The following is a 277,958-nucleotide window of genomic DNA, read 5'->3' on the forward strand; positions in this document are numbered from 1 at the left end:
AAAGATCTTACCAGAGGAAATATTGTCACTTTTTTAAAGTCAAATAAGAATCCCGAAGATGTCAAGAGCTGTAGGCCAATTTCCCTTCTTAATGAAGACTTCAAGATGTATGCAGCAGTGATAGTTCAGCTCATGAAAAATGGGGGCAAAAACAAAAGTGTTGCATTTATAATTTTGTTCAGTGTATTTTCTACAAATCACTGGTACAGCTATGGGGACTAGATCCACACCCAGTTACGGTATACTAATATTTTCATGTCCCATTGGGAGAATATATTAATCAGAATGATTTTAACCTGTCTTTTACATATAAATATAGCCCTAGCCAGACATACCGGATTTTTCACTCCATAAGACGCACTTTTTTTCCACTCAAAAATGAGGGGAAATGTTTGTGCGTCTTATGGAGCGAATGTGAAGCTTTACTTACATGTCTTGTGGCGTGGGCCGGCTTAACAGCGCACACCGCGGTACTGGAACTTCAATTTCAGGTTCCGGTTTCTGGCGGGACTAAAAGGAAGTGCGCACTCAGTGTGCACACTTCTTTTCAGTCCCGCCGGAAACCGGAACCTGAAATTGAAGTTCCAGTACCGCGGTGCGTGCTGTGAAGCTGGCCCACGCTACAAGACAAGTAAGTAATTGGGGGACACTATGGGACAAATGGAGGTGAGGGGACACTATGGGACAAGGGGAGGGGACACTATGGGACAAGGGGAGGGGGGCGCTATGGGACAAGGGGAGGAAAGTGCACTATGGGACAAGGGGAGGGGGAGAACATGGGAACATGGGAAGGGAAAACACTATGGGAAGGAAGGGAGAACACTATGTGATGAGGGGAAGGGGGAACACTATTGGATGAGAACACTATTGGACAAGGGGAAGAGGGGGTTAAAGAACACTATGGGACAGGGGAGGAGGGGTTGAAATCACTATGGGACCGAGGAAGGGGGGGGGGATTAAAAATCACTATGGGACAGGGGAGGGGGGGTTTAAATATCACTATGGGACAGGTGAGGGGGGGTTAAATATCACTATGGGACAGGTGAGGGGGGGGTTAAAGATCATTATGGAACAGGAGAGGGGAGTGGGTGGTAAGGAACACTATGGAACAGGGGAGAAAAAAAAATATTCTGAACAAACTTTCCCATAGTAAGAAACACTATGGGACCGTTTGTTCAGAATATTTATTTTTCTGGGTTTTCTCCTCTAAAAACTAGGTGCGTCATATGGTGTGGTGCGTCTTATGGAGCAAAAAATACGGTATATTTTTTTGGATCTGGTTATATATGAAGATGGTAATATTTTAAAATCAAAAAGCTTTTTAAAACTAGATGTGAACAGTTTCATTCACAACACAAGCTATCATCACCCTCTGTGGTTAAATAATGTTCCATACGAACAGTTTTTACGAATTAGAAAAAAACAGTACAGATATGAATATATGTGAGGAACAAATTGAAAAGGTCAAGAGGCAATTTGAGGATAAACTGTATTATTCAAAACTCCGTGAAGAATCCATACAAAAAGTGAGAGGCATAGGAAGAGAATAAGTGCTTTGACCCCCTAAGGACACGACGTCTAGAACAGATTTAGGTACTAAAGATATTAACAGTCCAATAATTTTTAATTACAGTGCTCAATTAAAGCTTTTAAACAAAAGCCTTTTTTTTAACACTGGCACTTGTTATTACAAGACCCAGTGTTAGGTCCTATTTTACCTCCCAAACCTAGAATAATTTTTAGGGGGGCCCTACACTTAAGAATAAATTGGTGTCTAGCTATATATTAGTACTTCCGAATGTCCGAATAGCCAAAGTGCCGAATTGCCGAAGTGCCAAATTACCGAGGTCCCGAAGTTCCAAAATTACCGAATTTCCGAAGTGTCGAAGTGACGAAGATCCGAAGTGCTGAATTGCTGAAGTTCCGAAGTGCCGAATTGCCGAAGTTCCGAAGCACAGTATTGCCTAAGTACTCATATACTTACCCAGTGGAAGAATGAAGAATGTTAAACTGTATACAATTTTAAATAAAAAGTATACAAACATAGCCAGGATTCAGCTGTAAGCATTTGCAACACTTACAAAAATCAAGTAACATACATTCGTATAAAATGTAAGTTACTTAGCCAGTCAATGTAATGACAGGAATGAAAAAGTAGATAACTCCCTAATTCCCACGGTATTAGGGAGCTTTCTACTAAAAGGTTGAAAGACCTAAATTGGTCTTTCAGTCAAATTTACTAATACTAAGTAAAGATTACTTAGTATTAGTAAATTATGAAGAATGAAGAATGTTACACTGTATACAATTTTAAATAAAAAAGTATACAAACATAGCCGGGATTCAGCTGTAAGCATTTGCAACACTTTCAACAATCAAGTAACATACATTCATATAAAATGTAAGTTACTTAGCCAGTCAGTGTAATGACAGGAATGAAGAAGTAGATAACTCCCTAATTCCCACGTGGCTGCTCACTGTAAAAAAAAAAAACATCCCCCTCCTAACCTGAAGGGGGGAGCTATTGCCCTCCCCCGGCCCCCACCCCTGAACGGTGGGTGGGGGCCCTAAAGTAAAGTAATGGGGGGGATCTAATGTCCTCCCCCTGGGCCCCCACCCCTGAGCGGTGGAGGGGGTCCTAAATACTAATTAGGGGGGGGACCTAATGTCCTCCCCCTGGCCCCCACCCCTGAGCAGTGGGTGGGGGCCCTAAATACTAATTGGGGGGGACCTAATGTCCTCCCCCCTGAATCCCACCCCTGAGCGGTGGGTGGGGGCCTTAAATACTAATTAGGGGGGGACCTAATGTCCTCACCCTTGACCCCCACCCCTGAGCGGTGTGTGGGGGCCCTAAATACTAGTTGTGGGGGGGGACCTAATAAGGAAGGAAAGCCTCTAAAGGTAATTGTGAAGGAAGTTGGATGTTCCCAAAGTGCTGTATCAAAGCACATTAATAAAAAGTTATGTGTAAGGGAAAATTGTGGAAGAAAAAGGTGCACAAGCAGCAGGGATGACCGCAGTCTGGAGAGGATTGTCAGAAACGTCTTACCTGGGCTAAAGAAAAACAGACCTGGTCTGTTGCTTAGTGGTCCAAAATCCTCTTTTCTGATGAGAGCAACTTTTGCATCTCATTTGGAAACCAAGGACCCAGAGTCTGGAGGAAGAATGGAGAGGCACACACTGCAAGATGCTTGAAGTCCAGTGTGAAGTTTCCACAGTCTGTGTTGATTTGGGGAGCCTTGTCATCTGCTGGTGTTGGTCCACTGTGCTTCATTAAATCCAGGGTCAACGCAGCCATCTACCAGGAGGTTGTGGAGCACTTCATGCTTTCTTCCGCAGACGAGCTTTGTGGGGTTGCTAAATTTATTTTCCAGCAGGACTTGGCACCTGCCCACACCGCCAAAAGCACCAAAGCCTGGTTCAATGACAGTGGGATTACTGTGCTTGATTGGCCAGCAAACTCACCTGACCTGAATCCCATAGAGAATCTATGGGGCATTGCCAAGAGAAAGATGAGAGACATGAGATTGAACAATGCAGAAGAGCTGAAGGCCGCTATTGAAGCATCCTGGTCTTCCATAACACCTCAGCAGTGCCACAGGCTGATAGCTTCCATGCCACGCCGCATTGAGGCAGTAATTGCTGCAAAAGGGACCCAAAGCAAGTACTGAGTCCAAATGCATGCTTATCCTTTTCAGAGGTCCGATATTGTTCTATGTACACTTCTTGTTTTATTGATTGCATGTAACATACAAATTTACTGAGATTGTGGATTTGGGGTTTTCATGAGCTGTAAGCCATAATCATCGCACTTATGACAAATCACGGCTTGAACTATCTTGCTTTGCATGTAATGCATCTATATTAGTTTCCCCTTTTACATTGCATTACTGAAATAAACGAACTTTTGTCATGTCCAAAAAAAAAAAAAAAAATAACAAGGCAATGATCCAAGTCCTATGGGCTATTTTTACATTGTAGCTCTTTAGTTTGGTAGCCACATTTCTGCAGGCAGTGCCATCATTGACGTCATGACGTCGGCACACACGCTGCGTCATAAAAAGAGGTGGAGGTACAGCTGCCGACGTCGGAACTGCTAAGGAGAGAGGGAGGACCTTGAAGCTGGTCCCCCTCTAGCTGAACGAGGTCCCCATGATCAGTCAAGCTTGGGAAAATATCACAGGTACCCTAACACTATGGAGTCTAGAGGAATATTTTTGCTTTTTTTGTGGCATAAATGACAATTGCTATAACTGGGGTTTTCTTCTGGATTTACAGTTTAAAGCAGTGGGTTTTAAATGTTAAACTTGACAGACATAAGTCTTTTTCAACCTTGATTACTATGTTACTATGTAAGAATTTGATTAAAAAAAATAACAAAGTAATTCCTAGCCTTCCAGCTGCACTCTCAAGTAACAGACGGACAGGAACACTATATTGTTTTAGCGTGAAGTATTAACAGTCAAGATTATACTGTGGTTTACTTGTATGCTTCAAACATTAAACAGATGCACTTTCTCAAAATGCTTGTTACCAAAATTCACTGTAGATTGTAAGGAAGGACTTCATATGGATACCTAAGGACATGATATAGGTGGCTAACGACTCAAGGAAGAATGGTGGGGAGTTGCAATGAGTGGCAGAATGGTGTCAATTATGGGTTGGGGTAGAAGGCATGTAATATATACAAGGTGACATGAACTGCATAGCTTATGCATCCACAGCAGTCCATAGCATATTTTAGTTACGTTACCTTTAACATGAAGTTACTTTTAACCATATTTTGCCCAACTATAAACATTCTCCCAAATCCTAAGTCCCTCACACCTCCCTAAGGAGACCATATGTTCTTGAAATTTCCACCAGAGAGAGGAGAATCTAGACATTGGACATTTGTATAGCATAAAGGTGGCAGTACAGTCCACAGGTTGTCTTTTATTGGGTGATTCAGTTCTTGTACAGAATATACTTTCAATTAGTATTCTCTGTTTTCTAGAGTGCCAAATTTTGTTCTTTGTTGATTTTCTCTGCACTGATTTTGCTTACCATTTTAGAGTTGTTCTTTCTGCTCATTATGTAAGTCACTCACGGTCCCTTATCTACTGTTAGCGCTCTTCCTCAAGGAGACCCTGCAAATTCCTCAATGAACAGAATAATATAAAAAAAATGGGCAATGCAAGCCCAAGTTCAAGTGTAGTATGAAGTGAATTTATTGGTACACAGACAACACTCTAGAATAAGGGTAGGCAACCTTCCACACTCCAGATGTTATGGGATACATCCCTCATAATGCCCTTAGGGCCATAATTCTGGCAAAACATCAGAGGAGTACTCTACAGCATCAGGAGTGCAGAAAGTTCCTTACACCACTCTAGAATATACTTGTTTTGACTTAATCGTATATCACGTATTTTTGAATTTTTCTGAATTGACAATTGTCATGTTTATCATTATCAAACCAAGGTTCCTGTCCTTACCTTTGGCCTGTCTACCATTACTGACCTGAGCTGTGTGCTTTGTTCATTTATATGGGTTAAGTACTCACTGTCCAGCCCCGAGCACTGTCACTTCAAACACTATGTACATTGCGATGGGCAAGAGAGTAAGTCACATGACTTACATTCAGAAGAGTATATAGACAAAAAATAGTGATTTGCGAAAAAGCAAAAAGAACCCTGGTGGCTATCAAAGTAGGGAGAATTATATAAAAATATATAAATACCCCAATTAGGAAGTGCGAAGACTCCTCAATATCTTCAATATCATAAGTACAAAACACAAAAATGCACAACCTAAAAATACAAAGGGAGACCAATGGTGCAGAAGAAAAAAAAATAAAAACATATAAAAAAAGGAAGCTAAAATGCACTCACAAACATAGGCATAAAAGGGCCGAGTATAATCAGTATTGTTGCCACAAGCCCCTGATGAAGTCTTTTTGACGAAACGCGTAGGGTGGCAAGCTTTATTCTTATATTTAAATTCTTTTACTGTGGATCTCCTCATCTTCTCTGTCTCCATATCCATATCCTGATGATTATATTTACTTATGGTGGGAAGACACTGAGTTGGATTTGAAGAGCCTTTTTACTTCTGTTATTTTGTAAGTGTATCTAATAAAGCTACTTATTCATACCATACAGTTATACACTAACTTTTGTTTTTGTTTTTTTGCTTCATTTTAAGCATCTATCTCTACATTAAGAAGAGAAAAAACGCTTGAAGAAGACTGATTATACTCTGCCCTTTTATGCCTATGTTTGTGAGTGCATTTTAGCTTCCTTTTTTATATGTTTTTATTTTTTTTTCTTCTGCACTATTGGTCTCCCTTTGTATTTTTAGGTTGTGCATTTTTGTGTTTTTTGTATTCAGAAGAGTATAAAGTGTGGTCTCACATAAGCCAATGTGCAGCACTTCTTATTCACAGTGATCCATACTGGGTCAACAAGGACAACATGTCTTGAAGGTTAGAATTAAGGATGTGCATGGACAAAAAATTTGGTTCAGTTCAGCATTTGAGAAATTCGGAACTTCGGCAATTCGGAACTTCAGCAATTCGGAACTTCGGTTCGGCACTTCTGAAATTTGGGACTTTGGCAATTCGGCACTTCGGTACGGCACTTCCGAAATTCGGGACTATGGCACTTTGGGACTTTGGAACTTAGGGGTAGGGTTGGGGTTGGGGTTGGGGTTAGGGATAGGGTTAGGGTTGGGGTTAGGGGTAATGTTAGGGGTAGAGGTAGGGGAAGGGTTAGATTCCTGTCATCTTTCCCTTCATTTTCCCTCCCTCTCCTGTTTTGCCACTTTTCATAAATCTGAAGCACTTCGGCACTTCTGCAATTCGGCACTTCTTCAATTCGGCACTTCGGTTAGGTTTGGCAATTCCGAAATTCAGCACTTCCGAAATTTGGCAATTCGGACATTCGGAAGCATCCGAATGTCCGAAATCCGAAATTCGGACGAATTTTAATTCGGACCGAAATGAATTGCACATGTCCAGTTAGAATGCTTGTTGGTACCCTAAGAATATCAGTCTCCACATACCTTATTGTTTATTTTTCTCAGTCCTGTCATGTAATGAGTTTGTTAGAAAATCAGCCACTTCCTGCAAGTGTTTAACATGTGGGGACAAGTGGGTCATGACAAATAATCATGTGCTTTGTCACAGATGTCAAGCTATACCTCATTCCTTTTCTCATTGTATGGTAGACAGGCAATGGTGAACCTTTACGAAGGCAAGAGCCCAGGAAGCCAAAATGAAATAACCAAAGATGTTATAGCAATATATGCAAGGAAGAAACAATCTCCTCTCTGATTCTGTTTACAAGGCTAGGTCCATATCAGTTAGAACAAAAACGCACTTTTTTGGGGACAATCGATGACATTTATAAATATAGGATTGCTTACTAGGCTGGGATTACCTAAGCAAGAAAATTAGTAAATGGGACATGCCATCACTATGCCCGCCAAATTTGGGTTCAGATTGTTTTATATTTGTGTAGAATATAATCTTTGAAAAGAACCACAAATAATTGAAGGACAATTTCCAGTCAAATGTTATAGCATAATATGTGGAGTAAGATAGTGAAATTTCTGGTAAATATATAGAAAATATTGCATGTATCGTGATATTTCCAAAATGCACACAAATCAGCTTTGCATTCTTAGAATGCAGTGTTTCTTAAATGCATATGGATGTATATACATTTAGTATGCAAAACTGCATCTTTAAATAAAATTTGAAGTAACACTAACAAATCACTAAGTGTGTCTCTAGTTGTGCTTTTACTGTAACCTGCAGAGTTGTGGTAATAAGGTGCCAATATGGCATTAAGATAACATATGGGTTAATACAGCAACATTTGGGACAACTTGTGGATCAATCTGACATATGATGGTGATATGATGATTTATAGGATAAAACATATGGCGCAGATGAGCAAACATATGGGGCATTATAAAAATTTGGGGAAACATGATAACAAATAACTATATATGGGACACCTATTTGGACAATGTGACAATATGAGTATTGTGCCAATATCTGACGCAAAAAGGTACTGGAGAGAAACAATTTCTCCAAAATAGCTATGTATGACTTAATGTGGTCATTCATTTCTAAACTAAAATTTCCGTTAGTTGAAATATGAATGGCCAAATTAGTGCAAAGAATGATTTGGAGAGCTTATCACACTGACGGCCAGTGATAGCTTGGATATTTTAGCCTTAAATTTGCAATATTGATTTTAGTTCACTGTAAGGTTTAGTGAGTAACTTTGTGAGTGTGCACACATATATATTATATATAAAAAAAAGTTGATCATCCTTGGTTCCACACCTCAAGGTGCCAGACCTTTGTTTTTGCTAGGAGAGGATCCCACAAATTGGGCGTGTCCTGACAAACATTTCTGTCAACTGTGGCATATGTAGGAGAAAAGTGACACATGAACTTCACTGTAGAATACATGTGCAGCACAGAAAATAAATGGCAAAATATTCTAAAACAGACATTTATTTAAACAAAAATAAAATTATTTTGTGTCTGTCCCCAAACAAGGACCAACAAAGTTTATTTTACATTCCAAACTGTTTCATCTCTGCACATTGACATGGAAACTGACACTTTATTTCCAGCACACTATAGAGGTGACACTTTGTTTTTGTTGTGCCAATCTGACATTGTTTGCACTGCATGTGCGCGGTTACCACAGAAAAATAAGGGTGCATAAGATAATTATTCTAAATTAAGATATAAAGATAACTGACACATAAAAACGGGTTTGAGCCGAAGAGAAAGCCCTAAAGACTGAGCACAATTATGAAACGAAAATGAATACATAGGATTGAACGACTCATTGAGAACAAAAGACTGAACATACCAGGGGTTAAATGTCAAGGTGCCACTCCTGGGCAAAGTTCTAAAAGTGGAGCAATTACCATGGAAACCAATGGAATGTTCACGTTAGTTGCTCTACTTTTAGAGCTTTGTAACAGTTCTTCATCCAGCCCTCACACTGCATGCAGAGTGCTTGGTGTTGGAGGAAGGGGCCGAGAAAGTACTGGTGGGACAGAGAAAGTTATTTAGGTACTGACGGAGAGAGGAATGAGGGGGGTCAGTGGGAAAAGAAGGGTTTAGTAGGAGGGAGACATCCAGGCTGAGAGGAGGAGTGAGTGGAAAGGGAAGAGGAGGAGAAGGGAAGGAGGAAGGAAGCCGGAGTGCTGTTTCTGGCTGTAAAGGAGAGGAATACGGGCTAGAAGTAGTTAAGTGGTGATGTGATGAGTCTCGCTCCTACCCGGGTCATGGCTGCGGCTGCCTCCCCGGGGCTGTGCGGGATCTGCCTTCTCCTGCTGGTCACGCTGCTTCCGAACGCTGCTGGTGAGTGCAGAGGGTTTGTGAATAAGGGAATTGCGTAGCGCCTATTGTATAGCACAGCTAGCGTCTCGTGCAGAAGTTACGGTGTGAGCGGAGTACAGGCTGGGTATCATAGAGTGACACTACACAACCAGGCTCAGAGTCAGGACAGTCACTGAGTGAGCGTGTACAGAGATAGTGCACACTGCTCCATACACAGAAACCGTTATACACACACTCACTTATTATAAAACACCAAAACCAGGAACATGAAACACAGAAATCATTTAAAGCACGCCAATGGGATTAAATGAAATGTATTAACTTCTAATGACATTAGCTGTAACTCAAACTATATATATATTATTAAATATTATTAGAATTGTAATTGTTATTTTTCTATGTGTGTTTGAAATTAGAGTTGCCCGGTCTCAGCTCACAGTATCAGTTATTCTGCTCATTCTGCTCACAATCCTATGATAAACTTTTGAACATAATAACTAACGTTAGATTGTAACATGGCCAGCCCTAGTATACTAAGTATACATGATGAGGTCCACATAATATGTTGACTTGGAGCGAAGGGCTTCGATCTTAAGGCTGTGCCGAGGGAGTCTTGCAACACTCCTCCCCCGTGTCCTTATCCCTGTGATAACATGAAGGAGATGTGCCAGATGCTATTCTGGGACAGAAGGGTTGAATAATGCATAGAATGGCCCCCAGAATATCTACAGTAAATATGCTAGAGGTAATTACTTCATCACATGGGGACTGTTTGCCAGGTGGGTAGGTTGTTTTCAAACTTAACTGAATACGTGGATAAATAATTATGTGCATTAAAAATAATGCGCTCAATATTTAAATGTATAGAAAAAAATAACATCATTAAAAATAAAAAAATTCAAACCCTGTAACTGAAGCAATGTATTGGTGCTAGAAATACAGATCTGGGATAATAAACATACGGGATATTAAAGCTGGCCAATGCCATCATGTGAATTGTATATGCCATTGATTAACTACATTTTAGAACGTTTCTACTTTATTCTGTGGACTGTGTTGTTGAGTTTAAAATTTAGCATGAGAGTTTTTACAATTAGCGTTTGCTTTGAGATTCATTTTGTCTTTGTAAACACTGTTACAAGTTACTTCAAGTGTGATCAGTGATGAATAAAATAGCTATAAAAAATAGATTTTATCGTTCATGTTTTAGTTCTCACCAAGTAATGTTTAGTACAATTTTGCAGGGTTATTGTGGCTGTTTTTTTTTTTTTTTTTTTTTCTTTGCTTCTATATATCAACGAGGAATATGCTGGAACCTTATACATTTATTCTACTACAGTAACATTAATTTGGTAAAACACAAGATATTTTAATTTGGATAATCCATTACAGCAGGGAACTTTATGTTGAGTAAACAACGTAAGAGTTTGAAATTACATGCCATTTTCACAATATGGCCTCTAGTGTATAATCCGGATTATTTTTTCATTCACAAACCTGTACTCCCTGCCGCAGCTAAATAATTGGAGCATTGCATTTTGATGTATGGATCTATTAAGACATTATTCCATAATTGATCTTCATGTATGCTAAATGGGGAAAAAAATATCAACTCAATCAATTTGCTCACTGTGTTGTAAAAACATTCCTAGATTTTAATCACAGTTTTGATTATTTTGTTTATTTCACTTTTTTATTTCACACATATTTACTTTCCTTTTCTCTTCTGAAATTTGCAATGTCCCCTTCCATCTAGATTCAAATGATCTAGTTGCACTGAGTAGATAAAATAACTTTCAAAATATAGTAAAAATAGCCAAGTACTCTCTGCCTTTTATTTCTAACTCCATTAAGGGACATGATAAGCAATGTAACTGTTCTATGTCACTGAAGTGGTTATAGTGTCCGGATTCCCTGGCGCCATCCTTCCATTCAGAGTTAAACAGTATAATATGTTTTAATGCTAAATACAAGTCCTCAGCAGGTATCCTTTTTGTCCTGCTTTAGCTTGACTTAATAGGAAGCATTAACCTTAGCAGCAGTGGGAGGCTGTGATTGGCTAAGAGTGTCAGCTGTCCACTTTCAGCCTATCACTGCACCCATTGGTTGTATAAATTGGTATGGCTAGAAGGAAGTGTGTAGTTTCTGTTTTAGCCATACCTCAATTATGGGCTGGTCTGTTAGTAGCCAGGGACCCTTATTCAGTGTTAAACTGCTTGAAAATTGTTTAAAACTGAATGACAAAATTAGATGAAATGGTTATATTGCTTGCAATGTCCCTTTATTCAGGCTAAATTGTGCTCTTGCTGATAGTCTCTTGTGCATTGCTAAATAGTCTCTTGTTGATTCATCACAGCATGCTGTCTGATTAGGTCAAATGCCTGTGAATGTTTATGTTAAGCTTTGCACACAGATTGCACACATCTTTTAGGGGTTTCCACTTTTTCCTCTACTTAAAAGCTTTAAGTCACTCTTGGCTAAATAAACACTATATTTTGATATTTGCAAGAAACTCCACTGATTGCATATCAAGTAGAACAATCAAAACTCTGTCAGCAGAATCATTCCTTGAATATTTTTTTATGAAAAAACCTAGAAGGACATAATGAAAGAAGTAATATTACATGCATATTGCATTGTTGCATTTTCAATTGAAAAATACTTTTCAAAGATGCAATTGAATCTAGTACAATGGTGAGCCAGTCTCATTTTTAGTATCTCCATCTATACGATTAATGCCCCTTTGTCTTACCTCTTGAAGTTGTATATATTTTGATGTTAGTGTTGAAGGGGTGAGGGGCTAGATTCATTTCCTGTGTCCATTTCCTTTTTGTCTAGGAAGCAGCAAAGGACACAGTTAAATCCGTCATAAACTCACTGCAATCATTATTTATACAATAAATATTATATATATATATATAGATTGATTAATGGAAACTTGTGCTGTAATATTAGCTAGTAGCTACTTACACAGATGTTCTACCTTGATGATGTTTTTAATGATGTTTCCTGTGTCAATAGACAACTAATAGTAATATGGCTACTTAAAATGATGATGTATCTGTGTCTAGTCAGACTTTTTTTTCTGCCCTATTTTAAGCATTATATACACGATCTTTAGTATGCAATTCTGTATAATGTATATAAAATTCAACTTGTCATTACAATGTGGTAGTCTTTAAATATGTAGATATTGTGCTGTTGTGGTGAGTTAAAATAGTTCAGCTGAGGGGAGTTTTCTTTCCAACTTCACTATTTTGGCCTATATTTTACAAATGGTTTGTTAATTCAACATATTTTTAGTGAGCAGACACCAATGGCTTATCTATATTCTGTAAGAACGAAAGAGTAGCCATTAATACAGAATATTGTAAATACGAACACAACGCATCTCCTGCAGAAATTAAAAGTGCTGCTTTCAAATGAGAATTCATTACAATCTAGTTGGCATACCTATGTAATATTTGTTGATTACTGCTTTAAGAATATATTTGATACTTATAGGATTCTTCACTAAACACAGAGTTTTGCTGCAGCCCAACTGAATGAAATAAAGGGTTAAGAATCCCTTTTCACTTACTTTGACCTCAGCACTGATTGGGCTCCTACTCTGCTCGTGTTGAGCAAGGGGGGTTTCCAGAAACCTAATATGCATGTGCTCTCATTAGGTATTCCCCATAGGAAAGCATTTTTCATGGATGTCCTCAGGCAAACTATAAAGATGTCCAGCATCATTTCAGGGAGTTAAACTCCTTGAAACTGCAGGAAGCGCCTTTAGTAGCTTTCTGGTAGACAGCCTCGAGAGGCAGTCTTAATACTAATATGTGTTTTATATTGCAGGGTTAAGGGGACAGGGACACTGCACCCAGACAGAGATGAATTCTTCTTGAGGCCTATAGTGTCCCTTTAGACAACACGCACTCTCCTTACTTCGCAAAGAGTTAATGCACCACTTTTTTCTTTACGATTCATATACAAATATATATATATATATATATATATATGAAATCCATAATTTACAACTGGTAACTAATGCCAACTGGTAACTAATGCCAAATAGAAGTAACATTCAGTTATTTTAATGTTTATTTGATGGAAAAATCCCAAGTACCGGTATACTGCTTTCATCACTAAAGAATGTTTTCTTGCTAGTTATGTTGGAATGTGCCTTTAAAACAGCAGTCCACAGAAAAATAAACATCGAAACATAGAAGCTGATGCTTCAGCCAATGCTGCTGTCCTTTGCTTTCCCAATTTAAAAACCTAATACATATTTTTGTTAGCTGCTACATGTACACTTTGTCTAGCAATTTACCACCTTTGTAAAATGATGGCTCTAGAAAAAAAGATTAAAAGATTTGGACACGTGAACTGTAATTATGCAGACATATATATTTTTTTAAATATAACAATAATATATACAAACCATTTGTGTTTCTTCTACTTGTTGAAAATATGTATTATAACTTCTTTTTTCACTTCTCATAGTTTTTTTTAACTTCCATTTTACGGGGGAAGGGTGTTTTGAGTTTATCTTCTTAAAGAAAATTGGTTTTTGTCCTAAAGAATGAGAAATGCTTCCCGTTTGGGGATAGATAAGAGACGTATAATTTTATTTGACACATACTAACTCTGGAGAAATAGCAATCATTTTGCAAATGTTATGCAAAAAATGTTGAATTCAATTTTGTTTCCAAGTCAGCTACTGTATATTTGCAGCTTAGGTTTGCTGAATGCCAGTGTGGTTAATAATCTGATAGGAGCTATTTACTAAACTGGGAATACCAGTTTATCTCTCACACCTAAATTGGGACTACCCTGTCGGATGCAGGAGTAGGTATCATGGCAACACCCACTTTAATAAATCACTTTATTCAACACCTAATTTGCTGTATATTTGGTAAATTTATACCATATTGAATGTAAGAGAAAACTAAACAAATACAGCCCCACATCTGCAATATTTATTTTAAACTAGACATGCGGTCATCAGAGGAAATAGTTGGGGTTAAAGAAGTGGTACTTCGTCTTATCAATCATACTGACTTCAAAATTCATGACAACAGTTATAGCAGACAGTAAAAAGTCAGAACCAAAGGCAAACAGAAGGCTTTATAAGTTTTATCTCGCCACACAAAAACCTGGAAATAATAGAAAATGTAGCTTTATTTTTCAATTTAAAAAAAAATCATTATGCGGGTTCCTCCCTTTTCAGTTTGTGGTCTCATAGTTTTCTTCCAGTCATCTGTGGTTGCCGTGTGGTTGTCTGGCCATTTTGCAGTGTCTTTTAATCATCTTTGTTTGAGTTATATCATTATAGGGCATGCACATCTCAAATATTTATATGAATGGCTTCATAGGTGATCAAAACACAGCTGCAATTTCACCAAGTTGCTATTGTAAGGATAGCATTTATTTTGGAATGGTAGGTGAGTTTCCAGTGCCACTTTTTTTATGTTCTTTTCTCTTGTATACCCTGCCTTTGTATTTACAAAAAAGTTTCCCCTCCCTGTCAATTCTCTTGGTGATTTGTTTTTTTTGTCGCATTATGCATGCATCTTAATGTCTTTGTGTTGTTTCATAATTTACTTAATTCTCATTAGAGCAAAACTGATGGAAAATATAAAATTTAAACAACAATTAATACAGTTAATTTTCATTACAAATTGATCTGTACAGTGTTTTTTTTTTTTTTTTTCCATAACCTTAGATAATTTGTTACATGGGAAATGAAAAGATCTGTGCTTTAAGAAAAAATCATAGCAACAGACTATGGGCTTTCAAGATTGTGTAACTGTTTCCATGAATAGTGAATATAATAAAATAATATATTTGTCTAGAAGTAAATGTGTATATTAGTCCATAATAGATAAAGTGAGAACATTACTAACCTGGAGAATTTATTCACTTGACCTATTTTGGCCTTACATTTTAAATTCATATTGGATATCTGACACTTCACACTTTAGTGAATTACCCTGACAGCATAGGCGTGCGCAGCCTATTGCATAAGGGTGTGCACCCTAAAGCACAAACACACACACCGCGTGTCTCTCTCTCTCCACACAAACACACACATACATACATACACTGCTGTGTGTGTGTGTGAGAGGGTGCTGTTAGTGTGCTGTGTGTGTGAGGGGGCTGTGGGTGCGGGTGCTGTGTGTGCGGGTGCTGCGTGTGCAGGTGCTGCGGGCAAGGATGTATTTACCACAAGGCAAACAAGGCATTTGCCTAGGGCGGCACTCTCAAGGGAGGGCGCCAAAAAACGCCACCCCAACCTCCCAGACAAATGCCTTGTTTGCCTTGTGTTCTGGGGCTGTCCACCTTACTGTGAGTGAGTGAGTGTAGCTGTCAGTGTGTGTCTGTGAGTGAAAGTGTGTGTGTGTTTCAGTGAGAATGGGTGTGTCTGTGAGTGTGTCAGTGTGTGTATGTCATTTTATGTGTATCTGAGAGTGTGTGCCTGTCAGTGAGTAGGTGTGTCAGTGTGTGTCTGTCAGTGAAAGTGTGTGTTGGTTAAACAGTGTGTGCCAATGACTGTGTATCTGTCAGTAAGTGTATATCAGTGCATGTATCAATGAGGGCATGTGCCTGTCAGTCAAAAAAGTGGCCTTGACAAGAATTGGGGGGGGGGGGGGCAAATTTAGATTTTGGGGGTGCCCGAATTTAGTCGTGCCTAGGGTAACACAAATCCAAAATACACCATTGGCCGCGGGCGTGAGGGTGCCGCGGGCGTGAGGGTGCTGTGTGCGAGGGTGCTGTGTGCGAGGGTGCTGTGTGCGAGGGTGCTGGTTTAATTAGAGGGGCAAAGGTTTAAATATAATATTAGGAAGTATTACTTTACTGAGAGGGTAGTGGATGCATGGAATAGCCTTCCAGCTGAAGTGTTAGAGGTTAACACAGTAAAGGAGTTTAAGCATGCGTGGGATAGGCAAAAGGATATCCTAACTATAAGATAAGGCTAGGGACTAATCAAAGTATTTAAACTAGATGGGCTGAATGGTTCTTATCTGCCATCACATTCTATGTTTCTATGTTTCTATATGTTTCTATGCTGTGTTTGAGGGTGCTGTTAGTGTGCTGTGTGTGTGAGGGTGCTCACAGTGTGCTGTGTAAAGGTTCTGTGTGTGAGGGTGCTGTGTGGTGTGTGTGTGTGAGGGCGCTGTGTGAGGGGGCTGGTAGTTTGCTGTGTGTGTGTGCTGTGTGTGTGTGAGGGTGCTGTGTGTAAGGGTGCTGTGTGAGGGTGCTGTGTGTGTGAAGGTGCTGGTAGTGTGCTGTGTGAGGGTGCTGGTAGTGTGTTGTGTGTGTGTGTAAGGGTGTGTGTGTGTAAGGGTGCTGTGTGGGTGAGGGTGCTGTGTGTGTGTGTGAATTTGTTTGGAGGGATTGTGTGTGGACGTAGGGGGCAGATTAGGAAATAGCCCCCCTCCATTCTTACCTTTTGCCTGGGAGGGGAGATCCTTCCTGCCATCCCTGATCCCTGGTGGTCATAGTGTGAGTGAACTCTAGTCTGCAGGGCAAGAGTTCACTCCTGCGAGATCTAAGCGTTGCTGTGGCAATGCTCCGACCTCGCGAGAAGAACCCTGCTGAGCTGCTGGCAAGAGCTCCCCGGGTCCTCTCCTGCCTCCCTCCCCGTCTGTGGGGAGGCACACAGCGCGGGCATTAGGGTGTGCCCAGGCACACTCTGCACACCCCATGTGCACGCCTATGCCTGACACTATACGTGTTATGAAGCTCTGTAGATTTACACTACGTTAAATAAACTTATGTGTAACTGCTGTTAATGTTGCTGTAAGAATACGGTTCAAATATTTAATGTGGTCAGGCAAATTTTACTGCGATTTAAATGTTGGTTGTCTGAGCTCTATCATATCAGATCTGTAATAAAATGTCAAACATTGAACAGTAAAACAGACTAAAACACAACTATTTTCTTGTTGTGTGTGAGAGAATTAAAGATCTTGAGAGATCTTTGAGAGATTTAGCTTTGAGAGTTTCTTAATGTATGCCATGACATGACAGTCACAGAGCATTTATTATTCCTTAGAATTAGTGTTATAATTATAATATGTTCAACCAGGGCCTGCCTTAGGCATTTAGACACCCTGTGCGAAAAATCTTCACAGCACCCCCCCCCCGTCATCCATGTATGCTGTAATGCTGTAATGTGTTGTCTGTGTATGTGATAGTAGGTGTGATGACTGTGTGTGATATGTATGCTATGTGTGATATTTGTAATGGGTGTATTAACAGTGTGTGATATGCGTGTATTGGTTGAATGTGACACACACACACACACACACACACAGAGTCAGACGGCCATACACACACACACACAGGAAGACATCCACACACACACACACACACACACAGACACACAAAGGCAGACAGTCACACACACACACAGACACACACAGGCAGACAGTCATACACACAGACACACAGTCATACACAGACACAGACAGTAATACACACAGACACACAGTCATACACAGACACAGACAGTAATACACACAGACACACACACAGAGGCAGACAGTAATACACACACACAGTCATACACACAGACACACACAGAGTCAGACAGTCATACACACACACAGTCATACACACAGACACACAGAGGCAGACAGTAATACACACAGAGGCAGACAGTTATACACACAGACACACAGTGGCAGACAGTCATATATACACACACACACAGGCAGACAGTCATACACACACACACAGACACACACAGGCAGACAGTCATACACACAGACACACAGTCATACACAGACACAGACAGTAATACACACAGACACACACACACAGAGGCAGACAGTAATACACACAGACACACACAGTCATACACACAGTCATACACACAGACACACACAGGCAGACAGTCATACACACAGACGCAGACAGTCATACACACAGAGGCAGACAGTCATACACACAGAGGCAGACAGTCATACACACATATAAGACAAAATAGAATATATCTAGACCTATAGAAAAATAGAAGAAAGCGCTCATAGGGGATTAACGTTAAAACATAGATATCCCCTTGTGTTTAAATCGCACTTACAGAATTTCTGTAGGTTTCAAGCTCATCAAATTGATGGATATCCCCAGATTCCTCGAAATTAGGATGGTAGATTAAGCATGTAAAAGATAAAAAATATCATAGTGCAACACTGTTGAAAAGTTAAGTCACAGCTTTAATGGTTACACTTACAATATGATAGTTGTAAAAAGGCTCATCAAAACAATTCAGTTTCTTCCATCAGTGTGGGGCCAAAACGTCCTTATAAAGAGGTCAGGCAGGCAAAACAGATATACAATTATAAAATAATAAAATGCCAATAAAATAAAAGTCTCAAGTCTCTACGCGTTTCGTCTGGGTCACCAGACTTCCTCAGGAGTAGTGCTTCAATCTTTCTGGGGGCTTCAACTTCCTTTTATAGGTCTCCCCGCCGGTGTTTCAATCCAATTTTCAAATTCCGATCAGCTGGGTGTTAGTTCGTTCATTCACTCCATATATGGAGTTCCGGATCCTGTTCGTGGAACGCACGTGCGTTCCATAGACCCGGAAACGTCCACTTCCTCCCCATCTGAGCGGACGTGCGTCACTGGAACGCACGTGCGCTCCACTTCGTCCGATTTTCATATCAACATCGGAAAAGATCCCCATGGTGGAAACAAAAAATGAAATTGCATCGTGTTAATTTTAATACACGGTCGTTGTTCATTTAACTTACTTCTTTTCTTTATGCATGAAGTATTGTCATAACCCAAATGTATAATTAAGTCCAAGACATAATGGGATCAGGATATTGTATTCCCACAATTTATATTGGTCTTTATAATGCTGCCCATTTGCATATTATGATCTCCCACTCTGGACAAAAATGTTATACAACATTACTCAACAATTCATACCACAGATAAGGTTGTGTGTTGTAATTACACTTGTCTTATTTACATATATTACACTTGTCTTATTTACATATTAAAAATATATTGTGTTGTTAGTATCTGGATGTGTGAGAAAAATGAAACATATTGAAAGAGCAAAAAAAAAAAGGGGGAAAGTATATGCGAGAGGTGATAGTGGCAAAGGGAAAGATTCTGGAACCACTTGGCCAAAAATATACATATGAAAAATAAATAAAAATAAAAATAAAAATAAAATTAAAATATAAAAATATAAAAAATATAAAAAATATATGTGTCACACACACAGAGGCAGACAGTAATACACACAGAGGCAGACAGTAATACACACAGACACACAGTGGCAGACAGTCATATACACACACAGGCAGACAGTCATACACACAGACACACACACAGAGGCAGACAGTAATACACACAGACACACAGTGGCAGACAGTCATATACACACACACACACAGACACACACAGGCAGACAGTCATACACACAGACACACAGAGGCAGACAGTCATACACACACACACACACACACACACACACAGACAGTAATACACACAGGCAGAGTCACACTCACCTGGCAATCACACAGTTACCTGTGGAGTTAATTGTGGAGGCAGTGCAGCTCCTGGTGACTGGTGGGGAAGCAGGGACTCTTTCCTGCTTCCCCTGCAGCAGTTTTCCGGCGCTTTTGGCTCCGCCCCCGCCGCACATAAGTTCCGCCCCGCCGCATGGTAAGCTCCGCCCCCGCCACAAATGTTTTTTTTTTTTTTAATCCCGGCTGGCTGTGCGGCCGCACGGCGCCCCCTGCTCCATGGCGCACACCCCTAAGGCTGGCCCTGTGTTCAACTATAATTTCTTTACAGTTATCCTTATTCCATCACTCGTAAGTCAACATTTCATCCACAAATATGGTCCTTATGAAGCGTGATGGCAAAGTCAAACAAGTATTTAAAGGGACCCTATATTCACCAGAACAACTACAGCTTAATGCAGTTCTTCTACTGAGTATAATCATTGCCTTCAGGCATTTTCATGCAAACACAGTCTTTTCAGAGGAAAGGCAGTGTTTACATTGCCACCTAGGGACACCTCCAGTGGCCACTCCTCAGATGGCCACTGGAGATGCTACCTGGGACAGGGCTGCACAGTATGCAGCACTGCGGTTTAGCGTCTCCATGCATCTGTATGAGGAAGTGCTGATTGGCCAAAACGGCATCCAATACCACCTGGCGAAACGCATCCTGGGGACAGTAAGGACTTGTGGACATTGTCATTATGGTGTTTGACATATTTGTTTCTGTATAGATTTTATTTACAATACTTTTTTCGTTGGGACATTAAATAAATAAATAAATCCAGTTCCTGCTATACCTCAAGAAGGAGAGTGATCCTTAACTACGCACAGCATTATATTTGAGCCTAATATGGTGGCTCAATGTTTGTGAGTACTCATTTTATCCTTTTATATCTACACAAACTTATATAACAATATTGAAACAGATACGTCTTGGTAACAAGAAGGGGCAGGTTGCTTAACAAACCTATCTGCTGTTTCCATTTGAGCTAGGTCTATAGCTCATGAATATGTGCGTGGTTCCTTGTCTATTTTTTACCCTTTATTTGGTGTTAGGATTTTGCACTATTAGATGTCCCTATTTTTTTAACAGATTTATTGTTATCTATATCTAAGATATTTATCAGTTGTAACTTTAAGGTACTTACCTTTATTTACTCCCTATATTATTATTTTTTGTATATTAGCGCTATACCATACTTGGTATTTGACATTGAAGTTGAACATTTGGTGTTTTAGCAGCTTGATTATTATATTTTCCACATTAAGCTCTTGCACTTTTGTAATATTGGATAAGTTGGAATTAGCGCTGGTATACTACGTCTTTTTAAATTCTGATTATTCTGAATTGAGTGGCTTACCCAGGCAAAAGGTAAGAATGGAGGGGGGCTATTTCCTAATCTGTCCCCCTACGTCCACACACAATCCCTCCAAACAAATTCACACACACACAGCACCCTCACCCACACAGCACCCTTACACACACACACAAACACACACACAGCACCCTCACACACAACACACTACCAGCACCCTCACACAGCACACTACCAGCACCCTCACACAGCACACTATATTTGTTTTCTAATGCTGGGTTCCACCCCCATAGCACTTTGAGAGTTATTTTATTTTATTTTTATTCAATAAATTACATTTTTTTAACCTATTCCAAGTCCTTTTTATCTTCATATGCTGCTGAAACTGGGACCGCTAGCCTGAATTGGCACCCCTGAGCCTGCTATACAGAGCCTGGTACGGCTCTGGGAAATGTGACTGGTAGTCCTAAGCTACAGCATTGTTTCTGTTTTCAAACGGTTCACACTAAGTTGTGTTTTATTTTATTGGTATTATCCTAATATATCGCTACTCATGGTAGTATTATTTTTCGTATTATTTCACATATTTGGAGTTTGCATGTAGACTGGTATATTTTATTTATCTTTCTTTCTTGATTTCTTACATTATATTTTTAAATAAGAAGTTGGGGGATCTGCCTGACAACCCAAGCAGTCCTCTTTAGTGAATCTGCCAGTCAAACTGTCATGTGATTGTGGTGTCATACGATTTATCATAGTGAGGATCCATGGGTGTAACAGAGCTGTAACACCCACTCTCCAGGCCGCCCTGTGTGTGTTGTTATTGGCCCTGCCCGGCCCTGCCCTTAGCAAGCTCTTTAACATACACAGGCTCACTGACACTGACGCAAAACAGTGCAAATTAGGGATCGACCGATATTGATTTTTTTAGAGCCGATAACGATAATCTGTGAACTTTCAGGCCGATAGCCGATAACTTGCCGTCTTTCTGTACATTTACCATTTTGAAAAAATAAACTATTTCTACACAAATCTACTGTTAACTGAACATGTTTATTATTTATTTTTTTTGCAAATCTTTGTTTTTATTAAGGTACATGGACAAAATATACATGCCAGTCAGAATTTTTTATGTTTTCAAGAATATATGTGTGTGTAGTGGGTGCAGTGAGAGTATTTGATTAGTGAATGCAGTGTGTGTGTGTGTGTGTGTAGTGGATGCAGTATATGTTTGTGTAGTGGATGCAGTGTGTGTGTTTGCGTAGTGTGTGTGTGTAGTGAATGCAGTGAGTGTTTGTGTAGTGTGTGTGTGTTTGTGTAGTGTGTGTATAGTGAATGCAGTGTGTGTGTAGTGAATGCAGTGAGTGTTTGTGTAGTGTGTGTTTTTGTGTTGTGTGTGTGTATAGTGAATGCAGTGTGTGTGTAGTGTGCGTAAAGTGAATGCAGTGTGTATAGTGAATGCAGTGTGTTTGTGTAGTGTGTTTATATAATGCGGAGTGTGTGTTTGTGTAGGTATGTAATGTGTGTAAAAGGGCATTTTTATTTTTATTTAAATTTTTCTTTAAATATTCAATTTTTTAAATTTTTTTTTAGTCCCCCCCTCCCTGCTTCCTACTTGGCCAGGGATGGGGGATATGGCATTCCCTGGTGGTCCGGTGGCATGGACTGTGCATTGGGGGCCCGCAGCAAGCTCTTACTTACCTTCCCAGCAGCTCTCTTCAGCACCCCTGTCTAAATCTTGCGGCCTGAGTCCCGGCACGCAGCTCCCTCCTTGTAATATGTAAAGACAGAAGCGGCAGGGAGCAGTACTCCCCACCACTTCATAAGCCCCCCATGTCCCCCTCTCACTCTATGGGGGTCAATATGACCCCCATAATAGCATAAGGGAGATTAAAATCTCCCGAATGCCCCTACTCGCTATACCGCGAGTAGGGGCATGTCTACTAAACAGTGAGCAGCCTGTGGCTGCTCACTGTTTAAAAAATACCTACTAAATAACAATAAGGAGGGGGGGACCTACTGCCCTCCCCGCGGCCCCCACCCCTGAAAAGTGGGTGGGGGCCCTATATAAGAATGGTGGGGGGAAACTACTGTCCCCCCCCCGGCCCCCACCCCTAATCAGTGGGTGGGGGTCCTAAAAAACAATAAGGGGGAGGGGACCTACTGTCTAGTGGGGGGACCTACTGTCCTGCCCACGGCATCCACTCCTGAGAGGTGACTGGGGGCCCTAAAAAACAATAAGAGGGGGGACCTACTGTCCTCCCCCCCTGGTCCCACCCCTGAGAGGTGGATGGGGGCCCTAAAAAACAATAAAGGGGGGGGACCTACTGTCCTCCCCCCCAGGTCCCCACCCCTGTGCGGTGGGTGAGGGCCCTAAAAAACAATAAGGGGGGGACCTACTATCCTCCCACCCGGCCCACACCCCTGAGCGGTGGGTGGGGGCCCTATATAAGAATGGTGGGGGGGACCTACTGTCCTACCCCGCGGCCCCCACCCCTGAGCAGTGGGTGGGGGCCCTAAAAAACAATAAGGGGGGACCTACTGTCCTCCCCCGGCCACCACCCCTGAGCGGTTGGTGGGGGCCCTATATAAGAATGGTAGGGGGGACCTACTGTTCTCCCCCCCTGCCCACCACCCCTGAGCGGTGGGTGGGGGCCCTAAAAAACAAGGGGGGGGACCTGCTGTCCTCCCCCCCTGACCCCCACCAGTTCGGACTGGTCTTAGCACCATGACTTTTTGTCCGATCTGAAAGCTCCGGTACCTAGCCCGTCGGTCGTACCACACTCTCTGGTGCTGCTGGGCCACCTAGAGATTCTCCTGCACAGTCTGTGCCAATTCCTCCATGCGGTCCCGCAGCTCCAGCACGTATGGCACAATCGGGATCCCCTCTATCTCGGTCTGCCCTTCCCAGTGGTCCTTGATAAGATCTAGGGGCCCTCTCACCCGCCTCCCATATAGCAGCTCGAAGGGTGAGAACCAGGTTGATTCCTGGGGCACCTCCCGGTATGCAAAGAGGAGGTGTGGCAGGAATCATTCCTAATCTTTATAGGCTCCCGTGAACGACTTCAGCATTTGCTTCAGTGTCCCGTTGAAGTGTTCACACAGGCCATTGGTCTGGGGGTGGTATTGGGAACTGGTCAGGTATTTAGCTCCGCAGACTTTCCATATCTGTTGGGTCACCTCAGCCGTGAACTGCGTACCCTGGTCGGATAAGATCTCTTTGGGAAATCCCACTCTGGAGAATATCTTGACCAGGGCACCAGCCACCGTCTCAGCCTGGATATTCGAAAGGGCTACAGCTTTGGGGTAACGAGTGGCGTAATCCACCACAGTAAGGGTATATCGCTTACCGGAGCGGCTAGGCTGGGCCAGGGGTCCTACGAGGTTCTACGGCTACTCTCGTGAAAGATTCTTCTATTATTGGCATAGAAACCAGTTGGGCTTTCGGGTGGTCTCCCTTCTTACCTATCCTTTGACATACCTCGCACGTCTGGCAATACGCCCGGACGTCGTCGGATACCCCAGGCCAGAAGGGGTTCTGGGTTACCCGATATAATGTCCTGCATATTCCCATGTGTCCTGCTAAAGGGACATCGTGCCCAATTCTCAATAACTCCTGTTGGTATCTCCGTGGGACTACCAGCTGGCGTTTTTGCCGGGGCCCGGGTGCGTTGACCCGTGTCTCGGTGAGCCTGTATAAACGGCCATTCTCCCAGATGAACTGCTCCTTCTCTAACCCTCTGTGTACCCCGTTAGCATTTTCCCTGTACTTTCTGAGTGAGGGGTCTCCGGCTACTTCCCTCCCAAAGTCCTCCGGAGTATCCTAGGGAAAGGGGGGTACAGTCAGGGGAAGGTCAGGTTGGCTTACCTGGGTCTCCATAGGAGGTGGATGGCTCTCGTCAGCACGACTTTGTGCTCTGGTGGTTACCGCTTGAGCCTCGTGAGGGGGTGTTGATGCAAAAGCAGAAGTTAGGGGTCCGATATCATTGCCCAATTACCTTCGGAGGGTAATTCTTTCATCACACCCACTTGGACATTGCCAGCTCCCGCACCCCAGTCAAGATGCACTTGCACTGTAGGAATCCGATACACTCCCTGCCACTCTCACAGCAATAGATTTCCCCGGTCTTTCAGAATTATCGATAAGATGTCGTTGCACTAGGGTGATGGTCGCGCCACTGTCTCTTAGGCCCCGTGCGGTCTTTCCGTTGACCATTACCAGCTGACAATGGTGTTTTCGATTGTCAGTTATGGTGGATTGGGCTAGGATCGCTTCATATAGGGTACCCAAGGGTTCTTCACGACTCAGCTCCTTGGCGTCCCAGGCAGAGGGTACCGGATAATCCACACAACTTTTGTAATATTGGATAAGTTGGAATTAGCGCTGGTATACTACGTCTTTTTAAATTCTGATTATTCTGAATTGAGTGGTCCGATTGGACTCGCCCTGGTTTGCCGGGGGTTGATGGAAACCAGGGCGAGTCCAATCAGACCTGGGGGCTTCCAGTGGGCAATTGTTCCGAAGATGATCCACTTGTTTACATCGGAAGCAACGGGGTTCGTTGCCAGTCTGTCGTGGGTAGCGAGGGTTAGAAGCTACCGGTCGGCTGGGGGGTTGGTACCTGGTCACCGGTGGGTTTGACGGTACCGCTGGCCGCTGGTCGAAGATGTTGGACCCGTGGTGTGACCCGTGTGGTCTTGCGAGTATCCGTATACTCATCCGCTAACTTGGCAGCCTCCGGTAAGGAGAGGGGTCTGCGGTCTCTCACCCAGTCTTTAATATCTGCCTGGATGTGGTCGTAGAACTGTTCCAGGAGTATTAATTGTAGGATGTCATCTGCGGTGGTAGCTTGGCTACTGTTGACCCAATTAGATGCAGACAGTTGTAACTGGCAGGCCCATTCTGCATAGGAATCCTTGTCTGTTTTGCGGGAGTCTCTGAACTTTTGGTGGTATGTCTCCAGGGTCACCAGGAGTGCTTCATTAACTCTTGCGTAGCTGTGGATCTCCTGTTCTGGTATGGCCCAGAAAGCATCGGCGACTTTGCCTGACAACTTCAAAGCCAATATTGAAACCCATTCGTCTGTAGCCACTTTGTGCAGGTTACACTGTCGCTCAAAATCCGCTAGATAACTATCAATCTCGCAGTCCTTCTCATTAAAGGCTTTAAAGGCACTGAAAGGAATCTTCCTTGTCTCTGCTGTGCTGTGCTCTCTGCTTGGGGAGCTTGCTGCTGCCCGCTGGGTTTCAGCCAGCTTCATTTGCAGCTCTATTTCCCTCTTTTGTTTCGCCTCTTCCGTTACAATGTTCATTACCTGTAGAACAATGTCAGCCGTTGGGTTCGGACCGAACCATGCTAATCTCTCCCGAATCTCCCTGTTGGCTGGTGATTCATTCTCCCGAATCTCCGGTGTCTCCATCTCCTGAATGGTTGGTGTTGCTGCAACCAAGTTCTCCTGGTCTAGCTCCATTAACTCAGCAATAATGACCCGCTTGGTTTTGTTGCTAGCAATCCTTCCATGAACCTCCATCGTTTAAGCAGGGTGTACCAGCCTTCCATTCACTGTCCCCAGTGTCTGCTTGGATTTTTGGTGCAGGAAAAAAAAAAAAAAAGGAAAATCCTGCCGCTGCCAACCAGTTGTGACGGCAGTAAACTGTATCACTGTCTAGTATTCCCTTTTTCCCAATAGCAGAAGAATAACAATAATCCACAGGAATAAATATCGCTGGTATCGCCAAATAATCCACACATGAGCCAAGCTTAATGCTGGAACAAGACTGATTTACTGGAAGCAACAGGCATTCAATTTATACAATAGCAGACTCCTCCTCTGGGCCAGGCTAGATAATTGAGTTTCAGCAACATACTAAACTCAATTATCTGCTGGCCAGAAATATTAAATTTTTTTAAATTTTTAGAAAAGTGCTTTCTGCATAACATAAAAATATAACAATCACATCCCTGGTTAGCTGAGGATACTGGGAGTCACATATCCAAATTTCACGAAAATCCATTCGGTAGTTTCCATGTCGCATCGTGTGAAAGTTTGACCGGCTCGCCATGTGGTGGTATCCGATTTAGAGTTCCATGTAATCAGCAGCAAGAGCCGGTCTCCGTTCGCGCCTAATTATACGAAAACTACCATAGGTATGATGAAGCTTGTTACATGAGAATGCTACCCTTGTTCGGTAGATTAAAACTCCCGAATGCCGGTTTGATACGTTGAATGGAAAGTAGTCAGCCGGGACTTCCATAATGACCTGACGTTCGCGTGATTGCCATGCCGAAAACAATTCCAGGCAATTCACGCGTAAGTCCCGCTGACCGCATTCAGGAGATTTAAGATGGCCGCCATCCTTTGTTCTCGCCACGTGTTCGTATGCCGAATGGCGGCCACCTAGAAGCACTCAATTAAGTTGCGGTTTTTCATGTGATTATTCGATGTTCCAAATTCTGAATGCAGGGTGGTCTCCGTCCAAAAGTGTGCATATGGAGTATAAATACCATACAGAAAATTTTAATTACTTTTGAACACACCACACCCAAAATGTAATCTAGCATCAAAATAAATCTATGTGGCACTCATAAAATATTAAGATAAACTCTGCAAATGTCAGCACTCCAATAATGCTTTCAGAAAGGCAAAGGTGGTCTCCGTTCGGTAGAACGAATACATTTCCCGAACACATAGTTAAAACGAAATGTCCAAAAGTAGTTAAACAGCAGGGAGAGGATATAACCGAATGAACACAGGTGAATATAGGAAAATCCTTAACAGGGATGTCCAGATGCCTTTTCCATATATGTGAAAAATGAGGAATGAGAAGTTACAAATGAATTGTTTGGGTACTAGGATGAAAATTGTTCCAAACAAATAAAATATAGTCAGGCTCACTTTACTTCAGTTCAGTTCACTTCTGGTCATGTTGAACAATTTAGCGCAATTCAGTTTAATCTAAACTGTTAGATTGTTAGATTTGAACAATTGTATAGTCAAATAAGGAATCAGGTCAGATTTCCAATCAAAGGCGAAGCTCTCCCACAGTGTGTTATGTGTTGTGTGAGGAATATCCACAATCATAGCCTGTGTCTTTCCCACAGTGTTTGTGTTTTGGTAATAGGCTAATAAGCTTATAGTGTAACCCAAGACTTTGCCCTTTTGCACTTAATGACTTATAATTGTAGTGATTTGTAAAATGTGCTACAATTCTAAGACTGCACTTTTTTATAGCCTCCTTGCATCCAAACATTATACAAAGTGTCCATGCAGAATGTGCATGCTGTTTCTATTCCCTCACAAGCCAAGGTTGTCCACATGCAGAGTCACTGCTTGGGAGAGCTCTGTCCATAGCCCTATTTTATTACAGGGGTTGTGAATCGGCTAATAGCTTTATATAATGCACTTGCCTGTGCTTCCAGAGGACAGTTCCCTGGTGCCCATAGATGCAGGACCCCAAAAAATTTAAAGCAAGATTGACAGACAGGCCAAGATCGTTACTGTCCCTCAAAAGAGTTGGACGGTTGAGAGACATGTGTTCAGATCTGAGAGGGATGTCTATCCAAGTTCTGAGTGGAACAAATTGGATGGATTTAGACAGCAAAGGAGAAAGTACAATCCAGTATTTGATTCATCCAATTATCAGTTGCTCATAGGGTACAGGGTAGCCTAAGCAACACAACCTTTGCAAAAATGAAAAGTTATTATGTTGCTAAGAGAGACCTCCTCAACATCCCTTAACCTGTAAAATGCTGATATAGAGATAATTGAGAATGTAACTATAACCACCTCAGATGTAGCAGTTCCCTTTAAATGAAAATGAAAATCTACTAGGACCACGGGAGTCAGGCATCCCATTAATTATCTTACCACAGTTGACCTCTTATGTTCTGGTGAAAAAACTCCCTTTAGTGGAGATAGTTATGGGACATCATTTCACATCAGCATAAATGTTGCTTTCAACTTCAAAGCTATCATATTCCTTTATCTTTTCTGTACACAATTCACTCCATCACACATACCATCTGTACTACATGTGACCTCCACATCTAGCCTCATGGCAGCTGTTTGGCCTGTTCAATGTGATTGTGTTTTGCCTTTGAAATCCTTTGCCTTTCTGAAAGCATTATTGGAGTGCTGACATTTGCAGAGTTTATCTTAATATTTTATGAGTGCCACATAGATTTATTTTGATGCTAGATTACATTTTGGGTGTGGTGTGTTCAAAAGTAATTAAAATTTTCTGTATAGTATTTATACTCCATATGCACACACTAGAATTACTGTGGTTTTGCCAATTGTTAAAAAAAATGTTTTAACCAGTGCATGCTTTCTTGAGGTTATTTTATATATAATCTTTTGGTAGCATTGTGCCAAAGTAAAACTTTGAAGTCCCTTAAGGTGTCGGCTCTAATTTTCTTAAAGTATACGCATTGCAACAAAAACAGAGAATATCAGAATACTGAGAACGGGCAAAAGCTTTGAGAAACTAAGTAGCTTGCTCTTCGGTTAGTCCCTGCTCAAGTGGTATTGTGTGTAGAGGTTGCTCGTAGATTTTTATGTGTGAATATGGACTGTTTGTGGTATTGTGCAAATGTGTGTTATTGGTATTGTGTTTGGGCTGCCTTGTGTTATGTATTGTGTATTTTTAATATTATACTGTACCCTATTGTAACAATGCAATGTTTGTAGACCCAGGACATACTTGAAAACAAGAGAAATCTCAATGTATCCTTCATGGTAAAATATTTTATAAATAAATGTATATGTGTGTGCTGTTTATGGTATTTTGATATAAAGTTATGATAATCTTAAAACTTCTTAGGTGCAGACATCTTCTACCTCTGTCTCCAGTCTGGCACTACAGCAATGCTCTAATTCACCGGAAGCACTAGATTGTGAGGGAGAGTGCCCTGTGGTGTTTGCACCCACTAGAGGTGCACAGCACAGGCTCCATTTTGCTCCTGCCACTGGACAACTCTAATATAACAATGCAGTGTTTGTGCACCCAGGACATATTTGAAAATTAGAGAAATCTTATTTTTATCCTTCCTGGTAAAATTAGTGGTGTTGGCACTCACTAGAAGTTCACAGCACAGACTCCCTTCTGCTCCTGACACTGCAGCACTCTGGGCCAATTGGTTAGATCCTTTGATCTCCCCAACTAGCACATTTTGGTCTGGCAGCTTTTTGTATCATGCAAAGGGATCTCTTGTGCCCAGAGGTGTAATAGAAACCATGGGGCCCTAGTGCAAAAATTGCCCTGGAACCCCCCCCCCCCCCCCATAAGACTACCCTCCACCCCATACGTCTCCAACCCCCCACACGACACATACATACAGACACACACACATACAGACACACTAGAAGTTCACAGCACAGACTCCCTTCTGCTCCTGACACTGCAGCACTCTGGGCCAATTGGTTAGATCCTTTGATCTCCCCATCTAGCACATTTTGGTCTGGCAGCTTTTTGTGTCATGCAAAGGGATCTCTTGTGCCCAGAGGTGGGGGGTGGTGGGGTGTACCACCTGTGTTGTATGGACTGAAGAAAACCTTATTTGCTCTACATCTGTAAGTAGCTTTCCATTTATTTGCACTCACCTATACCACAGTGTGCACTATATTTATTCCTCTGTTCTATTGCACATATACTAGGCGGAGCAGGATTGTGCCTAACGGTAGTCCTAGAGGATTGTACGACTCCACGGTATAACTTAGGAACCATTATAGAGGCTCCATTTCATGTGAGTGAAATTTTATTCTATTATACCTCACTTATATTTTCCAGACATACTACACTATATCGTCTTCTTTTTATATATACCCTGGACATTATTGGAACCAATGGACACAATAAGCATTAAGCATTACCATTCACATACCTAAAAGCGGAGGTCATGATAGCGCCAACTACCTTTTTGTTCCATATACTACCTGAGAACACTGAGAGGCGCTATTTCCACCCTTCTACACAAGTATCTCCTCTTTGGCTGGAACATAGAGACACTGGAGTGGGTTGGTGTGCTGCCTACCCTACCATACCAACACATTCCAAGTGCCAAACCATCCTAAAGTTAAAGTTGTTTTGATGCCTATAGTATACCATTAACAACAGACCATTGGACTTTAAGGGGGCTGTGAAAAGAGGACCTATTGGTGAAAAGATAGTGTTATTTCTGCAATGGTGCACAACGTACTAAATCCAACTCTTACCAGGTTCCAACTTTTAAAGAAACACTTGAAGCAATCTAACCTAACCACTACAGTATGTTTTAGTGGGTATGGTGACAAGAGATCCCTGGTGCCCTCCCAGGATAAGTTCTCAGCTGATGCTTCTAGTCAATGAGCTGGCCCTCCACTGTAGGGCTTATCTTCAGTATTGCATTCCCTATTCTTATAATTTAGACGAAAACACCTAGGCATTGTATCTATTTCTTTCCCACCCCTGTTCAGCTAACACTCTCACGCCAGTTGAGAACCATTTCAGCAGTGACAAGCATCCTTGTAAAACATTTGGGCATCTGTGACAGCTATCAAGTATTCCACATCTGGAAATCTTCTCTACAAGTGATCAAAGCTATAGTATTTATAGCAGGGAAGACACTGGACAGTTGTGGAATCTAGTACTATTTTAGCATTAACTAAACAAAAAGACAACTGTGTTACAAATGCATATTTAAAACATAAAGTCAATTTTTTCCTGTGTCCTATTTTTAATTTCATGAAAGTGCAAATTTTAATAAAGTACATTGTTACATCTACCCAGCTGTCAATCAGACAACCAGTTCTGTTACTTCCTAGTAGTTTAGCTCCATTAGCTAAACACTCTAGACTCTAGAGTCAGGGTATTGTGCAGCTCAGCTGCCTTGCAAAGCCTTCTCAGTGAGCTGTAAAACAGCTTATTGAGAAATCTGTGAGTGGAGAGTCTCAGTAAGTCTGTGCTGTGGAAGAAGAGAAAGGGCTAAGATACAGATCTGTAAGTTAATATTTCATATAACTCCCCCAAACAGGGGTGTTCATTTAAAAAAAACCAAAAAAAAAAACGGTTTGGCTAGAGTAGCCTATCCTGAAGTGGATCACGACCTTGCCCCCCACCCCCCCCAAATGTAAAAAAATAAATAAAACTCTGTTCCATCGCCAAGTCTCCCAGCAGCCTGATCCTCCTTGTTGACATCCCTCTCCCTTGCTTGAGGAAGGGCAGGGAGGACGGGGGTGACACAGAATCGAGGGGCATGTCACCGTTTGCTTTCTGGCACCAGAATGCTGTACATGCTGGCATCAGACAACAAGTTTGCACTAAATTGACATTAGCCAGCCCAGACCTTTGTTCTGGGTTAGTTAATGATGCTGCTGGATATGGTGTTACACCTTCACGTGCTAAGGAATTCATCTCATCAGGTCATGGCACTTGGAGTAACTCTTTAAATCTAACAATTTGATCTTCAAATCATTACAATTTGTTAAATAAATAAACCCCAGATGAATTGAATTGATTTGTGTTAAGAGGAGGTAGAAAATTGCTGCAAATAGTAAAATTCTTTAAATATAAAGTTGAACGCTTCTTAAATTAAAGGGCCACTATAGTGTCAGGAAAACAAACTTGTTTTCCTGGCACTATGTAGTCCTTAGGTCCCCCCTCCCCCTCATGGTCCCCCTCTCACTGAGTTGAAGGGGTTAAAACCCCTTCAGCCACTTATCTTTATCCAGCGCTGAGCTCCCTCGGCGCTGGTGACCTCTCCTCCCCCTTCAACGTTGGCTCCCGAGTTGAGCCGAATGCGCATGCGTGACCAGAGCCGCGCACGCATTAATAATGCCCATAGAAAAACATTACTCAATGCTTTCCTATGGATGTCAGTGTCTTCTCACTGTGATTTTCACAGTGAGAATCGCAAAAGCGGCCTCTAGTGGCCGTCAGTGAGACAGCCACTTGAGGCTGGATTACTCCTCAGTGAAAACATAGCAGTTTCTCTGAAACTGCTTTGTTTACAGCTGCAGGGTTAAAACTAGAGGGACCTGGCACACAGACCACTTCATTGAGCTGAAGGTCTGGGTGCCTATAGTGGTCCTTGAAGTAGTGTTTTGGTTAGAAGTGCCAGTATGGAAAAAGCACACAATGGAGCTATTAGCAAAGTTGTCATTTGCGATAAAAATAAAATAAACATAGAAATTTGTGATAAGTCTAATTTTTGGATCAAATATGCTACAAAATGAATAATGACTTCAGTATTATGGATGCCAGTTCACGTTTATCTTTCACTGAGTTGTTATAGTAAGTGTGACTGTTATTATGCTGTTTCAATGTTGCACCTCAGAAGGACTCTTAGCTTCTGAAACAGACATGTAACATGTTTACTCTTCAAATGGTTATTTTATTTGCAGAAATAATTTTAATTATATGTCAAATTAAATGTCATTTTCCCATAGTACTTTACTTTTGCTACAAAACAAGTGCAAAGCTGTTTTCCTGTGTTTCATATTGGATTGTTGGACGAACAAAAAAATACAGGACTTACAGATCACTAATTGATATGAATTGTTGACATTCTTGCCACAATTTACAATACAGTTGTACTTATAAATAATGAAATTAGAAAATGGAAAAAATAGAACTGGCTTTAATACCGTGGATACATTCAACACATTGTTGAACTTTTGTACACTTAAACTTATATAGTTTGCTAATATTCAGAGTTTAGAATTCAAAAATTATAAAGTTTAGATAACTTACTGAATAAATTCCAGTTCATAGATGCCAACAGCCCTAATTAGGCAGGGACAGTCCCACATTTTGGGATTCTGTACCAGCGATAAAGGGGCCCCAGCCTGTCAGATTTCAGGGTGCAGGAGGACACCAGGCAATAGAACCATGCACAGAGAACTTCAGCTGCAACATGCGCAAGACTGTCAGTCAGCTGATAACCTACTTTAGCAATGGCTTTGCGCACATTATAATCACAATCTGTACCTTTATATGGGCATCCTTCTCCCTTACCTCCCACCTCTATGCTGGATGGAGGCAGGTACCTATGCCATTATGTCAGCAAATTTGTAGGTAATATATAGATTACAGTTGTATTTATTCATCTTTTAATTTGGACATCGCAGGGGATGCAAGCACTTTTTTCAAGGACATTATTGCATGATTTTTAGAAATGCAGGTGATTTTTGAATCAATGTCTTCCAGTTGGTCTATTGATAATGTTTAGCAAGTTTCATTTATGTCCGTATTATTTTTTGAAAGAAGTGTTCTGAATTTCAAAAAGAACATGTAATGCAAAATTAACCTGGTATCATTGTAATAAAATTTCATCTACAGATTGTTCTAGGCATACATGTAATTAAATATATAGATTTCATTTTATTTATATTTGCATCAGTCTTTTTCTGCATGTAGTTGAATTAGAGGTAAAATATAAATGTATTATACAAATACATGCTGCTCTACGTACAACAGCTCATACTAAAAAACTTAGTCTCCCAGGGCTACAGAGCAATGAAATGCTCCCCACCATAAAAAGCTGCAAATAATTGCACCCTCTCTGCTCTGCTCCCACTGGACAGCTGATAATATCTCTCTGTTCCAGGTCTGCAAACCATTTAAGCCCTTCTCTCTCTAGTTCTGAAGATAATTACATTTTCTTCAAGGCTTGATATACTGCCAGAATCTGCAGCTCTGCAGACAATTTCAACCTCAGCTCTTTTCACCCTCGAGAATAGTACCAGAGCTATGTAGATCATTTTTGAAGATCTGTTGACTGTGGTTTCAGATCATTTTACCCAACAAAGTCTCTTTGTGTGTCTCTGTATGTCTCTTTACCCCCAGCCCATTTTGTGTGTGTCTTAGCCCCAGCTCATCTGTCTCTTTCTCCCCTTGCGAATCTCCTCTGTGTGTCTTTCTAACTCCTGTCCCTCTGTGTGTCTCTTTCTCTCCTCCCAGCAACTCTGTGTGTCTCTTCCTTTCCAGCCCAGCTTTGCCCCCCATAAACCTTGTGTGTCATCTTGTTCCCCCAACAAACCTTCTGTGTGGCTCTTCATCATCCCCAGTCTCTCTGTGTGCATTTTTCTTCCCCCAGCCCCTCTGTGTGTCTCTTACTACCCCTCACTGCTCATCTGGGTCTCTTTCTCCCCCTCTCCTCCCCGTGTCTCTCTCTCCAACTTGCCTCCCCATGTTTCTCTCTCCCCCTAGCCTCCCTGTGTTTCTCTCTTTCTCCACTGTCTCCTCTCCCCCTCTGTATCTTTCTCCTCCCCCATGTCTCTCTCTCTCTTCCCCCTCTGTCTCTTTCCCCCCTTCCCCTATGTCTCCACGCCTCCCCCTGTGTCTCTCTCTTGCCCATCCATCTCTTTCTACCCCCTCCCCCGTGTCACTCTCCCCCTCTGTCTCTTTCTTCCCCATCTATCTCTTTCTCCCACCTCCCCCTGTGTCAATTTCTCCCATTCACCACCCACTGAGGCTGACCTTGTCTGACAGTTTGTCAGAAAGCATAGGAGGGCTGAGAGAGGTGGCAGACCTGACTATCATGCTCCCATCGTGGTTCCCACAATTCCCAGTGTGGACACATCGTAGAGTAATCACTATTCTATGATGTGGCTGTGCTGGGAATTGTGGCAGCTGCGAGGGAGCATGATTGTCAGGTCTGTTCCCCCTCCTCAGTCCTCATGTGCTGTCTGACAGCTGCACTGTTGTCAGTATTAGTGAGTGTGCTGCCGGACAAGCTAGGCGGCCACCTGGCCTGGTGGCACCACCACCAAACACTACATGAGATGTGGCCACTGGCCGCAAGGTAACTATTGAATGCGGACGGCCCCCTCAGAGTGTGGCACTGAACCGGCAACCCACCGGCACCTACATGTAGCTGGTGGCCGCAATGTTACTGAAACTGGCCGCAGGTCTCCCTCTCAATGGGAGGGAGGAATTAGAGCTCTGATAGCCTCTAGGTGCCGCGGCCCACAAGGAAATTTCCCGGTATTCTGGTGGGCCATTCCGGCACTGGTGAGAAGTACTTTTTTTATCATAGTACTGATATCAATATTTCTCTCTCATATTATTATTGTTATTGCTATTTATATTGCGCCAACAGATTCCGTAGCACTTAACAATATTATAAGAGGGGGATTTAACTATAAATAGGACAATTACAAGAAAACTTACTGTAACGATAGGTTGAAGAGGACCCTGCTCAAACAAGCTTACAGTCTATAGGAGGTGCAGCGGACAGGTGAAGGTCACGGGCAGAGTGGAGAGACCAAAAAGGGGCATACCTATGGATCTGTGAAGACATATAAGAGGGGCTAGTGTTGTTCAGTGCTTTATAGATATGGGTTAGCACTTTGAATTGACTCCTATAGGATACAGGAAGCCAATGTAAGGACTGATAGAGGACTGACTAGAGAGGAAAATCAGTCTGGCGGCAGCATTCATTACAGACTGTAGTGGGGCAATATGGCTTTTGGGGTGACCAATTAGGAGAGGGTTACAATAATCCATGCAGGAAATTACTACAACATGGACAAGCTCCTTAGTAGCATCTTGCGTAAGAAAGGGGCAGATACAGGCTATGTTTTTAAGATGGAATCTACAGGTTTTGGAACCTACTGGATGTGAGGCTCAAAGGTGAAGCCAGAATCAAGTATGATGCAAAGACAGCGCACTTGCAAGGATAGACTTATGTGGATACCACTAACTTGAAGGGAGAGCGAAAGAGGAGGATCAGTATTAGGAGGAGGGAAGATAAAGAGCTCAGTTTTAGAGAGATTGAGTTTCAGAAAGTCACTGTGCTCCCACAGCATTTGGTTTGCCTGCAGTCACCCTTTCCAGTTAATGGCCTTCCAAAATAGTCATTCTTATCTTTTGTTCCCCACTGGAGATCCAAAAATGTTTTTTTTTAAGTTCTGGGCCTGAAAGTTCTGGAGGGAGGCCAACCCTTATTCCAACATGGGGTACCTATCATCCCCTTGCCGAGAGAGTGGTGTGAGGAACATATGAGGAACCTTTTATTATTCAACCTCTCCTCAAGGGGAACTTTGCATCTGGGTAACCGTCTCAGTCTGTTTATGAGAACCCCTCCCCCATTGCAAATTTGTATTTCAGAATTTATCCTGTACTTTGTGAAAATACGCTATGTTTGGCTTTTGAGATTCAAACCTGTGATCAAATTGAAAAAGGGGAATAAAAAAAAAGTTAGTTAAGTAGCTCATTGCTTACAACTTAGCCTAATTTTCCATCCTATAGCCAGTTATTGTTCACAGCACTTCTGGAGGTGGTCTTGTTAGCGGAATATAAAGGAACATTTGTTGTATAGCACCTTTATTTCTTACCTCTTTTCACAAATAAAGAATAAAAACAGAAACAAACTTTACTTTATTCAAGCACTTTCAAAGTCTCCTCACTGCAACTCTCCTCCTGTGGGATAATTGTTACTAATGACCTATCAAAAATTGAATACTTTGTGCATGCGCAGCAATTTTCCCAATCCTCCAACAATACTTCTAATATAGAGACATTGATTGCATACAAGTTTTCTCTGTGAGAAGCACTCACATCCACTTTGAACTGTAGCTCAAAATGAGTGAAGTAGGAAACCCTCCTTCCTATGTGTATATTTAACAGTCAGGTGGTGTTATGACATTGTTTTATGGAAATCTGCATTTTTATAAAATAAGCCAGATGAGCATGTTGTTAAAGGACCACTATAGGCACCCAGACCACTTCAGCTTATGAAGTGGTCTGGGTGCCAGGTCCCTCTAGGGTTAACCCTTTCTGCTGTTAACATAGCAGTTTCAGAGAAACTGCTATGTTTACAAATGGGTTAATCCAACCTCTAGTGGCTGTCTCATTGACAGCAGCTAGAGGCGCTTCCGTGCTTCTTACTGTGATTTTCAGTGAGAAGACGCCAGCGTCCATAGGAAAGCATTGAGAATGCTTTCCTATGAGACTGGCTGAATGCGCGTGCGGCTCGTGCCGCGCATGCGCATTCAGCCGATGACAGGGAAAGGAGGAGGAGAGTCCCCAGCGCCGAGGGAGCCCGGCGCTGGAGAAAAGGTAAGGGATTAACCCCTTCCTCACCCTAGAGCCCAGCAGGAGGGGGGCCCTGAGGGTGAGGAGAACCCAAGGACCCAATAGAGCCAGGAAAACGAGTATGTTTTCCTGGCACTATTGTGGTCCTTTAACTGCTACAACACTTCAGCAGGCTGAAGTACTTTAAGTGACTGGATTGGCCATTTAGAAACAGATAAACAATTAAGCAAACAAATATTTAGCACAGACTCTTAACCCCTTAAGGACGAGTGACGGACGAGGTCCGTCACTCAGGGGAAACCCTTAATGACGAGTGACGGACCTCGTCCGTCACGAGTTAAAATTAACCCCAGAACGCGGCGATCGTGGGGTTAATGGTGCTCCGGTCTGCCTCTGTATTAGAGGCAGACCGGGAGCACCCGATAGTGCTGCCCCAGCACATGTGCCCGCTCTGACAGCATGTCAGAGCGAGCACATGTGCTCTGTATACTTACCTTCCGCCTCCCTGCACTTCCGGGTTCAGTGTGAAGTGCAGGGATACGGATCAGTGCTGATCCTGCCCCCTAGTGAAAAAAAAATAAAGTAAAATTAAAATCCCACCCCCTTTACCCATTTGAATAAAAACAAAAAATAACCCCTTCCCTGCCAATTGATCAATTGGCAGGGATTACATTTTACTATGATCTTTTTTTATCCCCTGAGGGTTAATTCTTTTTTTTTTTTTTAAACCCTCAGGGGTTAAATTTATTTTATTAATTCATTTAAGTATTTTAAAATTATATATTTAGCTAGCTGGGGAGGGTGGAAGTTAGTGGGGAATTGGGGGTTTTGGTGTTAGGCTAACTAGGGGTTAACGTTAAAAAAAGTTTTAAAATAAGCTTTAAAAAGTTAAAAATTAAGTTAAAAAAAAGTTTTAATAATGTTTAACCTCCCTGGCGGTATGATTATGTCAGGAATTTTGTACCAAAAGCGGTACCATTTTTTTGCATTTGAATTACCCGCCCAGTTCCGCCCCCATGTCAGGCATGTCAATCAAATTTTAATTAATCAAACCACATAATTACGTTAAAAGATTATTTAAATATACATGTAGAATTTTAATATATATGCATTTATAGGTATTTAAATTCTACGTGTATACTAATGTAATCTTTTATGTAATTATATGTATTTATCTATATATATATATTTGCGGTTATTTGTATTTTATATATATATATATAGATATATATAGAATGTCATTCTAAGTGTATTTTGTTACCGATATATATATATTAATAACAAAATACAGTTAGAATGAAATTACATATGCATATTTAATTTATATTAAATTTTGTTTCAATATTTTATTTATTTATTATTTTAATTATACGTATTTATATATAATATATATATATGTACATCTATTATATATATAATATATATACATATTATATATATGTAACGTCATTCTAAGTGTATTTTAATATTAATATATATACTTATATTAATATTAAAATACACTTTGTATGACGTTATATATATATAATATGTATATATATTATTATATAATATATATACATATTATATATATATATAAATATATTTATTTTATTTTTACACTTGTCTTTTATTTATTTTTTTATACTTCCCACCAGCAGGGGGACTGTCTGATATTTCAAACAGTCCCCCTGCTGGCAGATCCACAGCCAGCTATAGGGGGCCATGTGATCGCTCTTTGAGAGCGATCACATGGCCCCCGGGGGCCTGATTTGCCGTGGGAGGGCTGCCTGGGCTGTGAGGCAGTCCTCCCGAAGCGGATCGCGGCGGAGGTAAGTACATCTTATCTACCCCGAGCGTGACTCGGGGTTACTGCTTCTGGCAGCGAAAATTAACCCCGAGTCACGCTCGGGAATACCGCCAGGGAGGTTAAGTAAAAAAAAAAAAACACCCCCCTTTACCCAGTCCAAATAAAAATTAACCCCTTCCCTGACAGTCGATCACTGCCTACAGTGATCAAAACACAGATCACAGTATTATACTGTGATCTAATTTTTTTAACCCCTGACGATTAACTTTTATTTATTTTTTTAATCCTCAGGGGTTCAATTTATTTAATTAACTAATTTAAATATTGTATAATTAAATATTTTTTTTCTAGGTGGGGTGGGTGGGAGTTATGGGAAAATGGGGAATTTACGGTTAGTGCTGCTTACTGCTAGTTAGGGGTTAACGGTAAAAAAAAAAGCTTAGAAAATGTTAAATCTGTAAAAAAAAAGTTTTAAGAAAGTTTAGGAAAGTTTAAAAAAATTAATAAGAAAAACAAAAGTTTAAAAAATAGTTTTAAAAAGTAAAAAATGTTAAAAAAGTTAAAAAATACATTTAAAAACGCTCATTACCACTACACCTAGAACAAACTAGAGGAAAAAATGATCCCACGCTAAGGTTCAAAATATGCCTTTTGAATTACCCCAGGGTGTATTCTTTAATAAATAGTATGTGTTTGTGGGGAAGTTTCAATAACCAACCATCTAAACTACTCCAAATTGGAACATGGACACAGCGTAAAACTTCAAAGTTAGAAAAAAACTGAATGGCTGCGTCTCAAATGTGCCCCTTCAACATCCACATATACCTGGCAAAGGTACATACGGGGGTATTGCTGTACTCAGACCAAATAGCTGAGCAACATATAAGGTATTATACAGTCGTAGCACACATAAGGTTTGCAAAATATACTGTGCAAACTCACTTTGTGTGTCAAAAAGGCAGAAAAAACGCTTATTACCACTACACCTGGTACAAGCTAGCGGAAAAATGATCCCACGCTAAGGTTCAAAATATGCCTTTTGAAATACCGTGGGGTGTCTACTTTAAGAAATGGTAGGCCTTTGTGGGGTAGTTTGAATTTAAAACCTGCAAAGATGCTTGGAAATTGCACATAGGCCCAGCGTCAAAATTCAAAGTTCTGTAAAAACACTGTAGCTTCACAAAATAGTGCCAAAGACATTCATTGGGGATGTCTTTTTACTCAGAAGACTTAGCTGAGCATACTTTGGGGGTTTTGAACTTAGTGGCACATATGAAATATACAAAATGCCCAGCAAAAATGTAATCCGTATGTAAAAAAAATGCCCCATTTTTTTTTTTTTTTTTTTATAAATTCTTTATTTTGAAAGATTTTGTATTATGGGGTGGGGGTACAGAAAAGAAAACTGGGGGTTAGTTCGTGGTATAGTATTTACAGCTTATACATGTGCCGTTACAGTATTCAGACATCACATGTACACTTGCTAGTCATTCGATCTAGGATTCGACATTTATCGGTTGCTATTATACCCATAATATCTACTTAACAATATTGTTCGGACTTCTCCCTGATGTTATAAGCTCTTCAATATGAATTGAATTGTGGAATTTTGTGAAGCATTTAGTCGAATAGCTTGTGATTTTGCTGTCTGCTTGATCATTTGTTTACTTATTTGTTCCCGGTGTGTTTGTGGGGGAGCGAGTCCGCTCTGTTGTTCTAGTTGTGGGTAGATCCGTGGTGTATGTCGTCTAGTAGTGACTTGTCTGTTTGTTTGTATGATAGATGAATCGTAAGTTGAACTCTAGGGTGCCCCTAGCGTTCTTGTTTTCGGGGTTTTGTCTCGGCCTTGGTTCGTATCCCAAATTATTTTTTACCATATACTTTGGCATATATTGGTGAAAAAATGGGGGCATGCTAAGGCACAATATGCACCTTATGATATACCCTGGAGTGTCTACTTTTACAAATGGTAGGCCTTTGTGGGGTTTTTTTGAACAGTCAAACTGTTATAATACCCCAAATGGAAGCATAGGCTCATTAAATCCGTCTCTCAAAATTCTACTGTGAATACTGAAAAGGACAGGTCTCCTATATGGCACTGTAGCTTCACAAAATAGTGCCAAAGACATACAATGGGGGTGTCATTTTACTCAGCAGATGTAACTGAACACAAAATAAAACTTTGTACAGGAATAGCACTCATCAACTTTACAAAATACACATGAGAAGTTCTTTGTTATAAGTTTGTGTGCCAAAACCCCCAAAAAACACAATTTTACTCCAATATTTAGCAGAGATTGGCGGTGAAATGGCTACGTAGAAAGTGTCAAAAAAACCTTAGGTAAATAGCCTGTGGTGTCTACTTTATATAAATATATACTTTTGTGTGGTAATTTTGTTTTCTTTTATGGCTATTAAGCTTACAAGACAAACATACCAAATTCTAAAATTGCTCCACATTAAAAGTTTATTTTACTCCTTGTGCTTTGTGACCTGTAACTACCAAAAAAAACTTAAAATCCCAGACACATTATATATTCTGTAAATCAGAACAACTTAATGAATTTATTTTTAATTACTTTCCTTAACCTGCACTAATTGTGCACACATTATTATTGCAAAAACTGTAAAAAAAAAAACATAATTTTTCTTATTTTTTGCATTTTTCTGTCCTTTAAAAAACGGTATATAATATGCGTCGGTGCAATAAATTAGTCAAATGCAAATTGCAGTTGAACACAAACAGCAAAAAATGCCGTTGTTATTAAGTAAAAGACAAGCTTCCGAAGCTCTGTCCTTAAGGGGTTAAGGTATAATTAATAGTATATTTTTGGCATTAAAAAGTATTTTCAATATCACATAAATACAAAAATACAAAAGAAAGCAATGCGTTTACAAGGACATCACCATCAGCAGCATTTGTGTAATGCTGCTGAAATTATTCAAAAAATGCACTTCTCAATGTAGATTAGTCTTTTATGTTTTACCAAAAATCTGATATATCCCAAACATGCAATAAAGAGCCAGAGGGTCATATTATTCAAAAGGGAGAGAATCTCAGATCTAAGTACGGAACAGGGAGGAGGTAATGTGGAAATGCATAGCTGGAAAACTATTTGACCATGAAGTCAGAAAAAGTCATGGCTCACATTAGCTTGGCAACAAAAGAAAAGAAGTGAAGCAATGTAGCAATTAAAGAAAAGCAAATGAAAAATGCTCTAACATGTTAGTGCCTAAGTGCCAAAATGACAGATCAAGGCTGTCAAAAAGGACTTAAACCTAGATTTATTTGAAAACAAAAAAATGGACAAAAAAGAAGGAAAATCAGAAAATGTCTCAAAATAGTACACCCCTGTATGGTATTATAATTAACCTTTTATGATGTTGGGGTGTTTGAGAATGTAAAGTGCAGTAAAATACAAAATAATTTTATTATGTTAACGGTGTAACCACTATCCTGACTACTAATAAATAAACAAAATTTTCTTCTAAAGTGTTACTCTGTAGCAAAATATGGATCACTAGAAGACTTCCATATGAAAAAAAAAGTGATTCCACCTGTTCCTTAGAATGGTGTCTTTATGGGATCTTGTGTTTACATTGGGAGTGAGGATAAGGACAATATCATTCAACATAAGTGTGTTTTGGGAAATATCTACGCCAGTACCAAGTGAAGATAAGAAAATAAAAACGGGATATTGGATTCAATTTCAATACGTATATTCCAGCTACAATGATTAGAGTTATTCAAGTCTGCAGTCATCAAATATGTTCACCCTTATCACAAGAGTGTAGTAAGGTGTGTAAGTTAATCACTTTTTTATTTTCCTTAGGTGTCAATATGTGGGAAAATAAGAAAAGCAAAATTAAATAAATAAATACCTCGGCTGTAGAGGGACGCATACAGCCTACTTCCCTGCACTCTGTCGCTTACAATACAAATAGAAAAATAAATGTTAGGCAATCAGCCTATGTAACAACTAAGCACACATTTATTCACAGCATACAATAAAAGGCTAGTTTGCAACAAATAGAGGTATTTGTATCTTTGTCTATAGTCTCAACCAGTGTACTTAGCAGTTAGTGAATTATATTACTGGTAAGGGGGAGCAGTAAACATAGAAACATAGAATGTGACAGCATATAATAATCATTCGGCCCATCTAGTCTACCTAATCTTTTAAATACTTTAATTAGTCCCTGGCCTTATCTTATAGTTAGGATAGCCTTATGCATATCCCACGCATGCTTAAACTCCTTTACTGTGTTAACCTCCTCTACCACTTCAGCTGGAAGGCTATTCCATGCATCCACTACCCTCTCAGTAAAGTAATACTTCCTGATATTATTTTTAAACCATTGCCCCTCTAATTTAAGACTATGTCCTCTTGTTGTGGTAGTTTTTCTTCTTTTAAATATAGTCTCCTCCTTTACTGTGTTGATTCCCTTTATGTTTTTAAATGTTTCTATCATATCCCCCCAGTCTCGTCTTTCCTCCAAGCTATACATGTTAGGATCCTTTAACCTTTCCTGGTAAGTTTTATCCTGCAATCCATGAACCAGTTTAGTAGCCCTTCTCTGAACTCTCTCTAAGGTATCAATATCCTTCTGGAGATACGGTCTCCAGTACTGCGTACAATACTCCAAGTGAGGTCTCACCAGTGTTCTGTACAATGGCATGAGCACTTCCCTCTTTCTACTGCTAAAACCTCTCCCTATACAACCAAGCATTCTGCTAGCATTTCCTGCCGCTCTATTACATTGTCTGCCTACCTTTAAGTCATCAGAAATAATCAATTATTTTAAAAATTCAGGACTCAAACATTTCAAGGCTAATGCTACTAGATATGCCTAAAAGTTACTTTCTACTGCAAGTCTGGAGGCTCCATGGCACACTCACAATGTCACAATGTGTGTTTTTTTCTACTCACTAGGCTTGAATTCCACTCATCAATGGCGATGGGCGAGTAGAAATTTTGACTGCCCTTGTAGCCATATAGGTGTTATAACACACAATATATGTGTATGCATTCTGATAGGACTTCGCTGTCCATTCTATTTTATTATCTGATTGGGAGTGAAATTCATTCATACATATCTGTTAGGAGGTAGAATTTAGTTTAAAGCAATTCAGAATGAAGTGAGCATACCATACAAAGTCGATTAAATTGTAGAGGGTTATGATTTGGGCAATGTATTATGGTATGGCGTTCCAAATACAGTGTCAGCCAAGAAGAAATACTTTTGTATATATAAAGCTGATAACGCTATAGAGGTAACTAGACCAATGAGACTTGTGCTATGGACCAAACAGAAAGGGTGTATGATGGGCTGCCATTAATAGTAAGAAGATGCGGATGACTTTGAAGATAAGAAGCAATTTAAATAGTATCCCTGTAGTGACAGGATAATGATTTAATAGTATGGTGTATTAAAGGGCAAGCATTGGGAATTAAGTAATTGCAATAGACTTAAAGAGAAAAAAATGTTGAGTTTGAACAAAAGGGAGAATCCAAATTCATTAACAAGGTAGATTTTATATCTACAGGTAAAATAATGAAGCTATTCAATGCTTCATTAAATCAAGTCCACTAGGAAGTTATAACATTAAAGCCTTCTGAACAGGACAGATTTAGGTGGCTATATGCATCAAATTCTAAAGTTATTATTAGCATTTCTATTGCACCAACATATTACAATTATGGAAAGGAGATATTTAGGTGCCATACTCAAATGAGCTTGAACATTCTAGAGTTTTATAAGGTGTACACAATCTAATATGATTATATTATCGGGGTAGATTTATCAAAATGCTGCCAACAGATTTTCATCTGATTTTCTATTCATTTTTTGCGAATGAATATTTTATCATCTGTTGCTTTTTTTGCAATCTAATCATCATTTTTGAATATGCACTATTTGTTTCCCAATACAACAGATTTAGGAATATTTCAGGCTTTTTTTTTTTTTTTGTTTTAACAGAAAAGTGGCAGATTTTTTTTTTACCCCTATGGATTCAGAGGTCTTCTGAAATAGTAATTTTTGCTGTACTAGAATTCACATTGAAGAAAACTAACACTTTTTAGGTCACTTTAATAAATGCGATTGAAATATTAACAGAATTTAACTTCCAATTTTCAGAACACTTTGATAAATATCCCCCTTTGAGTATTAATCAAGTCAAAAGAACACATCACATCAAGATTGAGAAAATCAGATTCTAACCTATATCAAGCTTTATAGTCTGAGTCAGCTTTTATTGACTCAGCAGAATGAGTGTGCCATTCTCATTTATTTCCATTGCGTCTTCTATCCTGACATACTACACCATATATTTGTATGCTTATGTTTTACAGGTTTTTGCTTTATGGTAAACATATTACTTTATTGGTAATTGTATATTTATATGTATATTACACTTACACTATTTAATTTTTTATTCACTGTTTGTTTTTGGTGTTTTTTTAAATGACACCATAGTGTGTGTAATTTGTTGCACTGCATTAGCACTTTTTCCCTACTGAACTTTATTTGTATTTTAGTATAGTGAATATATGCATGCCAGTAAGCATGTGTGTGTGCGTGTATGTGTGTCAGTTAGCTTGTATTGTAATAAGTTTGTGTCTGTATGTGTGCATCAGTGAGCTTGTTTATACTGAGCTAGTGTGTGTCAATTTGAACTTGTCTAAAGTGAGCTTGTATGTGTGTTTCAGTGAGCTTCTCTATGTCAGCATGAGCTTGTCTGTGTATGCGTTTGTGAGCTTGTCTTTGCTGAGCTTTTATTTTGTGTTGACAATTATACAAAATAATGTTGAAAACCTTTGGAAAAGTTTTCAAGCTTTTAAAGACCACCTGTTTTCTCAAAACCTTTGTTCTCTTTTGAGTTAAACATATGAGATGAGTTAACCAGAGAATATTTTTAGCAATCATTTTCTATTTTTTATGTTTGTGTATCAGATCGTAAGCCACATGGTTTAGTGAATAAAAGCCATACATTCAGTATGATTATAACTTTTATTATTAATTATATTTTATATGTTTTAAAAGGCAAATTAAAGATACCACTTATGCACATCTTTGACTTTAAATTATAATTTAATGGATAGTTTGTGCACAACAATAGATGAAATGTGTCCATATAAGGAACACTCCAAGCACTATAGCCAATACAGATTGCTTCTTATCTGTGATCCACCAGGTGCCATTTCCCACCTCCACTATTAGTGCAAAAGAGCCTGAAGTTCTTGAGCCCTCTTGGGGGGGGGGTGCAGTGGTCAGCGCTGTATTTGCCATGAGGCAAACAAGGAATTTGCCTTGGGCGGAATTTTCCAGGGGGCGGCAAAAAAAGCACCCAAATGCCCAGGCACATGCTTTGTTAGCTAGCTGTACTCCAGCTGGGCGGCAAGGGAGCGCTGATTTCTGAGCTCTCCTTACCGGGAGCCGCAATATGACGTCATATTCTGGCTCCCGACATCCCTCTGCGGCCCACCTGGACCTCAATTGGCCAGCAGCCCCACTGGACCCGGTAACCAGGTAAAAAATCCACCCAGCTCTCCCAAAGGTAGGGAGGCTGGGTGGATTTTAAATTAAGATTAAAAAATTTAAAAATTGCCTGTGAGTATTGTGGGGGAAATGTGTGTGTGTGTCTGGCTGTCAATGTGTGTGTGTGTGTGTATGTCAGCATGTGTGTCTGTCAGTGAGTCTGTGTGTGTATATATGCCAGTGTGTGTCTGTGAGTGTGTGTGTCTGCTAGTGAATGTGTCTGTGAGTGTGTTTATCTGTCTGTGAGTCTGTGTGTTTATATCTGTCTGTGTGTGTCTGTGATTGTGTGTGTCTGATTGTGTGTGTCTGTGAGTGAGTGTTTGGGTCTGTGAGTAAGTGTGTGTGTATGTCTTTTTGTGTGTGTGTCTGTGAGGGAGCCTGTGTGTCTGAGTGACTGTGTGTCTGTCAGTTAATGTGTGTGTGTGTGTGTCTGAGTGATGGTGTGTCTGTCAGTGTTTGTGAGTGAGTGTGTCTATGAGTGTGTGTGTGTGTGTGTATGTCTGTCAGTGTGTGTCTGTGAGGGAGCCTGTGTGTCTGAGTGATTGTGTGTGTGTGTGTGTGTGTGTGTGTGTGTGTGCATCTGTGAGTGTGTGTGTGTGTATGTCTGTCAGTGTGTGTCTGTGAGTGTGTGTGTCTGTCAGTAAATGTGTGTGTGTATGTGTGTGAGTCTGAGTGATTGTGTATGCCTGTCAGTGTGTGTGTGTTGCTGGGTGTGTGTGTGTCTGTGAGTGAGTCATGATGGTGTGTCTGTCAGATTGTCTCAAATCAGTGATTGTGTGTGTATGTCAGTGTATCTGAGAGTATGTGTCTGTTAGTCAAAGTGTGTTAGTCTTTGACAGGAAGGTGTGGGGCAAATTTAAACTAGGGGGTGCCCGAGTTCTGTCATGCCTAGGGCAGCACAGATCCAAAATATACCACTGGCTGTGGTGGTTCATCTGTTACTTAAGGGGGGCATGGCTGACGGCCGAGGAGAGCGGTCGCATGGTGTGAGAGCTCCCGGCCGTACAGGACCTCAAAGCCTGCAATTTCGAAGCAAACCGCTCTGAATTCAACCTACAGTGGGCAATTTACCCACCAACTTGCTTCAATGGCCCCTGCCAAGCAAACGAAGCTCACGGACCCGACCCACCAGCAAAAAAAGGACAGGACGCGGGCCGCCCAAGATGGCGGCGAAGGACCCGCGCTCTCACAAGCCTCGGACTCCTCACACGAGCCTGAAATTGAGGCAAACCCCTATACTGATGCCCCGGTCACAGAAAGGAAACTCTTTACTATGCTGCAGGACTTCAGGGTTACCCTGCAGAAGGACCTCCGACAGGCTACTAATGATATTAAAAGGGAAATATCAGAGCTGGGAGAGAGAACAAACAGCTTGGAAGTTAGACAGGACGAAATATGCTCAGTGCATGATATGCTGGCAGCAACTGTACAGCGCCTAAGCGAAGAGCACATGTCCCTGAAAACAAAAATGGCTGAAACTCTTTACTATGCTGCAGGACTTCAGGGTTACCCTGCAGAAGGACGTCCGACAGGCTACTAATGATATTAAAAGGGAAATATCAGAGCTGGGAGAGAGAACAAACAGCTTGGAAGTTAGACAGGACGAAATATGCTCAGTGCATGATATGCTGGCAGCAACTGTACAGCGCCTAAGCGAAGAGCACATGTCCCTGAAAACAAAAATGGCTGATATGGAGGACCGCTCGAGGCGGAACAATGTCAGGTTCCAAGGGATCCCGGAATCCGTGACGAATGACAGCCTCGTGGAATACATAATGTCACTTTGCAAGACCCTGGTGCCGACACTACCAGCACAAGAGTGGCTTATGGACCGGGCACATCGACTGCCAAGGCCCCAGAGACTCGCGCAACATACACCATGTGACACAGTAGTGCGATTCCATTATTTTAAGACTAAGGATGCTGTACCAGCAGCGGCTAGGAAAGCGTCAACACTGCCTGCACCCTATGAAAACGTCCAATTGTATGCAGATCTTTCGGCTTTGACCATGAGCAGGAGGCGAGAGTTTGTGACAGTCATGAAGACGCTAAGAAAAAACAACATCCAATATCGCTGGGGATACCCGACCAAGATCATCCTCTGGAGAAATGGGAGAGCACACACAGTACACGAACCGGAGGTGGGCATGCGGCTACTAAAGGAATGGGGCCTATTTCCAGTGAGGTCACTGGACAAAGCACCGGTAGAGTCGCCAAAACGTCCGCAGAGAGAATGGCAGATGGCTGGCTCACCCACCCTGACTTAATGCTCCTCAATAGACCCTCTCAACAAGGCATTGTAATATGCCATACAGTGACTGTCCCGATAGCCATCTGTAAAATGAACTGACAATGTTGTGAGTATGTATGCATATGCACATTTGCACAGAAATTTCACATCACAACCTAAGCATCACACACTCAAGGCAGGGACTAGTTGAGAGGTTAAAAATCAAGAAAGTAAGGGATGGGTAACAACAGGTGCCGGGACTATAAGGATAAGAGGAGGCTCTGATCCCCAGTTCGTAAGGCTAGACGAGTTACAAAGCAGCACCGACCAAAGGCAAGATATATAGATCATGCAAGAATTTCCACCTACCTACAGGGCTCTGTAGTAGGGTTGCCAACCCCTCTGGGGTAGGGTGCTCAGGGATAGAGGGCGGCAGAATAAATCAGTATGAGGTCATACGTACACGGCTCTCATCGTCAGACAGACCCCTAGGTTTGTGCGCGAGGAAGGGGAAGATCTCCCGACTCACGCCTAACTCAGAAAGAGCGCTGAAGACACATATGGCGCTATGTATATACTTAATTTTATTGCAGTTTTTAGTTTTTTTTCTCCGAGTTTTTCCCGTAACCTCTCCCCCTTGGGCAACACCGACTTTACTTGCTTCACATAACCACCCAAAAATGCACGCTCCACATAAGCAATTCCGCAAAGGAAAGCATGGCTGACACACTAAAAATCCTAACCCTAAACGTGAAAGGTCTCAACAGCCCCCATAAGCGTAGAATGGCGGTGCAAGAAATGGTCAGAGCTAGAGCCGCAATAGTATGCCTGCAGGAAACTCACTTCTGTATCCGAAACCCTCCTACATTTAACGTAAAACAATATGCCCAGAGTTATCATGCCTTTTCTCCGACTAAATCCAGGGGGGTAGCCTTATACTTCCATAGGGATTGGGCGTTCTCCCTCTCCAAACAATACACCAGGTGGGATGGGAGGCTATTGATTTTGGTGGGATCGTTAAATGGACTGCAATTGACGGTAGTGTCACTGTATGCTCCAAATGACTCGCATAAATCCTTCTTAAATATGGCCTTCCGTACAATCGCACGACATAAACAGGGCTACACCATCATATGTGGGGACTTTAATTGTACTCCCAACCCCTCCCTAGACATTCGCAGGGTAAACAACGAACCGCCAAAGTCAACCTCCTTGGCCTTAGGCCAACACCTGAGTACCCTCATGCACGAACATGATTACTTCGACACATGGAGGAACCTATATCCCCAAGAAAGAGACTTCACCTACTATTCGCCCGTACACATGACCTACACAAGAATAGACTTATGCCTTCTTGACACCAGAACGCTACCATTTGCATTAAGCATCCGTATCGGACCGATCACGTGGTCCGACCATGCCCCACAATAAACGATAAACGATAAAAATCCCGTATCCAGCTAGGGGACGAGGCACATGGCGCCTCAATGAGGGCCTTCTAGCTACCCCGGGACATCTACGGCAAATACCAGGTAAAGGCTTATTTTGAGAATCATGCGAACTGCCAGACGTCAATAACTACCCAATGGTTAGCTCACAAGGCAGTTGTAAGGGGAGATATAATCCAGATAGGAGCGAGGGCAAACAACCGAAAAAACACAACTAGAACAAGACATAATCAGACACGAAGAGGCACATAAAAGCAAACCCACGAACAGCACGCACAAACAATTAGTAGAGCTCAGATCAAAACTTTTAATGGAAATTACAATTAATGGAAACAGAAAAAAAGATGCGGTTCCTCAAACAATCCTATTACAACATGGGAAACAAGGCGGGTAAGCTCCTAGCTAAGAAAGTCCATCAAACAAAACTACAATCGAAAATACCCTATATTACCTCGGACCGAGGGGTGAAATTGTACAATCCCCAGGATATAGTCAATGAGCTAGCACGGTACTATGCGTCCCTATACCAATTAGACAGGGATATTGAAACTCACCAACCGACTAAACAGGAGATAGCACAATTTATTGAGCAAGTAGACATGCCATGCATGTCCCGAACACAATGCTCCTTTCTGGAGGAACCGTTCTCAGAGGAGGAAATAGAAGGGGCCATAAAGTCCCTACCCAAACATAAAGCCCCTGGCCCGGATGGTCTGTCAAATTATTATTACATTAAACTAGCGCCACACTTGATCGCCCCTCTAACTAAACTTTTAACAATATAAAAGCATCAGGGGAAATGCCCAAGGAAATGCTGGAATCATTCATTGTGACACTCCCAAGCCAAACAAACCCCCCACCCACTGTGCCAACCTGTGTCCCTACTAGACGCAGACACTAAGCTATACGCCAAGCGGATAGCAACGAGACTCAAAAAAATACTTCCAGATCTCATCTCCGAAGAACAGGCAGGGTTCGTACCAGGGAGACAGGTGGGAGACAATACCAGACACTTTCTAAATCTAATAGACTGGGCGACATTATCGTCCCAAACCGGCCTGATTTTGGCGTTGGACGCTGAAAAGGCTTTTGATCATTGGGATTATATGTCACAAACACTAGCCAAAATGGGATTCTCCCCAGCAATACTGTCAAGCATTCTAGCCCTATTCCAGAAACCAACTGCCAGGGTGTTCAGTACAGGGTTCATATCCGACCAGATAAGAGATTAGGAACGGCACATGGCAGGGATGCCCCCTTTCGCCCCTCATATTCATCCTGAGCCTGGAACCCCTGATTCGCCTCATTAGACACAACCCAGCCATACAGGGACTCCATACACCAGGTTGAACTAAAAAACTGGCGTTATTTGCGGATGATGTTCTGTTATTTATAACGCATCCGGAATCCTCACTACCACAACTACTGCACAGACTGGATACATATAGGCAGGTATCTTATTACAGGAATAACACTCTGAAAACACAGGCACTACCTATCAACCTACCGAGTACTACCGTCACGACACTACAAGCACAATATACCTTTGACTGGTGCAAAACCTCCTTACAATATCTGGGGATCAAGCTCACAAAATCCATCCAGTCTATAGCACAGGAAAACCATTATCCGGTCATACACAAACTCAGAGCCACACTCGAGAAATGGGAAGGACTTGAGGTGTCCTGGTTAGGTTGCATCAACCTAGTGAAAATTATGGCACTGCCGCACATACTGTACCTGTTTAGAACTCCTCTGCCTATTTCCCTCCCTAATAAACTAATCAAACTTTTCCAAAATTCAATAAATGCACATGTGTGGAAACGGAAACCCCTGAGAGTGGCAAGGGGAACTCTGGGGCTCCCGTGCACTAGTGGGGGACTGGGTATGCCTGATATTAATGCATATTACAAGGCATCTGCCCTGGCGCAGGGAATTAGGCTACTATGCCCCACAAACACACAACAAAGACCCATCTGGTTAGCAATGGAAAGTGCATGCCTAAATACTCACGATCTGACAAGGCACCTGTGGGCAGGGGGATACTCCCAAGCTGCAGCAGGAAAGATGCTGCAGTGCTCAAAATTTTTACTAAGGGCCTGGAAAAGCTGGAGTCCACACATAGTAGATACCAAATCACTATTTCAAGCAGCTCCTCTGGAAACACTATAAATAAACTCTCCTGACCTGCAAGTGAACCGTTGGAGGGAGAGAGGAGCAGGCCAGATCCAGGACATATTAGAGGGGGAAAAAATAAAGCAGTTCCCTGTTGTGCAAAATGATCTACGGCTACCAGCGAGAGATATATTCCTATATCTCCGAATAAAAAACATAGTGGACTCGCATGTCCAACATAGAACTAACCACCCTACAAAACCCCACCTAACGCTAAAACAGGCACTCTCCCATGGTCACATAAAACCAATGTCAGCATGCTATAACGCGCTTGTCACCAAAACAGCTTATGACAAGCCGGCATACATGATACAATGGGAGGAGGACCTGTGACTCCAGATTCCCACAACAGACTGGCAAACGGCCCTGGCAACCACGAAAAGGGCATCGCAAAGCCTCGCACTTTGGGAGGCTTACTGCAAAGTACTAATGAGGTGGTACTTGGTACCTCATAGACTGGCACGCATGTACCCGGGAACATCCGTGAAATGCTGGAGGAGCAATACAAATGAAGGGACTAAATATCACATCTTCTGGGCATGCCCCTTGCTAGTAGAATATTGGAAAAAGGTCTACTCCCTCCTACTGCGCATGACAGGTATAACTCTCCCCATGAAACCAGAACACTACATTCTCCACATTGTACCCGGTATTGCCACCCATCCCCATAAGAAGGTGATCCTTAACGTACTCACAGTAGCGAGAATCGTGCTGGCAGGCAGTTGGAAGAGCAACATAATTCCAACCGTAGACATCATTACTAACAAAATGGACACGATTAGTGCATATGAAAGGATGGCAAGCAGGGTGAACGGTTGTAGTGAGAGATATGAAAAAGAATGGGGTAGTTGGCCAGCTGTGTGTTAGAAGTGTGCACAGAGGCCATGACGCCGAAAGTGTTACAAAGCAAAGGGTTTAGGGAGGAGCGGAGGCAAACATGCCAGTGGCATACAGAGAGTCAAATTTACAAATGTAAAACGTGTTGTTTAGGGTAACCCCCTCCCCCCCCACCCCTCCCTTGTTTTCTTTCTTTCTGTACCCTCCCCGTTCCACAAGTTAAATGTTCAAAATTTAAAGGCAATGCAAAATGATTACCAGACGTGAACCATGAAAAGAGAGGTTACCACTCACATTGTGATCGCATGTAACACAGGTAGAACATGAACTATACCACACAATATGTCTACTTAAAATATGTGAAGTCCAAGAGTACAACCTGTGGAAAGCAGTCACCGTGACTCTAAAACTTACATATAAAAGGTGCTAGCCAAACCTTCTGAAGGAATGACATCCACAGCTGTGACTGTGATGGTATTGTATGAAAATGATGTACTGCGTTGCACAATGTCTGAACCTTTATTGTGAATCAATAAAAAGACAAATGAGAAAATGAACTGTTACTTTAAAGGCATAGGGCATTATTCACCAAAACCCTGCTGAACATATACCAGGAATATATTAATCAAGCTATTCTTAAATCTTCATTTAGGACTAACTTTAGCTTTGAGTAATACATTTGTATAGTCTGCTAGAAAGATGTGAACAAAAAGCTATGGCATATACATTTTTTTGAAAGTAGAATAAAGGTGCATTTCCCCCACATGTTTAAAGAAGCAGTAAGAACCGTTTTGTTTTTGTTTTTTTACTTACTTGAACAGCTGTATTCAGCCAGAACAGAAGAAGAAAGATAGCTATACATGCTAAGAAATTAAATACTTGACAGATAGTTTATTGACATTAGCATCTACATAACTTCAAAGACATTACCAAGGAGAGAACAGCTTTCTCATTGTTAATTATTAGAATACTCAAGCTTCCTGAAAGCACAGGGCACAATTAATGACCCTTATTAGTGTATCACAAATACTTGCCTGTCTAGGATGCTTTCAATTACATGATTTGGTGGAGACTTTGTTTTCCGTTTGTAATTGTTACTTGTTGGGTATTCTTTTTTCCTGGCAACAGAAAAGCAACATTAAAGATTACTCTATAACCCCTTTTTCCCCTTCTCTTTTTAAATTTATAAGGCACTATTGTGTATGCCCACCAACCTTTTTTTTTTTTCTTAAAAAACCCCCAAAACATATTAAATAAGCACTAAACTTACATGGATCCTAGCGCCAGGCGGAGCTCCACCAAGTCACGTATGCCAGGGATGCAACTCAACCCCACCACAACAGTGCAAATTAAATATCTCAGTATGTGCAGCATTTCAAGCACTTCTACCATGACCACTTCTAAGAGCAGGAGTGGTCATGGTGTTTGGAGATACCCTTTAGCCTGGCTATTTCTGTCGTATCATTCATATTACTCAAAAGGAAAATTTTGCTAAAACATTAAACATTAAAACATTAAAAAGGGGAGGTTGATGTGAGTGCACTGTTTATATATTTATGTGTGTTAAGAACACCTCCAACTTTTATAATATCTTATCTGTGAGTATTGCACAGTTAAGCATCCTAGGCCATAGCAGGAACCCTAGGAATCCCCTGGCGTGATATATGTGTAGTAAGCAGCTTGTGGTGTGTGTTGCCAGAACCACTACTATACTCCTTGCATATTGTGATCAAATGCATGAAGTTTGGAAGAGTTTAATGTCAGAAATTCATAGTGGGGAGCTAAGAAATAGTTAAGGAAACTAGAGATTAAAGGAACAGATTGAGAGAAAGAAGCTAAAATTTAGGTGGAAGGATTATAGGGGTGGGGGTGAGGGGGGAAGAGTTATGAAGTAATGGACTGTTTAACTTAGGAATATGAGACAAAACATGGATTTAATAACATGCGTGACCTGCATTTTACTCAAGCCAGCATGTCAGTGTTATGGAGGAAGTTTTCCTTACTTGGAGATGTGTCCCCTAGCATATCAATGAAAAGCGAAATGAGGAACGAAGGCAGATCGGTGTTGGGTATTAACAAAGTGTAACAATCACCTTAGTAAGGACAATATGGAGCATGAGTGGAGGGTGAGGTATGATATGAGATCATGGGTGAATTATAAAATGATAAGTAATTGAGATCTGGAGAAATATAGCATACAGTTGTAATCAAAATTATTCAACCCCCATTGAAGCATCCATTGTGTTGAGCTATTTGAATTGCTTTTGTTTGATTTGTTCATTGCAAACAGCAGAAAGTCCGTACATTTTGACAATAAACCTGGTTTTCAATGGGGGTTGAATAATTGTGATTACAACTGTTTGGATCAGGTGGATGAAGTATTAATTGATGATTGCATATAGGAACATAGAGTGAAATATGCAATGATAAGGCATATGAGATTATTGGGTGAAAATACATGAACCCATAATACCTTTTCAGACTTTAACCAATACGATATGGCAGTATTTGTGTGTGTGTACTGTTGGTATCTTTACGTACTGGTTACTTACACTGCTGTCATAGAGGCCATCAAATGCATACAAATTTAAATCTATTATTTTGTGTTACATCTTTGGACAAAGTCAGCAGGTTCATGACAAAGCCTGAACATGTTAAACTTACTAATGTATAATTTAAATTTTACCCACGTGTGTTGTAACTTAGAATAGTAGCACAAGAAAAGGTATGAAACAGATGTGCTCAGTCCTTACAGAGATATGATAGGGTTAGGGTAGATGGGGTATAGCATGCAATTATCTTACAGACAGTTTTCAGTTTTCATTGGATGGTCTCAGATAAAGAAGCATTTCCCCCAGGATCTACTTTAATTGAATAAAGGGCTGCAGAAGATCAGTGTGTGTGTGTGTGTGTGTGTGTGTGTGTGGACCCTGGTGTGGTGAGAGAGTCAAGGCAGTGTATGGGTAGCCAAAATAAAGTAACTATTATTGGTGAGTATTTGGAGAATTCTTGAAGAAAAAATATGAACCAGAGAGAGAATGAAAACTGTGCTTGGTGGTCTTTCTCTGGGCTGACCCAACAGAGTTTAAATGGTCTGGCTCCCAACTGTATTAATTGGTAGAGGAGCATTACTCTGTTGTAGAATAATATATTTAATCTGAAAGTCTGACCAAAACAAATTAACCTAAACATATATTCTCTCTTCTTCTTCCTTCTCTATATTTAGATTTTGTATGTCTTATACATCCTAGGGAGCCACTTTTTTTATCTGTAAAGCATACACAAATACAATTGCATCTATCATTTTATTATGAGATATCTATCTCACAAAATTATTACTCTTAAACAATAAGAACTTAGTAGTGTCGGGTTATTGCATTACAGGTCCACATTAATGTAAAGCCTGCTTGTTGCAGTGACATTTTCCTTTCTAACTTATTTTTTACATTTTAGTAATTATATTGTAGAAAAGATTTTTGGACATTTTAAAGGAAAATAATAAGAAATTAGGACAGTTGGAAAATGTGTTGTTTATTCCTGTTTTATAAGAGAGGACATGCAACAATTTTTAGTAATGAGCAGACAAAACAATGATAGTCATTTTACTTACAGACCATGAATACGAGTATATTTTGGGGGGGAAAAACAAAGCAATTACATTGAAAATTCCATTTTACTGACGTCAGATGAGCTGGGTAGATTTAACAAATATAATGGGCTGAATTATGTAATTGGTCTAGATGGGATTTACATCAGTGTCCGGGCTCACTGTTACAAAAAAGAAAAATAAGGAAATGTTTTGTTCAATTTAGGTCATTTTAACTAACAGCTGAAAAAACTTATATATTATTACTTCTACTAATTATTATTTTTTAGAAATGTCTTCAGTGTTTTTTAAAGTAGACCTGACGTAGTTGTGTTTTTTTGTTGTACATTTATATTTTTGCAGAAGAGTTTGTACATCACAAAAAACAAAAGACAATAGAAGACTTGCACAATGCATAAAACATACATCTTTGTCTTGAGGATACACCTATATTTTTAACAGATGCATAAGTAGTTGCATGAAGTATATCATACATCTGAGACATAATCACAGATAAACCAGCAAAGCAATGAAACACTTGTCTGAACGGCAGGGATGAATGGTGATAAACTATGGATGCATGTAGTGAACCTATAACCTATAAAAATCTAATAGGGTTAGTAACAATAGCAACTTGCATGCTCTGTGGGGATGTGGAAGATCACAAAAAGCCTTATAAATCATTAGACCACAATATATATTACCGAAGCCTGGAAGGTGATGCTGCATGTTAATAAGCTACTTATGTATACATGGGTACTTGAATACAGAGGTGTGTTTGTATATAATTTTCTTGCTCATTCCATGCTGCCTGTGCTGCCATCGCCCCCTCCTCCTCTTCCCTCCTGCGCTCTCTGTATGAACATGGGAGAAAAGTGACTGGTTGCCACTTCCTCCCAGGTTGCCGATTTTACAAGGGTCTGCTCGCGCTCTTAAATGGTGATGGCGCCAGACCGGGCCCCTGTTCAGCAATGCCCATTAGGTGGTCTGGTCAGCAAAATCCATTGGATGGCTGCACTGGTGGTAGGTCTGCCACTGGTTGATACCCTGAAGTCTAGCAAAGACCACAAATGCTTTGGAGAACCAGGTTTTTCAAAGTCTACTAGCCAAAATATCCTAAAAAAATCAAAGATGGACCAGGAAGCAGAATGCTAATTCACTATGCAAATGAAAGAACGTGAAATATAAAGCAAGCTGACATCCAGGACAAAGGGAAACTATGGAACAGGGCATTTGACTCAACCAGGTAATGCTCTGTGATGGAGGCTTGACAGAGGAGGCTTAAAGCCAACTGGGCTGTGACAGAGGCACTTTGATAGTGTTGCAAGTAAGGGAGAAATGTTTTGTTAAAATTCCCCACAATAAAGATTTTAAAGAAGTATGGATCTCTGTTGATGTTTTTCAAGGGAATGTTTGGACCATATGCTTTACAATATTCCCCAGAAGACAACACCTGCAGGTCAGATGCATTAAGATAGAGCAGTAACTATCACTCTAATCCAGAATCAGGATAAGCCTAAATTAAAAAACACAAAAATGTTAGAATGTACCAATAGAATATATGGATTGAAATTCCAACTGGATCTGTTATAGTGATGTATTCAATCTTCTCAATCTTTAATATGCTTAGAAAAAATAAATAAAAATACATAGTGTACTGTAAAACCATTATTATATTATTTAGTGATTTAAAATACAGCACACTTTTTTAAATTACAGTGCAAAGATGGCACAGAATTTTCCTGTGGGGCCACTCTGGTGATTACTGTGTATGGAGTACTACCCCAAAGTTGGTGAAAATCAAGAACCCAAGTGCTAAGGAGAAAGTACCCTCCGCTGTGCAATCTAACATTTAAAACCAGAATGAGGGTAAAAGTGCTCTGATCTGACGGTTTTTGTATCTTCAGACTTTATCAAGGATAGCTTACTCCACAGTTCATGGCACGTACTCTAGGTTAGACCATCTATTCTTACCTCAGGCATCCCTATTCTTACTCCAAGACGTAGACATTGGAGTTACAAAATAGTCAAATCACTTACCGGCATCCATACACAAAGTCTAACCCCTGTTCTGATCAATTGAAATTAGTCTGTGCTTTTAGACCAAGAAATTTATCAGATTAACTCCCAACTCTCACAATACTTTGAAGACAACAATCAAGAAAACTTTCCAGTGACACCTTGGGAAGTCCATATATGTATAGTCCATGGTTGTCTCATCTCGATATGTTCACACACTCAAATTGAGACGATATGTGAAAATGTTTTAAAAAAAACAACAAAAACAACCAATAATTCCGTTTAAAGGTTCTGCTTCTATCTACTTCTCTATAAGCTGTCTGGGGCTTATTGTCTGAATCCTTTATTCTATAACCCTTATTACTACTGCTTTATCTCTTTTGTCTTTTTTCTTTAAAGCTTGCTTCACTCGTTTCAAGTTTAAAACATGTCTTACCATTCCAATAAAGAACCTAAACTTAACCCCGGTGTAAGTCTCTTAACTAACCTGATCAGGACCACTAAGGAGGGTAGCCGGGATTGGTACCCAAGCAGATATACTCCTAAGAGAAATTGTCAATAAAGTGAACCTTAACAGTCACATTTTAACCAATGGGGTCCCATTGGAAACGGGGAAGCTTTAATTTAGTATATACCTCCCTACAGCAAAAAATTATGGTATGGAACCAAAGGGAGAATTACTAAATATATAACTTGATATGTACTTGATTGACATCCAGGATGATAGGAAATATGGTATAGGTATATTAACAACAGGAAAACACAAAGTATCCTATACAAGGGCCCCTTCTATAGATTATAGGCCTATCAGGCGCCTTTCCTCCAGGACAGGCCATGCGCTTCCTCCCCCCATGGCACTATTGGGCAGTGCTTCTGGCTTTCAGTTCTTTTTCTTTTTTTAGTTCTAGTTTTGTTACTGTTTAACCTTGTTCAATGTAAAATTACTCTGGGCTCTTAAATACCTAACAAATTTGTTGGGGATCTTTGGATGGATTCGCCAACGCCATGGCATTCTAGGGTTACTTCACTCTGCTCGATGGAGCTTGAAGGAGTGGAGGCACCCACAGGCTATAGACATTACACACTTTTACAGCACTCACACGTATATGACCCACCATGAAAGTTCTCACACATAACATCAAGGGCCTTAACATGCCAATGAAAAGACATCTGCTGAGCTGGGAATTCAAAACACATGGCGCGGACGTGATGTGTTTACAGGAAACATATTTTAGAAAAAATGACTACTCCTCTTTAGTGACTATCCAATACAGTTCCACATGACCTCCCCAGCCAAATCAAAGGGCACATCCATACTTACCAGAAAAAAAGGTATTGTTCCAATTCACTCCCTAGAAATAGATGTGAACGGTAGATACGTTATACTGGTTGGGACTATCAATGAAATTATAAATACCATAACGACTATCTATACGCCAAACACTAATCAACAAAACTTTCGCCATATGATAGAAAAAAATAAAAATAAATATACAGGATACAGCAAGGCATCACTATTTTATGTGGTGATCTTAACTACATTTTAGATCCAACCTTGGATACTACGCTACCACTACACAGAGTGAGATTCGGGTCCCTTAAGCACCAATTTAGAGCGATATAGAAGCTATTGACCACCCACCACTAATATGATATATGGAGGGTTGCACACGGGACTGAGAAATCTTATACTTCTTTCTCTCCGGTGCACAACTCTTATTCCCATCTAGACACCTTTTTTGTGTTAGGATCCAACGTTAACCAGATTGTCAACTGCGACATTGACTCTATCATGTGGTCGGACCATGCACTGGTAATTTTGGAAGTCAAAGATCTGTCTGATTTTAAGCACAGGAGTCCATGGATAATAAATGATTCTCTACTACAAATTCCTACGTTTACGGACCAATATAGCCCTATAGAACTACTTCTTAGATGATTCTACCCCAGAAGTGTCCTTGACCACGGTATGGCAAGAACATAAATCAGTGGTAAGAGGGCTCTTTATACAAAGAGAAGCAGCGATGCGCAAACAGTCTCGGCAGCAATTGAGGCAATGGCAACAAGACCTTTATACATTGAATGTGCAAAATCAAATGACCCCTTCCCTATCTCTTAGGGACCAAATTATGTCCTTGACTAGACAAATTCATCAACATGCCCTTCAAAAGACAGGATACCACCTCAAGTGCCTCAAAGCCACTTCTCATGCGCAAAGTAATAAAGCTATCAAGCTATTAGCCTCTAGATTAAAACCACGCCAGGCCTCCCAAAAGATCTCACGACACGCACTGGCACTAAGGTGTATACACCAAAAGACATAGGAGATGAATTTGCGTATTATTACACTGACCTGTATAACTTGAAACAAGACACCCAACTGCATCAACCTCATGGGGAGGATATAAACTATTCTCTGACTGACCTCAACTTGCCACAACCGACCCCCGCGCAACAGGCTGACCTCATTATCCCATTAACAGATCATGAAGTCATTGATATTATCAGAGCACTCCTGTCGGACAAAGCACCTAGACCTGATGGTCTGGACAACACTTACTACCAAAAATGTTCCACCACACTAGCGCCACATGTCAGAATGTTTACCGATGCTCTCAATGCTAAATCTTTGCACGCAGACATATTACTGGCACATATTGTTACACTGCACATATTGTTACACATAAAAATTGTGAGCATCAGGCATAGTTATAAGACGACAAGGCGGGGGGATTACTTCCAGAAGAAATCTGTTGGTAGTAATTACTGGGAGACTAAATGGATACAAATATCCATAACGTGGTATGATTATAAAAATTAAGCTACATTTAGAGGCACCACCAAGGGAACAAGCCATTACAAATACCTACATGATTTAGGCGTAGCTCTAATATGGACCCTGTGAACCAGAGGTTGACTGTTCAAATAGCCCTTTATATCTATGATGCAATGTGTGACTCATAAGCCTTATCTAAGGTGACCGGTGTTGCTAAACCTCAATTTCTACCCAAGGACATACCAAGAGAATTGCCTAAAATGTATTATTATCACATGAAGGAGCGTCTACTGTGATACAATAGATAAAGGAAGATCCTATAGGAAAAGAAAGAAAAATAAAGGGCCAATGTCTTCTCACAAAAGTGAGAAGGAGGCTCCCTGGATATAAACCAGTATCCTATATTATAGACTGGTAAAAAATAATGACAATAAAGGTAGTAATAAAACTAAATCGGAACTATTTACAAACTAACAAGATTCATAAAACATCTTTGCCTTATAAGGCTTTCCTATACCTTGCAATGCAAGTCTACCAATAGGTGCACATACCTGACTTATTGTATATTGCCAAAACGGGCATAATATGAGGTAGATGCGGGTAAATTATACAGACTCCTGTCTGAACTGAGCTAAAACTCATGATGAAAGATAAACCTAATGATTAAGACAGTCTAAATTCCTAATAATATAAGCCGTCTCCTAATCAATGCTATGTAATAGGAGATAATGTGGCAAAAAAAGAAAGAATAAACATCAAATAATAATAAGTAAATCAAATCATTATAGGTATCTAATGCATCAAAAGACAGGAGAAACTGGTTTTAATCCATAAAGGGCATAAATCACCTAACATTCCTAAATTGTTTGGAATAACGTGCTTTAAAACATCAGGTATGATGTTGTATCGATCAGGTAGTGTAAGGGTTACGCCCGCTTCACAGTGACAGACCAAACTCCCCGTTTAACGCACCACAAACAACCGCAAACAGTCTATTTGCACAACCGCAAACTCCCCATTTGCACAAGGTTGGATACCAAGCTAGCCATGTCCCGTTACTTGTCCTCACTGATGTCATTGAAGGTCTCTTCCTCCACCCAGCCACGTACAACACCAAGGGTCCCCGAAAGGTGACAACAAGCCCCCTAGGATGCCTGCTGTGTTTGGTCTTCCACCTCCTCAAAGCCACCTTCCTCCTCTGACTCCTCTTCTTCAGACTCCTCTCTCTATGTTGCCTCTCTCTGCGTTATTATAAGGTGTGTTAAGTAGTACTATTCCTATCAGTATAATCCCTGTTACGTCCCCTATCAGGGGACGTGTATATGGCATCCATTTTAGGAACCGGGAGATGTAAAAAGATGCTTGGTCGGTCCTCCTCCTTCAAATTTGGGGCACTGTGCGTGCAATCTAATGTGCCACCAGATAGGAGTGGTGTGTTAAGTAGTACTATTCTTATCAGTTTAATCCCTGTTACGTCCCCCTCATCAGGCCTTTTTTAGTCGAATGTATCACCCACTATCAGTCCCTTTGGGATCCATCCCTCATTCATCTTAATAAAGGTGAGGTAATCTAGACTTTTTTGACCTAGGCGACTTTTCTTCTCAGTGACAATACCTCCTGCTGCACTGAAGGTCCTTTCTGACAGGACACTTGAAGCGGGGCAGGCCAGAAGTTCTATCGCAAATTGGGATAGCTCAGGCCACAGGTCAAGCGTGCACATTCAGTAGTCAAGGGTTTCATCGCTCCTCAGAGTGTCGATATCTGCAGTTAAGGCGAGGTAGTCTGCTGTCGGTTGAGTCGTTCTCTGAGGGTGGACCCCGAAGGGCTGTGGCGATGCGTAGGACTTAAAAAGCTCCGCATGTCCTCCATCAACAACACGTCTGTAAAGCGTCCTGTCCTTGCCGGCGTGGTCGTGGGAGGAGGAGGATTACTTTCACCTCTTTCCCTGTTAGATTCCCGTTGTGCTGTGACATCACCCTTATACGATGTGTAAAGCATACTTTTTAATTTATTTTGGAACTGCTGCATCCTTTCCGACTTGCGGTAATTCGGTAACATTTCAGGCACTTTCTGCTTATACCGGGGGTCTAGTAGCGTGGACACCCAGTACAGGTCGTTCTCCTTGAGCCTTTTTATACGAGGGTCCCTCAACAGGCACGACAGCATGAAAGACCCCATTTGCACAAGGTTGGATGCCGAGCTACTCATGTCCCGTTCCTCATCCTCAGTGATCTCACTGAAGGTATGTTTTTCCCCCCAGCCATGTACAACACCACGGGTAGCAGATAGGTGACAATGAGCACCCTGGGATGCCTGTTGTGGTTGGTCTTCCTCCTCCTCCTCAAAGCCACATTCCTCCTCTGACTCCTCTTCCTCACAATCCTCTTCCAGCGTTGCCGCAGGTCCAGCAAGCGATGCTGATAAGGCTGTTTCTGGTGGTGATGGTGACCACAACTCTTCCTCTTCACGCTCATCTATGGCCTGATCCAGCACTCTTCGCAGGGCACGCTCCAGGAAGAAAACAAATGGTATGATGTCGCTGCTGGTGCCTTCAGTGCGACTGACTAGGTTTGTCACCTCCTCAAAAGGACGCATGAGCCTACAGGCACCTCCTCAAAAGGACGCATGAGCCAGTAACGTGGCAAAAAAATTCCCAGCTCCGCAGAGGCTGTCCTAGCACCCCGGTTATACAAATAGTCATTAACGGCTTTTTCTTGTTGGAGCAGGCGGTCGAACATTAGGAGTGTTGAATTCCAACGTGTCGGGCTGTCGCAAATAAAGCGCCTCACTGGCATGTTGTTTCGCCGCTGGATATCTGAAAAGTGCGCCATGGCCGTGTAGGAATGCCTGAAATGGCCACACACCTTCCTGGCCTGCTTCAGGACGTCCTGTAAGCCTGGGTACTTATGCACAAAACGTTGTACGATCAGATTACACACATGTGCCATGCACGGCACATGTGTCAACTTGCCCAAATTCAATGCCGCCAACAAATTTCTTCCGTTGTCACAAGCCACTTTGCCGATCTCCAGTTGGTGCGGAGTGAGCCACTGATCCACCTGTTCAGGGCGGACAGGATTGCTGGTCCGGTGTGACTCTCTGCTTTCAGGCAAGTCAACCCCAAGACGGCGTGACACTGCCACATGCCATTACTTCCTTTTGCACAATCGAGTACAGGTTGGGGATTGCCTTTTGTGCAAAGAAATTTCATCCGGGTACCTTCCACTGCGGTGTCCCAATAGCTACAATTTTTTGGAACGCCTCAGACTCCACCAGCTTGTATGGTAAAAGCTGGCGGGCTAAGAGTTCAGACAAGCCAGCTGTCAGATGCCGGGCAAGGGGGTGACTTTGTGACATTGGCTTCTTACGCTCAAACATGTCCTTGACAGACACCTGACTGTGGGCAGATGAGCAGGAACTGCTCAAGGCGAGAGACGGAGTGGCGGATGGTTGAGAGGGGGCAAGGAGGACAGCAGTGGTTGACGTGGCTGAAGATGCTGGACCAGGAGGAGGATGGCGGCTTTGAGTTTGTGTGCTGCTTGTACTCATGTGTTGATCCCATAGGCGTTTGTCATGTGCCATCATGTGCCTTCGCAAAGCAGTTGTACCTAGGTGGGTGTTGGACTTCCCACGACTCAGTTTCTTTTGGCACAGGTTGCAAATGGCATCGCTGTTGTCAGAGGCAGACACACACAAAAATGCCACACTGCTGAGCTCTGCAATGACAGCATTCTGGTGGTGGCAACAGCATGCGTTGATTGGCGTGCTGTCTGGCTGACCCCGGGTGACGATGCATGCTGTCTGACTGTGCCACTAGCTCCTTGCGACGACCTCCCCCTGCTTCCAACTCGTCTCCTCCTCCTTCTCTTCTCTGTCTCCCCATCTGAACTTTCCCCCTGTTCTTCTTCTCTTCTAACGGGCACCCACGTGACATCCACGGACGCATCGTCATCATCAACCGCTTCACTTGTATCTGACAACTCAGCAAAGGAAGCAGCAGCGGGTACAACATCATCATCATCACACCGTACGTGTGTAATGCTGCCTGACTGAGACATATCCCTGTTATCTACATCCTCTGGCAATAATGGTTGCGCATCACTCATTTCTTCCAACTGATGTGTAAATAACTCCTATGACATACCAAGTGAAGCGGCTGTGGTGCTAGTATTGGTGGTGGCGGCAGGCGGGCGAGTCGTAACTTGAGAGGTGCCCGAAGCTAAGCTGGAAGAGGATGGTGCGTCAAGGTTCCGAGCGGAAGCTGTAGAAGATTGGGTGTCCTGTGTTAGCCAGTCAACTATGTCCTCAGAACTTTTCGAGTTCAGGATACGTGGCCTCTGAACACTGGGCATTATTCTAGGGCCAAAGGGAATCACAGCACCATGACCATGACGGCCCCTGCGGGGTGGCCTGCCTCTGCCTGTCATTTTTTTTTTCGATTAGTGGTACTATGCATGCAAGCTACTGTGACAACAGATATGAGTGGCACTGTGCACTGGCGGAAGTTGGCAGAGTAGACGCTGTAGGCCTGACACACACGCTTGCAGACAACTAACTGCTATTCAATCTATTACAGTCAAATTTTTTTTATTTTTTTTAAATGTTCACTACTGTTAAACCAGATATGAGTTTCACTGGTGTGACACTGTGCCCTGGCAGGCCCTGAAACACACACGTGTGAAGGAAACTGACTGCTATTATTTCACAGTCAAATTTCTATTTTTTTTTTAATGTACACTACTGTTACACCAGATATGAGTTGCACTGGTGTGAAACTGTGCCCTGGCAGGCCCTGAAACGCACACATGTGAAGGAAACTGACTGCTATTATTTCACAGTCAAATTTCTAGTTTTTTTTTTAATGTACACTACTGTTACACCAGATATGAGTTTCACAGGTTTGACACTGTGCCCTGGCAGGCCCTGATACGCACACGTGTGATGGAAACTGACTGCTATTATTTCACAGTCAAAAAAGTGTTGTTTTTTTTAAATGTACACTACTGTTACACCAGATATGAGTTGCACTGGTGTGACACTGTGCCCTGGCAGGCCCTGAAATGCACACGTGTGAAGGAAACTGACTGCTATTATATTACAGTCAAATTTCTAGTTTTTTTTTATGTACACTACTGTTACACCAGATATGAGTTTCACTGGTGTGAAACTGTGCCCTCGCAGGCCCTGAAACGCACACGTGTGAAGGAAACGGACTGCTATTATTTTACAGTCAAATTTCTAGTTTTTTTTTTTAATGTACACTACTGTTACACCAGATATGAGTTGCACTGGTTTGACACTGTGCCCTGGCAGGCCCTGATACGCACACGTGTGATGGAAACTGACTGCTATTATTTCACAGTCAAATTTCTATTTTTTTTTTTTAGATGTACACTACTGTTACACCAGATATGAGTTGCACTGGTGTGACACTGTGCCCTGGCAGGCCCTGAAACGCACACGTGTGAAGGAAACTGACTGCTATTATATTACAGTCAAAAAAGTTTTTTTTTTTTTAAATGCAAGCTATTGTGACACCAGATATGAGTGGTGGCACTGGGCAAGTGGGCACAGTATACGCTGTGAGCCTGTCACACACGCTGGCAGGCAGGCAACTGCAATTAGATTACACAGGGAAAAAAAAAAGCAGACTGATGCTCTAGCCCTAAAAAGGGCTTTTTGGGGTGCTGTCCTTACAGCAGAGATCAGATGAGTCCTTCAGGACTGTAGAGGACACTGAATACACTAGCCTAGCTATTGATTTCCCTATTAAATCAGCAGCAGCTACACTGTCCCTCCTCTCACTAAGAATGCAGCTTCCGAATGAATCTAAAATGGATGCTGTCCAGGAGGTGGGAGGGTCTGGGAGGGAGGGTCTGCTGCTGATTGGCTGGAATGTGTCTGCTGACTGTGAGGTACAGGGTCAAAGTTTACTCAATGATGACGAATAGGGGGCGGACCGAACATCGCATATCTTCGCCTGCCGTGGCGAATGCGAACAAGCTATGTTCGCCAGGAACTATTCGCCAGCGAACTATTCGGGACACCTCTACCGACAAACAAAATGGATCCATCTTGGAAAGATATAACCAGCCTCTTTGACCCCTTTTATAGTGTAGTAGTGATAATAACTGACGTGTCAATAACTTATGTTCCAAATCAACATAGGTATATTCATGTGTGTTTCCTTAAGCATTTTCAGATTGGACATGTGTTTTTGTGTTACATATTTTGTTGTCTTATATTATTGCTACAGTGCTTATTTGGTCTTAACATTGTTAACATTTTCATTACAACAATAGACTGGATTTTATATAATTGTGTATTTACTACGTATTAATCTTAGAGTTAAATGGCTTAGGATCTCTTGCAACAGGTGAGTGCAAGTGATAAAACACATAATCATGCTAAGCATACATTCAGTCGGAATGTTAAATCCGAAAGTATGTGAAAATGAATGTATGGAACAGGATAAATGTTAACGTAGAGAAAGGCCAGCAGGCTGCAGATACAAAGTATGTTACAGTACAGATAAGTAAAGAAATCTGCCAATCAAATGCAAGTGTGACCACATCTATAAAAGCCAAAGTTGTATCGGTTTGCTGATGTGGAGCATTCAGGTGTGTGTTAACACAATACCGAGGAGGATAGACATCAGCAATGATCTTAGAGCAGCTATTGTTGCTGCCCATCAAACTGGGAAAGGTTATCAGGCCATTTCCAAACAATTTGTAGTCCATCATTCTACAGTGAGAAAAATTATTCAAAAGTAAAAAAACATTCAATACAGTTGCTAATCGTTCCAGGAGTGGATGACTCAGCAAATTCACCCCAAGGTCAGACCATGCAATGCTCAGAGAAATTGCAAAAAAACACTTGAGTTACATCTCTGCAGGCCTCAGTTAGCATGGTAAATGTTAAAGATCATGACAGTACAATTAGAAAAAGACTAAACAGGTATGGTTTGTTTGAAAATGTTGCCAGGAAAAAAGTATTTTCAACTTTAAAAGAACATGGTAGCACAACATGGGTTTGAAAAGTTGCATCTTAACAAACCGCAAGACTTCTGGAACAATGTCCTTTGGACATACGAGACTAAAGTGGAGATGTTTGGCCATAATGCACACTGTCATATTTTGTGAAAACCAAACACTGCATTTCAGCACAAACACTTCATACAAACTGTCAAGCACAGTGTTTGAGGGGTGATGATATGGACTTGTTCTGCAGCCACATGACCTGGGTACCTTACAGCCATTGAATCGATCATGAACTCCTCTGTATACCAAAGTATTCTAGAGTCAAATGTAAGGCCATCTGTCCAACAGCAAAAGCTTGGCTGAAATTGAGTCATGCAACAGGACAATGATCCCAAGAACACCAGCAAATCGTCAATAGAATGGCTGAAAGAGTAAGGAATCAAGGTGTTGCAATAGCCAAGTCAAAGCCCAGACCTCAACCCGATTGAAATGCTGTGGCAGGACCTTAAGAGAGCTGTGCATAAGCAAATATCAGCAAATCTCAATGAACTGAAGCAACGTTGTAAAGAGGATTGGGCCAAAATCCCTTCACAACAATGTTAGAGACTGATAACGTCACACAGAAAAGGATTACTTAAAGTTATTGTTGCTAAAGGTGGTTCTACAAGATTATTAGTTTTTCACACATGACTTCTCCATATTGGCTTTATTTTTTGTAAAATAAATCATGACACGGTGTAATATGTCATGTCTTGTTGTTCATGTGAGATTGTATTTACCTAATTTTAAGACCTGATATGGAACATATGAATGTTATTATATCCTAATATGTAAAACATTAAATTCAAAGTGGGTGTACTTTCTTATTCCCATGACTGTATATAGATTTATGTGGAAAAGATTATTGATACATTTGAAGATGTTAATGCAGTGGCAATGTTACAATGTCCCAGAACAGTGAGCCAGCATGTGGATAGAGAAGAGACTTTTTGGATTTCTTTGAAAGAGAAAATGCAGTGTTTACATTACAGCCTAATGATAACTTCACTAGCCACTCCTTCCTGGGTCATGGCTGCCTAAAATGCATCCAAACATTCACTGTCTCCTCCCTCTGCATACAGACACTGAACTTTTCTCATAGAGATTCATTGATTCAATTCATCTCTATGAGGAGATGCTGATTCACCAGGGCTGTGTTTGAATCATGCTGGCTCTGCCCCAGATCTTCCTCTTTGTCAGTCTCAGCCAATCCTATGGGGAAGCATCGTGATTGGATCAGATCACCACTTCTGATCATGTCAGCAGACTGCTTGTATTTCTGAGTCAAACACCATTCAGAGTTACAGCTTCAGGCTTGAATACAGTACGATTTTGCTATATTTATGGAGGCATGAGGGGCTCAAGGATCAGATCACCACTTCTGATCATGTATTTATGGAGGCATGAGGGGCTCAAGGATCAGATCACCACTTCTGATCATGTCAGCAGACTGCTTGTATTTCTGAGTCAAACACCATTCAGAGTTACAGCTTCAGGCTTGAATACAGTACGATTTTGCTATATTTATGGAGACATGAGGGGCTCAAGGAGCTAGATGGTGGTTTTAACACTATAGGGTCAGGAATACATGTTTGTGTTCCTGACCCTATAGTGATCCTTTAAGTTAAAGACTCCCTCTGGGTTTATTTGCTTTTCCTACTAGTAGAATGTTTGTAAACTTATGTCGGATGACATTGGCTAAGATGGAATTTATTAATTTGCTAATGAACATGGTTTGGCATAGCTACATTAAAGAAATTAAGAATTGTTTTATGTTAAATGAGCTAGAGACCAGTCATGCAGTGTGGATGGTATTGTTACAAATGTATGCTCAGTTTATGCATAAATTAGTGTAAATAACAGCAATTGGTTTGAGGTTAGGCAGTGAATGGCAGACAGAAAGTGTGTAAGAAGCTAGACAACTTTTCTGTGAAGCCAAGGGAGATGCTGCACAGCTGGAGCCCTGATTTAAACATTCTAAGAATTGGATGCTTTAGGATTGATAACTGGCTTCTGTGAAAAGACAAAACATAACTGAAAAACTGAACAAATGTAATACTGTTCCTAGCTTCAACTTTGTTTCTACTTATATCCTTGAGCCTTGTTTTGAATTGTCTCAGATCCAGTGGGACAGTGCTGATTTTGGACCTCTGTCCAAACAATGAGGCAACTGGGGCACTAGTTAAAAGTCCCCTGAAAAAGTACAGGATGTGCTAATTGTTTACAAGCTGTGTAAGACTATTGAAGACAAGTTCTACTTATATGGGAGTGTTTTATTTAATCCTCTTCCTGGTTGGTTGCATTCAAGGCTGTCGGTCAACTTGGTGTTCTTAGGTTTTGGGATGACCATGCCCTTTTAGCTCCCTGCATCTATAGTGTCTCATATTGCATTACGGAAGTGTTACCACACTGTCTGTATACCTTCCTAGTTTTGTATCTTTCAATGTTGAAATACTCAAAGCATCGTAACCACTACAGCACTGGGCTTAGCTCATATGGAGAGTTTCTGGCTCTCAATAAGAAATAATGGAGTTCACTGGTGCCTGTTCTAAAACGGTTGACTTCTTACAATGGGGGGCACAAGGCCACTCTTAGCACCATAACCACTACATCATGGTTTAATGGCATGCTTACTTTGGGGGTTATTTATAAAGGACAAGTGTGGTGCAAACTTTCATGCAATAATCTTCATAAACATTCCACTGGTTCCCATGCTGAATGTTCTATATTTTTTTTTTTTTAGAAATGTGCCATCATCCGTTCTTTAGAATTACTATATATTAATACTTATATGATTTTTCTTTTTTATTACACAGGTACTTCATGCTGTTTTCAGGCTAAGGATAACTCTGTGTGTCGTGAGGTGTGTGAACAGGTGAGGACTGATCATAATGCAGAATTACAATAACACATTCATATATTTTATTAAATGATCTGCTTGTAAGATGTATCTTGATTTGAGTTCATTGTGAAGTGGCCAGTTTATTAGGTTCAACTATGGTAAGTGACTCTTGCAAGGGTTAAGGACCAAATTACTGTCTTGTAAGATACACATTTTTACTGTAGTGATAATTGTGGAATATAATAGTGATGCTGTTTTACTTAAGTGTGACCTGCAGTATGTGTAATAGAATAATCATATTTTCTAGCATAATATGTCTTGACAGTACAACTGAAACAAAAGGAAAAGCAGAGAAGGCTATTGCAAAAGTATTTAAAGGAACATTATAACGTTAGGAATACAAATCTTTATTCCTAACATTAAAGTGTCTCAGTCCCTAGCACTATTACACATAGAAAAGGTTAAACAATTTTAGATACTCTTTTCGAGTGCAGATGCTCCCTTTCTTTCCTATGTTCCGTTATTAGGCAGTTCAGTCTGTGCTGCGTAAGCATCTTTAGTGACTGTTAGTATGACTGTCACTAGTGAAGAAGTTAATCCTGTCATGTAAACATTGCAGTTTCTCAAAAAACGTCAATGTTTTACATTGCAGGGTTAAAGTGATAGGGACAATGCATCTAGGACACTAATTGAGAAGAGGCAACTACCGCTCAGGACAATTATCCACGAGGAAGAAGAGACCACCAGAATCTAGATACAATGTAACATGCAACATTCTACTTCTTCCTCCTCCACTGGGTTGCCTGTCACAGTGCCTTCCCTGCAGACAGTGATGTCAGCTCCTCGAGGGATCCATCACGCTGTGACCGGAGGATTACTCGAGTCCAGTTTCAGAGGTCTGAAATCCTGACCAAATTCAGACCCATTTGGGGTTTGAATTACAAAATCCATATGTTGATAAATTCCAGCAACATTCGTTTTCTTTCAGAACGACCCTGTGGTATATCAAGACTCCTTTGGGCTGAGAGTAAGACACCTGGGTACCTGTGAAGGATCTGTCACTATTCCAAAGCCTTCTCTTAGATGAGCAGTTTTCCTGTATTGATTAGACTACTAATTAGTTAAAGTGCAAAATTCTGGTATTCACAAAATGAATATTACAGAAGGATTAGAGGTAATAAGACAAAGTGGATAAATTAGCTTTAAGAACTGGAAAAATGAATTCACCAAATCCTATAAAACATAAATAGAATACACCATAGAATATAGTGTGGGTATCCAGGAGCTAAATTGATATATAGAGGGTAAAATTCAGATAATAAATAAATGGTAGATAAAATCATCCAAAGTAATGTATAACCCTTAATGGAATGTCTATAACATAAGCTGGAAAGCCCAGAATAAAATATAAGTCCAGAATAAAATACAAGTCTAAAATTACATACAAATCATATATAAAGTACCTATAGCATAAGTAACCCTAACCCTGCTTGCGAAAACAACACAGGGCTGATGGTACTTATGTCTTATAATATACTTTTATGCATATAAAAGATAGTTAAGATATATGACAGAGCATATTAGCATAAGGAACTAATTGCTCAAAACAAACTTGCAGTAGTGCCACAGTGCAGAACAAAAGAGTAACTTTAAATGTAAAAATAGATACATTTATTGAATAAAAAAATATATTCCAAATATAAAAATAGCAATGAAAATCAGAGGGCAGCAAATAATCCAGTTTGCAAGGTATAACATCAGTAAGTAAACCTGCAGTCCAGACCCTGATGGATGAGGATTATAGGAGTGAGTCTATCCTCTGTACCCTGGCAGCGGGGGAGGACGGCGTGCGTGTCACCGTGCGTTCCACCTCCGACCTCACATTGAGGGGTGAGCTCCGGTCTCCCTGGGTGATGATAGTATCGGGTTTGGAGTCTTGAGCTGTCAGGAGTGCTTGCTGTCAAAATCCCCACTAACAAATGCTTCCACTCAGTTTGATCGCGTAGCTTGTCTTACGCGTTTCGTAGGGATACAGCCCTACTTCATCAGATATTGATAAATTCCATCAACATTCCAACTTATGAATTTTGCAGTCTTAATGACCTGGTATGCAGCTGGATTGTTTTGACCAATTTTACGTGGCAACTTTTGTACTAGAACAAAACAAAAATAAAAAAATAAATAAAAGGCCAGAGAATTTCTTTCAGAACGATCCTGTGGTATATCAAGACTCCTTGGGGCTGAGAGTCAGACACCTAGGTACCTGTGAAGGATCTGTCACTATTCCAAAGCCTACTCTTTGATGAGCAGTTTTCCTGTATTGATTAGACTACTAATTAGTTAGTTAATTTACTCCACTGACATGTTTGGAAGTTTATATGACTTGTCTGCTTCAGAAGGAGGAATGAACTCGAATGGTTACTGCATGTCAAGTGGTCAGTTACACCTTCATAGTTGCAAACAATACTATGACAGTGTGCAACATTTAATTGATGTTTTTATTTTATCATTTAGATTTTGACTTCAAAAAGTGAATCCCGTCTGAAACACCTGCTGCAAAGGGCACCAGATTACTGTCCACAATCAATGGTAATTTTATTATATTAGTCATATTAGTCATATAAGTCAAATAGTCTTTCAGTAATTATAATAAGGAATAAAAAGAACATTTTACACACAAACCCACCCACACCCATTGCAGCTGTAACAGCTTCAACTCTTCTTGGAAGGCTTTACACAATATTTTTAGTTTATGTGGGAATTATTGCCCATTCACCCATTAGAGCATATGTGAGGTCAGGAACTGATGTTGGACGAGAAGGCCTGGCTCGCAATCTCTGTTCCCGTTAATCCCAGAGGGGGTTGAGGTAAGGGCTTTGTGCAGGCCATTCAAGGTCTTCTACACCAAACTAATTTAACCATGTCTTTATTGACCTTGCTTTGTGCACTGGGGAACAAACTTTTCCCACAAAGTTGGAAGCAAAGCATTGTCCAAAAAGTCTTGTTATGCTGAAGCATTACGATAGTCCAACACTTGAAAAACAGCTCTATACCATTATCCCTCCTCTGCCCAACTTTACCGTTGGCACAATGCAGTCAGGCAGGAACATTTCTCCTGGCATTCACCGAATCCACACATTTCCACTGCTTCAGATTCCAGTGGCACCGTACATTACACTACTTGATCCAATGCTTGGCATTGAACTTGGTGATTTGAGGCTTGCATGCAGCTGCTCGGACATGGAAACCCATTCCATGAAACTCACACTGCACAGTTTTTGTGCTGATATTAAAGCCAGTGGAAGTTTGGAACTCTTCAGCTATAGAATCAGCAGAGCGTTGGCGACTTTTACATACCATGAGCCTCAGCACTCGGTGACCCCGCTCTGTGACTTTACATGTTCTTCCACTTCATGGCTCAGTTGCTGCTGTTCTTAAACACTTTCACTGTACAATAACACCACTTACAGTTAACTGCGCATGGATAACATTTCACAAACAGACTTATTGCAAGGGCCCTATCACAGCGCCACTCTTGAATTCACTGAGCTTTTCAGAACGACCCATTTTATCACAATTGTTTGTAAATGCAGATTGCATGGTTAGGTGCTTGATTTTATGTTCTTGTGGCAATGGGTCTGATTGAAAAACCTGAATTCAATCATTAATAGGTGTGTCCCAATACTTGCATCCATATTTATAGTGTATATAACAGCACACTAACTCTAACTAAATAAACAGCAAATTCCAAGCTCAAATAATGTAATACTTTTTTTTTTTTTGTTTAGGCAAAAATAATTGTGGTTTTCGTATGTGATTATAAAACATGTAAAGTTGTAGTGTGATATAATTTACAGTTTTATTTTCTAGACCATAAATAGGCAGTTTTCAGCTGTTCTGGACTTTATTTCTCATGATGCTTTGCCAGAATTATGACTGTAAGTACATTATGGGAGATATAGTCCACAACATCTTGAGTACAGAAGGTTGCCTACTCCTGTGAATGTAGGCCAAGTAGAATATAGTAGAATTTTAGAGAGGCTAATATAATTACATAAAAATGCCAAAATATGTATACAAAGTATTAAATCAATATGTCAAGTATTATATTAAAACATTTACCTGAACGTTTTTTTTTTAACTTTGCCTTCTATCAAGTGACACACTAGAGGGAAATAGGTTGTACCCCTGCTTAAATGAATTTTTACTACAAGCATTTTTGCTACTACAATTGATCTTCTAAAAGCTATAGCACAATGCTTTTTGAACAGGCAAAATTCAATGCTGAAAATTTTATAAAAGAATGAAATGCAAAGCTGCAGAAAATGCATCATAAACAATAGAAACTATAACTAGTTTTGTTGTTTTTGTGCCCTAGGAACGGATTCTTCTGCCGTTGCTTGGCACACAGTACGCTATCTAGCTTACCCATTTAATAATACATTTTATATTCACTGTTAAACATTTTAAAAACTGGGGGAAATGTATCTCTTGTTTCATGACTATCTCAATAGAACTTAAGTTTGTTTTTTTATTATCAAAACTGAGACACATTGTTACTAGCATTTCCAAAAAAATGCAGTATCCATATTATTCCTCTGAAAAGCATACTTCTCACTGTGCAATTAACAAAAGTCTTGATTAGAGCTTTTAAGAGCTGAAACGTTTATGTAAACTGTTCCAAAAATAAAGACTGCCTTTTTGAGATAACTGCTTGGATGTGTCTGGACTTAATGATATACCTAAAGAACAATTAGGTGGAAACGATTCTTTCAAAATGGTGACAATGAAGTACTGGGATGTCCAAGTTGTGTTTTTGGTGACTGTTGATAATTTGGATAATTTAAATTACATGATATTTTTTTTACTTTAGTCCCAATGTAGTCACATTCATTAAATACTTTAGACCAGGCATAGGCAACCTTCGGCACTCCAGATGTTTTGGACTACACTTCCCATGATGCTTTGCCAGGAATATGGGTGTAAGAGCATTATGGGGCAGGTAGTTCACAACATCTGGAGTGTCAAAGGTTGCCTATCCCTGCTTTAGACAGTTAAATTAACATTCGGACATTAAAAGCCATATTTTGTAACCTCAAATGTTAATACTGGATATATGTATGACACTACACACCCTGGCTAGCTTAATGCCACCTCAGACTTGAGAAGCATCCACAGTTCTACTATATCTCCACGTGATATGTGATATGAAGCTTGTATATTTTATACCAATGCTTTAACCTCTTACCCTTCTCTTATACTTGAAAATCAATCAAAAACGTTGATGGAAAAAAATACATTTATTGTGTTCCTTTTTTGTACTTTAGATTCAGGTCCCCCCATTGTTAAAATAATTTAAATTTTTTATTAAATGTATATGTAATCTGGCACTGGGCAAATGTATTTGGATGGTGCTCAGAGTATACCTTTAAATCAGGGATGTCAAACTCCTGCAACCCATGTGCTGGTTGCCTAAAACTCCCAGAATTATTTGAAAGCAATAGATGGCAAGATAATTTGGAGTTCTGGGGGAGGGAGGAGAGTATTTGAGATGCATGCTTTGAAGATTTGCCTTCCATTAACCTTTAATTTGTCTCTTGCCACAAAATATAAAGGACTTAAGGTCCAATGTAAAGAAGTATATGTGTTTCTTATATTATGTGATTTCTCATTTGTTACTTTGAAACTTGCCACATCTGATTGTACTTTATTGTCCTGTACCTTGACAATTGCTCTGTTTTAGCATTGAATTTTGCTCACTAAAAGCACAGAGAATGCAGGGTACCAAAGATCTCATACCTAATGTGCATAATAAAAATAACAAAAGTAAGAACTGATTTTGTTTTTATTAATAACAATTAGCTTGTTGAGAAGAGAACATTGAACAAATTTAAGCTACTCAGAAAATGAGAACAAATCATAGCTACGATACAGATGTTACACACTTTAACATATACAGCTGTTTCTTTTTATAATTTTGTATAGTCTACAGTGAGGAGATCAAAGTGTCACAGACAGTTTTGTGCCTTTTCATGGTTTATTTTTGGATTTTTATAATTCTATTTATTACACATGTCGAGTTTATATATGTGTTCCTATTTTTGAGCCCTAACAATCAGTTTTGAATGTACATATTTTTTTATGGCGACAGCACATTTATCAAATTTTCATTTTCTTTCAACACCAGATAAGTGTTCTGTTTCTTATATATTGTTTTCTACCACTTTAAATCTGACAGACTTATCTGTTATCGAAATTGTTGCAGAATTGGTAGAAATAGTGGAATTTAGATAGGGAAAAGCTAACACATTTTAGAACACTTTAATAAATACAAACAGATTACAGACCAAAATAATTTTCAATTTTCAGAAGTTGGTTCCCAGCTTAACTTCTGTCATTGCATTCCACTCATTAAAGGACACTCCAAGCTCAAGCTTGTATTCATTTGTAAAGTGTGATGGTATGTGTGTATATATATATATATATATATATATATATATATATAACATTTTATATGCATATATTTATATTTACATTGATATTATATATATATATCATTTTATATACATATAACTTTATTTCCTGGACATAGGCCATGGCAGCACAACAATGGATAGGTTCTCCCCTTCTCTTTAAGACAGGAACCTAAAAAAATAAAGGCATAAATACACCCTGCTACCCTGCCAACCCTCAGTCGTAGTAACCAGCAATATCCCAAGGGTGTGATCACTGTGCTGCCAGGGCCTATGACCAGGAAAATAAAATTATAGGTAGGACTATATTTTCCTTTTCCATGGCCATATCCATTGAAGCACAACAATGGGTAATACCCAAGCAAAAACCAAGGGAGGGATAGACAATAAAAATAAACACCAAGATATATGCCAAAATTGTGAGAAACTGTGAGAAAAAATACCAAACCATAATGTAAAAAATAATTTAACAACATTTTCAGATATGAAGAGAACTCTTTTGCTAAATGTATCATAGTGAGAAGCTCTAAAATCTTATTGTTTCTAATAAAAGTATTAATGGAAAACCAAGTAGCAGCTTTGCAAAGCAGGTCAGACGAAACCTTAGCCACTGCCGCCCGAAAGGCCGATAATGCTCTTGTAGAGTGAGCTTTAAGTCCTGCAGGCACTGGAACTCTGGAGGTCTGAGAGGAATAAATAATAGCAGAAATAATCTGCCTATCGCTTCCTGAGAAGCTTGAAGTCCCTTTTTAGCGCCAGTTGGAATAACAAATAGTCTGTTGAACAAATGCCATTGTGAAGACCTCTCTCTCTCTCTATATATATATATTTAAAATTCTTTATTTGGGGTGGAAGTCATTTCACAGAGTTTCCAGACATTACCTATTGAACATGTTGATTAATCAGGTGATTATGTTATATAACTGTACATGCATGGTTATTTATGGTTGGTCATACATAGTTTTATTTAGCTGGGAAGTCTGAGTCCCGTGCTCCGACCATCACAGATTAAATTTTTTTTAACATGGAGTACTATTACATTGGTACAGAAAACAACAACTAAGTTACATTATATATTTTGTAGTAAGCGGGGTTCACCCCTCAATATAAGCAATATTAACTGTGTACATCTTTACAATTAGAGGGTGTGTGAACCCAAGTCTTATCTCAACCCATTATTTCTACTGGTGGGGTTTAGGTGGTGTTCGCAGTAGGATGGATAGAGGGTGAGGGGACTTGACGGGGGAAGAGGATGGGAGGAGGTCGTCCAGAGTGGTATTCGGTTCGGTGCCCTTGGCTGGCCCTTTCGTGGGTTCGCAGTGGCCGTACTGCTGTTTATGCTCGGGTGTAGAGTCGTGCACCTTATGTATCAAGTTCATTAGGTTATCCCCTGTGTTCCCCCAAGTTCTCTTTTCAAGCTGGTGTTTGGTATCAGTGCTCTTAACAGTCCAATTAAGGGGATCCTAGAGATCATACTGCTGTTGGTGCCTCTGTTAAGTTTTGCCCCTTATGTAGTGTCTTCTCTATGTTAATCCCTGAGTCATCCACGTTCTCTTTCTCTTTCTGTTTTTTTTTTTTTTTTTTTATAGGTCATGTTGACTGCATGTCGTGGGGGGAGCGTGGCGGGAGGCTGTTCAGACCAGTGTTTAGGGATTTGCAGGCTTTAGTTAAGGGGTGCCCTTAAAGACACAAGCACTTAGGGATTTTGAGAATTACTCAGGAATTTCTCCACTATTGTTGTCTTAAACTCACACTATCTCTGCGATATATATTCCTGCATAGCAATATTAATAACCCATTCTGGTTTCCCTCCCACACAACAATACATGGTCTGAGACACCAACAGGTATACAGTTTACTTTTTATTGACAAAACAACACTCTGAGAACAGGGTGTTATATACTACTTTGTACTCGAGACTGTAATATTGTGCCGCTTCACCTGCAGCGGGTTCACTTATTGGATTGAAATAATCCCTGCAATTACACTATCTCCGTATTAACGGAGACGGGCTAGGACAAGTTATACTAATTAGTGTTCTTAATGTGTGCTCTTGTGGTTTTACTTTTTTAGTATTAAAAGTTAAGTTTTATATTTAAAGTGGTACACACTATTTGTACCACTGACTGTCCCCCTCCCTTTTAAGGGACTTACACTCTTTAGGACACTCTATCATAATTCCTTTTCTCCTGTTTGTTTGTCTCTTGTTGTTGGGGAGTGGATAGTGTTGCGGTGTCGCCTGTGACCATTGTGTGTCAGTTATTAGATGCTCGCTGTTGTTTGTTTGTGTAAGCTTAGTATGTATCAGCAGCTGTGTCTTCCTTCTGCTGCCCCATCCCAGGCCTTCTGTGCTGGGAGGTGCGGTGTGGGGGAGGGTGAAAGAAGAACTTTTTATTATGCCATTATTTGTGTGTTTTCAGTTGTTGATTATTGTCTCCCAGTGCTGTCAAGTCTTTATAAAAATTTTCTCCATGTTTCTGATCTGGGCGGTCAGTTTGTCCATCAGGTAGTTGTCTTTAATCTTTACGACTACTTCTTCTATCGTTGGTGTGGAGTTCTTGAGCCAGGACTGTGCCAGAGCTTGTCTGGCTGCTAGGGTGAGTTTGTTTAAGAGTTTTTGCTCCTTTGAGAGGAGTCAGTGGGTTTGGACAACAGAAAGGACCAAGGGTCCATATCTATCTGTCATTCAAATTCCTTTTTTAACAGGGTCTGGACCTGCGACCAAAATCGTCTAACCTTTGGACATGTCCACCACATATATAAATGTGCCCTTATCCCTACAGCCCTTCCAGCATGCATCAGTCGTGGTTTTTCCCATTCTGAATAGTTTTACCGGGGTTGTGTACCACCTCATCAGCATTTGATATGATTGTTCCTGTTGTAGTACGCACATAGAGGTTTGGCTGTTGCTTCCCAAATGTCTACCCGGTCCTCTCCCTCTAGTGTCTTTCCAAGGTCTTTTTCCCAGAGGCCTATGTAGCTAGGGTCATCGTCGTCCCTCTCTGGGGTGCTATGCTGTGTAATTCTGATTTTTCTGATTCATAGTTTCTCATAAAAGGTCATAGGGGCTTGTGCTGCTTTGTGCACCTTTATGTCTCTAGCAAAATCTTTAAATTGGATATATCGAAAATAGTCTTTAGTTGTAAGGGGTGCTAACGTTTTGAGGTTTTAAAACATTCTGAAGGTGTTATTTTCAAACATTTGGTAGTATCTTTGAATCCCGGTGGCCTCTATGCCCCGGAATTCTTGTGCGCTCATCCCAGCCTCAAACTCTCAGGCATGGAGTCAAAGTGAGTGTGTTTTAGGGAGTGCAGAACAACAAAGTCAGTTACTATAAGAGGATTAAAGATGAAACAGGAGCTACAATGGTGAACCCCACAAACACCACTAAGATAAAGCAAAAACAAACACTTATATCAAATATGAGAAAAAAGCTCAACAGTATAAATGCATAGAATGATTACAAATGGATACCACCTGATACAGTATATATCAGAACCTTTAGGTAGAATTAGGTAGTCCTGCAAGATTTTGCTAAATCTCCCCCAAAGTGTCCCTAGAAATTTTAGCAAATCTTGGCAACTCGGGCTCAGGCAGGTGGCGTTGGACTGTCTACCCAGCTGCATAAATACAGGGTTGATGCGCCAATAACTGACCTTCCAGAGTAGTTCTAATTTCTAGATAAAAACACACAAATGAGTCAGCGATTAGTAACAAAAGGAAATAGACAACACTAATGTCAGGGTACCTGAGGCCTCTACCTCTAAGGGAGGTAGAGACTTGGTGGTTTATCCGTCCAGGCGAGCTGTTTCCTCCGTTCCTCGCGGTTCATCCAGTCACTTAAACACCGGCCGCGAGGAATCCACGTCCTTTTCTAGCAGGACGCTCAATACGTGACGTCATGACGCTATCACGAGCGATCTGTCACTCAAGTGTCCGATATCCAATCGGTACTTGTCAGAGGCGTGATTTCCATCCAGAGCCAGGGTATTTAAGCTTACTCCTTACTTCAGCTCATTGCCCTGTCGTGGTTCTAGCTTGTCTAGTCACTCAGTGCTCTGGTATTCTAGTTTGCTCTATTGGTTTTGACTCGGCTCGTTGTACTACCCTGCTTCTCTGTTATCCCTTGACCCGGCTTGTCTCTCGCTTATCTGTCTTCTCGTTCCCTCGACCTCGGCTTGTCTCTGACTATTCTTTATTACTCTCGGTACGTTAGTCCGGCCATTCTAAGGCCCGGTATACGTACCTTTCCACTCTTTGTACTCTGCGTGTTGGATCCCTGTCCCGATCCTGACATTACGACAGGGCCAATGGATCCTGCAGGTACAAACAGTCAGCTTGGTTCTTCGGATCCCAGGTTTGACGCCATGGAGCATAGGATGGATCAGATGGCTTTGGCACTACAGGCACTTTTGTCTCGTGCTAGTAATCCACCTGAGGAGACACGTACTCCTTCTATTTCTCCTGCAGTCTCAGGTCTAGAGGTAGCCACTGTAGGTGCTTCTTCCCGTATTACCCCACCAGTACGTTATGGCGGGTCACCGGAGAAGTGTCGTGGCTTTCTAAACCAGATTAGCATCCATTTCGAATTACAACCCCGCTCTTATCCTACAGATAGAGCAAAGGTTGGATTTATTATTACTCTACTCATTGAAAAAGCTTTGAGATGGGCCAATCCTTTATGGGAGAATGATAATCCACTAGTCTATAATTATAATGCCTTTGTAGCTGCGTTTAGAAGAACTTTTGACCCCCCTGGTAGAAAGGTCAATGCAGCTAGATTAATGTTGCGCCTTAGACAGGACAATCGAACACTTGTGGATTATGCACTAGAGTTCAGGTCCTTGGCGGCAGAAGTTAAGTGGAACGAACAGGCTTATATAGATGTGTTTCTGAATGGGTTATCAGATGTAATTCTTGACGAGGTCGCTACTAGAGAACTCCCTGAAAATTTGGAGGATTTAATTTCTTTTATATCTCGTATTGATGAACGCTTAAGAGAGAGGCAGAACACTCGAGATAGGACCCGTAGACCCTCCTTTAAACTAGCGCCTACCTTTCAAATCTCTGAGTTCGAAGACTTACGTATTCCTGAACCTATGCAGATAGGCAGTACTCATCTCACTGAAAGGGAGAGACAGTACAGAAGAAGGGAGGGTTTATGTATGTATTGTGGAGTCAGGGGTCATTTACGCCTAAATTGTCCCAATCGTTCGGGAAACGCTCGCACCTAAGTTCCTCTAGAGGACAGGCCTTGGGTGTTTCTACTTTGTCCTCTATTCACAACTACAAAGAGCTCAGGCTTCTGTTACCCGTTTCTTTAAAGTGGGAGAAGGGAGTAGTTAAGACTATGGCACTAATCGATTCTGGAGCTGCTGAGAGCTTTATAGATCAGGGTTTTGCTGCCAAGCATGCTATTCCATCCCAGTTAAAAGAGACACCACTGGCTGTTGAGGCCATCGATGGTAGACCGTTACTTGAGCCTGTTATTTTCCATGAGACCATACCGATTAACTTAACTGTTGGCATCCTACATAGAGAAGACATATCCTTACTGCTCATTTCTTCTCCGTCTATTCCCATAGTTCTGGGGTACTCCTGGTTGAGGAGACATAACCCTATTATTAATTGGGAGTCAGGGGAAATAGTTTCGTGGGGACAGAATTGTCAAGAGAAATGCTTGCGGAAGGTCTCACCCCTCGGCTTAACCAACACATCGGCTAACTCTGACAACCCTACAGAGACACAAATTCCGTCTCAGTATCTAGATTTAAAGGCTGTATTTGACAAAAAGAAAGCCGATACCTTACCTCCACACAGGTCCTTTGATTGCAAAATTAACCTACTCCCTGGTACCATGCCGCCCAGAGGTCATGTATACCCGTTATCTACGAAAGAGAACTCAGTTCTAGAGGAGTATATTCACGAAAATTTAGACAAGGGATTCATTAGAAGGTCCTCCTCCCCTGCCGGGGCTGGATTTTTTTTTGTTAAAAAGAAGGATGGTTCTTTGAGACCTTGTATTGATTATCGAGGCCTAAATAAGATAACCATTAAAAATGCCTACCCGATTCCCTTGATTACCGAACTCTTCGATCGTTTGAAGGGCTCCACGATTTTCACCAAGTTAGACCTCAGAGGGGCATATAACTTGGTGAGAATCCAGCAGGGACATGAGTGGATGACGGCATTCAATACTCGATATGGTCACTATGAATATACTGTTATGCCTTTTGGGTTATGCAATGCACCAGCTGTATTCCAAGATCTGATAAATGAGGTTCTTAGGGAATTTCAGCAAGATTGCGTCATTGTATACCTAGATGATATACTCATTCATTCTAGTGAGATTGAGATTCATCACAAACAAGTCAGGAGGGTTTTGCACAAGCTTCTCCAGCATGGCTTGTACTGCAAGTTGGAGAAATGTAGCTTTGATCAAACCCAGGTAACCTTTCTCGGCTATGTGATCTCTGGGGAGGGATTTAAGATGGATCCGGATAAGCTCCAATCCATTCTAGAGTGGCCTTTACCCAAAGGTCTTAAAGCCGTACAGAGATTTATTGGTTTTTCTAACTATTATAGGCGCTTTATTAAGGGCTATTCTTCCATTATTGCACCTATCACTAACATGACCAAACAGGGGGCTGATACTAAGAATTGGACTACTGAAGCTCTCCTTGCGTTCAAGACTCTCAAGGAGCTTTTCGCTTCCGCTCCAATTTTAGTTCACCCCGACACTTCTCTGCCTTTTTTACTTGAGGTAGACGCATCAGAGACTGGTTTAGGTGCTGTCTTATCTCAAAGGTTGGGTGTTGATAAACCATTACATCCATGTGGATTTTTCTCTAAAAAATTGACCGGTACTGAAAGCAGGTATGACATTGGTGACAGAGAATTACTAGCGGTTATCAAGGCTTTGAAAGAATGGAGACATTTATTGGAAGGTACATTACATCCTGTTACCATTCTGACAGACCACAAAAACTTGTCTTATATCGGAGAGGCCAAGCGTCTGTCCTCCAGGCAGGCTCGTTGGTCGTTGTTTCTTACCCATTTCAATTACGTTCTGACTTACAGACCTGGGTCAAAGAATTCTAAAGCCGATGCGCTATCTCGCCAATATGAGCCCTCTGCTTCAGTTGAACCACTTTTGTCCTCCATTGTACCCAAATGCAATATTATTGCTAATACCAGTCTCAAAATTCATTCTCCGCTACTTGACCAGATCTTGAAGTCACAACATCTAGCTCCCGGAAACACTCCTGAGGGAAGAAACTTTGTTCCTCCTGAACTTCAACTGGAGCTCTTACAATGTTTTCATGAAAGTAAAATAGCTGGTCATCCTGGTATTCGCAAGACATACTCTCTGATATCCAAGGATTTCTGGTGGCCTTCACTTCGTAAAGATATTGAGGAGTTCGTCGCAGCTTGTGAGACTTGTGCCAAGACTAAACTACCTCATGCATCTCCATGTGGCCTGTTACACCCCTTGGACATTCCTGAGAAACCTTGGTCCTGTTTGTCCATAGACTTTATCGTTGATTTGCCTGCTTCCAAGAGACAGACTGTTATTCTCACGGTGGTGGATAGATTTACTAAGATGGCCCATTTCGTGCCATTACCTAAACTTCCGACTTCTCCTGAATTGGCGGAGATTTTTGCGAGAGAGGTTTTTCGCCTACATGGGATTCCTTCGGAGATTGTTTCTGATAGAGGTTCTCAATTTGTCTCACGTTTCTGGAGATCCTTTTGTTCTCAAATGGGCATCAAATTGAACTTCTCCTCTGCCTATCACCCTCAGTCTAACGGAGCTGCTGAACGTACTAATCAAAAGATCGAACAGTATCTGCGTTGCTTTGTTTCCGAACACCAGGACGATTGGGTCGGTCTGATTCCTTGGGCGGAGTTCGCACACAATAACCTTGTTTGCGATTCAACTCGCTCTAGCCCTTTCTTCATGAACTATGGCTTTCATCCTTCGATTTTTCCTTCGGTTTCCTCTTCTCAGGGGATACCGTCGGTTGATGATCATGTCGCCAACCTGAAGAAATTATGGGATCAGACTCGGCAAATTCTATTACATAGTTCCTCGCTGTTCAAGAAACACGCTGACAAACATAGAAGAGCGGCTCCTGTTTTTGTTCCTGGGGATAGGGTATGGTTGAGTACTAAGAATATTCGCCTAAAAGTTCCATCTATGAAATTTGCTCCTCGCTACATAGGCCCTTACAGGGTTCTCACTCGTATCAATCCGGTTGCGTATCGCCTTGCTCTGCCACCTGCCTTACGCATTCCTAACTCTTTTCATGTCTCCTTGTTGAAACCTCTTATTTGCAACAAATTCTCCTCTAAGGTCTCCTCGCCTCGTCCTGTTCAGGTGGAGGGTCGGGAGGAGTACGAGGTCAGCTCCATCATTGACTCCAGAATTTCAAGGGGAAAATTGCAATATCTGGTCAACTGGAGGGGATATGGTCCTGAGGAGAGGAGTTGGGTACCTCAGGAGGACGTTCATGCTTCTCGCCTTCGCAGAGCATTTCACCTCCGCTTCCCATCTCGCCCCGGTTCATTCCGCCCGGTGGGCGTATCTGAGAGGGGGGGTACTGTCAGGGTACCTGAGGCCTCTACCTCTAAGGGAGGTAGAGACTTGGTGGTTTATCCGTCCAGGCGAGCTGTTTCCTCCGTTCCTCGCGGTTCATCCAGTCACTTAAACACCGGCCGCGAGGAATCCACGTCCTTTTCTAGCAGGACGCTCAATACGTGACGTCATGACGCTATCACGAGCGATCTGTCACTCAAGTGTCCGATATCCAATCGGTACTTGTCAGAGGCGTGATTTCCATCCAGAGCCAGGGTATTTAAGCTTACTCCTTACTTCAGCTCATTGCCCTGTCGTGGTTCTAGCTTGTCTAGTCACTCAGTGCTCTGGTATTCTAGTTTGCTCTATTGGTTTTGACTCGGCTCGTTGTACTACCCTGCTTCTCTGTTATCCCTTGACCCGGCTTGTCTCTCGCTTATCTGTCTTCTCGTTCCCTCGACCTCGGCTTGTCTCTGACTATTCTTTATTACTCTCGGTACGTTAGTCCGGCCATTCTAAGGCCCGGTATACGTACCTTTCCACTCTTTGTACTCTGCGTGTTGGATCCCTGTCCCGATCCTGACAACTAAGAAGGGGATCCCTCTCAACCCTTCAAAATAACACAAGGAAAAAGACAAAGAAGGGCTGCGCCATATAAAATTAAATTAAAACAAAAGTACTGTGAGTCTTGTTCCAGCTGTGCAACTTGTCACATATAAAAGTGTCTCTCTTTCAAGAAGTAGATGCAACTGTGGTTCCTAAGTTCTTTATACTTTAGGGATGTGGAAGGTCTGGGTGTCTTTAGTCTCAGTATGTGGGTAAAAGAAAGACAAAATAACCTAATAGTGCAATATGTCTAGACTTAATAAGCCATGCATATGTATAGTGATATTGCACTCACATGTAAGAGAGCTATAACCAGCTCCAGTTCGCATATAGTGGTATAATCCCCACTTATTGGATATGGTGAAGGTCGTTCACAGCAGGCTGTTGTCAAAGTACTCAGAGAGGAAGTAAAAATAGCCACAAATAGTGCTCTCAATAAGACAATAAGAACTGTTTTAAAAAAAACAAATAGTACTCACAAGTATAAAGCAGGCTCACTGCTCTATGATGATAGTGTTGGCAGTATGATCCCCACCTGGGATTTTCTTGAGAGTAGGGATGATAAAATAGAATAAAAAAATAAAAAATAAAGTAATATAATTAAAATGCCAGGAAAAAGTGTTGAAATAAAAAGGTGATGATACAAAAATATTGTAAAACCAAAATCCTTTATTCAATCAGATAAAAAAGTAATGTCCATAACGCGTTTCTTCATAACAGTCTTTCTTAAATGGATTAGAACATAAAACCTGGCTAATAAGCTTTAAATAAGGGTAAGAACATTTTAAAATGGCACCAAAACTGTGTGCACCAATCACAATTGTAAAATAATGGTATTAATAGAAACAGATAAATACCGGTAAGTGGTTGGCATTAAAAAGTATAAGTAAAAAAAAACATTTAATAATAATTAAGATGAAAAACGAGGGCAGTAAAGAACTGAACAGTTAAAAAGAAAATGATCATGTGACTCGCGGCACTTTGCCGCTTGGGATATGTAGATTCCGGCAGTATTAGTGTAGGGATCGTGGGAGGCCGCTTTTTTAATCACATAGACTTTCGTGTAGTGAAGGGGGCATGTGAGGCCGCCGGTCTGGTCGGCAGCGCGCACATGTGGAATAGATGTGGTTTGTGCGGCTTGGTTTGGGTGGTGGAGGGTGGGCTTTTGCCACTTGGGAAATGTAGTGGGAGTGGGTGTGTGTGCAGCTGCAGTGTAAATGGGCAGCATGCACGTCAACTACAGTGAAGGGGCGTGTGCAGCTGCCATTCTAATGGGCGGTATGCACACGAATAGTAGGCATTGCTTAATCGGCCTATTTTATGATGGTAGGGACTGCTATGTGGGCATGGCTGGTGCTGGTCTATAGTGACAGGCATCAAAAGCCAGAAAGAGAAAGGGCAAAGGGTGCTAGGCAGCCATATTTGGTATGGTTAAAAATATAGATAGTAATAAAAAATAGTATAGGACAGTGATAAGTAAATAAATGAGCATATATAGAGAGAAAACTTAGTGGCCATTTTTGGAGGGAAACATCCTCAATTACATATTATAAGTGCTTACAATACTTTAGAATGCTTAATAAACAATGATTCTAAAAGAGACATTTTAAAAAGGCACAGTGATAGGTAACTAGGTAAGTTCTTAACAAAGAGAATATAAAAGATCTTGATATAGGTTGGACAATTAAAAATATAAGAGCCATGTGGTAAGGGTATTCACAATCATAATGCCGTGAGTAAAACAACTATGACTAAAATTGACCCAAACCAACACTTATATAGACTCAAAGAGGTGCTGTTAAAGTAGTGTATCAGCTAAAAACATCACATATACCATAAATCATTAGCAGTAGAAGCGTTAAAAGTTTTGATATAAGTAAAACAATTAAAAATGTCAAAGAAACTAAAAGGATGTGGCTATGGTAGGGGTGTTCTCAACCGTAATGCCGTAGATAAACAACTACAGTTGGAATAGCCCTGCGATAACAACAAATTAGTCTCTAAGAGGTGCTGATAGAGGTGGTATATCAGCTAAAAACATCACAGATCTTAAATGATAACAGTAAATACTCAGATTTGACCGATTTAAAATTGAGTGGAGATATAGGTGATAGTCAACATACATTATAGTTAAAATAATCTTATAATATTAACTAGGTGATATATAATATAATGAAGGTAGATGTAAATATACAAGATGGATGAGGGGAGGGTGAATTAAATAAAATTAAATAAGTCAAATTCTGCGTTTAGACCGTTAAGGGCAAGTGTCTGTAAACTGAACACCCACTTCTTTTCCAATTTACCTAAGATATTTTTTATGTTTCCTCCTCTCCAAGGGGTGTTACATTTTTTTATGCCAATACATTTTAGTAACTTGGGATCATTGTTATGCAAGGTGAAATGTTTCGATACTGAGTGATTTGGGTATCCTTTAACAACGTTTCTACAATGTTCGCCTACTCTTATCTTTAGGCTTCTTGTTGTCATCCCAACATATTGGAGGCCGCATGGGAACTCCAACAGATAAATAAAAAAAATTTGTGTTGCAGCTAATGAAGTCTTTGATGCTGTACGTTTTATTTGTCCTATTTGATGTAAAATGTGTACTTTTAGGTGGTACAGTCTGATCAGTGCTTTTGCACACTTTGCAGCGTTTGCATTTGTAAAAACCTTTGGCTTCATTACAAAAAGGAGATTTGTGGTTTTATATTAGGATTGGATTCTCTTGTAAAAATTAGTAGCTAAAATGGATTTAAGATTTGGAGCTCCTCTAAAAATAATATTCGATTTGTCAGGTAAAATATTTTTGAGCATTTTGTCTTATTTTAGTGGGTGCCAATGTTTGTTCACGATTTTCTTTATGTGCCACTTTTTTTTTTAATTCTTTATTTTTGATATGCAGGTGAGTACAACAGTGCCTGTATGGCCACAACAGCTTCAGCAGGCTCCAGTATCATAAGTTTAACATAACAGTGTTGTGGCATGAGAGACTTGCATACATTTTTTTTTTTTTAAAGATTAACGAGTAACGATTCAAGAAATAAGCATATGAGTATTAGTGTACATGCTTAGACTATATATCACTAGGTCAGGATTAATTGTGGAACTTCGCGTACGCTGGTACAGTGTTGAGGCAATTTGCCCTGTCTAGCTAATCATGCGATGAACATTTGGGCTACCAGAACCCAAATACATTTATTAAGTTATCAGAATGAGAAACTCCTGTTAAACACAAATGCACTGTATAAGCTGGTATATTTGCCAGAGCAATGCAAAGGCCTGTTAGCAATTCTATTCCCTCGCTATTCTGGTCTCAGCAGCAGGATTCAGGGAGAGTAAAACTATAGACAATAGTAAATTGCGTCACATTTAGCCCTACAGTTATTGTAGGCTACTGGTAAGAAAAAACTATAATTTTCAAAGGATTGTAGGCTACAGGTAAGAGAAAACCATAACTTTCAAAGGCATTTTGTCACTTAATTACTCAGGGGACAGGCCCAGGGCCGCCATCAGGGGGTGACAACCATAACGGTTGTCACGGGCCCGGCGGCCCTGGGGGGCCCGGCTGCCCGGGCCCCACGTGTAGCGGCGGAACTGCCGCCGGTGCAGTTGCACCGGCGCCCGCACACTGATGGGGCCCATCAGGTGGCCCATGCACTTAGGGCCACCCGATGGGCCCCATATCTTCAGGGGCCCGGTCAGCGCTGCGGCCGTGGTATAGAGCGACCGGGCCCCTTTAAAAAAAAAAAATGCAGCCGCAGGGCAAGTGCTGCTGGGAGGAAGTGGTCACTTCCTCCCAACTCACTCCGCGCGGGAGGAGCGCTCGCGCCCGACATGAAGAGGGAGAGCCAGCCGACTGCCAGTCCCATCAGCCCCAGCCAGCCACCCTCCTGCAAAGACAAGGTAAGAAACAGGAGGGTGGCTGGAAAATGAGCTGTGTGTATGTCTGTATGTCTCTGTGTATGTCTGTCTGTGTGTATGTCTGTCTGTGTGTATGTCTGTCTGTGTGTATGTCTGTCTGTCTGTGTGTATGTCTGTCTGTGTGTGTGTCTGTCTGTGTGTGTGTCTGTCTGTCTGTCTGTGTGTATGTCTGTCTGTGTGTATGTCTGTCTGTATGTTTGTCTGTATGTCTGTCTGTGTGTATGTCTGTATGTCTGTGTGTATGTCTGGAGGAAGGCAGATGTGGTTCCTATATTCAAAAAGGGTTCAAAATCCTTGCCTGGAAATTATAGACCTGTGAGCTTAACTTCTGTGGCTGGTAAAATATTTGAAAGGTTATTAAGGGATAATATTCAAGAATTCCTTGAGAAGAATATGGTTATCAGCAAAAATCAGCACGGTTTTATGAAGCACAGGTCATGTCAAACTAACTTGATTGCGTTCTACGAAGAAGTAAGTAGAAGTATAGATCAGGGTGTTGCAGTGGATGTGATCTATTTGGATTTTGCCAAGGCATTTGATACAGTTCCACACAAAAGATTAGTGTTCAAACTCAAGGAAATCGGTCTCGATGAAAATGCTTGTTCTTGGGTAGAACATTGGCTTAAAAACAGAATACAAAGAGTTGTCGTTAATGGTAAATTTTCAAGCTGGACAGAGGTGGCAAGTGGTGTCCCTCAGGGGTCTGTTCTGGGACCCCTTCTATTTAACATTTTTATAAATGATCTTGAAGACAGCATTGAAAGTCATGTTTCAGTGTTTGCAGATGACACAAAACTTTGTAAAATAATACAATGTGAGCAAGATATTACTTTGCTGCAGAAGGATTTAGATAGACTGGAGGACTGGGCACTCAAATGGCAGATGAAATTTAATGTTGAAAAATGCAAAGTTATGCACTTCGGCGTAAAGAATACACAAGCAACGTATACCCTTAATGGAAGCGAATTAGGGATAACAACACATGAAAAGGACTTGGGAATTGTTATAGACAACAAACTATGCAACAATGTGCAATGTCAATCAGCAGTGGCCAAGGCCAGTAAGGTATTGTCATGCATGAAAAAGGGCATTCATTCTCGGGACGAGAATATCATTTTGCCTCTCTATAAATCACTGGTAAGACCACATATTGAATATGCTGTGCAATTTTGGGCACCTGTTCTAAAGAAGGATATCATGGCACTAGAAAAAGTGCAGAGGCGGGCTACAAAATTAATAAAAGGAATGGAACATATCAGCTATGAAGAAAGGTTAACAAATTTAAACCTATTTAGTTTAGAAAAACGTCGCCTGAGAGGGGATATGATAACATTATACAAATATATTCGGGGCCAATACAAACCATTGTGTGGAAATCTATTCACAAACCGGACTTTACATAGGACATGCGTTTAGACTGGAAGAAAGAAGATTTCGTCTAAGGCAAAGGAAAGGTTTTTTTACTGTAAGAACAATCAGGATGTGGAATTCTCTGCCTGAAGAAGTGGTTTTATCAGAGTCCATACAGATGTTCAAACAGCTACTAGATGCATACTTGCAAAGACAGAATATTCAAGGATATAATCTTTCAATGTAGGGTAATAACTGCTTGATTCAAGGATAAATCTGACTGCCATTCTGGGGTCAAGAAGGAATTTTTTGTCCTAGCTTGTTGCAAAATTGTGCTTCAAACTGGGGTTTTTTTTTTTTTTCTTTTGGATCAACAGCAAAAAACAGGTGTGAGGAAGGCTGAACTTGATGGACGCAAGTCTCTTTTCAGCTATCTAACTATGTAACTATGTAACTATGTAACTATGTATGTGTGTGTATGTATGTCTGTGTGTGTGTTTGTCTGTATGTATGTCTGTCTGTGTGTATGTCTGCATGTCATTATGTGTGTATGAATGTCAGTGTATGTATGTCTGCATGTCATTATGAATGTGTGTATGTCTGTCTGTCTGTATGAATATATGTCTGTATGCATGTTTGTCTATCTGTATGCATGTCATTATGTGTGTATGAATGTCAGTGTATGTATGTATGCATGGATGTCAGTGTCTGTATGAATGTATGTATGCCAGTATGAATGTATGTATGTAACTATGTATGTCTGTATGTATATCTGTATGTATGTCTGTATGCATGTCTGTATGTCTGTATGCATGTATGTCTATCTGTATGCATGTCATTATGTGTGTATGAATGTCAGTGTATGTATGTCTACATGTCATTATGAATGTGTGTATGTCTGTTTGTATGAATGTATGTATGAATGTATGTCTGTATGTCATTATGAATGTGTGTATGTATGGATGTCAGTGTCTGTATGAATGTATGCATGTATGTATGCATGTATGTCTATCTGTATGCATGTCATTATGTGTGTATGAATGTCAGTGTATGTATGTCTGCATGTCAGTATGAATGTGTGTATGTCAGTATGAATGTGTGTATGTCAGTATGAATGTCTGTCTGTATGTCATTATGAATGTGTCTGTGTCTGTATGTCCTTATGCATGTGTGTCTGTATGTATGTTAGTATGTGTCTGTCACTATGTACGCCTGTGTGTCTGTATATGTGAGTATGTGTGTGTCAGTATGTATGCCTATATGCGTATCAGTATGTGTGTCTGTTAGTATGTATCTGTGTGTGTGTGTGTGTATCTGTGTCCTTTTGTATCAGTGAATGTGTTTGTGTCTGTGTGTGTACTCCTGTGGGCGGGATTTGGAGGCGGTCTCTGTTGGCGGTTTTGGAGGCGGGCCCCCAGGGGCCCAGACCCTGAGCTCAGTTAGGGGCCCCAAAATTTCTGGTGGCGGCCCTGGACAGGCCCGTTCTTATGGTAAAAGGTGAGTGCATAGACATAAACAATGCTAAAGCATTGCATCTCGTGGTTCCATATACTGCACAACATGGAGCTCACGATTATTGTAGGTAAGTCCTGGAGGTTCAACCGATGCCCGAAGCGTGGAGGGTGTCACTGGAATGGTGGTTGTTATGCTGGTCTCCCGTGATGTCTCCCCGCCAGACCTCCCTCTCGCTGGACCCCCACGGGCCGGATACGGTAGCACGGCTGCGGAGTGTCGCAGGCTCATAAGGGCCGCTGAGTTCTGTGTTTCTGTTGTAGGGGTCATCTCTGCCACTTCTCTTCATGATGTGTGGCCTCTGAGCCGCTTGTGTTGCGGTGTTGGTCAGGGAGAGGTGCTTGGTGTTGCGCTGGTAGCCGGAAACTGGGTCAAACGCTTGTTTAGTGTGTTTTAAGGTCCCTGTATTGCTTGTGTGCGGGTGGAAGCATGTGACTCTCAGGGCTCTCTGGTATCTGAATTGCCTGACGGCCATTTTAGATGCTCGGGGTACCTGCTTATAATATCTGCGTCTCGCCGCTGGTCTTATCCATGAGGCCACCGTTAGGTCAGCTTGTCGGTGGGTTACCCCTCGGCTTAGCAGGGCTTTCTTGAGGCCTGCGCATAGCTGGTCAAACACTGCCAAAGGGGATATATGTGCTTGTGGGCGGTTGCTCCGTTTAGTAGATCTCGGCTGGGCGGCCATTTTGACTGTACTTTGTGGGCCCGTTGTCCTGCCATGTCTTGTGGCTATGTTGCACGCTTTCCTTGCTGTCTGTGTGGCCAGAAGGGACCGGGATATCCCCCACCGGTCCGGGGGCGGGGGAGGGTAGGCTGTGCTGGGATTGCTTGTGGGCTCGTGCGTCGAAGGGTGCGGCCGTCTCCCCCCTGCTTCGGCCCCAGTTGGAGCTCCGTATTCCCGGCTTTGGCATGCACCGGAGTGGTGTCATCGTGCTCAGCGGGGCGTCCCCGACGTGGGTGGCGCACCCTCGAGCAATTTCGAGCTTCATAGCCTCCATTTTTTGCCGTTTTCTGCCCACCGGGCCGGAGCTCGTGTCAGATGCGTCTGCACGGCTCGGTGGTCAGACTCCGCCCCCCTATGTGACCACTTTTATTGTTAAAATTTAAAATGATAGGGTTGGATGGGGTGGTCTGTGGTGCTTTTGTCTTTGTATAGTAAAAGTTTTGTCAGCGTTATCAGCACATCGTCCGCATAGGCTGAGGTTTTGTACTCTTCCCCCACAGACACAGCAAGCACTATCAGTTGTCTTTCTTCTCTCCCACCCTCTCTGTGGTCTACAAATTGATACAATACTTACCACTCTCCACGTATCCTATAAGCTATACAGGGATTGTACTGCTGTATACCATCCATACTAGAGCTAGTTTAAGCTCTAGTACACGTAAGTAGGATTACTATAGACCCTTTTTTCCTGATATTCACCATCTGTACCAGACGTATTGCACCATTATTTTCTCCACATACGGATCCAAAAAAAGCTGACTCCATTTGGTCCACACAAAGAATATTCCCCTACACAGGCCATTGGCTGTCCATCTGGCATAATTAAGGACTTTGTTTTGGTATCTCTCTTTTTTAAGGTTTTTCTTAAGATTTACCACCACATTTTGGACTTTGTTTACCATTAGCTGTTCTAAAGTCTGTTTTGGCGCAACCTTTATTTGTCTTGTCCTTTGTACTATCCTTGTCAATAGGGCTTAGAGGAAACCCTATTTCTAAACTTGCTGCCTCTTATTCTTAGTTATAGTATTGGTTTATTTTAACGCTGTTTCCTTTGTTTTTGTACTCCTGAGGAGAAGCGTAGTTTGCGGACCTGTGTGCGGGGAGATATACCTCCAGAAGACGATATTTGCCTCCCTTGTTCACATGGGCATAAAAGAAGCCCTTGGAGCATTGTAACGATCGAAGATATCTGTACGAGAGCAGTTCCTTCAGACGTCTCCTGGCTTGCATCAATTCCCCGTATACTTCCATCAGAGGAGTTCATTTATGCTGGAGTTTGAAGTTTGAGATGGATTTGTAAAGGTCAGCCATCTCCTGTAGAGCCGCTTTTTTTTTTTGTGCGGCAAAATGTCTGAGCGTGCCTCGAATGACGCTCTTGTGGGCCTCCCAGATTGATATTGGTGACGTCTCTCCCAATCCATTTTCCTGAAAGTAAAGGTCCAAAGCTTGGAAGACCTGCTTCCTAACCTCGAAATCTAACAATAGAGGCTCCTTGAGCCTCCATGTCCAAGTCGTGGGTCGAAATAAGGGGGATTCGAGATTTATGTTGACTGGCCCATGATCCGACATTATGAGGTAGACCCATCAATTAATTTCTGGAAGTGTGTCTGGTGGTGTGAGGGAGGCATGATGAGCACTTGCATTAGTTTTGCACACTGGTCCCTCGCGGCCCGCTCTGTAGTGACATCATGCATCATTAGGAGCTGTGTGTAGGACTTGGTTGTCTAGTACAACATGGCAGTCGATGGGGTGTGTCAGCAGGCCAGATCCCATTATTGGCAGCAATTAGTTGCTCGGCCAGTGTAATGCAGGGGCAAGGTCATGGTTGCAGACCCCTGATGTAAACTTTCAAGGTATCTGTGGGGCATGAAAAAGTAAGATATGTGGGAGTATGAGTTGTAAGCAGGGAAAAAGAAGGTAAGAGCCCTCCCTATTGGATTAAGTGTGAGACAGCAATCTACCAAGTAGTAGCTGTGCAGGAGTGTGTGGACCCCATGAAGGAAGAAGGAAGAAGGAATCCAATGGGCAGGATTAAGTTCCAGGGGGGTTTAAAGTAACCTCCCATGAAAAAGAGGCCTTCACTGAATGTTTCTAGCAATTAGAGAGCAGAGACCAGAAAATACTTTTGTCCTCTATTTGGTAAATAAAGGGTAATGAAAACACAATACAAGGGTGCTGTAACTTGCAAATCCTTTGCTTTTTAAAAGATCATCACAACCGGTCTCTGGGGTCTCACTGGGTTTAACAACAGGAAATAAAGTCTTATCGAGCATGCAGATTTCAGGTAGACCAAGTATGTTGAGAAATTCAGTTACATCAGCAAGGGACCTTATGCAGGCATCTTGTTACCCATTGTGGCTGCAAGGGCTAATAAGTGCCACGTGTACCGAACCTGGAATAGAGAGTAATAGAACTTTAGTAAAGGGTTGAGGGCCATGAACATTTGCAGCATGATAAACAGGTGGGTGGAACGGGCTTTCTGCATTATGACCTCCTTAGTTGTGCAGTCTTGAAAGCAACATATGACACCTCTTGATGGAGACGTGATAGGAGATTTAATGTGAAGGGCCATTTATTGTGAAGTGGTCAAATTTTAGTGGGGTCTTGGATGACTTAATCAAAATGTGGTTGAAAAGCAGGGTGAGCGGGGTCTTGAGCCTCTCCAAATTCCCTAATATGAGTGTTAAGTCTTCTACTTGCAGTGTCCAAGTCCTCAAGGTGGGTGGGGAGATCTGCAATGCGTATGGCCTGTTGATTGACGATGTCAAAGGTGGGACAATGTGAGTCAAGGCCTGTTATCTCGAGAGCTGACATGCAGCCTTCAAGGGACACAACTGTGGAGTCGATGTCTAAAAATTCAGAGAGGAAGGACTACTTAGCTTCTTTCATCAATGCTCCATCCTCTTGCTTAACCCCTTAAGGACCACACTTCTGGAATAAAAGGGAATCATGACATGTCACACATGTCATGTGTCCTTAAGGGGTTAAGCAAGGAGACAAAAAGGCTATACTAGTCAGGACTTGAGTGCATGGCCATATTAAGAGCAAATTGGGCCTCGTGTTGACAATTATGATGGGCCTAATTACAGAATCTTATTGGCAGGAATCACTAAAACAGTTATACCTCCCAAGTGTCATGTATATGGTGGAGGTGGTCACATGTAATAGCTATCAGAAAACATATACCCTATGCTAATTTCTCACTTTCAAGTCAATCCATACTCCCTAACAGTAGTGTCTGGTGAAGCAGGATTTTGGTGGGTGGGGTAAAAGGGTAGGCCACTGATATGAATCACATAACCAGAACCGCCCAAAGGGACATATATGCCCCAAAAAGGGGGAGTGTCTGCACAAAGAGATAGATGGTCTTTCCGTCTTTGAAATACATTTGTCTCCGTTCCTCCCAAATAGCATCTCTCCCTAGAAGGGAAAGGCACAAATACTATTTTTGGAATAGGATCTGCCTCACAGGATCATTGAAAACACTATTGATTATATTACATTGTAAGACTCAGAACAAAATTCACTGATATTCTAGAAGTAAGTATCTACCAATTTCTATTTGACTGTATTCCTCCAAATCTTCCATCCATTGATAGTAAAGCCCTAGAGAACAAGGTCAAGGCTACTGCAGAGTGTTCTGCCACTAGAAGCCACATAAGCTGTACACAGGTTATTGACACCTGCATTGTCAATTTGTAGAGTGGTTTGAAGTTTCTTTCCAAGGAGCATTTTGAAGACCCCAAATCCTCCCAACTTTCATAATCAATATCTCTTTTTGCTGTGAAGAGATAAAATGAGACAATTGTGTCCTAATTGGCTAAAGAGCAGGGACCTATATCCACAGGAGGTACATTATCATCTCTAGAATAGAACAACTCACCCCACCAGGAGGTCTAGTACTTTTTGAAACTAGCCAGCTTCCTTAAGATCCTGATTCTGCCAGGCAAATAAATAACAGGACATCAGGACTAGGACTAAAGCCTGCAGCAGCTTAGCAAACTTATCAAATCCCTCAAACTGGACTCTAAGTACCAAAACCAATTCATCTAAATTACTTGCTTCCAGTTCATATCTGCTGCACCTTTTGTCTTGCAATCTAATACATTGCTGTTCCTGAGAAATGGCAATGTTTACATTTTTCCTAACCCGCACCTCTAATGTTGTCAGACTGATAGCCACTTAGTGGTGTTTTCCATTGAATACCTTTGACTTATTGAAAGCCTTCATGTTCAGTGTCATTAAACAAAGCATGATGATGCCAGTTTATTCCAATGCTTTACCTAGAGTCTCCAATGCTTCTCTATGCGAAGTGTTGGATTGAAAAAAGGGGGAGCAACCTTGGTGATTTTAATCAAAAAGGGCCGCAGTAAACTAAACACAGTAAGAAAAATGCTAACATTAAAAATACATATATTTATTTAAACGTTAGAGTGTTCATTTAAAGGGACACTATAGTCACCAGAACAACTACAGCTTATTGGAGTATAGCCTGTTGCTGCGGTCTTTTTGCTGTGAACACTGCCTTTGTAGAGAGCAGCAGTGTTCACATTACTGACTAAAAACACCTCTAGTGGCCAATCCTCTGATGGCCACTAGAGGTGCTTCCTGGGTCAGTGCTGCACAGTGTGCAGCACTGACGTTCAGCGTCTCCACCCTCTGCCTGGAGACACTGAAGTTTCTCCATAGAGATGCATTGATTCAGTGCATTACTAGGAGAAGATGCTGATTGGTGAGGGCAGCGTTTGACCGCGGCCGCACCCTGCCTCCATTTTTGACAATTTTTATTGATCTTTCTTAAGTGTTATTGTACATTAATCACACTTTCTAAACTGGAAATTACATAAATATAAGTATATGCCAATAACTGGTAAAAATGCTCTGTGTTGCACTTGAATTCAGAATAATGAAAAAACTTGCAAACCTTTCTACACTCATTCACACATCTATAGATTACACATTGTCATATGCCTATTACATAAAACTAGCATTGTTTGCCTGGTTGAACTGGATTATGATGTTATTCACTAAACCTCTAATGTAATGTTTAAAGAAAATGGAGTATCTCATTATACCTTTAAATAAAACATCGAAAAACACCCATGACTTGTATAAACCTTTTTTATGTGATGCTCTAGTTTCTTACACAATATATACCAAAGACATATCACAATGTAGTTCAGACAGTCCAGGCACAGCCAGGGCATACCATGCAAATAAGGAGGAAAACAAAAACATTATATCAGTTTCTTCTCATCCACTATGTTCAATGGCAGAAAAGGACAACATTTATAACAATGAATGACTGGGAGCCAAGGTTGGGGGTGCCTGGTCCAGGACAGATGTGTGTACTACTTTGAATATTATTTTCACACCTTGCTAAAACATATTTGCTAACTGTAGGGGATAAGTAAAGAGAGTATTCAAAATTCTGGGAGATGTCAGTTTCCATTTATGTAAACAAATCTATATTCCATAATCCTGGAAGAAATCATATCTGCAGAAGAGCACTGGATGAGACTATATCTTTCTCCACAATAATTATTTTGGTAGGGCTGTATTATTGTAAATGATTGGAATGAATAAATACCTTAAAATTAACACAACAAATGGCTGTCTCTCTCAAGCTCTAACAGCTTATCTGCTTGTACACAACTAGTAAGTGTGCTAGGTTCTTTTTTGTTGTTTTCCCCCCCCAAGTAACTAATTTGGAAATGTATGTTTATTTTGTTCTCACGCTATTGTTGTCAGAAGGTGTCATTGCGCTATGTAACAAGCAAATGGGGTTGGAATATTATTAAAACTACTTTTGTCGCTATTAACCTTATTATTGTATACATGCAATATTTTGTTTTTTAATAAAATATGTGAGAGAGTATCCAGCATTTGTTATTTTGGAAGTAATTTGCTTGACATTTGGTTCATTTTCAGACAGAAGTATGGACCTGCATGAATTCCTCATTGCCTGGTAAGAATCAAAAACAAACAACATGCCAGGAGTGCATGTCTATAGCTATCTATGTATAAACCTCAGTCTGTTCATCTGTCTGTCTATATCTATGCTGGGTATATTGCATATTGCTCAGGTCTGCTTTCCATAAATACTACACCATTAAAGGACCAGCACTCTTGCACTTCTCAAACAAACATCATTAATCCGTCAATAATTGCTGTCAGCATTTCTGTTCTACAGACAGGTTAACATAACAAGCAATGTTTGGGCCCTCTCTCAAGATCAAATGATAACCCTCAAAACACAATATTTATAGAAATATAAAACCAGTGAATTACTCACCGATTAGCACGACCACCTATGTGTGTACAGTCAACTGTGAAGATGTAGGACAGCTTTTGGTTACCATTGGATAACAATCTTTATCTCGGGAAAGTCAATATAAAGTGGACGGCTGATAGCAATATGGTTACTTAGGATATTTTACTATTTCCTTTTAATGCATTTGTAGATACAGTTTCACAGTTAGTGTGCTGGCAATTTTTTTATATATGTGTTTTACAAGCAGAGCAATATTGGCATATTTATCTATACTACAGTGACCTTACAGAGATGTGATCTATTAAAATCTATTAAGAGGTTCAATGTCATGCCTGGTAGTTTACTGAAGCTGATTTTAAAAAGAAAATACTCCAACACGAAAGGGATTTTGGGACATTAGTATACAATCACCTTAAAATCCTTTGAACTCACTATGTAATACCTTATAATCAAAGAGGGTGTTGTGCAGTACAAGAAGCATTGTCTTAATATAGGACTCTACTATCTATCCTAAAGTAAATAGAAAGACAAAAAATAACTAGGCTGTCACTAGTACCTCCAGAGTACCATGGTTGGAAAGTTAAAGGGTTAACATACTGAAGTGTAGGCCTCTCACAAGTTCCTTGAATTATTAAGGGAAATTGTCAGCCTTCTGAAATTTATTCACATTTTTAAAGTAAATTTAATTAAGTTGGCTAGAATAGAGTTGGCTAGAATAGAGATTTTTCTTCCACAAAGTCTGTTTATAAGTGCATATTGTGCAATACTCTTTAGTGAATAAATCTCTTAGCATTGACTTATGCTTAAATTTCATTTGAGATCAGTTTTCTTGTGGAATTACATGTGGTAGAGTTAGTGGTGGACGTAACATAGGACGGTTCTCACGATGGGATATAGGAAAATACTGTGTGACTGAGGATGAAAATAGTAAAGCTGACTGACGCTGAAGGCCTAATAAAGTAAACAACACTAAATTGCAGGGGGGGAGGGTTTTTTACTTTTCAATTATTTTTTAATATTAATTAAAAAAAAATAAAAAAGTACATTAAGTATATTTGCTATATTGTACGAAACAATACAATAATAACAAAACGGTGGATACAAATGGAATTGAACATCCAAAGACGTCATATGTCAGCAGAAAAGAAAAAAAAATTGTGTATATGAATAACATTAAGGATACATAGAATGACAGAGAATGTCTTGTATGTCCTTATTTCTACATGGTGATCAATGAAATAGAGAAGTTGTTAAGCATTAAGAAAATTGCAGTTTTTTAAAAGTTAAACTGAAAGAAATTAACGAATAAAGCATCATGTGGGACAAGATGTGAAAAAATTACCGAAAAGGTGAAAGGTGGAATAATGTTTTAAATTAAATCGGAGACCTTATATTTGGGGAATAAAATACACATAGAACTTGCAAATCAATGTGACTCCGTACTTCACTTTGGAGCAGTTAGGTCATTACTGGTGATTTATAGTTTAAATTAAAAAAGACCCAAAATATGTAATTCTTTCTGGTAAATAAAAATGGCAGTTGAGTATTTTTGCAAAATAAATCTATATTAAAATGACTGGAAGATAGGTTATATCATTTGCTACATATATTATTATATTCACTCTATTATTAATTCAGTTTTCTTTTCATAGCTGGCTATGAAAACTGCATCAGAGTAAATGCTTGTTAGACAACATTTGCAGTGCTGTCTCAATTAATAATTTTTGTCTGAACTGCTGCAATCGTCTTATCCATCTTTCATGCATTTCAGCTTTACATTGTACAACTAATGCAAAATGTGTCAAAAACAATCTTTTTCTTCTTTTTGTAACTCAATCTTTACTCTTTGCTCAGTCTTTTTTTTGTGCATTTATTCATTTTAATTCTCTCTTTTTCATAAATTGGACTAGTAGCTTTGTGTTTTATATTTCTTAAGGTATAGAACTGAAATGTCCATCTGGCCACGTGATTTCCAATTTGGCACAGATTTAATACTGAGCAAAATGCCAAATGCCCAAAGGAGGACATTTTCATGTCAAGTCGTTGGACTGGATATGTTACTAGGGGCAAGTGTGTTTTAGGACATTTTAGATCACATCATTTACTATTAACTATTTATGAAAAATCGCCAATTGCCATTTACATGCCAATTTCCAAGAGGTTTAAAGGTAATAGGAGAGATTTGTCAAGTCAAAACAGGTGTTATTTTGAGAGCATATATTTCAAATGATGGTATATAAGGAATCCACCTCCCAAGAATAAGCAGTCTCGTAACCAAGTCAGTCCAGAAAAAGGGGAGGGTTCATTGATGTTGACATGGATATTGGCCAGGAAAAGAAAATTACGGTAAGTATTGTAACAATTTTCTGTTTAACTGACCAATCCATCACAGCATCACCTATGGGACTTCCCAAGCAATAGTAAAAGGGTGGGTGATAAAAAAAATAAAATAATAATAATTACACCATATCAATGTTAAACCAAATTTAATCAAACGTTAGTTGCGGAATTAAGGGCATTTCTTCCAAATGAGGAGGCAGATGAGCCTGAAAAGTGTAGGCGATAGTGCATCACAAAAGTGTTTGAAGATGACCAGGATGCAGCCCTACAAATTTCTTCTATAGAAATATCCACCAAAAAGGCAGAGACAGCCCTAGTCGAGAGAGCTTTAAAACCTTCTGGCAGCAGTTTGCCGGCAACTCTGTAAGCATTATGAAACGCCGAAGTAATCCAACTCCTGATAGTAGAAACAGAGGCAGATATACATTTATGGTAACCAAAAGGTACAAATAAAAAGTGTATTTGACTTTCTAGATTCTTTAGTACGATCAAGTAAATGCGTAAAGACCTTGCCACATCCAAAGTTTGCCAAAGGGATTCTTCTTCAGAAGAAGGGTTTTCCAATAAAGAAGGTAGGATAATCTCCTGGTTCAGGTGATATTAGGAAAGGAACCTTTGTAACCTTAGATGCATCTTATCTACAACAAATTGAGTAAAAGGATGATCAAATGAAAGCGCTTGTAATTCTGAAGCTCTCCTTGCTAAAGGTGATGGCATCATGGAAAACACATTTCAGCGTTAAAATCCATAAAGTTGAAGAATCCATAGACTCAAATGGTGTGCCTGTCAAACTATGTAAAACTGTAAGCAAGTCCCATGCTGGGATGAAGTTTTTAACAGATGGTCTAATTCTCATCGTTTCTTTGATAAAACATGTAATCATAGGATAGCTGAAAAACACAGATAAATGTACTTTAAGAAAACTAAAGCTCAAACCTTTATTCACACCATTTTGTAAAACTTACAACAAATCAGAAAGATTAAGGGTTTCAGAAACTTTCCTGAGATCACCATAAGCTTTCCAGATTCTACAGTATACTTGACATATTGTGATTTCTAGCTTTGAGAATAGTCTCCACTACATAATCTGATAAGCCTCTAGTTTTCAGAAAGTTCTTCTCAATCTGCAGGCCTTCAGATGGAGTCTTACATGATCTTTGTAGAGAACTGAGCCCTGTGATAATAGGTACCTCTTGATTTGCAGTTCCCAAGGAACTCCTTGTGACAGACTAAACAGCAGTGGAAACCAAGGTCTTCTTGGCCAATGAGGAATCATTGCTATCACTTTCATTTTACTTCTCTCTATTAATGGAATGGGAGGGTAGAGAGGCTAAACTCCGCAGGGATGCCATAATGAAAAACTAATGGCAGGTGACATTTTGATTAAAACAGTTGTGCTCCCTAATAGCTGGAGGACATGAATAAAGACTGCTTATTCTGGGGAGGTGGATTCCTTATATACCATCATTTGAAATTTAGATTCCTGTTTTATCAATGAGAGGGATATATATATGTATATATTCTTTTTTTTTTTTTTAAACAATGAAAGTGCCCTTATATACTTTTTAGTTTTTCTTTTTTCATGTTTTAGACCAAAATAGCCCCAAAAAACTGTTACATTCTCCTTGAATTCACTTTGAATTACAGAACTGTTTCTATGTTTTTCTATCTAACCTTCTGCATAAACCTAGTAAGCCTGGCTTATAATCTCTTCATATATCACACGGTGTCAGGGCCCTGCTCTCCAGCCTCCTTACCTCATGCTCCCATGCTGGGCCGGCGCTCCCTATTGACTGCTGCTTGGGGGGAGGAGGGCTGGCCCTGGCTTTCTGTTTGTGCCGCGGCTATCTCTCCATTAACTTGCTTAGAACATTGGCTAAAAAATAAAGTACAAAGAGTTGTCATTAATGATACATTTTCCAGCTGGACAGAGGTGGCAAGTGGTGTCCCTCAGGGTTCTGTTCTGGGACCCCTTCTATTTAAAATTTTTATAAATGATCTTGAAAAAATAATTGAAAGTCATGTTTCAGTGTTTGCAGATGACACAAAACTCTGTAAAGTAATATAATGTGAGCAAGATATTACTTTGCTGCAGAGGGATTTAGATAGACTGGGGGACTGTGCACTCAAATAGCAGATTTAATGTTGAAAAATGCAGTGTTATGCACTTCGGCATAAAGAATGCACAAGCAACGTATACCCTTAATGGAAGTGAATTAGGGATAACAACACACAAAAAGGACTTGGGAATTGTTATAGACAACAAACTATGCAACAATGTGCAATGTCAATCAACAGTGGCTAAAGCCAGTAAGGTATTGTCATGCATGAAAAGGGGCATTCATTCTAGGACTGAGAATATCATTCTGAAATATAAAATTGAGGAATGTAGGTCCTACGCGTTTCGTTCCAACAGTGGAACTTCCTCAGGGACCAAATGGCAGTAATATTACAACACTAAAACCATATGTAACAAAATATTTTGTTACATATGGTTTTATATGGTTTTATTGTTGTAATATTACTGCCATTTGGTCCCTGAGGAAGTTCCACTGTTGGAACGAAACACGTAGGACCTACATTCCTCAATTTTATATTCAAAGCTGATGGTGCTTGTTCACCTTTTTATAATATAGCTGCTGATACTTTTTTTAACTTATACCTATTGGAGTCTTACTTTATATCTATCCCATTGGAGTGGAAGTGGGAGACAAAGCCACCCAACAACATCGGGGGAGGCACCCTTGAACGTATTATACGTCTCAATCTTGTGAGTGTATACAATTGTGGCGTATTACTGTCTTATTTTTACTGTTACACTATATATTGTTTTATGTTCCCTTTTTTTAGATTTTGCACAGCCGTATCCCACATGTTTTTTGTCTATTCTACATATGACCCTATTTGTAGTGTGAACCCGATTTTGTGCTATTCTGTCCTATTCTGCATTGTGGGCTTTATCTACTAAACTGTGTCCTAACGCACTGATATGATGTTTGAGTCTTTCCAGTAGGTGCTAGTTTTTGTTCCCAGCACTGGGAAAATTTAGGAAAGGCACCAGCATCTAGTCCATGCATTCGTGAAAACATATTTTTTTGTATACTTTGCAGTTCAAGGTAAAAAAAAACAATCAAGTGCAGAAAAAAATACTAATTCTTTGCAGAATAATTTTTTTAGGGCTATGAAAAGACTAAAATACACTATAGGTGCAGGGAATCTGCACCTATTTTGGGAATGCAAGGTTTCCTAGTAACCAGAATTTAATGCATTTACAATATTTGGTGGATTTCTATATAGCATATATGCTTTTTTTGTAGGTGCTACATTTAAATGTAACTGTACTTAATACCAGTGATTACATGTGTACCTGTCTTAATCATTTTGTTCTGAAGGTGTATCTAAGAAATCAGATGCCTGGGTTGGCCTTGGTTGCTGTGAGCTAGCAATAGCGGTGGAATGCCGCCGAGCCTGTAAACAGGTAAGAAGTATGTTAAACCCTTGTTTCACAACCACTGGTATGTGTATCCCAAGGGGCATGCACGCCAAAGGCAGTAGGCAAGCCATGTGCTGGCCGACTGGCAACCTTAGTGCCCACCAGCAGGTGGACGGCTGTGCACTAAGGCAGAGTAGACACCTGCTTATTTGGATGGCAGTTGCCTACTCTGCCCAATTACAAAGTTGTTTTTCTTTCACCAACCTTCAAATTGTAATGTGCTGTGGAACATGCTGGCACTATATAAATGCCAATAATAAATAATTAGCAATAAAAATTCTAAAATATTAACAATTAGCGTTTCTTTTAGTTCAAGCAAATAATTTCGGCATATATAAATACATTAAATATGTGCAGCAAATAAGGATTAACATAACATCTAATTTGGCATATAGTGACACAGTCTGTCTGCTTCAAATGACTGTACTTACCAATATTAGATTTGATGTTCAGTTGTCCCTTATTTATAGGCAGGATGAGGGCCAAAATAAGGAAATGTAGGAGTGTCGACTACATAAAAGGGACAGAATAGGATACAAAGCTTAGCTGACCTAATTGATTTTGCAATAAATGCACTACAATCTGATATAGGGTGCATCATTATTTTTGTTGCCTTGTAGAATTTGTAGGGAGTATTATCCCAGTTTGCACTATGAAATTGTACAGCTATGTTTCATATGGATGCAAACTGTACCACGTTTCTCCTGCATCATTGTTTTATACAGGTGTGTGTCCAGGGGCGGACTGAGAACCCTCAGGGCCCCTGGGCAAAATAAATCAAGGGCCCCCTGACAGGCCCCACCCATACTCCGCAGCAAGCGCCACCCATGTCCCGCCTCCATGCACCGCCTCCAGCCACATCCTACACAATCTTTAGACACAAGGAACAAAAGTGCAATAATCCCTTCGAGGCCCCAGTAGAGACTACAATTGAGGGCTAATGGGCCATGGAGGGGGGTCTTTCTAGCAGAGGCTATCTCAGTGTCATTTAGAGAGTGTGTTAGAAAGAATCCCCTCCAGGCCCTATTAGAGACTACAATTGAGGGCTAATGGGCCATGGAGGGGGGTCTTTCTAGCAGAGGCTATCTCAGTGTCCTTTAGAGAGTGTGTTAGAAAGAATCCCCTCCAGGCCCTATTAGAGACTACAATGGAGTCTAATAGGCTTGGAAGGGGGTCTTTCTAACAGAGGCCATCTAAGTGTCCCTGCTGGAAACAGTCGCCTCCAGGCCCCAGTAGAGACTACAATTGAGGGCTAATGGGCCATGGAGGGGGGGGGGGAGCATTCTAGCAGAGGCTATCTCAGTGTCCTTTAGAGAGTGTGTTAGAAAGAATTTCCTCCAGGTCCCATTAGAGACTACAATGGAGTCTAATGGGGCCTGGAGGGGGGTCTCTCCAACACTCTGGTTCCTATTCACAATATAGCAACACAACATAGCTCGCTGATACCTAGGCCAAGTTGGCCCCTCTTACCTTACCTTCTCACTCCCCCCCTCTTCTTACTCCCCCCTCACTCTCTTCTTACCCCCCTTCTTACTCTCCCCCTCTTCTTACTCCCCCCTCCCCCTCTTCTTTTTCCCCCCTCCCCCTCTTTCTTTCCCTCCTCCCCCTCTTCTTACTCCCACCTCTTCTTACTCCCCCTCACTCTCTTCTAACCCCTTCTTACTCTTCCTCCCTCTTCTTACTCCCCTCCCCCCTTCCCCCTCTTTTTACTCCCCCCCTCCCCCACTTCTTACTCCCCCCCTCTTCTTACCCCCTCCCCCCTCTTCTTACTCCCCCTCTTCTTACCCCCCTCCCCCTCTTCTTACTCCCCCTTTTCTTACCCCCTCCCCCTCTTCTTACTCCCCCTCCCCCTCTTCTTACCCCCCTCCCCCTCTTCTTACTCCCCCTTCCTCTTTTTACTCCCCCCTCCCCCTCTTCTTAGCCCCTCCCCCCTCTTCTTACTCCCCCTCTTCTTACCCCCTCCCCCCTCTTCTTACTCCCCCTCCCCCTCGTCTTACCCCCCTCCCCCTCTTCTTACTCCCCCTCTTCTTACCCCCTCCCCCTCTTCTTACTCCCCCTCCCCCTCTTCTTACCCCCCTCCCCCTCTTCTTACTCCCTCTTCCTCTTTTTACTCCCCCCTCCCCCTCTTCTTAACCCCTCCCCCCTCTTCTTACTCCCCCTCTTCTTACCCCCTCCCCCCTCTTCTTACTCCCCCTCCCCCTCTTCTTACCCCCCTCCCCCTCTTCTTACTCCCCCTCTTCTTACCCCCTCCCCCTCTTCTTACTCCCCCTCCCCCTCTTCTTAGCCCCCTCCCCCTCTTCTTACTCCCCCTCCCCCTCTTCTTACCCCTTCCCCCCTCTTCTTAGCCCCTCCCCCTCTTCTTACTCCCCCTCTTCTTACCCCCCTCCCCCTCTTCTTACCCCCTCCCCCCTCTCCTTACTCCCCCTCCCCCTCTTCTTACCCCCCTCCCCCTCTTCTTACTCCCCCTTCCTCTTTTTACTCCCCCTTCCTCTTTTACTCCCCCCTCCCCCTCTTCTTACTCCCCTCCCCCTCTTCTTACCCCCCTCCCCCTCTTCTTACTCCCCCCTTCCTCTTTTTACTCCCCCCTTCCCCCTCTTCTTACCCCCCTCCCCCTCTTCTTACTCCCCCTTCCTCTTTTTACTCCCCCTTCCTCTTTTTACTCCCCCTTCCTCTTTTTACTCCCCCCTCCCCCTCTTCTTACTCCCCTCCCCCTCTTCTTACCCCCTCCCCCTCCCCCTCTTCTTACCCCCTCCCCCTCTTCTTACTCCCCCTCCCCCTCTTCTTACCCCCTCCCCCCTCTTCTTAGCCCCTCCCCCTCTTCTTACTCCCCCTCTTCTTACCCCCCTCCCCCCTCTTCTTACTCCCCCTCCCCCTCTTCTTACCCCCCTCCCCCTCTTCTTACTCCCCCCTTCCTCTTTTTACTCCCCCCTCCCCCTCTTCTTACTCCCCTCCCCCTCTTCTTACCCCCTCCCCCTCCCCCCCTCTCTTACTCCCACTCCCCCTCTTCTTACCCCCTCCCCCTCTCTTACTCCCCCCCCCTCTTCTTACCCCCTCCCCCTCCCCCCTCTTCTTACTCCCACTCCCCCTCTTCTTACCCCCTCCCCCTCTTCTTACTCCCCCTTCCTCTTTTTACTCCCCCCTTCCTCTTTTTACTCCCCCTCCCCCTCTTCTTACTCCCCTCCCCTCTTCTTACCCCCTCCCCCTCTTCTTACCCCCTCCCCCCTCTTTTTACCCCCTCCCCCTCTTCTTACTTCCCCCTCCACCTCTTCTTACTCCCCCTCCCCTCTTCTTACTCCCCCTCCCCCTCTTCTTACTCCCCCCTCTTCTTACCCCCCTCCCCCTCTTCTTACCCCCTCCCCTCTTCTTACCCCCCTCCCCCTCTTCTTACTCCCCCTTCCTCTTTTTACTCCCCCCTTCCTCTTTTTACTCCCCCTCCCCCTCTTCTTACTCCCCTCCCCTCTTCTTACCCCCTCCCCCTCTTCTTACCCCCTACCCCCTCTTTTTACCCCCTCCCCCTCTTCTTACTTCCCCCTCCCCCTCTTCTTACTCCCCCTCCCCCTCTTCTTACTCCCCCTCCCCCTCTTCTTACTCCCCCCTCTTCTTACCCCCCTCCCCCTCCCCCTCTTCTTACCCCCTCCCCCTCTTCTTACTCCCCCTTCCTCTTTTTACTCCCCCCTTCCTCTTTTTACTCCCCCTCCCCCTCTTCTTACTCCCCTCCCCTCTTCTTACCCCCTCCCCCTCTTCTTACCCCCTCCCCCCTCTTCTTACCCCCTCCCCCTCTTCTTACTTCCCCCTCCCCCTCTTCTTACTCCCCCTCCCCCTCTTCTATTCCCCCTCCCCCTCTTCTTACTCCCCCCTCTTCTTACCCCCCTCCCCCCTCTTCTTACTCTTCCCTCCCCCCTCTTCTTACTCCCCCTCCCCCTCTTCTTACTCCCCCCTTCCTCTTTTTACTCCCCATCTTCTTACCCCCTTCTTACTCCCCCCCTTCTTACTCCCCCCTCTCTTCTTACTCCCCCCCTCTCTTCTTACCCCCCCTTCCTCTCTCTTCTTACCCCCCCTCTCTTCTTACCCCCCTTCCTCTCTCTTCTTACCCCCTTCCTCTCTCTTCTAACCCCCTTCCTCTCTCTTCTAACCCCCCCTTCCTCTCTTTTCTTACCCCCCTCCCTCTCTCTTCTTACCCCCCCTTCCTCTCTTTTCTTACCCCCCTCCCTCTCTCTTCTTACCCCCCTCTCTCTTCTTACCCCCTCCTCCCTTTATCTTCTTACCCCCTCCCTCTCTCTTCTTACCCCCTCCCTCTCTCTTCTTACCCCCTCCCTCTCTCTTCTTACCCCCTCCCTCTCTCTTCTTACCCCCCTCCCTCTCTCTTCTTACCCCCTCCCTCTCTCTTCTTACCCCCCTCCCTCTCTCTTCTTACCCCCCTCCCTCTCTCTTCTTACCCCCCTCCCTCTCTCTTCTTACCCCCCTCCCTCTCTGTTCTTACCCCCCTCCCTCTCTGTTCTTAACCCCCCCTCCCTCTCTGTTCTTAACCCCCCCTCCCTCTCTGTTCTTACCCCCCCTCCCTCTCTGTTCTTACCCCCCCTCCCTCTCTGTTCTTACTCCCCCTCTCTGTTCTTACCTCCCCCTCTGTTCTTACCCCCTCCCCTGTAGCGTGGCCGAGTTGCTCTCCGGTCCGCGGTGCCCGGCCGGAGTGATAGGAAGGTGCACACTAAGTGTGCACCTTCCTGTCAGTCCGGACGGGTACAGGAAACAGAAACTCCGCGCGGAACAGGAGTTTCTGTTTTCTGTACCCGGCCGGACTGACAGGAAGGTGCACACTCCTATCACTCCGGCCGGGCACCGTGGACCGCAGAGCAGCTCGGCCATGCTACAGGGGAGGGGAGGTGAGAAGCTGCAGCCGTCTGAGGCTCTTAAGAGAGCGCTCAGGCGGCTGCAGCATTTAAAGGGGCGGCCGAGCCGCCTGATGGCAGACCCCATCCCAGACGGGCCCTCGGACCATGTCCGAAGTGCGCGACCGGTCAGTCCGCCCCTGTGTGTGTCTATGTATGGATAAGAAATGTATGCAACCACAGCATCCCCTTGTTAAAGAAAATGTATTTCAGAAGTTGTTTTGCTTTGTTTGAATCACTTTGATATCTTGTATAAAACAAATACATTGAGAAATCTGTATGTGGTTGATTATTAATATTGACGGTATTTTTTATTTCAATTGTAGGCATCTTCAACAAATGATATATCAAAGGTTTGCAGGAAACAGTATGAGGTATGAGTCGAAATCTGCACCAAAGTCTTTAAAGGGTTAATATTGATTATTCACCATGCTTGAATATAATGCTGCATAATACTAAATAAATCATATTTATCAAGGGGAAAATAATGCACGCAATACATGCTCTAAAGTTTTTATGTACGATTCCAAGGAAGTGTACTAATGAAAAATATTGTAATGTCACTTCGCCATCTACTGGTTTAGAGAGGTACTGTTTAGTGGCAAAGACATTTAGAGAGTGCCAAAATGTTATCTGATTCAGGCAAAAAGTATGTTGATATGAATTGATTTTTGTGATCATTACACATTTCAATTACAGTGACTTTTCATGTACATGTTACTAATAATTACAAATGCAGAAGAGTTATTGAAGCATTTTTACATTTAAAGGGACACTGTAGGCACCCAGACCAATTCAGCTAATTGAAGTGGTCTGTGTGCTGTGACCCTTATGCACTTAGTGCTGCAATGTTAAACATCAGAGACAGAGACAGCCCCTAGAGGGCTTCCGGAATCCAAATTGACATCCGTTGTCAGATTTTCCTCATAGGACGGCATTCAATGACGTCGGTGGAAGAGTGTGGGCAAGGCCTGACCCAGCACCGATGGTCATTGGTGCTGGATTCAGGTGAGTGGCTGAGGGGGTTTTAACCTCTTCAGCCCCGCAGGAGGGGGAAACTCCAGGAGCCTATAGTGCCAGGAAAACAGCTTTGTTTTCCTGGCACTATAGGATCCCTTTCAGCAGTGAATATTATGGTATCTCGAGTATTATTTAAAAAAAATAACATGGCATTAGTATTAGTGGAATTTATAACACAGTCATTTGCTATAGATGTACTACTAGAATATATGCACATTGGTGCTGTACCCCCTGATGGCAGCCTTGCATAGGGTATTAGTGAGAAAAGGACAATGGCTTCTAAAGAAAACTGTCCTAAACAATGGACAAGAGGAATGTGAATATTGGAGCCTTATAGTGAATATTTCCTATCTAACCCACCCAGAGTCACGTCACACTCTTAACCTCACCATCCTTGTTATCTCCACCTATTCATGATGTTTGACTAAATGGGTACATACATGGGTCTGCACTCTAACCACATGTGTTCCACTGGATAAGTAAAAATTATGTAAAAGCAAGTGGTCAGTCATGACCATTGTTTACTGACAGTATGCTGCTCAGAAGGCTAGAACTTTGACGAAATTAGTGATTTTGTGATCCATTTCTCTCCCTTTCTTTTTGTATTACATTATGGATTAACCTAGCCACTCTTCACAGGTTATTATTGCTTAAATGTATTTTGTATTATGTATTATGTTGAAATGAGAGACCAACTGCTATTACAACTGCTGCGTATTGCTAATATCTGTTAATTCGTTCTTACATCAATATTTCATAGTGTTCTTGAGCAGCCATAAAATGCTTTATCTGACATTATTGAATTGTAAAATGTTAATAATGTTCTCTTGTTTTGCTTTTAGACTGCACTTCTTAGCTGCATTAATAGAAATGAAAGTAAGTTTTCTTGTATTGCCTTTTTAAATGATCAATTGTGTAGATAATGTATCCATGCAAATTATAAGGTAACAAAACCAAGACTGTTAAAAGGCAGAACATATTTAAGGAATGAAAAGAGCAGTATCTGGTTTATTTAATGTTTTGTTAAACATAGCTGTTGGCTTTTCATCCTTATGTTTCTCTGTTTTGTTTTCAGTGGGATCAGTTTGCTGTAGCTATGCTGGTCGTCATACAAACTGCCGGGAGTACTGCCAAGCCATATTCCGTACAGATTCCTCGCCAGGACCATCACAGATCAAAGCGGTAGAAAATTACTGTGCTTCCATCAGTCCAACACTAGTGCAGTGCGTTAATAACTACACTCAGTCATACCCAATGAGAAATCCCATTGACAGTAAGTTTAACACCATTCTCTTGTATATTTCGGTAGGCATGTTCTAATAAAAAGAAAAGAAACCGTAGACATTAAAGGGACACGTTAGTAACCAAAACAACTTTAGGTTAGTGAAGCAGTTTTGGTGTATAGATCATGCCCATGCAATCTCACTGCTCAATTCTCTACTATTGAAGAAGTAAATCACTTTTATTTCTGTCTAAGCAGTTCTGGCCACACGTCCCCTTACTGTGACTGACATAGCCTGCATGGAAAAAAAAAAATGGTTTCACTTTCAATCAGATGTTAACTTTACAATTTTTTTTTATCTCCTCCTCTGTAAATTGAACTTTAATTACATACATCAGTCTCCTGCAGATTCTAGAAAGCTATTAACAGAGAAATGCTAAATTAAACAGAATTTGCCATAAAGGAAATGTAAAGATTAGATAGCTCTTTACAAGAAGTGTTTAGGAAGGCTGTGTAAGTCAGAAGCAGGTACATGTGACTAGAGCTGCAAAACAAAGTAATTCACCTTCTAAATGGCAGAGAATTGAGCAGTGAGACTGCAGGGGCATGATATACACAACAAAACTGCATAATTAAGCTAAAGTTATTTTGGTGACTATAGTGTCCCTTTGCTCCTTTTTATGGTTGCAATTAGTACTAAGTTACTGATGAAATAGTGAGTTGTTAGTAAATTTATAAATTGCTCAAACTATATTTACAATTATAATTTATATTAGAACTAGTTTAGCATGTTGCCTGATATCACGTTAATGTGTGCTTGTAAAATACTTAATTCCAGCAAGTGATATTTACCTTATCTTTAATTTTTATTCACCATTTATCACATAAGTGCATTCACTGTATAATTTTTGGGTGGTCAAATATAAACAAAGAACATTAGACAGACTGTTTCTACTGTGAATTTTGTTGCATACTGTATATTAGAATTCAACTTTTTTTTTTCTAATTCTTTATTTTTGTTGTGCACAAATAAACAAACAGCCTCAGTACGCCACAACAGCGGTATCGAGGTATATAGAAATTCAATATGCAATATGCAAAGAGGTAACATTTGATATTTAGGCACAAATGTTTTTAAAGGGTAAGCTATAGATAAGTCAGGCTAGTGAGTTCAAGAACAGTAGGCTAAGTTGAGCTGACAATTTAGGTTATTTAGTTAGGACAGGAGTAGTCAAACGTGTTATAAAACTTGCACATTAACTATAAGAACAGCGAGTTGCGTTTAACAGGTGCTAGGCAAGTATAGGTTAATATACCACTGGCCCCTGCAGTGGCCCTCCAAGGCCAAGGCGTGGAAGGTGAGAATAGTAGAGTGAAAGAAAACTAAGGCATAAAGAAAGAGATAAACCATGAGTTGAAGCACATAACCATATACATATTCATCTTTTGAGCCCATGTGGGCGTTTGAGTTACAGGTAGCTTGTATGGCCACTGGGCGTTGGGGCAGGAATGCCAAGGTGCTCCACAACAGAGGCTGTAACAGTATAAGCCAGATGAAGCATGAAAACAAATGGTGAAACAATAAATCATAAATTGCATGTGGTGGTCATGTTGGGATGCAGCTGTCACCGCTGTTTCAGGTTGTGCGTGTCTTCTCTAATCACCCGACTCCTACCAGCGGCAGGTTTGAAGTGTATGCAGGATAGCGCAGGCCGCAAGCCTCAGCGTTGCGGGTCAGGGCTCTCTTCCCACCCCTGGCCTGTGTGATGGCGGTGTTTCCCGTGCAAGGGTCATGGTCTGCTTCGGGATCAAGTCTGCCCTTCCTTTGGGACAAGCAGTGGGTCTGGCTGTAATGCGCCGTCTTTGGTGAGCGATCCTTCGCTTCAGCGGTGGGCGTTTGGTGTTAAAGCCTTGAGGGGCTCTTGGTGCGGGCGTGCAGACACGTTTGTGGGTAGGAGCTTGCTTGGCAATATCGCCTGGAGGAAGTACCTTCCTTTTCAACGGCTTGTTCCCTGATTCTCAACCAGAAGTTTTGGAATATTGCATTCAAGTGCTGCAGGGTAAGTTCTATGGAGAGGCTGCATGGCCTCTGGGGCGCATGTAGGCCTTGCTTGTCTGATGGTGGGGCAGTCGCCATCTTGATTGCTCAGTGCAGGCGGTGTGTTGGTAGTTTGCAGTTTGCAGTGGTGACCAGGATATCCCCCACTGGTCATGGGGGGGGAGGTTAGGAGTGCGGTAGAGCTGAACCGGAGTCTGAGGAGCGAGGAGATCGGCCACTTCTCCCCTGCTCCATGCACAGTAGGCCACAACTGAGAGACCCAGTCTCCGGTGGGGTATAATCACGATTCGAGGTTCAGTGTAGTCAGCAGATGTTCCCCAACTCAGAGAGTGCCTATACGTAAAAGTAACTGTTTGTTTATGGGGAGATATCACCTCAAAAACAGTTATATTCTTAGGAGCTCAGTCACAGCAGTCTGCCCTGCATGGAAGCCTGGCTCTGCCCCCACAATTCAACTTTTTTATTGCATCTGGTTAGTACATGTCCCCAGCGACAGTGATGCATTAAAATTCTCATATCTGGAAAAATTCCAATCTCATCCTGTTAACAATAAGTAATAATATATAATGTTGCCTTTTATTGGAAAAAGGGTTGGGAAGTGTCATTCTATACAGATGTATATAGTATGATAGTACCAGAGAGGATAAAATATACTCAACAACAAAACATTGAAAATAACATTCTGGTCACATATTTATTAAATAGTAAATACATGTTTTATTATTTACTCATGAGATCTAGTTCAAAACTGTACAGTGTGTATTAGACCCAGCTAAAAGTATTTTATTCATGCAGACTAATATGCATGAGGCTATTTAAGGCAATTTTAAGGTAATAGATGATTCCTTTGCCTGCATATGATTCCATGCAAGTTTTACTAAATATGCTGGAGTGCATGAATTAATGACTTCTATAACTTCCAGACCTATTTTTGGTAACTGGGGCTGAAAATACAGTTTATATAATATTTTATTTTAAGTTATGAGTTCTTAACCCCTTAAGGACCAAACTTCTGGATTAAAAGGGAATCATGACGTGTCACACATGTCATGTGTCCTTAAGGGGTTAAACTAGCAGAGTATGTTACATTTAACTGGATTTAGCAGTTCAGTTCTCACATATTCTATATGGTCTACCTTTAAAAGCTTACTTCAACCAAAAAGAGAGAGGAATTGATAATTAGCCAGCCCGGCACTCCTGTTTTGGTCTGGCTATAGATGCTATAATGACACTGCCAAATGTAGAGTTATACCTCTGGCACAAACAATTAAAAAAAAAAAAAACATATTCTGCTGTACTGCAGAAAGAGCAGGCACAGCATTGTGATTTAGGTCAGACTATTTATCTTATTGATGATTTTTCAGAATGTCTGCTTCATAGAACACAAATATAACTAACTGGAATGTATACTTGCCATGAAGGAATTAAGTCAGACTTGCAATATTCTACAGTTCCACATGTACATAACATTTATTTTCTTCCAGGTACATTCAATTGTATTGACAAGTAAGTAACTGTAGAGGTCAGTTCCCAGTTTGCACGAGGACTGTGATATAGGATTAGCAATAAAAATGAAATAGCTTGTTAAATTAGTTTCCTGGGTTCACAGAATCATCAATCTTGCTTACATTTATTTGCAACATTAATTATCAAATTTTTATGACAGGAGTATACAAAAATGTAAGCAACTCTGTCTAGGAAATTCCAGGAATTCAGTCTGTACTGATATTAAATAACTATGTTTGTCGTATATTCTTATATACACTGGAGAATAAGATAGGGAGTTACCTTACAAGGGATGCATAGCTATCATCTTAAAACTGTAACTACTGAAATGAACAATAATGGGCTATCTGCTTATTAATTGGCACTAACAAATAATTTATGAGATACTCCAGGCAATTATAACAACTACATTGTTGTATTTGTTATGGTGCTAGCAGGCAATAGATGAAGTCCATCTATTTTTTTTTAAAATGCTTATCAATTTGACAAAAACAGGGTCTTCTTTGCAGCCCTTATTACATCCACAGTTGTCGTGAATGCGGTAATGACGAAGTATCTCATATAACGCTACTCTCACCACTAACCTGGATGCCGCAGCCCCACTTCAAAAATACACCTCAAGGAGGACACACCTCCAGCCGTGGCACACTAAGTCAAAATGCAACCTGCAGAGATGCTCCCATTAAGCTGAATGCTGTTGGAGGAAGTCCAGCACCTTGTCAGACTTTCTTCATTATAAATTAATCTAGTGTTCATACAGAACAGCCCTCACCCTTGCAAAACAATTATACTTTCCCTCTTTAATAGGTTCATGCTCCAACAATTTCAGATGTCTATTTGATACCTTTAATTATTTTCTTCACCCTGCTGCGGCAACCCTCTAAACTTACCTTACAGCCGATAGCTTTGCTACTTTGCTACTTTGCTACTTTAGTAGCTTTGCTACTTTACTGACAAGATTAAACAGTTAAGGAAAGAATTATCTTCCCTTTGCTCCTCTCTCTCTCAACCACACTGGAATTGTGCCTTTCCTACCCTTCAGGCTTTCTTCCTGGCTACTGAACAAGAGGTGACTGCTCTTCTCCTTTTCTCTCACTCCACGAATTGCCCGCTTGATCCCATATAAACTTATCAGGTCTCTCTACTTGTCTTGTGCCATCCTTAATACATATCTTTATCTGCTCTCTTTTTTCTGGAATTACCCCTGTTCCCCCTTAAACATGCTACTGTCATACCTATTCTAAAAAGTAATCTCTTGATCCAATAGTACAAAAGGTCTCTAGTGCTAGATTGTACTACAGCTTGAACAACCCAAACCAGAGTCTCTCCTTTCTGGTCATGGTTGGTGTGGAAAAAGAACAGAAGAAGGATCGTGGGTGTAAGAGAGTGACAGCGACTTAAAAGTATCCTCAAAATCCAAATCAGGAAAATTCAATATACAATAAGAAGACAAAAGACTAAATATGGTGTAGTATTTTCAGATGGTTGGTGGGCTAAATAAAATGCACTTACACTTTTTTGAACTAGTAACTACTAAAGCTCCAAATAAATGCACTCAGGCGGTATAATCCATGCCTATGGATCTGTGAATCTCCTCTTTTGATCTATTTTCCCCTTGCAACTATTGTCTCAAATCTCATGCTTCAATTTTCCTCAAAGTTTCTAAAGACTTGTCTTTACCCGTTTTGTTCGCTTCCTTAATTCCAACTCTTTCCTAGACCCTCTTCAAATCTGGCTTCCACCCCCTATCTGTCAGGGCTTACCTGGGTTGGGAGTCCGGCAGGCAGAGATGTATGCTCACCCTTACAAGAAAACACAGGCCGAGGTGGTCAGGCAAGAATTCACCTGGCCTGTGAGTCAGTGCACGGGGGCTATGCAGGATAATTCCGAGTTGCGGTACAGGAACGGATAAATCAGGAGAATAGTCGTGGGAAGCCAAGGGTCAGAGGAAGCCAGAAGTCAGAATAAACGAAAACACAAGCCGGAGTCAAGAGCAAACTTGAGAACAGGAACCAGCAAACCGATCACCAGAGTCAAGGAACTGACACTGCCTTCTGGGAGAGGCAGTGTTTTATACCTGGCTAATGAGGCCATCAGCTACAGGTGTATGTTGGAGAATGTTGGAACAGCCACAGAATAACGTCCAGCCCCCAGTGCTGGTTACAAGGCAAGATACAAACTTCAGGCTGTATGGTGGCTCAGAGGAGAAACAGCAGGCCCAGGACTAAAAAGTACCCAGGTTCAAATCCCTTATTGGGCACTTCTGGGGCGACCTCGTCTGGCAGTCTGGATGTCACAGTGAGAACTGTGACACTATCTCTCCCATTGTTCATTAAGTGTTTCCTTTTCTAATGATACCTATGCCCCTTGTCTTGTCTTGGTTAGAGTCCCTCAAGGCTTTATTCTTGGTCCCCTTCTGTTTTCTCTTTATAGTGCATCTCTTGGCAAAGGTATTAAAGGTGTACTATAAGTGCCAGGAATACAAAGCTGCTATTCCTGGCAGTATAGCTCCCTCTGCCTTTCCCTCTCTCACACCTCCACCCCCATTAGGCTTCCTCACAGGAAAGCATTCAATCAATGCTATCCTATGGGGAGATAGCTGATGCTGGATGTCTTTATGCGCTCCTCTCACACCTCTCCCCTCTATCAATCCTTACGTTGACTTCCTGTATCTTATAGGAGTCAATTAAAAATACTAACCTATACCTATAACGCTCTAAACAACTCTAGCCCCTGTTATATTTCTTCACTGATTTGTAGGTATGCTTCTTTAGCGGCTCTCCGCTCTGCCATCGACCTTCTCCTGTCCGCTGTTCGCACCCTTACTGCTAACCTGAGCTTGCAGGACTTCTCACAGGCAGCTCTGTTTCTATGGAACAGCCTACCTCCATTAGACTCTTATAACCAATTATTGCAAATGTGTTGGCACTCTACTAAAGGGTGGTGCAGGTATTAGAGGTTGCCCCCATAAAGACCTCAACTTAATATACAAACCAATCAATATTAATACTGCACTCATACACATACACTATGTGTCAAAAAATGAAATGATGTAGTGATGCAAAATTAATCTATTATTAAATTCATATCTTTGGAAAAATCAAGAAAATGATCAAGAAAGTCAAAACAAATAGTGCATGAGGCCGAAGGTCTAATGAGAGCTCAAGGTCTAATGAGAGCTCAATATATGGTGCACAATCAGAAATTACATATGATACAGTGCATATGGCGCAGTTCAGAGTTCAATTAATTGCTGGTAGATATAGCACAGACCAGTGAGACTCCCTGTTTTCTATGATGAGGTTAAAAGCCTGTTTGTAAATGATGGTATCCAGTCTCCTTCCGGTCTCTGTCTCCTTGTCTGAAGCCTGGGTTGCGCGCTGGGGACACATGTCCCTTCGAAGGCCCTGGACCTTATACCCACATCCACAGTTATTTATGGTGAGATCCAACCATTTTTTTAATCTACATCATTTTCAATCTAATTGTTTTTTCCATTAACCCTACTTGTTCATGTTTTTTCATTTTTTTCAGTTTTTTTTAAACTTTTTTTAATTTTTTACTTTATCTTTTTTTCTTCTTTTCTTCCTGTTTTTTGTCTAATCAGACTGCCTAGAACACACTAATTTATCAGTTAGAGTGGAGTATCACAACTATATAGTCTAATGCACTTAGTGGATCCACCGGACTCTGTATGAACTATTGATCATCACTTAATATGATCTTACTATGGAGGGGTGTATATTGGAGGTTTGCACATAATATGAACTTTTTGTAAGATAGGCTATTGTACACTATATCATGTGTAATTTCTGGTTGTGCACCATTCTGTATATTGAGCTCTCATTAGGCACTATTTGTTTTGACTTTCTTGATAATTTTCTTGATTTTTCCAAAGATATGAATTTAATAATTAATTTTGCATTACTACATAATTCATTTTTTTGACACATAGTGTATGTGTCCGAGTGTGGTATTATTATTGTGGTAATATTTTTTGGTCTCCATTAGTCCCTCTCTCTCTTCTGGAAATCGTATGGCCTACTAGAGTAACTTTTATCTCACAAATCTGTCTCTTGCTCTCGTCTAAAGGGATGCACACCCCTCTCACCTCCAGTTCTACTACAGTCCCACCTTGTTTGGTTGCTATCCCTTCCTGCAAGTAACTTTCAGCAGGGTCTGTTGGCGCTGTAAAAATGCCAAAAATAATAAAAAGCACACAAACAGTGCCATGGAAGTTGGAGAGCATAGAGATTGGCTTACTGCTTCGCTTCAGTTTTTATGAAAGGGCTAAAATTGATTTGGCTGTTCTGAACGGATTGAACATCATAACCATTACATCATCAATGCCAAGTTGGCTCTCTGCCAAGTTATGGATCTCCACAGTTTTGTGAAAAGTTTGACAAAACCTAGAATGATTATTAAGTAACAAGGTGCTATATCACAAATGTTACAGATGTCTCATAAAATAAATTAATGTTAATTGTAGGAAACACATACAAAACCCTTCTTTTCATGGCCAGACGGTTTGATGTACACTGGATGTTTCATAGATGTTGGCGCTGTCACTGCATCTTAGTAGTGATGCCACGTCTTTTTATTCTAGTGAAAGCTATAACATTTAGAACAACAAACTTTGAACTACTTTATATAGAATATTAATATATAAATGCCATTCAGTGTGTTCTCTTATAATGCTACATTTTTGTACACACTATTCTACAACTTGTGCAGTGTATTACTTAGATGTATTTCTTTTTATCTAAGTTACTGGGCATATTTGACATTTTATTTTGTTATATACATATTGCACTTTTGCTTTAACGAGAAGATTTTATTTTTCTTAATAAAGGTCTTTGCTAATGTATCACATTAGGATCCTTTATTCTTCTCCCTATTTAGGACTTGTCATATATGCCTGTATGTATCCTTATTTACATTATTCTTGTATTTTGTTGTTTTCTTTTTTAAGGCTTATACTGCTGTGATAGGGCAGAGGATCATAGCTGCCAGGCAGCTTGCAAAAGGATTCTAATGTCTAAGAAGACAGAGACTGAGATTGTGGACAGCCTTATTGAAGGGTGTAAAACAATGCCCCTTCCCCAGGATCCTCTCTGGCAGTGCTTCCTGGAGAGTTCAAGGTCTGCTCATCCAGGGGCTACTGTAGCTCCTCCACCTTCAACAGGACTTGATGGAGCCAAGTTACATTGCTGTTCAAAAGCAAGCTCGTCAGTATGTAGGTACGAAAACGTTGTCTTCTGAAAATCTTTTTTGCTTCTGTTGCAGTGATACGTGCGTGGTTAGGTGTTAGAGTGTAATAGACAATTTATCACATTTACCATTAATGTAAATTAAAAAATAGAAGGTATTTTTGTAATAGTATGGCATATTATTAGGGGCTTAAGCATTGCTGTCAAACTATAGGTAATCTCTTTTGGCACTATGACTAAACTTGTTTTTTTGGGGGGCAATTTAATTTCATTACAATAGTGAGCATAGTGAAATCACAGTACCATCTGCTCATATTCATACACCATCCATGTTATAAATACAATGGTCTGTGCTGCCCACAGTATTTGTGTTTATGCTTTTATTGGGTGTGAATTAGATTTGAGCAATCGTTTTTGGACTATGTTTTCGCCTGAAAGATGAACAGACTAATGAAAATTCCTATGAATGAAACAAAGGACGAATTGCTTGTTGGATGAAATTTTGTCTGTGCAAATCATTCATTCTTTCATTTGTTCCTAGTTTAGTTTAGTTACAAGAAGGGACCTACACTACTGCCACTTCCTAAATTCCCACATGCCTCCCTCACCCTAGGCTTGTGGGGGTCAGTATGACCCCCCATATTAGAATAAGGGAAGTTAAATCATCCCTTTTGCCCCAAACTGCTGTACTGCTAGTAGAGGCATGTATATTAAACAGAGTCTACTCATTGTTACTAAAAAAAGGCCAAGCGACTGGGCAGTTATGGCTGCCCAGTCACTAAGCCAATAAAGGGTGGGGCACGTAATATATTGATTTATTTACCTCTCAGTCTTGAGATTTACCTGTAAGAGCACTCTAATTGGTTGGCTTAGAAACCAACCAATAAGAGGGCTCTGACTCAAATTGCATTGCATGGGAAATTTATAGCCTAGTTCAGACAAAGCTAAAGATGTTTTTGTCCGTATGTATTCAGACGAAACAAAAACTGAGGCAGTGCCCAAGTCTAGTGTTAACCTGTAAATGTTATCATTTCGGCTCATATACTTATTTAAAAGCTGTGGTTGTATAAGGGTATTTATGATGCAAGCTAACAATGTATATAAACTTTCTAATGATTTGCCGTTTTAAAACAGGGAACTGTGCACTAAATTATACAGCACAAGCTGGGGAAACACCCATAGCTGGCAAGACTTCGATAGCATCTGTGAATATAATCCATTGGAGGTGTCGATGTTAACTTGCCTTGCAGATGTGAGGGAACCATGTCAGCTGGGCTGTCGGAATCTCACTTACTGTACCAACTTTAATAACAGGTAAATAGTCTTGTCAGCAACGCACTGTTTTAGAACATTGGTAATAACAAGTAACACAAAAGCCAACTGAACTTATTAATCACAATATGCATCATAGAATTATCTAGAAACAAAAATAGTGTTTATGGTAAGTTCCTTACACTAGAAGGGAACAGCATATAGAAAGCGTACTATGAGATTCTTTCTCCAACTCCGATGCTGAATTCATATTGCAACATAACTGAACTAGGTAAGGAAACTTCCAAGGTCCAAGTTAACAAACTAAGCTTTCATTTTCATATTGTTGCATTAGCTTTTCAAAGTCTTGGACAAACTTTTTAAATTATTTATTATTATGAAACATATTTACATTTTGTAGTATTTAGATTTGATATATTAATGTATTTTTATGTATGATATATTTTGTGATAGTTTGATATTTAGAAATACATTTTTTTAAGTGTATTCAAAAATAGTAAATAATTTGAAAAGCTTATCCAACAATATTAAGTCAAAACTTTAATGTGTTTCATATTATTACTTTTTCAGAGAGGATGGACTGAAACAGCACTTGCTTATAATAGCATAATTACCATCAAAAGGTATATGAAATACATTGTCTGAACATGAAGAAAAAGGAAAGAAAAATAATGAGTTTCTGCATGATCAAGTTATTTTTAACTGAACCATTCTCCAGTGGGTATGGGTTTTTACACATTAACAATAACTCGCACTGCCAACATGAACAAAATTTGTTAATTTTCAGTCAGATCTGAGAGCACAGTGTGTTTAGAGTTATTATCTTCTGCTCTGTTACTTAAACTTTAATCCCACACAGGAGGCTCCTGCAGACTCCAGTAAGCTATTAACACAGCAAGAGATAAGACATTCTAAGTGAAACACACTGTGGAATGAAGGAAGTTTAAAAATGATCTCTATTTTCAGGAAGTATGCAGGGAGCCTGTGTAAGTCACAGCCAGGGCAGTTGTGGCTAGGGCTGCATAAACACAGTGATTTAAATACTAAATGGCAAACTGAGCAGTGAGACTATACACCAAATTCACTTCACCAAGGGGACACTATAGATACTTGAACAACTACATCTTAATGTAGTTCTGGTGAGTATAGCCTGCCCCTGCAAGCTTTCTAGTGTAAACACTTCCTTTTCAGTGGACAAGCAGTGTTTACATTACTGCCTAGGAACACCTCTAGTGACAGTCACTCAGACGGCCATTAGAGGTGCTTCCTGGGTCAGTGCACTGACATTCAGCATCTGTACACTCTGCAAGGAGGTGCTGAACATTCCTCATGAAGCGGGTTAGGTAGTTCAGTTGGTAAATTCCCTGACTACAAACCTTGTTAAAAAAATATCAAGGTCACAGGTTCAAATCGTGGCAGGGTTAACTCAGCCCTTCATCCTTCCAAGGTCGATAAACTGAGTACCATCAATTGGGTAATAATAACATCTATTACTATTCAGCTGCCGATTTGGTTAATTCCAAGAGTGTGCATTGAAAAGTGCTCTGAGTCCCACTGGGAGAAAGGCAGAGCCAGCCGCAACAAGACCCAGGAAATAAGGTGTTTTTATACTATTTTCACAGGGGCAAGAGGTGCCCCTTTTAGAACTATAGTGTCAAGAATACATGTATGATTGTGTATTCCTGACACTCTAGTGTTCATTAAAGCTTAAGTTGTTTTGGTGTCCATTTAAATCTGTGTTGCTTGTTCAAACCAAAAGAATACAATGAACTTGATCATGCAGACTCTAATTGTCTTTCTTTCCCTTTTTGCATTTAAGTCAATGTATTTGGTAATTATGTCTATGGTAATTATACAATATAGGCAAGCGCATTAGAACTTTAAACAAACCAAGCCAAACACTGTTGCGCTTAAATACAAGGGAAGCTTAAAAAAAAACCAAAAAAAAAACAAACGACTTTTTCAGGAATTGTGTTCAGAGGCTTTGTGAGTCTCAGCTAGGAGTGGTGTGGATAGAACTGAATAAACAGAAACAAACGTGATATAACTTCTATGTATCAGATAATTTATCAATAAGACTGTACAAACATGATATATATCTAAACCACTTCCGTAAGCTAAGCTTGTTTGGATGCTTAGAGTGTCCATTTGAGAAAACCAAATCTGCAAAGATTTTTGATTAATTTGCAGGAAAAAGATGTTGAGATGCTTGCCATAATGGACAATTCAATCTTACCGTAGGTAGAATCTTCAGTATTGTGGATGGGGGCACTTATTTTGTAAGATTGAGTTTTGAGCACACATTATGGTCTGGATTATTTAAACAGTGTGCTGCTTACTCTGATTACTCAATAAAAAATCCTCCTTTGATTTCTATGGGACAAATGCTATTAGGATACGAGACAAAATATGTGTGCCTTCATATATATTTCTTCACAAGTTACCATCTAGAATTATTTTTATTTGTATATCTGTAGAAATATGCATTTATCTCTAACCTCTTTTCGCAATAAAATATTCAGATGGGGAAAAAATACCTATGTGTCATGTGCTTTCTATATTACTTTTCAGACCAACAGAACTATTCCGAAGTTGCAATGCTCAATCCGACATGGGTGCATTAAATGATATGAAACTCTGGGAGAAAGGAAGCATCAAAATGCCATTCATGAACATTCCCGTCCTCGATATTAGGAAATGTCATCCTGAAATGTGGAAAGCAATTGCTTGCTCTCTCCAGATTAAACCATGCCACAGTAAATCAAGAGGAAGTGTCATTTGCAAGTAAGGAGCACTCCATACTGAATGAATTGATGTTTCTTTTCAATCACACCACAGGGTAAAACATAAGATGATGGTGATAAATAATTTTACGTTAAAATAAGCATATTTAATATATAGAAAATCCTTTGGTTTGCAAATAGCTACGATGAACAGAATGACAGACGACTGTAATAGAAACCTCCTTGCACCATAATGTATGCAACATGCATTGGTAGAATAACCTCCCCTCATACAAATAATAGCAGCCCACACACAAACACAATACACAATCCACACAAACTCAACACCACTGACAATCCGTATACATGCACACAACCCCACATGCAGTCTCTCGTAGACAATATCCCAAACAGCCCCACACATACACACTACAAAACACACAATGTGATATATCCATCCACACACACAATTACACAAGCAGCCCCCATACACAGCTGACATTCATAGGTACACAATACCACAAACTACTCATGAACATATGAAATATAATAGCTCATATACGCACAAATACAACGATACCAAGCAACTGGAGTATAAATAACACAAGCAGGTGTGGCAACATGCACACCTCAATTAAAAAAAAAATAGGACATCACAATCTTACTATACCTGGCTCTTTAGTGAATTCCATTCACAGAACCATGCAAAGTTGCAAGTGGAGAGTCGATAAGCGCATGACCTACCCATACTTTATATCAGTCACACAGCATCTGGTTACATAACTTCACTGAGAGATTAGGCAATGGCAATAAAAAGTGCTACAGGCCTATGTGACTGCTCTAAAGATTCGAGGTAGGAGGGACTATAGAGAAAAGGAGGGATGGAGGAAATGGAAGAGCAAAAAAAGAAGATCGAGGAATTAGGGCAAAATTAAGGTTGGCAGCTGTAATATATATATATATATATATATATATATATATATATATATATATGTATATATATATACATTACACAGGTCTGTGCTATATATTTTAGTTATTTTGTATAATTTTCACTTGGGTATCACTTTAAGAACTGTCTCAGTAATTAGCATACAATTTATACTAGAGTATCCATAATAAAAGACACTTTGTAGCTCTTTGTAGCCCATAGTGGGTTCAAGTGAATTGCTTCTCCTGTGAAATGACTCAATGTATATCAGTTACAATTCTTTGTAATTAGCATTTTTAATGTCTAGAGGATCTCTCTAAGGGTTGATCATACTTCAATTACCTCAGTTATCTACATTTATCTGCTCCTCCCCCTTCTTTGTGTTGCAGCACAATTTTAACTCTTTGTTATTTATGCGAGTCCCTTTATTTATTTTTTTATTTTACTAAACTAGTTATTTTTTAATTAGATGGACCTATAATTGTCTGACATGCCCAGTTGGGCATACTGGACATTTTTTTAATTGATTGTGTTGTAGTTTTGGGTTATCCGCATACATAAGTCCTCAGCACGACAGCCGGGTCTACATGTGTAGACTATTCTCTATATAATTAAAAATACTGTGTTTAGTTCTTTTAATTAAAAACGGTTACTCTGACATCCAGAAGGAACAATATTACAAAACCACAAATGTGATTATTATTATTAGTAATTTTAATGTCACTGCTTCTGCATCTCCCTGGGAAGACAGTTTCTGGTTTCTGTCACAGCTTGTGCTCGTGTGAGCCTTTTGTTGGCTGCTGTAACATCACAAGCACTTTCTAATAAGAACTTTCCCACAACTTTCAACAAAGAAAATATGAATCAAATGCAGGCAGAGACATTTTTTTTTAAATAAAGAAAGTATTTAAAAACTGATATTAGGAAAGGAAGTGTTTATTTAAATATGTTAAAACTGGATAGGGCAAAGAGTGTATTTGCTGTTTCAATCTGCCTGACTGTCTCTTGATGTATATTGTATGTAAAAGGAAGCATTCTCTGTGTGATATATTGTCATTTAACTTTGGGCAACACTCATCAGAAAAATAGTACATTAGTAAATGTCCTGCATGAGTTTTCATTATGGGGAATGGATATCTCAACTTTTAACGACTTTGCAAAGCTTGCAACTCATAAATGACTGGTGAAATTCTACTATACTAAGAGACAAATGTAACTACCAAAATTGGTAGCTAAATGCAAGATTTTAGTCACACTATCACTCTATAGCGAGAATTCAAAGTGAATCAAACATTTGCAGTTTGGGTATTCAGTCCTCAGTTTTTCTGACTTCCTGGTTTAGTCACCTCATTGTTTTGTACTGGTTGTGTACAAAAGTATCCAATGGACTGAACATGTGATCTCTCAGCTTCTAGAGTTTTTAATTTTAGGTTCACTTATCTCTATGTTTGCAGATACAAGCTTGCAATGTCCGAAAAATATAATTAAAGGGACACTCCATTGCCCCAATCCCCCCAAAATGTAATACATAATTATTTTATTAGACATACTCCTAATAAACCTAAAAACAGCCTATAATGTCTGTAGCATTTGCAAGCCCCCTCCTTTTACATGAATAGGAAATACTCGGATTAGGGGCTCCTCATTTAGAAGCCTGTGTGCTTGAGTAATTATGAGTGTTCACGCATACACGCTTTTATGCTTTTTATGCTTCTCAATGAGCCATCTTCAGCTTCTATTAGCTATGTGGAAAAAAAACTCTAACTGATTGACTGTAAAGGAGATATGTCACAACTGTGACAGACTATAGATATGTAGAGCACTTCAGCAAACTGAAGTGCTTTCAGTGGCAGCTGGTGATGTTTTAAGATGGCAGGGTGCCAGACTCCTCCCCCAGAATTTAACTCCACCCTTTAACTATGTTGCCATCATCTTCTAACCTGTGGCAACCTCGTGGACTCCACACTTAATGGCAACAGATACAGAGTTACCCATACAATACTCAGAGCTAGTTATAATATAAAGATATCCATACAATATTCAAAGCAAGGAATACAGAGATACCTATACAATAAACAAAACTGAGTACAATGTAGAAATATCCATACAATATACAGAGCCAGGTACAATATATAGATACTGATACAGTTACAAAGAACGTAGCACTATAAGGGGAAAAAAACACACAATCCAGACAACGGCACTGGATTCAGGTAAGTGACTGAAGGAGTGGAGGGCAATCCAGGATTCTACAGTGCCAGGAAAACAGGTTTGTTGTCCTGGCACTAGAGAATCCCTTTAAAGAGACATAGATTTTTTTATTTTTTTTATTTTGACACACAAAAAGGTAAAAGCTGGAGTATGTTAATCTACTTTTATCCTACTAAGAATCTTAGTGTTTCTAAACTACTGCAAATACTTTTTCCTACATAAATATTGGCGATTTATTCAGTAATTTCTAAAAAAAAAAAAAAGTTTCCCTTCAAAAGTGTGATCCCACCTACAATATTTTGTATGTACTTTAAGTATTTTAGTAAAATGTATTTTACCCCTAACTTTTCTTCTCTGAAGAACAGATTGTGTGGAAATACTCAAAAACTGTGGGGATCATAGTAAATTTCCAGACAGTCACACTGCAGAAAGCATCTGTGAACAGCTTTCTTCTACGGATAAACCAGAAGACTGCATCCCGTTGTACATCTATTTGCGTAAGTAGCTCAGTCTTGTTGAAAATAATGCCAAATATTAATTAAATTAATTATAATGTAATTCTTGTCAAAACGAATCTTAAAAATGTATTTATTTGCACATTACCAAAAGTAGTATTTGACTACTTTTCTATTTGCAATCCACACATCTCCTCCAATAAAGAGAACTATGAGTTGTAATGAAATCAGCCTCAAGATGTTTTTTTTGTCTTATGCTTGGTATGTATTTACATGTCTGTGTATCTTAAAATGGAGCTACACAAAACTAATGTATGATATTTTTGTAGGATCAAGTCCATTGGATAATACTGTAGAGGAAGTTACACATCCTTGCAATCCAAATCCTTGTCCAGCATATCAATTATGTGAGGTGAATAGAAAAGGTTGTCTTCCCGGGGAGCCCTGCCTTCCATATTTTTGTACTCAAGGTAATTATTATGTAAAATGTTTCGTAAGTGGGGCACTCTAAGCCAGGGTGAGCTTTTGGGGTGGGGGGGGGGGCGGGGGAGGGTGGTGAGGGGGGGGGGGGAGAGCGTGGAGTGCATTGCACCCTTTAAAGAAGGAATTACTTTATCTGCAAGCAAAGAAATAAGGAGGGGGCAACACTTGAATAGTGTAATTGTGAGTACAAGTTTATAGGAGAATATAAATCCCATCACAACATGGGGGAAACTTGTGTGCAGTGTATCTTGCAGTTGCATCAACAAGATCAGGCCCCCGGCATATTGATACAAAAACATCCATACAGCAAAGAAATTGAATGGCACTGACAGTGGCAGTATGATAAGTCTGTTTGTTTGTTTGTTTCAAGATTAGAGTTAATCATTACACTGCATATTCCTATTAATTAACCAGTTAATTTAAAAACTGATGCTCTCAGGCTACTACTGGCTGAACATTGAGAGAAACCATTTATTCCCTGAAGGTAACATGGCACCTAGACACTCCTGCCTTTATGAGCTTCAGTTATTACAAGGACTGGAATGTTCATTTAAATTGCTGGTTAAAATTTCCAGTTTAGTGAATAACCCTGAATGTTTTAAACTGTGCATGTTCACACATTCGAATAACTTAAAATGTTCTATATCCAAGAAAATAGATCAAATGATATTCCTGCTACAATAATATGGTCTACCTACAAGTAGACCTATTGTCCTCCCCTCCAGCCCCCACCCATCAGCGGCGGGTGGGGTTCCTAAATTAAAATGCAGGGTAGGACTTATTGTCCTCCCCATGGCCCCCACCCCTGAGTGGCGGGTGGGGCCCTAAATAATTTAGGGCCCCACCCGCCTATTGTCCTCCCTCCCGGCTTCCACCCCTGGGCGGTGGCTTGGGGCCCTGTCTGTCTCTTGATGTATATGGTTTGTCCTCCCCCGCGGCCCCCACCCCTGAGCGGTGGGTGGGGGCCCTAAATGAAAATGGGGGTGTGACCTGTTGTCCCCCCTGGCCCCTACCCATGAGCGGCGTTTGAGGGTCCTAAATGATAATGTTAACCCCCCAGGTGACTAGTGGTCACCACCCCACCCAAAAAAACAATAAAACTAAATCCCTGTAAATAAAAACTGTCTTCTGTTTTCTAAAATCTTCTTTTTTCAGCCCCCAAAAAGTCCAAATAAAAATCCATAATACCCGTCGGACTTTGAAAATAAAATAAAAAAGCCAAGCGCAAAAAAAAAAAAAATGACCAAAAGAAAAAACCCAACGGTAAATAATAATCCATCTTCACCCATGGATTAGTCCCTACTTTGTCTTATGTTGTAAAAAAAAACTAGAGCAGACAGGAAGACATGAAGAACAGATTCTGACAAAGGGAGAGAAGAGGAATCAATTGGGGAAAGGTAAGTTCGGCATAACAGTGCCGCTTTAAGAACAACAAAGCACTTGGGCACGATGGTTTTTCTAACTTTTAGAAGATTAGCCCATACCTAGTTTCAATGTTTAATAATACAGGAATTAGGGATGTACATGGGCAAAAAATTTGGTTTGGTTCGAAAATTCGGGTAAGTAAAAAAAATTAGCATGCTTCCGCAATTCGGACCAATGGCATTCAGTTTGGTTCGACAATTCGACACTTCGGCAATTCGGGACTTCAGTAATTCAGGCCCTAACCCTAAACCCTAACCCTAACCCCCAATCCTAACCACTTGTTTTGCCACTTTTCAGAAATCCAAAGCACTTACACTCTTTGGCAATTCCTAACTTCGGCAATTTGGTTCAGCACTTCGGAAATTCAGCACTTTACCAAATGCCCGAATTGCATGACATTTTTCCAAATTTACATTCGGAACTAAACAAATTGCACATGTCTAATAGGAATATCTGATGCCTTTCCAGAAGAATTGTTACAAGTAGTGATGTCCTGAACGGTTCGCCGGCGAATAGTTCCTTGCGAACATAGCATGTTCGCGTTCGCCACCGCGGGCGAACACATGCGATGTTCGGTCCGTCCCCTATTCTTTATAATTGAGTAAACTTTGACCCTGTACCACAGTCAGTAGACACATTCCAGCCAATCAGCAGCACACCCTCCCTAGCAGACCCTCCCACCTACTGGACAGCATCCATTTTAGATTCATTCGGAAGCTGCAACCATTTTATTTATTTCTTTTCAATTTATCATTTTTTTTTCAGTGCATATAAATGTTACAAGCAGATCCCCCCCCTGACACTCTGTATTACTGCAGATACTCCCCCCAGACACTCTGTGTTACTGCAGATACTCCCTCCAGACACTCTGTGTTACTGCAGATACTCCCTCCAGACACCCTGTGTTACTGCAGATACTCCCTCCAGACACTCTGTTACTGCAGATACTCCCTCCAGACACCCTGTGTTACTGCAGATACTCCCTCCAGACACCCTGTGTTACTGCAGATACTCCCTCCAGACACCCTGTTACTGCAGATACTCCCCCCAGACACCCTGTGTTACTGCAGATACTCCCCCCAGACACCCTGTGTTACTGCAGATATCCCCCCAGACACTGACACGAGGCATAATAGGGACTGTTCCCCCTACATAGGGTCACTTGGGGGGGAAACATACTGTCCTCCCCCCCGCCCCCACCCCTGCACGGTGGGTGGGGGCCATAAATTACAATGGGGGGGACCTACTGTCCTCCCCCCACCCCCACCCCTGCGCGGTGGGTGGGGGCCATAAAAATAATGAGGGGGGACCTACTGTCCTCCCCCCAGCCCCCACCCCTGCGCGGTGGGTGGGGGCCATAAATCACAATGGGGGAGGACCTACTGTCCTCCCCCGCCCCCACCCCTGCGCGGTGCGCGGGGGCCATAAAAATAATGAGGGGGGACCTACTGTCTCCCCAGCCCCTACCCCTGAGTGGTGGGTGGGGGCCCTAAATAAAAATCCCCCCCCAATCAAAGGTGACTAGGGGTCTCCAAGCCCCTAGTCTCCCAACCCCCCACCCCAAAAGAAGCTACCCCCTACCTACCCCCATCACCCTAAAAAATAGTGAAGGGGGAATAAAATAACTAACCTGTAAAGAAAAATTCTACTTACCATTTGACGTCTTCTTTTTTCTAAAATCTTCTTTATTCAGCCCCAAAAAAGGCCAAATAAAAAGCCATAAGAACCAACGCAATTTAAAAAAAAAATAAAAAAATTATCCATCTTCACCCATGGAGGGCTCCGCGCAGACTGAGCTCTGCACGGCGGGGGAAGGCTTATAAAGCCTTGCCACGCCCTGCAATTAGGCTAGGAACACTCTGATTGGCTGGTTTAAGCCAGAGTGCTCTTTGTCATTTTACACAGCGTGGGAAAATTCTAAAGAACTTTCCCACCCTGTGTAAAATTACACAAAACACTCTGATTGGTTAGATTCCAAGCCCACCAATCAAAGTTCTCTTTGTCATTTTACATAGCGTGGGAAAATTCCAAAGAACTTTCCCACGCTATGTAAAATGACACAGAGCACTGTGATTGGTGGGCTTGGAATCTAACCAATCAGAGTGCTCTGTGTCATTTTACACAGCGTGGGAAAGTTCTTTGGAATTTTCCCATGCTGTGTAAAATGACAAAGAGCACTCTGATTGGCTTAAACCAGCCAATCAGAGTGTTCTTAGCCTAATTGCAGGGGGTGGCAAGGCTTTATAAGCCTTCCCCCGCCCTGCAGAGCTCAGTCTGTGCGGAGCCCTCCATGGGTGAAGATTGATTCTTTTTTTTTGCGCTCGTTTTTTTTTTATTTATTTATTTTTTAAATTGCGTAGGTTCTTATGGCTTTTTATTTGGCCTTTTTTGGGGCTGAAAAGAGAAGATTTTAGAAAAAAGAAGACGTCAAATGGTAAGTTGAATTTTTCTTTACAGGTTAGTTATTTTATTCCCCCTTCACTATTTTTTTAGGGTGAGGGGGGTAGGTAGTGGGTAACTTTTTTGGGGGTGGGGGGGTGGGTGACTAGGGGCTTGGGGACTCCTAGTCACCTTTGATTGGGGGGGTAATTTTTTTAGGGCCCCTCCCACTGCTCAGGGGTGGGGGCCGGGGGGGAAGGACAGTAGGTTCCCCCTCGTTATTTTTATGGCCCCCACCCACCGCGCAGGGGTGGGGGCCAGGGGGGAGGACAGTAGGTCCCCCACCCTCATTATTTTTATGGCCCCCACCCACCGCGCAGGGGTGGGGGCCGGGGGGAGGACAGTAGGTTCCCCCCTCATTTTTTTTATGGCCCCCACCCACCGCGCAGGGGTGGGGGCGCTACTGTCCTCCCCCATTGTGATTTATGGCCCCCACCCACCGAGCAGGGGTAGGGGCCGGGGGGAGGAGAGTAGGTCCCCCCCTCATTATTTTTATGGCCCCCACCCACCGTGCAGGGGTGGGGGCGGGGGGAGGACAGTAGGTCTCCCCCCCATTGTGATTTATGGCCCCCACCCACCGCGCAGGGGTGGGGCGGGGGGGAGGACAGTAGGTGTGCCCCCCCAGTGTGTATCAGGGTCCCTGAGGACAGGTGTCAATCCATATCTGCCAAGTGACCCTATGTAGGGGGAACAGTCCCTATTCTGCTCTGTGTCAGTGTGTATCAGGGATCCTTAGGATAGGTGTCAATCCATATCTGCCAAGTGACCCTATGTAAGGGGAACAGTCCCTATTCTGCTCTGTGTCAGTGTGTATCAGGGTCTCTGAGGACAGGTGTCAATCCATATGTCAAGGTGTCAATATGTCATATGTCAGGTGTCAATCCATATCCATTGTGATTTAGGAATGTTAGGTGATTTATGCCCTTTATGGATTAAAACCAGACTCTGCATCAACTGTGTAATTTTCCATGGGAGTTTTGCCATGGATCCCCCTCCGGCATGCCAGAGTCCAGGTGTTAGTCCACTTGAAACAACTTTTCCATCACTATTGTGGCCAGAAAGAATCCCTGTGGGTTTTAAAATTCGCCTGCCCATTGAAGTCTATGGCGGTTCGCCCGGTTCGCGAACATTTGCGGAAGTTTGCGTTCGCCGTTCGCGAACCGAAAATTTTGTGTTTGCGACATCACTAGTTACAAGCAAATATAACCCCTATCATTAAACAAAATTAAATGCCAACAGAAATAGCCAATTATTATCCCATTTCGCTTATTTACGGTGATACCAAGATCTACGCTTCTATTTTGGCTGCCAAATTGAAACATATTGTTCCCGTACTGGTTAATAAACACCAAGTAGGATTTGTAGCTGGAACATCATCAACTCAAAACATCAGGAAACTTATTATCCCTAGATATGTCTATAAGAGATTATTTTCATTTACTGAATCTGTTCCTTGATGCTGAGAAAGCATTTGACAGGGTCAGTTGGAAATTATTGTCCGAGGTGCTGAACTCTTATGGTATAAAAAATTACTTTATAAACAAGATTATGGTGCTAAATACCATACCATCCGCCAGAATAATGGGTTCAGTAATAAAATCAAAACTAGAATTTGTGTTTTTGTGCTTTCAAAAAGTATTATGAAGGTTGGCATGAGCCTCTCTGTTATTACAATGTAACATGATGTTTCTATGATACTACATTTAATTAAGTGGTGTAAGCATAAACTCTTTAACAAAGATTGGCATGAAATAGAAAAACTGAAACCCAGAAATTTTGATTTAATGCTACGGATTGATAATAAGGATAAAAGAATCAGAGCAACAGGTTCAAATTTACTAGTAGATAATCTTACAAATTTCTGGAAGAAGTTCCAGGACAGAAATAATTTGGATATGATAACATTTTCAAATACTCAGATTAAAGTTTTAGAACCTGTTAAAGGAATTAGATCTTCCACAAATAAAATAAGATTTGAAGTCTTCAATATTACATCTTATGTGGCCTAAAATGAATAAAATAACTAAAGATTGACTCATCCACATCTAAATAGCAGCTAAAATCTCTTTGGCAAGACATTGGAGAAATCAGCATGGCTATATGTTAAAAGTCAGATAACTTTCCAATTAAGGATGGAAGAAGGAGTTACTCTGAATTTTAATAATATCACATCACACAGATGGAATAAATGGTTAATATTTGTACACAAACAAATTTCTTTTTTTTTTTTCTTTTTTTTGTCTTGTATTGTATGGTAAGAATATTTTATAAGTGCATAAAAAAGAAAGGTACAAATAATAGATATAGTTTTACTCAGTGCCCACCCTGCTGCATGTATGCATGCATGCCTGGATGAATCTGTCCAGGGTCCATACCTCTGTGGTGGGTGTGAGAGAGTGGCTTTTCTGGAAGCTCAGATTGGAGATCTGGAGAGCCAAATTGCAACACTGAGGGAGACTGACAATCTTGAGAGTAGTCTGCTGCTCACTGAGCAGAGTTTAGTGGGTGCAGGTAGTGGAGTGGGAGGAGATGAGACAGTTTGTGAGCAGGCACATAGCTGAATAACAGTGAGGCGAGGAAGCAGGGGGAGGGAAGAGGAAAGGTTTAGCTAGTCCTGATCATGTGCAGCCTAACAGATTTGCCCGTTTGAGTGAAGATGTTTGGAGCATCAGCTCAGGAGTAGCTGTACTGCAGGAAGCTGTTCCTTCTAACAGCCGTGGGAACAGCTCCTCTAGTACTGGTGGGGTTGAGAGGGTAAGGAAGGCTAGACAGGTTGTGGTGGTAGGGGACTCTATTATTAATAGAGTAGATATGGTAATCTTTCACTCTGATCGTTTCAACCGGACAGTTTGCTGTCTCCCAGGTGCTCGGGTCCTGCGTGTTGCCGACAGAGTGGAGGGATTATTGGGAGAAGCTGGGGATGACCCAGCTGTCATGGTCCATATTGGTACCAATGACAAGGTCAGAGGAAAATGGAAGGTCCTAAAGAATGAGACCAGGGAACTAGGAAGTAAGCTAAATAAAAAGGACCACAAAGGTAATAGTTTCAAAAATATTACCTGTGCCGCGCACTACAGCAGAAAAGCAGTGGGAGATTACAGAGGTAAATGCATGGCTGAAGTCTTGGTGCAGGAAAGAGGGTTTGGGGTTTTTAGAGCACTGGACCGATTTTGCGCTTGTGATGGATTGCACCTAAACGGAAGAGGGCCTGCTGTGCTGACGAATAGGATGGCTAGAAAGTTGGAGGAGATGTCAAAGCAATCTAGAAAATGGAGATAGGATAGCAAGGAGATGGGCTTTAGCTCCGTATAAGGGCAGTGGAGATGGGGGAGGGGCATGCTAAGAACAGAGGAGGTATGTAATATTGATGAAAATTCACAAAAAGTACAAATGACTCATGATAATATTAAGTGTATGCAAGGAGCCTATATAACAAAATGGGGGAACTAGAGCCAATAGCATACACTAGACAATATGATATAATAGGCATAACCAGGGCCGGCGCCACCTGTAAGGCAACCTAGGCAGCCACCTAGGGCGCACCTTAGCAGGGGGCGCCGGATCCCTGTGTCCGGAGTCCCCGCTGCGGCTCCTCATGCTGCGCCGCCTGAGCGCTTTAGCAAGCCCCAGGCGGCGCAGCAAAGCTGTGTGGAGGACGGCCAGGTTTGAGTGACCGGCAGGAAGGAGGCGCAGAGCGCTCCCTCCTGCCGGTCTCTCAATGTAGCGTGGCCGGGCGGCGTGGAACACGGGACAGGAACCTCTGTTTCCTGTACCCAGCCACCGGCGGAATGACAGGAAGTGCTCGCTGAGTGAGCACTTCCCTTCAGTCCGCCGGCGGCCGGGTACAGGAAACAGAAGTTCCTGTCCAACGCTGTCCACGCTACATAGGCAGATAGGAGGGTAAGGACCATGAAGGGAGGGGGGGGGGGGTAAGGACCATGGAGGGAGGGGGGACCATGAAGGGAGGGGGGGAGTAAGGACCACTAGGGAAGGGGGGGGAGTAAGGACCACTAGTGTAGGGGGGGAGAGTAAGGACCACTAGTGGAGGGGGGGAGTAAGGACAACCAGGGGAGGGGGGGAGTAAGGACAACCAGGGGAGGGGAGGTGGGAGTAAGAACCACTAGTGGAGGGGGGGAGAGTAAGGACCACTAGTGGAGGGGGGGGGAGTAATTTTTTTTTTGCCTTGGGCGGCAAAAATCCTTGCACCGGCCCTGGGCATAACAGAAATATGGTGAGATGAGACACATGATTGTACCCATTTAAGTTAACTGCCCACATTATTTATGAAAGATAGGAAAAACAAGAAGGGCGGTGGGGTATGTTTGTATGTCAACCATGAGTTAAAGTCAAATCTTAAGCATGTGGAGTGTGACGAGGAAAATGTGGAGAAGCTTTATGGGTAGATATCTGCTTGGGGCAAACAAAGGAAGATTAATTTTTGGTTGGGATATGTTATAAACCACCTAATGTAAATATTAATGAGGAAGAACAGCTGTTAGAGCAAATTGGGAAAGCTGCAAATTGTGTAACACAGAGGACTGAATTGTGTAACACAGAGGACTGATAGGTAACGTATACTGGACCTTAGAATGGCATGACTAACGTACCAAAGAATAGTCAGGAATAGCCGAGGTCAAGGGAAACAGAAAGAGACACAACGATATGGAAAAGCCAGGAGTCCGGGATGCCAGAAAACAGGGAAGTCAAAAACAATGCCAAAGTCAAATAACCAGAATCAATAACGCGCTGTCGGACAACCACAAGGGAAACCACGACAGGTCACTGAGCAGGATGAGAACTGGGCCTAAATACCCCTCTTTTAGACCTGATAGGCTGTAACCGGCCTTTGACCCCAAAGGCAGTTACCAGGTTCCATTTGCATAATTGCTGCTTAGCATTAACCCTTCTGTGGATTTGGTTGCTGCTCGGCACAACTTTTCCTGTGTGGACAGTAAATGCCATTAACCACATTTTTATAAGCGGATGAATACGTGACAGCACCAACTAGAAAGGATGATTGTCTGGATCTTGTTATAACAAACAATGTTGATCTTTTGACCAACATTCAAGTAGGGAAGCATTTGGGAAATAGTGATCACAATATGGTCATTTTTAAAATAAACTCAAAAAAGCAAAAGCACATGGGGTATACTTAAACGTAGAATTTAAAAAGCCAATTTCAATAAGATTAGGACAGCTCTACAACATATCAACTGGCATAAATGCCTAAGTAAAAAAACACTAGGGATAAATGGAAACTATTCAAACAAATATTAGAAAGGTACATTTCTCAGTATGTACTATTGGGTAATAAATATAAAAGAAACAAACTGAGACTAATGTGGCTTAGTAGAGAAGCATTTAAATCGGACAAATCAGAGGCATCCTATATAAGATATAAGGAAGCCAATAATGCTTGCAAAAAGAGAAATGAGAAATTGGCAAAGAATGCAAAACCAAACCCAAAATTATTTTCAAGTACATTCTAAAAAAAACTAAAAATGAAAGTATAGGTACACTGGAAACAAAGATGGGTCGATTAGCTAATGAAGACCAGGAAAAGGCAGACATTTTTAATAACTATTTTTCTTCAGTATGTATTAATGAGGATCCTATGGCAAGTGATTGCTGCAGAAAACTTGCAGAAAACTTGTGATTGGATGACTCGAGACAAGGTGCTACAGCAGTTAAAGAAAATGTATGTAAATAAAGCTCCGGGGCCTGATGGTATTTACCCACGAGTACTGAAGGAGCTAAGTGGGGAAATTAGTGAACCTCTGTATTTAATTTTTCAAGATTCTTTTGTTTCAGGTATTGTACCGGAGGATTGGAGGAAGGCAGATGTCGTTCCTCTATTTAAAAAGAGTTAAAAATCCTTGCCTGGAAATTATAGACCTGTGAGCTTAACTTCTGTGACTGGGAAAATATTTGAAGGGCTATTAATGAATAATATTCAGGAATTCATTGGGAAGAACTGTGTTATTAGCAATAATCAGCATGGTTTTATGAAGCATAGGTCAAGTCAAACTAACCTAATTGCATTCTACAAAGAAGCAAGTAGAAGTATAGATCAGGCTGTTGCAGTGGATGTGATCTACTTGGATTTTGCCAAGGCATTTTAAACGGTTCCTCACAATAGGTTAGTCTTCAAACTAAAAGAAATTGGTCTAGATGAATATTCTTGTTCTTGGGTAGAACATTGGCTTAAGGATAGAGTACAACGAGTTGTCATCAATGGTAAATGTTCAGGCTGGACAAAAGTGGTAAGTGGTGTCCCTCAGGGTTCAGTTTTGGGACTGCTTCTATTTAACATATTTATAAACGATCTTGAAAAAGGCATTGAAAGCCATGTTTCAGTGTTTGCAGATGACACAAAACTTTGTAAAGTAATAAAATGTGAGCAGGATATTGCTTTGCTGCAGAGGGATTTGGATAGATTGGGGGATTGGGCACTAAAATGGCAGATGAAATTTAACGTAGAGAAATGCAAAGTTGCACTTTGGGGTCAAGAATGCCCAAGCAACTTACACCCTAAATGGTAGTGAATTAGGGATAACCACACACGAAAAGGATTTGGGAATTGTTATAGACAACAAATTAGGTAGTAATATGCAATGTCAATCTGCAGTTGCTAAGGCCAGGAAGGTTTTGTCATGCATAAATAGGGGCATAAATTCTTGGGATGAAAATATTATTTTGCCTCTTTATATATCGCTGGTAAGACCACACCTTGAAAATGCTGTGCAATTTTGGGCACCTGATCTAAAGAAGGATATCATGGCACTAGAAAAAGTACAGAGACGAGCTACAAAATTGATACAAGAAATGGAGCATTTTGGTTATGAACAAAGGTTAAAAAATGTAAATCTCTTTAGTTTGTAAAAACGTCATCTCAGAGGGGATATGATAACATTATACAAATATATTCGGGGCCAGTACAAACAAACAACTATCTGGAAATCTATTCATAAACAGGGCTATACATAGGACATGAGGTCACACATTTAGGCTGGAAGAAAAGAGATTTCATCTAAGGCAAAGAAAAGGTTTTTTTTTTACAGTAAGATCAATAAGGATATGTAATTCTCTGCCTGAAGAGGTGGTTTTATCAGAGTCCATACAAATGTTTAAACTGCAATTGGATAAATACTTGCAAAAACACAACATATAGGGATATAATTTATAATTAGTGGGGTAATAGCTGCTATTTTGGGGTCATGAAGGACATTTTTCAAAGTTTGTTGCAAAATTGGAAGCGCTTTGTAGCGGATTGGTACCGGGCTGTCCCACGACATGTATGAGAATAAGGGTATTTGGTCATATGGCTGGTTTAATGTGTATGAACATGTATCGAAATCATGGTATCCGGTTATAATGACAGTTAAATGTATGTAAAGAATTGTATTCCTCTAGTTGTTCGGTAGAATCATTCAAATAAAACAAGGGAATGAAACTACCGAACAACCAGACCACCCCGTGTAAAGTGTGCCTTCAATTACCGTTTGCAACAATGTTGCAAACGGGTAATTACCTATTCCTGCAGTGTGGTCTTTGTTCTCTGGGTGGCCGCCATTCGGGATGCGAACACGTGGCGGCGGCCATCTTAAACTGCCGAACAGCGGTGTTTTGCCGTCGAGTGTCTGGAACCAAAATCGGACACTTGACTAGGCAAACACCGCTGAGACCTCCAGACTCCTAATACTTCGTGGGGAAACTACCGAACGGCCCGCCGTTCGGTAGAAAGAACCCCACAAACTAGGGGATTCATCCGAATCCCAGTCAGGCCACTTAGCAGTAATATTTCACCCCTTTGCATTCGCCTGTTTGTGACCGACCGCAGGGCCAGAATACATGGAACTGTTTTCGGATACTTTACCTCTGCGGTCGGTCCAAACTTCAAAGTCCCATAACTCCCGAACGCTTCATCCGAATGGGCTAATTTTTAAGTATGTTGGTCCCCCAGAATAGAGCTATCTGGGGATGTTGGATTTGTGGATGTACCCCAAGTATTTAGGGTACATCCAAAACTCGGGGAAAACTGTGTACACGATAAGGGGATTATGATGCTAGAGGAGGGGAGGAGATCTGTGGGAGGTTACTACTTAGAGATTGGATAATGTCTTAAGTGATAGAACCTCCTCCCTTGCATGGGAGAGGGCTTTATAAGGAACTGTGGAATAAAGCTTGTCAGTCTACTCCTGAAACTGTGTGTCGTCCAGTTATTGGGATTGCGATGGGGATACTGCTGTATTACTTTACCTGCTGGAAACCTTGCCTGTGGACTTAACATCACCTTGTTCCTGAGCCTCACTGGGATCTCTAGTGGAGAATAGCTGTGCAAGATCGGCTCTCCGCTACATTGGTTGGCAGCGCTGGGATCCAAACTCACAGAGGAACAAGCGTAAATGGAGTACGGATGGAGATTGATTTTTCTGCGCTAAAACGCTCCACGCTAAAGGACCTCCTAGAGGCAAGGGGTATACAAGCCAGCAATAAGAAGAAAGCAGTACTTGTTACAGAACTCATGGCAGAGTACAGAATGGAGGGCGATTCAGTTCCGGCACAGAGGGAGCCGGGAGGAACACCACAAGGATCAGAATTCCAGAGGCAGGTTCAGTTCAGGCTATCTTTTTATGGGGAAAACCCCCCAACAGAAATTGTTACCAGGACAATGGCCGAGGTGCAAGAATTCATCCTAAGGACACAGGCACCAGAACAAAGCTCTGCAATTAATGTACCACGGGAAGGTAAGCCTAAAATACCATACCAGGCTTTTAACCCCTTAACACCGCAGCCAAATGTACAAGTTGTGAACAGAACAAAACGTAAACAAAACCTGGCATTTACGCTATATGTCTGTCCAACCGTAATTCACCTCTTTCATATTAAATGCACCCCCCCTTATTATATATCATTTTATTCAGGGGAAACAGGGCTTTCATTTAACATCAAATATTTAGGTATTGAACATAATTTAATATAAAAAATTTATTAAAAAAATGGGAGAAAAAAAGAATTTTTTAATTTTTTTTTGTTCTATGTGACATTTTAACTGTGGATGTCAAAATACTGTTTGCTTTTACTGCAATACAATACACATATTTGTATTCAGCGATGTCTCACGTGTAAAACAGTACCCCCTATGTACAGGTTTTATGGTGTTTTGGGAAGTTACAGGGTCAAATATAGCACGTTACATTTGAAATTGAAATTCGCCAGATTGGTTACGTTGCCTTTGAGACTGTATAGTAGCCCAGGAATTAAATTTACACCCATAATGGCATACCATTTGCAATAGTAGACAACCCAAGGTATTGCAAATGGGGTATGTCCAGTCTTTTTTAGTAGCCATTTGGTCACAAACACTGGCCAAAGTTAGCGTTAGTATTTGTTTGTGTGTGAAAAATGCAAAAAACGCCAATTTTGGCCAGTGTTTGTGACTAAGTGGCTACTAAAAAAGTCTGGACAAACCCCATTTGCAATACCTTGGGTTGTCTACTATTGCAAATGGTATGCCATCATAGGGGTAATTTTCATTCTTGGGCTACCATAGGGTCACAAAGGCAACGTAAGCAATCTGGCGAATTTTAATGTGAAAAAAATGAAACACAAGCCTTATATTTGACGCTGTAACTTTTGAAAACACCATAAAACCTGTACATGTGGGGTACTGTTGTACTCGGGAGACTTCGCTCAACACAAATATTTGTATTTCAAAACAGTAAAAAGTATTGCAGCAATAATATCGTCCGTGTAAGTGCTGTTTGTGCGTGAAAAATGCAGAAAACGTCACTTTTACTGGCGATATCATCGTTGTAATACATTTTACTGTTTTGAAACACTAATATCTGTGTTCAGCAAAGTCTCCCGAGTAAAACAGTACCCCCCATGTACAGGTTTTATGGTGTCTTGGAAAGTTATAGGGTTAAATATAGTGCTAGCAAATTAAATTCCCTATACTTTCGGCATGGGTTGTCAGGCAGGTCCCGCTAATTGTAATTAATTAGGATACCTAATTATGTAAAATTATTACATAAATATATGTGTAGAATTAATATATGTATATATATACATATGTGTATATATACGTATATATATATATAATTTTTTTTTAATATTTTTATTTATATATAGGTATATATAGTGATATATACGTATATATTTATGTATATAGATATATATATATTATGATATATATATTATTTTGTTCTACGTGTATTTTGATATAAATATATATATTAATATCACAATACAGTTAGAACGAAATAACACATCTATATATTTTTTAATTATTTATTTTTAAATATTTTTTTCATTTTATTTTTTTACGTATTTACATATATATTTTTTTATATTATATATAAATATATATATAACAATAATTATATATATATTTAATCAGTATCAGTCTACGTGTAAATTGATATTACGGTAATATATATATATATATATTTATTAATATTTAAATACACGTCGTGTATGTGTAAATGTGTGTGTGTGTGTGTGTGTATGTGTATATATATATACTTAGATCATATATATATAATATATATGATCTAAGTATATTTTATTTGTAACTGTAATTTTTTTAATTTATTTTTTGAACTAATATTTTATTTTTTTTACAGGACAGGGGTCAGAGACAGTGTCAGCCAGTGATTTCACATCACTGGCTGACACACAGGATCAGTGATCACAGTGACTGCCTGTCACTGTGATCACCTCCTGCAGATTGGGTAATTGACCACAGGGGGGAGTGCCTGGGTGGTACAAGCACTCCCCCCTTCCAATCTGCAGGGGGATCACTGTGCCAGTTACATGTGTCAGCCAATAGGCTGACACATGTAACACTGATCGCAGTGACAGGCTGTCACTGCGATCAGAGTGCTTTGAGATCGCAGTGACAGCCTGTCACTGCGATCAGACTTCGCAGATCGCGGTCACTGACCCCAGGGGGACTGCCTGGGGGGCCAGGTAAGTCCCCCGACCGCGATCTGCAGAAGGGGAAAGCCGCCGGCCGCATGTGTCAGCCGATTTGAAATCGGCTGACACATGCTTAATACTGGTCGCAGTGACAGCCTGTCACTGCGATCAGAGACTGCAGATCGCGGTCACCGGCCACAGGGGGGGTTGCCTGGGGGGCCAGGCATCCCCCCCAACCGCGATCTGCAGCGGGCGATTAGCGCCGGCCACGTGGGCGGCCATTATGGCGAGGACGTAATATTACGCCCGCCGGCGTTTAGAGCCGGTTCCTGCAGGACGTAATATTACGTCCTCCGGACTTAAGGGGTTAAAACATATGTGGAGGCAGAGGAAGATATAGACGCTTTCCTGCAAGACTTTGAAAGACTGTGTGCACTGCATAAAATTAACGCAGAGGACTGGGTACCTATTTTGGCCGGAAGGTTAACCGGGAGGGCAGCAGAGGCATATCGGACTGTACCTAATGACGAAATAAGGAATTACAGTAAAGTGAAAGAAATTATACTCGCCAGGTATGCTATAACACCCGAGGCATACCGGCGGAGGTTCCGGGATCTAAAGAAAACAGAGAAGGACTCGCACGCAGAGTGGGCATGCCGATTACAGGGGGCAGCGCTCGGGTGGGTGCAAGCTAGCAAGGCACGTTCTATGGAGGATGTAATACAGATGTTGCTGATGGAGCAGTTCTATGAGGGAGTAACCAATGAGGTCCAGGAATGGGTAAGGGACAGAAACCCTACTTCCCTTACCGAGGCTGCTAGGAAAGCGGATGACTACCTGGATGCACGCAGGTCACAAAAACCTGCAGCTCCAAAAGCAACCTTTAAAACATTCGGGGGAAACACCTACACCCCAGCTCCACCGAGACCACTACCACCACCACCACCACCCGCTGCACAGCCCCGGTTCCGACAACCCACCGCTGGCCCCTGTCATCACTGCCAGAAGTGGGGACATTATAAAAGGGAATGCCCACAGCTACGGGACCGTTCCACCTGGATTCGTCCAGGCCCACCTCCACCCAGGGCGGCCGCAGCCCACCACTACCAGGACCTAGTCACCACCCCGTATGGTTCCGCAGTCCCCATTACTACTGTGGAACAATGGGAGATACTGCACGAGGCAGATCCGGTCCAGGCCAATGTGGATTATCTACGGCACCATCGACAGACGGTATATCTGAATGGTACAGCAGTCCGGGGATTACGAGATTCGGGAGCCACCATCACTTTGGTACAGAGCCACCTGATTTCAGATCAGGCAAAACTGAACAAAACTGTTGCCGTCCGGGTAGCTGGGGGAGCAGTGTACCGGCTACCTACAGCAAGGGTACATTTACATTGGGGAGCGGGGGCAGGGGAAGTGGAGGTGGGGTTGATGCCGCATTTACCGGCGGAGGTTTTATTGGGAAACGATCTGGGGAGGCTCACTTCTGCTTTTGAGCCCCAGTCGCCCACCACAGGGGAGGTCAACCCTGTAGTCACCCGACAACAGGCCCGCACCCAGGACCACAACACACTGCCGGAGGTCCAGGTAAGCAACCCTACCCCCCCTCTAGAATGTGTCCCCTGGGCTCCACCTAATGAATTTGTAGCTGAAGTCGCAACAGACCCCACGCTTCAGGTGTATAGGGACAAGGTTGGCACGGGTTCCCCCGGGGCGGAGGGAGAGAAGTTTATCTGGGATAAACAACTTTTGTACAGGGAAACAACCAAACAGATTACGGGGTTAGACCCGATAGCGAGGAGACAATTAGTGGTACCACAGCGGTACCGGGCTGAATTACTCCGGATAGCGCATGATATTCCGCTATCCGGACATCTAGGGGTTAGTCGCACCAGGTACAGACTAACCCAGAGTTTCTTCTGGCCAGGGATTAGCCAGGAAGTACGCAGATATTGCACGACTTGCGATACCTGCCAGAGAGTGGGAAAAAGGGGGGATCGCAGGAAGGCTAAACTTCACCCCTTACCCATAATAGAGGAACCTTTTAGCCGAATAGCGGTGGATCTGATAGGCCCCCTCAATAAAGTTAGCCCGTCAGGAAAACGGTATATTTTAACGGTCGTAGATTATGCCACCAGGTATCCCGAAGCAGGGGCTCTGACCAACATCCACGCTGAGACGGTCGCGGATGCCCTCATGCGGATATTCTCCCGGATGGGATTACCCAGGGAGATTATCTCGGATCAGGGTACCCAGTTTACCGCAGAATTCACCCAACACCTCTGGAGGATCTGTGGCATTAAGCCTATTATCAGTGCCCCTTACCACCCCCAGACGAACGGGCTCTGCGAACGATTCAATGGTACCTTGAAGCAGATGCTCCGAACCTTCGCAGAGACCCACAAGGACTGGGAACGATTCCTGCCGCACCTCCTATTCACATACCGGGAGGTGCCGCAGGAATCCACAGGGTTCTCCCCGTTTGAATTATTGTTTGGAAGGAGGGTCCGAGGCCCATTAGATCTTATTAGAGAGCATTGGGAGGGAGACCGGAGCACAGATGGCACTCCCATCCTACCATATGTGTTGGCCTTTCGGGACCGCCTAGAAGCGTTGACCAAGACGGTAAGGGAAAACCTTCAGGAGGCCCAGACCCGCCAGCGTACATGGTATGATCGGGGAGCCAGGGACCGTAGCTTTCAGGTCGGGCAGAAGGTACTAATTTTAAAACCTGTCCGACATGATAAGTTACAGGCCGCCTGGCAGGGCCCATATAAGGTGGTGGAGCAAAGATGCGATACCACCTATATTATCGGCCCCTGCACAGGGACTGGGGGGCGACGCATGCTCCATGTGAACATGCTGAAGCCCTACCACGAGCGTACTGAGGAGGTAACCGCCATCTGTGCCCCTAACACGGAAGAGTTTGACAGCTTACCCCTCCCCGATTTGCTGGGGGATGGGCAGCTGTCCGGGGATTTAGGGGAGGTTGCGCTGGGAGATCGGCTGAGCCCACAGGAGCGGATCGAGGTACAGCAACTATTGGAAGAGAAACGCGACACGTTCTCTAATGTACCTGGATACACGCCTCTGGCAACTCACCGGGTCGAGACCCCAGGGCAACTACCCATGCGCCAGACGCCATACCGCATTCCAGAAGCGGTACGGGCAAACATGCGTAAGGAGATCGACGAAATGCTCCAACTGGGGGTGATTGAACCCTCAGACAGTCCCTGGGCATCTCCTGTAGTCCTCGTACCAAAGCGAGACGGTACGACCCGCTTCTGCGTGGACTATAGGAGATTGAACGAGAAGACTGTATCTGACGCCTATCCGATGCCCCGGATAGACGAGTTACTGGACAGAATGGCCAGGGGCCAATACCTCACCACTATTGACTTGTGTAAAGGGTATTGGCAAATCCCCCTGGCCCCAGACGCCATCCCGAAGTCGGCCTTTGTCACCCCATTTGGCTTGTACCAGTTTAAGGTCATGCCATTTGGGATGAAAAACACCCCAGCCACCTTCCAAAGGATGGTGGATCGACTCCTAGATGGATTCCAGGACTATACATGTGCCTACCTGGACGATATTGCTATTTTTAGCAATACGTGGCAGGAACACTTAGCTCACATCGGAGCTGTACTAGATAGGATAAGGGAAGCAGGTCTGACCTTGAAGCCGGCCAAGTGTAGTATCGGCATGGCTGAGGTACAATACCTGGGACATAGAGTAGGGTGCGGTAAACAGAAACCCGAACCCGCCAAAGTAGAGGCTGTAGCCCAGTGGCCCACCCCTAGGACTAAGACCCAGGTTTTAGCGTTTCTAGGGACAGCAGGGTATTACAGGAAGTTTGTTCCCAATTATAGCGCCCTGGCCAAACCCCTCACTGACCTGACCCGTAAGAACCTTCCCCGCCAAGTAAACTGGACCCCGGAGTGTGAGCAGGCATTCCAACAATTGAAAAATGCACTGATAAATGCCCCTGTCTTGGCAGCTCCCAATCCAACTAAACGTTTTCTTGTTCACACAGACGCTTCTATGTTTGGATTGGGGGCAGTACTGAGTCAAGTCGGGGCCGATGGCGGAGAACATCCAGTGGCTTACATCAGTCGCAAACTGTTACCTCGAGAAGTAAGCTACGCCGCCATCGAAAAGGAATGCCTGGCTGTGGTGTGGGCCCTAAAGAAGCTACAACCCTATTTATATGGACAGCCCTTTTCCTTGCTCACGGATCACAACCCGTTAGTCTGGCTGAACCGGGTGGCTGGAGACAACGCCAGGCTGCTGCGCTGGAGTTTGGCGCTACAGCCTTTTGACTTTAATATCCAGTACCGGCCGGGTAAGCAGAATGGAAATGCTGACGGGTTGTCAAGACAAACTGACTTAGAGAAATGATCCGTGAGCCCCCGGACATCCCCAAGCCGATCCGTGTTGGATCAGACTGTGTATGCCGGCTTGTGGGCAAGGGGGAGCAGTGTAGCGGATTGGTACCGGGCTGTCCCACGACATGTATGAGAATAAGGGTATTTGGTCATATGGCTGGTTTAATGTGTATGAACATGTATCGAAATCATGGTATCCGGTTATAATGACAGTTAAATGTATGTAAAGAATTGTATTCCTCTAGTTGTTCGGTAGAATCATTCAAATAATACAAGGGAATGAAACTACCGAACAACCAGACCACCCCGTGTAAAGTGTGCCTTCAATTACCGTTTGCAACAATGTTGCAAACGGGTAATTACCTATTCCTGCAGTGTGGTCTTTGTTCTCTGGGTGGCCGCCATTCGGGATGCGAACACGTGGCGGCGGCCATCTTAAACTGCCGAACAGCGGTGTTTTGCCGTCGAGTGTCTGGAACCAAAATCGGACACTTGACTAGGCAAACACCGCTGAGACCTCCAGACTCCTAATACTTCGTGGGGAAACTACCGAACGGCCCGCCGTTCGGTAGAAAGAACCCCACAAACTAGGGGATTCATCTGAATCCCAGTCAGGCCACTTAGCAGTAATATTTCACCCCTTTGCATTCGCCTGTTTGTGACCGACCGCAGGGCCAGAATACATGGAACTGTTTTCGGATACTTTACCTCTGCGGTCGGTCCAAACTTCAAAGTCCCATAACTCCCGAACGCTTCATCCGAATGGGCTAATTTTTAAGTATGTTGGTCCCCCAGAATAGAGCTATCTGGGGATGTTGGATTTGTGGATGTACCCCAAGTATTTAGGGTACATCCAAAACTCGGGGAAAACTGTGTACACGATAAGGGGATTATGATGCTAGAGGAGGGGAGGAGATCTGTGGGAGGTTACTACTTAGAGATTGGATAATGTCTTAAGTGATAGAACCTCCTCCCTTGCATGGGAGAGGGCTTTATAAGGAACTGTGGAATAAAGCTTGTCAGTCTACTCCTGAAACTGTGTGTCGTCCAGTTATTGGGATTGCGATGGGGATACTGCTGTATTACTTTACCTGCTGGAAACCTTGCCTGTGGACTTAACATCACCTTGTTCCTGAGCCTCACTGGGATCTCTAGTGGAGAATAGCTGTGCAAGATCGGCTCTCCGCTACACGCTTCAGACTAGGTTTTTGCCTTATTTTGGATCAACTGCAAAAACATGTGTGATGAAGGCTGAACTTGATGGATGCAAGTCTTTTTTCGGCTATGTAACTATGTAATATGTAATATGTACAGTGGAAATATATATATTTATTTTTACATGTCATATATTTAATCTTCATATAAAATTCAATAAATAAATAATAAAAAAGTTAGGACAATCCTCTAATATAGACACTTCACTATTAGCATCTTCAGAGGTTCCATTTAATTAGACTTTAGGTAATTTGGTCTTAAGTCTCATGGTAGAAAGTAGTTCCTCAAGAAGGAACCCCCCCAAAAAAGGGGTGTTGGATAGCCTATTATAAATCAAGGAGCTTAAAGCTAAAGGGCAAAAACAAAATAACCGTTAAAATAGTAGGAACAGAAAACTAAAAGACAATACCCTTAAATATAACCATTGATAAGGGAAATTCCTTTATTAATTGCTAGGGTTTTAATAGTGTGTGGTATGTCCACTAAATGTCTCATAGTAGGATAAAATATAGAGAATCACAAAGAACCTCAAGGGATTGCTAGTAGTGTTAACCTCTTGTGCCTATGTGATAACTCTGTATCAATGGAATCACAAAGGAGAGGGGAACACGAGAGGTCATGACTTTGTGCAATACAATAAGCTAAGCACATTATCCCTCCTAAGTTCACTGACAAATATGCCTCCCTTATACACCACAGTATGTGACCAGTGTGTAATTGCAAGGATTAAGTCCTTGTAGATATTAGTTGCTAGGGTATTATTGAAGTGATGTATCCACTAAACGTCTCATAATAAGGCAGACCACAGATAATTACTAATAGTGTTAACCTGTTATGCCTAAGTTGCAACCTTGTAACAATAATATCACAATTGAGAGATAAGTAAGAGGGATTCTGAAAAAAGTTCAATCAAATCAGCACGTTTACCTCCCAACGTTTACAGGAGGATATAACTCCCTCATACATCTGCAGCGTGTACTCAATGTGCCATATGTCAGGTTATATATCCCTACAAGTAACGAATCATAGTCTGTGGGGAAGTAACCCCTATAGAGCTCAGACACAATGCCCACATTAACTATAATCTGTTAAACAACCTCTTCAGTGAATCTAGCTGGCTGCCTGAAAGTACAAGTTTTGCACCCTGTTATACCTCTAGAGACTCTAGGCACCAATTAGATTAATAAGTACATTTGTAAATTAGTAAACCTAGCAAACACGCAATCACCGATCCGTCGCCACTGGCTACAACTGCCTCCTAAATACGAGACTGAGTAAAAAACTAATCGTTCCTATATAAAGGTGCCCGACACCACACCATTAGAAAACAAGAGAAGCGTATAAAACGCCTGACGCGCGTTTCGGCGGTGCTAACTGCGCCTTTGTCTGGGGCTAGTGAAAAGAGCCCCCCACCACAGAGCTTTTTAAATGTCGGCGCCAAAAGTAAGCCACGCCCCTCGGGTACAGTGCACCTATCAGATCGAGCATTTGGTCTTAAGTCTCATGGTAGAATGAACAGATCATGAGAGTTATTTCCACTGACTTTGAATATTAGTAATCCCACTGTTTGGTATATCTTGATGACTATGTATGTACATATTTGCTAATCCTTCAACATAATTAAATATGAATTACCCTTTAAAATAAAACAAATGCAAAATAAAAAATGTGCTGTATTTTTTAACTTGTGTAAACTTGGCAAAATCTAATACTTCTCATACAATTTCACTGCTGTTTTTTTTTATTTTTTTATTTTAACAATTGATGCAGGTTGCAAATTAGGTGAAGCATCAGATTTCCTAGTGCGCCAAGGGGAGCTTATTCAGGTGCCTTCAGGAGACGTGGGCTGTTATAAAATTTGTACTTGTGGGCAGAGTGGGATACTGGAGAACTGTATGGAAATACAATGTGTAGACATTCAAAAATCATGTATTGCTGGAGGACAAAGAAAAAGTAAGTACTATAAACTAAATGCCAACATTTGCCTTAAAAATATAAAAAATATATATATTTTATTGGTGGTCTTGGATAGGATCATCATCTCTTCCAATGGTACCTCTCAGAAGTCTCAGTTTCTACTTTAAAATTTGGGAATCCTCCTTTTAATTCTTCTAGAAAGGATGCAGTGGCAGAACTATCAGGGTTGCAATGATTGGTATTGTGCCATGGCTCTAGAGTGTGCTTTAAATGAAATGTCATGACTAACACCCAAACTAAAACACTTTGGGCAGTTGCATCTAAAGCAGTAGATTCCCACTTTACTTGTTGTCTCTGTGCCCCTCTCCTTGTGTCTGTAAAATCATGCAGGGCTCCCGCACAGCTTCTGCTAATACTTGTGGTGCCGTGTATCGCAGCAGGAACCATTGCCACCTATAGTCCCAAACTTTCAAGAACCTACAAGAGACCATAAAACAGCAACCAAATGCATGAAGCCATTCAGCCTGCACAGTTAAGCCCTCTGCCATGCACCAATGAACTTCAAATGCCCAGCATGGGTGAGCGACAATGAACTTGTCTGTCACTGAGCTTGTTTGTGTGTGGCAGTGAGCTTGTGTGGGTGTCTGTGCAAATGAGCTTCTGTGTGTGTGCGTGTGTGTCTATGCCAGTGAGCTTGCGTGTGTGTCAGTCTGGTTTTCTGATAGTGAGCTTGCCTGTGTGTGCCAGTAAGCTTGCCTCTGTGTCAGTGATATTGTCTGGCAGTGAGCTTGTCTGTGTTAGTCATTGAGATTGTCACATCGTTTGTGTGTGTCAGTGAGCTTAAGTGTGCGTGTCAGTGAGATTATCTGTCAGTGAGATTGTCTTTTTTTCCAGTGAGTGTTTGTATGTATGTGCTAGTGAGATGGTTAGTGAGCTTGCTTGCCTGTGCCAGCATATTTTTATGCAAAATAAAGCACATGTCAAATTTTAAGGTCACATTAGCAGCACTTGAAGCACAGCTGACGCTGAGGATTTTTCCAGTTTGGCTACAATGGCCTTAAACATGAAATAGACTTCCAAACAATTCTCACTTTGTTGAATAAACCCTGAAAAATACACAAACATGTTCTTACAATCATCAGGGGTAATGGAGACTTGTAGTTCCTCTGCCCATTTTGTAGTGAATTTAGGTAGGCCATCATGTGGAGTGTACTGGAGTAGTTTGTATCTTTAAATGTTTTGTATGGGACATAGCAATACCAGGGTACTCTTTATATAGAAAAGACAGGGAGGCAAGAAAGGGGAGGGGTGGCCCTGTATGTGAAGAACAGCATAAAGCTAAACTTAGTGAGGCGAACAAAGGGTCCCTTTGGGTTACGTTATAATTTGGTGATCACACAGTAACTCATGTAGGTGTGATTTATAGACCCCAGGACAATTAGAAGAATCAGATAATCTACTAGTTGAGAAAATAGCTAAAATGACACTGAAGGGGGAAGTTATCATCATGGGTGACTTTAATCTTCCTGATGTGAACTGGAAAACCAAAATAGCTGCTTGTGCCAGGAGCACACATATACTAAACTCCCTACTGGGATTGTCTCTAAAACAAGTCGTTGAGGAGCCAACTCGTGAAGAGGCCATACTAGATTTAGTGTTAACAAGTGGAGATTTGGTATCAGATATTACTGTAGGTGAAAGTTTAGGATCCAGGAATCATCAGTCAGTGTGGTTTAATATGAGAACAGTGACTGTCACACCACACAAAAACAAAAGTTTTAGACTTTAGAAAAACAGACTTTTCTAAAATTAGAATATGGGTAAAGGAGTCATTATCAGACTGGAGCAATTTAAATGGAGTCCAAGAGAAATGGGATTATTTAAAAGTTGCACTGCTAAAGTGCAACTGCATTAGGCTTGTCAGTAAAAGCAAAACATTTAAGAAACCACTGTGGTACTCTGCAGATGTGGCCAAAATAGTAAAAAAAAAAGTTAGCATTTAGTAATTATAAAAAAAAAAAACAGAGTAAGGAAGATAGACAGATCTATAAGATTAGGCAGAAAGAGACTAAGCAAGTTATAAGAGCTTCCAAATCACACACAGAAGAGACAATAGTAAAAAAAAAGTGGGCAAAACATTTTTTAGATTTATTATTAATTATTATTATTATTATTATGTTATGATTCATATAGCGCCAATAAATTCTGCAGCGCTTTACAGTGGGTGGACATACAAACATATAGTTGTAACCAGACAAGTTGGAAACACACAAACAGAGGGGTTGAGGGCCCTGCTCAATGAGCTTACATGCAAGAGGAAGTGGGGTAAAGTGACACAAAAGGTAAGGATAGTATTAGACTAATGACAGTTGCAAGAGAGGAATCAGTCGGGAGCTATTAACAGTTGAATTGATACGCTTTTATGAAGAAGTCGTTTTTTAATGATTTTTTTGAAGGAGTGGAGACTGGGTGAGCGTCTAATGGAGAAGGGAAGGGAGTTCCACAGGAATGGTGCAGCCCTCGAGAATTCTTGAAGGCGAGTATCAGAGGTGGGAGTATGGACAGAGTCTTCAGCAGAGCGTAAGGACATACTTGTGTGTTAGGAAGGATAGATAGGTGGCAGCAGCATTATGTAGAGACTTGAAAGCAAGAACCAGAATTTTAAATTGAGCCCTATATCTTAAAGGAAGCCAATGTAGGGACTGAAAAGGATGAGGTGTGGGAGGTGTGGGCTGACAGGAAGATGAGCCTCGCCGCTGCATTTATTATGGACTGTAACGGCGCAAGTTGGGAGTACGTAAGACCACTGAGAAGAAGATTACAGTAGTCAAGGCGAGAAAGGACAGTGGAATGGACCAGCACCTTAGTCGCATCTGGCAATAAGTAGGGTCAAATATAAATGAGAAAAGGAAAGTAAAACAATGATTAATTAAATTAAAAGAAGGGGATAAAGGTCTAGCTGACTGCCTCAATGAATATTTTTGTATTTAAAGATGAAAATGAAGGAAAGGGGCATTAGTTAGGAAAAAGAACAAATTTGTCATTTGTTACATGTGAGTTTACAGAGGAAGAGATTCTATTTCAACTGTCAAAAGTAAAGACAAATAAGTCAATGGGACCTAATGGAATACACCCAAAGTTATTAAAAAAGAGCTTAGTGGTGTACTATCAAAACCATTAAACCATCATTGTTAACAGAAGTAATACCAGAAGATTGGAAGTTAGCGAATGTTGTGTCAATTCACAAGAAAGGTAATAGGGAGGAGTCGGGCAACTATAGGTCAGTAAGCCTTACTTCAGTAGCGGGGAAAGTAATGGAAACCATGTTAAAGGATTTAATTGTTGAACATCTAAAATCACATGGATTTCAAGATCAGAGACAACATGGGTGTACTTCAGGGAGCTCATGTCAAACTAATCTTATTTATTTTTTCGATTGGGTAACTAAAATAATAGATCAGGGTGGTGCAGTAGACATTGCTTACCTAGATTTCAGTAAGGTTTTTGACACTGTTGCACATAGAAGGCTTATCAATAAACTGCAATCTTTGAGTTTGGATTCCAATATTGTTGAATGGGTAAGGCAGTGGCTGAGTGACAGGCAACAGAGGGTTGAAGTCAATGGAGTATATTCAAAGCATGGTCTTGCCACCAGTGGGGTACCTTAGGGATCTGTACTTGGACCCATTCTCTTTAATATTTTTATTAGTGAAATTGCAGAAGGTCTTGATGGCGAGGTATGTCTTTTTGCTAAAGATACTAAGATATGTAACAGGGTTGATGTTCCAAGAGGGATAAGTCAAATGGCAAATCATTTAGGTAAACTAGAAAAATGGTCAGAGTTGTTGCAGCTGACATTTAATGTGGATAAGAGCAAGATAATGCATCTTGGACGTAAAAACCTAAGGGCAGAGTACAGAATATTTAATAGTCCTAACCTCAACATCTGAGGAAAGGGATATATGGGTAATTATTTCTGATGACTTAAAGGTAGGCAGACAATGTAATAGAGCAGCACGAAATGCTAGCAGAATGCTTGGTTGTATAGGGAGAGGTTTTAGCAGTAGAAAGAGGGAAGTGCTCATGCCATTGTACAGAACACTGGTGAGACCTCACTTGGAGTATTGTACGCAGTACTGGAGACCATATCTCCAGAAGGATATTGATACTTTAGTGTAAGTTCAGAGAAGGGCTACTAAACTGGTTCATGTATTACAAGGAATACATAACTTACAAGGAAAGGTTAAAGGAACTTAACAGGGGGTATATGATAGAAACATTTAAATACATAAAGGGAATTAACCCAGTAAAGGATGAGACTATATTTAAAAGAAGAAAAACGACCACAACAAAAGTAAATTACAGGGGCAAAGGTTGAAAAATAATACCAGGAAGTATTACTTTACTGAGAGGGTAGTGGATGCATGGAATAGCCTTCCAGCTGAAATGGTAGAGGTTAACACAGTAAAAGAGTTTAAGAATGAGTGGGATAGGCATAAGGCTATCCTAGCTATAAGATAAATCCAGGGACTAATGAAAGTATTTAAAAACAATTGGAAGACTAGATGGGCCAAATGGTTCTTATCTGCCATCACATTCTATGTTTCTATGTAGACAGTTTTAAAAAGGATAGCCCTGGCATCATTATTTTATCTACGTAGGCTTAATTTAGATTTGGTTTGCAGACCTACCGGTGGCAGAACTAATGGAGAGAGGGCCCTGGAAATAAAGTTTTTTGGGCCCACCTTTTGGATGCAAGAGTGGCAAAAAGATAGATCCCATCTGTCGTACAACTCCCACAATGCAATGACAGCTAGGGATATACCATTTTCCCATCCTCGTAGGGTTGAATTTGTGAGTGTTTGCGAGTTTGAATGTAACCATGATTTTGTGTAGAGTATGTATGTGCATATTGGGGATGTATTTGTATGCACTGTTGCCATTGGTGTGTTTGTGTGTAATGTTTGTGCTTGCAGGTGTGTGTTTGCATGTTGTGTTGGTGTTTGATTGCTGTATTGTATGCACATACACTGCCATATACAAGCATAGTTACACAAATATACATACACATTAACATACAGATACACACATCTAAGCACATAAACACATACACACATTCATATACACACTGACACATGCACACACCTGAAAGTATGCACATACTTTAACACACAAATACACACAATGGCACATACACACACTGACAGATACACACACCTTGACACACAGATACACACACCTTGACACACAGATACACACCTTGACACACAGATACACACCTTGACACACAGATACACACCTTGACACACAGATACACACACTGACACATGTACACTCTGGCACACATAATTTTTTTTATATTTGCAGCCACCCTCCTGTTAGAATAAATTTTGTCTTAGGATGCTGCTTGCCTTGGCTGATGTGTGGGGGATTGGCAGAAGCTCACTCTTCCCTGCTGCCTGTTCCTCATTCCCTCCCATGAGGCTCTCTCTCTCTCTCTCTCGCTCTCTCTCTGGGAGGACGTGATGGGCTGTCACTTCCTTACAGGGCCGGTGCAAGGATTTTTGCCGCCCTAGGCAAAAACAATTTTGCCGCTCCCCCCATATGTCCTGCCCACCATGTGACATCACAATGCCCCGCCCATATGCTCTGCCATATGGGCCAACGCCAGTCTTCACAAAGTGTCTTTTATCTGAAAAGACAGTGTGTTTACATTAAAAAGCCTACAGGCACAGGCTATAGACACCAGAACCACTACATTATGCTGTAGTGCTTCTGGTGACTATAGTATCCATTTAATGTGAGGTAAATTAGAGATTAGTGTCACTAATAATATATTGGATTGCCTACTTACCACCAGATGAGGACAAGAGGCTGATGATGGGCTCAGTCTGGCTCCACAGGTCTGGTGTAGAAGAGGCTCTCTGGAGACTGTTTTTAACAGTGCTCACAACAATTAACGAACAGGAAGCAGCTCCAATTTTTAGGGCCCCTTACACAGCTCAAGGTCTGGGCCCCCAGGGGGCATACGCCTACAATGCCCACCCATAAATCCACCTACATGGCCTATCCATGAGTTGGGGATTTTTTATGTGTGCAATTTGTGTAAGGGATGTAGTGTGTTTATATGGGATGTAGTGTGTGTTTGCGTGTAAGGAATGCATTGTATGTTTCTGTGTGTGTGTGTGTGTGTGTGTGTAAGGGGTGCAAGGTTTGTTTCTGTGTATGTAATTGAATGCAGTGTGTGTCTGTAAGGGGTGCATTAATTATGTAAGAGAACGTAAGGGATGTATTGTGTGTGAGTAGGAATGCATTGTATGTTTCTGTGTGTGTGTGTGTGTCACTTAGTGCTCTCCCTTGCCCCCCTGTCCCTCTGCAGTCCCCCCTTGGTAGTCTTCTCACTCCCCTCTCCCCCCCTTAGTGGTCCTCCCTCTCCCAAACCCCTTAGTGGTCCTCCCTCTCTCAAACCCCTTAGTAGACCTTCCCCTACTCCCACCACCCCCTAGTGGTAATCTCCCCCCCCCCTTAGTGGTCCTTACCCTCCTTCCCTCTCCTTAGTAGTCCTCCCTCCTTACCCCCCTTTGGTGGTCCTTCCCCCCCTTAGTGGCCCTCCCTCTCCCAAACACCTAGTGGACCTCCCCTCCTCCTCCCTCAGTGGTCCTTACCTTCCCACCCCCCTCCCCCAGTGGTCCTGACTCACCCCTCCCCTAGTGGTCCTTACCCCCCTGGTCCTTAGCCCCCCCTGGTCCTTACCCACTCCCAGTGGTCCTTACCTCCCTCCCCTCCCCTAGTGGTCCTTTCCCCCCCTCATGGTCCTTATCCCCCCCCTGGTCCTTACCCACCCCCAGTGGTCCTTATCCCCCCTCTCCCTCCCCTAGTGGTCCTTATCCTCCCTCCCCTCCCCTAGTGGTCCTTTCTCCCCCTCATGGTCCTTACCCCCCTGGTCCTTAGCCCCCCCCACTGGTGCTTTCCCACCCCCAGTGGTCCTTATCCTCCCTCCCCTCCCCTAGTGGTCCTTCCCCCTCCCCCTCTCCCTCCCTCCCCTGGTGGTCCGTTATTCCCCCCCCTCCCCTAGTGGTCCGTTATTCCCCCCCCACCCCTAGTGGTCCGTTATTCCCCCCCACCCCTAGTGGTCCGTTATTCCCCCCCCACCCCCCCTCCCCTAATGGTCCGTTATTCCCCCCCACCCCCCCTAGTGCTCCGTTATTCCCCCACCCCTAGTGGTCCGTTATTCCCCCCCCCCTCCCATAGTGGTCCGTTATTCCCCCCCTCCCATAGTGGTCCGTTATTACCCCCCCTCCCATAATGGTCCTTACCCTCCTCTCCTGCCCATGTAGCGTGGCCGGGCGGCGCGGAACCAGGGACAGGAACCTCTGTTTCCTGTACCCGGCCGCCGGCGGACTGACAGGAAGTGCTCACTCAGTGAGCGCTTCCCTTCAGTCCGCCGGCGGCCGGGTACAGGAAACAGAGGTTCCTGTCCCTGGTTCCGCGCCGCCCGGCCACGCTTCATGGAGAGACCGGCAGGAGGGAGCGCTCTGCGCTTCCCTCCTGCCGGTCACTGAAACCCGGCCGCCCTCCATGCAGCAGTGCTGCGCCGCCTGGGGCTTGTTAAAGCGCTCAGGCGGCGCAGCATGAGGAGGCGCACCGGGGACAGGGATCCGGCGCCCCCTGATAAGTTGCGCCCTAGGCGGCTGCCTAGGTCGCCTTACAGGTGGCGCCGGCCCTGCTTCCTTAGAGCATCTGATATTACACAGGCTGGATCTTAAAAAGCCACTGTTCAAAACCCACTGGGTGGCCCAAAGTGCATGGGCCACTCTATGGCCCCCCAGCATGCATGCGGTAGTTCTGCCGCTGAAGCCAACCTTAGTTAATGAGTCTATTGATTGATAGGGAAACTATGGAACTGCTGGAAATATAGATGTACTTTGTGTGGTGTGAGTGCAGGAAAGAGAAACAACTCTGATCACAAGCATTAACTGCACTATTAAAATGGTTTTGTTTCCTTTGAGGCTCACATGCCTATTCATGTGTGGAAACCAGGGGTAGAACCGTTTCAAGGCACAGGCTGACAAGATTACATGCCTCTTCAAGTTTAGAGACCAGGGGTAGAAGCATTTCATGTTACTGTACTCTCGCAAATACTCAACGAACAACTCTTCCAATGAGCCAATGGCAGGACTGCTTCTTCCTGCATGGTGATGGGTAAGGACATAATGAAATATCCCTGAACTTGACTCAGCTCTTGATCTTATCATTTGTTTGATCTAATTCGTTCTCACTGACCTCTAAAACTTCTAGATAAAAGTCTCAAATAGAGGCTGAACTGGTGGAACTAAAGACATACCAAAAAGAGGAAAGGAAACCTGTATTTACCACCACGTCAGGGTTATTATTATCAATCCAAGTTTCTGTTCATATTGTAAATCTTTATGATACTATATGTACAGTGTATATGCAAGATATATTTACTAGTTACTTGAAATTATATTTATGTGTTTTTCTTTTAGATCACGGGACATCTTTTAAAATTGACTGCAATATCTGTTCATGTGTTGCTGGCACACTTAGGTGTTCCAATCGTCAGTGTCTTAATGAATTAAGCTCTGAAGATGACCGAACTCTGTTTACAGGTACCATTTCTTTGTTCTCAATGTTAATGATAAAAATGTACTAATGTACTAATAAGTTGTGTAGTACTTTCTTAAAAATATTGCATCAATGTTAAGATACTTAATGTACACAAGGATCTTAGATCAGCTTTTTGTATTCAATTTTTAAATAGTTAAAGACAAAGCAGAAATTCTCTCTCTATCTCTATCTATCGTCAGAACATTGTTAAACACAGATCTGCACACATCAGTCAAGCCAAAAGACTTGCTTTTCCCACAGAAATCTCAAATGCAGTAATGTTACTGATGCAAGGGATTATGGGCATATGCAATGGGTTCAACAAAGAATCATCTTTTTGCCTCATTATTCCATTTGAAACATGGATTCCTTGAGTTTAAAATCTTATACTTGCAAAAACATAATATTCAATGACATTATTTTTTGCAACTGTAGGGTAATAGCTTCTTTGTTCAAGTATACATCTGTCTGCCATTCTGGGGTCAAAAATGAATTGTTTTCCTAGTTTGTTGCAAAATTTGAAGTGCCTCAAACTGGGTTTTTGAGTCTTCTTTTGGATTAACAGCAAAAAGCAGATGTGAGGAAGGTTGAACGTGATGGACACATGTCTCTTTTTAGCCTATGTAACTATGTAATAGGACACTATGGCAGAACAAGAGGGCAGGTATATTTTTGTGAAAGACATGCTCTCACATCAGATATATATTTTCTTCTATATATGTCCAGAATTGTAATCAGGCCCAATTCTTATGCAAAATGTTACTTACACCATCACACTTTTTACAGTTATAACACCCTATTATCCCCTTCTTAGTATGTCAACCCCCAATATTAGTTACAAATCCTGCAATATAAGTTTTAAACTTACCAAGAATCCACTTCTGGGCAAAGCTCTCCTTGCTTGTTTCCATGCTCCATCCGATGTCACTGCTCCCATTTCGTGTTCCAATCAAATGCTTCTTCATAGAGAAGCATATGATTGAAGTATTTCACCAGTTGGGGTGGGAGGGAATGGAGGTCATACAGAGCAGGGTGGTAATATAACAAAAAAAATGGAGGTGTAGTAAAGAGGACAGGGAGAGCTCTAAAACAAAAAGGAAGGAGAGAAGGGAGATCAAGACTTCTCCTCGTAGGCACATTCCCAGAATTGCCTACAAGGGTAGAAGTTCCTAGGTCAGTTGCCAGCATGCAGTGCTTGCCATGACATGGACGGCATAGCTGTACATGTCAATGCCAGCAGGGGGAGTGCCTGTAATGACAGGTACTCCTCCTGCTGCCTGAAAAAGATAAAATAAAAGTTAAAGATACAGTTTAAAATAAAATATATACTTAGATCATATATATATATATATATATATATATATATATATATATACACATATATAAACACACACACATATACTGTGTATTTTAATATTAATATATATTATTATAAATATATATCAAAATACATGTACAATGATATTGATTAAATACATATACAATTTTCATTATATATATATATATATATATATATATATATATACACACACACATATACTGTGTATTTTAATATTAATATATATTATTATAAATATATATCAAAATACATGTACAATGATATTGATTAAATACATATACAATTTTCATTATATATATATATATATATATATATATATATATATATATAGAAAATAAATATGTAAATATGTTAAAAAATAAAATAAAAAAATAATAAAAAATAAATCAATAAAAAATATATATGTGTAAATTCGTTCTAACTATATTTTAAAATTAATATATGTATATTGATATCAAAATACATGTAGAATGAAATAATATATATATATATATATATATATATATATCTCTATATACATAAGTATATACGTATATATCACTATATATACCTATATATAAATAAAAATAATCATACATACATACATACATATATATGGAAGGCAGGGCCTGAAGTTGTGGGAGGGGCTTGGTTTCCCTTCTTAAGGAGCACCAGCCCTTCCCTCAGTACCATCTTAGGTCTGGTGATTGCGTGTGGTCGTCACTTCCAGTCCGACCAAACAGCTGTTACTTATCTCGTAGCTCGTGGGCAGCTTCCTGGATGTCCTGACAGTTCCCGGGTCAACTAACGTGGCGTTCTGACTTCGCAGTCAGGAAAGCGGTATCGCAGGCTTCCAGTCTCGCATCAGGTCACAAAACCGTAAGTTACGGCCGTCGCACTAACGGCGCGGCTGATGACGTCAGTGGGGGTCGACAGGCACACGCCGTGTATGCACTTTCAATACTTACACTGCTATTTCGTGCGGTAAAACATCTGATATTTGGTGATATTACCCGGCCATTCGGTCGTTGCAATTATGCTTAGGCCATTCGCTTGCTATTCTTATCATAAGAGTATAGGTGTTTAGATGACCTCTGGTGGCCGGATTTTATTATAACAGGGCTTTTTTATTACACAACTGTAATTATAGGTTTAATATGTGGCATTCATGTATGACTGACCCCTGGCGGTCAGAATAGTTATAACTTAGGCTGGGAATGTGTCACATAATAATAATAAGGTACTAATGGAAAGGGGGGTTATGAAGAGATTTGGCTTGATATTTATTAGGCATCCACATACTGTTTAATTTTGTATAAGTATATAGATGGTTGCTAGAGATGGAATACCTCTTCTTGTATGTATCCAGCTCTTTAAGGGCACACACATAAACCATGTCACGCATAATTATGTCGGCAATTGTTATTAAACATATTTAGGTGCCACAGAATCAGTAACATATCAGTAATTATGGACCTTTCTTGTTTCAGTCTTAAACAGCATCCACAGTGTGCTGCTTTTACATCCAACTTTCACCTCTTATAGGTCAGTTATCACCGGTTATTATCCTCTCACGATCACATTAGGGCCAGGTATATGTGTTTTTCTGTATTAATAGGTATACTCCCTTGGAGTATCCCTTGGAGTATTTTGTTCCAGTCCCCTACGGTTGGAGTATATATACCGGTAGGTATCTGGTTAGCAGGGGGTAGTGGGGGGCATATCATCAAACACTGGAACTCACTATTACTTTCATAGGTTACTACAGAACGCCTGTTTCACCTCTTACTTCTACCTTGCAATTTGCTTATCAGGTATGTCATGATTTCTGTACGTTGTCCCTTCCTCCCAACCCTTTTGGGTTCATAGCGCAGGGCTGTACTGGCATATAAGAACAGGAGCCTCTAGGTAAGTTTTCTGGCCTTCTAAGCCTTACGTTAGTGGTCCCGCGAGGCCAACACCCATTCTCATTTCGGAGGTACGACATTCCCTCGGGCCAATTCATAGCTAGCCGCCTCGCTTGATTGCATAGAGAGGGCCTCACTTGTCACTCCCATTCTGTCTTATGCTTTTACAAGTCACGGAGAGGCCATCACCCCACCATAATGTCAATGGCCACGTACCCCACACGAGCCAAATCATAGATAGTGCCTCTCAAGCCGCTTGGCAACTAGCAGGGCCTCACCTGTCACGTTACTAATTAATACTTTCGCCACTTGGCATTAGTTACATCAGCCAGTCGGGTAGTACCCCAGGTAACATGTTATTTTGTTTTGTAGCATGTCGCAACTACCTGAAGGAGGGGAAGATTTGTCCATGCCCAGCACACCAGCTAGATCAGTCACTCCTTCACGGGGTGACGACACGGCAAGCCCGGCATCACTCAGGGCATGGACCGTTCCCAGGATCACTGCCGAACTGAGGAAAAGGAATATTCCCTTCCCTGCGACGGCTAGGAAAGCCAAATTATATAGTCTATTAAATACCCAGATCGATAATTCTGGGGCGGGTGAAGGGTCTAGTGGTAGCCAGTCAACTGATCTGCATAATGTTTTATCTTCAGTACTGACTTCCTTGGGCCATATTACGGCTAAACTTGATAAGATGGATGCTGATAGCCAGCAACGGTCACCCTCAGAACTGGGGCATCCGGTCGCCGCTGTGCGCCCAGACCACCTTACGGGTAATATTCCAACTGGGATGAAAGACCCACATATTATCAACCCATCACACATGGTGCCTGCTAGCATCAAGAAGGATATCTTGGAAGGGAAGGATATCAATTTGGTATCACTTCTAATTGCTTCCCAGGATGTCCTTGAAAATAAGACGTATGCATATGGGGACGTGTCGGTAGTGTTAAAATCTAGAGACCCTAGATTGAATCGCAAGTTATCCATACCAGAATTTGTATTGGCTTTCGGGATCTATAGAGACGTGGTATGTTCCGTATATCCTGATAGAAGGGAAGAGTTGGATCTCTATTTCCACAAGCTGGTGGATTTGGGGCACAAGTACGGTGGCACATCTTTTTACGACTACCACCGTGCATTTTCCGCAAAGGCGTCGGCCGCTCTCTCTCAGTTTAATTATCAAGTTGACTGGGGGGTGCTTGACACAGAGCTTTTTTGCCGACACTTTGCGGGCCTCAAAACCCCAGCTTGTGCTATCTGTGCATCCAACTCCCACACGGCCAATTTGTGCCCTAACTCCCCAGAGTTATTCCCCCCTACAAATATGATACCCACGGGGAGAACAGGCAAGGTACTAAAGGACGTGACTTGGACGTGATATTGTGTTTTTGGGAAAATCTCAGATTTTTAATAATTTTAACACTGGCAGCTGTAGTGCTTGCAGATTACTTCATGTCTGCTCCCAATGCTTCAGAGCTCACTCCAAGCTCATGTGTCCGAATAAATTATATCCTAAGCAGTATCTTTCGTCTCTTAATGTCTCTCTGCTGAAATAGTTATTGTGTGATCACCCATCTCAACATCTTGTAAATTTCCTGGTGGCAGGTTTCACTTTGGGGTTTCATACTGGTATTGTGCACTTGCCTACTGGGATTTTAGAGTGTAAAAACTTACAGACGGCCAAGGCAGCTCCTGACTCAATTGACCTGCTTCTCCAGAAAGAAATTGACCAAGGTTTCTTAATTGGCCCGTTCAACTCTCCACCTTTCGCGGTTTGGAGAACTAACCCCATAGGACTGGTCACAAGTAAAACCTCCAATAAGCAAAGGTTGATTCTGGACCTCTCTGCTACCCACGCTTCACCTACCCCAAGTCTCAGCTCGTTTAATCCATCTGTGGAATTTTCTCTCCAATATGCAACCATTGACCATGCCATCACGGGTGTGGGGGCCTGGCTTAGTAAAACGGATATAGTGAATGCATTTAAATTACTGCCTATCCATCCGTCCCTGTGGCATTTACATGGTGTTAAGTGGCATGATTCTTATTATTTTTTCACGCGTCTCACGTTTGGTTCTAAGAGCAGCCCAAGGATTTTTGACATATTTGCTGAGACGTTGTGCTGGATGCATCCTTTCAGACATTGACCATTACCTAGCAGGTGGTTCTTGTAATAGAAAGGAGTTGCAATCCCTGCTGGGTTCACTTAATTTTGCGATGAGAATTGTACCGCAAGGGAGAACATTTATATCATGGTTACTGAGCTTATTTCCCCTGTTACAATCTGATTCCTCACGCATTACTTTGGACATTCACTCTACCGCTGATCTACGCATGTGGAGAGAATTCTTGCTGCACTGGAATGGATGGATAGGTCAGTATCTGTATGGACAGATGCAGCATCCACTTCGGGATTTGCCGCAATATTTGGCAATGAATGGATGTGGGGTATATAGCCTGATGAAATTAAGGAGATTCCCGAGTTTAAAGACACCTCTGCGTTATTTGAGCTCTACCCAATAGTGGCAGCAGCAGTCAAATGGGGTGCTTGCTGGTCAGGGAATATGGTACGTTGCTTCTCAGACAACATGGCTACATGCCATATTGTGAACAAGGTAAGTTCCACTTCTCTGGCCATCATGCGATTTATGAGGACCCTCACATGGCTAGCGGCCAAACACAGTTTCTTCTTAACGTGCATACATGTTCCCGGGGTTCTGAATATCGCTGCTGATCATTTATCACGGTCTCGATTTCAGGAGTTCCGGGCGGCACTACCAACAGCTACCCTGATACCAACTCCAGCGCCACTGTGGCAAGAGATGGTTTGGGACTAAAAGAACTACTAGCTCACGGGCAGCAACTCTCTCAGATGGGTCTTTCGGTGAACACCAGGAAGGCATACGGCAGGGCCTTTCATATCTTCAATAAATTTCTGCTTGACTTTAAGATCACAGACCAATTTTCCATAGAAACAATAATTGCGTTCACTTCCTTTTGCCACCTTCACCTGACACTATCATACAACACGATTAAGTTATACATCACGGGGGTTCAACATCACATCCTCACTTCTTGGCCTAATAAACAACGCTTTCTGTCATCTTACCAAGTTAAAGCTATACTTAAAGGTATCAAGGACTCCACCCCTACACCAACACCTTCCAGATTACCCATCCATGATCTCCTGTTTCAGGCATTGTCAAACCTATTAGACACCTCACCATTCGAGGATCACACTAATCAGGTCATTAAGAGCCATTTATTTAGCTTTTTATGGTTTCCTTCGTCCCAAGGAATTTACCACCGCTAACTACTGCACCCCAAACTTTATCACAAGGTCAAACCTGGTTAGAGCACACGATCACTATTTACTGTCTCTACACCATACAAAGACAAGTACCACGGGGCAGATGGTCACTATCACCTACTACCCTACTGGTAATAGGTGGTGCCCCGTAGAAGTGTTCAATCGATACCTCTCCTCCTTTCATTCAGCTCCAACCCATCCACTGCAAGCTTTACACGGGAATACGCTTACTACGAGCAAATTCATGCTCTATGTCAGGATGTTGTTAGTCCGGTTGGGCTTGAACCCAGCCGAATATTCCGGTCATTCCTTTAGAATAGGGGCAGCTACTACCGCTTCTAAGAGAAATATTCCGGCTCATATAATTAAGATATTAGGTCGATGGAAATCCACGGCCTACACCAGATACATTCCTCAGCCGGTGCAAGAAGTACGTCTGGCCTTTAAAAATATGATTATGTGATGTAGCGGAGGGCAATAGTAAAATCCCCGATATCCGCTGGTTACACAGGTACATCCACAGTCAGCGCTGAAAAGTAAGACAAGTTCCCCAATCCTCCCAATAACCGGACGAAACACAGTCTGGGAGTCAACTAACTAGCTTTATTCACAGACTTCCATATTTATGCAGTTCCCCATGCAAGGGTTTTCCTTACAGATGCTACAGGGGATTTCTCCCATCAGGCATTGTAATTATCCCAACAGGCATTGCTGCACGAGAGGGATACTCCCACTAAAATGGACGATTAAGTGGATTAGCCCCTCGTGTAGCAAAACCGACAATTTATATAGAAATCCATATTTTATACAATTTTACTCGCTTTTAGACGAATGACCTTCGGTAGATAGCTGGGGTCGGCGGGCACATTTAGTGAGAATACCGCTCCGATCCCAGCTAAACTAACCGAACGCCGCACAAAATACATTAAAATATTGAGTTCGGTTTAAAAGTACCGAACATCTATGGGGAACAGAATGTGCCGAACGCGGAACTCCCGAACGCTCTGGAAGTCCAGCGGTGTTCGGATCATTGAGTAGCCGTTTTCAGTTCCAGGCTCTCGAGGACCGAACACCGCTGCAGAGACAAAGGATCCAAGATGGCCGACCGCCGCATGGTCGGTAGCCGAACGACGGCCACCTAGGAGAGCCCTTAATTACCGATTGCAACATTGTTGCAATCGGTTAATTGGTGCCACACGACTGGTGAGTGGGTGGTCTACCTGGGGAGCCCGCATTCGTATGGCGAACGGCCTGGATAACCGTGTTTCGTCAAACGAAAGGGGTTTGTATGCTGGCAGCGTATGGCTGCCAGCATGCGAACGGCCATAATACGGTACATATACAGTTTAACATACACAGCATATATTCAGCCTACGGACAACCTTTAGTAACTACAATCCAGAAGTGGCTAGGTTTGCCACAATGCTCCCCCAGAACCAAGCCGGCATACACAGTCTGATCCCAACGGATCGGCTTGGGGATGTCCGGGGGAGTACTCACAGATCACTTCTCGAGTTCAGTCTGTCTGGATAACCCGTCGGCGTTACCGTTTTGTTTTCCTGGGCGGTAATGGATGGTGAAGTCAAAAGGCTGCAGCGCCAAACTCCAGCGCAGCAGCCTGGCATTGTCCCCAGACACACGGTTCAGCCACACCAACGGGTTGTGATCTGTGAGTAAGGAAAAAGGTTGTCCATACAAATACGGCTGTAACTTTTTAAGGGCCCACACCACGGCCAGGCATTCTTTCTCAATGGCGGCGTAGCTCACTTCACGGGGCAACAACTTTCGGCTTAAGTAGGCTACGGGATGCTCTCCGCCATCGGCTCCCACTTGGCTCAGCACTGCCCCCAATCCAAACATTGAAGCGTCTGTGTGGACAATAAATCTTTTAGTTGGATCAGGAGCAGTTAACACAGGAGCATTAGTCAGAGCTGTCTTGAGTTGTTGGAATGCCTGCTCACACTCTGGGGCCCAGACAACCAGTCGGGGGAGGTTCTTTTTGGTCAGGTCTGTCAGGGGTTTGGCCAGGGTGCTGTAGTCGGGAACAAATTTTCTATAATATCCGGCCGTCCCTAGGAACGCTAGCACTTGAGTCTTAGTCCTTGGGGTAGTCCACTTAGCTACGGCCTCAATCTTGGCTGGCTCGGGTCTCTGCTGCCCACACCCTACTCGGTGGCCCAGATACTGCACCTCGGCCATACCTATGTGGCACTTACTGGGCTTTAACGTTAACCCGGCTTCCCCAATACGGTCTAGGATCGCCCCTATATGGCGTCTTCCCAGGTCTGGCTAAAGATGGCTATGTCATCTAAATAGGCACAGGCATACTCCTGTAAGCCGTCCAGTAGCCGATCTACCATCCGCTGAAAGGTAGCCGGGGCGTTTTTCATTCCGAAGGGCATGACCTTGAACTGGTACAGGCCAAACGGAGTGACAAACGCCGACTTGGGGATGGCGTCATCGGCTAGAGGAATTTGCCAGTATCCCTTACACAAGTCAATAGTAGTGAGATACTGACCCCGTGCCATCTTATCTAGCAGCTCGTCTATCCGGGGCATCGGGTAGGCATCAGACACTGTTTTGTCATTCAGCCTCCGGTAGTCCACGCAGAATCGGGTGGTGCCGTCCTTTTTAGGCACCAGAACTACCGGCGATGCCCAGGGGCTATCGGAGGGTTCGATAACCCCTAGCTGTAGCATTTCGTCTAATTCGGCCTTCATATGAGTCCGGACTGATTCCGGAACCCTATATGGAGCCTGTCGCATAGGTAGCTGTCCAGGGGTTTCCACTCGGTGGGTGGCTAGCGGAGTGTACCCAGGTAAATTGGAGAAGGTAGCCCCTTTAGCTACAATCAGCGCTTGTACCTGGGCACGCTCGTGAGGGCTTAGCCGCTCCCCCAGCTGAACTCCCCGGGAGGGCTCTATCGGTTCCTCCGGTTCTAGCAAGTCAGGTAAGGGTAGATTCTCCTGATCTTCTAAGGCGGAGGCACAGATCGCCGTCACATCCTCTATCCTCTCATGGTAGGGTTTGAGCATGTTCACGTGGAGCATGCGTCTCTTCCCTACCCCTGAGCAGGGGCCAATCACATAGGTAGTGTCGCATCGCTGCTCTACTACCTGGTATGGGCCCTGCCAGATGGCCTGCAGCTTGTCTGTGCGGACGGGTTTTAAAATTAAAACCTTCTGTCCCACCTGAAAGCTGCGGTCTCTGGCTCCTCTATCGCACCAGCGTCGCTGGCGTTGCTGCGCCGCCTGGAGGTTGTTGTGTACGGCCTGAGTTAGCGCCTCCAAACGGTCTCTGAACTCCAGCACGTAGGATACGATAGGGGTCTCATTAGTAGTACCCTCTCCCTCCCAGTGTTCCCTAATTAAGTTCAAGGGTCCTCGCACCCTCCTCCCAAACAATAGTTCAAACGGGGAGAATCCGGTCGACTCCTGGGGGACCTCTCTATACGCAAAGAGTAGGTGAGGTAAAAACCTCTCCCAGTCTTTGTGGGTTTCCCCGAACGTCCGAAGCATCTGCTTCAGCGTCCCGTTGAACCTCTCACATAGTCCATTGGACTGGGGGTGGTAGGCAGAATTGACTATTGGCTTAATGCCACATACCTTCCACATATGTTGGGTGACCTCGGCAGTAAACTGGGTGCCCCGGTCTGATATTATCTCTTGGGGAAACCCTACCCTGGAAAACACTTTCATCAAGGCTTCAGCTACGGTCTCAGCCTGAATGTTAGTGAGGGCCACAGCCTCGGGGTACCTGGTGGCGTAGTCCACTACTGTTAAAATGTACTTTTTGCCAGAGGGACTGGGTTTTGGCAGGGGCCCTACTATGTCCACAGCTACCCGGCTGAAGGGCTCGGCAATAATGGGTAGGGGGCATAACTTGGCCTTGTGGCGATCCCCCCGTTTACCTACTCGATGGCAGACGTCGCAGGAGGTGCAATACTGGCGCACGTCCTGAGAAATCCCGGGCCAGAAAAACGCATGCGTTAAGCGATACCGGGTGCGGGTCATCCCTAGGTGTCCTGACAGGGGAATATCATGCGCTATCCTAAGCAGCTCCTGCCTATATTTCTGCGGTACCACTAACTGTTTATTGGTCAAGGTGACAGACCCCCCCACGTCTTTTGCCGTGCCACGGTATAATAATCCTTTTTCCCACGTGTATCGCTCCCCCTCTAGCCCTGCTTGGTCAGCTTGTGCCCGGTCCCTATATACTTGTAAGGTGGGGTCGGTCTGCACTTCGGTCACAAAGGTAGCCGGGGTATCCCAAGATATGGAAGTCGGGTGGGTTTTATGGTCTCTTACCTGAGCCTCAGAGTGTACCGGTGTAGCCGTGGTGCGAGCCTGCTGCCGTGTGGTTACTGGATGGGCTTCCTGGTAGGGACACAAATGCAGAAAGAAAAGTCCTGCGCTCAACTCCCATCACTACTGGGCGGCTGCAATGACTACAGTACACATCAGCCCCAATACATAGTAAAAACCAAAGAAAAACATGTTACTTGCGCTCTATCCTTTATCCCTATGTATTTTTAAAACAAATGGAGGTCTTTTAGTTACCTCCAATGGCCATGAGAGGATTGAGCCCACCTGCCACATCAAGGCAGACCCCCCTAGGTGGGTCCTAGCTCTAACCATTCACCTTGCTTCCTTGAGCCTCTGGCAAAAATCTCTAATGAGACAGAAAGGGGTATTTTTTTATATACACCCCTATACATTATTAACCCTTAATAGGGAACACATGGGATGGGCGGCTGCATTGTAACAAGGCTGAGTAATACAAAAATTGGATACAAATGCAGAAAGAAAAGTCCTGCGCTCAACTCCCATCACTACTGGGCGGCTGCAATGACTACAGTACACATCAGCCCCAATACATAGTAAAAACCAAAGAAAAACATGTTACTTGCGCTCTATCCTTTATCCCTATGTATTTTTAAAACAAATGGAGGTCTTTTAGTTACCTCCAATGGCCATGAGAGGATTGAGCCCACCTGCCACATCAAGGCAGACCCCCCTAGGTGGGTCCTAACTCTAACCATTCACCTTGCTTCCTTGAGCCTCTGGCAAAAATCTCTAATGAGACAGAAAGGGGTATTTTTTTATATACACCCCTATACATTATTAACCCTTAATAGGGAACACATGGGATGGGCGGCTGCATTGTAACAAGGCTGAGTAATACAAAAATTGGATACAAATGCAGAAAGAAAAGTCCTGCGCTCAACTCCCATCACTACTGGGCGGCTGCAATGACTACAGTACACATCAGCCCCAATACATAGTAAAAACCAAAGAAAAACATGTTACTTGCGCTCTATCCTTTATCCCTATGTATTTTTAAAACAAATGGAGGTCTTTTAGTTACCTCCAATGGCCATGAGAGGATTGAGCCCACCTGCCACATCAAGGCAGACCCCCCTAGGTGGGTCCTAACTCTAACCATTCACCTTGCTTCCTTGAGCCTCTGGCAAAAATCTCTAATAAGACAGAAAGGGGTATTTTTTTTATATACACCCCTATACATTATTAACCCTTAATAGGGAACACATGGGATGGGCGGCTGCATTGTAACAAGGCTGAGTAATACAAAAATTGGATACAAATGCAGAAAGAAAAGTCCTGCGCTCAACTCCCATCACTACTGGGCGGCTGCAATGACTACAGTACACATCAGCCCCAATACATAGTAAAAACCAAAGAAAAACATGTTACTTGCGCTCTATCCTTTATCCCTATGTATTTTTAAAACAAATGGAGGTCTTTTAGTTACCTCCAATGGCCATGAGAGGATTGAGCCCACCTGCCACATCAAGGCAGACCCCCCTAGGTGGGTCCTAACTCTAACCATTCACCTTGCTTCCTTGAGCCTCTGGCAAAAATCTCTAATGAGACAGAAAGGGGTATTTTTTTATATACACCCCTATACATTATTAACCCTTAATAGGGAACACATGGGATGGGCGGCTGCATTGTAACAAGGCTGAGTAATACAAAAATTGGATACAAATGCAGAAAGAAAAGTCCTGCGCTCAACTCCCATCACTACTGGGCGGCTGCAATGACTACAGTACACATCAGCCCCAATACATAGTAAAAACCAAAGAAAAACATGTTACTTGCGCTCTATCCTTTATCCCTATGTATTTTTAAAACAAATGGAGGTCTTTTAGTTACCTCCAATGGCCATGAGAGGATTGAGCCCACCTGCCACATCAAGGCAGACCCCCCTAGGTGGGTCCTAACTCTAACCATTCACCTTGCTTCCTTGAGCCTCTGGCAAAAATCTCTAATGAGACAGAAAGGGGTATTTTTTTATATACACCCCTATACATTATTAACCCTTAATAGGGAACACATGGGATGGGCGGCTGCATTGTAACAAGGCTGAGTAATACAAAAATTGGATACAAATGCAGAAAGAAAAGTCCTGCGCTCAACTCCCATCACTTCTTGGTCGGCTGCAATGACTACAGTACACATCAGCCCCAATACATAGTAAAAACCAAAGAAAAACATGTTACTTGCGCTCTATCCTTTATCCCTATGTATTTTTAAAACAAATGGAGGTCTTTTAGTTACCTCCAATGGCCATGAGAGGATTGAGCCCACCTGCCACATCAAGGCAGACCCCCCTAGGTGGGTCCTAACTCTAACCATTCACCTTGCTTCCTTGAGCCTCTGGCAAAAATCTCTAATGAGACATAAAGGGGTATTTTTTTATATACACCCCTATACATTATTAACCCTTAATAGGGAACACATGGGATGGGCGGCTGCATTGTAACAAGGCTGAGTAATACAAAAATTGGATACAAATGCAGAAAGAAAAGTCCTGCGCTCAACTCCCATCACTACTGGGCGGCTGCAATGACTACAGTACACATCAGCCCCAATACATAGTAAAAACCAAAGAAAAACATGTTACTTGCGCTCTATCCTTTATCCCTATGTATTTTTAAAACAAATGGAGGTCTTTTAGTTACCTCCAATGGCCATGAGAGGATTGAGCCCACCTGCCACATCAAGGCAGACCCCCCTAGGTGGGTCCTAACTCTAACCATTCACCTTGCTTCCTTGAGCCTCTGGCAAAAATCTCTAATGAGACAGAAAGGGGTATTTTTTTATATACACCCCTATACATTATTAACCCTTAATAGGGAACACATGGGATGGGCGGCTGCATTGTAACAAGGCTGAGTAATACAAAAATTGGATACAAATGCAGAAAGAAAAGTCCTGCGCTCAACTCCCATCACTACTGGGCGGCTGCAATGACTACAGTACACATCAGCCCCAATACATAGTAAAAACCAAAGAAAAACATGTTACTTGCGCTCTATCCTTTATCCCTATGTATTTTTAAAACAAATGGAGGTCTTTTAGTTACCTCCAATGGCCATGAGAGGATTGAGCCCACCTGCCACATCAAGGCAGACCCCCCTAGGTGGGTCCTAACTCTAACCATTCACCTTGCTTCCTTGAGCCTCTGGCAAAAATCTCTAATGAGACAGAAAGGGGTATTTTTTTATATACACCCCTATACATTATTAACCCTTAATAGGGAACACATGGGATGGGCGGCTGCATTGTAACAAGGCTGAGTAATACAAAAATTGGATACAAATGCAGAAAGAAAAGTCCTGCGCTCAACTCCCATCACTACTGGGCGGCTGCAATGACTACAGTACACATCAGCCCCAATACATAGTAAAAACCAAAGAAAAACATGTTACTTGCGCTCTATCCTTTATCCCTATGTATTTTTAAAACAAATGGAGGTCTTTTAGTTACCTCCAATGGCCATGAGAGGATTGAGCCCACCTGCCACATCAAGGCAGACCCCCCTAGGTGGGTCCTAACTCTAACCATTCACCTTGCTTCCTTGAGCCTCTGGCAAAAATCTCTAATGAGACAGAAAGGGGTATTTTTTTATATACACCCCTATACACCCCTATACACCCCTATACATTATATAAAAAAATACCCCTTTCTGTCTCATTAGAGATTTTTGCCAGAGGCTCAAGGAAGCAAGGTGAATGGTTAGAGTTAGGACCCACCTAGGGGGGTCTGCCTTGATGTGGCAGGTGGGCTCAATCCTCTCATGGCCATTGGAGGTAACTAAAAGACCTCCATTTGTTTTAAAAATACATAGGGATAAAGGATAGAGCGCAAGTAACATGTTTTTCTTTGGTTTTTACTATGTATTGGGGCTGATGTGTACTGTAGTCATTGCAGCCGCCCAGTAGTGATGGGAGTTGAGCGCAGGACTTTTCTTTCTGCATTTGTATCCAATTTTTGTATTACTCAGCCTTGTTACAATGCAGCCGCCCATCCCATGTGTTCCCTATTAAGGGTTAATAATGTATAGGGGTGTATATAAAAAAATACCCCTTTCTGTCTCATTAGAGATTTTTGCCAGAGGCTCAAGGAAGCAAGGTGAATGGTTAGAGTTAGGACCCACCTAGGGGGGTCTGCCTTGATGTGGCAGGTGGGCTCAATCCTCTCATGGCCATTGGAGGTAACTAAAAGACCTCCATTTGTTTTAAAAATACATAGGGATAAAGGATAGAGCGCAAGTAACATGTTTTTCTTTGGTTTTTACTATGTATTGGGGCTGATGTGTACTGTAGTCATTGCAGCCGCCCAGTAGTGATGGGAGTTGAGCGCAGGACTTTTCTTTCTGCATTTGTATCCAATTTTTGTATTACTCAGCCTTGTTACAATGCAGCCGCCCATCCCATGTGTTCCCTATTAAGGGTTAATAATGTATAGGGGTGTATATAAAAAAATACCCCTTTCTGTCTCATTAGAGATTTTTGCCAGAGGCTCAAGGAAGCAAGGTGAATGGTTAGAGTTAGGACCCACCTAGGGGGGTCTGCCTTGATGTGGCAGGTGGGCTCAATCCTCTCATGGCCATTGGAGGTAACTAAAAGACCTCCATTTGTTTTAAAAATACATAGGGATAAAGGATAGAGCGCAAGTAACATGTTTTTCTTTGGTTTTTACTATGTATTGGGGCTGATGTGTACTGTAGTCATTGCAGCCGCCCAGTAGTGATGGGAGTTGAGCGCAGGACTTTTCTTTCTGCATTTGTATCCAATTTTTGTATTACTCAGCCTTGTTACAATGCAGCCGCCCATCCCATGTGTTCCCTATTAAGGGTTAATAATGTATAGGGGTGTATATAAAAAAATACCCCTTTCTGTCTCATTAGAGATTTTTGCCAGAGGCTCAAGGAAGCAAGGTGAATGGTTAGAGTTAGGACCCACCTAGGGGGGTCTGCCTTGATGTGGCAGGTGGGCTCAATCCTCTCATGGCCATTGGAGGTAACTAAAAGACCTCCATTTGTTTTAAAAATACATAGGGATAAAGGATAGAGCGCAAGTAACATGTTTTTCTTTGGTTCTTCCTGGTAGGGAGCCTGGGGAACAAAGGCAGAGGTCATCTGGCCTAAATCATTCCCTAGAACAACATCTGCCGGTAAGTTCTGCATTAGTCCCACTTCCACTGTCCCCTCTCCCGCACCCCAGTTCAAATGTACTTTCGCAGTGGGTAGTCGGTATACAGCTCCCCCGGCTACCCGAATGGCCACAGATCCGCCAGTATGCGCACCCTCAGATACCAAATGGGGTGCGATCAGGGTTAAGGTAGCTCCCGAATCCCGCAGTCCCTGAACCTCGTTCCCCTCGAGAGTTACCAGCTGCCGGTGATGCTGCCGGTTATCGGTGGCTCGGACCGACATCACCTCATGCAATATACCCAGGGGTTCCTCCGAATGAACACTCCACAAATCCTGAGTGGCTGGCTCCCTCTGGTAATGGTGAGCCGCCGCCCTGGGTATGGGGTTTGGACGGCCCTGATTCCAGGTGGGCTTGCCACGATTTTGTGTACATTCCCGGGCCATATGCCCCCATTGTTTACAGGAGTGGCACTGGATGTTGGCCCGCCCGTTGTATCTGGAAGGTGGAGGTACCTGCCCTTGCGAAGGACGGAACGGGGCGGCTGTGGGCGCTAGAGGTGGTGTAGCGCTAGGTAGTCCTGTGGGCCGGGAGTAGCTTTTGGCTACAGGCCCCTGGTGTCTCCGTGCATCGAAGTGTTGGTCGGCCAATCTAGCTGCTTCAGTTAGGGTAAGGGGTTTCCTGTCCCGCACCCATTCTTGTGTCTCCGGGGATAGTCCATTAAAAAACTGCTCCAGCAACATCAGCTGACGCAATTCCTCCATGGTGGTGGCTTTGCTGGCCTGTATCCACCCTTGGGAGGCTTGATCCAGTTTGTGTACCCATTCTGCGTGCGAATCTCGCTCTGGTTTGCGTAAGTGTCGGAACTTGCGCCGGTATGCCTCTGGGGTAATGGCATACCTCTCCAAGATTGCGCGCTTTACTTTTTCATAATCTTTGCTGTCCTCACTGGGCACAGCACGGTAAGCTTCGGCTGCCCGACCTGCTAGCTTGCTTGCTAGCAGTTGCACCCATACTGTCCGCTCTAACTCATGTAGATCACACAGTCTTTCAAAGTCCTGCAAGTACCCATCGATCTCATCCTTTTCCTCGCAAAAAGCTTTGAAGGCCTGGTACGGGATCTTGGGCTTTACCGGGTTGTAGAGGGACCCTGTGTTGGACTCGGTTCGAGTCAAGGTGTGCTGCGGGCTGTGTGCCATTACATATTCCTGCACATTTGCCATCACCATATGCATCATGGCCTCCGATATAGGCTGCGGCAAAAATGCTAGCCTGGTCCTCATCTCTCTTTCATAGAGCGTTTCTTCCATGACTGCTGGGGGTGTAGAGCTGCGGGCTTGGTCTCCCTCCATCAGCTCGGCAATTATTACCGCCTTGGTTTTGCTGCTGGCTACTTTACCCCTGGCTTCCAGCAGTTCCTTTAATGTCTGTTTCTTTAGTTTAGAGTACTCCGTCTCCATTCACTTCGGCAGTCGGTTCTTTCGTTGGGTTCTGCTTGCCATTCCCTTTTCTCATTCGGCAGTTGCAATTTGCACGAATTGCGCTTTTCGGCTGTAAGTTCGGATCCCGTCGCTTGCCACCAATTGTAGCGGAGGGCAATAGTAAAATCCCCGATATCCGCTGGTTACACAGGTACATCCACAGTCAGCGCTGAAAAGTAAGACAAGTTCCCCAATCCTCCCAATAACCGGACGAAACACAGTCTGGGAGTCAACTAACTAGCTTTATTCACAGACTTCCATATTTATGCAGTTCCCCATGCAAGGGGTTTCCTTACAGATGTTACAGGGGATTTCTCCCATCAGGCATTGTAATTATCCCAACAGGCATTGCTGCACGAGAGGGATACTCCCACTAAAATGGACGATTAAGTGGATTAGCCCCTCGTGTAGCAAAACCGACAATTTATATAGAAATCCATATTTTATACAATTTTACTCGCTTTTAGACGAATGACCGTTCGGTAGATAGCTGGGGTCGGCGGGCACATTTAGTGAGAATACAGCTCCGATCCCAGCTAAACTAACCGAACGCCGCACAAAATACATTAAAATATTGAGTTCGGTTTAAAAGTACCGAACATCTATGGGGAACAGAATGTGCCGAACGCGGAACTCCCGAACGCTCTGGAAGTCCAGCGGTGTTCGGATCATTGAGTAGCCGTTTTCAGTTCCAGGCTCTCGAGGACCGAACACCGCTGCAGAGACAAAGGATCCAAGATGGCCGACCGCCGCATGGTCGGTAGCCGAACGACGGCCACCTAGGAGAGCCCTTAATTACCGATTCCAACATTGTTGCAATCGGTTAATTGGTGCCACACGACTGGTGAGTGGGTGGTCTACCTGGGGAGCCCGCATTCGTATGGCGAACGGCCTGGATAACCGTGTTTCGTCAAACGAAAGGGGTTTGTATGCTGGCAGCGTATGGCTGCCAGCATGCGAACGGCCATAATACGGTACATATACAGTTTAACATACACAGCATATATTCAGCCTACGGACAACCTTTAGTAACTACAATCCAGAAGTGGCTAGGTTTGCCACATGTGATATGCTATGTTGTATTGTAGGCTGAATAAACTGGTTTACATCTTCTTTTTGCCCTCTTTTATTTCAGGCCTACTACCTCGTCAGTTACGGCACACCACAGCTGACTTTTTCCATGCACTGTTTGTCTTAGGTTACCAATTTTACGGCTTTATGTCCTGACCACAAATAAATAAATATATATATATATATATATATATATATATATATATATATACACACACACACATATATATAATAATTCTACGTATATATTTATGTAATAATTTTACATAATTAGGTCATTTTATTAATTACAATTTGCGGGACCTGCCTGACAACCCAAGGCCAAAAGTTTGCTAGCACTTTATTTAACCATGGAGGGGTACTGTTTTACTCGGAAGACTTCGCTGAACACATATATTAGTGTTTCAAAACAGTAAAATGTATTACAACAAAAATATCGTCAGTGAAAGTGAATTATTTTGCATTTTTCACACACAAATGGCACTTACACAGATGATATCATTGTTGTGATATGTTTTACTGTTTTGAAACATGAATATTTGTGTTCAGCGAAGTCTCCCGAGTATAACAGTACCCCTCATGTACAAGTTTTATGGTGTTTTCAAAAGTTACAGAGTCACATATAAGGCTTGCGTTTCAGTTTTTTCACATTGAAATTCGCCAGGTTGGTTATGTTGCCTTTGAAACCGTACGGTAGCCCAGGAATGAAAATTATCCCCATGATGGCATACCATTTGCAATAGTAGACAACCCAAGGTATTGCAAATGGGGTATGTCCAGTCTTTTTTAGTAGCCACTTTCTTTTTAATTAGCTTATTGACTCTCCTCTGTTTATTTACTTTTTCTGGCTCTTCCCAGCCAACTTGCACCTTTCACTTTCAGGTACATCTTCTGCTATTTATGACACCCCACTCACCAACCTCCCTCCCCTTCTCTAACATCAGTTATTTTAAGTGTTAAACTCTATCAGATTGATCTGTATTGCTTCAGACCTGAGGAAAAGAGGAAAACTATTGAAAGCTTGTCTTTGAAATATTATGTTAGTCCAATAAAAAAGGTATCATTGCATACTGCAATACTCTGGTATTTTGGCTATATATATATATATATATATATATATATATATATATATATATATATAATAGTCTGGAGCACCATTATCTTAAAACTTGTAACTTGTCACCACTAGTATTATTTTTAGATATTCTGACTCCTTGACTAATGAAATGTGTTAATGTTTATTATATGTCATTCAGAAGCAATGGTTGGAAGGTAAGTTCGTATATACTCAATAGTGTTTTAAAGTAGACTTAGGGGGAAACTTTTTCAGTGCTAGCAGAGAAACACGAGACACTGATTCAATGTGAAGATGACAGGTATAGCAGTATAGAAGATACTCCACCTGTAGTTCCTCCAGTGTAATTACCAAAGCAGAAAAAATTGGAGTAATGCGGAGCTGGTATTTAAAGTGCACACCCATGTGCTACCATATTTATTGGAAGGACAAAGTACAGGTTGCAAACGTTTTGGGCAAAATGCCCCTTATCAATGCTAATTGATATATGCATTGATAAAGGGCATTTCGCCCGAAATGTTTGCAACCTGTACTTTGTCCTTCCAATAAATATGGTAGCACATGGGTGTGCACTTTAAATGCCAGCTGCGCGTTACTCCATTTTTTTCTGCTTTGAAGTATCAAACAGGGAATTTAAACATGACAGCCCTTTTATAAATTACATATTCATAGATTACAGAGCAATTGTGGAGCATATTAGAAGAGTAGATTTATCAACAAGGAAAACTTTTAGATGGGAAAGCAATAGAATCCTTCTGCAGGCTAGTGGCACTTGGACCATTTTCACATAATTGCTCTCAAATGGAGGTTACAATAACCAAATACTATTTTAATTGTATTTCAGGGTTGCCTTGTAACTGTGCTGATCAGTTTGTTCCTGTGTGTGGGCAGAATGGGCGAACGTATCCAAGTGCTTGTATAGCACGATGTGTTGGATTATTGGATCACCATTTTGAATTTGGACAGTGTTCTTCAAAGGATCCATGTAATCCCAACCCCTGTCCAAGAAGCCAGAGGTATATTACATTAACATTGGTGTGGTACATACAGAAGTAAAGGCCTCAATTTAATATAAACAGAAAATTTGAGAACTCTGAGAATGGACAACTTAGAGAAACAAACAGATTTCCAAATTAATTAATATTTTTGGATAAACTTTTGAAATAATTTTTAGCCCATTAAAATACCAAAACATAAATCATATATAAAAATATATTTAAAGAAAAAAAATCAAACTATTACGATTATTAATTAAGATTATTATTTTTTTCTGTATTAAATCATTTTGAAAATGTTATCAAAAATATTAAATAATTTGGAAAACTTATCTAACAATGTTAAATCAAAAAAAAAAAAATTGGTGAGATAAAAAATGTATGCACTTTTATCATAAAATGGACAAAAGGTATAAACCTAAAAAAACTAAATAGAAAATAGACCATAGGGTAATATTGCGCATACAAAGAAAGTACATAAGCACACAAATGGTCCCACTAGCATAATGTTGAGCCACTCAAATTGCTGGCTCAGACTTAAATGACTTGAATGGAAAGCAAAGGTGGATGTCTACTGAGATCGGCTGTATAACATATGCCCAGCTATGCTTTAAAAGTTTTCCTCCAATATAAATCTAGGATGCAGGATAGAAGGTTAAAATTGCAAACACATGAAATCATTTGAAAGACTTGCTAAAGGTATTAAATTGAGGCCTTAATTTGCTGAATGTCAGAGTTTAGTGAATATCTATATGCTTAACTAGTTTATATCTTCTATGGTACAATTATTATAAATGGAGAAAATATTTACAGTGAATTAGTGGTCTTCTGCAGACTGACATTTGTCTAAATGTTTTCATTCCTGTATTTGTGCAATATCAATGTTTATTTTTTACATAAATGATCTCCAATTATAATACACAGTTTCTATATAGCTCAAAAGATGTTTCTCTACTAATGCAAGGTCTCCAACATATCTGTTTCATAATAAAGCAAGGGGCCTGAGAGGGAAACTGGGTGGAGAAGAGTCATACATGATTTATAGACATTTATAGATTACCGTATATACTCGAGTATAAGCCGACCCGAATATAAGCCGAGGCCCCCAATTTTACCCCCAAAAACTGGGAAAACGTATTGACTCGATTATAAGACTAGGGTGAGAAATGCAGCAGCTACTGGTAAATTTCTAAATAAAATTAGATCCTAAAAAAAATATATTAATTGAATTTTTATTTACAGTGTGTGTATAATGAATGCAGTGTGTGTGTATGAGTGCAGTGTGAGTGTATGAATGCAGTGTGAGTGTATGAATGCAGTGTGAGTGTATGAATGCAGTGTGAGTATATGAATGCAGTGTGAGTGTATGAATGCAGTGTGAGTGTATGAATGCAGTGTGAGTGTATGAATGCAGTGTGCGTGTATGAATGCAGTGTGAGTATATGAATGCAGTGTGAGTGTATGAGTGCAGTGTTTGTATGAATGCAGTGTGTGTGTGTGTGTTTGTGTGTGTTGGTGGGGGGGTGGGCAATTTTTTTTTTATTATTTTAATTTTTTTTTATTGTTATTTATTATTTTTATTTAATTTAATTATTATTATTTTTGTATTATTTATTATTTAATTTTTTTTATTTATTTATTATTAATATATTTTTTTTTCGTTCCCCCTCCCTGCTTGATATATAGCAGGGAGGGGGGCTCTCACTCCCTGGTGGTCCAGCATTGGTAGTTCAGTGGGGGGGAGAGGGGGGCTGGCAGAGCTGTAACTTACCTTTCCTGCAGCTCCTGTCAGCTTCCTCCTCCGCGCCGTCCGTTCAGCTCCCTCTGTCAGCTCCCACTGTAAGTCTCGCGAGAGCCGCGGCTCTCGCGAGACTTACACTGGGAGCTGACCGAGGTGCTGAACGGACGGCGCGGAGGAGGAGGAAGCTGACAGGAGCTGCTGGAAAGGTAAGTTACAGCTCTGCCAGCCCCCCTCTCCCCCAGTCTGTATTATGGCAATGCAAATTGCCATAATACAGATTATTGACTCGAGTATAAGCCGAGTTGGGGTTTTTTAGCACAAAAAATGTGCTAAAAAACTCGGCTTATACTCGAGTATATACGGTACTTCTTTGCTTCTTGCCCCCAAATAAAGGACATCTCTGGTCCATATTACATACATATGACATTAATTATCCCCATGCCATGTGTGACAGATGGGAATGCTTGACTTTGTGTGCATATACTTGTTCTAATTAGAATTTCCCTCAAAACCTCAAAAATGAAATTATGAAGAACATTTGGTGCATTATAATGTCTCCAGTACTTATTAATCACTTTACCACAAAGCCAAGCTCTAATCATGAACTACCATATTCCATATAGCTGTTAGATCATTATATTTTTTATTGAAACTACATCAATATATTTGTTCTGTTTAGATGTATTGTCAAACGGCAAGTTTGCTTGACCAGCTTTGAGAAGTTTGGATGCCCCCAGTTTGAATGTATCTCTCGGCAACTTAAGTGTGACTATTCTCAAGACCCTGTTTGTGATACTGAAAATGCGGAACATGGAAACCTTTGCACTTTGTATCAACGAGGAAAGCAGCTTTCTTATAAGGGATCATGTCAGGTAAGACTCTTAAAGCTATGTTCCAGATGTTCTAGAATTTGCAGAGATAGTTACTATATTTCTTTATACTGACGACATATTACTTTTTCTCTCCTAAGACTGCAATGGATATCACTGACACAGGCATGATTCGAAATCTTAAGTTCTTAAGTAAGGAACTTTTGTTACCATAAACAATTTCATGTGTCCTCATCTGGCTAAACATTTGTGTTGTCTCATTATTTCATTTTTACTACAGTGAAATATACTTCATCAGGATAAAAAAGTTTGTGATAATATACTAGAAACATTCATGTCTGTCTTGTCTATGTTACATATTAGTACATAATGCTGTGATGCAACCAACTTCAGATATTATGTTTAATACAATATTTTATATAACTAATTTTTATTCTTTGACAGCTCACTGAATCCATTCAAGATTATATTTCTGTCCCTACATTAAAGATATCAGCATTTGTTTAATTTACTTAACAGAGAAATGAGTAGACATATTAACTTGCTTATAAAAATTATATTCTGAAATTTGTTGCATTACATCATAAGAACAATATTGATGTCCATTCCACATTATTGTGTAGCTGTTCTACTTTTCATTTGTGTTTCTTTTATTCATATAGACGAAAAAAAAACAAAAAACCATGGGGTTGTAAATTGCTAGAGGGAGAGAGGCATTATCCTGTGGACACTTTTCAATCCAATCATTAACTGATTGCAGGACTCATTGTGCAATTGAGAGTGTAGATCATGGGTAGGCAACCTTTGGGAACTCCAGTTTTGGACTTCATCTCCCCTGATGCTTTGACAGCATTATCGCTGCAAGAGCATTATGGGAGATGTAGTACACAGCATCTAGAGTGCCAAAGGATGACTACCGTTGGTATAGATAACGTGTCTAAGATAAGTGGTAAAAGCAGAGTCATGGGTATGAAAATCAAGGAGACTTATCTTGGGTATCACTGTGGGTCTTAAAATCATTTTAGAGCACCAAAGTGTAAGTGCAATTACCTCCTAGGTAATTTCTAGAAAATTAAAAGTATTACACATTAAACCATAGAGGCACAGGGGGTTTAGAGTTAGGATATTAGTGCATATCTAAGTAAGCAAAGTAGGAAAACATTTCAAGAACTTTTTTCACTTGGCTTCAGACTACAGTAGAATTAAAGTGCATCTAATTAATCAGGTAGATAGGATTGCTAAAGGAATGTTCAAACTAGAATGTGGAGTGATGCTATAGGCAGTGATAAAGGGGTAACACATTTGGAATTAAAGTATTTATTTGTATTGGGGAGCAGTGTCAGGGGGATGGTGGAGTTGTTACAGAGGTTAACAAGATTATTATTAAAACCTGGTTCAAGATGAGTGACAGCTGTTTCAGCAATAGGCCTGAATCTAAAGACTAGCAACAACGTTGAAAGCTGTCTTTGTAAAGTAATGTAGAGGAATTATTGTTTTAGGAAGGGGTGGACAGGAGAACCCATGGTATTGGATATCTTATGGAATACCCTAACCATAGGGGGGCCCTGTTATGGGGCAGCACAGCCATGCATGAAGGTGGTTACAGAGGTTAGAGGAATTTATGAAGGTTCTAGCTAGTAGACTGGAAGGGAGGTTCTGCCTTAGTTGGTTTCCTGAACTTGGAGTAATTTGATGGGGAAAGTGATAGAAATTAAGAATATCAGAAAAACTGTGGCAAGAGGAAAGGGGGTAACCCTAGGTAAGAAGTAATTAAATAGAAAGGTACTTGCCTACAGGTGTCAGTTATTGAAAACATAACATTTAAAAAATGTGTTTAAAATCTCACTGTTGAAAATCAACAAATGAACCAAAAATTATTACTAAATGCTAAAACAATCAATAGTCTAGACCAAAAAAACAAATGTATAAAGAAAACTGAAAAAAAGAATATATATATATATATATTGTGACAAACTTACTTTCCTGTGTGTGTTTGTCCTGGATCTTTTGGCAACAGCACAGCCCTCTGGGGTAAGAAAACCAGGTCAAGACAAAGTCCAGCTTCAAAAAGGCCTCTGGCCTGTTTATTTTCTGTTGTTAAAAAAGTAACAGGATACAACAAGCAGCAAACCTTCTTTCTCCTCCAATCAAAAGTGAGGGGAAATGTCTGTGCGTCTTATGGAGCGAATATGAAGCTTTAATTACCTGTCTTGTAGCGTGGGCCGGCAGCACAGCGCACACCGCGGTACTGGAACTTCAATTTCAGGTTCCGGTTTCCGGCGGGACTAAAAGGAAGTGCGCACTCAGTGTGCACACTTCCTTTCAGTCCCGCCGGAAACCGGAACCCAAAATTGAAGTTCCTGTACCGCGGTGCGAGCTGTTAAGCCGGCCCACGCTACAAGACAGGTAAATAATTATGGGACACTATGGGACAAGGGGAGGTAAGGTGAGGGGGACACACACTATGGGACAAGGGGAGGGGGACACACACACTATGGGACAAGGGGAGGGGGACACACACACTATGGGACAAGGGGAGGGGGACACACACTATGGGACAAGGGGAGGGGGGGACACTATTGGACAAGGGGAGGGGGGCACTATGGGACAAGGGGAGGGGACACACACACACACTATGGGGCAAGGTTAGGGGGGACGACACACACTATGGGACAAGGGTAGGGGACGACACTATGGGACAAGGGGAGAGGGGGACACAATATGGGACAAAGGGAGGGGGGACGACACTATGGGAGGGAAAGTGCACTATGGAACAAGGGGAGGGGGGGAGAACACTATGGGATGAGGGGAGGGGGGAAACATTATGGGATGAGGGGAGGGAGGAACACTATGGGGTGAGAACACTATTGGAGGAGGGGAGAACACTATTGGACAAGGGGATGGGGAGTAAAAGAACAATATGGGACAGGGGAGGAGAGGTTAAAAATCACTATGGGACAGGGGAGGGGGGTTTAAAGATCATTATGGGGCAGGAGAGGGGAGTGGGTGGTAAGGAACACTATGGGAAAGGGGAGAAAAAAAAATATTCTGAACAAACTGTCCCATAGTAAGAAACACTATGGGACAGTTTGTTCAGAATATTTTTTTCTGGGTTTCCTCCTCTAAAAACTAGGTGCGTCTTATGGGGTGGTGCGTCTTATGGAGCGAAAAATATGGTATATGCTCATGCTGTAATCCCAGAAACAATTAATAGACTAATAATTCAATTAATCTTACATATATCTTATATTGGATTATTCTTTATTAGTCTTTTTCCTTTAATATTTCCTATATAATATTAAAGGAAAAAGACTAATAAAGAATAATCCAATATAAGATATATGTAAGATTAATTGAATTATTAGTCTATTAATTGTTTCTGGGATTACAGCATGAGTCCAAGTGTTAGAAATTTGTAGTGTAGATTTAGAGATCATGGTGATATGAGTAAATGTTAGTTGAAAATGTCTAATGTTGTGTTATAATTTTTTTGTTATAAATGTTATTTCATTTCCTATGAAGGAATTTTAATAGATAATGCTCCAATTGGGAGTATATCATAATTACTAATTAGTAAATAAATACATTTACTGTTAAGGAAAAGAAAAGGAAATTCAGTGTTTTACGAAATTGATGAAATTGGTTACTTATTTATGGATAAAGTAGGTATAATTGAATTCCTTGACACCCCTATACAGACAGATACTAACACTACAACTCAGCACACTTCAAGGTTGACTTTTTTGGATCAGGCCCACCCCCTCCTGTCAACTACGGACGAGATTGAGGGACTGGGGAAAATGGACTTACAAATCTCCTCAAAGAGAACAGAGACACTAACCACTAACAAAATTGTCAATTTATCTGATTTCAATCTACTCCCGATGCACCTTTCATTACTTCACAAAGAGTTGATTGTCCCTACACCCACTTGGGACAAATTTGAATGGACCAAAGATATTAAACTCTTTGGCAGAAAATTGTCTCTAGAAGTCTTGCACAAAAAGAAACAAGAAAAGTTTAACAAAAGAGGTTAAACTCAGAAGATTACATTAATTTACAAACTCTTACAGATTTATTAGATGAAAACGATTCACCAAAACTAATGACTGATTTAAAACCTAGTAGTTGTTACACTCCCAACTATTTTGAAGTTCCACAAGTAGGTTTATTTGTTCAATTCACAACTCAGCAATTAGAACAAATCAATTCATTATCTAAACAAGAAGATAACCTTTCAATTTATGAAAGGATAGCTTTAACCCCTTAAGGACCAAACTTCTGGAATAAAAGGGAATCATGACATGTCACACATGTCATGTGTCCTTAAGGGGTTAAGAGAACTTAGATTGGCTGAAGACATAATTATAAAACCTGCTGAAAAGGGTGGCAACATCGTCCTCATGAAACCAGAAAATTATGTAAAAATGTGTATGGAACACTTGAAAGACTCGAACTGCTATCAACATATTAACTCAGATCCTACATCTAAGTTCCTGATGGAACTAAAAAATCTTCTCACAAATGCTAACAACCAGAAAATCATTTCAAATCAAGAACTACAACATATGTTACCCCATCATAATCCAACAATACGACATTCTACTGTCTGCCTAAAGTACACAAAAACCTAAATGACCCCCCAGGCAGACATATTGTTTCAGGGAATAATAGTCTCACTGAAAGACTGAGTAGATTTATTGAAAATATTTTTACATCCTATGGTAAAGGAACTTCCTTCGTATCTCTAAGACACCAAAGAGACTCTGATAGTGTTAGAAAATATACAGACTCCTCCCTATACACTTCCAGCAAGCTTAACGTGGTATCACTCTATAGTAACATTCCACACCATAGAGGATTAGAAGCTTGCAATCACTTTCTCAGTCAATCATTCTATAATGAACATCAAAAACTGTTTATCTCGAACCTTTTAGAATTCATCTTAACACACAATTACTTCCTTTTTGACAATAAGTTTTATCTACAGCTCACAGGAACGGCTATGGGGACAGCAAGTGCCCCTAGCTATGCCAACCTGTTCTTAGGTTTGTGGGAAAAATTCATAGTAGCTTCATCTTTGACCTCATATCAAGGATTCATCCACAAATGGTATCGCTACATAGACTCTATGGACAGGCTTGATTATCAAATTTGAACAACTGGTTGTACATCTAAATGAGAATGACATCAACCTGAAATTGACCCATGTAATTGATGAAAAAAAAAAAAGATTTTTCTTAGATTTTAAGATTTTACTAGACGAAGATGGCACAATTTACACCCAACTTTTCAGGAAATCCACATCCACAAACAGCCTACTACACTGGACCAGTCATCACCTATACCAATTAAAGTCTTCCATTCCGTATGGACAATACTTACGAGCTTGAAGAAACCGCTCGGATAATCAAAGTTTCCAAAAAGAATGTACGGACTTACGTTCTAGAGTTAAATCTCTAGGCTATCCTAACAGGGTGGTAAAACGAGTCAAACATGCCTTAAATATAGAACAGAAATTCTGAGAAATTCTAGGCAAATAGAAACTTCATCCCATACCAGATGCATCACAACCTTTGATGCAGGCTGGCCATTCATGTAAAAAATGATCACCAAAAATTGGCCATTGCTTACCCACAATTCTGTTTTAAAATAATCTCTTCCAGTACATTCAAGTATAACAGCATATAGATCTAAAAGCTTAACAGCAATTTGAGTACAAAAAAGGCCACCCACACTTGGCGAAAGGACACTAAAGGCACTTACCGTTGCAGACACTGCAAGGCCTGCCAATTTATAATGCCTACAAAATTCACAGTGTCAACTCAATCAGAATCAAAATTTCAAAAAATGCGTTTATTAATTGTGGAACTACCAGATTAATATATTTAATCACATGCTCATGCGGGAAACAATATATTGTCAAGACTTACCAGCAATTACGAAGAAGAATACTACAACACATTGGATCCATCACCAATCCCAGCACTCTTACCCAAGTGGCAAAACATGTTATTAATTTTAATGACAAAAATACCAAACACCTAACCTTTCAACCAATAGAAAAATTATCACCCAATCCCAGAAAAGGTGATTTCAATAAACTATTACTACAGAAAGAGTCACAATGGATATACAGATTTCAAACCCTCTTACCCTTAGGTTTTAACAAGGAATTCAATTATACTTCCTTTATCTATAAATTAAAAAAAAAAAAAAACACTGAACTTCCTTTTCTTTTCCTTAAAGGACCACTCTAGGCACCCAGACCACTTCAGCTTAATGAAGTGGTCTGGGTGCCAGGTCCAGCTAGCTTTTACCCTTTTTTTTATAAACATAGCAGTTTCAGAGAAACTGCTATGTTTATTCTGAGGGTTAAGCCAGCCTCCAGAGCCTCTAGTGGCTGTCTCACTGACAGCCGCTAGAGGCGCTTGCGTGCTTCTCACTGTGAAAATCACAGTGAGAGCACGCAAGCGTCCATAGGAAAGCATTATGAATGCTTTCCTATGCGACCGGCTGAATGCGAGCGCGGCTCCTGCCGCGCATGCGCATTCAGCCGATGACGTCGCGAGGAAGAAGAGGAGGAGGAGTAGAGCTCCCCGCCCGGCGCTGGAGAAAGAGGTAAGTTTAACCCCTTCCTCCCCCCAGAGCCCGGCGGGAGTGGGTCCCTGAGGGTGGGGGCACCCTCAGGGCACTCTAGTGCCAGGAAAACGAGTATGTTTTCCTGGCACTAGAGTGGTCCTTTAATTGTACTGTAGATTTAGAGATCCATGGTGATATGAGTAAATGTTAGTTGAAAATGTCTAATGATGTTTGTTATACATTTTTTTGTTGTAAATTTTGTTTAGTTTCCTATGAAGGAATTTTAATAGATAATGCTCCAATTAGGAGTATGTCATAATTACTAATTAGTAAGTAAATACATTTATTTAGTGTTAAAGGACCACTCTAGTGCCAGGAAAACATACTCGTTTTCCTGGCACTAGAGTGCCCTGAGGGTGCCCCCACCCTCAGGGACACACTCCCGCCGGGCTCTGGGGGGAGGAAGGGGTTAAACTTACCTCTTTCTCCAGCGCCGGACGGGGAGCTCTACTCCTCCTCCTCTTCTTCCTCGCGACGTCATCGGCTGAATGCGCATGCGCGGCAGGAGCCGCGCTCGCATTCAGCCGGTCGCATAGGAAAGCATTCATAATGCTTTCCTATGGACGCTTGCGTGCTCTCACTGTGATTTTCACAGTGAGAAGCACGCAAGCGCCTCTAGCGGCTGTCAGTGAGACAGCCACTAGAGGCTCTGGAGGCTGGCTTAACCCTCAGAATAAACATAGCAGTTTCTCTGAAACTGCTATGTTTATAAAAAAATGGTAAAAGCTAGCTGGACCTGGCACCCAGACCACTTCATTAAGCTGAAGTGGTCTGGGTGCCTAGAGTGGTCCTTTAACAGACTAATAATTCAATTAATCTTACACATATCTTTTTTTTTTTTAAATTCTTTATTTTTGAGTGCAGGTAGATTAGTACATACACGCCAGTAAAGCCACAACAGCAATTACCGGCCATTCTTGTGTAACAGAAAGATGACATTAAATGATACTGCACATTTTTATATTAAGTAAGCTGAGCTTTAAGCATGAACATTATTAAGAGAGAAAAGATAAATTAAGTAAACAAAAGGATATTATTACCATACAATAATATTAGCCCCACAGTTCTAAGGTTAATGACATGTTTAGGTGACAGTAGCAGGGGCATACACCTATGGGTTAAATGGTGTAGCCGTCCTGTTGAGACATTGCAGGTATATCGGTGCATGCACGCCAGCAAAGCCGCAACAGTAAATAACAGCCATTCTTGATTAACGAAGGGGTGGAATGAAGTGACAGTGCCCATGTTTAAATTGAGTGAACTTAACTTTAAGTAAGAACAGTATTAAAAGAGAAAAAATCAATGAAAATAACAAAGTGGTAATGCCACCTTATAATAACATCAGCCCTACAAGTCTAAGGAGAATGATAAGTGTAGGGATCTGTAGCAGGGGTGTACACCTTTGGGTTTGCTGGCATAGCCGACCTGTGGAGATATTGCAATTTATGATTTATGAGGGGAGCTTAATGTTTGTTGTGTCGATGAACACGGCATATCAGCTGATGCCACATCAGCAAGATTCGGGCTTCATGAAAGTTAGGCAGTGGCATATTAGTCCCCCCAATTTGTTTCGTTTTACATGCGTAACCAAGCTGGATGTTGGCAGGGTAGGGTTAGATTTATTAAAATAAGATAAAGGTGATCGTTGCTTGCCATTGCTAGAACACCTATGCCAGAGGAAGTATAGTGTGGGCACGTATGGAGGCAGAGCAGTATCTGACTATAGACACTATGGCTGAACGGTGCTTAGGTTTTTTCACTTCAATTTTAGAGATATATGAAAAGCAATGTAACACAATAAGAGGCATGGTGTAAATGAACTCTTTATGAATTCCTGGCACATAGGATTTAAATGCCCAGTATTTTCTCTTATGCCACTGGATGTAATAGGTTATCGTCTGTAATGCCATTACTCAAAATGCTTGTAACACGATGTCACTTCCCATATTTTCACAGCCCCTTAGTAACCTACATAATGTACCTGCCAGAGCTCTATAAACTCAAAATAATAAGGTACTTTTTAAATCTTCCTGTCACAGCACACAATACTACCGAGTAGTTAGACAGTACGTTAAATATGCTTAGTATGCGGAATTACGGGCACAGATAATAAATGAAGAACAATATAACACAGTATGATAGCTTGACCTTAGAGTCTCTGGGGAGTCCCCCATCCTCTGTCATGCCACAGGTAAGATTAAGCAATCTAGGTGAGTGTTCCTGTCGTCGCCTCGGTTCGCGTCTTCTTTGCTTTTGTCAGAGGCGACCTTTCCCATTGGTCAGGGTTGCCCGCCTTGGGTGGCTGCGGGTTGCGGGTATGTTGTGGTCTGAGTGAGAGTCTAAGGATAAGTCATAAACTTTTAAACAATAGAAATATATAACCTTGTAGTGGGGAGTCACAGATGGGATCTTTGAACTTGGTGGTGTTGTATGGTTATGCTTGGTTTCCCCGAGTCACCGTCTGGGCCTCAGGTACCCAGCGTGTTGCGGGCAGCCCTCTGTGCTTTAAAGGCAATAGGGGACGAGGTGGAGGCTCCTGAGGGCTGGAATGCTTGGACTTTGGTCATGTCCCAGGTGTGAGGGTGTTGTTGTCTCGGAGCTTGACCGGTTCTAACCTGATCCGTCGTTAGTCCCAGCGTGAGCAGCACTGAGTCCATTTCCGCCGCTTCCGTTAGGCGGGTTGTTGCTCCCCCATGGGAGATGATCAGGCTCCTAGGGTATGCCCAGCAATATGGGATGGAGTGTTGACGGAGCTTGACTGTTAGTGGTTTGAGCCTGTTTCTCCACAGCACTGTGGGCCTGGACAGGTCCTGATAGAAGGATAGGGTAGCGTTTTCAAATGGGTGGTTCGCTTTGTTTCTCATGGCAGTCATAAGGGTTACCTGGGCTGCCCGTGTTCGAAGCTGCAAAATGACATCCCTTGGGGTGTCTGCTGGTGCTGTAGCGGCCCTCGGGATGCGGTAGGTCCCTTCTATCTCTGTTAGTTTTGTTTGCTGCGGTGAGAGCAGGGAGGCGAGCAGTCTCCCGGCGTAGTGTGTCAAGTCGCCTGAGGCTACAGTTTCCGGGATACCCTGGATTTTTACATTTCTGCTCCTGTGTTGGTCTTCTATTGTGTCTAGGCGGCCGGTGAGTTGGGACTGAGCACGCCGCAACTCCATATTCTGGGCTTCTAATTGTGTGCACCGGGCGGAGAGGTCTTTCGTTTCCCCCTCTGTTGTTTTGACGCGCCCCTCCACCGTTTGTATCTCTTCCCGCAGGGTGGCCACGTCTGCGGCAAACATTTCGCGGAGGTGGCGTAGCAAGGCCTTGATGTCCCTTCGTGGAGGGCAGCTCATTATCCTTGTCGGAAGATGGGAGGTGCAAGCCCCCTGAGCTCGGGAATACATCCAGGTCGTCCATCGCTTGATCCTCGGAGGAGGCCGAGGCCGTGTCGCCATGTTTTTTATTAGGCGCAGTGTGGTTTGGGGCCTGTGCGGGACGGAGGAGAAGATCCCCGATATCTCGTGCCCCTGTCGGTCTCGGGGCTCCCTGGTGCTTTGACTTCTTCCCCATCTCACTATGTCTCGTTAGAGGCTTAGGTTGGAGATTTTCGGGTAGTTAAATTGCTATTTTCAGGCTTTTTTCTGCAGAGCTCTGCTTGCACACGTCTGCTCGTTATGGCTGCTGGCTCCGCCCCCCCTGCAAGGCAATCTTACACATATCTTATATTGGATTATTCTATATTAGTCATTTTCCTTTAATATTATAGATATTTTTTCATTTTTTTTATACATTAGTTTTTTTTTATACTATATCTATACTATTGATAGTTTTAGAATTTAGTAATACGTTTTGGTTCATTTGTTGATTTTCAACGGTAAGATTTTAAACAAATGTATTAAATGTTATGTTTTAAATAACTGACACCTGTAGGCAAGTACCTTTCTATTCAATTGCAAAACAGGAGTAGACAACCTTTGGCACTCCATCTTCCCACATGCTTTGTGAACATTATGGCTGTAAGAGCATTATGGGAGATGTAGTCCACAACACCTGGTGTAAATAAGGTTGCCTAACCCACGGTATGCAGAGTATAGTGTACCCTCACCCTCTGTTCTAGGTATATTCAAATTGCAAAATGGAGCCCTGAATTGTAGGGCTTATTTTTGACACTTACAAGCCAAGTAATGACTTTATTTTTGAAAAGATAGACTGCATTTGGCATGTTACTTTAAACAAACTGAGCCAGGTTCAAAGTTTACACTGCACCTTGGGATTTGCAGATGTGTATTTTTTCACTCTCTGGAGCTTAAAGCTTAGTGTAAATTTTTGAATTTAAGAATGAGCACAGACCAGGGACAAAATCTGGAGTTCAACCCAGGATGCAAAGTCATTGCAGGTAACCTTAGTGGAAGACAATTTGCATCATAATGAGATCACAGGGGACGGGCAACATTGATTCCAACACCGTGACATAAAGGTGAACGAGAAACACAAAAAGCTGAGATTACTGCTTGAAGAACAGAGATGCTTAGGGCATCATATTTATCACACCACATCATATGAACCTGTAGCTGTGTCACATTTCCAGTATGAAGCCATATCAATTCTAACAGTAACTTTCTCAGCATCATAATGGTGATGATGGTAACAGAGCTCAGATTCCATATGAAGAGGCTTAGTGGAGTATATCAATTTTACATCCTTTACCAGTTAAATTTAACCCCACTATTGGGGCATTTGAACTACTCTGCCTCTCCAGAAGATACATAAAAACTCTGATGAGATGGGGAGCCAGAATACCTTTAATGGTTTAATGTCCGGTTAGACCATCTGAATAAGGAGCTGTCACGACTACTACTACTGTCACTCAAAACTATGACAACACAAACAACGTATACCGAGCCTTAGAATGGCTGGACTTAACATAAAAGAGAATGGTCAAAATAACATCAGGAAACCCGAAGTAGGAAAAGTCAAAACATAAGCAAAAGTCAAAAACCAGTAAATCTTACCAAGAACACACTCTCTGACAACCAACAAGTAAAAGCGCTGCGGAAAAAGCTGGCGCTATATAAAATCCAATAATAATAATAATAATAAAACCACAACAGGGCACTAAGAAAAAGCATTACAGTGTTTAAATATGCCTCTCAGGGCTGTGATTGGTCAGTACATGGCCTTTGACCCCAAAACGTGCGTGTGCGTCAATGTAGTGATGTCACACACACACCGGCGCCATCTTTAATGTGGGCAGTGTTCCCTTTATCAGTAAGAATGGGACCGCAGCAGCCGACATCCCTTAGAACTCCACACCAGTCGGGACCCAGCCGGCATCCAGGTGAGTTTAACGCTCCCTTTTCCGCGCAGCTTCTTGAGTTGAATCAAATGCACCATTTTAGAGAACCGGTCAATGACTATTAGTATAGTGTTAAAGACTGGAAGTTCAACAATAAAATCCATAGCTAAATGGGACCATGGAACATGAGGTATAGAAAGTGGTTGTAGCAAACCACATTGCTGTATATGTGGAACTTTGGAAACAGCACAAACAGTGAATGCTGTAACATACTCTCTTATATCCCTTTTAAAAGAAGGCCACCAAAATGTTCTGGTGACAGCAGATATCGTTTTGCTGATACTGGGATGCCCTGCAGTTACATTGTCATGAAATACCCTTAATATTTCCTTTCTCAACATTTATGTACAATTTACCCTCAAATTTGTCGTTGGGAGCCTGTGTTTTCATATTGACACTAAGGAGAGGTGAGGACAATGTAAGAACAGTAGAGGCAATAATGCATTCAGGAGGTATGACAGGGGAAATATCTTGCTCCTGTTCTTCCTCGGAATCATATTGCCTAGATAGGGCATCAGCTTTGACGTTTCTTGTGCCTGGTCTGTATGTAATCACGAAATTGAAATGTGACAAGAGCAGAGACCACCTGGCTTGTCTGGAAGATAACCTCTTGGCTTCACCTATGTAAGGCAGATTCTTGTGATCAATGATGATCAAAAGTGGATCTTTAGAACCCTCCAAGAGATTATTTTTAAGACCAGGATAATGGCTAACAGTTTTGTGTTGCCTATATAATAGTTTATTTCTGCTGGTGACAGCTTTCTGGAGAAAAACCCTCAAGGGTGCAAAGGGGTGTCCTGTTTTTCCCTCTGAGATAGAACAGCACCTACCAAGGTTTCCGATGCATCTATCTCTAATATAAAAGGTGTGCTGGTATCAGGGTGCACTAGTATGGGAGCAGAAGCAAACAAGGTCTTGAGATTATCAAATGCTTCTTTTGCTTCCTGTGACCATATGTGACAGTTTACACCCTTACATGTTAGGTTAATGGGGGCTATAACAGTAGAGAACCCCCTTTATGAACCTATGATAATAATTGGCAAAGACTTTAAAACGCTGTATAGCTTTCAGTCCACTGGGTAGGGGCCAGTGCAGAACTGCTTGAAGTTTTCGTGGGTCCAATTGGAAACCAGAGGTAGAAATCACGTGACCCAGGAACTGAACCTCTGTCTGATCAAACAGGCACTTTTCAAGTTTACAGTATAACCCATTTTTAGTAGGGTCTGTAAAACTTGTTTTACATGCCTGTGGTGAGTATAGAGATCAGGAGAAAATATGAGTATATCGTCGAGATACACCAATACAAAAGAATAAATTAATTCTCTAAGCACATCGTTTATAAGATCCTGAAACACGGCTGGGGCATTACATAAGCCAAAAGGCATGACTTAATATTCGTAATGCCATTTTCTAGTATTGAAAGCCGTTTTCCACTCATGTCCCTCCTTTATCCTCACCAAATTATAAGCACTTCTAAGGTCGAGCTTGGTAAAAACTTTGGCACCTTAGAGTTTGTCAAATAATTCGGAAATAAGCGGTAAAGGATAGGCATTTTTCAGTGATCTTATTTAATGCCCTATAGTCGATACAAGGACGGAGATCTCTTTCTTTCTTGGATACAAAGAAGAAACCAGCACCGGCTGGAGAAGAAGATCTGCGTATGTGACCTTTAGAAAAGAACTTGTTTATGTATTCCTCCATGATTTTGCTTTCTTGAGGGGATAAGGTATATACACCACCCTTGGTACCAGGAAGCAAATCAGTGGAGCAATTGTAAGATCTGTGAGTAGGCATCAGTATGCACTCTGTTAAACACTTCTTTAACCTCCAAATAACAGACAGGAACCTCAGCAGAAAGAAGAGCAGTAGTAGGTACATTTACCATGCCCAATCTGTTAGAAACTGGTTGAATACACTTATGTCTACATTTGCTATGGCAGTTGTTTTCTCCTTACCCAATGGCTCAAAGGTCAGTTTAAGCTCAGCAAGGAATTCTTTATAGTCATAAGCAATTGACTTATTGAGGGCTCTACCAGTCACTTGGTTAATTAAATAACCTATTTTGGATCTATCAGAAGGTAATGATCCAGGAGACGCCTCAAAGTGATATTTTATTTGATTAAGGAATCCACGACTCTCCTGAGCATTGCCTACAAAAAGAGGAGGAGGTGATAAGGATTTTAAAGGAGCCTTAACCCCTTAAGGACCAATCTTCTGGAATAAAAGTGAATCATGACATATCACACATGTCATTTGTCCTTAAGGGGTTAAACATAATAGGAATACTCACAACAGGAGGGGTTGGACCTGAAGGTGGATCATCAGGCTGAAGACGAGCCGTATGGGCTAGGAGTGTTTGGAAGGCCTGGGCAAATTGATCCAAGTGGTGATCATTTTCCTCCAGTCTCCTCTCCCAAGCTATGTGTTGACACAATTCTGCAGGGTCCATGGCCCCATTGTAATGTCATGACTACTATATGACCCAACACATAAAACTATGTTAACACAATCAACTTAATGTTAAAGAGAATGGTCAAAATAACAAGATGAGGTCAGGGATACAGAGTGAGACAATACGAATATACTAGCCAAAGATCAGGATACCAGAAGTAGGGAAAGTCAAAACATAATCCTAAATCAAAACCCAGAAAATATTAACAATAGTACCTCTTACAACCAACAAGTGGAAACCATGACAGGGTACTGAGAAAAGGCATTTCAGGGTTTAAATATGCCTCTCAGTGCTGTGATTGGTCAGTACATGGCCTTTAATCCCAAAACGTGCGTGTGCTTCGACATCATGTCACACCCACACCGGCCCCATCTTTAATGTGGGCAGTGTGCCCTTTAACAGTAAGAACGGGACCGTAGCGACCGGCGGCCCTTAGAATGTTGCACCAGCCGTGTTCCAGGTGAGTTTAACTCTCCCTTTTCGGCATGACAGGATTTAAAAGTTGAAGTGGTGATTTGAGCAGGAGATTCAGTCATTGTAATATCATACTGAAGTCTAATGGCAGTAGGTGAATAGGACCCTCTCCACAGAAAATTACAATCTAAAGTGACTACTGAAATGTATGCTTTACTTTAGTCAGAGGGGCACCAAGAAAAGGTGCAGGTTTCTCAAAAAATAAGGAGTCTAGTCTGGACTCCAAACATACAGAGAATAAAGGGAATTGAGGGGTACGCCAAGAACAAGTGTCACCCCACCCACATCTTCTCACAGCCATCCCCACCCTGTCTCCCCACACACAGTCACAGCCACTCCCACACAAACTGTGTCACAGCTTCCTCACACACCCTGTCACATCCCCTTCACACACTCTGTTACCTCTCCACACACACACACACACACACTGTCACCCCCCCCACACACACTCTATCATCCCTAAACACTTTGACAACCCCTCCATACACTATCACCATCCCCAATCACTTTCAGCCCTCACACACTGTCACCCCTTCACCTAGCTCCACTCTCATTAACCCATTTTAATCCTGTCACTCTCACTACTTCCAAGCATACCAAACTGACCTACCCTCTCGTTGCTGCATTTACCCTATCATATGAACCCCCAATCCTGCTAGACTCACCCAGTGGCATACACACAATCCATGGGGCCCCAGTGCGAAACTGATCCACTTTGACCACAACAAATTCTTAAATTATGTTTCTGTTGTGTTTCTTTAATTTGCCACTCTTGCTACTTATACAACTTTCTGCTACTGATATTTGCCTTTTCTGTGTACCCTTCATTCTATATAGAGTTTTTATCTACAACAGTGTAAACAAATGTTTCTTGTTCCGCAATTAGATATCCTACATTGATTTTGGACATATTATCTTTTTTTACTCTGTTGACACCCCTTGCTAATATGTTCATCCTGTTGTGACAAGCAGAAATGTTTTAGCAGTTAATGTTGGTTGGATGTTTTTAATGTTTCTCTCTCAGAATAAATCTTTACAACTAGAAGCCAGCTTGAACAGTTTATTTTGTTTGCCAAAACAAAATATTCAGGGTTATAACAGTGCTTATGCTGGGTATTGAGAGTTTTATGGAGCCAGGTGGTAGTGTTGCATCACAAAGATGGAAGTTCACATGGGAGGTTTCGCAGGGTTACAACAGTGATGTCCTAGAACCCATTCTTTTTTTCTCAAATAAGTTCAACTAACCAGCAGTACTGTCTCTGCACATTAAGGAGATTGAGTATGTTTACTCTTTTTTGTGAGATTTACTCTATACCAACAATGATGTTCCATAAACATAATGGCCAAAGCCAGTGGCCACTGGCGATACCTCCTGTTCCCTCACTAGTCATATTTCAACTCTTTGGCTAATGTTCCCTGACAGAAATGTTGAACTGTTGCAAGAAAACTAATGAAACACAAACATGTACATGATGAAGGTAACAATTAAAATACAATCATATACCTGACATACCAATCTGGGTGTTCATGAGTAGATCTTGACTCGGAGCTCCTATCCTGGATCCAAGCATGCTGTGGAGTTAATTTAGGTGTTAGCCTAGTCATTAATTTAATCCTACATAATAGAAGAATCTGGTAAATGTATTACAGAGGTAATCTGAACATTATAACAAATGAACTTTATTAACTGTATTAATGTGCCAAGCTTAGTAGTGAGGAGTCCGACTGAAAAGTAAAGTATATTTATATAGATTATTATACCTAAAATAATGTAAATCTCTTACACGGCGGCCTTGATTGTTCAGGTATCTCATTGGGTTCAGCTCAAAACAAAACATGGACAGAGCAGCCTGTAAGTTGGTGGAACTGACCAAAAGGGTGTGGTAAACCCACCTGTAAAGGAGGCAGGAATATGTCAATTTTGGAGCAGGGCTAGTTGGCAACTGGTGGAAATACACGATTATTTTGTTCTAAACAGACATGAATTTTTCCCTTGCGTTCCAGCGTTTACCTTACTTACCAGAAGACGGTGGCATGTCTTAAAGAGTAATGTACATGTCATCTGACTTTATTATAAAATCTTGTGGGAAAAAATACCACTAGAAACTAGTGAATCTTATATATCCAGACATTTTAGCTATACACAGATATCCACATTTATTGCATTCAATGTGAACCTAGTTGTATGCCAGTGTTTTAGATTCCAGGAAAGTTCCAGGAGAATTATATAATATGCTGAAGCAAGAAAGGAGCTTCAAATGCAATTAAAAACTATAGAGCTGCTGCATGTTATTAAGAACATACGTAATTACATTTTGGTCTAATGATTACAGATGTCCCTCAATATGTATCTCCAGACATTAGTAGAAACTTGAAATTAAGCAAATATATAAGGCATAGGGATGTCATCTTTATCCTCATCTATTCTCTAATATCCTCGCCACAATCATTAAAACATATTGATTATTTTATCCATCAGCATATTATCATTTTTTATTATTATTTCTAATACCTAGAACATTTAATCTAAGTAGTTTTGTAATAGCATAATTATTTAATTTTAAATCTATGTTGACATTCACATAACCATATATGTTTTACGACATGACTGCCCTTTGTGATTTCATGAATAGAGTTTGTTCATTTTTTCCTTTCAAAACATGCTTTCTTGGAAATTCACCAGTAACTGTATCTTGTATTTCACATTTTTGTAGCCTTTCTGCAAATCTGTTGAACCAGTTTGTGGACATAACGGAGAAACCTACAATCATTTATGCAACGCCTACTCTGATCGTGTTGCTGTGGATTACTATGGTGGTTGTCAAGATGTTGGTGTCTTCTCACACCATAATCTACACACAGAATGTTCATCTGTTCAGTGCCCCCATATTCCTGTAGAAGGTTATAAATTAGTTACACCTCCAGGTAAGTTTGTTTTTTAAATTTGCGGAATATACTCACCTGGATCCATCCTGCAGGAGAAGCTGAATTCAGCACAGGCACCCGTGGTCCCACGTAAGTTGTCAAGCTGTTCTTAAACAGTTTGACAAATTACTCTGGGAGAGCTTTAGGTCACTTCTGCCACTATCACAACTACAATGTGTTGTAGTGATTAAGGTGCTTTAAAGGTTCATTTAAGGCTGCATTTTGATGTAAGCAAACTGTCCATTTGCTATCTGAAATTTAACTGTTATTTGCCTACACATGTAAGGGAAATTAGGATTGTGTTATTTAATATATCAAAACAGAAAATGATAAACCACGCCACAAAACAAAAAATTAAACCTTATATAAATAAAAGCAACCTTATGGTGCAATGTATACAGAAAAACGCATAGGATGTGTTTTTTTTTTTTTTTTTTTTTTTTCATTTTTATTTTGTGGTGTGGTTTATCATTTTCTTTTTTGATATATTCCACATTTTGCACAAGGTTTTTGGGAAACTGTTAGATTTACTACTGCCTCTTGCAAATATAGTGAGCGCTTAGACTTCCCTGCTGTGTATATTTTGTTTTTTTAATCAAGCTTTATATGGACTTCCTTGACTTATTATTATTATTATTATTATTATTATTAGCACTTATATAGTGTCAACATTATCCGCAGTGCTTTACAATGATATAAAAGGGATATTTGAAAGCAAGTAATTGACATACAAAATAATATTGCCAAAGACATGCAGTGAAGAAGGCACTAATCACACAGATTAAACATGGTGCTGAAGGGACAGTACAAAACCACTAAATACCTATAACCTAAATATGGATGACTGTGTTGAATAGTGGTGGAACTTGATATTTTTTATAGTGATTGGAATAGATACCTTTACACTCATTGCCATCACTACATATTTAGTCTTATATTATCATACTAAAGTAAGCCCTGTGCTCAAACTCCCACTACTCCTGGGTGGCAGCATTGACTATAGTAGACCTCAGTCCCAATTCATAAAATAAAAAACAAAGACAAAATTTACTGGTGCACTATCCCAAATCCCTATGCACTTTTAAATAACTAGAGGTTCTTCAATTTTACTCCAAAGGCCAAACAAGTGTAAGCTCACCTGCCACATCAAGGCAAAACATCCTAGGTGAGTCCTACGCTAACAATTCACCTTGCTGTTTTCAGCTATAAGGTAAATTTTGTAATGATATTAGGTATTTAGACAAATGCTCCTCTCTGTCTCATTACAGATTTTACCATATAGCTGAAGATAGCAAGGTGAATTGTTAGTGTAGGATGCACCTAAGAGGTTTTGCCTTGACGTGACAGATGACCTTATGGAATGATACAAAAAAACATCCAGTTATTTAAATTTGCAGAGGGATTTGGGATTGTGCACAAGCAACTTTTTTTATTTGGTGTTTAGTCTTATATTAGAAAGTATTTTATTATAATTCTGTTTTTGTTTTTTTGTTTTTAAACAGGAGCGTGCTGCCCATTGTGTGCTGGTGTTTTAAGGATTTTATTTGACAAAGACAAATTAGACATCTTTGCCAAGGTAAATTATATGCTATACGCTTCTCACATTGTAACACGGTGCCAAAGAAATTGGTAGGCAATATATTTTTTATACTTTTTGTGCCATAAAACAGTGTATAAATCTTATGCTGTATGTTCACATACATATTTGTGTATAATGTTGGTATATTAGGGCTTTGTTTATTTAAACTTCTATTATTATGTGAAACCAGGGCCGGTGCAAGGATTTTTGCCGCCCTAAGCAAACAAAAATTTGCTACCCCATATGTTCTGCCCACCATGTGGCATCACAATGCCCCACCCATATGATCTGCCATATGGGCCAAAACCAGTTCTGCACACAGTGTCATTTATCTGAAAAGGTGTGTGTTTACATTAAAAAACCTGTAGGGACATTAAGCTGTAGTGGTTCTGATGCTGATGGGACTATAGTGGTGAGGTAAATTAGAGATTAGTGCCACTAATAATATTATCACCAGATGAGGACAAGAGGATGATGATGGGTTCAGGCTGCAGTGTGGCTCCACTGATCTGGTGTAGAGATTGTTTGTAACAGTGCTCACAAAAATCAACGAACAGGAAGTATTTTTTGGGGCCCTTACACAGCTCAAGGTCTGGGCCTCCAGGGCCTGACCGTGAGTATGCCTACATGGCTCAACCATAAGTCCACCTACATGGCACACCCATGCGTTCGCTCACAGGGTGCGGAGTGTATGTGTATAGGGAATGTATTTTTGCAGAGGATGTTATGTCTGTGTGTGTACTTATAGAATGTAGTGTATAGGGATACCAATTTGTGTAAGGGATGTAGCGTGTGTTTCTGGGTGTGTAAGGGATGCATTGTGTGAATCTGTTTTTGGATGTGTAGGGAATGCAAGATGGGTTTCTGTGTATGTAATGTAATGCAGTGTGTGTCTGTAAGGGGTGCATTGAGTGTGTGTAAGAGATGCATTTTGTTTCTGTGTGTGTAAGAGAAGCAGTGTGTGTGCGTAAGCATTGTGTGTTTTGGTGTGTGTGAGTAGAAATGCATTGCATGGTTCTGTGTGTGTGTGTGTAGGGATGCATTGTGTGTTTCTGTGTATGTGTAAGGATGAATTGTGTATGTGTATAGTGTGAAAAAGAGGATTTGTGGGGTAGGATAGGGGCTGAGAGGGGAGCAGCTCTTTATTTTTTATAGTGCTCTCCCCTCCTGTCAATTAGTGATCTCCCCTCCTGACCCTCACTGCTCCCCCCTCCTGTCCCTTAGTGCCCCCCTCCCGTCCCTTAGTGCTCTCCCTTTCACCCCTTTTCCTTAGTGACATCCCCTCTCCTCCAGTCAATTAGTGCTCTCCCCACCTGTCCCTCAGAGCTCCCCACTCCTGTCCCTTAGTGCTCGCCCCTCCCCTCCTGTCCCTTAGTGCTCTCCCTTGCCCTCTGTCCCTTAGTGATATCCCCTCCAGTCTATTATTGCTCTCCCTACCTGTCCCTCAGAGCTCCCCCTCCTGTCCCTTTGTGCTCTCACCTACCCTCCTGTCCCTTAGTGATCTCCTCTGTTCCTTAGTGAACTCCCCTACCCCTCTGTTCCTTAGTGCTCTCTCCTCCCTTCCGCTTCCTTAGAGATGTTCCCTCTGTCCTTAGTGGTTTATCCCCTCTCTTCCCTGTCCCTCAGTGTTCCACTCCGCTCCCTGTCCCTTAGTGGTTTCCCCCCTCTTAGTGATCCTCTCCACTCCTCCCTATCCCCCTTAGTGGTCCTCCCCCACTCTTAGTGATCCTCCCTCTCCTCCTCTCCCCTCCCCTTAGTGGACCTCTCTCTCCTTCTCCCCCCCCCCTTACTATTCCTCCCTCTCCTCTTCTCCCCCTGCCCTTTTAGTGGTCCTCGCTCTCCTCCTCCCACTCTTTGGTGGTCCTCCCTCTCCCCCTTAGTGTTATTCCCTGTTTCTGTTGTACCTCCTACCTAGTTTGTATTGTGACCGGGAGGTATGGACCGCGGTACAGGAGCTTCTTTAATCTGTACCCGGCCAGACTGACAGGCAGTGCTCACTGAGCTCTCCCCTGCCCCCTGTCCCTTAGTGGTTTCTCCCCTCTCTTCCCTGTCCCTCAGTGTTCCACTCCCCTCCCTGTCACTTAGTGGTCTCCCCCCCCTCTTAGTGGTCCTCTCCATTCTCCCCTCTCCCCCTCTTCCCCCTCTCCCCCCTTAGTGGTCCTCTTTCCCCACCTCCTCTTAGTGGTCCTCCATCTCCCCAACCCCTTAGTGGTCCTCCCTCCTCCCCCCAGTGATCCTCCCCCCAGTGATCCTCCCTCTCCCCCACCTCCTTATTGGTCCTCCCATCCAACCCCTCTCTTAGTGGTCCTCCCTCTCATCCCCTCCCCCTTAGTGGTCCTCTCCCCCCCCCTCTTAGTGATCCTCCCTCTCCTCCTCTCACCCCTCTTAGTGTTCCTCTCTCTCCTCTTCTCCCCCCCCCCCCTTAGGGGTCCTCACTCTCCTCCTCCCCCTCTTTGGTGGTCCTCCCTCTCCCCCCTTAGTGTTAACCCCCCTTTCTGTTGTTCCTCCTACCTAGTTTGTAGTGTGGACAAAACACTTTAGCTCAGCCCTTTAGTTGTACAGGGTGATATCCACATTACCCTGAACAGAAATCGTTGACAGTGGTTGGGTCTAATCCAATACAGAGAGCCAGTTGCTCATAGACAAGAACTGATGGTTTTTTTCTAAACCTTTCTTTATAAAAAAAGGCATTATATCTGTTAGAGACCTGAGGGCCCTTCCTAACATGTTCGTTGCTAGTGGAAGGGGCGTGGGTGGGGTGCAATAAATCAAAATTTTTAAAAACGGTTATTATACTGGCAATTTAAGACTTTATTCTTCCATTTGCTTTTTTAGCCAGAACAATAGCCAAATAAATAAAACAGTGACATTGCAGTTAACATATGTTTAAAATAAAAAAAAAGGATCTGATTAGCATAAAAAGTGATGAAAAACAAAAAATAGTGACGCAAAAAAGACAAACAATCCAAGCGAGCCTATGGAGGGCTCTGCGCTGTGTGAGCATTCAAGGCAGAAAAGGCCATCCATTGGCAGAGCTTTGACAAGAAAGCACTGCCTCTCGCAAGGTTTGCCCAAAAATGTGTATAGATATACATCTACAATTACAGTACAAGACTTTGTACTTTGCTTTCAGCAATGCTCCTTTCTTGATAATTCCTAACTTTAGAAATGATATTTTTGTACCTAACAATTTGTTATCAGGGATGTTCAAATAATATTATAATGAGCTATTTATTAGGACTTAAATCCTTTGCTTTGAGCAAATGTAATCCTTCTTGAAATGCTATTTTACAAGCCCTGCTTGCAGATGGAAATTTCCCCATTCTTCTTGAAGAAAAGGTCATAGGTTCTAAGGTGGATGGAGTTGGTGGAAGTTAATAGGGTTATTCACTAAACTGAGAATTCTAAGTAAATGCAATGTGAATTTCCAATTTAAGGCCAGAGAAGCTGAATTTAATAGCATAGATGTATTAAAGATTATTTTCCAGTGTGACTGCCCATAAATTTGAAATTCACTTTGAATTTACCTTGGGTTCTCATTTTAGTGAATAACCCTGTACATATTGCAAACCCTCTCCTTTTATTCCTTAAATTCTTTTATAAATCTATACAAAAACATCCACTGTTTTAATCCCATAAATATATAATTGCAGCTCATGCATACCATTTTATAATACCCCTTTCTTCTTTGATAAGCTATCAGGGATATTTAGAGTTTCTATACCCCATTGGTCTCATTACTTATATTTCCTCTTGACAATTGTTAAATGAGGGCTCTCCTGCAGCCATTTCATTACACATAACCAAAATGCCCACTAGTAGTGTACTTCATATTCAGGAGGTTGACGAAAAAATGGAGCATGGAAACAGTGGAAGTGGAACAATAAGAAAAAAATAGAAACAATGAAAAAGAAAATAAGATTGAGAAGGGTAGATAGGTGGGGATGTAACAGGGGAATGGAAACACAGAATTTGAGAAGAGTGAATAAAAAAAGTATATTTTATAAGGGGAGAACAGAGATATAATATAAGTATATGGGTTTAATGAGATTAAATGGTGTGTGAGAAAATGAAATGAGAAATGAGTCTGCATGTATAGGGGGCAGATGGATAGGGATGAGAAAGAATATGGAATAAGGAGTAGTAAAGAAAGACAGGTAGAATGAGGAGGATAGGAGACGAATTGAGGCATAATGTAGAGGAAGAATGTCACGAACGCACCCTACCCAAGAGTGTGCTTGACGTAGTTGTGGTGGTGAAAGGGTTAAAGTACACTATTTGTCTTCACTAGACTGGAAAAAATGACAAAATCCCCCTTTTTAACACCACCCACACTTGAACATAATAATATAACCATTACTATTTTAACACTGCCACCACAAAGACAATTTATAAATGGGGTGCCTTGGTCCCCCAGGTAAATCAACAATAAAACCCACCAAATATTACTTAGTACAATATTTAAGGAATTACAAAAATACTAACTAGTCTCTTCAGGTAACGTGATTCTTAACCAGACAAAGGCAGAACTTAATAAATGAATGTTTATTATGAACAAAGAATAGTCACAGTGCATATAACAATATATGATAAACAAGTTATTTACACCAACAACAGATAAAAACAAAAAGGCTAAAATACAGAAGTCCTAATTACTCACTGTAGCGGAGTAGCAGTATAATCACGGTATCGCCGCTGGTAGTCAGGATAAAAACAGGTAAAACACAGGCAGTGTAATAATAATCCCTCTTCCCCAAGGACTAGACGACACCAAGTCTGGGAGCCAACTGTCAACTGTTGGGGTCCCAGCTTCAAAAGATGTAACCCCTGTTGACCTCAGTAATAACATCTCTGTAATTTGTGCCATTTACTACACAAATTTCATTAAAGGATAATATTCCAAGGGTGCAACAATAAATTATACACCTTTGCCGTGACAAAGAAGACTTATTAATTTAGTAAGAAATTATTAGATGGGGCTGGGTAGGAGAGGTGTGGTTGGTGATTGAAGACGGAGGTTTAAAGAAATAGAACTAAATTGTATTGGTGAGCAAAATGGGGACTGGGCTAATAAAGAGAGAAAGAGCTGGAGAGGGGAGAAACTGTTGGGATTTTGCACATTGCTGTAGTTATAAGCAAATGTATACAGGCAGGCAGGGGCAAGGGACCACCTGGTACCATGACTAGTACAATGAACATAAGTTGCTATAGTGTTTCAAGTAGTTTTGTATTGCTCTAATGTGGACACATAACAAGCACTTTACAAATGCCTTACATTTTGGTTGAATTACATAGGTCACATTAACCATTCAATTTGTTTCACATAGATTTGAACAGCACTGTTCGTGGAATGTATAGAGAAGTAAAAGGCAGTTATATAATCATTACATAAAATGCATAATCAAAGTAATTTTCATTGTTATATAGAAAATTCAGTTTTCAGAAATGTACTTATCTATAAATATAGTGTTGTTTTTTTTCTAGGCAACAAGTAAAATGCCAATAACTGTCCTTGACATACTTCAAAAAATCCGTCTGCACGTCTCTGTCCCACAGTGTGATGTATTTGGGTATTTAAGCATGGAATCAGAGTTGATTGTTCTTATTGTACCTGTTGATAGTCACCCAAAATCAATACAGGTAAGATATGTGATATCAGCCTCATCATCACAGTTGGTTGGAGTAAATTTGCTTATAACGATGTTGATAAGAGTTGCAGTAAACATGCAACTATTGTGTTTGCAATACTGAAGATGTTCTACCATATACAATACAATTTATAAAATACCTAAAAATGTTGTTATGAAATAAAATCTAATTATTGTGATTTCTTAACAAAAGTAATTAAACAAAGAAAATTAAGCAGATCTGTAAAATAATACTTTCTTTAATAATTTTAAACATATAAATATTGATTTATAGAAGCTTCTTTTGTATGAAATCAAAACCCTTACTAAGTGAAAAAGAAATATTATTGTAGGTAGTTTTACAACTAGGCTTCCAGAAAAGTATTACTGCAAAAAGAATAGACCCAATGCAAATCTAGGGCAAGAACATTTCACATGTATGTATGCTGGGTTTAGGCCTAATGCATATCCTGTAGCTCTTGGATGGGAATTCATGCATGCTTAATATAAGTAATAATTTATTTATTTTTCACTCCCCCTTTCTAGCACCATCTTCTGCACTGTTTGCTTGTTTTTTTCCTCTCTCTCTCCTCCCTCACTCTGTGATCTAACAACAAGATATTTACAAACCACTGTGAGAATGTTGTCTATTTTCTATCAAACCTGTATCTTATCTGCACTTATGTTCCTTTAACCCCTGTATCACAAATCAACTTTGAATTCTATGTGTCGTCTTGTTCAGAAATGCTTTAGGCTTGAGAAAGGTTCTCCTGAAAGCTTGTCATTAAAAAATTCTGTTAGTCCAATGAAAAAGGAATTACAAGATATGAATTTTATCTATTTTTTACATCTCTCTCTCTCTCTCTCTCTCTCTCTCTCTCTCTAAATATATATATATATATACAGAAAACTAAATTGAGAAAAAGGGGAAACATATAAAGTCTTCTTTATCTACAACGCCTACAATTGCCTTTGATGGAATGTTTTTGATCCACAGTGGATAATGAATAAAAAGTTTTTTAAAAAATAACATTTTTTTTCTGTTCTTTTGTTTGTATAGATTGATGCATGCAATAAAGAAGCAGAGAAGATAAATTCTCTTATAAATACCGACAGCCCAACACTGGCATCTCAAGTACCCCTGTCAGCCCTCATCACATCAGAAGTGGAAGTATCTTCCCCATTAAAGTCTGGCTGTAACCGAATAAGTGCTACTCTGTGTTATATATATTTATGCGTTGCAATTTCTTATGCATTCTTTCATTCATAGAATGCCTACATTTAAAACATGCACACTTTGCTAGGTATTAATAAAAAGTGTGGTAGTATGTACTAATCATTATTTGTATAGAAATTCAACAGTGCCTTTTTATTTATTTATTATTTAAAAAAAAAAAAAAAAAGCAATATGCATGGATCATTGTGGATGTCATTTACCCGCCGCCCATTTTTAAAAATATATGTTCTTGTTTGAAGATTTGTTGGTATTTTTGCAAGCAATTCTTCAAAACACTTCCTTTGCAATTTAACTCTTTATCATTCTTTCTCAGCTAACCCTCATCATCACTCTGTCTTTATATAGAGGTGATCAGAGATGGACAGATACGGGCGTTGTTTGTATTTATAAGTAAACTCATAAATTAATATACAGTGTGCATTGTATGTATATATATATTTCCCACACATAAATATATATATATATATATAATTAAATACCTCCCAAACTGTTACATAAATGATTACATTTATATATATTTTACTTAACCTGCCTGAATAGGTTAGTTAACTTACCTGAGTGTATATATACAATTGTCATTTTGCATCACAGAAAGTATATAATCTAATTTAACTGTATTGTGTTTCTCAACAGTACGGTAATTAAAATGTAGGGATATTTTAAATCTATATAGCACAAACACACATAATTTACCATGGAATTGTTCTGTGATTTTTTTTTTCTTTTTAATATATTTTTAAATGCAAAAATAGTGACCCTCCTCATACATAGACATTGTTCAATCTGATAATCCTTAAAAGTTTACCTAACCACCATGACCACTTCTGCTTTTGAAGTGGTCAGGGTGGTAGTAATCTGGATGTACAGTGTTTCTGGATGTAGTTAGGAGTCTGGAAGACAATTTTAGCTTGAAACACTGCGAGAAACACTAGCACTCGTGTGCCGAGGGCTAGTTACACCCCTAGGCCCTAGCACACGTCGGGCTGCCTAATATCAATTCTATGCAATGAGTGCAGATGGCAGACGTAATGTGATTCTCGCCATGCAGGCAGTCTTATATGTCCCCTCCCTCCTTGCAGCCCTCCCACCTCCAAATTCAATCCATAAATATTTTTTGTCTCACACCCTCTTCTCCTCCCTCACAGACAGCAGCACTGTAGGATGTGATATAGATATCACTTCCTTCCATTGTTACCATAGAGCTAACTAGCAGCCGAGGATCATGTGCGAGGAGTCAGGGATATGACATGTTATATCACTGCCCTCACCCCTGGTCTCGACTCTCACACTGTTCTGCTGCACAAGCTGGAATACATGGCATGTGAGGTAAAGTGCGTGGAGATTTTTAAGGGTAGGGGATATTTATGGCTGTTACTATGGAGGGGGGGAAGAGGTTGGGGCTCTGTATTTTTAAGTGTTTGACTCTGTCTGTATGTCACTTTTGTGTGTGTGTGCGTATGTCTCGCTTTGTGTCTATTGACAGAGGGTGTATATGTGTATATGTATTGTGTGTTTGTGTATATATATATATGTGTGTCTGTTTGACAGTGTGTGTGTAAGTTTGTATATCTGCATGTGAGTGTTTGACAGTGTGTGTGTAACTATGTGTGTGAGTGTGTATGTCGGACTGTTTGTTTGACAAAGTGTGCATGAGTCTTTGGCTCTCTGGCTATGCCTGTGCATGCTAACAGTGTATGAGTGTGTGTTTGACTGTGTACACATGTCGAAATGTGTGTCTCTTTGATGCTGTGTGTGGCATGTATATATGACTATGAGTAACGGTGTGTTTCTAACATTGTGTACCTGTCTATCTGACCATGCTTCTGAATGACATTGTGTATTTGTGTCTGGCAATGTGTGTGTAGGACAGTTTGTGTGAAGGGGGCCATATTTTTTAAAGGTGCCCTAAGACTTCTGATGGCACCCCTGGACAGGAGAAAATAGGAGTCCCTTCATATAGATGGTTCACTTATTCTTCTTCACAGCAACTATTGCACTGTGCTGTAGTTGCTGTCAGTATTTGTTTTAGCAAGTGTGTCTCGTGGGGAAGTTGCAGCCTGTTTGGTGAAGTGTTCCAAATCAGGGCAGATTGGGTAGCATGGGGTGGGAGAAGGGAATGTCTGTTAGATTAATATAACAACTACAAACCCAACACAATAGCTGCACCATCAGCAGTAAAGAAGTAAGTAGGCAATTACAACTTAATCCAATTAAACAGACCATTTATCACTATGATAAACAATAAAGCTAGTGCATAAAGAAAGACAAGTATAATTTTTCACAAAATTATATGATATGCTTCTGTTAAAGACAGTCCTATGAAAAAGGAGACATGACTTTCAATTGCATCAAGACTGATGTGCCTATCATACTTCCTGGACGCTTTTAAAATCCTAAACCTAAACAGAGCACAAATAAGGAACAGGGCAATATTTGAAAATTGAATTCAGGTATAATAGTCTGTTGTGAATTACTTATTAAAAACCCAATGTTAATAATCTATAGGCATTGAATCAATGCTTTCTATTGGGGATTTAGAAGACGCAAAGAGTGATGATGTCCAGAGTTGTATCAGGGAGTTAAACTCAGTGAAACAGCAGGAAGTACCTGTAGGGGCTGTCTGGTAGACAGCCACTAGAGGCAGTCTTAACAACGCAATAAAAACATGGCAGTTTCTCTAAAACTGCAATGTTTTCAGCTGTGGGGTTAAGGTGACAGGGACAGTACAGCCATACCATTTAAATGACATGAATGGGTCTGGGTACCTATAGTGTCCCTTTTAAGCATTGATGCAGATAATTAATTCTGGCGTCCATAAATTACATCTTGCAACTAGTTAATACAGAGAAACAAGGGAGTAAGTAATACATATTTCAAATAACAGAATGACCAAAAGATAACTGTGAACTCAAATGAAAAGGATTTCTCACCAATTCTCTGGAGGTAGAACTATGATCATATCATTTCATGAGTGATAAAAAGGATCAAAATATAGCTTCCAGAAAGAAATTTGTTTCATTTTCTGTAGAGTTTATTGCTATGAACTGAAAACAAAAAACTCCAACTCAGCAATGAAAACGTTTAATGTAAACCTGTATTTCTGAACGAAGTTGTTCTTGTGCTATTTTAACATTAGGGATAAAATTATTCATTAATCCCAAAACCGTTTCTCCAGTGCTATTTAGCTTTGAAGAATCTCAGAAAAATTACAGAAGAGGAACAAACAGGAAGCCTCAGACAACTGTGTACAGGGTCACCACTGATTTTCTGAGAGTGTCAGTGTAGCTCCCCATTTATAAACTGGCTTAAGAAACTATGTATTATTCGCAAGCAATTTTTAGGAATGGAGAGCTACTGGTTGGCTTAAAGCATCAGCTAATGCTCTCAGACAATAAGCGTCACCCCTGTCTGCGACAATCTGAGACTTCCTGTTTGAAGAATCTAAGAGAAGTGGAAGGATCAATAGGTGCACATCTGTCATTTAGCCCTATATTTATGATCAGGGTTTTTGTTAAATAACACACAATAACATCAGGCAAATATATATATATATATATATATATATATATATATATATATATATATATATATATTTATTTATATTTACCTATGGTATAATGTTCTAAAACTGAATTTTGTTAAATATGCTATATTGCTTATTAGCATATTTGTTAAACTTTGTGAAGAATTTCATCTCTTCTTTTCTAGTTTTGATTACTCAGTTTTCATGCTATCTTAACTGACAGCGGTTTGACTTTTGTTTTTATCTCCTCATTTTGAAATTATTTATTAGAAATTGAAATGAAAAACTGGAAACTTTCACAGATATGTTTAATTGAAGAGACATGGGCTGATTTATTAATGTTCTGTACAAGTTCCAATATGACTTTCTCAGATGCCCCAAAATCAAGCAACTTCATCTGGTCTGTATTTTATTCCAAAACAAAAAGAAAGATCCCTTCGACCCATGCACTTCTCTGGCCAACACAGTTATAGATTAGGTGAAGCACACTATTTTTTTTTTTTATATTATTTGCTTGCTTGACAACTCATGTACAACAAACAGAAGATAATGATAAATATCCTACATGCCCTTGGTGGGTTACCATTTAGGCTACCCCTTTATTATTTACATAGGGATAGTGAATGGAGCCAAGCATATTAAGAGTTCCAGGGACCCTGTCTAACCCATGGGCCCAAGCAGTCATATAAGATTTTCCTTAGGTCTACAAAGAGGGTTATGAGTCCTGAGAAATTGAGAATAGGCAAGATGAAGGGTTTAAAAGTTCCACAAACTTGTTCAGCATTTTATTAATATTAACCATTCCAAAAATTAGGTTGTGCCACAACTTTTTCCTAGCATTTGATTAGCCTTTTGTCTTGATGGGGTGATGTCAAGTACACCTGCGTTGTACTCAAATGTTGTGCTCAAATGTTAAAAATAAGAGCTGTTTATCTATAATCCCTTTCTTTCTTGATTACACATTATTATTTCCAGGTCAAAGTTTATGCTTATGAAGAAATTTAGGTTTTAATACTATAGAGCTGAAACTCTAGTCTTCCTCAATTAAAGAAACTCTCCAAGCACCATAACCCCTATAGCTCACTGTTGTGGTTTATGGGCAGGAGCACTTTGCCCACCCCACTCCCCATTGTAGGGATTCAAACTGTTATTGAACGGTTTGATTTCTCACTTGGAGACCATTGGCCGGTGTTCCCAACCTCCACAATACAAGTCTTGTCAAGAGCTGGAAGTTCCTCACTAGGAACTTTATTTAGCTCTCCTGAGCTAAGCCATACAATACAGAGAATGGCCACTAGAGGAGCTTCCGGGTTCTTAAAACACTTTTAGTGTTTTAAGAGATACTGGATGTCCTCACGCAATGCATGAGGACCTCCAGTGTCGCTGTAATCCCCATAGGAAAGCATTGAATAATGCTTTCCTATGGGGCGGTGTAATGCGCGTGTGCGGCCGTTGCTGTGCGTGCGTGGCAATTAGGTCTCTGGAGGAGAGTTGGCGGAGCCTGACCCAGTGCCAAGGGACATCGGCGGTTGGATACAGGTAAGTCACTAAAGGGGTTTTAACCTTCTCAGCAACCTGGGATGGTAGGTGGGAGGGAGGGGGGACCTGCAGTGCCAGGAAAACGGTTTGTTTTCCTGGCACTGGAGAGTCCCTTTAACTTATCAGCAAGTTAAAATAAACATCAACCGTTACAATGAAACATGATGACAAGGACTGTTTTACCACAACCATGTAGTATGTGGTATAAGCATTCCATAATGAAACAATCATAGCTATTGAAAATATGCTACTACTAAGGCAGAATGGATTCTTTCTATAAAAAAGGAACAGTTATTTTAAAACAAACTTAGTTTGGGGGGATGGGGAAATCTACACTTTGTTGCTCTATATAAAAAAAAGTATGTTTTATAGTCACTGTATTTATCCCAGGAATTCATTCATTACGAGATGAATTATTAAGATGTTCATATTCAGGCTTACAGTAGATGCTTAATATACTAATTTATCATTAGAATAAATAAACAGTTAAATCTATATTTGGACAGGCATGGTAGGTTTGAATTGTTTACACCTGAACAGAAAAAAATAAATCAACATATACATTTACTTAAAGGGGATCTGTTACTTTCGACGGTCTTTGGCTGTTCCTCACAGTCACCGCCATATTTATGCTGCTCAGCTTCCAGGAGTCAAAATAGACAGAGTCTGAATCCCACAGCCATTATTTGTGATTGGTGTTGGGATTGGACAAAAGTCAAGCTCTACCTTTTGTCAACCTCAGGCTTCACCATAAGACAAAGTAGTCAATAATTTGTGTCATGATATTTTTGGATTGCATTGGAAATTCAATGAAATTCCAACGCAGTCTTGATTAGTAAGTATTTCATAAAGATTATATCTGAATGAAATACAGAAAAGTAAGAAATCCGCTTTAAGATTTTAGTATGTACCTTTGGCAAGCTCTGGCATAAAATACTAATTTCACATGAGCCCAAATGTAGATCTCCAGATGCTTAAGAACTACAACTTCTATGATAATTTTGCAATCTAAAATCTGGTAAAGTATCAAGGGAGTTGTACTCGTACAACATCGGGAGTGCACCTTTTGTGCACTTCTGCCCTCTCTAATACAGCATTTCCAATTTTAGGTTCGTTTTGATTAATCAAGCGTGCATCCTCAAAAGTATGTATTTTTCCTCTACTTGCTACAAATAAATAAATCAATGGTTGTTAAAACAATAAAAACAAAACAAAAAAAAACCTGTTTGGTCTCCCCAGGGACTCGCAACGCACCTGGACTTCAGTTATGTGCTCTCAGTCAATAAATATGTTAAAAGTGATATTGGCCTTCTTCAGCACTGAAAAGACCAGATGCATCACAGACTCCAAACAGAACCCAGTTATGTGTCAAACCGATCTAAAATAGTTTGACAGATAATTATAGGGATGAAACAAGAGCATTCCTGGCACCATAATGACTACACAATGACAAATAGTGGTTATGAAGCTTGGAGTATTCCATTAATTGTATCATGCATTGTGTGTATATATATAATCACCAACATTGCTGCTATAAAGTCTACATGTTTATTTCAATGTGTTATATTCTTTGAGTAGGGTCCATAGTTATGTACCAGAAACAGAGTTATTTGTTATTATTATTTTGCTTTGTAAATTGTACATTATTTTATTAGACTATAATGTAAGCAAAATGACAATCATTTGACACGTTGTTTGTAAAAGTGTACATATGCAATATTTTGTTCTACGTTTTATATATTATAAATGTTGTATACCCAATGTTTGCATAAATCTATGCTTTTATTTTGTATATTAACATGTTTTTTACTGTGTTGTTGCATTATGTTTTATAGATTTTGTTTGCTTTCTGCTTGTGTATGCACAAGCACCCATGCATACGTGCAGTATTTCCCTACAGTATTGGAACATTTTCAATCTAGAAATTGCAAATGTAAAAAAAAAAAAAAAAACTTAAATATATAAGCATGAAGTAATATTTTGTATCACAATAAAAATAGTGTTTATCAGATCTGTGTTATTTGGTCTCTGTTTTTAAGTGGAATTTGTATGCTTTAATATCCTATTGCAATAGGCAATCTATGGGGGAAAAAAATTTAATCTGCAGCATTTATTCACAAAAGTGCAGAATGTGTCAGAGTTAGTTTATAATGGATGTTTATTGTTAAAATGATTAATTGTTTGAGAGGGGTTACAGATGTAGTACAAGGGCTAGGTTTTAATATGAGTTGAACTAAGGTAAAGGGTCTACTACAGGGTACTAAAGAGGACATTACAGAGGACAAGACTCAAATAGCCACCTTATAAGTGCTGAAAACAGGCGCCCCTAGTTGTCAGGTGCCCATAGGAAGGTCTCTAGTCTGCCAAATGGGAAATCCAGCCCTGCCTGTGATCTGTCTAGGTCAGCAGGGCCGGCCTTAGGGGTGTGCAAGCTGTGCGGCCGCACAGGGCGCAATGGACCAGGGGGCGCCATGTGGCCGACACAACTCGCACATGGCCGGGTGACAGGAGTGCAGGGGGAGCTAAAACAGGTACCCTGGTTGAGGATTAATTATTCTCCACCAGGGTCTATTAAAAAAAAATAATAATCGAAGCAGCGGGGACGGGGCTTAACAAGCAGCAGGGGCAGGCTTATGATGAGGCGGAGGCGGGGCTAATACCTACCCGAAGCCCCTGGTAACTGCAGCACAGGAAGAGGAAAGAAGGAAGAAGTCCCTGCTTCCCCAACAACCAACTGCATCCACTCCCCCTTCCAGCCATAATGGAAAGAGGTAAGTCTGTGTGTGTGTGACTGTGACTGCGTGCCTGTGTGTGACTGCTTGCCTGTTTGTGTGACTGCCTGCCTGTATCTCTGCATGCCTGTGTGTGTGTGAGACTGTCTGCCTGCCTGCCTGTGTGACTGTCTGTCTGTGTGACTGCTTGCCTGTGTGTGTGTGTGTCTGCCTGCCTATGTATGTGTGACTGTCTGCCTACCTGCCTGTGACAGTCTTCCTGTGTGTGTGACTGTCTGCCTGTGTGTTTGACTCCAATTGTGTGTGTCGCTGTAGCTGTTCTGTTGTGTGTGCCTGTGCCTGTATGTGTGACTATCTGCCTTTAACTGAGTGTGTGTGCCTATCAGCGTGCGTAAGTGTCTGCACGCCTGTAACCGAGTGTGTATGACTGTCTGCTTGTAATGGAGTATGTGTGACTGTCTGCCTGTAACAGTGTGTGTGCCTGTAACTGTTCGTGATTGTGTGCCTCTAACTGTGTGTTTGGCTCTGTGACTGTTTGCCTGTAACTGAGCATGTGTGACTGTGTGACTGTCTGCCTGTAACTGTGTGTGTGTTTGTGTGTGTGTGTGACTTTCTGCCTGTAACTGAGCGTATCTGAATATCTGCCTGTAACTGACCGTGTCTGACTGTCTATTTGTAACTGTTTGTGTGACTGTCTGCCTGTGCCTGTGTGTGACTGTATACAGGCAACATGGTGGGGGGCGCACAGGACTTTTCGCACAGGGCGCCTAATGGCCTAAGGCCGGCCCTGCAGGTCAGCATCAAGAACAGAGTAAAAATAGTTTGCACAATGTAATTATGATAATTGCTAGCTAGTAAGGAGCCGCAGGGGTGACAGGGGAAGTATGTTTTCAAATCATGTGCATGTTATACTAGCTCTATTTAGTAGATTGTGTCCATGCTTAGTATCTTACATGTATAATCTCCTAAATCATACACACAATACAACTATATAGTGGGAACAAGGGCTTTTCTCTCTCCTTACTGCTTCAGCCTGCTCTGGTCATGATGGAGGCAGTATAAACTAATCCATAGGGGCACTAGAGCAGCGGCCCACTAGATAATTGTTGTCATATTAAAAATAACAATCTATTTCCTGTGGGAAAATAGTGAATTACTGGCATTGTTTCACTTTGGGAAAGTGTTAACTTGCAAATTTTAATTATAAATGGCAAACATACACCATACAACACTGCAGTACTATAATTTTCCTTTCCCTTCTTCCACTACAGCACAAACTGACTACTAGTGATGTCCCGAACAGTTCGCCGGGAGCCGAACGTGCAATGTTCGGTCCGCCCCCTTGTCATCATTGAGTAAACTTTGACCCTGTACCTCACAGTCAGCAGACACATTCCAGCCAATCAGCAGCAGACCCTCCCTCCCAGACCCTCCCACCTCCATGCCGAATAGGGGGCGGACCCGGTCATCGCGCGTGTTCGCAACTGCGAACACGCTATGTTCGCCGGCGAACGTTTCCCGGCGAACTGTTCGGGACATCACTACTGACTACTAATAATAAATGGCTGTCTGGATAAGCTGACCATCTTAAAATCTGTCCAGAGTGTACCTTAGAGATGCTTAATATGCCTGTAGAGCTAATTTTTTTTAAATGCCCAATTTAACCCCTTAAGGACTGAGCCAAATCTACACGTTGTGAACAAAACAAAACGTAAACAAAAGCTGGCATTTGCGCAATATGTCCAACCGTAATTCACCTCTTTCATATTAAATGCACCCCCCCTTATTATACATCATTTTATTCAGGGGAAACAGGGCTTTCATTTAATATCAAATATTTAGCTATGAAACATAATTTAATATGAAAAAAATGGGAGAAAATAAGAAATGTTGTTATTTTTTTTAGTTCTACATGACATTTTAACTGTCAATGTCATAATACTGTTTGCTTTTACCGCAATAAAATACACATATTTGTATTCAGCAAAGTCTCACGTGTAAAACAGTACCCCCTATGTACAGGTTTTATGGTATTTTGGGAAGTTACAGGGTCAAATATAGCACGTTAAATTTGAAATTGAAATTCGCCAGATTGATTACGTTGCCTTTGAGACTGTATAGTAGCCCAGGAATTAAATTTACACCCATAATGGCATACCATTTGCAATAGTAGACAACCCAAGGTATTGAAAATGGGGTATGTCCAGTCTTTTTTAGTAGCCATTTGGTCACAAACACTGGCCAAAGTTAGCGTTAGTATTTGTTTGTGTGTGAAAAATGCAAACAACGCCAATTTTGGCCAGTGTTTGTGACTAAGTGGCTACTAAAAAAGACTGGACATACCCCATTTGCAATACCTTGGGAGGATCTGCCGGGTAAGTAAGAAAAAAACGGAGGGTGTACTATTACGCCCGGCGGCGTTTAGAGCCGCTTAAAATAGGGCGTAATAGTATGCCCTCCGGTCTTAAAGGGTTAATCTCCAGCAGGGTGTCTGAATTGGACTCCCAGTGTATGAGTTCATAAGTCTTAAAGGAGCACTATAGTCAACATATAAAAGCAAGAAAGACAGGTCCCCTAGCCTTCTTTCTTGCTTTAATATGAACTTCCAGTTAATAAATAATAATATGAGCCCTTTTTATCATATAAACTTACCTTTGTTCCAGGGCCGAGCTCCTCGGCAGGCCGCGCCCCCTTTTTCGTCAAAATGACATTGCAGCAGGGCTCAATCAGACGCTTCTCTTAGAGAAGCGTCATAGCGATCTGGTGTGCATGCGCGGCTTCGCGCTGCACCAATTGTGTTCTTCATTGAGCGGTATTGAATGCCGCCCTATGAAAGAACTGAGCGCTCTACCGCGCCTATGCTATATTTCTATATATAGTGTTTGTATACACACAAATAGTAAATATTGCAAACATACACACACTCTCAATCCATCCCTCTCTATCCATCCACTACTTTCCATCCATCCATCCCTCTCCGTCTATCCATCCATATCCATATCCATCCCTATTCATCCATCCATCCATCTATCTATCCATCATGGATGGATAGGGAGAGATGGATAGAGGGAGGGATGGAGGGATGGATGGATAGAGGGAGGGATGGATGGATGGATAGAGGGATGGATGGATGGATAGAGAGGGATGGATAGATGGATAGAGAGGGATGGATGCAGGCCCGGACTGGTCATCGGGTAAACCGGGCAAATGCCTGGTGGGCCGCGATGGCCATGGGCCGAGGCAGGCAGGGGAGATCACAGTATCTTCCAGGCCGGTCCATGCAGAGCTGGCATTTTCCGAGCGCCGGCCCCGCTGTGTTTCATGATGGGCCGGTGGGGAGATCAAAGATCTCCCTCACTGGCCCACATGCAGTGAAATGTGGCTGCAGGCTGGGGAGGGAGACAGCCAGAAGAGGAACCCGGAGGAGCTCTATCTTGCCGCTCCGCCGGGATTCTCTTGCGAGATCTGGAGCGTTTCCATGGCAATGCTCTGGGTCTCGTGAGAGTGAACTCTAGCGCCACGGGACCACCAGGGATGGATGGCAGCAGCCTCCCCCCTCCCTCCCCTTCCAGGCTACAGGTAAGAAGGGAGGGGGAATATAATGCATGTTTTTTTTGTTTTTGTTTTATAAAAAAGAATTAATACATAAATCTTGGCATTTACCTGCCTGCCCCAACACACAATCCTTCCAAACACACACATTACCCTCACACAGCACCTTAACACACACAGAACCCTAACACACACACACACACATCACCCTCACACAGCATCATAACACACACCCTCACACAGCACCCTAACACAGCACCCTAACACACACACACATCACCCTCACTTGCACACACATCACCCTAACACACACAGGTCCCCAACACACACAGCACACTCACTCACACACACAAAACCCTCACACAGCTCCCTAACACACACACATATCAGCCTCACTTGCACACAGCACCCTAACACACACACATCTCCCTAACACACACACAGCACACTCACTCACACACACAGAACCCTCACACACACACACACACATCACCCTCATACAGCACCCTAACACATGCCCCCTCACACACATTACCCTCACACAGCACCCTAACACACACATCACCCTAACACATAGCACCCTCACACACACATCACCCTCACACAGCACCCTAACACATAGCACCCTCACACACACATCACCCTCACACAGCACCCCAACACACACACACACAGCACCCTAACACATAGCACCCTCACACACACCTCACCCTCACACAGCACCCTAACACACACAGAACCCTAACACACACACACACACACATCACCCTCACACAGCATCTTAACACACACCCTCACACAGCACCCTAACACAGCACCCTAACACGCACATCACCCTAACACATAGCACCCTCACACACACATCACCCTCACACAGCACCCTAACATATAGCACCCTCACACACACATCACCCTCACACAGCACCCCGACACACACACACACAGCACCCTAACACATAGCACCCTCACACACACATCACCCTCACACAGCACCCTAACACACACACACATCACCCTCACACATAGCACCCTCACACAGCACCCTAACACACACACACATCACCCTCACACAGCATCCTAACACACACAGCACCCTCACTCACACACACAGCACACACACACACACACACATACTGCACCCTCACACACACACAGCACCCTCACACACACAGAACCCTAACACACACACACACATCACCCTCACACAGCATCTTAACACACACCCTCACACAGCACCCTAACACAGCACCCTAACACACACACACATCACCCTCACTTGCACACACATCACCCTAACACACACAGGTCCCCAACACACACAGCACACTCACTCACACACACAAAACCCTCACACAGCTCCCTAACACACACACATATCAGCCTCACTTGCACACAGCACCCTAACACACACACATCTCCCTAACACACACACAGCACACTCACTCACACACACAGAACCCTCACACACACACACACACATCACCCTCATACAGCACCCTAACACATGCCCCCTCACACACATTACCCTCACACAGCACCCTAACACACACATCACCCTAACACATAGCACCCTCACACACACATCACCCTCACACAGCACCCTAACACATAGCACCCTCACACACACATCACCCTCACACAGCACCCCGACACACACACACACAGCACCCTAACACATAGCACCCTCACACACACATCACCCTCACACAGCACCCTAACACACACACACACATCACCCTCACACATAGCACCCTCACACAGCACCCTAACACACACACACATCACCCTCACACAGCATCCTAACACACACAGCACCCTCACTCACACACACAGCACACACACACACACACATACTGCACCCTCACACACACACAGCACCCTCACACACACACACACACTCACACTAGACTCCTCACAAATGCATACTACACCCCTTACACATACACCCTTCACACACACACTGCACAACTCACACATACACACAGCAGCCCCCAAACACGCTGCACCACACACACACACACACAATACTTCCAAACATATATGTATATATACAACAGAACCCCTCGCACACATACTGCACTCCTAAACACATTATATTCCAGGCAAACACCAGATCCCTTACCCAACTATGGATTATCTACAGATATACACACACTAGATCTCTATATACACTCTGAATCCTCTACACACACACACACACACATACACACTTACTAGATCTCCTATACACACTCTGGGTCCTTCAAACACACACTAGATCCCCTACACACACACAAAACCACCTACACACATATTACATTTCTGACATACACACTCTGGATCCCCTATGCACACACTAGATTCCATGTAAGCAAACACATAGTGTCTCCATAAATGGGATACAGTGAGTATCCCATTTATGTAAACCCCTGAGACAAGTTTCAAGCAAACACAACGCAAGCATATTAAATTTGCTTGCGCTGTGCAGAACAAATACAGGACCCTTTTCTCATGCTAGAACTCTTCAGCAGAGCTCTGCGCATGGTCTTCCCTGGAAGAGCATTGAAACAACATGCTCACTTTGAAATGGGGCGTGCCTGTCATTGGGGATGAAAGAAAACACCATATCTGGCCCCGTCCCCTTTTCAGTAGGCCTCTGTGGATAAAAAAATGCCCAGGCCGAATTTTTTCCAAGTCCTGCCCTGGATGTGTGTATGGATAGAGAGGAATGGATAGAGAGGGATGGAAGGATGGATAGAGAGAGATGAATGGATGTATAGAGAGGGATGATTGGATGGATGGATGGATAGAGAGGGATGGATGGATGGATGGAGAGGGATGTATGGATAGAGAGGAATGGATGGATGGATATAGAGGGATGAATGGATGGATTGAGAGGGATGGAAGGATCCAGCCATCCCTCACACACACTCACTCACTCTCTCACTCACTCACTCAATCTCACTCACTCACACTCAATATCTCACTCATAAAGCTGAAGTTGTTCAGGTGACTATAGTGTCCCTTTAACATCTTATTAATAGTTTTTGCTATCCCTGCCATATCATATATGAATTATCTGCTAAAATTTACCAAGCCTAAAAATTTCCTTAGATCAGACACTGTGAATGGTAGGGATGTGCATGGGGAATATTTTCGGTTCTGTTCGGCATTTCGAAATTCGGGCACTTCTACACTTCGGCAATTCGGAACTTCGGCATTTCAGAATTTCGGGACTTCTCTTGTAGCCGCTTAGTAGATAACTCCCTAATTCCCACGGAGTTATCTACCAAAAGGTTGAAATACCTAAATTGGTCTTTCAGACAAATTTACTAATACTAAGTAAAAATTACTTAGTAAATGTTGCCCCTACTCGCTATACCGTGAGTAGGGGCCTGTGGCTGCTCACTGTTAAAAAAAAACAAAAAACGGGGCCCCCCTCCCGAGGTGGGGGCCCTAAAGTAAAAAAAATGGGGGGGGACCTATTGTCGCTGAGCGGTGGGTGGGGGCCCTAAATGACTTCAAGGAGGCGGACCTATTGTCCTCCCCCCGGCTCCCACCCCTGAGTAGAGGGTGGGGGCCCTAAATTAGAATAAGGGGGGCCTATTGTCCTCCCCCCGGCCCCCACCCCTAAGTGGCGGGTGGGGGCCCTAAGTTAGAATAAGGACGGGGACCTATTGTGACTCATAACAACACTCTGATTGGTGGATTGAAAGTATCCAATCAGAGAGTTATGAGTCAAATTACTTACCTGTCAGTCTCTTCATTTACCTATCAGACCACTCTGATTGGATGGCTTAAACCTAATTGCAGGGCGGGGCAAGGCTTTATAAACAGTCTATCCAGAGCCCTGCATGGGTGAAGATGGATTTTTTTATTTTGCGCTCTGTTGCAACGGATATTATGGATTTTTATTTGCCCTTTTTTAGGATTTTAGAAAAAAGAAGACATCAAATGGTAAGTTTTAATATTTTTTTCAGGTACCTATTTAATGGTCCCCCCTCATTATTTTTAGGTTGAGGGGGGTAGGTAGCGGATAAATAACTTTGTGGGGAGGGGGTGACTAGGGGTTTGAGGCCCCCTAGTCACCTGGGGGGTATATTTTTATTTAGGGCCCCCACCCACCTCTCAGGGGTGGGGGCCAGGGGGAGGAAAATAGGTCCCCCCTTATTGGTATTTAGGGCCCCCACCTGCTGCTCAGGGGTGGGGGCCAGGGGGGAGGACCATAGGTCCCCCCTTATTTTAACTTAGGGCCCCCGCCCACCGCTCAGGAGTGCGGGCCCATGGGGTAGGACAATAGGTCCCCCCTTATTCTAATTTAGGGCCCCCACCCACCCCTCATGGGTGGGGGCCGTGGGTGGAGGACAATAGGCCTCCCTTATTCTAATTTAGGGCCCCCACCCACTGCTCAGGGGTGGGGCCAGGGGGGAGGACAATAGGTCCCCCCCAGTTTTACTTTATGGCCCCCACCCACCGCTCAGGGATGGGGGCAGGGGGAGGACAATAGGTCCCCCTCCCTTATTTTATGTTAGGGCCCCCACCCACCGCTCAGGGGTGGGGGCCAGGGGGGAAAGACAATAGGTCCCCCCCTTATTTTACTTTAGGGCCCCCACCCACCGTTCAGGGGTGGGGGGAGGGCAATAGATCCACCCTTATGGTTAGAAGCCCCCACTCGCATGGCACGGGTGGGGGCTCGGGAGGGCGGACACGGGTATTTTTTTGTTTTTTACAGTGAGCAGCCACAGGCTTCTCACTGTTTACTAGACGTGCCCCTATTGCGGTATAGCGAGTAGGGGCATAATTTACTAATACTAAGTAATCTTTACTTAGTATTAGTAAATTTGGCTGAAAGACCAATTTAGGTCTTTCAGCCTTTTAGTAGATAGCTCCCTAATACCGTGGGAATTAGGGAGTTATCTACTTATTTATTCCTGTCATTCCATTGACTGGCTAAGTAACTTACATTTTATATGAATGTGTGTTACTTGATTGTTGTAAGTGTTGCAAATGCTTACAGCTGAATCCTGGCTATGTTTGTATAGTTTTTATTTAAACAGTGTAACATTCTTCATTCTTCCACTAGGTAGGAATATTAGTACTTCGGCAATACAGTGCTTTGGCACTTTGACACTTTGGAACGTCAGCACTTCCGAACTTTGGCAATTTCGGAACTTTGGAAGTTCGGCTATTTGCCTGAAATTTGCCTGAATTTTGTCCAAATTGACATTCGGAACAAAACTAATTGCACATGTCTAGTCAATGGCCTTGGCAATTGCTTTAATGCTTTCACCCTTGCTGTACATGGTGTTTTACTTCTGGATCTATATTAACTCCTAGGAAAGCCACTCTTTCATCAAGATCTGCACTTTGAATGTGTTCAGTTTTAACTTATTATCTGCCAGTGCTTGACAAAAATTACACAATATCTGCTCATGCTCTTCCCTTGTTACTGTTTGAACTAACAGATCATCAACATATTGCCAATTTTTGTTCCCATACCCCAAAGGTTCCAATATTTGAGCCAATGTTTTATGAAAGTGAGCTGGCGAGGAGTGAAAGGAGTGGCAACACCTGGAACAGATATTTATTATTTTTAAAGATAAAAGCAAATCGATACTGGCTATCTTGATGTAATGGTATGGAAAAGAACCCATTGGTTATACCCAGGACAGAAAAGTACTTAGCCTTTCCATCTACTTGCGCCATGATATCAGGTGAGGAGTCCACTATATGAGCTGCTGGTGGGGTATATTAATTCAACACACGCATGTCCACAATAAACCATAAGTGCCATCGGGCTTGATTATTGGCCAAATGGGGGAATTATATTTGGAATTACCCATTCTCAATACTCCTTGAGATACCTGACTCACACCTTCTTCTGATTCTTTTGGGATCTTATATTGTTTTTCTACAACTTGCAAATGCATTCTCCCTCAATCTTGTTTAGACTTGGACCATACTGTGGGGTATTTTAATTTAAGATATTTTACAACCTCATCATCTTGTTGTATAGAAGGTGACACTTCACTCTGTTTTACAGCCATGATATGACTATATGACTATACCATCTTAAATAATTAGGTTTAACCAATCAACCTGGTTTGCTATCACCTAGAGCACGGGTGTCAAACACAAGGCCCGCGGGCCGAATCAGGCCCGCCAGACCTCGTCATGTGGCCCGTGTAGCCGCCGCCGGCCTTCACCCAGGGCCGGCGCGTCCATAAGGCGGCTCAGGCGAACACGTTAGGGCGCACCGGCCCGGGGGCGCAAATGTCCGGGTGACCGGCAGGAGGGAAGCGCACAGCTCCCCTCTCCTGCCGGTCACTTCTTGTAGCGTGGCCGAGCGCCAAGCTGCAGTGCCGCGGACTGTGTGGAGGGGGCATATCCCTGCTCCCTCTGTAGTACACAGCGCGGCTGGCGCCCAGCAGGGGCGGAGCTACCGCCGGCCCCCTCACGTCAGCCTGGGAGGAAGTCCTCCCAAGAAGACAGCAGAGGGCAGAGAGGAGGGGGGCTGGGCAGGACCAGCTCCTCCAACTCCCAACTACCTCAGGCAGCACTCTGGATCCCAGGTAAGCCACCCTCCTGAACCTGTCTGTCTGTGTGTGTGTGTATGTCTGTCAGTGTGAATGTCTGTCTGTCAGTGCGTGTGTGTCTGTCTGTCAGTGTGTGTGTGTCTGTCAGTGTGTGTATGTCTGTCAGTGTGTGTGTGTCTGTCAGTGTGCGTGTGTCAGTGTGTGTGTGTCTGTCAGTGTGTGTGTGTGTGTATGTCTCTGTCAGAGTGTGTGTGTGTATATGTCTGTCTGTCAGTGTGTGTGTATGTCTGTCAGTGTGTGTGTGTATGTCTGTCAGTCTGTGTGTTTGTGTATGTCTGTCAGTCTGTGTGTGTGTGTATGTATGTCTGTCAGTGTGTGTGTATGGCTGTCAGTGTGTGTGTGTATGTCTGTCAGTGTGTGTGTGTGTGTATGTCTCTGTCAGTGTGTCTGTGTGTGTGTATGTCTGTCTGTCAGTGTGTGTGTGTATGTCTGTCTGTCAGTGTGTTTGTGTAATAATTTTTGATAATATAGAGTGGTCACATAGTCCTACAGATACAACCGGCCCTTTCAGGGTGACCAAACTGCTGATGCGGCCCCAGATGACTTTGAGTTTGACACTCCTGACCTAGAGCTTGCCATAAAACCAAATTTAATAAATCCACATACAATTTTTTTCTATAATAATACAGTGTGAGGAGGGGTGCACCCATAAATTACAATATATTTTTTTCTCCTTTAAACTCAACGTCATTATCAGTGGATAGAGTTGCATGTGCATGTGTTCCATTAAAACTTAAAAGGGATTTTGTCGGTGCTTCAATTTTTAAAGGCAAGTGTGTGTAATTAAGAGACATTGCTGCTTCTATTTTATTTCCCTCTAGTCTTCTATAAATATATGGTTGTCCATCTTTACAAGATATATCAGCAAGATAGATTACATATCCCTATTTATTTGTGTGGTAGGCAAATTTCACTTGTGGACTTGTGACTGCTTCCACTTTTTTTTAACATACATATACACTCTTAATATGGACCAGTGATTGCCACAGATGGCTGCAAAACCAGCATTAGCAGCAGCAGCTGTCCAGAGGTTTGGAGAATTGTCAGAAACTGGAAAGCTAAACATGGATTTCCCGTTCCATGTAGTAAGAAAAGTGTGCCACATCAGCAAATCAGAAGTCGCGTGTGGGTCTATGGTAATGCGGCTATTGTCTGAAGGAAACAGTAAAAAACAAGAGGAATAGGCGCTCACTAAATAAACTAAAGGTGGGCAGCAGTGAACCGAGCAGGAATTCCCAATGCCTACTCAGAATAGTGAAACAAACAAGAAAAATAGTGGTAAACCGCGCCCAAACAGTACGAGTAATAACAAAATCGTATACATACAGATAGTCCTATAACAAGGAATGTATGGAACCTTCAATAAAAGATACAAAATAGTAATAGTGCAGTATATCAGGCAAGTAAAAGTGGTTAAAACTTAATAAAAGACTAACTCACACTTTGCAGAGCTACTCAGAGCTCTGCCGTATAGCGCCTAGACGGTACAATCCCCGTCTCGGGATGTCAAGTGATGGTGCAGTGCGCGGTCCAATCCTCCACAGTAGTATATGGAAAAAAAATATAGAGATAGGATCCAATAGTATAGCATGTATTGCAAACAGTGATCCACGTCACCTAAAATTTATGGGTATCTCAAAATTGTCTAAAGACTGGAGAGGTGGTGATATAATCAATAAATTAGGAAAGAAAGAAATGGAGTGGGTCTATTTTCTAGACACACTCCACCCAAAAGGTTTAAATGCAGAGTTCGACCTTTTTAACTTTTTATAGTACGTATATTGGAGTATTATTTATATTCTCTCTGCATTTCAATTTTTATTTCAATTTTTATTCTATTTTTCATTATTTATTTTTTATTTAATTTTTTATTATATATATATATATATATATATTTTTACACCACCTCTCAAGTACCACTTTAAGATTTTTTATGCATGGTTCACTTTATGCATGTCCATTTTTTATATTTTTATATGTATATTTGTTTTATATATACCTACACTATCTGTTCATATTTTTACTTTATGTAAAAACACTATTGCCCCTTGTGTAGGAAATTGCCCTTGCTGTCTCTTTTACTAGAATTACCTTTTTCTGTTTGTGCATAGTTTCCCATGTTTTATATTTATAATTATGTTTGTTCATCTTTTTAATACTAACTAAGGTGTTTTTTGAGACATTATTCGGCTTTTTTATTTACTTATTATTCTTTCTCTTCTGTGTATCTCATATTCAATATCGGCATTTTGCCGAACTACAAATCCCATGATACTGTGCATTGCGATACGTCACTTCCGGGTGACGAAATTATACTTATAAGAAAGAGGACACTATGAACTACATGCCCCATAAGGCACCAGGAGCCACACTAACATCACTTCCTGTGTTACATATAACACAAACGGCGGGAGACTACATGTCCCAGCATGCCACGGAACGATATGATGACGTCACTTCCGGGCGACGTGCGCGACCCGGAAGTAGGAAGCTAAACCACATCAGGACTTAATTTCATCAATCAGGAACCCCTATATAAGCGGATTTTATCCAAACTTGGACTTGATACTTCTGAAGAAGCCCTAGACTGGGCGAAACGCGTTAAGTAGTTGATTTTATATATATTTGTTATATTTTATATTCTAATAAAGCTATAGTTTTTACTATTTTATCTGCTGTTCCTGATTTTCCTGCATCCTGATTTATATCCGTTGGTGGGGATTATACCACCGTATGCTGTACATACCAGAGCAAGATATTTGCTCCAAAATTTGTAAGTAGGATATTTTTCCTTTTTTATCAACACTGTTTGCAATACATGCTATACTATTGGATCCTATCTCTATATTTTTTTTCCATATACTACTGTGGAGGATTGGACCGCGCACTGCACCATCACTTGACATCCCGAGACGGGGATTGTACCGTCTAGGCGCTATACGGCAGAGCTCTGAGTAGCTCTGCAAAGTGTGAGTTAGTCTTTTATTAAGTTTTAACCACTTTTACTTGCCTGATATACTGCACTATTACTATTTTGTATCTTTTATTGAAGGTTCCATACATTCCTTGTTATAGGACTATCTGTATGTATACGATTTTGTTATTACTCGTACTGTTTGGGCGCGGTTTACCACTATTTTTCTTGATTGTCTGAAGGAAGATCGGGAAACAAACTGAGAAGTCGGAAAATTAAATCTCTACCTTGTGGGATGATCCTTATGGCATAATTGAGCGAACCAAGCAGAGACTGCAAATCTCTGGGGTTGTATGAACTCAATTGGAAGTATAGGTCATTACTCGACAGGATGCACTCAATCTTGTCATGAAGAAGACAGGACAGCATAGCAACAGTGTCTAACTGAATACCCAGGAAATGAATGAACGTGCCTGGTCCTTCTGTCTTTTTTGGGGAGACCGGTATACCCAGGGATTCAAAAAGACTGATTGTCTTTAATGGTGAGGAAATCGTCGGGCATCTGCACTCATTATGTAGCAACCAGCAAAGGGTTTCAGCAAAAATGTCAAATATCTTAGGACTGCTTTTAGAACCGAATGTGAGTCGGGAAAAAATAATAATATAAACTCCTCCACTTAATGCCGTACAAATGCCAAAGTAAGGGGTGGATGGTAGGTAGCTTAAATACATTAACAATATCTGTTTTACTAAGCCAAGCTCCTACTCCAGCAGTAGGAATGGCCCAGATGGCATTGTCAATGGTAGAGTATTGCAGGGAGAATTCTACTGAGGGTATAAGAGAATTAAGACCAGGTACCATTGAGGAATGTGGGGCTGATAGGTCAATAATGAATCTATTTAAATGGTTGCAGTAGTTGAGATACTTTGTGATCATGTTCTGTTTATGAATACATTATTATATAATTATGTTAGTATTGGTACACTGATTAACAACAACATTAAAACCACTGACAGGTGAAATGAATAACATTGATTAGATTTTTACAATGGCATCTGTAAAGAGGCTGCATTAGACAGCAAGTGAACAGTCAGATCTTGAATTACATGTGTTGGAAGCAGGAAAAATAGTTAAGTATCTGAGTGACTTTTGACAAGGGCCAAATAGTGATGCCTAGACGACTGGGTAAGAGCATCTCCAAAATGGCAAGTCTTGTGGGAAGATTTACTAGTGACTATCCCAATAGGATTTGTCCTCCAAGAAGTAAACGGAGAGGACCTAAAAGGACCGAAAACAAATCCTTGCTCTTATTCAATCTTGATTTATTTGTCAACTGTCTCTGGATCTGCTAGCGCTGTCTGCAAGTTATTGGCAAGTGGATAATACCCGTGTGAAATCCCTGTGATAACCCATTAATGAGGAAATGTACCAAGTGTTGTGAGGGGTGATAACGTAACAGTCAGTGGCATACATACCGGGGTCGCCCTGCGACCCGGTATGTATGCCACTGTGGCCAGCCTTTTCCCCTGGGGGGCCCAGGAGCCGGCCACCTCAGGGCCCCCCGAGGCTGGCACTGGTATCACCGGGCGCGCAAGGGAGCACTCTCCCCTAAGTGCTTCCTCTTCAGCTCCCTCGCGCACCGCACTGGTACCAGAGCCAGAAGATTACGTCATCTTCCGGCGCCGGCATCATTACGCGGCGTGCGAGGGAGCTGAAGAGGAAGCACTCAGGGGAGAGTGCTCCCTCTTGCGCCCGCCAGCCGCCTGCCCGCCTGGTGATACCACTAGACCCCAGGGAATCCCCTCAGCTCTCCAAAAGGTAAGGAGACTGGGGGATTAAAGGCGTAGAGGCCAGAAAATACACACTATTGGACACCTGGATCCCTATGAACCAGTAACTTCTACCTAAGGGAGTAACTAAGTTGAAGAAGTAATACATGGTAATATGACGTACCTGAGACTGTAAAAGTCTGAAATGGTCGGTTCACTGTAGAAAGTAGATTAGGGGAGTAGCACTGGTCTGTAACCTAACGATGAGAACATGTAGGGTAGTGTTTGAAAACACCCTTTACTTGCCATCACCTCACTTATTCACAAAGGGGAATAACTCAAAGTTTTACTGATAATCGTTTTTATTTTTCTAATGAATATACTATATTTATCCTATGTCAAGGTGGTTTAAATCCAAATAATTGTACAAAAGTTCTCAACAATTAATCCACCAAACTTACTTTTAGATCAAAACAATTAATTCCTGATTGTTGTATCGGAGAATAGTACTTATCGCACAATCAGCAATGCAAATAACGATACTGTTTCCAACTTGAATCTTAATGTGGAGATCGTGGTTCAATGATACAAGAAACCACAAGACCACAACTCCAACCGCATTGCTCATGGTTGGGAATCAAATAAAATCCAAAAGGATATATATCTATATCAATTTAATGGATACATTTAAAAAAATTCTACCAAATACCTCCAGAATATAAAACGATCCATCTGATCCACAAATCGGAATTACTTTATTAAAAGTCCAAAGAAAATTATATCACAGGAATCATATAAAACATTAACCTTCCTAAATTACATTTATATCTATATATCTCAAGTCCAACTAATCAAGGTGAATAACAATTTCATTTTTACAAGTACCTATATAGAAAGTTTTCAACGTAACTAACAAAATACCTTTTGCAACTTTGGTTGACTGCTAGGCCTTATTTTTTTTTTTTCAATACATACTCATTATTTGGCTCTGTGGGTCAGGTATATATGCATCTAACCAGCACTTCAACTGTTTTTTTGTGGGTGGTCTCCTTTCCTCTTATTCTAACCCTATTTAAAACATCTTGTAAGATAGGGGGAGAGTTCCTTTTCCAACGACCTGCAATACTGATTTTTGCTGCCAACTGAAAATGTATAATCACTCTCCTTTTAGTGGTTGTATTAAGTGCTGTGTTTATATGGAGCAAGTAGCATTCTGGTTGAAATATTTTTGTAATTTCACTGATAGCTTTCTCCACTTGCCTTGAGTTTAGGGCAGTCCTGGAAAATATGTCACAAGTTTAAGGAGTCCTGGAAAATATGGATATCCCACTTCTATCCCGCACCTCCAGCTTGCGGGGGATGAATTACCATCAAACTTAGTGAGTTTCTAGGGGAAGAAGTATGATTGCATCAAAATCTTTACAATAATAAAGGCTGCTTGATTTAGTCAGCTGCACACTTTTTATCCAATCAGAAAGTGATATCGTTATGTTAATCTCTTTTTTCCATTGCATCATGTATAATAGGATAATTTTTCATTTGCGCTGATAGTATGAAATGCATTGTAACATAAGGATAATGTCTAGTTGTATTGCAGGAATCTATACAGAATCGGCCAAGAGGCATCAGGCTCGAAAGTACTCCTTTCATATTTTTTTTAGTCAATGTAATATGTTTGATTCTAAGGTACTCTAGATCGAAGTGTTAGTTCTTGTTGTTAGACTGGGAATGGTTTTAGCCCCTTGTCATTACATAGTTTATGGAAGTTCCTCCTTTGATCCAAGCATCTAGCGGTATGCCCAGAGAAAGAGTTTCGAGAGCAACGATGGGCAGTAAGGGCAGAAGGTTGTCAGAATCCAATAAGGGCTGGGCCCATTTTTCCCAGCCTGTGACCAGAAATATAGTGCAAGGTAAACTCTAAGATTTGAAATGTTTGGGTAAAGAGAATGTCCACAGCAAGCCCTCAAATCTATTGGGATGGACACATATCTCTAGAGAAAGCCATAATGGAGATCTCAGGCTTTTCAAAACTGCTAAACCTTGTGCTACCACTGAATCTTTAGAATATGTGGCAATATCTGGGGGGCCCAGGAGCTGGCTCAGTTTTCCGAGGCCCCATGAGTTGTGTGTTCGCCACTGCTTTCAACATTACTTGAGGCATCTTCCCTGTCATTTTGATGTGGTTAAACAGTTTTGTAAGGTGGGGAGTCAGTTCAGATACTAATTTAATATACTAGTAATTCCAAAATCTGTGAGGGCCTGGAGCCTAACATTTGGGCAGTGATAGGATCGCCTTCTGTTTTTCATCTTCCGTAAATGGAGCTTCTAACATAAGCATTTGTTGTCGTGTTAGTTTTGCTATGTCTTCCATGGTGGTGTTGATGCACATTGAGTCTTCTTTCAAGTTATAGAGTTTAGCATAGAACTGAGCTAGTTCATTCACAACCTGTGACATCTCTACGATCCTGAGCACTGCTTAAGACCATTTAAGTATATATGTATATGGTATGCACAAGATGCTAGGGATTCCTACCCCCAAATCTCATTTAGCTGTTTAGGCATCTTTGTACATATGGTTACATATTTCATTACTATGCCTTTCTTTATGATTTAATATGGGTCTCTATATACCTTTTGCCTTCAAAATTAAGATTTGCTTTTTGCACTGGATATAAATTTATGGCATTTAAAGGTACATCTCCATTTTGAATTGCATTGTAATCTAACAGCTTTTCAGCTATCTCCAGGTATCCTCACATAAAAAGTGATATGTACTTATAATATACTTAAAGATGCACTAGATACTATTGAAAAATTCGCTGTATGCACTGGATATAAGTTTATAGCATTCAAAGGTACATCTCTATTTTGAACTGCACTGCAGTCTACAGCCTTTAAGCTATCTCCAGGTTTATACTCCCTACAATTGCATCTGCTTTTCTCATATAATAAGGGATATTTAATCTGGAATATACTTAAACATGCACTAGGTACTATTGTATTTGCATTTTGCATCTCTGGGTGCACATATTGTAACCTCTACTATTTGATACATAACATAACCGGATGTTGTAGCAACTGTTGCTGCATACTCTGTACTCTTGGTCTCTTTGACACAACTATTCTAGTGGAGTATTCGGCATATGTTTGAAGCCACACTTATATCTCCATAGTTTATGTGTTCATTACAGTAAAGCCAGGCGTAGCTATGACCCTTACCCCACTAGGTCCTCATTTTTAACTTACACTTGTACATATAACACATTTTTTGCTTTCTTTTCCTCAAGAGGGATTATTAAAGAGTTTTTTGTTTTGGCTCACTGCATGCAAAGACTCCCTTCAGTGGGTACCTGCAGTACAAGCCTTTTTGTAACATAAGGATATAAGGTCTATTTGGAGGGCAATCCGTTTTCGAGTTGCCGACCAGTAGCCCTATTTCTTTCTATATATTTCCAGGGGTTAAGCCCCACTATATCCTATAACCACCACAACACTGGTGGATGGATTTAATCCATTTCCTTCCAGTGGTTGTTCTTTATTCATTCACAACATTATTAGGTTTGTATAGTTTTATATTTTGTGAGAAAGAAAGGGATTTTAGCTTTCTTCAGCTGTTGGCAACCACGCACCCCACCATCCCTCCCACTGCCCCCTCTTTAAACTTTTAATAAGATTATTCCAATTTGTGGATCCGATGTATCCTTTATATTCCAGTGGTATTTGTAGAATTTTTTTTAAATACTGTCATTAAATTGATACAGTTATATATCCTTTAGGAATTTTTATGATTCTGAACAGATGAGCAATGTGGTTGAGTAGAAATTAAGGTCTCTGGCATATTCAAGTTGGAAACATATATATATCTGTGTATCTCTTTGAAACCATTATGGTTAAAATGAACATTTTACATTTAGTTCCTCAGGGATCGGTATAACTTTGCAAATGTCATCCTTGATTAAGTAAATAGCACTGTTTCTATGTAGACCAGTATTGCATATGTATTGAATGAAGCTTTTAAATATCTGTAGAATCTAATTGAAATAGGATACTGTTACGGTTACCTCCGGGCTAGCCGAAGGCTGGACCGCTTGGATGTCCTGGTTCCCGAATGTGGAGAGAGAGAAGCGCTATTCCGTTCAGCAACCATCAGAGTCCTGTGAATATAAAGCAATCCCACTAGCTCTAGTCTAGCTAGGATACCCTGGTTCCCACAAAACGAGTCGAGGCCTCGATTTGAAGGTCAAACATGAACTGGCTTTAATGGCACAGGGACAGCGTTATTTATGCAAAATTCCAGGTCCAGGGACAGCCCCCTCTGGACCTGATGGGATACATACAGTTGACCAATGACAATACACTGCATCATTTGAAATAGTCCCCGCCCCGCTTGGAGATAATGATTCCAACGGTTATGGCAATTCAATTATCTCCAAGTGCCCAGAGTCCCACGTGTATTTCCAACATATAAAAACAGCATAAAAATATATATTGATAACAGTTTACTAAATACCCCTTACATTCTACCATTCATTAGATTGCTCGGGTCTGAGCGCATCATATAGACGAATAGCGCTCAGACCTCACATACGGTATAGCCAGTCTCTGGTATATAAGTATTTTCGTGTCCCTTTGTCCCGAACACGAGATGGCGGCCATCTCTTCTACTCGTGAATAGGTGAGCGGGTATCGGTTTCAAAACTCCTGGAATGAAACACGGGTAGCATGCTGTACGAATACCGCTCTCTGGCTGGTTGTCCCAACCCTTCGTGAACCGAACGTAGACCGCCCTGAAGGGGCCAATTAGCCTGTGGTTAACCGCAGCCTCAACGTTCTAATTGTCGACACACGCCATGGTGTAGGTGGTCCTCGTTTGGGAGTTTGAATACGGTGAAAATAGTCGACGAACGTGTCCATCCTGAGGCAGTCAATTAAGGTTGTAGTTAACCGCAACCTCCCGGTGGTCGTCCGTTCGGTTGTTTCCGAGGTCAAAAGGGTTAAGTGGCGGCACACGCCAGGGGCCGGGTGGTCTAAGTTCGATGCACGAATATATAATCTAAGTTGTTCGTGTAAATGGAGTATAGGTAACAATAATACCGAAAGAACCGACTTCGGTAATTTAACATACTGTAATCCAATATGGGTCGGTGGAGTGTCCGTAACAGTGCTCCCTCCTAGTGGAACACTCTGGCAGACACCGTCTGACCCCTTGTCGGGGCAGACTAAGACTGTCCAGACTGGTGGGTTATGCTGGGCTGAAATCTGTTTGTCGAGATAACCCGTCCGCATTACCGTTCTGTTTTCCGGGTCGGTAGGTGATGGTAAAATTAAAGGGTTGTAAGGATAAGCTCCAACGTAAGAGCCTGCCTCTATCCCCAGAGACCCGATTTAACCATACCAGCGGGTTACGGTCGGTCACCAATGTGAATTCTTACCCATTGGTAGGTAGGTAGGGAGTCAGTTTCTTTAGTGTTTAGTTTCTTTAGTGCCCACACCAGGGCCAAACACTCCTTTTCCACTGCGGCATAACTGACCTCGCGTGGTAGGAGCTTTCGGCTGATGTAGGCAATCGGGTGCTCCCCTCCATCTTCTCCTACTTGGCTGAGGTCTGTGTGGACAATGAAACGTTTGATAGGGGCTGGGGCAGCCAAGACGGGAGAATTAACAAGAACAGTTTTGAGGGCTTGAAACGCTGTTTCACAGTGGGGAGACCACAGGACCTGTCTGGGTAGGTTTTTCTTAGTCAAGTCCGTCAGGGGCTAAGCTATGGTACTGTAGTCTGGCACGAACTGCCTGTAGTATCCTGCAGTGCCCAGAAAGGCTAGCACCTGGGTCTTGGTGGTGGGGGTGGGCCAGTTGGCGACAGCTTCTATTTTAGCCGGCTCTGGTCGCTGTTTCCCGCAACCCACCCGGTGACCCAGGTACTGCACCTTTTTTTTTCTGGCTTCAGTGTCATGCCAGCGGCCTGAAACTGATCCAGGACCATTCCAACATGAACTAAGTGTTCCTCCCAGGAATCACTGTGGATCGCTATATCGTCCAAGTATGCGCAGGCAAACTCCTGGAAGCCATTCAGGAGTCTATCCACTAAGTGCTGGAATGTAGCGGGGGCATTCTCCATCCCGAATGGCATTACCTTAAAGTGGTATAAACCGACGAATGCCGACTTAGGGATAGCCTCCTGAGCCATGGGAATTTGCCAATAACCTTTACAGAGGTCAATGGTTGTGAGATATTTTCCCCTGGCTATACGATCAAGTAGCTCATCAACTCTGGGCATCGGATAAGCGTCCGTTACCCTTATCATTGAGCCTACGATAATCCACACAAAATCGGGTGGTTCCGTCTTTCTTAGGGACTAGAACCACTGGAGATGCCCAGGGACTGTCGGAAGGCTCAATCACCCCTAATCTAAGCATTTAGTCAATCTTGGTTTTCATTCCAGCCCGTATGGCTTCAGGAATTCGGTAGCAGCCTTAGGGGCTGCTGCCCTGGAGTGTCTACCTGATGGGTGGTGAGGTGAGTGTACCCGGGTTCTTGGAAGAATGTAGTACTTTTAACGTGGAGTAATTGGCTCAATTGTTCCCTTTCCTCATCATTAAGTCGGTCTCCGATCTGGATTTGTGCCACTAAGTTGGAGTGGGGATTCCTTTCTAGCACGTCTGGGATAGTAAGGTTATCTGGGTCCTCGTGAGGGGGGAAGGCAGATGGCTGTCACATTCTCGGGTTTCTCTAGATACTCCTTGAGCATATTTATGTGAAACGTTTTTCGCAGGTTTTCATTATGGCAACTAGCTATGATATAGGTAGTGTCCCCCTTCTTCTCTATTATCTGGTACGGCCCCTGCCAAGCAGCTTGTAGTTTGTCTGCCTTGACGGGTTTAAGTACCAGCACCTTCTGTCCTATGGTGAAGCTTCTGGTTCGGGCGCCCCGGTCATACCATACTTTCTGTCTCCGCTGAGCCAACTAGAGATTAGCCTGGACTGACCTGGCTAATTGCTCCATTCGGTCTCTTAGCATCAGCACGTATGGTACGATAGAGACCCCTGCATTCTCAGTCTCCCCCTCCCAGTGCTCTCGGATCAGGTTTAGGGTTCCCCTTACCTGGCGTCCGTATAGCAGCTCGAAGGGAGAGAACCCTGTCGTTTCCTGGGGCACCTCCCTTTATGCGAACAGGAGATGCGGTAGGAAACGTTCCCAATCCCTATACTCCTGAGTGAAGGTTCTTAGCATCTGTTTAAGGGTCTCGTTGAACCTCTCACAGAGCCCATTCGTCTGAGGATGATAGGGGGTGCTGAGAAGTGATTTAACCTTACACACATGCCAGAGCTGCTGGGTTAATTCGGCAGTAAACTGAGTGCCTCTGTCGGATAGGATTTCCTTGGGAAACCCCACCCGAGAGAATACCTGCACTAACGCGTTAGCTACAGTGTCTGCCTGAATGTTAGATAGAGCCACCGCTTCCGGATACCTGGTAGCGTAGTCCACTACGGTCAGAATATACAGTTTACCGGAGGGACTAGGGGTAGCCAGTGGTCCTACTAAATCAACAGCAACCCGGCTGAATGGCTCTTCTATAATGGGCATATTCATTAAGTGTGCCTTAGGATGGTCTCCCCTCCTCCCTATGCGTTGACACACATTGCATGTGCTGCAATGGGTCTGCACATCTACGTGAACCCCAGGCCAGAAAAAGGTATGGGTGATACGGCGAAGGGTGCGGGTTACGGCTAGGTGCCCTGCTAAGGGAATGTCATGTCCTATCCTGAGTATCTCCTGTCGGTATTTGTACGGGACTACCAATTGTCACCTATGTTGTCCCTTCTTTTCGGTTAACCGGTACAGTTTCCCTTTCTCCCATCTAAATGTCTTATCTAGCCCCCCCCCTCTAGATTCGGCTTTTTCCCTGTCCTCTTCCAATAGACCACTATAAGAGATTTGGATAAGTGGCGCAGGATCGATTTCTTGTAGCCGAAGGTTGGTTGTGAGGTTATGTGTAGTAAATCCGAGCTGGTAAAAGTAACTCGGCCGACAATTCCGTTTCGTCCCCCAGAATTATCCGTACTTCCGATCTGATCTGGTTCCAGTATGGGGTAATGGCTCGGCATTCCCATCAGAGGTGTATCAGCTCTGTATCAGTGTATCTCCGCCTTCCCCACTGCCACCTCGACCCAATCCTCCCCGCCACATGCTCGACTTCAGTTTTGTCTCGTCTCCCTCTCTCTTCAAGGTCACCCATTGTTTTGGTGTGTCTGACTTGTGCCATTGAAGAATTCGCTGTAAAGTTGCGGCCTGGTGGTACTTTTTAAAGTCCGGTAATGCCAGTCCCCCTCTATGTAGAGGTCCCGGCGCTCTGCCAGTTCTCGTGTTCTTCAGGGCCATGGGCAGTTCTTCGATGCTAATCGATTCATCCAGCATGCTCGCCGTGTCACGGTTCACACGTTTCTGGACGTTGGCTTGTAGGTATTCCTGAATTTGTGAGGGAGTGTTGTGCCCCGGAGCCGTCCCCTCTGACACAGGAACATTGTACAAAGTGTTGTAATAATTATGGAACTCTGCTGCGATGCCCTCCGGGAATGAAGACGAGTTCCCCGACAACAGGCGTAACTTGCACACCTGTGTGCATGGGGTGTCACCCTTCAAGAGACGGGCAAGGAATTTGCCCCCCTTGTTTGCGTGAGCATAGAAGAAGTTCCTGGAATATTGTAAAGAGCGGAAGTATTGTCGTAAAAGAAGATCTGGCATCCGCCGTCTGGCTTCCATTAGTTTCCCGTACGTATCGACCAGGTGGGATTTTTTGTGTTGGAGTTCCAGAGATATGATTCCGTAGAGTTCAGCCATTTCCTCCGTAGCCACTTTCTTCTTGCGAGAAGCGATGCCAATGAACGTGCCACGTATGACGCTTTTGTGATCCTCCCATATTGTTATCGGTGTGGTATCATCCATCCCGTTTTCCTGGAAGTAAAGGTCCAGCACCTCGGAGATCTCCTCTCTCATTTTTGGGTCTTGGAGCAGGGATTAATTTAATCGCCAGGTCCACATTGCTGATTTAAACAAATGAAGACAGGGCCATGATCCGACCATGTGGTGGGACCTATTGTGGCCGACCGCAGGCGGGAGAGACCCTCTTGTTGAATTAGTAGGTAGTCTATCCAGGAGTAGTGATCATGGAGAGCAGAGTAGTGTGTGTAGTCCTTAGTGCTTGGGTTGAGCATCCTCCAGCAGTTCATCAGTCCCATTCCCTTTAGCGATTTGCGAATAGAATGAATGTTGAGTTGTGATAGGCAGCTATAGCCCGATGATGAGTCCATTAAGGGGTCCAGCGGGGCATTAAAATCGACCCCAACTATCAGAGCCCCTTCCGAAAAGCCCTGTAGTTTACCCATCGTCCCTCTGATAAATTGCGCCTGTTTCGTGTTCGGCACATATATAGATATGAGAGTGTATATTTTGTTGGCGACGATTCCTTTCAGGAAGAGAAATCATCCCTGTGTATCAGCCATTCTGTCCAATTCCCGGAATGCCAATCAGTGACAAGAACAATAGCAACGCCAGCCCAACGCGCCGTGGGATGGTTATTGAAGTAGTTGGCAGGGTAGTGACGGTTCCAGAGTCTTGGTGCCGAGCCCTCCAGAAAATGTGTCTCTTGCAGCATCACCACCAAGACATGCCTTTTCCTCAGTTCCCACAGTAGATGTGTGCGGCGTTCAGGGACATTCAGTCCCCTACAGTTGAGGGTCAGAACAGACAAGAGAGCGCGCCGGTACGCCATGGCCCACCCAGTGGCAGGAGCTGCCCACACGGAATGTGCTGCATCCAAATCCTCGTCCCACCTCCCTCCCAAACCAGTGGATCTCCCGGGTGTTCTGTCCCCAGTCGGTCCCCAGAGATGCAGAAGTGTAAGGCAGTGGAGGGGTCGAGGAGTCGGGAAACATTTTCCTTTATTGAGTTTTTTTGTTAATTTTTTAATGTTTTTTTACTAATTTATTCTGCAGATTTTGCACACCTCTGAAGCTTGTCTTCTCTTAAAATAGGCTAGCATTTGTTTATGATTTTCTTTAGTTTATTACTGTTTTGATTGTAATTGCAAATAATTGGCACCTTATCATCAAAAACTTCTTGCTCCTTCTTTCTTCTTCAATAAACTGCTTATTTGTACATCTAAAACTTGTTTAAAACCTATATCCAATTGAGATTCTTCATAACCTTTTGTGATAAAATAATTTTTCACAATAGTAAAAAAGTTTTTTTACTGATATCTATCTTTAAAAATATATATATATTTTTTTACTGATATCTCTCTTAAAATGCTTTTTTTCAGTTTTAAAGCTTGTTCGATTAATTCATCTTCGTCCGTTCAATGTCTCCTTACAAGGAGGAAATGGGATTTTGGAATGCCCCTCAGCCAACGAGAAAAATGGTAACTTGAAGTCTAAATATACCTATTTTCAACAAAAATATTAAGATCTAAAAAATTAACTAAGTTATTGCTAAAATTAACTGTTCAGCCCCAGTTATTTGAGTTTAAATAACTGATAAAACTATTTAAATCGTCATTTGTGCCTTTCCAGAAAAAAAACATTGATTTTGAAAATATGACTGATCATGCAAAAAAATAAATTTTATTGAACGATAGTGATGATATGAAGCTATTTATTATCACATAGTTATTTGGCTCATTTTTTTTTTAATTTTTGTTTTGTGCAGTGATGATACAGAAGTAGCATGAACCACCACAACAGTGGAGCAAACCTTCCATTGTCAAAAACAGTACAACATTGTCACGGCAGTTATAAAACGTGCACAGATTTTGTGTTTTTGGATGAGAAATACTTGTCGGGTGTGTCTAGTCCTGGAGCCTTAGCGTATATGGTCTGCCTAGTGGTAACGCTGAACATAATCTTGGGGGATGAAAAGAAGTTTGGCATAATATATCAGTTAACAAGGTAGATTGTTAGAGCTTAACCTGGTTAGTGTGGGGACCTACTCCTATTACTGCCTTTGCTTGCTTGGCGGGTGGTTATAGGTAGGTCACTTGTGTTATGTCCTCTGGTTTGTCAGTGATGTCGTATGGTTAGGGATGCCCATGTTACCCTGGGGCACGGGGGGGGGGGGGTGTCTTCTCTAAGTAGTTGTGGTGTCCTGCGTTAGTGCGGGGGCCCTCTATCTATAGTGTCTGGACCTTCTCGGCCGTCAAGGTGGGGTCTGTGGTCCCTATTGTTAAGTAACTGCAACCGTCTTTAAGGGATGGAATAATAAAATAGTGTCCCAAAAGGGTGTATTATTAGTCCCAAACTCCATTCAAGTTGAGCCTGTGGCAGATGGTGTTCCAACTGGGCGTCGGGGTACAAATGCTGGAGCTTCGGCGTTGCCCCAGTTTGGAGGGCATGTGGAACTCGTTGGGGGCCTCAGTGTGGTAAGGGAGCCTCAGGGTTCTCTCGGCCTCCTGTATGTTGTGTATGTTGGGCGTGGCGTCGCCCTTGGTGACCTGCAGGGTATGAGTTGAGCCCCAGCGGTACCTGATATACTTCGTTCTCAGGAGGGAGGTAAACTGTTGTAGGGTTCTCTTCCAGGCCATGGTAGCCCCTGAGAGGTCTGGATAGAATGTGAGGCTCATCTCTTCGAAGAGGTATGTCGGGAGATCCCTGACAGCTGCCAGTACTGCAGATCTATCTTTCAGGGTCTTTCTGGAACTGTGTGATGATGTCTCGTGTGACCGAGGCTTGGGTATGCGGAATATGCCGTCAAGAGCTACCGCTTTGGCTGGTTTCGGGGTGAGCAACACTGCTAATAGCCTTCTGATTAGGTGAGGCAGCTCGGTGTCCGGTATGCTGTCCGCTATGCCCGTGATCTTCAAGTGTTTCAGGCGGCGTTTATCCTCTAGCGAGGCGAATTTCAGTTTGTTGAGCTGGTGCTGCCTCCTAAGCTCCTGAACCTCTTGTTGCAGCTCCGTTATTTGGCCTTTCTGGGTGTCCGTGGTTCCCTCCACCGCTCCCAATCGGCCATTCAGGCTCTGCAGGGTTTCTCTAATTGAGGCTACATCGGCCGCAATTTTCTGGTGGTGGTCAGCCATCAAATCTCTTATTGCCTCCATGCTTACCGGTGTGGAGGATGTAGCGGGTGGTTTTGGCTGCATCCGAGCTGGCGGTGGTTGTGGCTGGGCCAGTGTGGTGTCCCCCTCCGCTTCATCTGACGTCTCATCATAAAAATCGGAGCAGCCGCCATGGAGGGACGCCATTTTAGAGCTCGATGCTTCTGAAGCCTGCCGCCAGAGCTCGCCGATATGCATGCCTTGCCTCGGTTTTTCAGGTTTTAATTTCTTAGTTTTCCGCCCCATGATGTACTGGTAGGTGTTGGGGTCTTCTCTGGATGGGTTTGGCCCGAGTCTGGGCGTTCAAAGTTGGTAGTTTGAGTAATATTGGCCTGGAGCTCAGCGGCCATGCAACTATCCGCATCAGTAGTTAGGCCCCGTCCCCTATTTGGCTCATTTTTAAATCAGAATGAATAGAACAGAAATCACCTAAATGGCCCAGATCAGAAGTTTACATATCATTGAATGCTTGGCCTTGTTACAGACCTACAAGGTAACACACACAGGTTAAAATGACAATTAAATGTTAATTTTACACACCTGTGGCATTTTAAATTGCAATTATTGTCTGTGTATAAATAGTCAATGAGTGCATTAGCTCTCACAAGGATGCACTGAGCAGGCTAGATACTGAGCCATGGGGAGCAGAAAAGAACTGTCAAAAGATCTGCGTAACAAGGTAATGACACTTTATAAAGATAGAAAAGGATATAAAAAGATATCCAAAGCCTTGAAAGTGCTAGTCAGTACTGTTCAATCACTAATTGAGAAGTGGAAAATTCGGAGATCTCTTGATAACAAGCCAAAGTCAGGTAGACCAAGAAGGATTTCAGCCACAACTGCCAGAAAAAATGTTCAGGATACAAAGAAAAACCCACAGGTAACCTCAAGAGAAATACAGGCTGCTCTGGAAAAAGACGGTGTGGTTGTTTCAAGGAGCACAATATGATGATACTTGAATAAAAATGCATGGTCGAGTTGCCAGAAAGAAGGCTTTATTGTGCCAATGCCACAAAAAATCCCATTTACAATATGCAAGACAACACCTTGACACTCCTCACAGCTTCTGGGACACTGTAATTTGGAGTGACGAGACCAAAATAGAGCTTTATGGTCACAACCATAAGCGCTATGTTTGGAGAGGGGTAAGCAATTCCTATAGTGAAAAGAATACCACCCCCATTGTAAAGCATGGTAATGGCTCACTGATGTTTTGGGGGGGGGGGGTGAGCTCAAAGGCATGCCGAATCTTGTAAAAATTGATGGCAAGATGAATGCAGTATGTTAATAGTAAATACTCACAGACAATTCACATTCTTCTGCACGATGGTTGCACATGAGACGCTCTTGGACTTTCCAGCATTATAATAACCCTAAGCATAAGGCCAAGTTGACCCTCCAGTGGTTACAGCAAAAAAAGGTGAAGGTTCTGGGGTAGCCATCACAATCTCCTGACCTTAATATCATTGAGCCATTCTGGGGAGCAGGGGCGGACTAACAACTTATAGGGCCCTCGGTCAATAGGAGATCAAGGGCCCCCCTCCCGGTGCAAGGTCTTTGTGCAGCTGTCATACAGATTTGTGCGCGCTACCCAGCATGGCTGTGTGAGTCATGGCGTCACCCAAACAGGGCCAGATATACTTTAAAGGGTTATTCAACCAAAAACAGTGTTTAAATAAAACATTGTTTTTGAGTGGAGTACCCCTTAATAGCTTGCCTTACGCTTCCCCCCCTCTCCCCCCACCCCCCAATTAAAATAAAGACATAAAGCAAATTTAATTAAACACTTCCTCTGTGTTTGTTGGTGACATCACAAGCAGCATCCCTCACATGTTCAACCATACAAGCAGCCTCCAAGCACATATGTTTGGAGGCTACTTGTGTGGTTGCATGTGTGGGATGCTGCTTGTGTTCCTGTATGTCAACATGTTGAATTAGAATTAATTGTTTGACTTGTTTTACCTATTGTACTGCACTGCAGAATATGTTGGTGCTATATAAGTAATTGTAATAATTGTGTTTGTATGTATAAGTAGGCTGTATGCAGTATTGCCATGCAGGGGATGCCTCTTGTGGTGTGTGTGTGTATAAGGAGGCTGTATGCAGTATTGCCATGCTGAGGATGCCTCTTGTGATGTTTGTGTAGGGAGGCTGCATGTGGTATTGAATGTGTGGGAATGCTGTTTGTGGGATTACGTGCATAAAGTGAGGTTCCTTGTGGGTTTGTGTGTGTGTATGGAGCTGTTTGCAGTGTCGTATGTTAATGGAGAAAGCTGGTTGTGTTGCAGAGAGTGTGTGGATAGGGGCTGTTGTGTGTGTGGGGGGGGGGGGGATAAGGGCTATAGTAGGCAGCTGGGGGATACTGGGACTGTAGTGTATGTTTGTATGATATAGAGGCTCTACTGTGTGAGGGGGATACAGAGGCTGCAGTATGTGTGTGGATAGTAACTGCAGTGCATGAAGGGGGATATAGGCTATAATAGGTGCAGGGGGCATACGGACGGTGGGGGGATAGCGGCTGCAGTGGGAGCAGTGAGGGATAGGGGCTGTAGTGAGTGCAGGGAGGGATAGGGATGAGAGTGATGAGGACTGTAGTGGGTGCAGGAAGGCATAGGGGTGAGGTGGGTACAGGGAGAGAGAGAGAGAGAGAGGGAGGCTGAGGAGTGTACAAGAAGGCACAGAGGCTGTGGTGGGTACAGGGAAGGATAGGAATGAGAGTGATAGGGCTGTAGTGGGTGAAGGGGGAGTGGGATCTGGGATGGTAAAGGGGCATAGGGGCTGTGGTGGGTGAAGGGGCATAGGGGCTCAGATGGATAAGGAGGGCAGAGGGGCTGTGAAAGGGGGCTCAGATGGATAAAGGGGCATAGTGACTGGGATGGGTGAAGGAGGCACAGGTGGTGTTATGGGTGAAGCGGGCACAGGACCTCGGATGGGTAAAGGGGGGCACAAGGGCTGGGATGGAAAAGGGGGCACAGGGGCTGGAATAGGAAAAGGGCGGCACAGGGGCTGGGATAGGAAAAGGTGGGTACAGGGGCTGGGATGGATAAAGGGGTACAGGGGCTGGGAATCCTGGGATGGATAAAGGGGTACAGGGGCTGGGATGGATAAAGGGGTACAGGGGCTGGGATGGATAAAGGGGGCACAGGGGCTGGGATGGATAAAGGGGGCACAGGGGCTGGGATGGATAAAGGGGGCACAGGGGCTGGGATGGGTAAAGGGGCATAGGGGCTGGGATGGGTGAAGGGGTACAGGGGCTGGGATGGGTGAAGGGGTACAGGGGCTGGGATAGGAAAAGGGGGGCACAGGGCCTGGGATGGGTGAAGGGGTACAGGGGCTGGGATAGGTAAAGGGAGCCCAGGTACTGGGCTGGGTGAAGGGGCACAGGTACTGGGCTGGGTGAAGGGGCACAGGTACTGGGCTGTGTGAAGGGGCACAGGTACTGGGCTGGGTGAAGGGGCACAGGTACTGGGCTGGGTGAAGGGGCACAGGTACTGGGCTGGGTGAAGGGGCACAGGTACTGGGCTGGGTGAAGGGGCACATGTAATGGGATGGGTGAAGCGGCACAGGTACTGGGATGCGTGAAGGGGGGCACTGGAGCTGAGATGGGTGAAAGGGGCACTGAGATGGGTGAAGGGGCACTGGGGCTGGGATGGGTGAAAGGGGCACGGGGCTGGGTGAAAGGGGCACAGGTACTGGGATGGGTAAATGGAGCACAAGGGCTTGGTTCGGATGAACGGGGGCACAGGTGCTGCGCTGGGTGGGGGCACTGGGGCTGGGATGGGTAAAAGGGCACATGGACTGGGAAGGGTGAAAGGGGGCACAGGGGCTGGGATGGGTGAAATGGGCTGGGATGGGGAAAGGGGGCACTGGAGCAGAGATGGGTGAAAGGGGGCACAGGGGCTGGGATGGGTGAAAGGGGGCACAGGGTCTGGGATAGGTGAAGGGGCACTGGGATGGGTGAAGGGGGCACAGGGCTGGGACAGGTGAAAGGGGCACTGGGGCTGAGATGGGTGAAAGGGGGCACTGGGGCTGAGATGGGTGAAAGGGGGCACTGGAGCTGAGATGGGTGAAAGGGGGCACTGGGGCTGAGATGGGTGAAAGGGGGCACTGGGGCTGAGATGGGTGAAAGGGGGCACAGGGTATGGGATGGGTGTAATGGGGCACAGGGTCTGGGATGGGTGAAAGGGGGCACAGGGTCTGGGATGGGTGAAAGGGGCACTGGAGATGAGATGGGTGAAAGGGGGCACTGGGGTGGGTTAAGGGGGTACAGGTGCTGGGATGGGTGAAAGGGGGCACTGGAGCTGAGATGGGTGAAAGGGGGCACTGGAGCTGAGATGGGTGAAAGGGGGCACTGATGTGGGTGAAGGGGGGCACATGGCTGGGATGGGTGAAGGGAGGCACAGGGGCTGGAATGGGTGAAGTGGAGCACAGGGGCTGGGATGGGTGAAGGGGGGCACTGGGACTGGGATGGGTGAAGGGGGCACTGGCGTGGGTTAAGGGGGTACAGATGCTGGGATGGGTGAAGGGGGCACAGGGCTGAGATGGGTGAATGGGGCACTGGAGCTGAGATGGGTGAAAGGGGGCACTGGGGCTGAGATGGGTGAAAGGGGGCATATGGTCTGGGATGGGTGAAGGGGGCACTGGGGTGGGTTAAGGGGGTACAGGTGTTGGGATGGGTGAAGGGGGCACAGGGCTGGGATAGGTGAAAGGGGGCACTGGGGCTGAGATGGATGAAGGGGGCAGTGGGGCTGAGATTGGTGAAGGGGGCACTGGGGTGGGTGAAGGGGGGCACAGGGGCTGGGATGGGTGAAGGGGTACAGGGGCTGGGATAGGTAAAGGGAGCCCAGGTACTGGGCTGGGTGAAGGGGCACAGGTACTGGGCTGGGTGAAGGGGCACAGGTACTGGGCTGGGTGAAGGGGCACAGGTACTGGGCTGGGTGAAGGGGCACAGGTACTGGGCTGGGTGAAGGGGCACATGTAATGGGATGGGTAAAGCGGCACAGGTACTGGGATGCGTGAAGGGGGGCACTGGAGCTGAGATGGGTGAAGTGGGCACTGAGATGGGTGAAGGGGCACGGGGCTGGGTGAAAGGGGCACGGGGCTGGGATGGGTGAAAGGGGCACGGGGCTGGGTGAAAGGGGCACAGGTACTGGGATGGGTAAAGGGAGCACAAGGGCTTGGTTCGCATGAACGGGGGCACAGGTGCTGGGCTGGGTGGGGGGGCACTGGGGCTGGGATGGGTAAAAGGGCACATGGACTGGGAAGGGTGAAAGGGGGCACAGGGGCTGGGATGGGTGAAATGGGCTGGGATGGGGAAAGGGGGCACTGGAGCGGAGATGGGTGAAAGGGGGCACAGGGGCTGGGATGGGTGAAAGGGGGCACAGGGTCTGGGATAGGTGAAGGGGCACTGGGATGGGTGAAGGGGGCACAGGGCTGGGACAGGTGAAAGGGGCACTGGAGCAGATGGGTGAAAGGGGGCACTGGAGCTGAGATGGGTGAAAGGGGGCACTGGGGCTGAGATGGGTGAAAGGGGGCACATGGTATGGGATGGGTGTAAGGGGGCACAGGGTCTGGGATGGGTGAAAGGGGGCACAGGGTCTGGGATGGGTGAAGGGGCACTGGAGCTGAGATGGGTGAAAGGGGGCACTGGGGTGGGTTAAGGGGGTACAGGTGCTGGGATGGGTGAAAGGGGCACAGGCTGGGATAGGTGAAAGGGGGCACTGGGGCTGAGATGGGTGAAGGGGGCACTGGGGCTGAGATGGGTGAAAGGGGGCACTGGGGCTGAGATGGGTGAAGGGGCACTGGGGTGGGTGAAGGGGGGCACATGGCTGGGATGGGTGAAGGGGGGCACAGGGCTGAGATGGGTGAATGGGGGCACTGGAGCTGAGATGGGTGAAAGGGGGCACTGGGGCTGAGATGGGTGAAAGGGGGCATATGGTCTGGGATGGGTGAAGGGGGCACTGGGGTGGGTTAAGGGGGTACAGGTGTTGGGATGGGTGAAGGGGGCACAGGGCTGGGATAGGTGAAAGGGGGCACTGGGGCTGAGATGGATGAAGGGGGCAGTGGGGCTGAGATTGGTGAAGGGGCACTGGGGTGGGTGAAGGGGGGCACAGGGGCTGGGATGGGTGAAGGGGCACTGGGGCTGGGATGGGTGAAGGGGGCACAGGGGATTGGATGGGTGAAGGGGGGACAGGGGCTGGGTGAAGGGGCACTGGGGCTGGGATGTGTGAAGGGGGGAACAGGGCTGGGATGGGTGAAGGGGGGCACAGGGCTGGGATGGGTGAAGGGGGCACAGGGCTAGGATGGGTGAAAGGGGCTGAGATGGGTGAAGGGGGCACTGGGGTGGGTTAAGGGGGTACAGGTGCTGGGATGGGTGAAGGGGGCACAGGGCTGGGATAGGTGAAAGGGGGCACTGGGGCTGGGATGGGTGAAGGGGCACTGGGGCTGGGATGGGTGAAGGGGGCACTGGGGCTGAGATGGGTGAAGGGGGCACTGGGGTGGGTGAAGGGGGCACAGGGGCTGGGATGGGTGAAGGGGGGCACTGAGGCTGGGATGGGTGAAGGGGGCACAGGGCTGGGATGGGTGAAGGGGCACTGAGGCTGTGATGGGTGAAGGGGCACTGGGTGGGTGAAGAGGCACAGGGGCTGGGATGGGTGAAGGGGCACTGGGGCTGGGTGAAGGGGGGCAAAGGGCTGGGATAAGTGAAGGAGGGCCCTGGGATGGGTGAAGGAGGGCACAGGGCTGGGATAAGTGAAGCAGGGCACTGGGATGGGTGAAGGGGGCACAGGGCTGGCATTAGTGAAGGAGGTCACTGGGATGGGTGAAGGGGGCACAGGGCTGGGATAAGTGAAGGAGGGCACTGGGATGGGTGAAGGGGGGCACAGGGCTGGGATAAGTGAAGGAGGGCACTGGGATGGGAGAAGGGGGGCACAGGGCTGGGATAGGTGAAGGTGGCACTGGGGTGGGTGAAGGGGGGCACAGGGCTGGGATAAGTGAAGGAGGGCACTGGGATGGGTGAAGGGGGCACAGGGCTGGGATGGGTGAAGGGGGCACTGGGGCTGGGTAAGGGGGGGATATTAGCTTAAAAAAAAGTAATATTTACTTACCTGCTGTCTGCCAGGGTTCAGCAGATTCTGCAGGACAGGAAGTGATGTAACTTCCCCTCTTTCGGCCCCGCCTCTTCCCCTCACACAGAGCTCCGCAGTCATTGCATGGAGGAGACCTGGCAGGAGCAGCAGGATCACTGCCAGCTCTCAGAAGTTGGGGATGGAGGGGGGAAACAGAAAGAGATAGGTTGCAGGAGCAACCTATCCCTAGAATATGTGCAATTCTGTTTGTTTCTGGCTGGGGAGATCTGTGATCTGATCTCCCAGCCAGAGCATGTTTATGCAGCCAGCCGGGCCCCTGACTGCCTCGGGCCCTCGGTCCATGACCGATCTGCCCGAATGGTCCGTCCGCCCCTGCTGGGGAGATCTCAAACGTGCGGTTAATGCAAGACGGCCAAAGACTTTGCATGACCTGGAGTCATTTTGACTAGACAAGTGGGCAGCTATACCACCTGCAAGAATTAGGGGCCTCATATACAACTATTACAAAAGCCTGCACGCTGTCATTGATGCTAAAGGGGGCAATACACAGTATTAAGTAATTTAATTTTTGTCTTTGTTGCCATGCTTTGTTTTATGATTGCGCAAGTCTGTCATAACTACAGTAGAATATGAATCCCATGAGAAATTAAAGAAATGTGTTTTGCCTGCTCACATGTTTTCTTTAAAAATGGTACATATATTACCATTTTTCCAAGGGTATGAAAACTATTGAGAACAACTGCACTTAACACCTGTTCACATTCAATTTTGGAGTGTGGGAAACAAGTTACTCCCACACAAGTGTTTTAGATCTGCTTTTAATCACCATTGGTCATTTGTGGGCACTAATTTTAAGAACACACTTCCTCGTTTAGGGGACTGTTTTTTGTTTACTTTATATATATAATTATATATCCCTAATTCTATCCTTTTGTTTTAAAATTTTGCATTGTTAATTGTGCAATAAGTACTGCTCTCCGATACCATTGATTGCTTTGGTCTAAAAATAAGTTTTGGGGATTAATTGTGGAGACTTATTGTAGAATTATTTGGGTTTAAACTACATTGACATTGGATAAATATAGTGTATTTTTGAAGTCACCATTAGGAAATCAATATGACTATCAGCAAAACTTTGATCTGGGTTATTTTCTTTGGTCTATTGCTGGTTTTAGACAAAAAAGGAAGAGCACTTGTCCAAGATGTTGGTGAAGTGTGTTAAAGCGTGGTCTCTTGTCCTGTATACGAGCAGTAGCTCCTTGCTTGCTCATGGGGGTAGAGTACAGCTTGCAAATCAAACCCCCTCTCCTGTCCTTTTTTTTTTTTGTAGCTCCCTTCGGTTCCTCCTATCCCAGGGGTTATTGAGTGTGTCCCAAACCACCAGGGACGCCACTGTAGTAGGGTCCGGGGGGAGATTTTGTGCCTCAATGGCTGTGGGGTCCACATGTGGGATGTCAGTGAGTTCTCTGGTAGTTGCTGCTACTCCATATCCACCCACCCCAACGTATTAATGGCCTGGGTCAGGAGAGCCGCTCTGGTGTACAACCACACCTGAGGGAAACCCATGCCTCCCTCTGCATATGGTCTCTGTAACACCTCCCTCGCTACTCTGGCTCTGCTTTTATGCCATATAAAGTCCATAAAGAGCTTCTGCACCGTGTCACAGTAACTCTTAGGAGTTTGTATAGGAAGCATCCTAAAAATATATAACAACTTGGGCAGGGACACCATCTTGAGGGCATTTATTCGGCCTGCCCAGGAGATTCGTACCTCCCTCCATTTATCTAATTCCTGTCTCAGTGTCAACATGTGGAAGTTTTTTTATTTTGTTAGTGTTGCTATGGTTTTAGTTATTCTCACTCCCTGGTAGACTATGTATTCGTCTCTCCATTCAAATTGAAAATGACCCGACAAGGTCTCCTTCCTGTGATGTGGTATGTTAATAGGTAGAGCTTGCGTTTTGCACGTGTTAAGTTTGTAACAGGAGACTGCTCCAAAGGTTGACAGCAGTTCCATCAGCTTGGGAAGGGACGTTTCAGGACTAGACAGTGTGAGAATGACGTCATCCGCGAATAGCAAGAATTTGTGCGTCTGTTCTCCTATTGAAATGCCTTTTATGCCTGGGGAGCCAGCGGCTCCAGGCACAGTATGAACAATAGGGGGGACAGGGTGCATCCCTGTCTGGTTCCGTTTGTTATGTCTAATAGTGGGGATATAAAACCAGCGTTGGAGACGCTAGTTGTCAGGCAGGTGAAGAGTGCCGTTATGGCGGTAATGAATGCCAGGGGGAACCCAAATTCTTCAGCACCTCTGTCATGTATGACCAATTTAATCTGTCAAAGGCCTTCTCTGCGTCCAGCGCTAAGAGAAGACCCTCTCTTGACTGCACCTGTATGTGGTGGAGCACATTGAGTAGGTGCCTCGAGTTGTCTGAGCCCTGTCTCCCTTTAATGAAGCCTGATTGGTTATGGTGAATGAGTTTTGGTAGAAGTAGGCTTAGTCTGTCTGCGATAAGTTTGGCATAAAGTTTTGTATCTGTATTTTATAGTGAAATTGGTCTGAAATTCGCGCATATGGTTGGTTTTTTGCCTGGTTTGGGTAAGGTGACTATATGGGCCAGGAGCATTTTTTTGGGGGAGTGAACCTTGCTAGAAGCAGGTGTTGAATACTTCCGTTAGGTGGGTGCCTATCTGTGTTGGGAAGGTTTTGTAGTAGAGCGCTGGTAGGCCATCCGGCCCGGGACTCTTGGCTGTAGGTAGAGCTGTTATGTGTTTTTGTACTTCCTTAAGTGTGATAGGTTTGATGAGGGTCTGCAAATCTTCCTCAGGGATCCTTGGTATCTGGATTGTGGCGCAGAATTAGTTTATCTGTTGTAATGTTGGGACATTAGTGTTAGAGTCATCTTTAAGGTTATATAATGAACTGTAATAGTTGGTGAATTCTTGTACCATTTTGTCTGGGTTAAGAATTTTGTCCCCCTGTGCCATTTAAATGTATTCTATACTCGTAGCCTGGGCCCTTTTTTTCAATTGGGAGGCTAGAAGGGCTCCTGCCCTATTTCCAAGTTAAAAGTATAGCTGCTTAAATCTATCTTAAATCTAGAGAAGATAGTTGGTTTTGGCTAGTTATAATTCTGACAGCTGGCGTTGTATGTCTTTTAAGTCTAGTGCCTGTTGAGGTGAGGGGGCTGCCTTGTTAAAAGAGGAGATTTCTGTCAACCGTCTAGTTAAGTCTAGGTATGTTTTAAGTCTCTGGGCTTTCGCATGGCTGGCGTGTTTAATTAGTACTCCCCGTATGTAGGCTTTGTGTGCTAACCAGAGTGATTCTGGCTTAGTGTCAGGTAGCTTATTAGTATCAAAGTACAGGTTCAGTTAATTACGGATATCTGCAAGTATGTGTGGGTTAGTTATCAAGTGCTCATTCATGCGCCAAGAGCCTCTGCCCCTATTGGGGAATTTCTCTCCTAGCTGTAGCATTACTGGTGCGTGGTCAGACCACGTATTAAGGCCCACCTCGGCCTTATTGAATGATAAGCCGGGTGGGAAAACCCCACTTGTATGGGATCTGTGCTTCTCTCAATGCCCTTGTGATGTTGCCAAAAAGCAGCCTCTTGCCCAATGTAGTAGGGGACAAATCGGCAAAAAGCTGCTGGCCCGGTTATTTGCCCGCCATTTTCGGCAGGTCTCTGGCTGTCTGCATCAGTCGGTCTTTGGTGGCGTAGAAGTGGACCTGGACAATGGCGTCCCTTGGTACCGTGGCAGGGATATTCCTGTGCTTTTGTAGCCTATGAGCCCTATCTATCTCCAATTCCTGGGCTGTGGCATCTGGGAGCAAGGTTTGGAATACTTGGTGTATGTATGCCTTTAAATCTTGTGTTTTGACCTCCTCCGGTATGCCGCGCATATTCCTGTGGGCTCTATCTTCCATATCTGTGATTTTGGTATGCATCTCTTGTAACTGTGTGGAGAAGTCAGTGTAGGCATCAGTCAGTGTATTATGTGCCTCTATGATCTCCTCTTTTAATCCTCTAAGTGTGCCGTGCGTTCCCCAATGGCTCTGCACTTCCCGCCTAATTTCTGCCGCCAATTTTTGAAAGTCTGACCTCATGGTAGATTTCAGGTCTTCCAGCAGTTTGTGCAGGGTGGTATCCGCCGCCGGGACCGCTGTAGTCAGCAATATTGAGGTGAGATCGCCTTCTGACTCGCTGCGGTCTGATTCTGGGCCAGCGAGCGGACTTCCCCGGCGCCATCTTGGGCGCGCTTGCTCGGCGAGGCCAGGGCTGATACTTGCAGCAGAGGGGTTTTGGCTTTTGCTTTCTGTGCTGCCTTGCTTGCCATGGCACCGGGTGATCGGTGCAGGATGATGTAGAGCAGCGGCGTACATACAGCGGTCGCAGGGCTCAACACTCCAGGGGGCCCGGCCGCCCTGCGGACCCCCGTGACCGGGTACCCGCCATTATCTTTTGCGGCCCGGGGCATGTTAAGGGGTCAATCGGGTGGCCCATGCTGTCAGGGCCACCCGATGGAGATGGATTGTAAGGGGGCCCGGTCGCGCTGTTAAAGCGCCCAGCGCTGACCGGGCCCCCTGTAATGACATCACTGCTGGGAGGAAGTGACTCCCCGGTCACTCCTCCCAGCTATCAGCCCGCGCGGGAGGAAGCAGGAAGGAAGAGGGAGTAAGAGTGGGAACTCTGACTCCCATCAGGCTGAGACCCCACTGGACCTCAGGGAAAGTCACAAAAGGTAGGAATCATTGTGTGTGCCTGTGTCTCTGTTTTGCGTGTGTCTCTGTATGTGTGTGTATATGTATTATATATGTATGTGTGTCTGTGTCTCTGTTTTGTGTGTGTCTTTCTATGTATGTGGCTCTGTATGTGTGTGTGTGTCTGTTTTGTGTTTGTCTCTGTATGTGTGTATGCATGTGTGTGTCTATTATACATGTATGTGTGTCTGTGTGTGTGTGTCTGTTTTGTGTGTGTCTTTCTATGTCTGTGTCTCTGTATGTGTGTCTGTATCTGTATATATGTGTGTGTCTCAGTTTGTGTCTCTGTATGTGTGTGTGTCTGTTTTGTGTGTGTCTGTCTATGTCTGTATGTGTGTGTAGGTGTCTCTGTATGTATGTGTGTATCTCTGTATGTATGTGTCTGCATGTGTGTCTCTGTATGTATGTATGTGTCTGCATGTTTGTATGTATGTGACTGTCGGGGGGTGTCTGTGTGTTTGTGTCTGTATGTATGTATGTGTAGGGGGGGCCAAGGTCAGGGGGGAGGGGATCAGGGAGGAGGGGGGATCAGTTTTGCACTGGGGCCCCATGGTTTGTGTGTACCCACTGATGTGGAGCGTTGACTCTCACTGCTTGTGTGGAATCACGCTAATTTAAGCCATTTCTAGGTGGAGCTCCGGAGCCGTGCGACCGTCTACATGTGCGTCCTGGCCATGCCCCCCTACTCAGCCTTTTTAAACCTGGTGGTAGTTTGAATTTTTATGTTGATAAAGCGTACCTGAGGAGATGCGAAACGTGTCCAGTGTTTCGTGCCACGTAATGTACATTTTTTCTTTTTTTAAAACCTGCACAGCAAGAATTTGCTTTGTTACTGGTTTATTTGTAAGCTTTCGGAGTGCGGTGTGTTGCAACGTTTAATGATTTCTGGAACTCAAACACCAGCGCAAGAACTGTCAAGATGCTGAGTGAACAAATTAATTTATAATTTACAGATTTTTATTATACTACATATGCTGGGGCAGTGACTTATTTTTCACTAAATAGTTACATAGGCTTAAACCCTGAGCTTGTGTAACCGCAGCTGGTTTCCCTATAACGTCTTAAAGCATAGAACTTAGCAGGACTAACCATACAGATATCTATAATTTTATATAGTAAGTAAGAGATCCTCTATTTAAAAAAATATAAATAATTGAAAATACAATATAAAATAAGGATTGTCTTGGAAGCTACAAAGTTTTGTATTTTTAGATATTTATTATATAAAAATATAAATATAGACATATAAAATCCATTACAATAATTTATAGCAGAGTTTATAAGATTAAAGGGACACTATAGTCACTAGAACAACTACAGCTTATTGAATTTGTTCTGGTGAGTAGAATCCTTACCTTCAGGCTTTTTGTTGTAAACACTGTTTCTTCAGACAGAATGCAGTGTTTACATTACAGTCTAGTGATAACTTCACTGGCCACTCCTCAGATGGCTGTTAGAAATCCTTCCTGGGTCATGACTGCGTAAAATGCATCCAAACATTCAGTGTCTCCTCCCTCTGCATGCAGACACAGAACTTTCCTTATAGAGATTCATTGATTCAATTCATCTATATGAGGAGATGCTGATTGGCCAGGGCTGTGTTTGAATTGTGCTGGCTCTGTCCCTGATCTGCCTCCTTGTCAGTCTCAGCCAATCCTATGGGGAAGCATTGTCATTGGATCAGGTCACCACTTCTGCTGATGTCAGCAGGCAGTGGGCAGATCTAAAGGAAACAGGGCCAGAGCTAGCAGCTCCAGGCTTGCATACAAGTAAGATTTTGCTATTTTTAGAGAGGCATGAGGAGACCAGGGGGGCAAAAATGTAGATATTTTTTTTTAAATTCTCTTTTATTGAGTAGTATATGCGTCAAATATAAAGCACGTAAAGGTGAATCAATTATCACATAACAGTGACAACAAAGGCAGTGACACATGAAGCATTTATTTGTTTTCCTCCTGTGTGGTTTTGGGGCAAACAGACCCATAATGAGCTAAATTAAGATGTATGACCACAGAGGTTGAAATACTTGTCTGTGTATCAATGAAAGGCTCTCCCCGAACGTTCGGTCCAAAAGTGAGGTGCATGGAACATTTTGACCAGCAGTGTATTATGACCCCAACACTCACTCTGATTGGTTGGATTTCAAGCCAACCAACCAGAGTACTGTGACAGGTAAATGTAGAGACTTACCGGTCAGTCTCTTCATTTACCTGTCAGAGCACTCTGATTGGTTGGCTTGAAATCCAACCAATCAGAGCGCTCAGCCTTATTGCAGCACGTGGGAAGGCTTTATAAAGATTAAGATGGATTTTTTTTTTTAGCGTCAAGTTTTTAATTTTTCGTCTGATTTTCTTTCTTTTTTTTACGGGTATTATGGATTTTTATTTGGCCTTTTCTGGGGCTGAAAAATGAAGATTTTTAGAAAAAAAGCGTTTTGGAGAAAGCTACTCATTGACAAATAGGGCTATTAGACCACGGGCTGACTAAGATTGTAGAAGCTTGGTATCGAGTTGCTAGAGGACTCAAATGTGAGGGTTGGACAGAGGAAGAACTAGAATTCGGGGGGCAAACCGTTTATGTGTATCATCGAAATGATTGCATTAATGATGTGTCCCAGATTACCCCATGGCCACCGCCCTATGATGGCCGCCCAGAACGTATCGAATGACTCATGCCCCGCCTCCCCTACCGATGCCCAACCGCCACCCCCTCCAAGCGTGGGGCCCGCCCCTACTCCCCTGTGTCCTGTACTCGGAGCTGATGGAGCCTACTATTACCCCGTCCCGTTACATTCCCCCATCCAGCGGCCACAACAGTCCCCTCCAGTGCCCGACCCGATTTCGCCACTATCCCATCCTCCATTCCTCTCTGATATTCCCTTCTCTCCACCACCATCTCCGTGTCCACTCCCTCCCCTACAGACTCCACCTGTTCCCACGGCTCCCCTGCCAGTCCCATTGTCCACTGTCCCTGATTCCGTCCCCTCACCCCCCGTTCCCGGAGTTACCACTCCCGTTCCTCCTCCATCTCCTGACCCACCTTCTCCTTCTTCCCTTCCTCCTCCCGCTGATCTGTCATCCCTCCTCTCTGCCTCGTCCCAACCTACTACTCCTCCTCCTCCTCCTTCTCCACCCCCAGACCCTCTTACTGACCTGTCATCTCTCCTCTCATCCCTCCTCTCCGCCTCGTCCCAACCTACTACTCTTCCTCCTCCTCCTCCTCCACCCCCGGACCCTCCTACTGACCTGTCATCTCTCCTCTCATCCCTCCTCTCTGCCTCGTCCCAACCTGCTACTCCTCCTCCTCCACCCCCGGACCCTCCTACTGACCTGTCATCTCTCCTCTCATCCCTCCTCTCTGCCTCGTCCCAACCTACTACTCCTCCTCCTCCTCCTCCACCCCCGGACCCTCCTACTGACCTGTCATCCCTCCTCTCATCCTTCCTTTCTGCCTCGTCCCAACCTACACCTATTCCTCCTCCTCCACCTCCTAACCCTCCCACTGATCTGTCATCCCTTCTGTCATCCTTCCTCTCTGCCTCGTCCCAACCTACTACACCTATTCCTCCTCCTCCACCTCCTGACCCTCCCACTGATCTGTCATCCCTTCTCTCATCCTTCCTCTCTGCCTCGTCCCAACCTAATACACCTATTCCTCCTCCTCCACCTCCTGACCCTCCCACTGATCTGTCATCCCTCCTCTCATCCTTCCTTTCTGCTTCGTCCCAACCTACTACACCTATTCCTCCTCCTCCTCCTCCTCCTCCTGACCCTCCCATTGATCTGTCATCCCTCCTCGCATCCTTCCTCTCTACCTCTTCCCAACCTACTTCTCCAGTCCCCCCTAGCATCTCTCCTACAACCCCTCCCGTAGACCTGACCTCACTCCTATCAGTTCTCTCTAACCTAGCCCATCCCAAGACTCCTACTCCTCCTTCTCCCTCCCTTCTTCCTGAATCTCTCCCCGTTCCCTCCGACCCCTTATCCGTGTTGACCTCCGCCCTACGCGCCCATTTCCTACACACAACCCAACCAACAACGACCCCGGCCTCCTCTATGGCCTTAGTCCCATATTCCCCCTCCACGGACCCAAGTTTCCCGCTTATGGTGGTCGGCTCGGACGAGCCCGCTACTTCAGATCATGCTTACGCTGTAGCCAGCTCTCCGGCGGCTTCAGGCTTCCATCCCACTACGTCACAGATGGTCATCCCCCGTGTTCCCGGACCCCCAGCCATGCAGGCCCCTGCCTCCCTCGATGCAGCCTCCTACCATGGTCTCCCAAACCAAGTTTCCTTTGTGGATGAGAATAGACCCCTACAGAGACAGGTCCCCTCCAGCTTGCATGTGCAGGTGTCCGCGGCCACCGAAGGCGCCCCACCGATGTACGTTACATTTAATCTTTCACAGGCTGACACTCTAGTAACTTCCCTCCCAGACCCTGAGAAACAGCCCATGCCTTTCTTCCGAAGGGTGGCTCAGATACGTAAGACATATTCCGCTGCCTGGCGGGATCTATATAGCATTTGTGAAATTAAGGCTGGTGATGCATATTGGCCAATTATGGCAAGGAGTTTCAATGACGCTCCCTTTACTACAGACACGGACTTTCAATCCGGTGTCACCTTTTGTGAACAACTACGGGCTTGGGCCCAAGATAAACTGGCTGACCAGGCCACTTGCATAAATGATATTGTCCAAGACAAGATTGAGTCCGTAGAAAAGTATTCACGCCTGACCCAAACATTTTCTGACCTTGGCTTTAGTGTTTATAATAAAGCACACACACAGATGTTATCCGCTGCTTTTGTGGCCGGTCTCAAAGAACACATTCGTAAAGGTTTGATAATTCCACGTCCCGAGTATAGAATTATCCCCCTGGATACTCTTTTGTTGGTTGCTAAGGGGTTGGAATCTGTTTTACAGCCCACACAGAGAAGGAATAGCCCCCTGATGATTACAACCCCCGCTCCAACTCCTGTGCCCACTTCTGTTCCCCAGGTGTACCCTATGCAACCAACACAAACCCCCACCCAGTACACGCAGGTTAGAACCCCAACTGGACCAAGGATTTGCTTTCATTGTCACCAGGTTGGTCATTACAAGAGAGAATGCCCCAGCTACAGAGACATCAGACAGCCATCCCCACGATTCTCAAATCCTGCTGCTGCAGGTTTTGGATATTCTTCCCCCAGGTATTTCCCGCCGCCACCCCCACTGGTCCCATATGTTCCTCCACCTCCGGAATATTCTCCAGCACCGCCACCACCCCCACCAGCTCCTGCAGATGGGTTTGGTGGCAGTGAATCTCAGGACGCTCGTTCTGCCCCTAGGCAGATTCGTGCAGCTCGCCCAGTTTCCCAGATTAGTCTACCATCAACCTCTACACGACATTACACCGGTCCTGACCAAGCCCATTTGGATTTACTACAATAGGTAGCTGGCAAGCCTGTGTCCAGTACCCCTGCCTTGGCAGTGTCTACAGGGGAAAAGGGGGGGGGCACTTGCCACAGTGGTCCTCCCCATTGAGGGACATCCCACCACTTTTTTTGTTGACACAGGTGCAGCCGCAGTGTTCTCAGAGAACAAGACCTGCCAGACCCATCCTGTTTATCAGATCTTGATGTTTCCTGTGTTGGTGAAGATGGTACTCCCCGCAGCAAACCCCTAACTAAACTTCTACGTGTAGGCACTGATATCCTCTCACGATTTGTTGTTTCCTCTACCTGCCCCATTAACCTCCTAGGTGCTGACATGTTGTCCCGCTTACAAGCTTCTATCACCTTCACTGCAGATGGTCAGGTACAATTACTCACACCCCTGTCACGCAAAGACACGTCTGTTCTATGTTCCCTACTCCTGTTAATACACCTCACGTCCCCTAAGGATGAAACAAGGGTCACGGATACCCCCAGTGCTCTGGACAGAATCCCCACTGAACTTTGGTCCACAGGCCCTGATGATATAGGCCGCCTACGAGTCCCACCGGTAATTGTTACCCTCTTACCAGGAGCCACCCCTCCACGCAGACCACAGTACCCTTTGAAACATGCGCAAGCACTTGCCATCTCCAAACAAGTTGATAGTCTCCTAGCAAAAGGTGCCCTCGTAAAATGTGTATCTCAGTGCAATACCCCCCTGTTCCCAGTTAAAAAGAAGACAGGAAAGGGCCAACCAGATCTGTACCGCATGGTCCAAGATCTCCGGGCTGTCAATGAAGTCACCGTCCGGGACACAGCTGTTGTCCCTAATCCACATACCTTACTTTCTCAGGTTTCCGGCTACAGCTAGATTCTTCACAGTGGTCGACCTTGCAAATGCCTTTTTCAGTGTACCACTGGATCCGTCCTGCCAACACCTATTTGCCTTCACACACGACCGTCAACAATACACGTGGACAGTTATGCCACAAGGAGCACAGAACTCCCCCACTCAGTTTGCAAAGGCCATGTCGACTGTTTTGGAACCATGGCAGAAGACACATACTGACGTGGTTTTGCTTCAATATCTTGATGACCTGCTCTTTTGTGCGGATGATCTCTCTACTGCCGAATGAGAATCTGAAGATCTTCTGTGTTTCCTGGCTGCCGAAGGTTGTAAGGCTTCTAAGTCAAAACTACAGTGGTATAGATATGGGTGGAAAAAAATCTACCCTGGATGAGTGGAAAAAATGGTTGATTTGGTCTCAAAATATGATAATAATAATATGGTAGAGAGAAGTCCTCAACTGGTAAATGAGCTCCCCATTAGAGCTCTGAAACAATAAAACTTGGTATAAGGGAAATGAACCCTAAACGTACCAGGAGATCTTCTAACCATAAGAGGAAACAGCAGTACTGGTCCAGAAATGAACCCAATACAAATATCTCACCCTGGAATGAGTACTCTCTATACGACTCCCAATCTCAAATAGACAATAGGTTGCACAAGCACAAATTGAAATAAAAATACAAATAAAAAATAAATAAAATAAAATAGGAGAAAAGGGGAAAAAATATATAAAATGTAATATATATGAAAATATATACTATAAAAAAACAAAAACAAAGGTAAGAACAGAAAAAACTCTTTTAAATATTCTCAATCCTTGTACTAAGTTCCAACTAGTGCAAATAAATGTAACCGTCTATGTGGACGTTTGCAACAAAGTATATATGTGTTCAGCTGTACTGAGATACTATCTGTACTGCTGAGTCTGTATAATAACAAGCAGGCACAGAAGTACACTGTGTGCAGAATTATTAGGCAAATGAGTATTTTGACCACATCATCCTCTTTATGCATGTTGTCTTACTCCAAGCTGTATAGGCTTGAAAGCCTACTACCAATTAAGCATATTAGGTGATGTGCATCTCTGTAATGAGAAGGGGTGTGGTCTAATGACATCAACACCCTATATCAGGTGTGCATAATTATTAGGCAACTTCCTTTCCTTTGGCAAAATGGGTCAAAAGAAGGACTTGACAGGCTCAGAAAAGTCATAAATAGTGAGATATCTTGCAGAGGGATGCAGCACTCTTAAAATTGCAAAGCTTCTGAAGCGTGATCATCGAACAATCAAGCGTTTCATTCAAAATAGTCAACAGGGTCGCAAGAAGCGTGTGGAGAAACCAAGGCGCAAAATAACTGCCCATGAACTGAGAAAAGTCAAGCGTGCAGCTGCCAAGATGCCACTTGCCACCAGTTTGGCCATATTTCAGAGCTGCAACATCACTGGAGTGCCCAAAAGCACAAGGTGTGCAATACTCAGAGACATGGCCAAGGTAAGAAAGGCTGAAAGACGACCACTACTGAACAAGACACACAAGCTGAAACGTCAAGACTGGGCCAAGAAATATCTCAAGACTGATTTTTCTAAGGTTTTATGGACTGATGAAATGAGAGTGAGTCTTGATGGGCCAGATGGATGGATTGGTAAAGGGCAGAGAGCTCCAGTCCGACTCAGACGCCAGCAAGGTGGAGGTGGAGTACTGGTTTGGGCTGGTATCATCAAAGATGAGCTTGTGGGGCCTTTTCGGGTTGAGGATGGAGTCAAGCTCAACTCCCAGTTTCTGGAAGACACCTTCTTCAAGCAGTGGTACAGGAAGAAGTCTGCATCCTTCAAGAAAAACATGATTTTCATGCAGGACAATGCTCCATCACACGCGTCCAAGTACTCCACAGCGTGGCTGGCAAGAAAGGGTATAAAAGAAGAAAATCTAATGACATGGCCTCCTTGTTCACCTGATCTGAACCCCATTGAGAACCTGTGGTCCATCATCAAATGTGAGATTTACAAGGAGGGAAAACAGTACACCTCTCTGAACAGTGTCTGGGAGGCTGTGGTTGCTGCTGCACGCAATGTTGATGGTGAACAGATCAAAACACTGACAGAATCCATGGATGGCAGGCTTTTGAGTGTCCTTGCAAAGAAAGGTGGCTATACTGGTCACTGATTTGTTTTTGTTATGTTTTTGAATGTAAGAAATGTATATTTGTGAATGTTGAGATGTTATATTGGTTTCACTGGTAAAAATAAATAATTGAAATGGGTATATATTTGTTTTTTGTTAAGTTGCCTAATAATTATGCACAGTAATAGTCACCTGCACACACAGATATCCCCCTAAAATAGCTATAACTAAAAACAAACTAAAAACTACTTCCAAAAATATTCAGCTTTGATATTAATGAGTTTTTTGGGTTCATTGAGAACATGGTTGTTGTTCAATAATAAAATTAATCCTCAAAAATACAACTTGCCTAATAATTCTGCACTCCCTGTATAATCTAATGTTCTGCAGTGAATACTACTGATCCAACATATAGTTACTGACATAAATCCAAAATGATAAAGATAGGTGTCCTCTTTGTAGTATCAACACAACATCCGTTTTTTGTTGGTAAAAAATATATAAAATTTATTTATACAGCATCATCAATGGTAGAAAAAATAAACGAAAACGTGATACATAGTCTATAAATAAAAACTCGATGGGTATATTTACTGAGTCCTTTGGGATATGCAGAATCCAATTTGGAGTGGTTACTCACTGAACCTCTGGCCGGTCAAGAGGTAACGGTGGAAAAAAACCGGGAAGTTAGTTTTCAAAAAATCTTCTCGTGCGTCTCACTCTGTATTGGTCTGCGTTCTCCTGGATCTCTATGAAGATGCGGCTCCTGCCGAAAGTTTGCCTTACGCGTTTCGTGACTGGGTACTGTCACTTCATCAGAGGCTCGTAATCATTGGATGGTAGTCAGTGATCTTATATACCTTCCATTGATCAAAATGTCCCATACAGCTGTGCACTGTCCAAATACAATTAATCACTTAATCCGTGATCTTTACAGCGTTAGGATAATGGAAGAATCAGGTTAATGCATAAATAAAAAAGGAAAGAGTAATAGCATACATAACGCTGCACATAAAGTAATATAAAAATAATATGAACATAATAATGCCCATAAATATACACATCTGTAGTGCGGAATGTCGATCCTTACGTAAAAAAACCACAATTAGGGGGCAGTTTATGATACAACATTGTTTAAAATCAGGGGGAATCTGGATAGGACACAAGTCTTTTCAAGCTTTGAGTCTCCATATATATATATACATAGATCTATACAGAAACAATATCAATAGTAATGGAATTAAATTATTACGTGGATTTCATGTAAATGGTATAAAGATACCGAACATTATGGGGAAAGGGTTTTGTAGTGAGATTGCAAATTGTATCACGGCTGTAACAGATACTGAATTGCTGTGAACTGGCAACCAGGATAACATGAATCATAATCTAGAGAATAAGGTGTATCTTAGACTAAAGAGAAATGTCTATAACTTTTGATTTCTCATACTTCAGTATATACTGAAAATGCTCAGAATTTATCCCGACATATTAACATACCGAAATTGTAGTGGTAAGACCTGACAGTAGATGGCAGATAAATACTTGTGGTAGATAAACCACTATGGGGACAGGCATTAGAAAGAGAGAACGTAATAAATGTATGGGTATAGAATCATAATGGAGTACATTTTGGTAGAGATACATAAAAAATAGGAGTTGGCATACATTAATGAATTTAAACGTAAAATACACATAAAGAATTTAAATTAAATGGAATAAAAATACAAATCAAAATCCAAAGACATATAGAATGAACTAAAATAAAATAAAAATAAAAATGAAATTAAAGTGTAAAATACACATACAAGAAAAAAATGAAAGAATGGTAGAGATACATAAAAATAAAAATAAAAATAGAGAATAAAAATATATTATTATTTTTATTCTCTATTTTTATTTTTATTTTTATTTCTATTTGTATTTCTATTCCTATTTTTATTCTTTCATTTTTTTCTTGTATGTGTATTTTACACTTTAATTTCATTTTTATTTTTATTTTATTTTAGTTCATTCTATATGTCTTTGGATTTTGATTTGTATTTTTATTCCATTTAATTTAAATTCTTTATGTGTATTTTACGTTTAAATTCATTAATGTATGCCAACTCCTATTTTTTATGTATCTCTACCAAAATGTACTCCATTATGATTCTATACCCATACATTTATTACGTTCTCTCTTTCTAATGCCTGTCCCCATAGTGGTTTATCTACCACAAGTATTTATCTGCCATCTACTGTCAGGTCTTACCACTACAATTTCGGTATGTTAATATGTCGGGATAAATTCTGAGCATTTTCAGTATATACTGAAGTATGAGAAATCAAAAGTTATAGACATTTCTCTTTAGTCTAAAATACACCTTATTCTCTAGATTATGATTCATGTTATCCTGGTTGCCAGTTCACAGCAATTCAGTATCTGTTACAGCCGTGATACAATTTGCAATCTCACTACAAAACCCTTTCCCCATAATGTTCGGTATCTTTATACCATTTACATGAAATCCACGTAATAATTTAATTCCATTACTATTGATATTGTTTCTGTATAGATCTATGTATATATATATATGGAGACTCAAAGCTTGAAAAGACTTGTGTCCTATCCAGATTCCCCCTGATTTTAAACAATGTTGTATCATAAACTGCCCCCTAATTGTGGTTTTTTTACGTAAGGATCGACATTCCGCACTACAGATGTGTATATTTATGGGCATTATTATGTTCATATTATTTTTATATTACTTTATGTGCAGCGTTATGTATGCTATTACTCTTTCCTTTTTTATTTATGCATTAACCTGATTCTTCCATTATCCTAGCGCTGTAAAGATCACGGATTAAGTGATTAATTGTATTTGGACAGTGCACAGCTGTATGGGACATTTTGATCAATGGAAGGTATATAAGATCACTGACTACCATCCAATGATTACGAGCCTCTGATGAAGTGACAGTACCCAGTCACGAAACGCGTAAGGCAAACTTTCGGCAGGAGCCGCATCTTCATAGAGATCCAGGAGAACGCAGACCAATACAGAGTGAGACGCACGAGAAGATTTTTTGAAAACTAACTTCCCGGTTTTTTTCCACCGTTACCTCTTGACCGGCCAGAGGTTCAGTGAGTAACCACTCCAAATTGGATTCTGCATATCCCAAAGGACTCAGTAAATATACCCATCGAGTTTTTATTTATAGACTATGTATCACGTTTTCGTTTATTTTTTCTACCATTGATGATGCTGTATAAATAAATTTTATATATTTTTTACCAACAAAAAACGGATGTTGTGTTGATACTACAAAGAGGACACCTATCTTTATCATTTTGGATTTATGTCAGTAACTATATGTTGGATCAGTAGTATTCACTGCAGAACATTAGATTATACTTCTGTGCCTGCTTGTTATTATACAGACTCAGCAGTACAGATAGTATCTCAGTACAGCTGAACACATATATACTTTGTTGCAAACGTCCACATAGACGGTTACATTTATTTGCACTAGTTGGAACTTAGTACAAGGATTGAGAATATTTAAAAGAGTTTTTTCTGTTCTTACCTTTGTTTTTTTTTTTTTTTTTATAGTATATATTTTCATATATATTACATTTTATATATTTTTTTCCCCTTTTCTCCTATTTTATTTTATTTATTTTTTATTTGTATTTTTATTTCAATTTGTGCTTGTGCAACCTATTGTCTATTTGAGATTGGGAGTCGTATAGAGAGTACTCATTCCAGGGTGAGATATTTGTATTGGGTTCATTTCTGGACCAGTACTGCAGTTTCCTCTTATGGTTAGAAGATCTCCTGGTACGTTTAGGGTTCATTTCCCTTATACCAAAAACTACAGTGGTGCCGGCCCTCAGTGGTCTTCTTGGGACATTGTCTTTCCCATGGCACCCGTCATCTTACCAGGAACAGAATCCTTGCTGTTTTGAATTTACCAATACCATCTACTCATCAATCTCTACATGCCTTCTTGGGCCTGATCACGTACTGCCGGTCTTGGATACCCGAAGCTTCTCAACTCATGCAACCTTTATATGATGCCTTGAAGAATGAACCATACACTCTCTCTCCCCAGGCGGTTGCTTGTTTTTATACCCTCCAGAAAGCCATCTCCTCCTCTCCGGCCCTGGGACTCCCCAACTACCAGTTGCCCTTCAAATTGTTCGTTTCTGAGAAGATGGGCCACGCCTCGGGAGTCCTTACTCAGACTCACGGGACCCGTCAGAGACCGATTGGATATTTCTCGTGCATGCTTGACCCCGTTGCCAGGGGTAGCCCCTCCTGTTTGCTGCCAGTGCCTTACTGGATAAAACCAATGATTTCGTCCTTGGACACCCTCTGACCGTCTTTGCTCCACATGACATTTCAGCTATCCTACAACAAGTACAGCCCAGACATCTTTCCTCTCAACGCCATCTCCGTTTACAGACTTCTCTCCTGCTGCCTGACAACATACTCTTCAACGCTGTTATAACCTGAATCCGGCCACTCTTCTGCCACTTCCCAAGGGGGGAGTGCCACACTACTGGTACAGCTTGGATATCAACCCTGACGTCCGGACAGAATTCCAAGTGCCTACATTTGCAATTCCACATGATGAACAACCCGAGAACCTACTACACTGCACATTGTGGTTCAAAGATACCCCAGGATCTGATCCACACTACGAGGAAGAACTATTCCACTTAGTGGAAATACGTATTACACTGACAGACTTGTTATGGGACTCCAAAGGCAACATGGTCTCACTGGTTCACTTGCCAATGGAGACAGCACACCTTTACCACCACTGGGATGTGGCTGTTCCTCATATTTCCTTCACCAAATCTCCAGAACTTACCTGGGAAGATTTGGGCCCACTGGCCAAATCTTGGAGTACCGCAACCCAAGACCAACTCACGTTGATGGGAATTAATAAAAGGATAATTAATTGTAATACAGTCAGCTACCCACGGTATCATACTGAAATATGTGAAGATTCCCCTCCTACAGGACCGGACCCAGAAGCCCCTCATAATTGCTTTGAACAGATGAAGATGGAGACCACTCATTTACCAACTGTGCAGGAAACCACTTTACCAAATCCAGATTGCACATTGTTCGTGGACGGCTCCCGATTTGCTGATGAACTTGGACAATACCATACTGGGTATGCAGTCACTACAGAAAGCCAAATACTACAGGCTGCTGCACTCCCGCCATCAAAATCAGCCCAAGAGGCCGAGCTAATAGCACTCACAGCGGCCTGTAAATTGTCAGTATATATACCGATTCACGATATGCCCTGGGCGTAGCACATGACTTTGGTCTAATCTGGAAAACCAGGGGCTTTCTCACAGCCACTGGCACCCCGGTGAAACATGGGGAAGCTATTGCAGAACTATTGGATGCCCTAAAAATATGAATCCAGCCGTTGTCCAATGAGCTCATGGACCAGCTCATCTATCCAAACATCTGATGAACTCTTTAATTGATAAATACTTCGAAGCACCTGGTATTACTACCCTGACACAGAACTATTGCAGATCTTGCACAATTTGCGCAAAATGTAACCCCAGGAAAGTTATCAAGGCTGCTCCTAATCATCTGGCTAAACCACTGTACCCCTTTCAAAGGATTCAAATGCCAAAGAGCAGGCGGTATGAATATGCACTGGTCACAGTGGATATGTTCTCGGGTTGGCCTGAAGCCTTTCCAGTTGCTAACCTTACAGCAAAAACTACAGCTACGCATCTTCTTACGGAAATAGTTTGCCGGTATGGGGTACCAGAAGTAATTGAAAGTGACCAAGGAACATCCTTTACTGCACTATTACCCAGAGAGATCTGGACAGCACTGGGGGTGACCCTTGCCTTTCATACACCATACCACCCACAGAGTGGCGGTAAGGTAGAACGCATGAATGGCACACTAAAGGCCAGAATGCTCAAAATGTCCCAAGAAACCAACATGCCCTGGCCTGAGAGTCTTCCTTTAGCACTGTTCAGCGTACGATATACCCCAAGGGGGAAGCATAGTCTGTCCCCCTACGAGATCCTATTTGGTACAGCACCTAAGTTAGGTTATTTTCCCCAACAACTTCAAATCCAGTCAGATGCTATGGTAGATTATGTTACTGCCCTCTCTAATGCTTTGACCAAAATCCATGCCCAAATGTTTTCTTCTATTCCAGATCCAGACTCAAATACAGGCACACACAAATTACTTCCTGGTGACGGTCAAGAAATTCCTAAGGAAACACACCCTCGAGCCAAGATTCGATGGCCCGTACAAAGTATTGCTGACAACCCCTAACTCAGTAAAGCTGGCCGGGAAGAGTTCCTGGATACACGCTTCACATTGCAAGAAAGTACCCAATCCAGAGGAAGCTACCTCTGCTGAATCATGAGCTTCCTGCGCTTATTTTTGCTGCTAGGCCTGACAAAGGCCCAACAAGTTGCTATCACTAAAGACAATCATGTTTACACATTTTGGTATAACTCATCCAACACACATGTGGCTACTTTTAAGTTTGATTATTGTGATATTGTTCATTGTACCTTCCCACAGACACAACATTCTGCCATATACAAAGACATACCTAACAAGAAAGACCCATACATTTGTGTAACGGGTGGCCACTGGGGACATCACTGTAGCTCCTGGAAAGCAGCTGGGTGGAACACCGGTAGACCATGGGGCTACAAGCCCCAATGTGCTCTTGACAGGGTTGACAGAAATGGGAAGCCATTGCTACATAGACTGACCCTGTGTAAACCCGCAGGGTCGACCCCTATGAAACTTACTTTAAACATAGAACACCCCAGCTCGGGAGATGCTGGGGAATATGTAATGGGTATGTATTGGAAGGGAGGTGGTTCGTATAATCAACTGGGAACCTTTTATTTACAAGACATGCTCATGTCACCTGACTGGGTAGGTACTACTCACATGACCATTAACCCACTGAAACCCCACATCAAGACCTTAAAAGACATGGTTGCTATCACCAATCCCACCTTTGAAGACACAATGGCAGTAGAAACCGGGTTTTCAGACACCAACCTGTGGCTAGAATGGATGAGATATAATGCTAATTCACACAACAAGACTAATTGTTATGTATGTGGTGGGGCTAGGCCTCACTTAGGAACTGTGCCCCTTGACCTGCCCCCCGAGGTAGAGTTATGTTTTCTGAGCCTTTACGTACAGTCACCCACTAATTCATCTACCTGTGAATCTTGGAAAAAGGTGTACCCCATTAACCAAGGGAGTGTTAGACCACCCGATGGAGTTACAGTGTACCCAGGTAATTACACCTGTTATACAATGCATAAAAACACTGGTAAGTTCCTGGGGAAATTCCCATCTGGCTATTGTGCTTTTTATCATGATCCACCTGTGATATTACTGATGAATCATATGAAATCAGTAGGAGATATTTATTGGCTATGTGGCGATATGCAACTAAGATCCCAACTAGCTGGCCTATGGTGGGGAGAGTGCACCCTGACCAAGGCTATAATGCCCATTCACATTATTTCAGACGAGCACCAAGGTTCACTAGACTCCCCACACACCTATTTCCGAGTTAAACGAGAGACACCCCTTCGTGGAAGTTTCGACCCACATATTTATATTGATGCCATAGGGGTGCCTAATGAGTTCAAAGCAAGAGATGAGGTAGCAGCAGGATTTGAATCCCTTGTGCCACTTATCACTGCCAACAAAAATGTTAACTGGATAAACAACGGTTTGTCAATTATACTAGAGAAGCCCTACAGGGCCTAGCGGAACAATTACAAGCCACCTCCCAAATGACATTTCAAAATAGAATGGCCTTAGATATGATCCTAGCTGAAAAGGGAGGAGTATGTAAAATACTCCCTGACACCATGACCTGTTGTACCTTTATTCCTGACAATACTGGGCCCAATGGGAAGGTAACTATGGCAATAGAAAAATTAGACAATTTCTCCGACGAATTACAAAGGAATTCTGGGGTACACAATACATGGGAAAGATGGTTTGGATGGATGAATGGGTGGCAGAAGACCTTATTCCAGGTAGGAATAGCTGTCCTGACAGTAACAGTCATCTTTCTCTTCCTGACATGCTGCATACTACTCTGTATACAGAAATACCTACAGAAAACAGTAGGACAGTCCATTGACAACGTAACTCCTACATTTCTACACCAGGATATTGACGAAACAGAATGTGACACTCCACACACACCTATCCAGTCCCACCAGTTCAAACAGACAACTGCTTTCCTATAGGGATGGTGTAGGGTTAGCGTCTGTCTCTACGGGCAGAAGTCTCTCGTGGGAGAAGTAGTGGGTTAACCACTGCAGGATACCCAGGGAGTGAAGTGTTCGAGGCTTGTTGAGACAAATGTGCTGCAGTCATTTAGGGACATATCAGGGACAGTTGTAGTTATCTGTTTAGTAAATAGCCATTTTAAGGGGGGACTGTTGTGGAAATGAGATATCCTGATTTCTTAAACTAGTAAAATGTCTATTTACTTTGTATATATTCTCAATCAGCATTTATCGTTTTATATGATTCACTTAAAATGTCCGCTAGGGCCAGGGAGTTTCCTTAGTCATCGAATACTACCCTCACTAACAAGATGGCGCTGGAATCTGGGGGAGACCCGCATGATGCCAGTGACATCACACCCGGTAGGACGAGCAATAAATCAACCACTTAACCCCTAACCAATTATTGATGTATAAATCTATGTTATCTCTGACAATGCTATGATGTAATTCTTGCTTTATAAGTAATAAACTCTAATAAACATTCCTCAAGTTCTTCATTAACCTGAAACTTGTGTCTGGTGTGAATTACTTCAGGGAGCGTGCACGCATTGTTTCTTAATTTGGCCAGGGGCAGATACACAAAATAATCAATTTATTGATTGATTTCCACTTCAAATACTAAACAAAAAGTCCCTAGCAGCCCTATTCCCTCTGTGCCGTTTGGCCCCATGAGAAAGGATTAGTTTAAAAAGCAGTGCACAGCTGCGATTGGCTGGGAGTATTAGACCGCTTTCAGCCTATTCATGTGCCCATTGCTGGTATACCACATATAGCCGTGCCAATATATATCTGTTTATCCACACTTCCAGAAGACCAGGGCTGTGTGCCGCAGGAGATCTGTGAAACAGCTTGAAAATGGTTAAAACACTGAATAGTGGGACAGTGCCAGAGGACTCCAGGCACGATACAAATTCATTGAGTTGAAATTGTTTTAGTTCTTTTACGGACATTGAATTTCAAATTTAAGGCCAAGTCATAAAACTGGAAATGGTTTCCAAGTCTGTTATGCTTTGAGTTCTGCTACTTTGGCCTTCTATTTGAAGTTCACTTTGAATTACCAATAATTCTAACTTTAGTGAATAATCCTGCAAACTTCAGCCTTCTACTAAGATGACTGGTCACTTAATACATTAATTATTCAGCAGTTACATTTCTTTTAATTTTGCACTTAAACCTTGCTAAAAAACGGTTTATGGGATAAGGGCAGACCCCACAGACAGAAACAGATTCTGGTGATTGGTGGAACTGCATCCTGTTCTGAGAGGGTTCTGCTTGACTGACTTTATCGGTTCATCAAGAGCAAGTAAATAGGTTCAAACATTTTTACCTTTTCAAATCCATCCATTAGCACGCAAGGGATTGTAGTTTTAGTTAGAAGGGGCATTAACAGAATAAGATGGAAGACAAACACAAAAAAGCATTTTACATTTCCAAAGTTTATTAAAAATGAAATAGAAAAACGACATAAAAATATGTAGTATTTTGCTTGCATACAGTTGTCTTCAAAAAGTTAACACATGATATTATCTAATAGGTAGCACATAACCACAGCAGTAGCCAGGCCTCTTCATTTGGTTCTCCATAGTCAATGTGAAATGTCAGTCCTAAGTTTAGCATTGAAATATTTCGATTTTGATGCCAAAGAGGGCCTGTGGTTTGCTCAATTGCTGTTCATGAAAAGATTATTAGGTTTCTTTCATGACTGCACTTTATACATTAATATGACCGTACATCATGTTTGCAGTTTGAATCTGGTGAATAATGTGCTATTCTATTTTGGAATGTTAACCACCAGCCAACCCATTATATAAAACTGCATCAATTCCATGTGTTTAATAACCATTTTAGCATAAAACCATCCCAATCTGCACATATGCGGTGATATTCTTGAAATATGTAATGCATAAGTACTAAACATCTTAAGTCAATGTACTGCAGGGTTATAAGAAAAAGCTTCTTATAAAGAGGACTACAAGATCATGTAACTTTCAAGCCAACTGCATAAAGAGAACTGCAATGTAGGAGTATATAAAAAATGCTGTCTTGCTAAAGAGACCTCCCCTACCTCTTTCACTAAACAGAAATAAAAACAAATGGGAAATTAAAATTTTTGCATAGAATACCTTTGTGAACTGATACTTTAAGCATCAATAATGCTAAATGCAACATCAGGCTGTGAGCCATTGTGGACACAATGAAATATTAGCCTAGTAATACATTTAGCAGTTCACATGTTTCACACATTGCTCTTAACAGAACAAATACATACTACTATACAGATTCCATAAAGGAATCAACATAATTCCTTTCCAAATGTTCCTTAAACCATTTTTTTTTTAAACCAGGTCAATGATAGGCAACTGCATTAAAATCTGACAGCATTCTAATGTTCACAACAAGTGCTTCTTAGCCTCTTGCACTTCAGAATAGTTTTATGAAACAAGTTAAAATGCCGAATTAAAAAAATAAAAAAATGCTACAGAGAAAAAAAAAAAAAAAAAATACTGGAAGACAAATTTTGCAGGTTGTGCACAGAACATTTTGGTGGATTTGCATAGAGGAGAGTGATAAT

The 277,958-nt window shown here is 42.3% G+C and overlaps 1 protein-coding gene across 1 annotated transcript; it reads left to right on the plus strand.

Annotated features, from left to right (window-relative positions):
• The first annotated feature begins 9,235 nt into the window (after positions 1–9,235).
• RECK (reversion inducing cysteine rich protein with kazal motifs) lies at positions 9,236–212,590 on the plus strand. The gene is made up of 21 exons (XM_063451924.1): positions 9,236–9,376; positions 72,442–72,500; positions 74,982–75,056; positions 101,566–101,602; positions 107,641–107,726; positions 112,954–113,001; positions 114,490–114,523; positions 114,723–114,920; positions 123,407–123,674; positions 124,779–124,958; positions 127,488–127,700; positions 131,142–131,278; positions 131,566–131,706; positions 153,883–154,065; positions 162,537–162,659; positions 183,130–183,301; positions 185,701–185,893; positions 203,472–203,682; positions 205,185–205,258; positions 210,746–210,901; positions 211,949–212,590. Exons 1-21 carry the CDS (start codon positions 9,277–9,279, stop codon positions 212,156–212,158), a joined length of 2,898 nt encoding a protein of 965 aa, XP_063307994.1. The 5' UTR covers positions 9,236–9,276; the 3' UTR covers positions 212,159–212,590.
• Positions 212,591–277,958: the final 65,368 nt, after the last annotated feature.

This window comes from Pelobates fuscus, chromosome 4, assembly GCF_036172605.1.
Source record: "Pelobates fuscus isolate aPelFus1 chromosome 4, aPelFus1.pri, whole genome shotgun sequence".
In the NCBI taxonomy this organism is placed as follows: Eukaryota; Metazoa; Chordata; class Amphibia; order Anura; family Pelobatidae; genus Pelobates; species Pelobates fuscus.

Bases quoted from the DNA above. Each gene is read 5' to 3' on its own strand.
- RECK (XM_063451924.1), top strand. From the start codon at position 9,277: ATGAGTCTCGCTCCTACCCGGGTCATGGCTGCGGCTGCCTCCCCGGGG. The intron at 72,501-74,981 runs GTGAGGACTGAT...TTTATCATTTAG, and splicing joins GTCGTGAGGTGTGTGAACAG to ATTTTGACTTCAAAAAGTGA. The intron at 113,002-114,489 runs GTATGAGTCGAA...TTTTGCTTTTAG, and splicing joins TTTGCAGGAAACAGTATGAG to ACTGCACTTCTTAGCTGCAT.